Source organism: Anabrus simplex, chromosome 11, assembly GCF_040414725.1.
Source record: "Anabrus simplex isolate iqAnaSimp1 chromosome 11, ASM4041472v1, whole genome shotgun sequence".
NCBI classification, from domain to species: domain Eukaryota; kingdom Metazoa; phylum Arthropoda; class Insecta; order Orthoptera; family Tettigoniidae; genus Anabrus; species Anabrus simplex.
In genome coordinates, this window is record NC_090275.1 from 13,985,363 (window position 1) to 14,264,284 (window position 278,922).

Below are 278,922 nucleotides of genomic sequence, written 5' to 3' on the forward strand. Positions count from 1 at the left end.
CGTCAAGTACCACTAGGGCCTGTCGCACGACTCCACCTCCTTGGGGTACCTCGTACCCAGTCTCCGATCCCGGAGAATGAAGCCAAGCCCGCCGAGGCGGGGGCCTCCTGGAAGGTGGTGGGTCATGGCGCCGGGCCTCCTTCCTCTCTGCCCGCGCCATGGCCCGGTAAACAGGGCAACTGCGATGGGAGGCCGGGTGGCCCCCCGAGCAGTTGGCGCACACCGGCGCGTCTCTAAGTGTTGCGCAGGCCGTGTAGTAGTGATCACCACCACAGCGGTTGCACCTCACCTCGAGCCCACAGCTAACCTGACGGTGGCCCCACCTCAGACAGCGGAAACACTGCAAGAGCTGCTGAGGGGGACGTTTTACTCTCACCTGACTGCCGCTACCCGCTGAGGTCCTCTCCTGATTGGCTCCTCGGTTGACTGCTGTCCTGGGAGCAGTCCTGGGTTGCGGCTTGGCGGTCCTCTCCTGGTGAGCCAGCGTCGCCTTCTGCTTCCTGGTGCGGCGTCGTCTTCTTCTTCTTCCCGGGGGCTGCTTCTCGGCGGGGGAAGAGGTCGCGTCCTGGTGGCCCTCTTCCCGGCCTGGTGACCCCGGGGTAGTTGGTGGCTCCGCTGCGTCGCCATCTTCTTCTTTCCCCTGGCTGGTGGCGGCGTCGGTCGGTCCCAGGGGTTGCTTCTCGGCTGGGGAAGAGGCCTCGCCCTGGTGGCCCTCCTCCCGGCCTGGTGACCCCGAGGTAGCTGCCGGCTCCTCTGCGTCGCCATCTTCTTCTTTCTCCTGGCTGGCGGCGGCGGTGGTGGCGTCGGTCGATGCTAACTCTCGACTGCGTTCCCTGTCCTGGGGGGCGCACATCGAGGTCTGCAACTCGACAGACGTGCAGGCAGGCTGGACCTGGGCAGCAGTATCAGTACGCCAGGGGGCGTCCTTCTCCACCGCTGTGCTGCTCTCCACCAACACGGGCGCGTTCCTGGTTTGCGCCCGGGTAACAGGCCCTTCCTGGTAGGCCTGTGTCTGCGACCACTTCGCCCTGGTTGTCGCCTTGTTGGTCTGCGTGAACTTCGTAAAGAACCGCTTTCCAACTGGAGTCGCGCCGTCGCGGCGCTCGGGAGCGCCGGCGTCGTCCTCGGTCGTTGGCTCCGTCTGCGAGGCTGCCTCCTGGTAGCCGGAGACGTCCAGGTGCTCCCTGAGTCCTGGTAGCCGGGCAACCTGGAACTGCTGGGACGCGCGCTCCTCGTAGACCCTGAAGCTGGCTGCGTCGTTAGGGCGAATTATGATCGCCCAGTTAGGAACCATAAGGCCGATGATCGGCAGGAGAGGCTCTCCGATGAACTCCGCAGTCGCATTCAGGTTGTCGAAGACGCGCAGCGTCCCCTGGTGTTTGCCATCTCCCAGCCGGTTGAACACCACCAGTCCCGGGCGTTCATAGCTGGGGACATCCGTCGCGTCGAGCGCGTCCAGCAGCTTGTCGACGGCTCCCTCGTAGTTGTAGTCGACCAGTCTCACTGGTGGGGTCGGCTTCTCCATCTTGGTCCTCCTGTAAGATAACCTGAAACAGAAGAAAGAGCGAGCACTGAGAAGTGCTACAGCTCAGACAATGCTCCTTCGAAAATGTACTAATAAGTACAAGTGCCTGGCTGATACTTGAAAAGTACAGAGCGCCTGGCAAGGAGAGAGAGAGCGCAGCGAGAGGCACGTATGTCCTTTCACTACGGCAGTCAGCTCGCTCCTCCAGCGATTGAGCAGGCAGGGAGCTCCTATTTATAGTACACTCGATGGTCAGGCACGCGCACTGAGGGCTGCGCGTCGAAGCTAGCAGAATGATACACAGGCGCGCGTGCTGCTGGCTGGAGGAGCGAGAAAGGGAGCGCCGGACATACAACACATATCACAATCAGTGTTTACATCTGACTCGCAGCAAAACAATATCGACTGAAGAATTCTAGGTACATGTTGCTCTGTCATTGTTGATTAGCTTTACAAGCTTAGGTCATCACCTAGACTTTCGCCCCTGTTTACGAATCCTCCCCCCCCCCCCCTCTCTAAGTTCCTTCGTGTTTTTCTTCTCGCAGTTTTCCTGCTCAATATGGTAGGGCCTGATAATCTCCTGCTTTTGCCGCTTGCAGGAGGGATAGCAATTTGGTATCGTGACAACTTCATTATCTGCTCTGTACTGTAAAATCGTTATCAGATATAAAACATTCGAAATTGTGGATATTTTGTCCTTCTTTTAAAAGGGAGTAATGTTTCCGGAGATGATCCAAGTTTGTGAGAAATGTAGTGATCACGATTAGCAGGGTTATTACTCTTCGTCCGCTACAACATCACACATTCTATTTTACAGTTTTTTATGCATGTAGTAAACTAGAAACATTTCTTGTTTTGATTCCCTTAATATTGCTACGGCGCTGTACAATACTCAAAGGACCCGTCGATTTACCAAGTTCCGAGAAATTCTGTAGAGAGGTTCTTCTTTCAACTTTAAACCGAGACGAGGAATGGTAGTGAAGTGACAAATGCAAAACTGATACCACAGCTGTGGATGTAAGATAAGAGAAGGGAGTCGGTTGACCTGGACTCCAGTAAGATGATACAGGTCTCTCATGACCTATGACCCTAAAGACTCTCCCTGTTCGGTTTACTGATCTAAGCCTTAGTTACTGGCTTCCCACCCAGAAAGCCGAGGTCAATGCTGGGTCGAGATTTGCATCTTAAGAATCGCATAGCGTCAGGAAGGGCATCCGGTCTTCAACCCTTGGCCCAAACTAAAATGAGCCTGCGTGGCGCGATGAGCTGAAGAGAGTTCTGAAAATTGCTGAAATTCTCACTTAACTGCGTACAATTCCCATTTACGAAGAATATGAGGGGGAGTCAAATATGTTTTCAATTTGTTACTGAGCGAAGATATAATTTTTCTATAAAGTGCAAGTCCTCATCAGAAGCAAGATATAGTAAATATCTAGGATTAAAGAGGTCAGATGGACTGTATCGTGATTGATCTATATAAGGCATTTGATAGGATAGATCATGGGAGACTACTGGCGAAAATGAGTGCAATTAGACTACAGTAGACAAAAGAGTGACTGAATGTGTGGTTATATTTCTAGAAAATAAAACTCAGACAATTAGAGTAGATGAAGCTTTATCTGACCCCATAATAATTAAGAAGGGAATTCCTCAAGGCAGTATTATTGGAACTTGTTTCTTGTATATATATATATATAAATGATATGAGTAAAGAAGTGGAATCAGAGATAAGGCTTTCTGCAGATGATGTTATTCTGTACAGAGTAATAAATAAGTTACAAGATTGTGAGCAACTGCAAAATGACCTCGATAATATTGTGAGATGGACAGCAGGCAATGGTATGTTGATAAACGGGGTTAAAAGTCAGATTGTGAGTTTCACAAATAGGAAAAGTCCTCTCAGTTGTAATTACTGCGCTGATGCGGTGAAAGTTCCTTTTGGGGATCATTGCAAGTATCTAGGTGTTAATATAAGGAAAGATCTTCATTGTGGTAATCACATAAATGGGATTGTAAATAAAGGGTACAGATCTCTGCACATGGTTATGAAGGTATTTAGGGGTTGTAGTAATAATGTAAAGGAGAGGGCATATAAGTCTCTGGTAAGACCCCAACTAGAGTATGTTTCCAATGTATGGGACTCTCGCCAGGATTACTTGATTCCAGAACTGGAAAAATCCAAAGAAAAGCAGCTGCACCTGTTCTGGGTAATTCCCGACAAAAGAGCAGCGTTACAAAAATGTTGCGAAGTTTGGACTGGGAAGACTTGGGAGAAAGGAGACGAGCTGCTCGACTAAGTGGTATGTTCCGAGCTGTCAGTGAAGAGATGGCCTGGAATGACATTAGTAGACGAATACGTTTGAGTAGTGTCTTGAAAAGTAGGAAAGATTACAATATGAAGATAAAGTTGGAATTAAAGAGAACAAATCGGGAGACATATTCGTTTATAGGAAGGGGAGTTAAGGATTGCAATAACTTACCAAGGAAGATGTTCAATAAATTTCCAATTCTTTGCAGTCATTTGAGAAAAGGCTAGGAAAACAACAGATAGGGAATCTGCCACCTGGGCGACTGCGCTAAATGCAGATCAGTACCGCTAGTGATTGACTGATTGAAGCCTTTCCGTGAGCGGCGTGAACACGTAGTGGGCTTAAGCCGCGAGGAGTCCCTCCTACTCCATGCAGACTGCGGACTGCGCAACCAGCGTGGTTGGTGTGATTACTTTCCTCCCTAAATATTAAGAGTTGCAAATTTCAAAACCAGCGCTGCGGATGGTGAGTGCAGTCCTGTCAACATAATTGAAACGTTGTAATTTTCTTCTGAATATAGCTATTGTTTCTGCGTAACATTAGTTGTTCTCATTAAAGAGTATTCCTGAGAGTTTTCCCCAACACCTCTCTTTACTATTTATATCCACCAGTGTTTTTTTATTTTTCTAACTTTTTTATTAATTACTGATGTTTCTTTTCTGATTTTGCTCATTCTTTCCCTTTCATTTTCTATTTTAAGAACGACACACACACCCAGTCACCGAGCGAGTGGAAATAACCCCCAAAGGGAATGGAACCCGGGGTCCCTGGAACGAAAGGCCAGCACGGTATCCATTTAGCCATGGAGCAGGAAAGTGTTGACTTTGCGAGTCCATCAGCAGTGGTTAGTGCTTGCACATTAAGCACATTCGGAGCGAAAATGAGAGGAAGTGGGCCTAGCAGTGAAAGGTATGGTCTGAGGGAAGGGAGCCGGGGAAAAGTCAACCTTTATTCCATTTAGAATTTCCAGTTATTTTATAAATAGTAATTTCAGTTGTTGAAAACAGGCTTACGTACTATAAAAATAAAACACTTGCCCAGCTTGCATATTTCTTCGATTACTCCTGTTGTGTAAACGTTTGCTCTGTAGTTAGTGCGAACACATCACTAAGTACACTTATTTCTTTTAGGCACCTAATAAACGCAAAATGTTAAATCATTGATCAATAAAAGTTGTTTACTTTTTCGCTGTATATTAGATGCACCTCCATCACCACCAAGCACAAGAGGGCAGGCCACTTCTTCGACACTTTGAGGAGGGTAGCTTTGTAGCAATTTAGTGGCATTTTGTGTAGTATCTACACCGGATCCGAAATCTGAACCATGTCACAATGTCACCATTCCTAGTTCTACGAGAAGCTAGCTGAAATGTTACTATCACAATGACTGGCAGATTTTTATTGGCGCTGAAAATTACACGTACATGAGTTTCACAGTACAACGTTCTTCTGTTAGAGTTCAAGAGCGAGCCGGTATTTGTATCAACGAGAAGTAAACAGATTTCTCGTCCCGAATTAGCTCCACGTCGCTCATGCCTTGTGATCAGTGAAACACTGCACTTCCTTTCCTTCAACTATCTTCTCAAGTTGACAGAATGCGAGCGAGTGAAAACCAGAATACGATTCACAGCTATTTTTGAAGATAGAGGTGTGGATGAATCACAGAGTCTTCCAGATGTCGTGGATAGAGCATGTCTTAACTCTTCCAAGACCGGAGGGAAACAGCCTACTTCGGCCACAACTTAGACGTGGGTGGAGAACATGGAACCTCCGATGATCCGAGAAATACGTGATGGTTGTCAAACTTGTGAGAGGAAACGATAGAAGTAAAAGTGTAACAAGGAGGCGTCATCTGCTTTATCTGCTGTTAAATGGAATTTGACCACTGAATCAAGAAATACTTCTTTTCTTATCCTAATAACTACAGTTGAATTTTCAATATCTTGAAGTTACTTCAATTTCCCGGTCGTTTTTCCTATTCTTCACGTGTATTTATTTCTCTATTACTCGAAATTCGGTTGCACGAATTTCTTGATTTTTCGAAGCAAACGCTTCCGCCCTTGAAGCAAAAAATACTCTAAGTCGAATTTTGTACAATATTAACTGTGCAATACAGCATTTGTGGTTTGTGAGGAGCAGTTAACAACGGAGCTGGGAGCTAATGTGATGGGAACCGAACTTCTGGTGATCGGAAAATAGGCGAAACCTCGCTGTTTGTCGAGTGTGAATTCATTACTGGTCACATACGAAAGCAATCTTGGTTGCGTTGTTAACTGCGAAGCTGATTTTGAGGCTTACATAAATGTGGATTCTGACATTATAGTAGCCGAGCCTGCTACGGATACTCTCCACGCTGCTGCAGAGCAAGAAGAAGAAGAATCGTTCACTTGTTAACGGGTTACATACACATTTCATTTCTACCATATGTAATTAAATTAACTTTCACCTGCATGTCTGTGAAAAAAACCCATCAGATACAGCATGTAAACGATTGACCGAGTAAGGAATTAAACTGTACTTCCATGTATTCTACTTACATTTAGGTAGTTTTCTCAAAACTTGTCATGGATAATCTCACAGGATGGTAAGTGACATTCAATCAAGATGCAGCAAAGCTCGCAGATTTTTGTTTGTTTTGTTTACAATTTGTTTTACGTCGCACCGACACAGATAGGTCTTATGGCGACGATGAACTATATTATCATTATTATTATTATTATTATTGTGCGCACCGTCTATTCCTGTCAGAGTTGCTGTATCGTAACACATGATAACACATTTCTTGTAGGGCCCAGCAGTCCAGTAGAATAACACCTACGGTATCCGCTGCCCATTGTAAGAGAGACTAAAAGGGGCCCCCAGGGGCTCATAACTTGGGAGCGTGAGTTGGCGAGCACGTGGCCCGTAACTTGACTTGTGCCAGGCTCCTCCGTTTACTCTATCCTTTTTACTCTGTTCTTTTCTGACCCGGATGGTATTACGTATGGAGGCCTAGGGAGTCCTTCATTGTCACGTCCCTCGAAGCCCTTGTCTTTCTTTGGCCGATACCTTCATTTTTTGAAGTATCGGATCCCTTATCTCTCTCGCTCCCTCTGATAAATGTCATATAGAGGATGGTTGCCTAGTTGTACTTCTTAAATCAATAACCACCACCACCATCTTTCGGTGGTGTTTCTGTAGATAAGGGTGATGACAGCTTTGGTAATTTTCTGCTTGCTGATTACGATGAATTTCCCTTTTTTGAATGTTTAATTTAAAGGCCCAAAGTCTCGCTTACTTCGTTGGCGCTGTTATTTGCTACTTTAGTCCTTATTGTCTGCATGAAAATGATACATAGGTAACATAATTACAGGAGATAACCAATATTTATCCGTGACTTTGTTCGCCTGGAATTCTTTCCATTTTGATATGCATTACTAGTGTGAGTCAAGCGCTCCCTGTTACAGCTAGCGGGCGCACTATTCCTTAATGTCTAGTTTATTATCAGAAGATCTTTTCCAGCATTGGTCCATGGATTCAGCACTGGACGTACGATGGCTCCTTCAACACGTACATAGCGTAATTGTCTGGCAAATGGTGACAGGTACAGAGAAATGTAATTCTAAATCCCGTATTGTTCGTGAGACTAACAGTTCACCTGTTATTTTGGTCTTCACTGGCTAAAGCATGCGCCAAAACAGAGAAAACTATTAAAGATTGGAAGATAATGTATATCTAATTCTAAGAACACTTGGTAGCCTTCATTTCAGTAGAACTAACCATTTACGTAGCGCATTTACTTTTAAGGTCCCCAGGCAGACATTTTTGGGACTTGCTTCACATTTTCTGTCGCTTCAAGTTCCCCTTAAGAGACAGTAGCCTATAGGTACCAGCTATAAGCCTTCAAAGTATGAGCTCGATCAGTCAAGTCATTTTTACGGCAAACGGACGATATTAGTGAGGACAACCGACGTAGATATAATATTATCACCAGTTTTATCCTAGTACAATATTTCCGTATAATGGTGTCCTTGCTGCACCTGTTTGTAAGGTAGAGCGGTTTTAGAGTCTTGTTTACCTTCCTTGAACGCCATTTGCGCGTTTAACGACCTATTCATCAGGCAAGTTTCGATAGGCTCGTATTGCCACCGAACAATAGGGTATCGCAAAAACATGCTGTGTTTTGGAAATTGGATTACCGGATCAGTTCAGCTATACAATGGACGGGGAACATTATGTGACATCTAGCACGTACAGTAACGTAATCTGACAGCCGCGCTCTTGGTGTACAGACACACCATCGCCAGCTAAACGTGTGGATTAAAACAGGAATAGGGTTGTAGACCATGTTGTAGGGACTTCCCAGGTGAACCTGCAGTGTGTCCCTCAGCGGAGAGGGCTCCTTATTCTGCTTGTACGCCATGACCAGAGTTTTCCACCCTTTTACAGCACCTGATTTCACGCGATGCCTACGCATCAAGCAACATAAATTACGAAGCGAATAGAAATAAAAATTAATGGCCCATAAATGCTTTTTCATAATTTTAATACACTAAACATCGTTGAGAAGACACAAACTACTGCATATCCGTAACAGAATACCATTGTCATTCCAACATTGCAGCAGACATCCGCAAAAGACGTCTGAAATTCTATGGGCACGTCCACAGATTGCCGGCAAGTAGACTGACACACAAGATTCTCACTTACATAGAACATCTAAAAAACATTCCATGGGTACTAGAAGTGAAGAAGGATCTGGAAAAAGCCCAGATAAACCCAAATGACACCGCGGACAGAAACCTTTATAGGAAAAAAATTAATGAATGGAAAGTGCAACCAGAGAACGAAGTGAAAAAGAAGACTGGAGCAAAGTGGACAGAAGAACGAAAAAGGATCCACGGAGAAAGGATGAGAGCTGTTTGGCAACTCAGAAAACAGAATCGTTAGAGCTTTGCGTGATCCATTGGGTCCATACGCACATAATAATAAATAATAATAATAATAATAATAATAATAATAATAATAATAATAATAATAATAATAATAATAATAATCTCTGTTACATTAAATTCAAAAGGCTAACTCACTCACTGATACTAATGATTACTCACCTCCAGTTCAGCTAGAAACGTGAAATTAGGCGAATTGATAGCTGTTAGGCTGTAACCTACGAAAAAATTTCAAAAAGTTCAAATTTTCCAATGTTCCATTGCGCTAGAAAATAACAATTTCGAAAAATATGACAGCTTTTAGGCTGTAATCGTCGAAGAAATTCCAAGATGTTAAAATATTAACTTTATACCCTTTTCGGTGTGAATAATAATGTGAAAAACGAGCAAAAGTGAGTAATAACAACAACTCCGCACAACAGATATGACATTAACAAACAATAAGAGCCACCACACACATTGCATTGACATCGCTATCCCGAATGACCATAATTCAGAAATGCAGGGGAGAAGATTGACAAATATACGCCTCTGGCTATGAAAGTAACAAGAGTAAGTGACAATTCTCATTTCTCCCATTGGTCTTACACCGAAATCATTTCCAGAAATCCTACAGATACTAAAGCTCCCCATCTACTTTCACAATGTGGCACAAAAGGCTGCAATTTTTTTAAATTTTGCTAGTGGCTTTACGTCGCACCGACACAGATAGGTCTTATGGCGACGATGGGATAGGAAAGGCTTAGGAGTTGGAAGGAAGCGGCCGTGGCGTTAATTAAGGTACAGCCCCAGCATTTGCCTGGTGTGAAAATGGGAAACCACGGAAAACCATTTTCAGGGCTGCCCATAGTGGGATTCGAACCTACTATCTCCCGGATGCAAGCTCACAGCCGCGCGCCTCTACGCGCTCGGCCAACTCGCCCGGTGGCTGCAATTTTAAAGACCTGCATCATCGTCAGAACATTCCTGCATGCTCAGCAGAGGCTGCAACTAATAGCGAAGAGAATAATGAAGACGTTTGTTGTAAATTTATATAAATTATAATTAATTTCTATTTCTTATTCTGAATATAGCGAAATATGAGCTATATTACCCACTATAAAGTTGTGAAACAAAAGATAATAATAATGTCATTGAAATGAAATGGCGTATGGCTTTTAGAGCCGGGAGTGTCCGAGGACATGTTCGGCTCGCCGGAAGCAGGTCTTTCGATTTGACACCCGTAGGCGACCTGCGCGTCGTGATGAGGATGAAATGATGATGAAGACGACACACATACACCCAGCCCCAGTGCCAGTGAAATTAACCAATGATGGTTAAAATTCCCGACCCTGCCGGGAATCGAACCCGGGGCCCCTGTGACCAAAGGCCAGCACGCTAACCATTTAGCCATGGAGCCGGACAATAATGTCATTGAAAAGTTGTCACTTGTTTACTTACATGAACTTGACGAATTTTAAAGATCTCTTCTATATCGAGCCGGATGTGTGACAAATTCACACGCAATTCTTCATTTAGCGTTCTCAAACCTCCACGTTTCACTGTGTTAGTATTCTTCGTAGCAGAAAAAAAGTCATTTTCGGATGTATATGTTGTAGAAAACTGCAGCAAAATAATGAGAGTAGTTTTAGTCGAGGAAAATCATCTTCTTGAATCGATATTCAGAAGCTGTTGAACTTCATTTGGTCTTCAAGTCCGCCAACTCCTTCTCTTCAAGAAGTTTGAGGTCGCAAGTGTTCGAAGTTGCGAAAGGATTTGCTTATCCAATAATTCATTAACCATCATCATCATCATCATCTGTTTACCCTCCAGGTTCGGTTTTTCCCTCGGACTGAGCGAGGGATCCTACCTCTACCGCCTCAAGGGCAGTGTCCTGGAGCTTCAGACTCTTGGTCGGGGGATACAACTAGGGAGTAAGACCAGTACCTCGCCCAGGCGGCCTCACCTGCTATGCTGAACAGGGGCCTTGTGGAGGGATGGGAAGATTGGAAGGGATAGTCAAGGAAGAGGGAAAGAAGCGGCCGTGGCCTTAAGTTAGGTACCATCCCGGCATTCGCCTGGAGGAGAAGTGGGAAACCACGGAAAACCACTTCCAGGATGGCTGAGGTGGGAATCGAACCCACCTCTACTCAGTTGACCTCCCGAGGCTGAGTGGACCCCGTTCCAGCCCTCGTACCACTTTTCAAATTTCGTGGCAGAGCCGGGAATCGAACCCGGGCCTCCGGGGGTGGCAGCTAATCACGCTAACCACTACACCACAGAGGCGGACAATTCATTAATTCATATATTTAAATGTGGAAAATTCTCTTTCAGTCCCTCTTTAAATTCCAGTAACCGGGCGAGTTGGCCGTGCGCGTAGAGGCGCGCAGATGCGAGCTTGCATCCGGGAGATAGTAGGTTCGAATCCCACTATCGGCAGCCCTGAAGATGGTTTTCCGTGGTTTCCCATTTTCACACCAGGCAAATGCTGGGGCTGTACCTTAATTAAGGCCACGGCCGCTTCCTTCCAACTCCTAGGCCTTTCCTATCCCATCGTCGCCATAAGACCTATCTGTGTCGGTGCGACGTAAAGCCCCTAGCAAAAAAAAATTCCAGTAAATGGTCACAAACGATTTTATATTGTTTCTTACTGGACATTTCAAACATTGACAAGTTGTTGTCCTTCGCTTTCCTGTGTTTTAGCTCTTAATGCTGCAGTTTTGTCTGTAGCTGTTGGAAGATTTTTACAGTGAATTCGTATACAGTACTAGCATTTGTATAGTTCAAGATTTTAGATATGTCCGTAAGAAAAGCTAGCGTTGAACACCATAGGTCGTCGTTCAGTGCATCTGTAAATTGAATTTTTTTTCTTGCACAAATAATTCCAACATAGTATCCTTGAGCTCATACACACGATTAAGCATCGCCCTCTGTGTAGTCTACATACTGGTAGAAAATGACTGCATGCATTTAGACAGGTTTATTGTCCGTACCACGAGAGTCGAGGGTGCTTACTATTAGTTTTGGCGCAAATTTTACATCGACTTCACGAGGCACTCTTGATATTACAACACAGCCCCTGCTTTGGAAAGCTCCGACTATGAATGTTTAGCTTGCACCAATACCCAAGATACCTTCGTAGAGATGTGTAGCAAGTAAAAGTTCGTGGGCTGTGTGTGTCTTGATCGGAAGCTGGTAGATCACCGTGAACTGATTTCTGCAAGAGATCTTGTGGTGTGCCTCAGAACGGGAAGCTCGTTCAGCTGAGTGTCGAGGGCGCATTAGTCGGCAGAAGAGAAGACGAGACCAATGACTGCACAGCCCTACAGCACCATGACGATCCTCGTTATTGTGTACGTTTAATTTGTGAAATGTTATCTGTAGGTGAGCGCTACTCCTAGGTACTTGCAGGGCTGTGTAAGGCATTGATAGGAAATATTTGAATTGATATCGTTAACTGTTTGTTCACTCCAGTCTAAAGTGTACATATTGCGGCTAGGCTTGTAAATGAGTGATTTACGAGGGCTGTGAATAAAGTAGTCCAGACACGCGCAGGAGATCGGGCATGCGCAAACAGGATATGGGAGTGATCAGGTGGCGCTGTTGTCCATGTGTAGTGTGCATTTGACGGGCGTCCAGTTGGGAGTGTTGTGGCGTTGAAGTGAAGAGTGTCGATTTCACCGCTCTAAGCGTGATCAGCGTTCGAGGTTGGCATCAGGATGTGGCGAGAATGTCTTACCTAAAGGACCGTTGCGTTTCGTGCGGGTCGGAATGAGGTCTTGGAACATCTTCCGTACTTACCAGACATGAGTCTGTTCCCAAGTTGAGGCTGATGATTTCCTCCGCACAGTAGGACGCCCCGCCGCTGTCATCAACAGAGAACGCTTTGCCAACGGTCCCCAACGGTTTCCCGACATTTGGCGAAAGGTAGTAGACTTTGAGAGTGACTACATTCAAGGAATGTACTGAAACAATACTTGCTAGTTCATTGAAGATTGCAACTACTTTATTTACAGCCCTCGTATTAATGCCTATGACCGGCGGTCCCACTCATACTTCTTATTTTCTGCGTACTATATATTTTAAATAATTAATTATAGTGAAGTACGTATTAAAATAATGACAGTGTTTTATCTTTTCCCTCTTCCGAATATTGTACAGGTGAGCAGGCCTCGACATAACGGGGTGGGGCGGGCCACCTCTCTGAACAGGTTGATTGAGTCACGCACGCATTATTGTCTTGTGCTGATGCGTGTGCATTTTAGGCTTCACTCTCTGCATGGGTGAATTATGCTTCAGAGATTTAGCAAAGAACTCATAATTGTTTTGAGAACAAACATACCACAAATTGATATATTCTGAAATACAAATTACGCTTTCTTGCATACAACTGAAATACGATTAATACTTTCCGAAAGCCAACTAGAAAGCGTTTAAATACGTTGCAAGGTATTTTGAGTTTCGAAGATAAGTTCTTTATCAAAGTACCATTTCCTTTCCCTACTGGGTACAATCTGTTGTCAGTGACATGACGTCCTGGCTGGGCCGAACTTTGTCCTCCCCCGTTTGTCTTATCTGATACGAGTGACTAGTTCTTTCCAGTGCCAAAAACTCTCGACTTTATCTCTTGAAGGTTACAGAGTGATCGCTGTTGCAACAGCAGGGCTAAACCTTGAAACGTGCACCACAACACACATTCTCTTTGTCGGCGAGCACGAGTGTAGTTCAGGCGGTAGAGCACTGGCCTTCTGACGTCAGGCTCGTGTCGGTAGAACGTTAAAGAACTCCTACGGGACAAAATTCCGGCAAATCTGCGTCTCAGGAAACGATCAAGTAGTTACAGGGGCGTAAAATAAACTATTATTATTATTATTATTATTATTATTATTATTATTATTATTATTATTATTAGAGGGGGCCGATGATCTCAGATGTTAGGCCCCTTTAAACAAGCATCATCATCATCATCATCATCATCATCATCATTATTAGAGGAGTAGCCTGAGTGGCTCAGGCGTTAGCGCCGGTTCCGTGGTTCAAATCCCGGTCATTCCATGTGAGTTGTGTGCTGGACAAATCAGAGGCGGACAGGTTTTTCTGGGGTTTTCCCTATCATCTTCCATTCCAGCAACACTCTCCAATATCATTTCATTTCATCTGTCAGTCATTAATCATTGCCCCAGGAGGAGTGTGGCAGGCTTCGGCAGCAGGTACAATTCCTATCCTACCGGGCGAGTTGCCCGTGCCTTGTGAGCTTGCATCCGGGAGCCTGAAGATGGTTTTCCATTTTTACACCAGGCAAATGCTGGGGCTGTACCTTAAGGCCACTCCAACCCCCACCATCTCACTCGTACAACACAAGGAGCAGCCGCGGAACAACAGCCAGTCACTGACAGACATGCTGTAGTCGGAGGGGTAAGTGCTCAACTAGTAACACAACATTTGACACTCACACGAATCCTTTTTCTTCTTCTTGTTACAAACATGTCAACAAGCGATACCCTATTCAACAACTTTTAGCTTCAAAGTTCGTCGAATTACGTCCCTTTCAACCACGCTTCATTTTAATTCATTGCTTCAAATCTTTGGTCATTGATGTCAACAAGTACAACAACATTGCCGGTGTCAACTGAGCTTTAACCTGTCAGATGTTTCAGTTATCAACATGATGAGATCTTAGAATTTTATAGACGCTTATCCTCAAAGGATAACATAAACTTTTAGCCCGATCTCATTTTCAAATTTCAAATGAATATACCCCTAAAATTATTATTCTTAAGATTGAATCACAAGTCATTTTCCAAGATTTTAGACACACTAATTGTGTGAAAATATTTGAGAGCAAACTTATTCTACCATAATTTGAAATTAATGTATTTTTATCAACTTTTCCACTATTAAGTCCTTGTTAATAAGGCACGCTACCAATGATTCTGCCTTCTATGATATTTTGGTAAAATAAGTTTAAGATTGTAAAATGTACAAATAGTTTTTAAGTCATTAGTTGCGAACATAAACCAACCGTTGAGATTCTAGATTGGCTGGTGATGCTCTATAAAGGAACGAAACATCTCCCGCAATAACTTCATATTAATAGGAAACTCTAAATATAATAACATTTTGATGTATTGAATAGGTGGTTTATAATAAAACATTGTTTGTTGTAACTATAGTGCCCAGTTTTAAGACTTTTGATCAAGCATTTTCACTGCAAAAATTCTTAGTAATACCACATGCCCTCTCCATCTTGCGTATTCTTTCTTCTACAGCAGACTTTCCTAAGCCATTCTCTTGGAATTACCTCCCCCAGATATTTTAATTTCTTCACTTTCTCGATTCGACCAATATCTGTCATTAAAAATGTTGGAGCATTTGTTATGTTGGTGAAAAGTTTCGTTTTGTTCTACAGAGATTCTCAAACCTGTTTTGTTGGGTATTTTTTCAAGAAGATAGATTTATATTGCCGCTTTTGTTAGGTTTTCCGAAAACGTAACGAAACCGTCCGCAAATGCCAGGCAATTTATTTATGTATTTATTTATTTACCTTTTATCCCCCAAAGATATTGGGAAAATCCTGTGTTCATTTAATTTTTCTTTACAAATTCTTACAATTTTCTCTCGGACACAGTTGAAAAGGATGTACGATAAACCGTCACCTTCTCCTGAACCTGTATTTAATTTTAAAAGTCTTGACATTTCTCTCATAAATTTTACTTATGTTTCTTTCTTGTTATTATTATTGTTATTATTATTAGCAGTAGTATTTTTAATTTTTTTAGAATTTGCTTTACGTCGTACCGACACAGAGAGGTCTTACGGCGACGATGGGATAAGAAAGGGCTAGGAGTGGGAAGGAAGCGGCCGTAGTCTTAATTGAAGTACAGCCTGGTGCGAAAATGGGAAACCGTGGAAAACCATCTCCAGGGCTGCCGACAGTGGGGTCCGAACCCACTATCTCCCGGATGCAAGCTCACAGCTGCGCGTCCCTAACCGCACTCGCCCGGTGTAATAGTAGTAGTAGTAGTAGTAGTAGTAGTAGTAGTAGTAGTAGTAGTAGAAGACAATATCGTATAGCCGAACAAGGTGTCTGGGCCGTACGAGCCGTGAAGCTCGTGGGTTCGAACCCTACCTTCAGTAGCTCTGAAGATGGTTTTCCTTGGTTTCTCATTGTTACAATAGTCTGATCCTTGATTAAGGCCACGACTGCTTCCTTGCTAGTTCTTCGTCGCCCAGTCTGAGCTAGTGCGACGTCTTCCATGGACTTGGTAGGTACGAGCTCGGAACAGCCATGAAGTGCGCCTTTCCCCATTGGTGATGGAAGATGGCACTTCTCATTCCGTGTAGTGTGCCCACAATACATTATTTTTCTTTTCTTCACTGATATCATTGTCTCGATTCCTTTATTCATTTTGTGTTTCATACGAAACGTGGGTATATTCATGATACGGCAGTAACACCGTAGCTCGCCTAGTTGTCTCTTCCGTGAGAGTCCATGTTTCTACTCAGAATTCTAGTTCTGCTACAGTTAAAAAAATCGAAACAGAATGTCAACATGGGAGCGTGGTTTGGCATTGTGAGGATCTTGTCCGACCTTTCTTGGTCAGCTCTGTTCTCTTCCGTCCCCGATGGTGCGAGGCCTAGGGAGTTATTAGTATTAATGGTTGTCCATTTGGCGATGGAGGTGGGCTGTGACGGGCACGTCATTTCCTGTTTACAGCGCAGTAACCTTGGCAGTGGCGCTGCACAAACCCTTATAAATCATCTCGTTGCACAACAGAACGCTCGTTATTTGGAGCGGGGAGTGTTGCCAACTTCAACGAGGCCACAAGACGCTTTTAGCCTAGGGAGAATTTCTAATCTCAAAACCTTGTTGGCAGCGTTCGCTCTGGGAGGCGAGTCTCTCTGTTTGACTGTGAACCCGGGCCTGTCGTTGACTCGACCGCCCGGCTTTATGAAGTTCTATCTTTGGAACGACTCTGAGATGCCGCGAGGACTTTGCGTTATCTGTCAGTACAATGACGTAACTCAAGGAAGTGCTCCTCACTGCACTTCTTGCAGAGAAATGTAAATCGGGATATTCAAACCGGAGCCGGTGGGCAAATGTTTTCTGAAGTGTTCAAGACACGCGGGGAAGTTTTTATACTCGTAATTATTTCGTACAGCATAACTTAGCGCCTCAATATCCGCATTGTACCGAGGGTGGCCGTGACTCATGTGATCAACCAAGAGCCGGTGAGGGACACATGTTGCCTCTAGTCACAGGAACCCGAATCTGAAGGCTCGCCTCCCGGAGTTTTCAGAGAAAAAAGGCCTTAATGTTTACGAAGGATCATCATTCGTCCTCCTTTGAATGGAATCTGTCATGTGGCACCTTCTACGCACGCTGGCTGGGAGAAAGTAAAGCAAGCATGGCGTCTCCTGAGTGACGTTATCATGAGTTTAGTTTATGTCGACTCAGAAAGTGCTAAGTGCTATGGCCGCGTTCACAGTTTAAGCTTAAGTAAACTATGAATACTACTCAAGCAAGGATTATGCTTCGGCTGTAACATTGTTGGTATAACATATATTCGGCTTTACTGAGCTTAACATCTCCGCACTGCTGAAAAGTTGCTGGTGCTTGGGCATCTGCAGTGATTCAGTCCTCATCACATGTAGGTTCTGTACGTTATGCAGCAACATCAACAGTGAAAGCGAACGAAAAGTGTGATTCGAACCGCACTAAAAACTTCGTTACGCAACTTGTTATAAATCATGAGGCACATGCCATCTTCCGATTGTTCAACCGTTTGCCCAGTATTCTCACATCTTCTCCTTCAATGGGACTTTCTTCACGATCTCTTTGTTTTTGTAAGAGCGTCACTGCTTCTCAGTCTCACTCAGCCAAGTGATACGAACTTTATTGTTTTGCCAGAATACGAACAGGCGATAGCTGTACTCTGTGTTTTCTGGCACAATTTCGAGAGCCTCTCTGTCTGGGGGTAGAGCTCTGCATTGTGATGTTACTTCTAGTACTGGATCTAGGATGACAATGAAACTATAACATTTCAGTTTAAGAGAAACTGTTCAAAAGTGCTACCTCCTGCTGCAATACGTGTGTTCTGGGGAGTAAACGGAGACGAGCTCTTCCTCTCATATACCAGGCTCTTCAAGTGCCCCCCCCCCCACCACCACCACCACCAACACGCACACACACAATAGGATTAGGTCAGGAGAACGAGCAGGCCATGTAATGGGTCCACAGCAGTCAGTCTAGAGTTTTTGTAAACGATTACAATAAAATTGAAATGAAAATACTTTCATTCTCAATCGGGGCGGAAACTACCTCAATTATCTGTTTCCAAACTCGGGTCATTTAATAAAACATCATTGGATTTGTCTCTTCTTTGGGTTCTTAGATGAAGTTAGAGTGTCAATAATTTTTACACTCCTGTATAATTGCTACTTAAGAAATGAAAACGTTCTGCTATCTGTGAAAGTAGTTGGACGATGCTGGTGAGATAAATAGGTGGGTTATTAAGTCAGTTGTTCATGTACTCGCCCGCGAGCCGTAAAGATAGCTCTCACAGGAAGTGACGTGTTACTTTGAACCGCCCGCCTCATTCATTTGGGTCACTGCCATGTTTAATAATCTCGTATTCCCGACACATTATCTCTTTGTATTCACGGCCAATTCATTATCTGTAATCAGGGTCACGGCATTTATCTGCCTTGTTTACACAGAGATTGGTAATATTTTCCTCATTGGAAATAAACTCCAATATTATGTAACTGTATGAAGGTCGAAGAAAGATGCTGGACACGCGCCATTCGTTGAACAGTAATGTTAGATATGCTGGATGTTGTGTTGTTCAGCTGTTTTGAATTAGCAAACTTACATGAATACCAAAATGAAATGGCTTTCAGTGCCGGGAGTGTCCGAGGACATGTTCGACTCGCCAGGTGCAGGTCTTTCTATTTGACGCCCGTAGGCGTGATAGAGTGATATCTACCGGTAACCCCCCCCCCCCCCCAAAAAAAGGGACTTGAACGCTGCAGTAACTGCCTTAGTGTATGGTGTGCGATTTCCTCGTACGACCAACACAGCTGCATGGGAAGAACTGAAAGCGATTATGAACGAGTAGATGTGAATAAATCATCAATCATCAGTCACTCTCCATCAGGCTATGTTCAACTTTGGTCCAGATCTGGGAGGTGCTGGGCAAGTTGGCAACTGCATACGTTGCTTAACATTCTGCTCAGCTCTCTGCGAGGACGAGAGGTCTCATACATGTTTGTTCATCTGTGTGCCGTATTCTGTCTCGGAACGTTGGCAATCCGCAAGTCCTTACCCACAGTTGTTTATACCAGTCCAGTCTTTGATATTCGTCGGCTTTACCCCTCAAAATGACTCGTAGGACTTAGTTGTTTGGTTTTTTTTCCACGAAGTAATAATGATGATATAGGATTTACGTCAGATTGACTACTTTAACGGTTCCCGGAGACGCCGAGGTGCTGGAATATTGTTCTACGGGAGTTCTTTTAGGTGCTGGCAAATCTACCGACACTTCTCAGTTCCTACTGCCTACGACACAGTTGTCCAGTTGTGGTGACCATTGTTTTAAGAGGAAGTACAAATGGGCGGTCTTTTCTCTCTCTCTCTCTCTCTCTCTCTCCCTGTTTGGACTGCAACGTTTGGCAAATCTGTGTTGACCAGCTGCCTCTGGGTCTCTTTCCATTTCATTTGTTCGCTGTCATCGAACACGTAGCCAGAATAACGTAAGATAATGTAATGCAATCGCACTTCATTGGCGATGGATCTATTGTCCGTTTTTCGCCCATGAGATAGACATCGACTTTGCAGTACTACTGAGCCAGAATTTAGTGCCGTCATCGGTCCGTATGTCCACATACCGCGTAGGTCCACCGCCACCCTGTCGGAATTTTTTTTGCTGGGTTATTCCATGTTCCAATATTCCTTCAGACGAGGACATGACGAATATCACATTTCACACTGAATCGCGACTGATCAGAGGCCAGAACGAATTCTGATTCGCTTTGTCCCCAGCCACGACGTTCCTTCGACCAGTTCCTATGGGCTGCATGGTGTCGTGTCGAGATGGCGCTGTGCGTCCTGCTGTTGTTTGAAACGCACGTCGGAGTTGCTGCCTGTTCCACCAGATATCGGTGGTCCCGTGGTTTACTTCCTTGTGGACAACCCTGATCTTGCTCTCCACGAACACTTCCTCGTGTTTGAAAACGACTCGATAGTCTAGAAATCACACTTTGAGACATTCCAAACCGAGCCCACGTGGATTCGGGACATGTTGGGTTCGAAACCCTCCGTTGTCACCCATGAAGATGGGTTTCCGTGTTTTCATATTTTGACACCGAGTAAATTGGTCTTAACGGATCATTCTTCTAAATGCGTTTACGGTTGCTTCTGATACATTTAAACCGAAGATGTTTAGAAACTTTGCAAATTTAGCACAATGTACTATTTTTCAAACTGACCTGGGCACAAAGTCACGGAAGTTATCGTGGCCAGAGACACCGAGTATGGTAGAGTTCTGAGAGACAAAAGAAAACAGCACGCTAGCGCCACGGAGTCGCGAGCTGTACTAATTTTACTGCGCTGCAAAAATCTCCATTTCAACACAAAATTAATTTTTTATTTATATATTTATTTGTTTATCCTTCGAACACAGCAGAGCGTATTCTCGGTCCCACTACACAGCACCTACTCTGCTCATTGGCAATATATCTGTCGAATATAATGCAGTATTTTTCAGTAGACTCATTATGTGAATTATCTGCTGTATACAAGGTGTTTCCATGATGATGGTACGGATTTTGTCGGGCTGAGTGGCTCAGACGGTTGAGGTGCTGGCCTTGGCAGGTTCGATCCTGGCTCAGTGCGGTGGTATCTGAAGGTGCTGAAATATGTCAGCCTCATGTGGGTACATTTACTGGCTCGTAAAAGACACAATTTCGGCACCTCGGCCTCTCCGAAAACCAAAAAAGTAGTTAGTGGGACGTAAAGCCAATGACATTTTTAAATAATAATAATAATAATAATAATAATAATAATAATAATAATAATAATAATAATAATAATAATAATAATAATAATAATAATAATAATACGGATTTTCACGAAGGCTGGAGAAGGAAACACCTATCAATTTGAGATAGAGAACCCCGACCCAAAAACGTCTCAGTCGCCAGGTTTAAACCACATTTGTTTTGGGATACCTATGAGCGTCAGATAAAAATACCTTAAGAAACTGTAATCGCTGCAATACGTTTATTTACCTCCATTACACTCTCGCGCGCACTACGAAGTTATTTACAACAATTGTTCAAAATGGCGTGCCCCAGTTTCGATGCAGAGATGACAACGCCTGACGTATCTGGTCGAACAACTCTGGCGTCGTTTTGATCATGTTACAGACAGAGAGGATTCTTGCCAGGAGCTCCTTTTCAGTCTCTTTACGTGTCTCGTAGATGACGCGCTTCACATGACCTCACAAGAGGAAATTAAGTGGGGTGAGATCGGGCGAACGAGATGGCCACGCAACAGGGCCGGTTCTTCTTATCCACTTGTCCGGAAACGCCTGATTAAGTTGATCACGACCAACATGTTAAAAGTGATAAAGAGAGAGAGACCGGGCAAGTTGGCCGTGCGGTTAGGAGCGCGCAGCTGTGAGCTCGCATCCGGGAGATAGTGGGTTCGAACCCCACCGTCGGCAGCCCTGAAGATGGTTTTCCTTGGTTTCCCATGATTTTTTCTTTGCTAGGGGCTTTACGTCGCACCGACACAGATAGATCTTATGGCGACGATGGGATAGGAAAGGCCTAGGAGTTGGAAGGAAGCGGCCGTGGCCTTAATTAAGGTACAGCCCCAGCATTTGCCTGGTGTGAAAATGGGAAACCACTGAAAACCATCTTCAGGGCTGCCGATAGTGGGATTCGAACCTACTATCTCCCGGATGCAAGCTCACAGCCGCGCGCCTCTACGCGCACGGCCAACTCGCCCGGTGGTTTCCCATGTTGACACCAGGCAAATGCTGGGGCTGTACCTTAATTAAGGCCACGGCCGCTTCCTTCCCATTCCTAGCCCTTTCCTCTCCCATCGTCGCCATAAGACCTATCTGTGTCGGTGCGACGTAAAACAAATAGCAAAAAACAAAAACAAAAAAAAACCAAAAAACCGTGATAGAACGTGCAACTCAGACATTTACGAAGCAGGATTCCTTCTCAAATTGATACAGTTTCGTTTCTCCATGGTATCCCTGAGAGTCTGTATTAATCACGGGAAATCCCTGTGTAACCAACTTAAACAGAGCTATCTGAGAAAGGCGTTTTTCAACTTCTGTGTTGGACGTTCATTCCACTCGCCTGATATCAGCACTTATTGAAACTAATGCCCTCGTTCACCTTTTTATTCGTCCTGCTGCACACTTCTTGGGCTAGATTCGTCATATTTCCCACCATCCTTATGACTCCTCAAGTCGTGACCACCGCCAAGGTTCTGAAGCCGAATATGAGAGCGAAACGAAGCCCGTATTCCACTAAAAAGACGTTCCGGCAGCTTGTGCTATCTCGTAAGGAAATAAGAGAAACGAACAAAACAAACTTGATGGCATTACCAAGCGACCGGCTTTCCAGACCGGGGCCACTAGACAGGTCCTCGTGGACCTCGCTACCCCTAGAACGCGGAGCTGGCCTTACAATATGACTGCTATGTTGGTGTAACAAACAAACAAAAACTGTGCTTGGACGTTGTTTAAATCGTGAAACACTGAAAGGATTTGCTGTCGTCAGTGGATGTACTCCAAATCTAAAGCACGCACATATGCCTTGCTACCTGGATAGATAAGATAGGCATTCAAATTAAAGATTATCTAATCAGTTTGTTGAACTTTGCGTCCTTTCTGCATTGTGTGTTCTCCATTTTTTTAATTTAGCTTAATTATCTTTGGTTTTATAATAACCCTTCTGGTTGCCATAATCGTTAAGGCGTCAAGAAGTTAGCCGGTTCGAGTCCCGTTGGTCGACAACTCAGAATGTTGGCCGGCAGGGTAGGAGAGGAGGTGGTATACAATTTCTAATCTCTAGATTGCGTGTCAAAAGCAGGAATTCATTCCCAAAACTCTCCGCAGTGTTCATAATGGAGAGAGGGCATATGACGCTGTCGGATGGAGTCGTTAAGCCCTGAGCAGACCCTCGATGCTATTTGACAGGGGTAGGCTATGCGCCGGCAGCGGGTTTCACCCTCTCCCGTCAAATAGCACATATAACGTCATTCATTTCCTTTCATTAACTCCTCTGATGAGGTTGACGTCAGGAAGAGCATCCGGTCGTAAAAAACTCACTATGAAGATTCCTCTCACTTAAATACCCTGCAGAGAAAGGGGACAAGAATTGGACATTCAACTTCGCTTTTATAATATTATCAGGCCTGTCCGTAAATGTAATTGAGTGTAACAAAGGGCCACGAGCCCTACATCTCTGAAATCACGTAGAGATTTACACGATGTGGTATTTACAGTTGTAAGTAGGATCCTTGGTAATTCCTATTTTCTTTCATTATTAAAAGTGAAAATGTCCCACAGGCGAAAACACGAGATGCATTTGCGTTCTGCTGTCAAAATGTTAAAAAAAGAAAAAGCCAGTCACAATAACTCACCATTTCACAGAATATGCAATAATTACAACAGAATGGCCGTGAACAATATGAAGCTAGATTTCGGCTGCAACATTCAGAATTTTCTCCATCAGCTCAAACTCATGATTTAGGCAATAAGAAAAGTTTAAAATATGATCAGTTAACTTAGTAGTGATTATTACACAAAGTTGTTAGCATCGTCGTCATTAAGTTTCATTATCATGATCATCATAATTAATGCAATTAATTAGCGTATGTACTGCTGTGTTTTAAGTATGTAGACTGTACTGTAATTGGAGACTTGTTCTCTGTTGTATACTTTTCATCAAAAATAAAACAAAAACCTTGCCACTGCTAAAATCCCATACGTGCGTAAAGGTTCACCAGATTATCACGTTATTATCCACACAAAACATTAGCTATCCTGTTGTCTCATAAAAAGTTTTCTGAAAGTACTTCTAAAAAAATCGAAACACAGGAGTAAAGCCAAAACAGATTCTATGAAATGGATCGGTGAATTTGACAGGAATCACACAAGAAGACATCCAAAATAGACACAAAATTTACTAATGACAAGGTGGGCAGGAGGGCAAATCAAAGTACACGACCAGAACAAGTTGGACCAGAGAGAGAAAAGAAAAGGGGGAAAAAAATGATGAATGAATGAAATATGGATACAGAAAGAGGATCAGACGTCTCAAATTACAGAAAAAAAGAAGAAGGGTATAGACTCAAATCACTCAAAGATATGGAAAGACTGCCCAACCTTGCCGCAGACGTCAGGAAACGAAGACTGAAATTCTATGGACACGTTGACAGACTGTCGTCTTCAAGGCTAACCCACAAGATTTTGATATACTTACTTACTTACTTACTTACTTACTTACTTACTTACTTCCTCTTCATGGATTAGGCTAATAGCCTGTTCCGACCTCAGATTTCATTCCATCTCTTCATAGGACGACCAATATCTCTTCTTCCTGTAGGATGGTATTCCAGGGCAAGTTTTGGGATTCTGTCGTTATCCATCCTCAGAACGTGGTTTTTCCAATTTATCCTGTTTTGGAATATTCTTTCATTCATTGAGAATATATTTAATTTTTGTCTTATCTCTTCATTTCGTATTTTATCTTTTAGGGAGTATCCTTTCACTGATCTTAGGAATCTCATTTCAGATGATTGTATTTTATTCCTATAGCTTATTTTATCTACCCATGTCTCACTTCCATATAGCAAAGTTGGTACAGCCATAGTCTTATAGAATTTAAGTTGAGTATCTTCTCTTACTTTTCCTTTCAGTGTTCGGCGAATTGTCCCACACATATATTGAAATCGATGAAGCTTCTTCTTCACCTCGTCATCATCATTAAAAGATATTTCACAACCAAGGTATTTAAAATTTGTGACTTGTTCTACTGGTTGATTGTCGATTACTATCTTCGCTCTGATAGGATATTTCCCTTGCCACGCCATAACTTTGGTTTTTGTTCGGGATAGCCGAAGATTATAACTTTTACAAATGGTGTTTAACTGATGTATTGATTTCTGGAGTTTATCTTCATCATCCTGCAGGATAAATTGATCATCTGCAAAGAGCATAGTATTTTTGTATGTGTTTGTGTTCAATTTTATTCCAGAGTGCACAATTCGTTTCCAATTTCTGATTACTTCATCTATATATATATTGAATAGTGTTGGAGAGAGGCTGCATCCCTGACGTACACCTTGATTAATTAATATTTCTTCCGTTAGTTTGTATCCTAAATCTAACACAATTCTCGTCCTTTTGTACAGACTTTGGATAACTTGAATAAGATGTTTAGGGTATCCATTTTTTACCATTATATTCCATAACTGTTCTCTATCTACCCTATCAAAAGCCTTTTCATAGTCGACAAAAGCGACATAAGTATTAAAGTTAAATTCTCTTCTCTTCTCCAGTGTCTGTTTGAGGCTAAATATATTATCTGTACAGGATCTGCCCTTCCTAAATCCACATTGTTCTTCCAATAAGAGATTGTGTGCAATGATTTTAAGTCTATTATTTATTATTTTAGCATATATTTTATAGCCAACATTTAATAAACTTATTCCTCGATAGTTACTGCAAAAACTTCGATTTCCTTTCTTAAAAAGTGATATTATTTTAGCTTTTCTCCATTCTTCGGGTATATTTCTTCTTTTCCAACAAAGATTAATTAAATGTAACATTCTAAATTTAACAATGATCCTACCATATTTGAACAACTCCATATTTATGTTGTCTAACACTGGTGCTTTTATATTTTTAAAATATTTCAGAACAGTATTAAGTTCTTCTATATCTATTAGGTCAACTCCTTCAATGTCGATATCTATATCTTGATCTTCCTGACTCTCTCCATACTCTCCGTTATACCACAATTCTTTGTAGTGTTGTATCCACGATTCTTCTTCGATTACATTTATATTAGCAGTTTCTCTTTCATCACTGTTGAGGTGCTTCATTAACTTATATGCCATCTCTTGCCTACCATGGATATCATCCTCTATTGAGTTTATTAACCTATCCCATGATTCTTGCTTGAGTTTTCTCGTTAGTGACTTGACCTTGTTCCTGCTGTTTTTATATTCTTTCTCATTTTGTGGGGTGCGATGTATCATTTTCAGGTATAATATTTGTTTTTGCTTGACAGCTTCTGAAATTTCTTTATTCCATATTTTAAGCCCAGTTTTTCTCCTAAATTTCTTCTTCACTCCAATGGCTTCATCTGCTGCCCTTGATATACGTATACTGAAAAACTGAAGAACGTACCATGGATACGAGATGTTAAAAATGATCTGGAAAAGACCCAGATAGAACCATCAGAAATACTGGACAGAAACATTTACCGTCACAAGATAAATATTTGGGTCGTAAAGCCAGAGAATGAAGTCCCTAAAAGATCGGGGACCAGAGGAAAGAAAACAGGCACACAGTGAAAGAATGAAAGCAATATGGTCTGTTAGAATAATACGCAAATAATAATAATAATAATAATAATAATAATAATAATAATAATAATAATAATAATAATAATAATAATAATAATAATAGTAATCTTTTTCTGCTGCTGTTCCCACATCTGTGGGGTCACGAGTGCGAACTGTGATCTGCTTTACGGCCGAATGGCCTTTCTGTGTGGAGGGATGTAATCACTATTGCGTGTTTCGGCGGTGGTTGGTAGTGTAGTGTGTTGTCTGGATGAAGGGGAGTGTGTTGGACAAACACAAACACCTAGTCCCGACCCAGAAGAATTAATCACACGAGATTAACATATCCGACACGAGCGGGAGTCGAACCCAGGACCCTCTGAACCGAAGGCTTCATCGCTGACCATTCAGCCAGTGAGTCGGACAATAATAATAATCCCGTCATTTTCCTCTTAACTTTTCCTCTGTGCGCAATCATATTCATCCTCCTCCATTTTTTCCTCTTGTGCTTATTGTCTATTGCTCACCCCTTGACGTGTTTGAGTGGGAGAGTGGTTCAAACAAGGCAGACGGTAATCCATTCGGCACTCGACGTCGTAAAAATCTCTCCATCCCCCTGTGGGAGGGGGCGGTAGAATAACACTGCCTGTCGTAAGAGGCGACTAAAAGGGGAGTGTGGGTTGTCAACCACGAGACCCTCAGCTGAGTCTTGGTATTGTTTCCACTTGTGTCAGGCTCCTCACTTTCATCTATCATATCGGACAACTCTTGTTCTTTTCGGCCCACACGGTATTAGGTTGCAAATCCTATAGGCTTTCATTTTCACGCCTTCGTGGCCCTTGTCTTTCTTTGGCCGATACCTTCATTTTTCGAAGTGTCGGACCCCTTCCATTTTTTCTCTCTGATTAGTGTCGTTTAAGGACACTTCGTCTTAAAACAATAAATACCACCAATAAATACCAGCCATAGATCGCTGTCTGGTAGAGGAAAACGGGACGTTAAAATTGATACACAGGCAGGCTAAATTACGTACCTGCACACGACTGCCGAGGGCTTTCGATTATTATTATTATTATTATTATTATTATTATTATTATTATTATTATTATTATTATTATTATTCCGAATTGATTTTCTGAAAAGTAATCGTAGACCTTTGTCCCGGATTGACTTTCTGAAAAGTTGGTCCTAGTTGTACATTACGCTATGATGTCATAACAGTGGTTAAGGGCCTGCGAGAAGGGTACAAAGATTGCCCTCAGTTACGTTGATATGAGTGTGTCGTGGGAAATACTTTCTAATTACGGACGATAACTGGGTCACAGAGTGAAGGAACCGTTATGTCACTCACTCACTCACTCACTCATAACAAATACTAATTGTTCGAGGGACAGTGTAATTGAAAAAAGAAAAAAAAAACGAATTCTGAAGGTCGATGACGTAAAGAGTGTGGTGACGTAATGCCCAGTTGGCGTCCTCGTCACGCGCTGCCAGTGGAAGTGCGTGACCTCTCCAAGGACCACCGCTACTCCCGCCATTTTCTTCCCTCCATAGCAGGACAGGTGCACCCTCAGTCGTCTGATGATCTAAGAACTTTCCAATCTCAGTTTAGTAGCACCAAGTACAATCGCAGACGAACAGAAACTTGCTCATCTCTCCGCAGTATAGGAATTTCTGGTCGTGTAACATGAACTTCGCATTCGTACCTTGGCGCAGTGTTGCCAGATCTAAAAAATGTTAATCTTTCGGAAGACTGAACACGAAAATTTCGGAAGATGTCGTATTTTTTATTATTTTACTGAAAATTAAATGATCATGTAATTAACGTTGGGCGTTTAAATCAGTCTGAGGACCTTCATCTTTCTGATGATGATTGTTATTGAAAAAGACATAACATGTAGGTCATTCGAAATTCTATTAGATTCTTACTTTTCGGCTGCTCCTATGAATTATATACTAGGTCATGTATTGATATTTCAATCACTCGGTTGCTTATATGTGAGGGATCCGTACCCAATGTCACGTCAAAGAACTCATTCTCATGGACTTTATCACCATCGCACGCCAACTTCTCACATGACTGATGGCAGTTCAAGAGGAGTTAAACACATAATATTGAATTAATCTACAGTCGGGTAAATTCCTTTTAGCTAGCAATTTGTGTCTGTAAAGTGAGGTCGGAAGATTTCCATCTAATTTAGTATATTCTGTAATATTTTAAAACATCGGAGGATCCGGCAACACTGGCTTGGAGTGAGGCAAGGCTAACTGCAATACTCAGACCTTAAGGCAGGTTTCGATTAGCGGCAATATGGCCGTGAACGCGGGCCATGCAAATCAATCACAATCAGTCACTGCTTATCCGCATTTAGGGCAGTCGCCCAGGTGGCAGATTCCCTTATCTGTTGTTTTCCTAGCCTTTTCTTAAATGATTGCAAAGTAATTGGAAATTTATTGACCATCTCTCTTGGTAAGTTATTCCAATCCCTAACTCCCGTTCCTATAAACGAATATTTGCCCCGCTTTGTCCCCTTGCATTCCAACTTTATCTTCATATTGTGATCTTTCCTACTTTTAAAGACACCACTCAAACTTATTTGTCTACTAATGTCATTTCACGCTCTCTCTCCCCTGACAGCTCGGAATATATCACTTAGTCGAGCAGCTCGTCTTCTTTCTCCCAAGTCTTCTCAGCTCAAAACTCCGCAACAGTTTTGTAACGCTACTCTTTTGTCGGAAATCACCCAGAACAAATGGAGCTGCTTTTCTGTGGATTATGTCCACTTCTTGAATCAAGTAATCCTGATGAATATGGTCGTGGATCCGAGTTTAAAGTAATAAGTCTGCTTCGTGATTTGTAGTACTGATAAAGATGTTTTTGAGTCGCTAGGTGATTTTACGAGGAAAGCTTAAAATATATCTAGCTTAATTATTTCATGTTTGTACCGTATATAATTTTACATATGTCATTTCAATACAAGAACTTACTGATTTCCATGATTATAATTTTTACAACACCCCATTTATACTTTATTCTTTGTTAAAAACCTCTTAGTATGTATATTCCTTGTATTATTAACTATTACCATAATAACATCTCATTTCACTTGTTATTCTTTAAAATAACATTTTCTTAGGATTTCGCCAAAAGTGATCTTTGCTCCAATACGGCTGACGATGACCCCTAGATGGGTCGAAACTAGTACCGTGTAATTTATAATTTTGTGAATATATTTTAGTATCGAAAAGGTGGAAACGTTTACGTTGTTATTATTATTACTTATATATTGTACCGTATACTATAGGTTAAGTATTTCTTTATCATTGTGTTTGAGTATGGAATGTAGTGTACACATATTAGGTTAGCATGGATCGTTCTTGTTGTGTACTTCTATGTAAGTAAAAGAAAAATCGGCAAATTTTTTGGTTACTTTTGCCCTTACCGAAGGATAAGGTCTTGGAGATAAAAGGAATCGGTGCATTCCCCGCGAGAATTTTTCTGTAAATAATAAAACTGTCGTGGCCATCAAACATTTGATCATAGTGAGCCAATTCGCATTCCTAGGAAATATCTCAAGTTGACAACTGTATTCGACAATAAATCCTTCGCATACCAGCATTAATTTACCTCGGGAAAGAAAGTACCCAATTCCCACAGAGAGACGAAGAAGCGTTTAAAAGTTGGTGTGAAGCAGATAAGACAGATAATTTTCAGGCACTCGCCATAAAAATGAGAGCTCACTCAACGTGATTGTGATGTTCGCAAGACCTGCTGTAGATATTTCCATCGATATTAGTAACTCAGTTGCTGTCATATTTAATGGTTTAAAATTGTTTACACATTTTTAAATTCCTCGAAAATGATCAAATGTTGGATTTTTTAATAGTTGTGTTCCTGGCAGTGTCATTGAACGTGGTTGTTGCTGAACAGAACTGGTGTCACAGTGGTAGAAAGAGACTTAATAAGGTGTTCTTGAACACCTTCTTGGTAGTTATTGGGTACGAGTAAGATATTGCATTTATTTCACTGCTGTTACTTGTAAGGAGGTTGAAATGGTTGTGACATCACATCAGTGCAAGTTTGGAATGATAAATATTGGTATTATAAATTTACTCATTCGGAATAAATATTTCAGATTCCCTATGGGAATCAACATCTATATCATCTGATGGCCAAGCAGGCATCAATTTTTGATAATGAGACAAAGTCTCTCTTAGTGCATTGGCACTGCCGGTAGCTACAATTAGCCTACGCAGTGGCCTCCACGCTATGCACTATCCAGCGTCTTGGTAGGTGTGCTAGGTATCAACTGATGAACCCAGCCTAGCACATGGGGGAGAAACGCTGGCAACAAGAATGAGTTAGCTGGAAAATTTATAATGTCCAATAACGGACCATTTATATTGGTATGATAAATCCTCCATTTGCATGAAAGGTTGTTTTGTAGTCATGTGTTCACGATTTTCATATACACTGACTGACAGAGCAAATGCAACACCAAGGAGGAGTGGTTCGAAAGGGATGAAAGTTGGGGAAAAACAGAGTCGGCACGGAAGAATAATTGATGTTTATTTGAAACCGATATGCAGGTTACACAATGCGCACGGCATCGACTCAGTAGGATGTAGGACCATCGCGAGCGGCGATGCACGCAGAAACACGTCAAGATACAGAGTCAATAAGAGTGCGGATGGTGTCCTGAGGGATGGTTCTCCATTCTCTGTCAACCATTTGCCACAGTTGGTCGTCCGTACGAGGCTGGGGCAGAGTTTGCAAACGGCGTCCAATGAGATCCCACACGTGTTCGATTGGTGAGAGATCCGGAGAGTACGCTGGCCACGGAAGCATCTGTACACCTCGTAGAGCCTGTTGGGAGATGCGAGCAGTGTGTGGGCGGGCATTATCCTGCTGAAACAGAGCATTGGGCAGCCCCTGAAGGTACGGGAGTGCCACCGGCCGCAGCACATGCTGCACGTAGCGGTGGGCATTTAACGTGCCTTGAATACGCACTAGAGGTGACGTGGAATCATACGGAATAGCGCCTCAAACCATGATGCCGCGTTGTCTAGCGGTAGGGCGCTCCACAGTTACTGCCGGATTTGACCTTTCTCCACGCCAACGCCACACTCGTCTGCGGTGACTATCACTGACAGAACAGAAGCGTGACTCATCGGAGAACACGACGTTCCGCCATTCCCTCATCCAAGTCGCTCTAGCCCGGCACCATGCCAGGCGTGCACGTCTATGCTGTGGAGTCAATGGTAGTCTTCTGAGCGGACGCCGGGAGTGCAGGCCTCCTTCAACCAATCGACGGGAAATTGTTCTGGTCGATATTGGAACAGCCAGGGTGTCTTGCACATGCTGAAGAATGGCGGTTGACGTGGCGTGCGGGGCTGCCACCGGTTGGCGGCGGATGCGCCGATCCTCGCGTGCTGACGTCACTCGGGCTGCGCCTGGACCCCTCGCACGTGCCACATGTCCCTGCGCCAACCATCTTCCCCACAGGCGCTGCACCGTGGACACATCCCTATAGGTATCGGCTGCGATTTGACGAAGCGACCAACCTGCCCTTCTCAGCCCGATCACCATACCCCTCGTAAAGTCGTCTGTCTGCTGGAAATGCCTCCGTTGACGGCGGCCTGGCATTCTTAGCTATACACGTGTCCTGTGGCACACGACAACACGTTCTACAATGACTGTCGGCTGAGAAATCACGGTACGAAGTGGGCCATTCGCCAACGCCGTGTCCCATTTATCGTTCGCTACGTGCGCAGCACAGCGGCGCATTTCACATCATGAGCATACCTCAGTGACGTCAGTCTACCCTGCAATTGGCATAAAGTTCTGGCCACTCCTTCTTGGTGTTGCATTTGCTCTGTCAGTCAGTGTATTAGTGTGTATTTGCTGATTCATGTTCGGGCACTACCACCACAGAAACACGCAATATTGATTACATCCCTCCATGTAGGGTTGGCGTCAGGAATGAGCGACACAGTTCGCACCCGCGACCCCACAGGTGAGTGACGCAGACGTGCACGTGTAGTTTTAAAATATTGCATTCCTAGCAGAAAAGTGAAGGCTGATATTAGGATGTGGAGACCGAGCGGAGTGGGTTCGAACCCCACCGTTGGCTGTCCTGGCAAATTACGGGACAGTTCCTGTTAATAGGCCACATCCGATTTCTTCCACCTCATTACCCTACTTCACTCACCATCATTCATTTCATCTACATTTTCTCTCAACTGAGGTTGGCGTCAGGAAGGGCATCCAGCCGTAAAAATATACCATACAATTTCATCTCACCTCATCCCCGATCCCGTACCAAAAAAACAGGACTTGGGCCCAGTTTCATCAACACATGTTAAATAACAAGTAGTTAGTTAATACGGAGTTTAAAATGTAACATCTTGTTAGATTTCTTGCGTTTCATCAATTTTTTCTTGTGAAATGTTAACTAATCGACTGTTAACTCTCCCAATATTGCGAACTGGTGCGAATCAAGGAGGCAGTGGTACGAACATGCTGTTTTACAGCGCGCTCCGATGCGCTTTTGTTTGAGTACAGCTGTTACATATGGCGCGTGAGTTAAAGGGAGTCGTAGTTCTAATTTTTCCTCCTTCGAAAAAGGTTTGTTAATTGACTTCGTAAATATATGTAAGTTATTGAGTGCAAGCGCACAGATGGCTTGACGATAAAAGAAAAGGACGAGGCGTTGGAGAAAGTCCGCGAGGGTTTCAATGGGGTATCCACTATCACCTAACAAAATCACTTCGTTAATTGTCCCCACTTCAAAGTGTGCTCTGATATGGGAGTTATTAAATATTGTACTGTCATGTACAGAACCAGGCACCTAGCAACTATATCCCTGATTTGGAGGTTAGGATCACTAATCACCTGAACATTAACATTAACAGAGAAATATCCCTTCCGATACGATATATTTCGGCCCTATTGCCTCCAGATGATTGGATTCTTACATGTGTGCAATCTATTGCACCTAGAACACCAGGAAAACGGCTTATTTCGTAGAAGTCGCGGATAATTTGCTGACGCTCTTCTACTGAAGGGAATGTTACATACCTCTTTCTCATGGATGCTATTGCTGCAGACACTCGACAAACAACTCTACTAACAGAGGCGTTAGAAATTCCAGCATTGTCTCTGACCATTATGTGAAAAGAACCAGTAGCAACAAATCGTAATGTTATCAGTATCTGCAACATTGGAGAAAGAGGAAAGTTCCTCTTCGTAGGATATTCCAACCTCACTCGAATTTCGACAACAACCTTAGCAACCTGTATCTATGAAGAAATTCTGCATTCGTCAAATTTTCAATCAGGATTATTGTAAATAGAGTAATTTCGCATCTAAAGGGAGATTTACAGCAGCCTTTTTTGGAACAGACTGCTAAATGCTAATGTTAGCCATTTAACATGGGAAATGGCTGATAACTTTAATACTCAGTTTAACATATGTTCACGTTAACAGTTGTTGATGAAACGCAAATTTTCTTAAATTGTATGTTAAAATGATTTAACATCTTGTTAAGGTCTAACGTGTGTTGATGAAACCGGGCCTTAGTGGTAGACATACAGGGCAAGACGATCTGAAATGTGACAGATGGGTAGTTATGACGAGAGTAACACTGCCCTGAGTGACAGAGCTTTCTGAATACAAGCCACTGTTTTAGCCTTTGAAAGTACCGTTAATAATTCAAGTGATGTGTGCAAGTGTGGTGTTCCTTTGACAAATATTATAAACAAGTGTGTCGAAATTCTGGCTAATATCTTTACCAACAATTATTATACGAAGGTTTCAAATGAAAAGAAAATCTCCAAAGAAATTGTCAAGAAACTTCGAAAGCAGGGAAACAAGAGGAAAATGATGAAAAAATGTGTGCAGAAAAAAAAAAAAAAAAAACCACCAGGAAAGAGTTGAAGCTTACCAGCAAGTAACCTCATATTCGAGACAACAACTTACTTTGTTTCATTTACTAATGTGTATTTCCTGGAGACAACACTTCCTTTAAATTGACTGTTGAATGCATGCAATGCTAGTTTTGGTCAACTTCTATATTTTGGTAGAAGATACATATGATGGGTTCATGAGCATGCGGTCATAGGAAAAGTGATTTCTTTGTTTGCTTGATTTTCTTGTCGCTTTTTTCTTTAGTCCGTATTCATGTTTTAAACGAAGTCAAGATTGTTTGTTATGGATAACTTAATGTTGGGCGTAATGCTCTTAAAATTCGTATAATGTATCTTATTCTCCTAGATAATCTGCACATAAACTTACCATTGCTCGTTTACGTACCGAATATTAAGGTTTTTTGAAAATCCTCGATAAATATTTTCGTAGTACAAAATTCTTACGACTATTACTAGGTTACTCGGCACCATGTCAGCTTTGGGCCGGAAGTCATACATCTTCTAACTTTCCCTTATATACTGTACATAGAAAGAGCCTCCGTGGCTCAGACGGCAGCGCGTCGGCTTCTCACCGCTGGATACCGTGGTTCAAATCCCGGTCACTCCATGTGAGATTTGTGCTGGACAAAGCGGAGGCGGGACAGGTTTTTCTCCGGGTACTCCGGTTTTCCCTGTCATCTTTCATTCCAGCAACACTCTCCATTCTCATTTCATAGCATCTGTCACTCATTAATAAATCACTTTGGGAGTGGCGACCCCATCGTACTAATAGCCTATATCTGCTTCATTCATTACATCCCTGACCCGGTCATTGACTGGAAAGCAGGTTGTAGGTTTTCACTGTACATAGAAATATGTTGTTTTTGTTTTGGGAAAGAACTTCTTTAAAATACGAGCATTTATTTTGGTGGCTTTTGCTAATCAAAAGTAGATTTTATTTGACTATATTTTTGAACTAAACTTTCATTTCGGCAGTGATCGTTATCACATGTGTATTCATCAACCAATAAGAATAAAATGTAATCGTCAGTGTAAAATGCATGTTTTAAGATTTTCATAGCAAAATGTTTTTTTGTTATTTGGCAATAAACATGTATCAATTATAAATATTTCTGTCTTTGAAGTAAAACAGTTCTACTGTATGTGTAGCAGGGAGAGCGTCAACTTTCGAAAGAAGATTCTGGCTCCGTAGCTTTTGTCACATTTACAAGACGAGGACAAATGGAAATACTGTATAATCTTTATCCTCTTAGTAAAACCGACGCACGCATGACATTTCAAAGGTCAGGTTCTTGTTTACAACATGTTAACTCGTCCCCCAGGCGAATCCCATTAACTAACCTTGCTGTTGGCCAAATGAATAGCAACGGTGCCCGGACGTTCCGTACCACTAGGTCGTTAACTACTTGTGAAGGTTTTTTTTCCCGTGATCCCCAAATATCTACGCCAGGAAAATCCATATCGCTTGATGCCACATGGTTGATGTACGACGTAAGATTGGAATTCCTCACCGAGTCAGACAAGTTTGTTTGTTGAGAAATGGATGGAGAAACCGGACTTCCCAATAGAAATATGGAACTGTCACCAAAGACGTCACAGGACAGCAAATTCTGTCGAGGGATGGAACAACACCCTCTTAGGAGAGCCCAGTCCTAGAATAAATGGCGTGGTGATGTCTTGGAAACGAGAAAGCGAGATGTGCGACTGCACCTTCATGAAATACGAACTGAACCTTGACAGTTCGAAGAGAAAGAAGAAATACGGCGAACGGCTCGACAGGATAATGAAGCAGTTCGAAGAAAATGGAAACCTGAGATCCTGCTTGGGAACTCTCTCCCAGTCGCAGAACTTAGAATGATACATCCCATGACGAACTTGCTTTTCGCTTGGATAAAAACACCAAAAACATGTTTAAAATCAACAAACAAATAAAAACAAAAATTAGGAAAGCTTCACCACAGCTGATTTTAAACACACACAAATATAATGATTTTGAACTATTTATAAACATTTTGCCAATCCAAAGCCTGCATAATGTGTGATGGGAATCAGAAAACTTATCATGTTTGATATTACTGTCTTCGTATTTATTACCAGATCCAGATCTTTTGAGCTCTGTTAGAGCGGGAGCTGGCATAGAAGCACGAGCAGCAGCTTCTGGAGTCATGATACCTTCTAAAGCTGCCTATTTGAATGACGCCAGGGGTTAATTTGTGACAGTGCGATTATTGTCATGGACAGTGACGATATTGTTTTCCAGACTACGTATTAGTGCTACTGGATAAACGTAGAGTGATAATGCTCATATTAATCTGACGGGCTTCGTGATTTTAGAATCAACAACGTCTCAGTGCCCACAATTTCCTTTAGAGGTGTCAGAACATTGAAAGTTTTCCTGTCAATAATAGGGCATCATCTATGGAGTTATTAATGTACTCAGAATACTATGTCGTCATGGCGGAAGTAATTATTCTCTGAATATACACTGACAGAGCAAATGCAACACCAAGAAGGAGTGGTTCGAAAGGGATGAAAGTTGGGGAAAAAACAGAGACGGCACGGACAAATAATTGATGTTTATTTGAAACCGATATGCAGGTTACACAATGCGCACGGCATCGACTCAGTAGGATGTAGGACCACCGCGAGCGGCGATGCACGCAGAAACACGTCGAGGTACAGAGTCAATAAGAGTGCGGATGGTGTCCTGAGGGATGGTTCTCCATTCTCTGTCAACCATTTGCCACAGTTGGTCGTCCGTACGAGGCTGGGGCAGAGTTTGCAAACGGCGTCCAATGAGATCCCACACGTGTTCGATTGGTGAGAGATCCGGAGAGTACGCTGGCCACGGAAGCATCTGTACACCTCGTAGAGCCTGTTGGGAGATGCGAGCAGTGTGTGGGCGGGCATTATCCTGCTGAAACAGAGCATTGGGCAGCCCCTGAAGGTACGGGAGTGCCACCGGCCGCAGCACATGCTCCATGTAGCGGTGGGCATTTAACGTGCCTTGAATACGCACTAGAGGTGACGTGGAATCATACGCAATAGCGCGCCAAACCATGATGCCGCGTTGTCTAGTGGTAGGGCGCTCCACAGTTACTGCCGGATTTGACCTTTCTCCACGCCGACGCCACACTCGTCTGCGGTGACTATCACTGACAGAACAGAAGCGTGACTCATCGGAGAACACGACGTTCCGCCATTCCCTCATCCAAGTCGCTCTAGCCCGGCACCATGCCAGGCGTGCACGTCTATGCTGTGGAGTCAATGGTAGTCTTCTGAGCGGACGCCGGGAGTGCAGGCCTCCTTCAACCAATCGACGGGAAATTGTTCTGGTCGATATTGGAACAGCCAGGGTGTCTTGCACATGCTGAAGAATGGCGGTTGACGTGGCGTGCGGGGCTGCCACCGCTTGGCGGCGGATGCGCCGATCCTCGCGTGCTGACGTCACTCGGGCTGCGCCTAGACCCCTCGCACGTGCGACATGTCCCTGCGCCAACCATCTTCGCCACAGGCGCTGCACCGTGGACACATCCCTATGGGTATCGGCTGCGATTTGACGAAGCGACCAACCTGCCCTTCTCAGCCCGATCACCATACCCCTCGTAAAGTCGTCTGTCTGCTGGAAATGCCTCCGTTGCCGGCGGCCTGGCATTCTTAGCTATACACGTGTCCTGTGGCACACGACAACACGTTCTACAATGACTGTCGGCTGAGAAATCACGGTACGAAGTGGGCCATTCGCCAACGCCGTGTGCCATTTATCGTTCGCTACGTGCGCAGCACAGCGGCGCATTTCACATCATGAGCATACCTCAGTGACGTCAGTCTACCCTGCAATTGGCCCAGTCTCAAAACTACTCATTCTGTACATAGCGCAGAGGTTTGATGCAGCCCTCCATGCCACCCTATCCTGTGCTAACCTTTTCATTTCTACGTAACTATTGCATCCTACATCTGCTCTAATCTGCTTGTCATATTCATACCTTGGTCTACCCCTACCGTTCTTACCACCTGCACTTCCTTCAAAAACCAACTGAACAAGTCCTGTGTGTCTTAAGATGTGTCCTATCATTCTATCTCTTCTTCTCGTCAAATTTAGCCAAATCGATCTCCTCTTACCAATTCGATTCAGTATCTCTTCATTCGTGATTCGATCTATCCATCTCACCTTCAGCATTCTTCTGTAACACCACATTTCAAGAGCTTCTATTCTCTTTCTTTCTGAGCTAGTTATCGTCCATGTTTCACTTCCATACAATGCCACGCTCCACACGAAAGTCTTCAAAAACATCTTACTAATTCCTATATCAATGTTTGAAGTGAGCAAATTTCTGTTCTTCAGAAAGCTCTTCCTCGCTTGTGCTAGTCTACAGTTTATGTCCTTCTTACTTCTGCCATCGTTAGTTATTTTACAACCCAAGTAACAATATTCATCTTCTTCCTTTAAGACTTCATTTCCTAATCTAATATTTCCTGCATCACCTGCCTTCGTTCGACTGCACTCCATTACTTTTGTTCTGGACTTATTTATTTTCATCTTGTACTCCTTACCCAAGACTTCATCCATACCATTCAGCAACTTCTCGAGATCTTCTGCAGTCTCAGATAAAATAACAATCTGAGACTGCAGAAGATCTGTGAAAAAACTTGCAAAAAAGTTACACTTTAATATAAGCTTTAAAAAAATATTTTTCTTTATAGATTCCAATGATTCTAGGTCAGTCTCTAGCTATTGCATTAATAAATACAATGAATTTTTTTGAAAAACAATGATATTTGTGTAAAATATTAGGAAAACGGTGGAACAGTGTGCACAATATGCATCCGCCATTTTAAATACCTAATTTCATTAAATGAATTCGCCATATGACTTGTAAATACGCGAACGTATTGGCAAAGCATAGTGTGATTGGCAGACCAAATTACAATTCTTTAGTACTTTCCGTTGCTGAGGAATAAAAATGTGAAATATACATTTTTTTGGTTGTTATAAGTGTAGGTCCCCCCTTAAGCAACTGCTACCTGCGCTGCACCGCAATGGCTTATTTCCAGGTCCAACAAATGGTGTGAATATCTGTAGTACTGAGATTTTGAAATTAATATATATAAAATGTTATTCACTCTATCAATGTTGGTTTCTTGCACAGTTAGAAGACCTGCATCGTATTTATGAGTGGGTGAAATGTGTATAACTACGTAGTTTGACTTTATTTACAAACCAAGTGTGGAAACATGGAATCAGTCTTTCAGTCTTATGAAGAATATCCACAGTCTGTTTGTAGCTAACTGACAGGGACAGGAATAGAATGAATGAAGAATGAAATACCGCTAAAGGAAGAAAATGCCACCGAATGTGAGGTCTGACGTGTTTTCCTGACAATGATTAATGGACGGCAAATGAAATAAAATGATGGCGAATTTGCTGGATGAAGAATGACCAGTGAAAACATAAAACAACTATCTTACCCCACGTTTCCCCCGACATGTAACCCTTCTGAAGTGGTAGGGGTCAAGAATGAAATGAAATGGCGTATGGCTTTTAGTGCCGGGAGTGATGTTCGGCTCGCCAGGTGCAGGTCTTTTGATTTGACGCCTGTAGGCGACCTGCATGTCATGATGAGGATGAAATGATGATGAAAACGACACATACACCCAGCCCCTGAGCCAGCGAAATTAACCAATGATGGTTAAAATTCCCGACCCTGCCGGGAATCGAACCCGGGACCCCTGTGACCGAAGGCCAGAACGCTAACCATTTAGCCATGGAGCCGGACAGGAGTTAAGAATGAACCATAGCTACTGCGACGGAAAGGAAACTGTGTGCCCTGGCGAGGCCTGCCGCATTCCTCTGGGTATAAAAGATTAATAAATGACAAATGAAATTGTTTTAAACAGTGATGCTGATATAAAGATGAAGAAATCGGAAATAATATTTCGAACGCCAGCTTTGTCCAGCATAAACGCTACCTAAAGTAATCGGACATTGAACCCCCGAAGCAGTGATGGGAGGCCTACGTTCCACCATCAGCGTCATGAAGAAGCTTTTTTAATCTTAACAATAACTGAAATTTACAAAAGTATTGTAAACATGCGTAACCTCGCTATAAACTTTTCAGAATATTAAATTGAACATGTATTACATTGAAATTTAAAGTTCTCCGTCGCAAATGTTCATTCGATCAGCGTTGTTTCATTATGTCTTATTGAGACGATCTCCGTTGAATTTAAAACAGTCGCTTAAGTATTACTTGAATGATTTTACATTATTTAACAAACCAAGTCTGGCAATAAACTTCCCTGTGGAATTCCCAGACAAACAAGACCTCTCGCTAATGAGATCCTAGAATGATTAATGACCACGGCGCAAGTTTTACTGATTTTAACACGGCGCAACTTTTACTCGGCGCAAGTTTTACGACACCGGGGTTACTGCTCGACTTCATCGAGAGACCCTCCAGACAGCAGTTTTTGAGTTATCACCGACATACATACAGACAAACGTTTGAGTTTTATGGTATGTAGAAATGTTCATGGAGACGAACTAATGTAACGTCAAGAGTATTTTATATTTCACGCCACCTGGGGGATTTGGACTTTCTCTTCTCCCCACGAGCTTGCACCACTGTGGTAAAATGGAATCTACGTTGCGAGATGGAATATTGCCAGGTGGACACTAGGGCACTGTCCACTGATCTTCTGAGATCTCATTCCTTGCTACTCAGGAGTGCGCAAGAGTGAAATAAAGATCGAACAGGCCCCACTTGCCTGGCCGTACTGTGGCACGGTCTACTGCACAGTTCTTGGCCTACCCTCCTGAACCACGGTAATCGTTTTGTAAATTTTCACCCGACCTGGTAACCAATGGTAGCTAAGAGTTCTCGAGACACTCTAGCATCACGGAGTCACTGCGTCACCATTCATAGGATGTTTTCAAATTTTCATCCTTGACCTTTTTAACCATTTGGTTATGATTTCTAGTTCGAAAGTGATGAAGCCGTGTGAGGTAAAGATATCAGGTGATGGTGTCTACACCCACCTCGTGGAAGTGGAGCTAGGCTCCTAATTTTAGAGTGCATGCGGTCGGCGAAGCGCCAGGACAGTAAATAGAGCTAGCCAGCTCCTAGAACACTGTCCACAATGCCATTACTCGTCGCCGTTAATTGGGACAGCCTCAAATGTCAAGCAGGTGGGCGACTTTTCCATTCTGTACAACACTACAGGGTATAGGCCTCGCGATAGTTTAACCATTCCTACATACTGTAAATGCCTTTGCTGGGGAGACCTAGTGTTTACAATGCTATGGCTAGGGTTTCCTGTTTTTGAAGGTCCCCTTCTAACAACCTACGGGACGCCAATTTTTACCATACCGAGCTCGATAGCTGCAGTCGCTTAAGTGCGGCCAGTATCCAGTATTCGGGAGATAGTAGGTTCGAACCCTATTGTCGGCAGCCCTGAAGATGGTTTTCCGTGGTTTCCCATTTTCATACCAGGAAAATGCTGGGGCTGTACCTTAATTAAGGCCACGGCCGCTTCCTTCCCACTCCCAGCCCTTTCCTGTCCCATCGTCGCCATAAGACGTATCTGTGTCGGTGCGACGTAAAGCAACTTGCAAAAAAAATTACCATATTTAAAGAACTCACTTTTATCGTATATGTACAGTAGCATTTCCGATCATTACTCTTCATCTAGCGATTCTACACTATGAATTCATTCCTTAAAGTTAATTTAGGTCAGGGTGCGAAGTCACAAAGAAATGGTGGTGGTGGGAGGGAGAAGGATACTAGTGCTCATTTCAGACAGTATCCGGCGGGGAAGGGGGTATAAAATTCCCATGTAAAGAAATTACCCCCTCCCCCAGAAAAATGTAGATTTTTGTTTGAATTGTGTTGTTAGAACAAGAATGATAGATATTAGAAAGTTATTCCAATCAGCTAAGAAGTTTATGAGAGACTGTTCCAGGCCAGACGAGACGCGATTTGTCCTGATTTATTGGTTTATTAGTGGAACCTTCCTATACCAGGGCTATACGCTGACTGAACAACACTCCTGAAGTGAATACTGTCCTGTCGGAAACACACCCTCGAGCTCGAGCTACTTACAGCAATGGCAAGGAAGGAGAGCTTCAAGTAAGTTATATTTTTGCCCAGGTTTTGGATGGACTTGCCAGAGTGAAACACGAACAATAGGCTGCAGGTGCGGAGTTATTTTATTGCGAACGGTAAGCGCAATGGGTCGTATTTCTATCTATTTACTTAAGTGAGGATGGAAGATAATTCGCAAGATTTCTATCTAATTTCGTATTTTCTGGAATCTTTTTAAACATCGGAAGTTTTCCGAAACCCCTGGCATCACTGCTCTACGCTAATATTTCAGTTGACCCAAAAAGAACGTAATGTTCTGGATCATGCTAGGATTAACCAAGATGTAAGTTTCGGAAGAGAACTTTCAATCCCAGAGCAGTAATTTAACTGTTTTTTGTACACCAGAACATAACGGCGTTCAGTAAAGAACTCCCCGATTTAATACCTCCTCGTGAGATAGTGTCGTGCAGAGCTCCGCCCGCTGCTTGGGCCAGACGGCAAACTAATCACTAATCAAATTAAATCCAGTTTTAAACACAGTCACATTAACTAAATAGAATACTGAGGAAAACTGGGATCGAAGTTTTGAATATCCTTTTCCGTGTAGATCAGGCCTACCACAATGTAACACACTCTCTATGCAGTCGTTCCACTCATGACTATCGTGACCCAAGGACTTGGTTGTTTCCTTTTAAACGTACTCAAGGAATTCGCTTGTCCATTGTTTTTGGTTTTTAGTGGGCAAAACTAGCGCAGGCTAAGTCAATGGCTGTCAGTTTGGCGTGATTTGACAGTAGGCTTGTATTTGAACTGAATAGAGGTATGTCGACCAATTGTTCCTGTAGTAGAAAGAGACACCATCTAATTTGAAAAATAATAATTTCACAGCTAATATACAGGATTATTACAAATGATTGAAGCGATTTCATAAATTCACTGTAGCTCCATGAATTGACATATGGTCACGAAACTCAACAGTCATGTAGAAAAACTCAAAAAGTTTTGGTCTGCCGAAGTCGCACTTCAGATTTCTGCAACGAGAGCGCAGCAGCAGTGAGTGAGCAGTGAGACAAGATGGCGGCAGGAGCCGAGAAAGGGTTTGTGCTTGAAATGCACTCACATCAGTCTGTCATAACAGTGCAATGACACTTCAGGACGAAGTACCACAAAGATCCACCAACTGCTAAGTCCATTCGGCGATGGTACGTGCAGTTTAAAGCTTCAGGATGTCTCTGTAAGGGGAAATCAACGGGTCAACCTGCAGTGACTGAAGAAACAGTTGATCGCGTGTGGGCAAGTTTCACGCGTAGCCCACAGAAGTCGACGGAGAAAGCAAGCCGAGAGCTGAACATACCACAGCCGACCGTTTGGAACATCTTGCGGAAACGACAAAAGCTTACCGCTTACAATTGCTACAAGCCCTGACTCCCGATGACAAAGTCAAATGCCTTGAATTTTGGGCACGGTTTCAACAGTGGATGGAAGAGAATGAGTTTTGTGCGAAACTTGTCTTCAGTGATGAAGCAACATATTTTTTTTGCTAATGGTGCAGTGAACAGACACAATTTGTTAATCTGGGGGGGGGGGTAGAGAATCCTCACCCTATCGTGCAGCACATTCGAAATTCACCAAAAGTTAATGGTGTTTTGTGCAGTCTCATGGTCTGCGAAAAATCCGTTACAGGGCACGTGTATCTGGACATGGTGGAAAATTGGCTCGTGCCGCAACTGGAGGACAGCGCGGACTTCATCTTCCAACAGGATGGTGCTCCATGGTGATGTTCGTCAATTCTTAAACAGGAGATTGCCAAACCGATGAATCCCTCGTGGTGGAGCTGATGATCAGCAATTCATATCACGGCCTCCACGCTCTCCTGACCTAACCCCATGCGATTTCTTTGTGTGGGGTTACGTGAAAGACTCAGTGTTTACCCCTCCTCTCACGACAAACCTGCCAGAACTGCGAGCTCGCATCAACCGTGCTTTGGAATCCATTGATAGGGACATGCTGCGCCGAGTGTGGGACAAACTTCATTATAGGCTTGATGTTTGCAGAATCACTGAAGGGGCACATATCGGACACTTGTAAATGTCCAAAAAATACTTTTTGAGTTTCTCTGTATGTGTGCAAAGCCTTGTGACAATATGTCAAATAATAAAGTTATTGTAGAGCATTGGGATCGCTCAAATCATTTTATTTTAGGGTCAATATTTGTAAGTAAGACATAGTCATGTGTGTGTGAGAATATTTGTGAAAAATATCATGGGGTTTAGGAAGGCGGTGTTTGTCCTTGCTCGAACTGTCAGTAATGCTGGTTCACAAGGAAATGCACTAACATTTGAATGTGTTTGTCGTTGGAGATGGAAATGTTGATACTAGACTTAGGTTCCTCGACAACGGGTAATGTGTCAATTGACGGATAAAAGAGGAGACTACCTGTTTCAAAAAACGAAACAAAAATGAATATGAGAAACGTAGTTTTCAGGAATTAGCGCTTCAAAGTAAGGTAAAATGTTGTGACGTTGACTCGCGCGCTCAGCAATGTAAGAAGTCTGCCTATGTATTATCTGATGTCCCTTCACTCGTTCCAAACACGTCTGTTTTGTTTTATGAAAAATAATAGAATTTACAATGTTACTCACAGCTGTAGAGCCTCCGTGGCCGTGTGGTTCAAATCCCGGACATTCCATGTGAGATTTGTGCTGGACAAAGCGGAGACGGGACAGGTTTTTCTCCGGGTACTCCGATTTTCTCTGTCATATTTCATTCCGGCAACACTCTCCATTCTCATTTCATAGCATCTATCAGTCATTACTAAATCACTTTGGGAGTGGTGACCCCATCGTACTAATAGCCTATATATTATTCATTCATTACATCCCTGACCCGGTCAATGACTGGAAAACAGGTTGTAGGTTTTCATTTTTTTCACTCGCAGGTATAATTGTTTTGCTTTAATAGTGAAAGTTCTCGAAGTGAAATGGAATGTTTACCCACAAATAGTTATTTACGCAACTCGTGTGTGAAGTGGACCTTTTCTTGCACGAGTGCAAAGTGCTTTAATTACTCGAATGCAAGAAAACTCACACCGCGTAAGTTGCGTACGTAATGTTATTTATTGCCATAACAAAATGATCAATTCTATGAAAATAAACATATTAAAAATAAGTGTTAGGTTTTCTTCGTTCACGTTGTCATAGTAAGTATGTATCGTAATTGTGTGTCTTTCAAAGCTCTTGGAGAAGGCTGTGGTGTATAGCAGGCCAGAAATAATGTAGGAAAACGGAAATATTATGAATGGATTCCATCGAACTGTTCATTTTTCCTTCAGTGCGTAGGCCAAAGTCAAGAAGACCGACATGGTTCCAGGAATGTGAAAAGGGTATGAGATAGATCAGTATCCCAGAACGTAAAATTAATGACAGGGTCAAATTTAGACTGATGGTGAAGAGCTATCAAGGTTTAAGATGGAATGAAGACCCAAAAGACGGAGAGGACCTTTACCCGAAGAGGCTGGCTCTTGGGCTCAAGTAGTACTGGGAGAATGTCAAAGCCGGGAGAAGAACAGACATGCCATTGGTTATTATCATGCAGTATTAAAACTTGATACCAATAATAATAAAGTTGTTGAAATATCTTCCTTTATGTAATAGCCTTATCTTCTCTTTGTTTTGAACAAGGAATAAGCGCTAACTTCGTGATATCGCTACGTTGTGAAGGGAGTTCTTTACAGCAGGCCATGAATAATGGGATAAAAACCCTACTCTTCAAACGCAAAATTTTGTATAAAACTCCTAGTTTTTGAGCCGGTAGACAAAAAAGGTAAATTCACTGCTACGAATAATGGCGTGTATAAAGCACTGTTTTATGGCTGAGAAACACTCATATTCAATTATGATTTGAATTGACTTTGGTAGTGGAGTCAGGTGAGACGGCCGGAGTAAGAGAAGCACAGGCACATCATCACGTAAGGCTGTACACTAAAATGCAAATATCACCGCCCTATTTTTTTTTTTTTTTTGACGGCTCATCACCGCTGCCAACTTGACTAGTTACATATTGAAATCAGACAACAAATTATAACATCATTGTAAGCATCAATAATGGGGATTCCCTTACCCAAGTAAATGATAATAAATGATCGATCAAGATATTCATAATTAAGTCGGTTTTGAAGCTTAATGAGGAATTAAGGAAATACCCACACTCTCTCTCACCCTCACTGCCTTATTTTGATATACAGTACGTATTACTATAACCACAATACAGTTGGAATTCAAGAGGACAAATTGGGACAAATATTTGTTTATAGCAAGGGGAGTTAGGGACTGGAATAACTTACCAAGGGAGAAGTTCCATAACTTTCCAATTTCTTTGAAATCTTTTAAGAAAAGGCTAGGAAAATAACAGATAGGGAATCTGCCACCTGGGCGACTGTCCTAAATGCAGATCACTAGTGATTGATTGATGATATTTTTCGGTGTTTGCCTTGTGTAGATAATTCAGCTCCCTTCTTGAAGTTTGCTATTATTTCTCGGACTGAAGAGAAACCACGCTGCAATAACACACACAAGCAAATATATTACATGTACATCTGCCGTAAGTCAATAAGAATGCACAAAGGCTATCGTTAAGTTACGCTGATAACGAAATTGCCTTCCATTTGAACTGCACTCATCATTATAGAGGAGGTAATGTTACTTTCCTTCTGGAAGGAGTTCATGCAGATTTTTCTTGCTTCTTAGACAATCTAATCGAATTCTATACGTAACTATTGGACGAAATAAGACCGTAGTAATAAAATGCTGCGTTCGTCATTTCACACCAAAAACTTTTTTATAAATGCATTATTCGAACTTGCCACAATTCTAATTACCTGGCAATACCCAAACAGACTTACAATACCACAGAAAAAGAAAAGAAAATAACGTTTTAATTGTGGCCGCAAATGTAACACTAGTGTTTTTATCAGTACGGTAGTGGCAATACGCAATCCACGCAAATCACGAAATAAACCATGACTGTAGAGTGCCAGCGTGCAAGATTAATGGTATAGAGTCTATAAACTGTATGGTTAGCAACACTGAATCGAACCGAACTGTTAGAAAATAACTAAAAATCACTACTTTCACTATTAATATTAATATTAAAGTATTTGGTTAATTAAAGTATTTGTCCGACTCGTTGGCTGAATGGCTTCGGTTGAGAGGGTCCCGGATTCGATTCCTGGCCGGGTCGGGGATTTTAATCGCTTCTGGTTAATTCTTGTGGCTCGGGGACGGGGTTTTGCGTCCGTCCCAACACAATCCTCTTCATATTCAGACAACATACCGCCCTACCAACCACCACAGAAACACGCAATACTGATTACATCCCTCCATATAGGGCTGGCGTCAGGAAGGGCATCCGGCCGTAAAACAGGGCCTAATCCACATTGCGACGCAGTTTGCACCCGCGACCCCACAGGTGTGGGGAAAAGTGCCAGGAGAAGAAGAAGTTAATTAAAGTATTTGGTTAACCTCAGTTGATTGTTTAAAGATGAGAGAGAGATACGGAGCTAAACGAGACCACGCAGTAGACTGTGGAGGCACAGAGGCGTTCAGACGTAACAGTCTGTTCTGATCATGCACATATGTATGCATTTGATAAGTTATATGTAGCACTACACATGCGCCTTCTTCAATTTCCTACAAAATTCCGAAGTTCTAAAATCTTTAACTCTATAAAATGTAACATTCAGAATTGGTCTCCCATAAACTACGAACTGTGCAGCTCAGAGAGATGATCAACAAAGAGGCGAGGTCAGCTCTCTGCAATGAGTCATTAAACATGAAGTCATCTTCTGCATTAACATAGGCAGCAGTTAACGTACTCTACGCGTCCTGCCAGTAACGTGACGTAAGGACGCTCCCTCTACTTTTAGCTAAACAGCCGTTTTATTTCTATTCTCAGTCACCACCTCACATGTTTATACTTCAGTTTTAGCCGTAGCGACTTCCTAGTCTAGCTGTCTGTGCCCAGTACTCACTTCTCAGCAGCAGAGATGAGTGGCAGTGTAGGACAATGTCAAAGTGCGTTCCGTCTTACTAATAAATAATAATGTTATTTGCTTTACGTCCTACTAACTACTCTTTTACGGTTTTCGGAGACGCTGAGGTGCCGGAATTTAGTCCCGCAGGAGTTCTTTTACGTGCCAGTAAATCTGCCGACACGAGGGTGACCTATTCGAGCACCTTCAAATACCACCGGACTGAGCCAGGATCGAACCTGCCAAGTTGGGGTCAGAAGGCCAGCGCCTCAACCGTCTGAGCCACTCAGTCCGGCAATACTAATAAATAGCCCTTATACAGTTGTTTAACACTTGTCTAGTTATACACTGAATAAACCTCGTATAAGCGTTGCATATTTTTCTTACTGATAAACGTGGTATACGCATTGTATTACTATACAGCACGTATACACTCGTTCACAACCGTAGGAATCTCTTCCTGCAGTTCACTGACGTATTTCGCACGTTCATCGCCTTTATGATCGCTTTTGCTGGTTATCCACGAGCAAAACTTTCCGAAAAGTCGCGAATAAGCATATCGAAAAGGCCGTGGTTACGAGCCGAATTATCTTGTATCTCTTGACAAAGAAAGAGAGAAAAGTTACGATAGAATGTTCGAATAAACAAGAATAGTAATACATACATTTCAGCGGTATATTATTATCATTAATCATAATGAGGTTACTAATTAAAATTCCGCGCCTATATACGAAGTGCTGTGAGAACTTGAAGTTCGCACGATATAGAGCCACCTCTTGGATTTTCCATAAAGTAATTTCTGAGTGTGTTAATAACAATTCGAGCATACTCCTTCGTAAATCGATATTCATTTTTAAACTTTCTAACCTCCATAACCTCTTAAATGCTCTATGTCCTCTGTGTTTAAAATATCGTGGCAATCATCAACGTTATCGCCCATTCTTTCAATGTGTGTTCAATGTTCAATGGACAATTCGGATATTTGACTTGCAGACAGTAAATACCACACAAATAAATTGCTCACTCGTTTCTTTTTCGTCATTCCGTGCTATAAAACGCTTATAAAAGGGTGCTGGTCTGTATAAGAAATTCAGTGAATAATTATAATAGATGTATACACAGTTTATTAGTAACAAATTGTACATAAACGGCGTATAAACATGGTATAAAAGTTATACACTGTTTATTAGTAAGACTAAAAATCTAGTAAATGTCAGTAAAATATGTAATAGTATCAATGCATTAAATTTACACACACAAAAAAATCCTGTATATTCTTTATTATGACTTACGGTTATGATATTAGACGATAAATTTGTTTTAAATACCTCCAAACTTTTTGTCTCTCAGGCTCTCTCAGCATATCGCATGCATGTTCAAGGATCGCTTATTCAAAGAACATAATACTGTATTCGGTAAACAAAAACAGAATTTTTTTAATGATACCATGTTTGATTTTATTCGTATATCATTTAGGACTAATATTTACTTTCTTTGAAAGTTTAACTTCATTTACATAAAGGTACTTTATAAATTCGCAAAAGAATGTGACACTTGGCTAATAATTACAACAATCTGGATCTGGGAACTTACTTGATAAAATTCACTTGTTGCAAAGATCAGCCTCTACATTAGCTCTGTTTCTGTGCTTCGTTTTCATTTGTGAGAGAGCAGAACTGGTATACTCACACAGGTATGTTGGCATAAAAGGCATTAAACTCAGTATTTCCTTTCTAGAAATTGTAGGATATAGAAGATGTCATGGAACCAAAAGTCGCTCAGAGTCGTGGAGTTGTGATACATTCATGGAACTTCCTGGAGCCAAACATGCGACTCCATCTGATTCTCCAGCCATATCGTACTTTAATTTATTTTTCACTTCCTCTCTGCCAAGATACTTCGGCTTGTTTATCTTCCTCAAGTGAGGACAGTTCATGTTCAGTTTCAAAGAAGGGATTTCTGATCCGCGAGAGTTTCTCAACCAGTGGCGGAAAATATGGCCTGAGTGTGGATACTAGCAATTCCGAGTGTCTCACAATTACATCATTTACACTGCCTTGTCGTATTCCTTCTTTTCCGGTGCTAACTTGTACGCTCTACCGGCCAAGTTGAACGTTACATTTATGCTGTATATATTTTATACAACAGTGGAGACATAGTTACTAAATTTAGTATAACTAGGGGACCCGTGCGAGAAATCTCGCATAAGTACGTGGTGGAGTAGCCCCCTGGTGAACAAGGAATACACAAATCAGTACAATATTAGACAGTATTACTTACCACTTAATGTAATATTATTTAACATTTATGGTACCCACTTAAACAGAAGGAACCAAGTGCATTATTATACTGACGAATGTTCCGAAAGTAATTTTTGGTTTTACTATCATTATTGTCTTAACTGATAATAATAATAATAATAATAATAATAATAATAATAATAATCGTATGGCCTCAGCTACCGTGTGCAGACATTTCGATTTGACGCCATCTGGCTGTCTGCTCGTCAATTTCGACGTTCCGTTTTACTCTAGGTCCGCTAGATGGCAGACAGAGTAAACCGGATCTCTCTTGGGCGTCTATGGCTGAGATTTAAGTAATTTTGTCGGGTAAATACCAAATGTATCACCAGAGATCTTTTACATGCCGACATCGTACGACATGGAGTGTCGAATGGACTTTTTTCCGCCCTTCAAAAATCCGACTACCTCTGCCGGGTTTGAACCCGCTATCTTGGGATCCGGAGGCCGACACTCTACCACGGATCCACAGAGGCAGCTGTCTTAACTGATAATTACAGCATATTATAATGATATCAAGCAGGCGTCCCAACGGCCAAAATTTGAAGGGGACATCAATGATGGCGTGTATTTTCCTACAGCAACAGTATTTGCAAATCGCACACTTCGTACAATTTTTGAAACTCATTTTTTAAAGAAATTATCGATATTTATGAAATTATAGCGCAATTCGTCACTGACAATGTCTATTCTCTTTCTTTTGAATGCAAATTTGTCATGATCGGTTACTTGTGAGCGCCGCTGAAGGGATCTATTCTACTGAAATAGTATATATGATGTTATATGTACATAATGTTACCTTATTCACATAATATGTAATATTATTAAGAATATGTGCAATTATGTCAAAATGAAGGCCAAGTATAACCATATCAGAACCACAATTCGTCGATATTTTCAGTTGTCTAGCAAGTAGCGATCACAGGAACCTCACTCTCTTATGATTATTTCTTCCCTTGTTCTTTCATTTATCCTTTCTTATATGCTATTTCGGTAGTCATTTTTTGATCTTCCCGATCAGTTTACATTCGGGACATAGTGGGTTCGAACCGCACTGTCGGCAGACTTGAAGATGGTTTTCCGTGGTTTCCCTTTTTCACACCAGGCAAATGCTGTGGCTGTACCTTAATTAAGGCCACGGTCGCTTCTTTCGCATTCCTCGCCCTTTTCTGTCCCATCGTCGCCACAAGATCTATCTGTGTCGGTGAGACGTAAAGCAGAATGTAATTGTTAGAAACTTCCCGGTCATTAACAGCTAATGACCGCCCGGTTTTGCAGCTTATAGAAACAACCATTGCCAGTTAGGTGGCGGCTGAACGACGTCAACGATCCTCGCCCGTGGTAAGAAACTCCTTGCACGTACAGTGTAGATGTAGATTTTGTTATGTCGATTCTTTTAGATAGATTTTTGGAAGTATAGAGCGGCGTCTCAATCCCGCAAATATTGGAGCCCTGTGGAGGAAACATACTGAACTTTACTTCGACATAACTGTACCTTGTGACGCCCACACAGCCCTGAAACCTACGATCATAATGCTGATAAAAGATTTAGTGCGAATTTTTGTAATCCGAGCTGCTAGGCCCGTATTGCAGGCTCGGAGTGACTTTGTGAAGTAGGTAGGTCAATACTACTGCAGCTTCCTGGAAGACGGGTTGGCAAGGGGCCCATCACGCTGCTATTTCAGCTTCTCGCCGAGCGATTTTTAGAGCTGTGTTTATATGAGCCCAGGGAGGCACAATGACCGCGCGCCATCACAACAAGCTGGGAGCAAATCAAATCGCCGTCTCGTACCCATAGGCCTGGGATTCCATTCCTGGCTGCCAGATGAGGGCTACATAGCCTCCATGACGGCAGTCTTTCTTTCTTAATCTGTTTACCCTCCAGGGTTGGCTTTTCCCTCGGACTCAGCGAGGGATCCCACCTCTACCGCCTCAAGGGCAGTGTCCTGGAGCGTGATACAGCTGCGAAGAAGGACCACTACTTCGCCCAGGCGGTCTCACCTGCTATGCTGAACAGGCGCCTTATGTGGGATGGGAGGATTGGAAAGGATGGAGAAGGAAACGGCCGTGGCCTTAAGTTAGGCAGCATCCCGACATTTGCCTGGAGGAGAAGTGGAAGTGGGAATCAAACCCCCTCTACTCAGTTGACCTCCAAAAGCTGAGTGGACACCGTTTCAGCCCTAGTACAACTTTTCAAATTTCGTGGCCGAGCCACTAATCGTGGCAACTAATCACACTAACCACTATACCATAGAGGCGGAGATTTTTCTTTTACAATTACAATCTGCTTTACCTCACACCGACACAGATGGGTGCAATAGAAACAATAATTGGGGAGCTATCTGACGATGAGATAGCGGCCGCGGTCTAGAAAGTTAACGGCGGAGCTGAGCAGAGGTCGCTCTAGTGACATGGAGTTCTCTAGGGTCATATGACCGGAGATCAATTTAGAACTTAGTTCTGAAAATGAGCCTCCGTGGCTCAGGCGGCTGCTCATCGGCCTCTCACCACTGGATACCGTGGTTCAAATCCCGGTCACTCCACGTGAGATTTGTGCTGGACAAAGCGGAGGCGGGACAGGATTTTCTCCGGGTAGTCCGGTTTTTCCTGTCATCTTTCATTCCAGCAACACTCGCCATTCTCATTTCATAGCATCTATCAGTCATCACTTTGGGAGTGGCGACCCCATCGTACTAATAGCCTATATATGATTCATTCATTACATCCCTGACCCGGTCAATGACTGGAAAACAGGTTGTAGGGTTTCGTTTCTAAAAATGACCTGAGATTACGACTTCGTGGTGTTGTATAAAACTGAACTCGGTTTGTGCATGTGTAGTTCAAATGTAATCGGAGTTCAGAAAAGTGGACGTTGCAACACCGCAAAACAAATGAAATACGAAATAGCTTTGCCCGTTGGACAATACTTGAGCTGGCCGTGACTGTATTTTTGCGGTATGTAGTGGAATTTCTTCATATATGCTTTTCTTGCAGCGAACACATCCCTTTGTTTCTTCCTGCTCCCGACGGTATTAGGTTTGAGAAGCCTCATTTTCACGGCCTTCGTGGCCGTTCTCTTCCTCTTATTCATTCTTTGAAGAATCGGTTAGTGTTAAGATTGCACAAGCTCGTTCCGTCTTGTGTGGTTAAAAACGTTGTCACATACAGCCCGTCGCATGTTACCTACGGCGATATTAAAGGTGTTAGTGCAGAGCGAATACGTAGCTGTCAGCAAACTCTGCATGTTTCACACGTAGCGCGAATGGAACAGGGCAGTCCCCCCCCCCCCCCTGTGGGTGGAGGACGCAAGCGAAGATTACACCCATGGTCGTAAGAGGCGACTAAAAGGGGCGACCAAGGGATGATCGGATTAGAACCATGAAACTACTTGTAATTAGTACCACCACGCGGGGAACACCATGGGTCGCTTTTACTTGCGCATAGTACCACTATGTTAGGTACCAAATAGGTATGTGATTAGTACCACTATATGAGGAACACTACGGGATAGCGCGAGTCCCTGTGGTTAGTACACTTAATTGATGAACACCATAGGATTGCGTTGCCTGTAAATGGCGCCACAATGTGCGAAACACGATAGGTCAGTATTACATGTGCGAATTTCATTACCTGTGAGTAGTACCATAATGTGTGGAATACTGCGAGTCTACGCTACTCTTGATTAGTACCGCAACATGACAAATACCATGGTTCTACTTTCCTAGCGGTAAGTGCCATTATGAGGGGCCGATGACTTGGATGTTGGACCCCTTTAGACTACAAGCATCATCGATTCAGTATTGAGCTATACAAGCGGTTCCTTGGTCAGTAATACTATTGCTCTACGCCAGCTTCTGTGGGTCTGTTCCACTGATTGTTTTAAATTCATATCCACCCAATCATTATTTGCCCTCACGTTTTGAATTCTGGTCAGTGGAGGATTTTGGACTTATAATTTGTCATTTCATTTCGTACCATTAGGGGCCGATGACCTAGATGTTAGGCCCCTTTAAACAACAAGCATCATCATCATTTTCTCGAGCAGTACTTGGGTCGATTTTCGGAATAATCACAGTGCTTGTAGATTTAAGACTAGGTATAGAAAACAGTGGAGTTTCGTTTTAAAAAAACAAAGTTAATAGCATTACCTCAGAGGATATTGATGCCATTCTATCTTGAACGGTCCATATGGACAACTTAGCTGTATAACCCTCTATATCCTAGTAATCAGACATCTGAAAATATGAACGAGATAATGTAGGCTAATACCGTAAGCAAGTCTTTTGTGTATTTTCTTATGAATTATCATAACAGCACAGGTAATATGTTCACAAACAGCTGTTTTTGTATCTCGAATAGAAAACAACTCCTTGAACTGAGATCAAAGAGTTTGATCGGATAAATTTCTCCGGTCAAAATTAATCTTAGTTCAGTGCGAATTGATCTCAGATTAACGTTTATACAGCAAAAATCCGAGTTTAGCGTGAACTGAGATCAATTTCGTCTCTGATCTAAGATGTAAGCAGCCATAGGTGTGCTAGGCTCCCGGCTTCCCGTCGTCAACCTGTACTCCTCCGATGCGGACGGTGTGAAGTTTCTGAGGTCTGTGGTCCTTGTCTTCATTTTGCCGACAAATTCATTCTTGGAAGGATCGCACCTTGTACTTTCTGTCACCAGCGCAACGTCCGCGATATTAGCTGCTAATGGAAAAGTTCGTTTCACACGAGAACGATGGCAAGTTCACCGCGCGAAAGAGGAAACTGATTGCATGTTCTTTTCTGATATCTTTCCGGGGAATTCTTCCGAAATATAACTGTTGAAACTATATTCTTATCCTTCCAATCTCTTCACGGAGATGCTGCAGTCAGACAACGGAGTACTTACCAGCAAGCCTCGGCAGTCCAGAACAAGTGATGGTAAGTGCGGTGAAGAGCAACCCACGAGCTATCTCCCTGAGGTTGTGTGTGAACTTGTTGAGTTAATCTGGTAGATATCGTGCAGTCTGCCTCTGTGGTGTAGTGGCTAGTGTGATTAGCTGCCACTCCCGGAGGCTCGGGTTCGATTCCCGGCAAGGTCGGGATGTATGTGTCTTCTTCACCATCATGTCATCATCATCATCATGACGCGCAGGTTTGCCTACGGGCTTCAAAATACCTGCATCTGGTGATCCGAACTTGTTCCCCGTCACTAAAAGCCATACGCCATTTAATATTTTATCGATTTCATGAAGGTATTAAATATATTCCTGCTGGTTGTATGGACATAGTGTTAAGATGTATGTTGGTGTGTTGTTTTGCGGATGACTTGTAGACTCCGACTCATTGATTGAATGGTTAGCGTCGTTGCCTTCGGTTTAGAGGGTCAAGTCCGAGATTTTAGGCGTCTCTACCTCGGGGACTGGGTATTTTCTGTATGTTCGACTTAATACACATCTACATACAAGAGATCGCAATACATCCCTCAGCATACATAATTCAATTAGGAAAGGGCCAGGAAAGAGGCGTAGAAGAAGAAAATGAACAATTCTAGTTTATTGTGATAGATAATTGTTATTTTGAAAGGCACAAATAGGAACAGAGTCCGTGTTGAACGTTACCTATGTGGAGCCTCCCCGATAGGCGGATGACGTCAGACTCAGTAACTCAGTAGGTTAACGCGTGTACTGGGAGCCCAACCCACTGTATGACCACGGCCTTGGCAACTCAGTGCAGGCATCAATGGGCACGTCTCCAGCAAACAGTCAACGTTTCTCTAATACTAATGGAGCTACACATCTACATGACTAAACTCCAGACAAGTGTCGCCAGTTGCCCGCACAATGTTCCACGGTCTGCATTACTTTTACCTTTCCTCTCCTATCACCTTGTGTTATTTTCTGACACAGAGGTCTCATCTTTCTTTAGCCGATACCTGCATTCTTCGAACGATCGGACAGCTTCTCCTGATTTCTACTTCCTTTTATAATAATGTTATTCCTTCTATCTACTTTTACGGTTTTCGGGGGCGCCGAGGCAACGGGATTTTGTCCCGCACGAGTTCCTTTACGTGCCAGTAAATCTACCAACAGGAGAATGACGTATTTGAGCACGTTCAAATACCACCGAACTAAGCCAGGATCGAACCTGCTAAGTTGGGCTCAAAAGGCCGGCGAACTTCCTCTTAAAGCAATGACTACCACTACAACAACGTCTTGCTTATATGTTCCGTGGCCTGTAAACCCTCATTATGGATAACTGCAAAAGCCTCTCAAATACGTGAGCTATTTCTGAAACTTCTCTCATAATATGATAGATATTACAGCTTCAGTCTGCAGAGCAAACAGCAGTGGACAGAAATTGCTCGAGGAAGTTGTGGTAACATTGTGTAACTACCTGTATTCTTCTGGTCCCTGCATTGCTGCTTGACCAAAGCTTGAGAAATGTAATCAAGACGTGAAACTAATGTCTGGCTTCATTCATTGCGTCTTTCTCATTTATTTACGTGAACCTTTTTATGAAACTTTCTTTCCCAATTATCGGGCAAGGGAGGGAGGGGGGGGGGAGGAAGGGTCGGCACTGTTTTACGAACGGATGCCCTTCCTATGTGGAGGAATGCATTCACTGTTATGTGTTTCTATGGTGGTTGGTGGTTTGGTATGGTATGGTCTATTTAATGAAGTTATGTGTATTAAGACCAAGCCCTGAGTTAGAAGAATTAAGCAGTGTGTCGGGAATCGAACCAGGACCCATTGAACTGAAAGAGCCGGACGGTGAAGTGATGTCAGGTTTTCATTTCATACAGCAACAGCACCACATTTTCACAGGAAATAAAAGATATATATAAATTTATCCGTTAGCGGGAAAAACATAGGATCATGGAAATGCGTTTGGGATGATGATGATGATGATGATGATGATGATGATGATGATGATGCTTATTGTTTAAAGGTGCCTAACATGTGGGTCATCGGCTCCAGAAGACCGGAGAGCCTCGTACGATATTCATCCATTGACTCCACCCACAGGGGAGACACAGGGTGCGGACAAATCACATGTAAGGAACATGTAGCATGTGGAACATCCAGCTCACAACATTCCTCTGTCATGTCACAAGATCTACGTCCAACCAAATGGTTGCTGATTTAGCACACAATTGTACGGCCCAAGGCAAGGTTGATGGCGTTCGAGCTCCCCCGAAATAAAAGGGAACTTGACAAATTTAAACGGGTTTTGAAACAGCCTGCAATAAATTATAAATATCATGAAAACATGCATACATAATTGAATTTAACGTATAAAATATGTGCCATCTTTAAATGTTCCTCTGTGAATATAGTTAGCAAGTTTACTGAAAATATAAATGAAAATTTAAATTTTGGTGACGTACACGGATTGTGTGTGTTTTATGTTCTTAATACACTTTGCACCAAACAAATCAATTTGCATGGACATATAGAAATATTTTCATGTTATAGAGCTTCCAGGAGATTTAAAAAATTGAATAAAACCTCTAAATGAAAAATGAAATGGCGCATGGCTTTTAGTGCCGGGAGTGTCCGATGACAAGTTCGGCTCGCCAGGTGCAGGTCTTATCACATGACACCCGTAAGCGACCTTGCGGGTCGTGATGAGGATGAAATGATGATGAAGACGACACATACACCCAGCCCCCGTGCCAGCGAAATTAACCAATTATGGTTAAAATTCTCGACCCTGCGGGGAATCGAACCCGGAATCCCTGTGACCAAACGCCAGCGCTAACCATTTAGCCATGGAGCCGGACAATGTCTAAATATTTTCAGTACTTACAGTGAAACGTATTGTGTCACACTGCACGCACTTGCTCTGCCCGCTAGACCGCTACTTCAGCCGTTGACTTGTTCTGCTCTAAAACTATTTCAAAATGTTCTTTCTGTAAAATCTATTTGAAAGTAAAAAAAAAAAAAACATTTATTACTAAAATTATAGTTTTTTGATAGCCTCTCCCCTCCCCTCCTCCTCAATCCTAACCCCCTCCAAAATAAACTCCTGCGTACTACTTTGGTACTCATTTTCCCATCACCATTTTTTTAACCTCTCGTCAGTGGATACATTTTAAACTTTTAACTATCATATATCATGTCGTCCATCTCGTTCCATTAGGGGCCGATAACCTTCGATGTTAGGCCCCTATAACAACAAGCATCATCATCATCATCATCATCATCATTAATCTATTATTAATATTTTTATTTGGGGCGCGTGAGTAAGTTTAGAGGGGGGGGGGGGGATTATGTGGAACTGTCAGTCGAGATTATTTCTGAGTCATTAATCAGGTAGCCGCGTCCAAGGGCTGTCAGTATGTTTGGCAGTGTGTGGAAGTGTCAGTGTGGCGAACTGTCATGTAACCCAGCAACATATTGACAAAGAATTCGTTTTATCTTGGTAAGTTCAGAGATACGCTAACTAGCCTGTGGCGACATACTAATTCAAGAAATACCTTTATTTTTCCGCACATAAATTGCGAACATATATTATTGTCTACATTTGTATTTATAAATGATCACATTTTCCCAGTGTTGGTGGAGCCCTAGATTGCACTCATGTATTGAATATTGTGATATACTGTACAACCGTCCGTTCTGTTATATTCAAGCAAACTCACAGAGTTTCCGATTAAATGTATAACAATTTCTTCTCGTTTCATTGTAATTACGCGTTCGTTGCCTCTTGCTGTTCATGTTTACCTTTTTGCAGTCTCTGCCATCCATAACCTATAATATCAACATTGTGCGACAAAGCACAATTCCAATTAACCACTGTGAGCGCCTTATATGTAAAGAAACAAAAGACGCATTCAGAAATCTCACGGAAACGTGTTAGCTTATCTTGAACAATTGCTACATAACAAGTATTCGAAATGTATTCGTAAAACAGAGGACGTTTAACCGAAGTGTTAAATAAATAACGAATATTAGTTAGTTACTGAAACATTTGTTAAGTAAAATCTGACACAGAGTTGAAGAAACCGGGCATCAGAGCTGGTTCCAGTTCTGGGACAGCAAAGCTAACTTGTGGCTTTGGGCCCTGTTTGTCTCTCGTAGTTTCCTGACTACGAGTTTCCCATACAGAGGAACAACTAATTTTTGTTGTTCATAAAATCCATCTTTTTCCTCTCTTCAAGTTGTCCTTTGTCACTCAGTGGATCTAGTAGGCTAAGATGACCTCCACTTGATTTAGGACGTGCGTGCAAGCTGCAGGCAACTCGTTGACCTTGTGTGTAGCACAACACGGCCAGATCCGGTCCTAGGTTGAAGACCCACTGCAACACTAGCGCAGTGGTGTCCTGTTAGATCGCAGTTTATTTTAAAAAATCATGACGAGACGAAAATGCACTGTATTAATGTTATTGCTTTCACATCCCACTAACTTAATGGTACGGTTTCCGCGATGCCGAGGTGCCGAAATTATCTCCCACAAGAGTTATTTTATGTGCGGGCAAACCTTCAAATGAGCCGGGGTCGAATAGACACGATCTGAACCACACACCCCACACCAAAAACGTTTCATGACGCTTCATAAGTGTTCACATTGTAAGGTGACGTTAGCTATGACTCTTGACTTTAAATATTGGATATTGAAAGTCAGTAACTGATAAGGCCTCCCACTGTAATACCACTGTTTGGCCTTAATAAAACTATGGAAGAAAACCAAGAGCTGTTATGAAAGTTATTGATTCTGTATTTTTTAGTTTCTGTATGCTGTTTCAGGGCACAATGGTTAATCGATTTCTTCTATATTTCTTAAACCCACGTATATCAAGTGAAAGGTTTTCAGAACATTTGCTTAGACCTAGTATTGAAAGTTGGGTGGGTAGTATTTTTACACCGTGAAAATGCTGGGGTTGTACTTTTTACAATTGGCTTTACGTCGCACCGTCACAGACAGGTCTTATGGCGACGATGGGATAGGAAAGGGCTAGGAGTGGGAAGGAAGTGGTCGTGGCGTTAATTAAGCTACAGCCCCAACATTTTTTGCCTCGTGTGAAAATGGGAAACCACGGAAAACCATCTTCAGGGCTGCCGGTAGTGGGGTTCGAACCCACTACCTCCCGGATGCAAGCTCACAGCTGCGCGACCCTAACCGCACGGCAGTCTTTTTGTACGGTTGTGAGACCTGGACCGTGAATGCTAGAGACAAAAGTCGAATTGATGCCTTTGAAATGTGGTGTTGGCGGCGGAGAATGCTGCGTGTATCCTGGACGGAAAGAAGAACCAATGTTTCTCTTCTGAACGAACTGAGCATTAAGAAGCGCCTATCTTCCCATATGAATGAGTGCTACCTACAGTTCCTTGGCCACATTTTCAGAAGAGAAGGAGAGAACTTGAAAAAGACCATTTTGCAAGGCAAAATTGAAGGCAGGAGGAAGAACAGCAAGTAGGTGGTTAGATCAGACGAAGAAGATCATTGGTCTGCCACTTTAGATCATGTTAAGGAAAGCTGAAAACCGCTCTGGATGGAGGCATGTCGTCAAGGCTGCGTTATGAGGTCTGGACGCTCAGCAGTGAGCAAAACTACTAATGATGATGATAATTATTCTGGCTCCTGAAACTGTGAGTCACACTGAACATGTATTATTATTATTATTATTATTATTATTATTATTATTATTATTATTATTACTTTGAGCACCATAACTGTCCACTTCGCTAACTTCAAGAGAGAGAGAGGGAGAGAGAGAGAGAGAGAGTGTGTTTATAGCACAACCCATCCCTATCACGTTTTCTTGTACCGTGTGAGGAATGATGATGGACATCTCTGACCTTCAAGTTGATCCTGAAATATTAGGACTGGATTTTCAGTTAAAATACAGGATATTGACTGGTTGTGAGAGAGTGTTGAGCGGTTCGCTGTAAACCGGTCAGACTGGCTGTTCTCATTCTGGACGTTCTATGACCAGACCAGTCACAAGATTCACCGCCTATCTCTAGTTCTTGTTTCAGCCTCAATATGAGTCAGTAAATATACTAAACAAGAGCATGAGATCAAAGTTTGACAAGGATTTGGATATGCATTCCACCGAACAACAGCGTGCATTCAATTACAGATTGATAGTTGGGCGGTACGGACATTGCAGCACGTTGTCTCGAACACAAACAACATGACCGCGAGTTTTCTTGTCAACATGGAGAGAGACCGCAGAGTTTTTTTGTTAGTGTCGTTTCCTGAAATTCCATTTGTATATAGAGCTACTCGCCATATGCCTCGACATCTTGTTCACTAATTTTGATGCAGAGTTAACCTTTCCTCGTCGTCTCGAAGGGTGAGAAAATGAAAGACACCCTAGGTCAGGGATGACAAGACAATCGTATCAGTTAAGGTCTTGTTTATCACTTCTTACTGTCATGAGTTATTTTCATTTGACTGCATTACATTCGACGGCATGTTTGCTGAAAATAAAACAGGTACATTTTAAAAATTAGGTATAATTATTCATTAAACAGAAACCAAACCGCATGGTGCAACCGTCCCGAAGGGCCATGACCTACCAAGCGACCGCTGCTCAGCCCGAAGGTCTGCAGATTACGAGATGTCGTGTGGTCAGCACGACAAATCCTTACGGCCGTTTATCTTGACTTTCTAGACGGGGCCGCCATCTGACCGTCAGATAACTCCTCAATTGTAATCACGTAGGCTGAGTAGACCTCGAACCAGCCCTCAGATCCAGGTAAAAATCCCTGATCTGACCAGGAATCGAACCCGAGGCCTCCGGGTAAGAGGCAAGCATGCTACCCGTACACCGCAGGGTTAGCATATTTTTTCCTTTAACGTAATAAAATTTGTAAAATATATGGCCATAGAATTCTTCTTCTTTAATAAAGCATTAGAAGTGGTGGTGGTGGTGATTATTGTTTTAAGAGGAAGTAGCCTACAACTAGGCAATTGGAAGGGATCCGACACCCCGAAAAATGAAGGTATCGGCCAAAGGAAGACAAGGGCCACGAAGGACTCCCTAGCCCTCGAGAGCTCTAATACCGTCGGCGTCGGAAAAGAACAAGAGTTGAACAAGGAAGGTCGGATAGGAGGAGAACTGTGATTGCCAGTCCTTTAATAGGTTGAGAAACCCCGGCGGGGCACGGGATACCGTAGTTGTATTCTGCCACAGGACCTGGGTATCATCGCATAGACACTCGTTACTCAAGCAACAGCAACACAATAGTTTAATCAGTAGCCTATTACGGGATATGTTGGACACGTCTTCACCATTTACTGTTCATCTCAGGAATTCCATTTCACGGGCAGTTAATTCCTTCACATATCTTAATTTTTATTGTCCAAGCTTCAGTGCCACAGCGCTAAGGTCTTACTACGGCGGGGAAGGCTGACGCTCCTAGGTCAGGGCGCCCGCCGTATATTTTGTCATTTTCTGCATTTTGTTTCAATATTTTCGTTTCCGATCAGTTAACAAAGTAATTTGGCTACATTCAGAAAAGCACATTAATGGTAATCTGCGAGCAGAAAGCCCTGTTATCATGGAAAGCGTGTCACACACTTGAAGTGTTGTGCCTTGCCGGTAACTCCAGGCCTTTAAAATGTGGATGTATCGCAGACCAGTCAGGAAATCATGTGAAATCTTAACACAGCCTATTTCGGTCAGATAAACACAGCCTAGCAAGATTGGAGAAGATTATTCTGCACAAGAAAGGAGAAGAACAAGAAGAATTCCAGGGGTTGTCATTTTGGGAACATGGGTTGGCCACCTCGGAGCCCCGAGCTGAGTTTAACATTGTTTCAACTTCCTTGTGTCAGGCTCCTCAATATGCAACGTCCTTGACCGCGAAGCCTAGGAGGTCTTCTCTTTCTTTTGCCGATATCCTCATTCTTCCATGTTTTCCTCTGGTTACTGTTATTAATGGAAGATGGTTGCTTAGGTGTACTTCCTCTTAACACACTAACTACAAAGTATTTCTTCTTAAGCACTTTAGTCCGTTCACAGGTGAGGTGTCAAGAACATGCAGACAGTTTAGTATTCCGTCATCTGAACCCAGTAATCAAAATAAATGCCTGGAAAAAGCACAACACAACCGGTGACTTACCTTCTAAATGAATATTTTTGGATGACACGAAAGCATTTGAGTCGACACTTTGGGAATTACTTATACAGAAGATTAAAAGTTTGTCGAATGATTTACGTTTACCAAGCTCGATAGCTGCAGTCCCTTAAATGCGGCCAGTACCCAGTATTCGGGAGATAGTGGGTTCGAACCCCACTGTCCGCAGCCCTGAAAATGGTTTTCCGTGGGTTCCCATTTTCACACCAGGCAAATGCTGGGGCTATACCTTAATTAAGGCCACGGCCGATTCTTCCCACTCCTAGCCCTTTCCCTTTCCCGTCCCATCGTCGCCATAAGACTTATCTGTGTCGGTGCGACTTAAAGCAACTTGCAAAAAAGAAAAAAAGAAAAAAAAAGTCCGATAACAACTCTTTTGGAACACATCTTGGCATACAGTCTTATAAACAGTAAATTGACGACGACATTACCACATCAAGTCCCATCAGACAGACTAACGAAGTTTAGGGTGATCCTTTAAGCCCACTTTTATTCAATGTCGCTACGGCAGATATTACCAGTATCATTCAGGACACCCGAAGTATGACGCTAGTACTTTATGCAGATGACATGGTATAGGGTCCTCAAACAAACTAAAATTACAAAGAACATGGATAGAACTAGAAAAATGTGTAAATGAAAATCACTTTGAAATTAACCTTCAAAAAACAGTTCAAATAACATTTAGAAAAGGCGGAAAATCTACTCTTAAAGACACCTCACGTTGTACAACGATCCATTAATCGCAGTGAACAAATTCAATTACCGGGTATAACCCTCCAGACTTCAGCAAGATCATTCAGCTATTATATACAAGAGAGGTCGGCAAAAGCCATCAGAGCCATCTATAACATTACAATTCCAACAGCCTCATTACAGTGTTGACACTATTCCATACGTCTATCTCACAATTTTGAGATACGGTCTATAAATAATAACGGATCACCTCACAATCTGCGATCTCGAAAGTTTAGAGTGTGTCAAGTCGCATTTCTTAAAATGAAGCTAAGAGTTGGAAAAATGGCCCCTACAAGATTAGTTGAGTTAGCGAAAGAACCCTTCTACGAAGAGGACCGTAATGTAGACAAGCAAAGAGAAAAGAGATCGACTAAGACTTTCATATTAGCGATGATGCCACGATGTACAGAACGTGGGCAAACGAGAACCAAGATTAAAGGCATAACGAGGCTCGCCGTTCATCAGATCAAAACCCTGCCTATATGAGTTGGCATGATGAAGCTGTTTACAGAATTTAGCGGAATGGTTTTTTCTGCACGCTTGTTCTACCAAACGACTCGATATTTAATCTTTTTTTTTTTTCGGAAAAAATCTAAACCATGAGCTTTAGCTACAGTGAAATCATTGCCAGCATGTTATTGTTGTAGTGGGATCTCTGATGAACTTTGACCTGCCCAGTGACCGCTGTACGGAGTGATTCTCTCGGCCGATATTCTAGGCTGGTATCTCACTGTTGTTAGTAGACTGAGTGAACCTCGAACGAGCCCTCAGCCTCTGGGAAAGAGAGCTCTGCTCAATTAGCACCCAGTCACTACTTGGGGTCTCACTTAGAGACAGCGCGTCGCGAGACATGATAGAAACCGATGGACCAACAGTGTTGAGGTGGCAACCGAGGATATCACGACACAGCTGGGCTGATGACTTCAGAAAGCTTGGCTCCAGCTAAATGGCGGAAATTCAAGAGTGGATGACAACAAGAAGAAAGAACTTTTCTGCAGGTGTCAGCAAAACAGTGAAAATAATTCCTACACCCAGTCCCCCCCCCCCGGAATTTTAACCTGTCGGAATTCTTGGAAATGTGTGCCTTCCGCTTGCCAGGTAAAAGGTACGGCACCTTTGAACAGCTTTCAAAGTTCCGCACTCCTCGAGTCTGACCACGAGTAACGGGGTGGGGGAAAGGCTTTTTTACCTGAGTGTGACCGTAGGCTAAGAGAGAAATACAACCTGTGTTTCAACAGAAACAGTCTCACAATCGACCACGCGTAGACGCGAGCTTGCGTTCGGGAGATGATGGATTCATTGCCAGCAGCCCTGAAGATCGTTTCCCACGCTTAATGAAGGTCACGGTCACTTCCTACCCCATGCGACGTAAAACACAAAGAAAATAATTTATAATCCATAATTTGTTTTTCGATACTGTGTCCTTGATAACAGGACTGCCTTCCTTTCAGTTTTAGAGAAACGTTTACATTTCTCAAATACTCACGCTAATTACGACGTAAAATCAGTTAACGGAATAACGATGCCACTTGTTATTCCACCAAAGACGTTACAGGTATGATCAGGAAGGGGATAGAAAATATCCATCATAAGCATACGACTTCCAAGCCCGCAAGAGGTAAATATATATTTGGGAATTTAATCGTCGAACAAAGGGAATTGAACACACACTACTTGCTGTGAGTGCGTGAAACTCAACCTGGGAGAAAATATGGTGAAAAGATTGGCAAGGCCACCCGGTTCGTAATCTGGTCACCAAGTACAGACTGGAGAAGAAAGAAAAAAATTGTTACATTTGGCGATCCGCCCCACAACAGAGTGATGTGTGACGTTACACCGTTTAACGTGCTCTCAACAAGTGTAATTTCCATCTGCCATAATTATCGGTTGATGTTTGAAATGTGCTTGTCCTTGTAGGTGACCGCCCTTGAAGGGTGGCGGAACAGGTTCTGTCTGCCTTCCTCTCTCTTTGCGTCATCCACGCCGAGATGATTTAAAAGCTCTCGCTCTCTGCTCGAAGCCCCCTTGGCCTGCTTTGCTCTTGGATATAACGGAAAAGTTTTCTAGCCCCATGGAGATTTAAGAACCAGTGGACATGGTACATCTTTGTAATTAAGGAGAATTGGAATTCTATAAATATAACGCTTCGACATTTTAAACAGGAGGGCGGCGGCAGTCATTTGAGCCTTAAGAGTTATCTGATCCTGTTTCTACTGCGGGGCTATTTACTAAATAAAATTTCCTTCCCATTTTGTTCAGACTTGGGACGGTATGCAGATGTTACGATATATTGTATGTAGTACGTACATGCAGGTATTCGGTAATTGAAATACTGCATCGATATAAAATAACCTTGCAGAATCTATATAACATATTCTTGGCACTTTTTTTTTTTTAACTTTTCTTAGTTTAATATTTCACTTTAGCCGGGCTGAGTAACTCAGGCAGTAGAGGGCTGGTCTTCTGAAGGTAGTCAAATACGCCAGCCTCCTGTTAAAGAACTCCTGCACCTCGATGTGTCCGAAAACCGTTAAAGTAGTTTGTGGGACGTGGGACCAGTAACAGTTAGTTAGCTGATTTTTACAAATGAGTCTGTCTGAATGTAGTGTATAGGGCGCTTAGATTGCATTCGTTTTTTTAAATCGCTGCCCCATTTTTCGTGCGAGCCCCTTTTCAGAGTATGGTGCAACCCACAAGTGAGGGGAGAATCTACACCCTGCAGTCTTACGCTACGAAAAGTGGGGCAGTGCATACATTTTCATATTCAGTTTTAGAAAATGTATGCATTCTGGTGCAACGCTATCTACCTGAAAACCTGTTTCTTTTGTTTCTTTATACTCGCTGAAATAATGCATTTTGTTTTTACCGGAAGTTATGGGATTCACCGAAATGATGTACCTCCGGTTGAACCCTGTAGATAAAGTTGTTATACCGTACCATTTTTAAGAAACTCTTTTATATTTCTGACATTCACGGAATTATAGTTTAAAAAAATGCTCGTCCGCCTCTGTGGTATAGTGGTTAGTGTGATCAGCTGCCACCTCCGGAGGCTCGGGTTCGATTCCCGGCTCTGCCACAAAATTTGAAAAAGTGGTACGAGGGCTGGAACGGGGTCCACTCAGCCTAGGGAGGTCAACTGAATAGAGGCGGGTTCGATTCCCACCTCAGTCATCCTGGAAGTGGTTTTCCGTGGGTTCCCGCTTCTCCTCCAGGCAAATGCCAGGATGGTACCTAATTCAAGGCCACGGCCGCTTCCTTCCCTCTTCCTTCTCTATCCCTTTATCTTCCCATCCCCCCGTAAGGCCCTTGTTCAGCATAGCAGGTGAGGCCGCCTGGGCGAGGCTTTGGTCATCCTCCCCAGTTGTATCCCCCGACCCAGAGTCTGAAGCTCCAGGACACTGCCCTTGAGGCGTAGAGGTGGGATCCCTCGCCGAGTCCGAGGGAAAAACGGAACCTGGAGGATAACCAGATTAATAATAATAAGAAGAAGATACTCCATTTACACGATATTCTACTGAACCCTCTCCATTTCCTAAACTAACAGCATTCTTTGGTTTCCACGAATTTGGCAGTATGACTGTCTAAAGGTAAGGTTGTATTCTGCCCGAAGGCAGGTCCGAACCTCCGCAGAGGTGTGGCTGAGTCGGAGTTTATGTACAGTAGGGTGGCCAGTTCCTTTCCGCTCCTACTTTTCCTTACCCCCACACCAACAGCGCGTGGTAACCCGTCCAGATCTAGCCCAATTTTGCTTAACTTCGGAGATTTCACGGGATCCGGTGTTTCAACACAGCTACTGCCGTTGGCGTATGACTGTCTAGAGGGGTAGAAATGCCGGCTTCATTGTAAGGTGAATATTGCGGTGTTCACAGCATTGTCATATAACAGTGAAAAGAATGAAAAGAATGGCTCAGTTTTAATTAATCGTTATTTATTTATTTATTTATTTATTTAATTATTTTTTAATATAGGAGGACATGGGCATAAGTGCCCCTTGAAGTGTCTTTTTAACACAGTTATATTCGTAGCATTCGCCCTCCACAAAGGAACAATAGTCAATTACTTCAAATAACTACAGAATATAATGAAGCATTATTTTGGCAGCGAACAACAAATTGCCATCGTACAAGTAATATTTAAAAATACACAAAACCGGAGTATTCAGAACGTGGTAACTTTTAAAGATGAAAATAAATTCGTCAGTCAGAGATTTTCGTCTCATTTTGAAGGTAGGGAACTCGACGATCACATCTTCGTAGCTCTCGTTTTTCATTTGCAAGTAGATGTCACCGGCCCCGCGGTGTAGGGGGCAACGTGTCCGCCTGTCACCCGGCGGCCCCGGGTTCGATTCCCGGCCGGGTCAGGGTGTTTTTAATTGTAAATGATTAATATCCCTGTTCTGGGGACTGGGTGTTTGTATCGTCCTTAACGTTCCTTTCCTCACATTAAACACTTTACACTTCCGCCATTTACATAATACACGCAGGTTCTTCACATACGGTGCAAGATCTTCATAGGTCGACGCCCCGAACAAAAGGGACACGGACATGCCGTTGGGCTGAGAATGGCAGGTATCAAATGTAATGCGTTATCCGATTCTGAGAATACATATAGGAAAATTTAGACTTTCATTTCTAATTGTACTGTAATTATTCACGTTGTTCGGATCATCAGTTCAGAGACTATCCGGTGCTAACCTCAACCATATCCTACATCTACCCTAATCTGTTTGTCATATTCGTACCTTGGCCTATCTCTACCATTTTTACCGCCCTTTAAAGAACAAGTCCTGGGTGTCTTAAGATATATTTTTTTTAACAATTCGCTTTACGTTGCACCGACGTTCCATCGTCACCATGGGACAGGAAAGGGCTAGGAGTGGAAAGGAAGCAGCCATGGCTTTTTTAAGGTACAGCACTTGCCTGGTATGTGAAAACCACGCAAAACCATCTTTAGGGCTGCTCCGACAGTGTGGTTCGAACCCACTATCTCCCGAATACTGGACACTGGCCCCACTTAAGCGACTGCAGCTGTCGAGCTCGATCCTATTCTATCTTTTTTTCTGGTCAAATTTAGACAAATCGATGTCCTCTCTGTTATTATTATTTTTATTATTATTGTTCCGAGGTATCTGTGGAACAGCAGAGGTGAAAGAAGGTGGCGGAGTGAATGAATCTAACTACAAAGCCGAGATATGAATTGAAATTTCATTAAAGGTTATATTTTCAAAAATAGCAAAATTTTCACATAGAATTTCAAAATTTAATAAATAAGTCAACAAATAACCGACAATCAGGTACAAGACCAGGAAAAGCCAAGATACAGAACAATTCTGGGCTTTACGCCCCTCGCTTTACAATTCCCTTGAGCTCATAGCTCAAATATACCAAGCACAAGACCTTCAAGGGCAGAAAACCCATTCATTCAAGGAGCACTTGCTCCTAATTACAACATCAAGCCTCCTAGAGGCACTTTTCCAACACCAGAAAAGAGCTGACACGCTCTCAGTTTTTCAAGCCTCTTGAAGGCCATACCATACTTTACAATCACTTGCCATCAAGGCACAAATTACACCACTGAAACAGGGGTATCTTGTACCCAATCTACTGGGCCTTAGCAGATAAAGAACAGGTTAAGTGAATGGCCCGCAATACCAAAGGAATGGAGGCGACTACTTGCACTCCTAAGTACATATTTTGAAACCTAAAAGGCACTAGGCCGATGAAACAGGGGTTATTCCCAAACTATGGACGTGACTCGTATAATGAATAAGTTTAACACATTAAGGAAGAGCAGAAAATCAGTTACCAAAACGTAGACACCTCAAATCAAAATGAAGGGGAACTCGAGAGGGTAAAGCACTCTCTATCCCCGATTTACAGTTACAGATATATGCAGTTTTTACATAAGCCGGCACAAGTTTACATTTGTAGAAAGGTAGGTTACATTGTAAAAGTTTCGGACCTTTCCCGCGGGTTAAACTGCTGAGCTAGCAAGAAATAAAGATGTTAAGCGGCCATTACCTTACTGAAGAACTGCTGCCTGAAGAAAGAGGCGCTTCCCGCCTCCTGCTACACGTCCATACACTAAGTTAGATGTTGATGAAGTGGCCGAGAGACAAGAAAATCAGCAGTTTGTATACCCTCGGGGAAGGTTCGAGACCTTCCGTGAATAATTAAGACACACCCACAGGCGTTTATTGGGTAGCTTACAGTTACACATCAAAACCGAAGAAGAAAGAGACGATTGGTCAAAAATTAATTACAGAAATTCTGGATTGGCTAAGTTCAAAACTGGCGGAAGGAAAGATTAATATTGCCAACCCACAAATGAAAGAACGAAATTTAGTAAGGACAAAACTTATGAGTACAAAATTCTTCAAATAAAGTTCCTTCACTTCGCACCAGGGTGCATGATCATAGTTTTTTAGTAGAGACATCTATGAGAGAATGTCCACACTTCTTGATAAATAGTAAACAAAAACAAACACAGTGACATCTTCAGAGGAAAGGTTTAAGTAGATCCAATTTTAAGTTCGCTGTTTCTCTTGTAGAGGAGTACTTTAAGGCGGAAAATTCGAATGTGCGGCGTAGAGGTGTACCACCCGGTACAATTATTATTATTATTATTATTATCTCGTGACGATAGTTCCGAGGTGGTTGGCGACGTCTACCATTGCTTCTACTTACTTCTACTAGGCTCCTCGCTTGCTGAACTCTTTGATCCCGACGAGGCGTACGGAGTCTTTCATTTGCACGCCCTTCGCGGTCTTTAAAGTCTCTTGCCGATACGCATTCTTCGAAGGGTCTGGCCTAGAGATGGCAGAGAATGAACTAATCATTGCACTGAGCGAATAAATCATGATTCAGTGTACGAAATGAATCCACTTATTCGTGAATCGAAAGCTGAATCAGAATGTGGCAGTCGCTACTCTCTGTTTGTTCCTGATTCATATCGCGATATCAGGTATCCAAGTTCTTGAATCTTTGTTAAGTAGTGAAGAACGGCTGTGTTATTCTTTATTTAACTAAACTAAAAACCCGGTTCACAAATGAAATACTCCTAATCTAACCGTACAGGAAGAACATTCTTTTTCAAGAAATTTCCACTTCGCTTCAATCCACATACAACAACGAAACTGTAATATTTAATCAACTTCCAGCTCGTTACGAAAAATGTTAGGTTAAGTTTATTTCACGGTTCCTGTTCGCGTCTTCATTCGTGGGCTCCTGAAAACTTGTGAAGTTTGAACATGGAAGAAGCCTTCCCGTTCTCGTCTGAGCCCATATGATAGTCAACATCGATATATACTAAGTGATTTTTTATCATGGCACGAAGTGCGTGTTTAAGTGAAAGTGAAATATCAAAGTGTGATTTATTTGTAGTGTATAGGCGTATAATGCCCATTAAAATACATTATTTATAGTCTTCTCTTTATCATGGGAACGAAGGGAGTGAATAAAGCAAGACGTCCTCCAACCGATACATTCTTGTGAATACGAAACGTACACCAGTTTGTTTCTATTTGACAAATAATCTCATTTCGCTTGGTAGCATTTCTCGAACTTTTCGTAATTATTTCCATGCTTCCCTTTGGTTTTTACCTTTAGAATTTCTGTAAGGAGCGGCAGTACATTAAGGTAACCTTTGGAATGGTAATAAATATGGAACTATGCATTTCAAAATCCAATGTATCGATTGAAGAATGTACGTTATCTTCTCAGAATTACAATTAAGCATCGGCAGTTACCGAACTACTTAAGTTTGGAAAGAATTATTCGGACAGCGGTCTAGGATGTTACTCTTGTTAATAATGCTGACAATTACTTTGAACATTTTATTAAGCGACATTTTCTTGTAACTTGTAAAGCAGATGTATTTATAAAGAACATAATGGACTGGTTCATCTCATGCAATGGTTTCGCTTCCAACTCTCATTCACGCTGTACTCAAATGAACGAGTCAAAAGAATGAATCATTTCAAATGAATAGACTCTTATGATTGATCGGATTCCTCATCCAATGACCTTTTCCATATTTCCTCCTGGTTAAGTTTCCCAGCTGAACTACTTAAAACTATAACAGTCACACCACCACTTCCCTATTATTATTATTATTATTATTATTATTATTATTATTATTATTATTATTATTATTATCCCTTTTACGTCCCACTAACTACTTTCACTTTTCCGGAGACGCTGCAGTGTCTGAGTATTTTCTCTCACGAACAAAAACACCCAGCCCCCTAATCAGAGGAAATAACCGTACGCAGATTAAATCCACGGTCCGGCCGGGAATCGATCCTGGGGCCCTTTGGGGACCGACATAATGATCATTCAGCCAAGGAGCTGAATCTACCTTCTAATTATTCCTAATAAATGTAAATTATATATAATTTTTATCTGATAATTTATTGTTTGTGCGTTTTAACAACGCGGTATTGTCATCAGAGTCCGTGACAACGAAAAAGAGAAACATAAATAACAATTAACTGGAGTGAAAATTAAAAACCTACAACCTGTGACCGGGTCAGGGATGGAATGAATGAAACCCCCATCTTGCGGCGAGGATAGGTACTGTGCCGGCTGCCGAAGCCTGTCGCAATGGTTAATGACTGACAGGTGAAATGAAATGACAGTGGAGAGTGTTGCTGGAATGAAATATGGCAGGGAAAACCGGAGTACCCAGAGAAAAACCTGTCCCGCCTCCGCTTTGTCCAGCACAAATCTCACATGGAGTGACCGGGATTTGAACCACGGCACCCAGCGGTGAGAGGGCGACGCGCTGCCGTCTGAGGCACGGAGGCTAACAATAAAATGGAGTGTAATTTCTTAAATGTACTTTATTATTCTCGGGCCATATTCATTGTATTTTGCAGACCCCGACAGACTCTAGCAATGATAACCGTTGAGTTCGTTCAGGAATGAGTGAACAGCAGTGCTGCCATTGGTTGTTTGCGATCCGTATTTATCGATGTGCTGTGCGTGCTGGGTCGAGTATTCCGTGCAGCTCTGCGCAGGGGGCCATGAATGTCGTTGGTTGTGGCAGTGGTGGGGAGGTTTGCTTTCAGACGTATGCAGCCAGCTACGTTACAGCCTTGAAGCGCGCTTTAGTCTGTGCTAGGTGGCGTGAGAGTACAATCGTTGACCAACGGAGAGCAGAGAAAGTTTGGCGTGTTATTGATAGCAGCTATTGCTATACAGCAAGCCGGTTTCGGAATTACTTTCATCTGTGTTGTGCTGTTTTTCTGTAAATTTATAGGAATGCAGACCTTCAAGATAACGATATACTGTTGTATTATAGAACGTTGAGCAGTGAGTGTGGGGTTCATTTGTTTTACTTTCAAGGTTTTTTTAATTTATCGTAATATTGTACTCTAGTGTGTGTTTTGAAGATGTCGGTCATGCAGATGGGTAAACGTCAGCACTGTTATTTGTGCGATTTGCCTCGTATGCCGTGGGCGATGTTGCACGATTTTAGTGAGGCAGTATGTCGCGGATGTGTGAACTACGAAGGTGCGGACAGGATAGAATTAGTTCTCGACACGGCGAGGCAGATGAAACGAGCCCATGGTTTTCAAGAAGCTCAGTCTCGTAGCGGGTCTTCCAGTGGACCTAAACCTCAACAGGCTGGACTTCATCGATCGCAGAGTAATCCTCACGAAAATGGATTGGAAGTTGTTGGTTTACCTCCTGCCGCTCACGTATCGAGTCGACAGCAGCAACAACAGCAACAACAACCACCTCCACCGCCCCCCGGAGGTCCTCACAGTGGTGTTAGTTATGCTACACTCCACCATTCCCGATCTGGTGGTGGCTTGTTGGCAGAATATTCCACAGCGAATCCTCAGCCTCCTCCGCCCCCTCGTGGTAGTGTTAGTTTGCCTAGGACTATGTCAGTTTCCGAAAGCAGTGGAGGTGCGAATACCGGTGAACACGAACAATTGGGGATGGGAAGAACTGTTCGGTTACCTACTTCTGCCCACATAGCTGCGGCCGCAGCGGCTGCTGCTCAACAACAACAACAACAACATCATGGTCATCACGTGGGCAGGCCTAATTCATTACCACCACAAAGTTCGTTAAAAAGAGGTTTGTCAACTTCGGCTGACGATGAGAATGAGGCTATTCATGCGGGAGCCAAGCGTATGATGAGTGTGGAGGAACATGCAGCGGCCGCCGCCGCATCTAGGCCGCCGCTGACACGAGGAGAGTCCCTACCTGCCGTTAGCATCAACGCGCCCTTCATAGAGAGGAGCTTCAAAGAAAAACACCCGATCAGGGCTCCATCGTTCGATGCGGCGACATTCAAACCCAACGGTAAGCAAGCTGACCTCCAACACTTCATACAGGCCACATATTTATTATTAGCAGTATACCTCTATACATCTTTTTCTTGGGAATTCTATTTTTTTTTTGCTGAATATACTTTCCCAACACAGGCTTTTTAGTTTCCATGATTTTAGTTTGAGTGTTAGAATTCCTATGTCACTGCGAGTATAATTTTATGTTTGTCCAGTCTTAAGCTTTTGGGACTTATCTGAACGTGCACTTGCGTTCGATGTGTAATACAATCGGATATTTGTCACTATATTTTGACATTCCTGCATTATTGTTTGGCTTGTTCTGAGTGTCCCTTTCTATTTAATATTTTGGAGGAATGAAAGCTGTGATAACCATCTTGTAAGATTGAATGAGAAGCCTCCTAAACCTCTCCTTGCTCTATCCTGAATATGACTTATTTGGAGTCCGACGATTTTGATAAACAAAATTAATTAAAAGAAATTCGTGTCATGTAGAGAGAGGGAGAACAGTTAACGGCGATGACCGCCGGGTGGGCTTTTAGCTTGGCGGCCAGTGCGCCTAATCTCCGTCAGAATGAGTAATCAGTAGTCGCTTAGGGTACAATTTACAGTAGGAAGGTGGCCACTCCATGCACTTCTGTTTTAAGGGGGAATATTTTAAAGAGTATTATGCTGCTCTGTGCGCACCATTATTTTAAAGTATTGTATTCCTCTGAGAGTTTTTATGTTTTATACTAGTCAGTGCTGAAATGGTATGATCACGAATTCCTTGATGAAAATATTCCTAGTCGCAATATGATTCGTAAAAGAGTGAACACACTTAGTGAAATCGGTGGTGTTACAGAGACCAGAAGTCTAAACGTGTACGTATGTCCTCTCTGATTGAAAACATTTCCACACGATTACGTATGGTTTTTCACAGTAAACAATTTCTCGCAGTTATTTTGGACACAGTTAAGAAGTCGCTAGACTAGGCGTTTTCCAAATGGATCAGTCGTTTTATTGTATTCCGCGCCAAATCATATGGACCAGCTTTTAATATGATAAGTTAATACTTCATTGTTTAACACATTTTGCCTTATTTTAATAGCATGTTTGCGTTACTGGCTCCTGTTCGGTGTTAATGGGCTTAGCGTGCTGATAATTTCAAAATATGGTTTTTGCGGTGCCCTTGAAATTAGCTTACATATAGTAAGGCGATTTGGTTACAAACATCGTATTGGGATGTAGTTTAAACATTAACCATTTATAGTACCTATAGCTTTATTTGCTACGTCATAAGCGCTGTAGGTTATAACTAATTTAGTGTATTTCTTTGTTCTTTAGCGGCTTTCGTTGTTATTTTCTGGCTTAGAATTAATTTTGTGTATGTAATGTTAGTCTGTTTATCTGTTGAATTGCATGCAATATTTTATAGTTGATATTCGTTGGTGATGGAATGTTGGTTGATCGCTTATGTCACTTTGCTGTAATGATGTGCGTCCATGTTTATGATGGGGTGGTCCTCTGATGATTCTGTACAAATCCGGCAACGCTGCAATAACTCGGCTCAGGAATTCGTTGTTGGAGGGGGATGGATGATCGCCTGTCCTCTTCTCCCGTACTTTATAACGGTCTAGCAGACAAGGGAGAAAGTATTTGAAGGTGGTCTTACTTCCCGTTACAGTACAACTCATGCTGCCATATATTATGGATGTAACTTGTTGGGATCATAATGACTATAAATGCACAGAATAAATAAAGTAGATCTAGCCATACCAGCCAGATCTTACATAATTTTATTTTGCATAATATCTTGTGCGCATTGAATAAGGAAGTTCCATCTTTTATCTCTTCTCCAATTATTTTTTATGTTAGGTATGTTAGAAGCCGGTGTTATGTTTTTTTTTCCATCTCTAGGTAAGCTTCATAGTCAAACAATACACTTTAGAGCATTGAGCGTTAAATGCCGGTGCATAAATTTGAGTCCGTATCTCGATAAATCAGAACACGATCACTATTATGCACATGGAAAAGGACAAGTAATACATCCATTGTTTACTCAGACGGGTAATGTGTTACAGGTGCGTGATATTAGCTGTTTATCTGGTTTAAAGTCTTGCTATGCGTTTATAGCATTCAAAAGTCGTAGATTTTGACCAAGCTGATGTTTAGTACCCAGCTGACTAGATGCTCGATTCGTTTCATCACATTTTTGGTTCGAATTCTCAGACATTTCTTGAAGAACCTCATTCCAGACGAAATTCAGACGCTCTTTAGGTCCCATCAGCAGTTTAAGCGACAGAGTGCTATGACCATGTTCACTTCCATCGTTGCTTTGTAATGTGAAACTCTAGCTGAGGCGGAAGGTTTTTTTTTAAATGCTATTTGTTCGGGGCGTCGACCTATAGAGATATTTTGCCCATGTGCACCATGTGTAGTTGGAATAGAGGAAGTGTAGTGTTGTATGTGAGGAAAGGAAAGGCCGGGGATTTTAATCATTTACAATTTAAAAAACCCTGACCCAGCCGGGAATCGAACCCGGGGCCGCCGGGTGACACGCGGACGCGTTGCTCCCTACACCGCGGGGCCGGACAGACGGAAGTTTAGTCTTTATTGATTTTCATGACCTAATTATATGGGAGAAACCAAGCGGACTGATAACCGACGTTTGACGTATGTTCATTATCTTAACACCGGATGTTCTTTTTAAAACAGATAGTGTGTGTGTGTGTGTGTGTGTGTGTGCTGCTCTAGATATGCCGCAAATTGTTTCCATTTATTTAAAACTTGCCAGTTTTTTAAAGGAAAAGCCACATGTTTTACCTGTTTTAATACACTTATAAAAACACAAGTATATATACCAGATATCTAGAAGGCCGATATGCTGGTTCGATCCTCAGTGAAATCAGTCCTTTCTTATCCTCGCTTTCTCCTTCACCCACATTATCATGAGGAATGTGCGGCGATTCGTAATTTCCTTGAAAGTAGAAATGTTTTGTCAATTGCGTTTACCGGAATTTAATTAAGTTCAGCTTTCGCAGTTGGCTCCGTAAGAAACTTATTGTAACCCGCTTTTTTTTTTTTTTTTTTTTTCGAAACGCGTACTCGATTTCCCCTTCTAGTGACACGTCAGGGGCTGTGATAACGCCGTTATCTTGTATTGTAGGAAGGGAAACTGATAAGACATTATCTCTAACATAGCATGTGAAGTGCACACATTCAAGTATCACGCAACTCGTGCATGATGCCATAAATAGTTCATATGTCGACAAGGCTAGTCGCGGAACTAGTATTAGGTTATTTCACGCATGTTTGTCGTGACTGCTGATATCACGGGTGGTTCGATTTTTGAAGAGCGGAAAAAGACCTTATGTTGTAGGATGTTGGCATGGGAAAACTCGTCGAAATTGACATAGTCTAAATGCCGAATCAAAATAACCTGCAGACGGTAGCTGAGGACATGCAATGGTTTTAATTTGCTGTTATTTAGTTTATATCGGCTACGCTTCGAACTTAATTGATCCTTTTTAAGAGTTGTTTTCGATCCCGTAATATTTATCCAGAATATGCATAATCTGTCTTTGAGAGTTTTAGGTCACCAGCGCATAATGACGTAGATATTTATCCGTTCATTAGAACTATTGATTTGAGGCATTTGATGTTACTTCTTTCGAAGGTAATTTTTGTGCATAGGAACAAATTTAATGTCAGAATGAAGCCTTTCACAATGTTTATTTCGGCGGCCCTTCATTTTTTTGTTCATAGTTTTTGCTGATCGTTCGAGTCTTTTGTTTTTCGAGTCACGCAGCGTAGAATGTCAGACACGCATGATCCCACGCACGGCTTGGTGTATTTTGGGCGAGGGAGGGGGAAAGGCTTACTCACGCATCGTAGCAGCGACAGGATGTAAGCATGGCTGGAGTTCAGTGCTAGCATGGCTGCTGGGTGACGTCACGGTGATGACTTGCGCATGCTCCAGCCAAGATCGATAAACGTGGCTGTAAATTCTTGCTTTATTGATAATACGTTTTAATGCAGACAGCTGTTCACGTCGTGGGTAGATGGGATGCGAATGACTGGCAATGTTGAGATAACTCTTTCGTGTACTTTGACTCTCGTGATTAGCTTGTTAGTAATTATCCACTCCCTCCTTACATACAATGGTTTATTTTTAGTGTTACGTAATTTTCATGAAACATGTTTGTTGATCGACTATTGATACAAAGAGCATGTTTGTTTATGTAACTTAATTGGCAGTTTTTACGGCGTATTTCCTTCATTTTGACGTAGAATAGCTTTTTAATTGCCACATCATTTCTTTTCACAGTATGATTGGCTACTAAAGTCGTCCGTATTACTGGTAATTTTGCCCTGATATGTTCATCGCTGTGATTTACTTCTGATACTTTAGCTTCTTTTCCTTTGTATGGTTTGTGCCTACGAGTCTTTTGGTGGGAAAGACGAGTTCTTGTTACTTACAGACTCGTGTATTTTTTAGGGAAAATACTGAATAGGCCTACGCTGGTTTAGAATTTACTTTTTTTGTACTAAGGTATACTTAGTGATCTAGTAACTGTTAGTTCTCTGTTATAATGTTTTCTGAAATTCAGGTTTCATATATTGTTCATTTAATTTCCTTCATACCGACATTTCATTCTGTATATTTAAAAGTGTAAATTCGTGTATTTTCGTTCCACTGCAGATGTAGCACTGATTGTATTCATTTGTGACTAGTTTATGCAGAGTTCGCTCACAGACCTGAGTTAGTTGTGAAATGAAGGAGCGCATATGAGCGTGGTTCATAGGTAACACTTAACAGTGGCCGTGTCAGTCTTCGTCCTTTTCATAGGCAGTTTGTTTCAGGTCGCCGACAGCTACCATCTTCGTACACACACGAGACGAAATCAGCATTAGTACCGTATCTGTATTCTATAAGGAATAATACTCACACGAATTACTGTATGTTCAGTATGTTCTAGCAAGATCGAGTTTTAATGGGCTAAATTATCCCGTGATGTTAACCTCGTGATAAGTCAGATGACGATCAGTGGGAAGGCGGCATTGAAAAAAAGAGTTTTTATGAAAACCTTACGCATAGAGTTTTTATCATGACAGTGGAACGACAAATATATGAATGGTAAATTGCGTTTATAATGTTTTATTATCAAACTTTATTCGCTCCTTTTTAGAATTACTTTTATTTATCAAAGTATTGTTATTGTTTCATAACTATTTGCAATGTGTTGTTTTCCCCAATGTCTCGTTGGAAATCAACTTCACGCCTGGTTGCTTTCCTCCTATAACCATTGGGAAATTAAATGTTGTACTTCTATCCTCTCAGTTGTCTTGGTTGATGGCATTCTGGGCCGGAAAAGGTACAATACAAGTTGTTGGCTGCAAACAACTATGAGCATACTGTTTGTTTGGGGAGCTTGGGGTACTCTCTTCAGGCATTTGTATTATTCTGAGATGCTGTTTTGTAAACATTAAAGACTTATTGAATTGAAGACTGATATTACACATTGGAAACGAAGATGTCATTTAAAGTGCCCATGCGTAACATGTATTACCTCACCTTTAAATAGACTTATTCTTCATTCACTGAAGATATATTTAGCAGTGATTTATATATATATATATTTTTTGTTAGGGGCTTTACGTCGCACCGACACAGATAGGTCTTATGGCGACGATGGGATGGGAAAGGCCTAGGAGTTGGAAGGAAGCGGCCGTGGCCTTAATTAAGGTACAGCCCCAGCATTTGCCTGGTGTGAAAATGGGAAACCACGGAAAACCATCTTCAGGGCTGCCGATAGTGGGATTCGAACCTACTATCTCCCGGATGCAAGCTCACAGCCGCGCGCCTCTACGCGCACGGCCAACTCGCCCGGTTGTGAGTGATTTATATTAACATAGCCGAAAGTATCAGACAGGTTCATTACACGATTGTAAAAGACCGTGAAGACACGTTCTTACAGAGGAAAAGGTGGCCGAGTTGGACTAGATACACGCCGCAAGAATCACTCACGCGATTGGCGCAGGAAATTGAAATATGTAATCAGTTGATCATTTTGTTCTTAAAGATATAAAATTACTCGAGTCTGAGCAAAATTTCGCCATTGTTCACACCGATTTGCCACGACAGAATTGCATCGTATTTTCGGTAGGAGAATGATCAACAAGAATTTGTGGCCTCCAAGCTAGGAATTAACACAATGTGGATTACATTTAGGGCGGGCCTTCAAAAAGGTTTATGCAAGAAATCCACACCAAATAAATGTACTTTAAAGGCAGTATATAAGTTCAAATCGACTCAATGCTGAGAAGCTTGTAAAACTTCATAATAATTTCACGCTGTCTGCAATGTGTAATACACAATATAGGACATTTTAAGCACCGAATGTGATCTGGGGTAGGTAATATAATTGAAAAGAACTACATTAAAATTCTTTTTTAGCTACACTATGTAGAGGTGATTTTAATTTCATATCCAGGTGGATGTGGGGTTGGTACCTTGCATAAGGCTACGGTCTATTCTGCGCCACTTCTTGGCCAGTTTGATAATACCAGTAGAAAGTGGACAACCAAATAAACGTGGGTAAATTTGGTAAACAATGATACCAGACGCGTATGTAGGATTTAATATAACCCCGATGTGAAGCATTAAAAAGAACACGTTTTGGCTTATCCTTTTGTGTATAGGATTGATCATGGATTTTGTTTACTTACATCAAGCGATTCTTGTTCAAAGTGAAGTTCCTGCGTAATGCAGCACTATATCGTACCTACCGTTATTTTTCTTGCACTGAGACTCATACTTCTAATTGGTTCGTTCACTGCGGTAGTGCGACCGAACCTTGCATGTTGTACAAAAATCCCATGTGCATTTTGAAAGTCTCGGGTATTTCGAACCTGGGACTGTACATGGTTCAGCTCGGCAGCAAGTGTGGGACCTCATACTAAGGAGCTTCTTAGAACTCGGTGGCGTATGTGCGAGCTCTGTCCATGGCCTGTCCCTTCACTTGAAAACCCGCCAAGGGTGACGTCATGTTCCGAGTTGGAAGCCAATGTTGCCAGCTTGGCACTCGTCCTGGAATGCTGCTGCATGTAGCGTAGTCCTGATTCTTTGCTCCATAAACCATATGTATATATATTTTTGGTATTCTTTTAAAAGTAATTTTGTTGCTTGAAAGATTGCCAGATGTTGACCGGTTCTACTAGTTTGAATGTGAGGGGAGTATGGCGGGGAGGAGAAGAGAAAGGGCGTTTCCCCTCCATACCCTGCCTCGTCTTGTCTGCTGCTTTTGTCATGCACTTGATCGAAGGTTGGTTAGAGCTGAGACTCCTCGCACCCCTCTCAAGTGTGTGTGTGTGTGTGTGTGTGTTTTTTTTAAAGTTTGCTCTGCCTGCCTCCTTACCCTCTAGGTCATAGCTTTATTTCGTTCGGAACAAACAGTATTATGTTCCTGAACCTACCGTGGGAAATTCTCACAATGATGGATACCAAGCTTTTGTTTCTAAAATTTAATGGCATGGCTAATTCACTTAGTTCTCAGACGTGTTTTTATAGTGGAACGGATGATTCCAATACGGGATTAGAGTTTATTTATTTTCACTTTCCACTTCAGTTTTGAGGTCGACAGGTATTTATTTCCACCTAACAGACTGCTATAAGTAAACATTATTTCTTAATCTGTTTACCCTCCAGGGTTGGTTTTTCCCTCTGACTCAGCGAGGGATCCCACCTCTACCGCCTCAAGACAGTGTCCTCGAGCGTGAGACATTGGGTCGGGGATACAACTGGGGAGGATGACCAGTACCTCGCCCAGGCGGCCTAACCTGCTATGCTGAACAGGGGCCTTGGTGGGGAATGGGAAGATTGGAAGGAAGTGGCCGTGGTCTTCATTTACGTCGCATCCCGGCATTTGCCCGGAGAAGTGGGGAAACCACGGAAAACCACTTCCAGGCTGGTTGAGGTGGGAATAGAACCCACCTTTACTCGGTTGACCCCGTTCCAGCCCTCGTACCACTTTTTCAAATTTCGTGGCAAAGCCGGAAATCGAACCCGGGCCTGGCAGCTAATCACACTAACCGCTACACCAAAGAGGCGGACTATAAGTAAACATTTGATGTTAAATTTAGAAGCTGTTCTGCTATCTTTAACATGCTGAGAGGTGTTCGTTTTGTATTTGATAACAGAGTTGAATTTTCTCATCTTCACTCCACTGTATACTGACATGCACTTCCGTACTGAATTCTTTGACATTTTTCCAATCGGTATTCGTATGCACCATTTAGATCATATTGTTAGATGCACGTTTTCTTGATAGGCGATGTTTAAATGTTCCGTATTTGATCAGGCTCTGAATTCAGTTTTTCTTATATATAAATGCGCTGACCTCATTATTCTAGCACTCTGAGCTTAGTTGACGGGGTTTCGAACCCGGCTTAGCCTAGAAGGTAAAACAAAATATATCCTCGTATTGATTGAGTTCCTTATAACTTCGTAGATTTATGGAGGTCACCATGTTAACGCAAAATTGGATGCTCCAATAAGGGTGGGGGTGGCGTAATACCAAGTCACTGAGTTACACTATTTTTATTGTCATCTAGATTGCATGCATTTTTCTTTAAAGCCGACGTACGGTATATTTAGCAGAAAAACTAGTCCCTGCTAGCTTCCCCCCCCCCCCCACCACCACCACCACCACCACTTCCTGTCTACAAACCAGGCGGTGAGTCATGCGTGTTGGGGCTACGGGTCGATAATGGCTTGCCGCACTACACTTATCACGGAAGTTGGTCCTTGCCTTGCTTTTCGTCGATGCGATGCACGGTTTGGTCGCACAACGCTGCTGCGTTCCACTCCAGCGTTCGTGTGACGTCACTTGCGAGGCACGAGACTCTACTTCGGCTGGTCTCGGGAACAGTCGGCTCACTAACGTTGTGGAATGTTAGTTCGATCGGTTTCGTGTGATGTCGTTTGTTTTTGTCTCTCTCTGCTCCCCACTCTTTTTTTGTTTTGGTAGAGTGAAACGCGTCATCCAATGTTGCCACCTGGGTGGTTCCTATTTTTACGTTGTTGCTGTATTGCCTGTTTGACTTCTTAGTTATGTTATGACATAACGGTGAAGCATTTCATTCATGAGTCTACATATTATGTACTTCCCCAACTTTATTAGAAAAGCCGATTATTCTCTCCATTGCTTACGAGTATGTCGTGATTCATTTGTTGTAGAAACGTAGCTGAAAATTCTACGATTAGAGAACTACTGTCTACGTGCAGACTTTATGGCAGTAATTTGTTGTACAATTTCATTATTGCCCTAATAATATGACACCCAATAAGTTTTCGTTGTTGCTTTAAATATATTTTTATGTTAGCTTATCGCTGCTCCCCTTTGTTACACTGATAGTCCACCGCCCGCCTGACAGTGTACGGTTCAGACTTGCCGAAGTGCAAGGTGATGTTGGTGATTGTTGCTTTTGACTGAGGTGTAACTTCAGTACATAACCATCACCTCTTCACTCTAATCAGACAGCAAAATAGAGAGGTTCATCTCTTTGAAGAACGAAGATGGGGCCGATGACCTAGATGATAGGCCTCTTTAAATAACAGCTGTCATCATCAAGAACGAAGGTGTCGACAAAATAAAGAGGGGACCACGACGAACGTAAACATGAAACTAATCCTTACAATACTTGTTACGTTCGAGGTCGAAAAAAAACAAGTGTTGACCGAAGAAATACTATGGTGGGGGGAGCTTGGCACAAGTGGAAGTAATGCTCACTTCGGTCAGGGGCTACGTGGTCGCCAACCTACCCTCGTAAGTTTAGAGCCTAAGGGAGCTTACCCAATTAGTGCCGCCTATGTGTTCCCACTCACATGGTTTTATAAGTTGCTTTATATTGCACCTGATTGAATTCAGTCTTACCATCAGGTAGTTCACACCTCTGAGATTGCGGCAAATATGAGCGAATTGTAGGTTGTAAATATCTCTTTTCACCTAAGCATGTGTAGCTTGTTGCTGTAATAGTAATAATAATTGTAATTTAAGATTCTGCGGTCTCTCTCTCTTTTCTATTTAAGAGAATCCGAAATGCCGGACTTTTAACCCTAAAAAGGATAGCATAACTTTACATTTGGCGAACATATATTGCATGTTAGCACGTTCTGTATGTCTGTGAAACACACTGGAATTCGATCCTTCAACCCTGAATACAGGAGGCTTGTTCCTGGCCCAACTGCCTCACATTCAAGTGTCTGTGTTATTTCCTTAGTCGATCCGTTTATTCTTCGTAACCTTATTCTGCATTCGTAGATGTTCTTTAGATGAAATTGCAGTATGTTCTTTTATCGAGTTACTATAATATTGTCGAGAATATATTTTACGATGTTTTGTTGTATGATTGATGTTTTCCTCTGATCTAGTGGGTCCTCTGTGAACGTAATTCACATTGGTTGCTTTCATAATGGATTATACGTAATAATGTTAATGCATTTTGGCTTGTTCCCGCGAGCTACACGCATGCTCGTGTGACGTCACGCGAAGTCGCGGAACAGCTGATACGAACATCCTGTGTGAACGGCAACGCTATCTAGGAAAGGGATTCGTAAGTAGCGCATTAGTAGCAGGTTGAAAGGATGAGAGAGTGCGTCGCAGGTTGTGCGCAGATTGTGTGACGTCACTAACGGTTTCATGATGTCACGGCCACTAGAGCCAAACGAGCGTGCTTATGACATACACTGCATGCTGGTTGGACACAGCTGGTCGATGGATATGGCGGATTAGTTGGTTCACCTTCCATTATAAATATTATGGGTCCTTTGTTTTAACAAACTGTTGAATTAGTTATTCTTTGTTTTTGTTTTTCCCAGAGGTTTAGTCGTATCGGGGTTGTCAACCCCATAGACTTTTTCGCGTCTTACCAAGTTAATTAATATAAAACATTTTTTTTATAATTGCATATGTAAGAGTTAAATATCCAGCTTTCCAATATTATCAATCACTAGAAAATTTTAATACTGCCATACAGACTGTATTTAGGACGAGGAAGGGGTGTTTTTAAAAGTTCATACTTTTATTTCGACAGATGCGTCTATGATTATAGGAAATAACGCTTTTACACTGATATTTACTGCATATTGGTAGGCCGAATGTTCAAGTTGTGTTCTGTCGGCACGGCTAGCACTTTATGAACTAGGAATGCTGGGAATAAATGTAGTATCTGAAAGAAAGGACTTCTATCTTGATCCAGATAAATATTGTATGTTAGATTACGACTATCCCCGTGGTTTAAACAACATTATTATTCTAGACGTCATATCACTAATATTATTCGTTTGCGTGTTAATCATATGTGCACTCCTGATCAGTTATATCGTATGAGATTGGTCGAAATGCTTTGTTTCAATGTCCGCTGCTCGAAGTTAGCAGAATAAAATGGTTACAGCCGCTCTCTAGGCAACATTTCGCCTTACCCAATTAACTATCATCTTGGATGATAAATTCCACGCCCAGTACGGTGGTGGCTTTATCTAAACTTCCTTTCCGAAACCAACACTTCCATTTAATCATTTCCCCTTTTATTTCCCTTGTATGATGATGCGCTCATGTTTGTGTGGTAGAAAGTCGCCGAGAAGGATCGCTCTGGAGTGAAGCTTTGTTGCTTGTGCAATTCCTGTGTGTTATATATTCGTATTCGATTTATTATCCTGTATTCCTAACTTTATCCCTGTACGACTCGTTGGTTTAATGGTCAGCGAACTGACCTTCGGTTCAGAGGGTTCCGGGTTCGATTCCCGGCCGAGTCGGGGATTTTAAACTTCATTGGTTAATTCCAATGGCCCGGGGTCTGGGTGTTTGTGCTGTCCCCAACATCCCTGCAACTCACACACCACACAGAACACTATCCTCCACCACAATAACACGCAGTTACCATCGGAACGTCTGCGTTACAAGGGCTGCACTCGGCTTGTCATAATTTTCGGACGGTGGTGTTTAATAACTTAAATCTGGTTACATTAAATTATTCAAACAAAATTTTACCGAAAAATATTTTTTTAATATCTCGAAATGTTTGTAAATTACATATACTTCCGGGGATAACTGAACAACTTACCCCATATTATTCGTGTACAAAACACTGCAAAGCTGATAAGGAACGAGATTTGGCGATAGTTCTTTGGCTGACTATGAGCACAATGAATTACAGAATTTGAATGGAAAGTTTGGAGTGAGTTAATGATATTAGCTATAGGCGATAGAAGTGGCATTATTTATTAAGCAGTAGGATTTTAGGTTCAGGTTTTGTGAATTGATACCATAATCTATCCACTTTTCCCTGTTGTGAGTCAGGTCAGTAACCTGTGTCCTGCACGTGTATCTGTGTGTGTGTAGCCAAAGACGGAGGTGCTCGAAAGTGTTAACTGTGAAGTGAATGGCACCTTTATACTACACATTTTGAATAATAATAATATATTATGGAGCAAAATGTAGCGTATTTGTACGTGTAAATGCATTCTTGGACCTATGTTTAGCCATCCTTGCTAATTCATCAGTCACAAAAGACCAAGGGATAAGACAGCAGTTATAATTCCTATCACGACTACAATAACATTCAAGTAGAACTCCTTCCTTAAAGCATTCTGTCCGGCCCTGTATTCTTCCGACTCCGACGGTATTAGATATAGAGGCCGAGGGAGTCCGCTTTAAGAACAACAATAATAATCATTGTATGGCCTCAACTACTGTGTATAAGCATTGCGTTTTGATGCCATTTAGACTGCTTACATGTTAATTTCTACCTTCCGTTTTACCCTACCAAGTGACAAGAGGAATGAATCATTTGGGGCGTTCTTTGTCAGTTTTAATTAATTTTGTCGGGTAAACACGAAGCATGTCATCACCAGAGATCTACATGCTTGACATCTTATGGCATGGAGTGCAGAATGGAATTGTGTCTGCCTCTTCAAAAATTCTTCTGCCCCTGTCAAGTCTGAACCGGCGATCATGGGGTCTGGGGGCCGACACTCTGCCAGTGGTTAAATATTATCTTCCTCTTGATCACTGCGAGGGTAGGTTTTTTCAAAAGGGATATAATGTACTATGTTGGCATGTAAGTCATCTCTGGAGATATGTGCCATGATTAAAACTCAGCTATAGATCGCCCAACAGAGATCCGTTTTTTCTGGCGTCTGGTAGAGTGAAAAACGAAATTTTGAAATTGACATGCAGGCTGACTAAATGGCGTCGAATCAAAATGCCTACGTATTGTAGACGAGACCAACGTGGAACAAAATGTCGTCACATCTCATAAGCGGAAAAAATGTGTACAAACGATATTTTAAAAATAAAAGTCGCATCTTTGTCCGAAAATGAACCAACACTTCTCGAGCAACGGAAATACGATTACCTTCGTACCATATCATAATCGCGAAACGGGGTATTACGGTAATGTGGTAATAGGCCTACTGTGAAATTCACATCCGGAAAGTAAAGTTTCATAGAATACAGTATAGAACAGTATTATGTTACATACTATGTGCACGTTTGTGCACATTTAATAATAAAAGTAAAGTTTGCTGTTTTGTTGGATACTATCTATATGATGCTTTTTAACGTTTTTAAAATATTCGTTTAAGGCGAAATGTTGATAACTAGGTGATGTATGAACGGATAAATTTAGGTTTATGCGGTAACTGTAATGGGGAGGGGAGAAGTCGTGACCAGTACTTAAATGAGCGTTTCAGTGGTGTTTAGGAAGAAATAATCACAAGCTGCTGTACCAGCTGTAAAGTAGGCTGTCATATTTTAAAGTGGGATGTAGTGGCACCAGCTGATACTCGGTCCCGTTGTGTTCACTGACGTGCGCAGCATTGCGCCACCTTGTACCGCCTACCTGCTGCATTCCTCTCTACGTTACGTCATCAGCGAGGCGAGGAATCTTGTCTTACGAACTTGACCTTTCGTTGATACGCCAAGGCGTCCATTTTCCACAGCAGCAACTTGGTCGTTCAGGTTACTGTTCATTATGAGGTTAGAGAGAGTTTGTACAGAAAAAAGTTTTTCTTTGTATGGTTTACAAATTGAAAACCAATATCATATTAAAACCTGGTCGGCTCTTTGTTCTTGGAATTGAAGTTTATCAGCCACTATATTTTAACTCGGGGTCTGGATGTTTCACTTTCATCACAACCTTCGTCCTGCGGTGCTAATTACTTTCCATATTTAAAACCGATCTTGCTACCCTTCCCTGACAGGTTTTCGAAAACTTCCGTGTCAGGCAATAATAATTACCATAGCTCATACGGTAAACATGTATGGGACGTAAACATATTGGAAATAACATTTTCTACATTTTGTGTTAGGCACAGTAAATAGATATTTTGCGGAGATTATTGGGCGTTTGTGAAAAAGAAAACCTTTTTTCTCTTTGCGAAAATGAAATGATCATAAATATGTCTCGGTCATGGCCATCCATCAACGGCTGCTAATTTCAGATGACCGCCAACCTTACGACATTGTCTTCACGCATTTTGTGACGGGATAATTTCGAAACGCAAATTTTCAGATGACCCCCAACCATAAGACATATTTGTCAAAATCCCGATTATCTGCTTTGTTATTTCTCGTACGGGAAAAACACACGGAACATAAAATTGAAATTATGTTCTGCATAACTATTTTTATACAGTTTTTTTTGATACGGTACTGTTAATATTAACAGACAAATTGAACATCTGTTTTGGCCCACGATACGTCTCTGTATACTCAACAAATGACATACTGTACATAACCTAATGCGCAACCCGGTTATCCATACCGAGTTTCGAGAAATTGACTGACAGATTAAAATTGAACCGAATCTTTTTTCGACTTTTGCATAACTAATCACAGATAAATAGCAAAGTGTGAGGCAAAAGTTTGATGTGTACTAACAACATTATAATTTTATTTACTGTATATAGATAGATAACAGTCGCTCACTGCGTGGGTAGTGGTGATTATTGTTTCAAGAGGAAGTACAACTAGGCAATCAGAAGGAAAATGGAAGAGGCTCGACACTTCAAAAACTGAAGATTCTTGCAGAAGAAAGGCTAGGATCACGCAGGGCATGAAAGAGAAAGATCCCTAGGCCTCGAAAACCTAATACCATCAGAGTTAAAAAAGAACAAGATTTGAGACGAGGGAGTTTTTCATTTTCACACCCTTCGTCTTTCTTTGACCTATACTTCCAATTGGTGGTACAATTCTGAGTACACGAAGTAGAATTTGGATCTCACACATTTTCCATACACAAAGTATCCCTTTTGTTTTCCCCCAACACATATTACATAATACCACATATTGCTGACTGGCTTTCAGTCCATTGTCCTTTTATCACTTAATTCTCTCAGTTATAATCCCAATGACAAAATCTACACTGGTTGTCTTTCAATTGCTCTCATTGAGTTTTATCATCTTCATGATTTGTTGTGCTTGATATGCCGGTTATCTTTTGATTTAGTGGGTTCGAACCACACTGTCGGCAGGCCGGAATATGGTTTTCTGTGGTTTTCCATTTTCACACGAGTCAAATTAAGGCCACGGCCGCTTCCTTTCCACTCCTACCCTTTTCCTGTCCCATTGTCGCCATAAGACCTATCTGTGTTGGTGCGACGTAAAGCAACTGGGGTCTTTTGATTAATGTTTCTTACTATTTTAATTCTTAAGCGGAGATTTTTTTGAACATAACAATCTGTAAATGCTGATCTGATGTTAAATGGGGATATTCAGTTTCATTTATTGGACTGGGATTTCTTTTCAGGTGACAGTAAGATTTTTTTTTTTACCTATTTTGCTTTATGTCACACCGACACAGACGGGTGTTATGGCGACGATGGAAAGGGAAAGGCCTAGGAATGGGAAGGAAGCGGCCGTGGCCTTAATTAAGGTACAGCCTCAGCATTTTCCTGGTGTGAAAATGGGAAACCACGGAAAACCATCTTCAGGGCTGCTGACAGTGGCATTCGAACCCACTATCTCCCGGATGCGAGCTCACAGCTGCGCGCTCCTAACCACATGGCCAACTCGTCCGGTAGTACGATTTATTTTCGTAGAGTCGTCGGGTGATACAGCGCTTGGAACATAAAAAGTTGAAGTTGAAGCATTTTCCATAATGCTTGAATTAGTTTTACATTGCAGTCTTTCATTACATTCAGCGACAGGATGATCTTTCGTTTTGGGTTGACCGTTTGAAGAAGTGTCAGTTCAGGAGTTTTGGGCAAGGGTATTGTTTCTTTGATAACCATGTGACTGAAGGTCAGTGAAGGTGCATAATTGACCGTTTCATATAAACTTTCTTCTCTGACCTTCTGTGTGTGGTATCTACAGTAAGAAAAATGCAAACATCTATGATTGAAATTGTACCATTCCATCCAATTGAAAATGTACCACATGTACTTCAACATGAGTGCTTGTGGAGATATGGTATTATAAATAGCACATTGCACTTCAAGAAAAGGTCTCAGAGCTCAGCTAAGACAGCTTCCAACTTATAACAACGTGAAATACAATGATGCATTGCTCACCTTGCAATAGAAAATCGGTAGTTTCTTGCAAACTAATAGAAACAGATTGTTTTTCACATTCACAAAGGCGCTGCTTCACTCTTCCCACAGCCAGTCACATGTAAGTGGTACTAATGTTGAAGAATGAAATATAGTGGCTTTTTTTTTTTTTTCTTCTAGGGGCTTTACGTCGCACCGGCACAGACAGGTCTTATGGCGACGATGGGATAGGAATGGCCTAGGAGTTGGAAGGAATCGGCCGTGGCCTTAATTAAGGTACAGCCCCAGCATTTGCCTGGTGTGAAAATGGGAAACCGCGGAAAACCATCTTCAGGGCTGCCGATAGTGGGATTCGAACCTACTATCTCCCGGATGCAAGCTCACAGCCGCGCGCCTCTACGCGCACGGCCAACTCGCCCGGTAGTGGCTTTTCTAAGTTTGATCGGAATTGTACTTATACTTACTTCTACTTACATTGAAATCATACCACTCTACCGAACTAGACTTGCCTTTCAAACTAGGCCTAGGTTGTATTTTATACGGAAGTAAAGGGCTTTATGAAGTAAAAGAATGTTCACCTTTACTGTAGCATCATCTTTCTTTGTCTCTGTACCAAGTTTCGTGAACATATTCCTTCTTGTCTTTATGTATTTTTTTAATTAATAAGAAAAGCGCACAAACATGCAGAGAGTTAGGTTTCATTGTTCTTTGCTATATTCCATTAAAGATTTAGTGCGCTTGTGGCACTCACTGAAGTGGTAGCGCTTACAGGCCTTCCCGCAGAGGTTGCATACACATTCTGGTGAGGGTTCGTGGAAACCGTTTCTTGTCTTTATATACCTACTTGCATTTTATTGAAGAGTGCAGGCTCCAGTGGCATATGAGCACAGCACTGAACTGTACGTTGCATTATTTACTCTCATAGTCTTGCCTCATACTTCGTAACTTACTTGGATGATTCGCTGAAAATTATGCAGAATTCTTGAGATATAGCTATTTTTAAGGATGAACAAAAATAGGGCAAATTTGACTAACCATAAAGGTGTTATAAGCAAAAATTCAAAAGATTGTGCATTTTCAAAAATTAAAATACGAATTTTCCAAAGATCTTCATAAATGTATAATTAATTACATGGGGTTCCTATTCTAGAAAAAATTTCTGCCTTGAAGAGGAGTGACGAAATGTCTGTTCTTGCTCTGGGATATTCTGATTTTGAGAGTGTGTGGTCATGACTTCATTCTAACAACTGGGCAGCCAGCCTCTATTAACACTGACTAGAAGGAAAATGGAAGAGGTCCGCCACTTCGAAGAATGAAGGTATCGGCAAAATAAAGGGAAGGGTCTACGTAGAAGGGTGGGAAAATAAGACTCCCTAACGTAATACCGCCTGAGTTGGAAAGGAGCACGAGTTGACCAGCGGAGGTCAGATAGGAAAGATGGATGTGAGGAGCCTGGCGCAAGTAAGTGGAAGTAGTGCCAGATTCAGCTTGGGGAACCGTGGTCCTATTTTAGTCTCCATTTACAACAGACAGTGGATACTCTCCAGCTGTCCCGTAGTCAAAGCCATAACTGAAGGAAACCGAATTGTTACCTTCTTCCATTGCAGAGACTTTGTAGAATTAACATGTACAGTACAAAGTAAGAGACAATATTCTATAGTATGCCATGCTCACTGAGATTATAGAATTAGCCCGCTGACTAGATTCTTTTCAGCAAATTAATTTTTAACTCGTTGCACTTGTGTTCTATTGTTGTGTGAAAAATACATATTTTGTGAATGGTCTTCAGTTCTTGTGCTGCTGCTAATTGTAAGATTAAGTAATCTTTGGAATATAGTATGCACATTGCCTCTTCATTAAAAGTCAGGTAAACTGTGTGAAACTAGCACTGTCAGACTGAAGCAAAACAGCGTGTCTACAATTTGTTTTAAAAGTTACGAGAGACTGGTTCAGTCTTCAACAAAAAGAGTCTTTATTTAGCATGTCTTTACGTTTGATACCTTCCAAAATACGATAGTCAAATTTTGAAAACACCTTCCCGCATAAACCTTCCAGCCCCTCAGCCCAGCACTGTGTCAAGATTGGTATTAGGAGGGGTTCAGATCTCCCATTCATGAACTGTCAAAGGTATTTGCGTACTGATTTTTCTACAGACTTTTCTGTACCACTTGGAACGTAACCAAGCAGTTTGGCCCTCAAAATGGAATTTATAGCGATTGCTTTCATTTTTGTTACTCGAGTCAATCGTGTTGGAAGTGGGATTAATGTATCAGGATTCTTGTTGCAGTACAGAAGATATCTTACCTACCTCAATCTTACTCCTCTGTTGCTGTGTAACTCTGATTGGGTGAATGCTCTGTTAGCTGCACTCTTGACTTATGAGGTGGTGGAATGACTTACCTTGTGGTCCTCCCAGTGGTTGTGGTTTTAGTTTTTATTTTGTTTTATTTAGCTTTGTTGGTAGCATGTCTTGGTTGTGTTCAGGTTACCCCGGAGTGGTGCCATTAAATGGAGGTGCCGGTTCTCCTCTCGGGCCCCGCACCGGTTCTCCTCCAGACCAGCAGCCTGGTGTCGGTGGTGGACAACCGTCCTCACAGCAACCTCAGTCCCAACAGCAGCAGCAGGCCGGAGGAGGAAGCAGTCAGTCGCCCATGGCAGCGCTCATGTCGGTGGCGGACACGCTTCCACCCGGCTCCCCGCGCAGCGCTGGAGGCAGTCCTCCAGGCTCGGGAGGACCACGGTCTGCCTCCAGGGGATCGCAACACTCGCCTAATTCGTCAGGTAAATATCTTCGAAACGTGTGTGGGACAGATTTAGCTCCTGTTTGTTGTTCATGGGATGGATTTAATTTCCTAGTTCGAACATTTCAAAAAATAGACAATATCGTTTGAAACTATAGACTTCCTTTCTTTTGTTTCTTCAGTTTCCTTTAGCCTTTTCCAGGTATATCAGCTGAATATAATTGTTAATATTCCTCCCCACTTTTTCTTCTCTGGGGGAGGGGAGGGTGGGACTGTTCAAAATGTTTGGAATCAAGTCCTTTTAGGTAGTTCACCATTTGCTAAAGAAATATTCTTCAAATTTGCCTAGAATGATGTTGAACTTGAGTTCATGTCATTTAGGCGTATGTTTCTCAGCCTTGCAGTTTTCTTGCCTGGGTTCGTATGTACATACATTTTTAAACATTATTTTTTATTTAAGTTTCTGATTTTATTTATTTCAATTTTTACTAAGTTTAACCTTTTATTTTGTTCCACTTTCCATTATCAGCTCTTTCTTTTATTTCTTTACCTAGAAGATGTGAGATGGGAAGGGAGACGGCCATGGCCTAATTTCAAGGTACCTACACGTCAGCCATCTGGAGAGAATGGGGTAAACCCTGGGAAACCTCACTCGGGAAGGCCGGTCTGACCGGCAACCTCTCAAATACGAGGCAAGTACGCTGTTAGCTGCGAGCCTTGTACATTGCTGATGCTTCCGAGCTTTTATGGCTTTCCAGAAATCGTCGGAAATGCTTACCATAAGAAAACTCCTATCTATACAAAACGTACTTGGAGGTGGAATGCTTCCAGACGATCTTCCTCACATTATTCATAGTAAGTTTGCGCTCATAATATCGTCAATGTGGGAAACGTGAATGCAGCTTAAACTTATATTATACATTTTTGAACCAAATTGACAAGTAAAATCAACAGAATTATATATATTAAACTTAGAAACCTAAACTAGCCCTAAGCCTAGCTACTTCATGAAACCAATGCTTCAAATTATAAGTAATCATTTTGCACTGGCCAGATCTGTTTGGAATATAAACCTCTTCATTGTTTCCTATCCTTCCATCAGCTCTCCAACATTCTGTTCCAGTCTCCTTTCTTCTTACTCCATGCAGCCATCTTCTGTCTGTTGGTCCTCTTCTTTGCCTCTTCCATCTTGTGCATTCTTCTGGGTATCCCCAAGTCCTCCCATGGCATTGTAGTTGACATTTTTCTGTTCTGTTCTCTCTTGTAAGAAAAGTGTATGAATATCAGTTAAAATTCTTGACTGGAAATTTTACGTGTAATTGTAGAATGAAAGTACATGTAACCTAACTTAAAATATACTGGAATAGATATTCTTAAAAATCTATTGTAAAAAAAAAAGGGGGAAAAAAAACCAAGAGAACTATGTGTATGCCAAACCACTTACCACAAACATTATAGTTGAGAACTCTGGAACAGAACAAGTGAGACAATACCCTTACCTCATTACAGGATAAGAATCAAAAGTAATATTTTGCTCTAACAAAGAAAGATTTTACAAATAAAAGGAAGTTATTGGTCCAGAATGACATGACTGTAGTGCTGACAAAGGAATTTGCAAAAATCTTTGCCTGAAGCATCCTGTTATATGGTAGTGAGAGTTGGACTGTGGGGAAAGAAGAAGCAGCAGAGATGTGGATTTGGAAAAGTATAAACTGTAGACGCTGGGGAGGGAGAGAAACAAATATGGAGGTGTTCAAAGACGTTGTTGAAGACAGTACAGTGCTAAGTGTAATGGATAAATGAAAAAGAAAATTCCTTGGTCACTCTGTACAGCATAAGTTTTCTTCTGAACATCATGGAGAGCGGAAATTGTGAGGGGGAGGGTGATTGAGGAGGAAATACGTAGGGTGTAATTGAAATAACAGGTGATAGAAGAGACTCAGCTGCAGCATCAAGGTCAAGAAAGTTATTCCACCTCATGTGAAACAAGATTTATCAGTAGCAAAAATTCTGGTAAGGAAATCGGTCTGTTGCCGTTTATTACTCGGAAACCACGGACAGAACCACTTCCCATGCAGAAAATCTGTTTTGTGAAGGTGCTGAGATGGGTACAACAGCTCATGGTGTTCAATGTACAACATTGTGAGACACACTTAGGCCTACCTCATGGCTTTTGTTCTAATGTTCCTCCCCAGGTCACTTCTGACAAAGTCTAAAATGTCTTCCTCTGCTGTCTATACATGTTGTTGCTGTGAGTGACCGAGTGGGTTGTAGTTGTCCAGTGTATTGAAGTCTCTCAAGAACAGTGACAAAAGCCTGATAACTTGGGTTTTTTCGGTTGGAAAAAGGTTCTTTATGGATTCGTCCCACCCTTGCTCTATTAAATTTTTTCTATGTATATATATTTTTTTTAGAATTTGCTGTACGTCGTACCGACACGGTTAGATCGCATGGCGACAGTGGGATAGGAAAGGGCTAGGAGTGGGAAGGAAGCGGCCTTGGCCTTGATTAAGGTACAACCCCAGCATTTGCCCAGTGTGAAAATGGGAAACTATGGAAAACTATCTTCAGTGCTGCGGACAGTGGGGTTCGAAGCCTCTATCTCCCGGATGTAAGCTCACAGCTGCGTGCCCCTAACCGCACGGCCAACTTGCCTGGTCTCTATTAAACCTTGCCGCTCCATATATTAAAATTATATTGTTTATTTCATGATTTCGATAAAGTCATTTTGCATGAACTCAACAACTCACGACCTAAAAAAGTGCACAGCTGTGGAGGGGAGGGCAAACTGGGGAGATCACAGCGATGTTCACGTTCTGTTCAGCAGAGTTGAGTATCCACATTGCCTATGACCTCTCACAAACATTGACCAAAGTTTTGTGATTTATTTTCTCCTACACTAATAACACACCTGTGGATCAGTGGTACATTGTCGGCCTCCGGATCCCAAGATAGCAGGTTTAAACCTGGCAGAGGTAGTCGGATTTTTGAAGGGCGGACTAAAGTCCATTCGACACTCCATGTCATACGATGTCGGCATGTAAAAGATCTCTGGTGACACATTTGGTGTTCACCGAACAAAATTCATTAAATCTCAGCCATAGATGCCCAAGAGAGTTTTGGTTTACTCTCACTGCCATCTAGTGGGCCTAGAGTAAAATGGAACGTCGAAATTGACAAGCAGACAGCAGGTGGCGTCAAATTGAAATGACTGCACACGGTTGCTGAGGCCATATGATGATGATGATGAAGATAATATTATTATTATTATTATTATTATTATTATTTCTACACTAATTAAGATAGGAGTAACATTTTTAAGACGTTTGCTTAGAATACCGGTACCATCTTCCAACACCCGTTTAAATGACGTACGTTATTTCAATTACATCCTGTATATATGAGGTGAGTAGTATAGTGAGGTTCACATGATATAAAGATTGTGAGAAATAGAAGAAAATTTTTGTAAGCTCGACTACAGTACGTACAGAATGGATCATATTGCAAATTTTCGGCTTCTTTGTTTTGAAAAGTTGAAAAAATTCCTCAGGTACTGACATGTTGACCACCACCACACACACTCTGAATGGCTATCCAAAACAAAAGTTCTACAAAATATTTTGTTACGCCAAGTTTGTTGTGTGCAAGTTAAAAATGATCAAGATTTGTGAGCAATCTGTTAAGATGATGGTAGTTCATTGAAACAATAAGCGGTGCAAATTTACATGCATTGTGATGCTTGTAATGGTGGAGGCAAGTCGCTTCTTTGTTCATTGTGATAGTACATTACTCCTGTTGAAACAGGTGTGAAGGAATGCTACCAACTGCTGTTGTCTGTGAGATCATGGAAGATCTAAAACATTTATTTGCTCTAGGTATAAACCATTTTCTCTCATTTCTGTTTGTCGAAAGTAATTGAGCTACGCATTGGTTTTATTCGTCCGTTTTTAATTTTCAAAGATTATTCTGGTTGAACGAAGGCAACAAATACTGTAAGCCAAAAGTATAAAAATGGCTGACTTGCCCCTGCAACAATAAGAAATATGTACATTAGGTTTCAGCTGTCCATAAAGACATTCGTTGTTTTGTGCCGTCTTCTTACAGAAGGTTGGCCACCATTACAGAGTAATTTTCCCATTTTGTGTTTCCTGAAACAGAGTTGCCATTTTGTTGGCATTGAAGAAGCTCTGTCGAAGATTCTGTATCCAGGGTAATCAATCTTTTCCACCTACATCCATGTTCTTCTCTGTCTTGCCTTCTGTGATCATTTGTATCAGGCTGTATTTGTTATTTTGGAAGATAGGACTGAAATATTGTAGGTGTTTTTCTGTTCTTTGCGAGTTTTAAGACTTCACATGATTTTGTGGCACAATAGAGAACCTCTGTATGGCGTGGTTTATCCATGGCATCGTGAACATTCTGCAATATATACACACTGCAGAGACGTGCAGTTGGTTCATCGAAGAAGCCTTTAGTGTCCATCATTCATTACTAGCAGTAACATTCACCACTTTGCGACACTCCCAGCAAATTTCGAATTGGAGGTCGGCTCATTTTCCAAGTCTACTACTACTACTACTACTACTACTACTACTACTACTACTACTACTACTACTACTACTACATTTTGTATTGATTGGCTGGGTTTGCTTTCTTACTGATCTGCTTCTATTTAGAACAAGAATACTTCTTGTTGTGTGTTATAATATTTATGAGCAATTACTGTCTACTGCAAGGCTGAGATGGTTCAAAGGGAAAATTCAGGAAAATAGAAATAATTTGTGTATATGTGTCTTCTCATGGCTGTGTTTGTCTTCCTTACAAGCTTATTACTTAATAAAATATGTTTTGAGTATATTAGTAATTTCAGTGGACAGAGATACTAGTCATACAAGAATGCTACAGAACAAAGCATAGCTTTACCCAATCAGTGGTGCACGTGTATGTATTTTCTACCTAAATACAGTTGGCACCATTTGTCCTGTGTTGTTCCCTCCTGTGTTCTGTCTAGTACTGCCGGCGCCGTGGTTTAGGGGTAGTATGCTCACCTCTTACCCGGAGGCCCCGCGTTCGATTTCCGGCCAGGTCAGGGATTTTTACCTGGACCTGAGGGCTGGTTCAAGATCCACTCAGACTATGCTATTAGAATTGAGGAGCTATCTGACGGTGAGATAGCGGCCCCGGTCTAGAAAGCCAAGGATAACGGCCGAGGGAATTGTCGTGCTGACCACACGACACCTCGTAATCTGAAGGCCTTCGGACTGAGCAGGGGTCGCTTGGTAGGTCAAGGCCCTTCAAGGGCTGTAGTGCCATGGGTTTTTTTTTTTTTTTTTGTCTAGTACTAGAGTTACAGTACGTTACAAAATTTAACTATACACCATATTCTCATGGAGTGTACAGAATTCTCACTGTGCTTCTTAGATAATATTCTAAATATTTGAAGTCATATAATATAGAAAAGTAGGAACATGAATAAGAAAACACAAATTGAGGAGTTTTGTGTAGCGGTGAGCTTGCATTCGGAAGGTGTGGCTTCAGGCAGTCCTGAAAATGTTTTTTCATTTTCTCTGCTTTTTCATTTTCACGCTGGGCAAATCCGAGCAAATGGCCGCGTAGTTTGCGTCGCGTAGCTATCAGCTTGCGTTCAGGAGTGTTGGCAGCCCTTAAAATGGCTATCTGTGGTTTCCCATTTTCACACCAGGCAAATGATGAGGCTGTACCTTAATTAAGGCCATGGCCGCTTCCTTTGCGCGACGTAAAACAAATTGTGGGGGGGACGTAAGCAAATGTTGGAGCTGTACCTTATTTAAGGCCATAACAGCTTCCTTCCTAACCATAGCCGTTGCTCCTCCCATCATTGCCATAAGATCTGCGTGTGTCAGTAGCAAAAAAAAATCCCCCTACAAGCTCATTTCTGCTTACCCCATTCATCAGGGGCTGGGCTTCAACACGCTTGGAGGATCATCTGGCCGCCGTGATGTGGTACGTGTAGGATAAAGAGGAAGCCAAATAAATCCAAGAAAATGGAAAAGAGAAAAAGATACAGATGAATATGCGTGCTAAGACTGGGCAGGATAGAACTCCTACCATTTGAAGATTTGGAGATTGTCCTTTTCCGATGCTGACCTGTTGTCGTGTTTCTTCTAATAATGTACGTTTGATAGTATGTTGATAGTATTATTGTTGTCAATTGTATGGCTTTTGGTGCTGGGAGTGTCAGGCACAGGTCTTTCTATTTGATGCCCATGGGTGACTGAATAACAAGGCTTAATATCTCCATCCGATGGACGAATCGCCATCAGCTCCATATAAACACTACGGAGAGGTGTTTGGAATTGAATCCAGGTTTTTGGTATTCATTTTAGTGATAAACTGTATACCACGACCTGTCTTATTCTGTCGGCCAATGTTCTGATGGTGACGGTCATAACCATGGTGTCTGGTGCCTTGACGAACGTGGCCATCAGGCGGGTGACAGTATGCCAGTGAGTGAGGAGGGTATGCTGACAATTTTGCTCTGCTGTGTCTTCAACTGTTACTGGAACAATGGCTTCTCATTTAGAAACTGTGTAGACTGGTGTTGTGGTTTATTTCACCATTTGATTTTCCAATATCAGTTTGGCCTCGGGCAGTTAGTTGTTTTCTTAAAAAAATACATATTCTGCATTAAATTTTCTGGGCATGGATGTTACTTTCAAGGGTGTTATTTTAAGTTGAGGAATACAGATTCCAACTAGGGGCTGATGACCTAGATGTTAGGCCCCTTTAAACGATGATCATTGCAGATTCCATCATAGAGCTTCTGTCAACTTGCTTTTTTCAGCACCCATGTTTTGTGGCAGTAAGTGTCTACAGGGCAATGAGGGCACTGACCTGTCCACATTTTATTCCTCTCACCGATGTCCTGCTTGTATCAGTTGGAAAAGTTGCTTTTCTATTGCTTTCCCTGCCATTGATTTGACTGCTGTCCAGGGTGTTTTCGTTTTGACCTGTCGTATCCTTCAACTTGGAAATGTCACGAGGCAGAGAAAATCTTGCTTTACAGTCTTCAGTATCGTATAGGATGTAAGATCATTAGGCATGAAATTGCAGTTTTGCCGCTTGGTAACAGTCACTGTGTATAGCCATTTGTCTTGTACTTACTATAATTTATGATTTGTGATCATATGCAAATTTTATGGTTGCTATTGTTCATACTTTCTATTGTTCATTGGTATTGAAATATGTAAATGTTCCTGAATAATTTATTTGAACAACTGTTCTCAAACTATACAAGCCTAGAAAGTACTTCGTAAAATCTATTCCCTATAATGTAGTTTCATCTCATTTCTTTTACTGATGAATTTCTTAAATTCAAAAGAAGTTTCCCCAAATATTGGCTCTTTCATGTTACTACATGTTCTTATTGCATGAAAGCCCATTGTTTTCTTCATTCTTTATGTTTGATTACCATTGTTCCTATCTCTTCTCAAGACCTGCCATCCACATTTGTTTAAGAATTTTCTGCTGGTAGTTCAGTGTGGCTGAATGGTTAGCATGTTGGCCTTTGATCCAAAACGTCCCGGGTTCAATTCCTGCCGAAACGGGGATTTGGTTAATTATATGGCTCTGTGGCTGGGTCCGTATGCAGTTTTCAGCATTAGAATTAATTGTAAATAGTACTCAATCCTAGTAGATGTGCAGATTGCTTATTGGACGTCACTCGAAAGACGACGCCATATGACTGTTGTTGTTATTATTATTATTATTATTATTATTATTATTATTATTATTATTATTCAGTTATTCTGTTTGTGATAATTTTGTTTAAACAGGAACAGTATTTTTTTTTCCTTTAGATATTAGGGTAAAGCTAATTATGGATTCTCAATTTGATTTTAGCATCGAGTGGGCGCCGATCATCGGGTAGTCGTCATGTCAGTTCTACCACTGTCTCGTCGAGTGAGGCTGCTAACACTAACGGAGCCGGCAACGAGGGTGCTGGCGCACCAACGGAAGGAAATGGTGGCAGTAATGGGAGCACCACAGGAGCCGCTGCAGCAAATCCTAGCACAACAACACTCAAATGTACACTGTGCCAAGAAAGGCTAGAAGACACCCACTTTGTGCAGTGCCCGTCCGTTCCTCATCACAAGTTCTGTTTTCCTTGCTCACGGGATAGCATCAAGCGGCAGGGAGCTGGACAAGAGGCGAGTATTTTTTTATTATTTTACATCCCATTTGCAGTTTTCCCACAGGATTTATTAGGGCTCTGCATCTCTGTTTTCTCTCTGACCGTTCCTCATGGAAGACTGATTCATCTCCCAACACTCTGTAATATTCTCTGCTACTGAGGTTTTCCATTGCTTTCTGGCCTTTCCTCATCTCGCTGAAGATTTAAGTAGATGCTCTTCTGGCGTACTCAAGGAACTGTATTTCATCTCAGTTTAATTACATCAATCTTATTTTGAATTCTTTGTACTTCTACAGCATTCCTGATGTCTTTATTACAAACTGTCTCTCACATGGGTGTTTTTATCCATCTTGTTTGTGAGAAATCTCATTTCTGCAGCCTAAATCTTGCCCTTTTGTCATTCTTTAAAGTTAATGTTCCTACAGCATGTGTCGAGTGGTGCATGATACTATTTGTACAATATCAGCCTGCAATTCTTATGCATTTTGTTTTATCAAACACACTGATATAATCTGAAATTTGTCTTATTCTTGCATCACTTTCTTTGTCCACTTTTTCATGTTAAATTATGTTTTACAGTTAACACAATTTGTTAATTGAATTTGTTTGGTTAGCAATGGAAAAAAGATAAAAACTGTCTGCTTGTGTGTGAAAACAATTACACTAGTCCTTCCATATGGAGAGTAAATTCTGTAGTTCATTTGAAAGCAGCTGCATAGTTTTGTTTGCTTAATATTATGTTTATTTGTTTTATAAACAATCTGATAAATTATTGTTTTAATTTCAGGTTTACTGCCCCAGTGGAGAGAAATGTCCACTAGCAAACTCCAATGTTCCTTGGGCATTCATGCAAGGAGAGATAGCTACCATCTTGGGTGAGGAGTTTAAGGTGAAAAAGGAACGTGAAACTTAAAGGAGCACACCCAGACACGTGGGTTGTTTATTTTGCTGTTTCTTCCCCTCCCTCCCCTCGCCTTTAGCCGGCGAGGATCATGAGGGCGGTAGGAGCATTGCGATTGGTCGCCAACCGAACCTCCGTCCTGCAGTGCTATGCTACAAAACCTGGGGCTAGTTATTTGCCAGAAGGTCTGTTGTTACATCTTTTAACAAGCTCCGGTTGGTTGGTCTTCGTAATTGTGTGGGAGCGTCTGACGTGCGCATACGTCAAGAATTTTACCTCTTTCTCGTCTGGATTTTTTAAGATCTGCTGGTGGAAGTATTGTTACTTGCCTGCCTCTACGTGAAGAACGATCCCCGATTTAAAAGAAAAGGCTACTTCATTGATCTCTTCCGGGGGATATTGACGACGGCTGTTGGACAAACTAGGGTAGACTGATTTTTGGATTTTTGTAATTAGTTGTTTTTTGATTGAAGGAGCTTAGGACCATTCTGGAGAGCAGATGTTTAACCCAGTTTGTCTCTTGTAATCATTTGTAATATAAAATCCAGTTAGTATTATAACCATTCATGCGTTGGTTGTGTATGATGGCAATTTTCAGAATGTAGGAAAAACAAGATTCCGAGTATAGATAAGGCGTAAGAGAGAAAGAGCGGCCTGTGAATAGACGGATTTCTTTTTATTGTAGGAAATAAAAAGGAAGATAATATTTAAAATAGAATTTAAAGGTACATAAAACCTTGCATATTATGACACCACAGTTGTGTAATTTCAGCTGATTAAGCATGTGTATTACTTTCTTCTGGAGATATTATTTTGTTAATATCTGGTTATCTTCCATTTGGATAATATCTCTGGAATTTCTTCTCTTTAATTTTGTCTTTGCTAAAGTGATCATCAGATTATTATTATTATTATTATTATTATTATTATTATTATTATTATTATTATTATTATTATTATTATTATTATTATTATTATTATTATTATTTGAGAGTTATTATTGTCTATTGTACATATAAGAATGAATGTGTATGTATATATTAATGATCCTAGGAAGTGAATTATTTAATCATAAATCTTTGTCCCTGTGGTAACTGTGCAAGTAAGATTACTATTTGAGAAAGTATATTATGAATTTCTGTTTTAATTGCTAAGAATCCTTCTTAAAAGATCTGTCTCCTAGAACAACACGAACTATGTAGACTAGTCTAGATTTGTTAGATAAATGTGAAACAATCTGCAGCTCTTGATCCTTTCTATTCACTAGCAGAACTAGGAACTAAAAAGCAGGGTTGCAATTTTTTATTTGAAACGTTGTTTTCTGAACATACACATGACGTATGTAAATTCTGTGGTGTACAAACTAACCTCTTAAGTAAGTGTTTGAGAATTCTGAGACGAGAGGGAATTTCCTTGTTTTCCACATGGTAGTGAAATAAGTTCTGTGAACACTTGGTGCGTATTTATTTTGTCTTCACACCCTTTTCTTTAAAGTCTTATTTAGTGCTGTAGTTGGAAATATTATTTGGGAGGGAACTGTTAAAAACCCAAAGGAGGCTCCACATGGACTCTTACTACATTTCTTTTATGGCGTTCATTACACTTGTTCTTGTATCAGTTTACATTTTCACCACTGCAACATTTTAATTGGCTGACTTCCCCTTTTAACAATAATGAAATCCAAGTAATTTCATGGCTAAATGAGGTTTTGAATATAGCTAAGCAATGTATTTCAAAACCAAGGGAATTCTCTGGCTATATAATTCTTCAGAAGGCTTAGATTTGGCCACGATTTATTGCATTGGCAACATTGATAAGTTAATTTCTCCTCTCGTAACCTGACAGCATGCCGCGGATAACTGTAGTGGAATTCTTGAGGCATCACACTACAAGTTCGGTGTGAATAAGCCAATTTGAATGCAAGCTGTGGAAGGTTGAAATTAACTAATCACAACACAACAACACTAGACATCCGTCCATAGTTTTCGAGAAAAGTAAACAATGGACAAGTGTTTCATCAAAGGGAATAAAATGCAATATTTAAAAATCAAAATACCCTAATTATAAAGATTTCAAAGATCTAATAAATAACTTCATTATTTGGTGAAGATGAAAGGGGAATTTTCAGTTATATAATTTTACGTCTGCCGGTGTGGCATATTGGCCCAACTACAGCACTGGCCTTCTTTCCCATTCTTTTCTTTTGATTAGTTCTCTCAATTTGTGTATATTAGGTTCATATTCCAGGCTTGCATATAAAAATTAAGAAATTATTTGCAAAGATAAGGTTTCAGAACTTGCAAAAATGTTTACTCTATCTGCTAGCTTTCTAGGTGCAGTTTTGTAAATATGATGTTGACAAAATTGTACGTGGACATGTCACGATCATACTTTTTATAATGAATGATGCATTTTGTAAATGAATCTTTCAAACAGATGTGATATGAAGAACTCTGGTAAGAAAGTCGGGCATCTCAGGCCGTTGTTAATGTGATTTGCAACTTCTAATATTAAAACTACTGATTTTTTAAAAACCTAATGGACTATTACACAGAGAAGACAATGTATAATAAAGTGTACATATTTAGACACAGATAAGTGTTTTGTAATGTTAGAATTGAATATATAGTTCCTTTTGGGCATTTCCACCTTGTTATTTTCAACCCTTTGCTCATGTAACACATTTCTCTCTTTTTTTTTTTTTTTTACCCATGAATCAGGTTTCACATCAAGTGTTGCTGATAAGTGAAATGAATATTTGTGAACAACTTTTTGGATTATCTTTTTCTGTTGAGCTATGCACTCCATTTTTACAAACTAAGATTTTAAATTTGGTGATCTTTCTTTGTCATCACTCTTCGGATCATGTGATCACCGTACAAGAATTTTTTAATCCTTTGTGAATAGTTGATGGCAGTTCTTGAAAGATTGTGTATCTGATGAGTAGTGACATTGAAAATATCAGTGCTCATTATTGTTGTTCTTGGAAACCTTCCAACGGCTGTGCAAGATGAGAAAAATATAAAATGAACTGAATAAAGGCTGTGAGATTCATTAATTGTAGGAGCCACACATTTTTATAGAAAGATGAAGTTACAATCATACTTTCATATGAACAACATCCATGTATTTTGGGTATTTTTTGAATTTTAAAGGTTGGACCTGTTTGTATTCCTTAAATTATATCCCCGCAAGTGACCATTTTTGGTCGTACTAATTTTATAATTTTTCTCAAATAACCAGTTTTCCTTATGTCCAGTTAAGAAACAAATATTAATATATAATTTGTTATTTATGGACTGGGAGGAATAGGATAAAGATATCTATTAGGTCTGTTATAAAAAAATGAAGAAACCTCGGTTTTTTTAAGTATTGGGTAATGTACAGTGAATGTACTGGGAAAAGTTACTTTATTACAGGTTTAATTTCCACAACCTTCAAGGTTTTCCTCCCCTACAGATTACCTTCAAGACTCATTTGCACTGCCATCCGAGCTTGATACATTTTTGCTAGGTCTTAAAATTTTAAATTACAACTTGCATTTTAAGTGAGAATTTATTAATTTCTCTGTCTGTTAAACTTGGAGTCTTGTACATAGTTTGCATTTTCACTTTTTAATTCCTGTCACTCCCTTTGGAACCCTCGTCAGCATCTTAACTTTGTTCCAGGTTCTTCCCAGCTCTATGGCTTCTTATTTTGACTATTCATATCTATTCTTGGATATTTTATGACAAGAATTAGATGCATTTTGATATGCAGCACTGTGCAGTCTGTTTTATAAACCTTTTGAAAACTGACATTAGTGTTACGCTTCTTTTGCCCTTGTTGGATCCTGTTAGTTTACTGACAAGTCCTGAATAATATGTATGGTCTCTAGCTACAGTGAATGTAGAGGTTGATGCGTCCAACTTCAGATTTTCTAATATTCAGAATCAGTTTATGTTCTTTCTTTTTTCCTGGAACCATTGGAAATTTATCTTCTCTTAAAATTTATTCCTTATAATTGTTTTTGCCTATCAGTTTGCAACGTCTCACCCACTCTGTCTGCGATGATAATATATAGGAATTGTCTGGGAAGGAAGCAATTGTGGCCGTAATTAATGTACAATTTCCTGGTATAAAAACAGAAAACCATCTTCCGGGCTACTGACAATGGTATTCGATCCGAAGTTAACAGGTACATGGCCCAAACCACAGTGCAAACTCCCTCAGCTTATCTGATTTTACCAGCCTTTTACTCTTTCCTCATTTTCCTTAACCAGCCTGTCACTTTAAAATCTCAAGATTTTGTAGTTGAATTTTCCCTGTGAAGATGTGCTGTCTTGAGAGGACAAGCATTTGGACAGAAACAAGGAGGTTATTTCAAATTCAGTGTTCAACTGAACTCAACCTTGAGTTTTGCATGCTTGATAAGTATATGACAGCACAAGGACAACTTGCATAGGTAGGGGATAATTCAATATGTTAACTGGCATTAAGAAAAGTATTGAAGTCTTTGATATACACCCTCAGAATAATCCCCTTGAAAGGTTAGGCAGAGATGCTAGCACAGCTGCCAAGATTAGAGGCATTCCTGCAACAATTCCCCCCCCCCTTCAAAGTGTTGAGAATAGTCTGCGACACTTGGCTTAAACATTTTGCCCCCTTCAGTTGATTTCTAGTCTTTGGTATGGGAATAAAATACTAAGACATGGTAAGTAGGAAGAATGTGGCATTGTTGTTAGAGGCTGAGGATTATTGCGGGGGAGGACAGACGGAACAACACACTTTTCGATGTGTCTCTTGAGGCCAGAGAAGAATAAGCACTATGTCATATCTGTCAAGTGGAAAAGTCATTCGCAGTAAATAGCATGGGATATACCAAGCATCGACTACTAGCTCTTCTGCATTGTTTCTACTACATTCCGTTCATTTCTTGTTTGCAAACAAATAGTTATGTAGTTATAATTTTACAGTTAAATGCCAAGTTCTTATCTTTTTTAAACCTAAGAAAGCATAATTCCAAATGACTACTAAATTTTTCAGTGCCAATAATATTATGTTTCTGAAGAGTTCGTAAATTGGGTTTTGTTCTGTTGCATTTCTTTTTCAAATTAGCTTTCAGTTAACAAAGAAGATCCAATACATGGTACTCTGAAGATAAGAGAGGCGGGAGTCTTATGTTTCAAGATGGAAATGTTTTACTACGTGTTATGATTTACACTCGGGCACAGCATTATCCGCTTTTGCTCGAGAGTTTCTACGAGATTTTCAAGATTTTCGTTGCTAGCCTCGAGGCTTTTTAGATAAAGAATTTCCCTTTCTAGTGACAATCCTTGCATTTCCATCGCTACTTGTCAACCGGTGTTCAGCTTTCCTACTTTACTGTTGAATTGCCCACTTATTGAGCAATACACGATGCAGATACTGGTATGTTTATGGAAATTAGGATGTCCTTCATTGTGAAAGCACATAACACACGTTCACAGACTGGTGTCCAGCATACAAGCCAGTTATAGCTTGAGGATACTTGCATTGGGAACTTTAAAGGCTGCAGTATGACTGTGATGACAATCTCTCGTCAGACATTTTCTGAAACGTTGCATGGGCCAGAGTTCGTGGCTCAAGTTAATGTCACCCCATTTCCTTTCAGTTATCAGAACACATGAAATATTACCTGAACTTTTTCCTGGTGTACCTTCAATTGCACAAAATCCTCAAATGGTAAAAGATGATCAGATAAGAAATTCTTACATTTTCTGTGTTAAAAAAAAAAAAAAAAAAAAAAAGAATAACAAAAATCTAGAACTAGGATGTATTGTGTAATGACTAAGGCGGAAAATCTGCTTAATATCTTGTAAAAAAAGAAACATATATATATATGTATGCTAGTAGGAAGAAACCCTCAAAATTGTACACATACATTGAGAAATTAACCTTAATTTAATTTTACATGCTTTTTAAACACTGATATTTTTCTATCTTGTATTATTTCCTTCTCCCATCTGTTTTCTATCTTGCATACTTTGTATACTATTTTTTTGAAAGAACTGTATTCTTCAATACAAATCTATCTCTATTAATCTTCTGGTATTTTTACCGATGGGAAGGAAAACTTCGCAGCTAGTTAAATTGTTGTGCTTTGTACGCAAGTTATCTTTGAATGTGGTTGTACAAGTAAAGAAAACTCTGCAATTAAGATACAACGAACCTTCCAAGTGGGTAGCTGTCGGCACTTGAACGAGGTATTGCATGTTTAGAACATGATCCCACTCAGCTACGGCAGGATCTATTGCTTGCCTGTAATGGTTGCTCTGTCGCCAGGCACAGTAGCGCACAAAATTTACGACGGCTCGATTAGTTGTCTGTCCTTGGTGATATGGGTGGGCTCCGTGGTGTACCTGCTGGCTTCCCATCCGGTCAATCCTGGGTTGAGATTTTCATCTGGAAAAAAGTCACATCTTATCAGGTTGGGTAAACCAGACAGCCTGGGCTGCTCCAGTAACCCCAGAACTTACAGTACATTCAACACATCACACTACAAATCATTACAGAAACGCACAGTTGTGAATACTGCCCTCCACATAGAGTAGACATCAGGAAAGCCTTCTGACCTAAATCCATACAAAGTGCTGAGCACAAGAAGTTGGGGAAAAAATCAGGAAGAACAAGCGTAGTTGGTTCTTTTCTCTCTGACGTTCCTTCTTCAGTCTCGATCCAAACATTGTTAGCCTCTGAACAATCGGTACACATTTCATTCTGATTTAATCCAATTTTTGCATTTGAAGCACTCAAATTATTTTGTAAAATGTATCTTGTGTCGTCGGTAATGTGAAACTTGTATGATAACTGTACTGGATCCGCTGATGGGCTGTTGCTGCGAGACTGATAAAGGGTCGCCTTATTGGCTTTGGCAAGAGTTTAGTGTCTTTGCCATCGTTCTGGTATTAATACATTTGGTTTGCGAGTGTAGTTTCTGTAAGAGAACTTCATTTAGTGCAGTGTAGCTTAAAACGTTTGTTAGAATGGGTTTCATTGGGGACTGCTATGTAAGGTAATCATTCATCTGTCAAGGAATGCAGTTTTCAGTTCATATGCATATTTCCTAGCATCCATCGTCCAAATAGGAATACAATATAGAAAATAGTGAAGTTCCACACCAACAGGTCCGTTTGTAACACGCAGAAAAATAAGAGATGAACTGTGTTAACTCTTTTGGGGGGGAAAAACCCTTGAAACCTCATTTGCATCTCGCCATGCATGTTACTTTCTTCTGCACATTAAGTGACTAAACTGTTCAAATTGAAATCGTACAATCACACGGCTGCCAAATTTTAAAGGAGACTGACAGACGCACGAGGATTCAGTTCTGTAAATGGTTTTAGTCCCTGTTATTGGAAGCTCAGTATCACACAAATATGAAGGGCATTTTGCTGGGCAATGCACAAGTTATAAAATAAAGACCCTTTATTACAGAAACGTAATGTTTTACCTGTGAAAATCGCTATGCGGCATTGTCGGAGAAATATTGATCTGTAGTACACATCAATGAGAACGAGAATTCTTATAACTCGCAGAGCATAGAATTTTGGCTGGTATATCATCCAAAGTTCAAATCCGAAATGTTTCTCATAGCAATTTTCACAGGCGCCGTCATGATGAATTATTCATTCCTTTAAAATTGAAAAGGAAAAAAATTAGTTACTTGAAAATATTTAGCATCTTACAGAAACTTTTTATTTATATTTCTCAACAGACGTCGGACTTTAGCATTGCACGTTTGCCATTCTTCGAGTTGCAAACAACAAAGAATGGTAGCGAAGTCCTTCTTGAGGAAAAGTACCATAATGAGAATGATCAAATCGTGTTAATCTACTCTTATAGTGCTGACAAGTATGCAATGATGAAATTTATGAACTGCTCTTTAATGAACAGAGATTTCTTTCCTTGTTCACCAAATTTGAGCATTGTTACGTATGTAGATGTAAACAACAATTCAACCTGGTGCAAAGTCAAACTTCTTGTAAAATTGCTTTTTCTAATTAATAAAATGAACCCTAGTCAATGCCTGGGCAACTTGACTTTGTTGTCCCTTAAATGAAGGAACTCCAAAACTCGCTGGTGTGATTTCTCAAAAGAAAGTTTTAAAAATCCCCTCATTGTAGAATGTAGTTGTTTGAACTGTCATTGTGTGGTTAGACAGTATAGGCTAAAGAAGAATAATTCTACTCTTGTAAAATCTAACATCAACCAACTATGTTATATATATTCTTTTTGTATTTTTCAATAAAATGATAACCACCTCACAATTGAACAAGTTTTTTTTTTCCTCATTTAAAGAAAATACAAGTCAATATTAAGTTGTATATATTTTCTATTATTTTTTGCATGGGTCGTTACCTTTTCAGAGTACAAATGTTAATGTACTTGTTTGGAATTAATGAGTTGGTTCTTTTAATGCATGCACAGAAGTGTCTTGAAGCAATCATCATTGAAATTGATAGTCCGTGAAAAGAACCATTGATTGAAAATATTTCTTTTTTGAAATTTTATTGGTGTTGCATCCCACTAACTACCATACTTTTATGGTTTACGGATATGCTGAGGTGCTGGAATTTAGTTATTTTATCTGCCCGTAAATCTACTGACATGAGGCTGATGTAGTTGAGCACCTTAAAATACCATTGGACTGAGCCAAGATCAAATCTGCCAAGTTTAGGTCAGTTGACCAGCGCCTCAACCTTCTGAGCCACTCAGTCCAAGAAAGCAGACGACTACCTAGCGGTGATATCAATACGGACAATGAAGCTGACAGATTATAGCGGTGAGATAGACGAAGTGTCCTGAAATGTTGGAGACTACCTTACAAATTTTTAGTAGACATGCAAAGATATTCCAGCGGAATAGGCTGCTTCAATCCTATAACATTTTGCATACAACTTTATTTGAATCTACAATCTGCCATGTGACTGCTGCTCAGTCCGAAGGTCTGCAGATTACATGGTGAAGCTTGGTTATTGTCGGCTTTCTAGACTAGGACCACTTTATCACTGTACTTCAGTTCTCACATAGTCCGAGTCAACCTCAAACCAGCCCTCAGATCAAGGTAAATCCTTGACCTGGCCTGAAATTGAACTTGGGTGTTGGGTAAGAGGCAGGAGCATGGGGCCTGCAATGCATCAGTCTCAAATACACTGTAACAAGGAAGTTTGTGTTCCTCAGGTCATAACGATTTTTTCTTTGTTTCAGTAAATTGCATGAAAACCGTTACAGAAGCAGTTAGTGGGATGTAAAATTGAGAATATTGTTATTAATTAACAAATTCTGTATTTTAAGATGGGGATACTGTAATCTGTATTCATAGAAAATTCAGTAGGCTATATTTTCTTTGGTGTCCTGGCATCCAAGCAGGCCTCGGGAAGTTAGTCAACAGTAAAAGAGAATTGAACAGTTTTGTTTAGCATCAGAAGAAAATACATTTTCGCTAGGAAAGCATTTTATGTACTGTTCTATCTCCACATGTACAGTGCTTGTAAGCTGGTGTCTATAGCCTAAAGGAGGTCTTAAAGTGGTTACAGCTGTGGAAATACAAGATTAATAGTGGTCGCTGTGATGGATATTGATCACTGACTTGAGTATTATTAATAAAATCGTGGAAAGTGCATTCAGACCCTACTTGAAACATTGTAAGGTACCAATCAATCAGTGGTCAGCATTTAGGGCTGTCGCCTATAAACTACAAGCCGATTACCAAGTATCTCACTAGGGCACAGGAATAATATTCCCCTTATGAGTGCATAATCCTCCTCTTCGACGTGGGGTAAATACTTCTGCAGATCTATCTTTGAGCCATTACTGTATTTACAGATTGAATCTGTAGTACTCTGTTGCAGTGCACTGAAAGTTTATAAACGGTTAATTCCAAACAAGAACATTAAATGAAGCAAGTGCAAAATCTAGTTTACCTTCACAATTAATGTGGTTGACTGGCTTGTTTATGTTTATATTAACTTGTGTATAATTACAGCATTTGTTGTGGATATTTGTGTTATCGTTTTGTACAATTAAATTGCCATTTTCATACAACAATGGAGTTATATTTCAGGGACATATATATATCTGAGACTATTTGGAAATAAAGATCAGTATTTGAAAACTTAACAAATTTAGTAAACATCATTGTGTTGTGGAACTTATCCTAAAACATTCCTATTGTTACTTTAGCTATTGAGAACATTCTGAGTGGTTGAAAGACCACAAGATAAATTGCTCCTGAAGAAATACATGTCATTGAACGAAAGCTTTTTTTCCACATAATTTGCTTGAAAGATTGGCTTACTGAATTAGAACCCGAGGTTTGCTAAATGCCCAGTGTCGGTCTGTACATTTCTGATTTGGATTACTGTTATTTCTGTTTGTTGACAATGATTATGCAGTTATTGTGACTAAGAAGTACAAACAGCCAAAGAGAAATGGTATGTTACAGTTTTTATGAACAAATGCGGTTCTTCGAGTTCCGAAACAAAAGCCTTTCTCAGATAATCTTCAGTAATTGAGTGGCTTCCAATAATAGTTTTTGACATATTTTTAAAGCAGACCCGGCCAACAGCTGGAAACTGCAAATGATGATGATGATGATGACATATTTTTAAACAGGGTTTGTAATTTGCATAAGTCAGTAGCAAGGTTGCAAGCTTTATGCTATTTCCTGTCTGTCCAGCATGACAGATTCGGAGGAAGTGCATCCTATTAGTGGGTGGATGGTCAATTGGGCCTAGCAACATCAGTTATTAATCTTGTGCTCTTACCGTTGGTGAGGAAGCAACTATGGTATTCACCATCATCAGAGGATGATCAATCCCTTTATGGAGCAAAGTCCTTCTCCTTCACCTAAGTTGGGCAGTTTTTGTCCATATTATGGATGTCATCTTCTCCGTTGTCCATATCTCAGATTTTGCTACATGCCCGGCCCAACTCCACTTCTTGGGCCATACCTCCTCTAGTACAACATTGTTTCAGAGACAGTCCCTCAGAAGAAACATCCAATAAGGTTCTTTCCATCCTTCGCTGATAGACTAGGAGTTGGTTGACTTTCTTTCTTTCTTTCTTTAGTTGTGGATCATGTCTTAGCACTGTATGTGAGAATCATTCTTGAGAATGAAGCTGAATGTTGCTAGTCATCTCTTTATCCAGTCCCCTTTGAAAGAACACAGTCTGATCTAAACAAATATATTCTTCAACGTATTATACTGTTTCTCTGTTCATGTTTATAATTTTCTTGAGGCTGTGGTATTATAACTTAAATTAAAACATTCATACTTGTAGCAAAACATGTAACAGAAGAGAAAAAACTTGAATAAGTTTTGATATATTGCCTACACATTATAGGATATTAGTTTGTTTTATGATTCCATTTTATGATAGAAATCAAATAATTAACTGTTTTGAGTGATGAAAACTGATCTATGTTTACTTTCAGTGTTACATTTGGTCCTCTGCTTTAAAGCCATCTTATACACAGTCCCCACCCCCCACCCCTGCACTGTGTGTGTTTATAATTCTTGGGAAACCTTATGTTGGTGGTGGTGGTGATCGTTGTTTTAAGAGGATGTACAACAGGGCAACCATACTCTGTTAACACTAATCAGAAGGAGAAAAATGGAAGAGGTCTGACACTTCAAAAAATGGAGGTATCGGTTAAGGAAAGGCAAGAGCAACAAAGGGTTTGAAAATAAAGACTCTCTAGGCCTCGAACACTTAATTCCGTCGAGGTCAGAAAAGAACAAGAGTTCACTAGGAGAGGTCGGATACGAAAGATGAAGCCAAGGAGTCTGGCACATGTAAGTGGAAGCACTGCCAGTCTCTGCTAAGAGAACTTGTGGTCGCCAACACATGCTTCGAAGTTGAGAGCCTGATTTCTGCTGATGTAGGTCTTGTCTGGGTGGATCACATATGCCGTGTTGAGACTTACTGTATATGTAGAGAGGACCTGTAATTAGTTACAGCTTTGGTCTTGGATGTGTGTGTGTACTATGACTGTTCGTTCATGTTCAGATCCTTATATCCCATATTTGTTTCTAGTGTCTTATGGGCAGATTTTGTTTGTGTGATGTTGTTCTGTGGTATTGTTATGGGTATTTTTGTTTGGTATTAATACCCATGCAATTTATTCCAAAATACCATCCCATCATTTGGATACTGTACAACTTTTTTCTGCCTGCAAATATTTCTGTCTTGGTCCTAGCTGCAAACGTGCTGTATTTTATAGAATCCATCTACATTATTAATACTGGAATATTTTGAAAGATTATTGATTCATCAAGTAGATAGAGAAGTCGAAGAGATGGAAGGGCAATGAAAATAAGTGTGATTGCAGGGAGAATTGTTCAAATTACTTCAATTGTTTGTCCTTCAAGTAGATAATCCACATGATGCTTATAACGTTAAATAATAATGATAATAATTGATCCTAGTAATAAAATAAAGAAGATTAGTGTGTTTAGAATAATATTTCTTCTTCTCTATTAACTGCTCCTCCTGTCCTGTGGTGTTGTGATGTATTCTAGACAACTATAAATATTCTTGTAACTGCTCTGTACCACCAATTGCTTTGTATAATGTAACAAGTAAGAAGAACTTTGAAACTTGATGCTCGTGAAATAAACATATTTTTCGGTGTTTACAAAAAAATAATAATAATAATGAGAAGACTGTGGTATATTTACTTGAATAACCTTAATTCCTAGCAGTTATCTCACTTCATAGCATGTAGCCCACATGTTTTGTTTTTCTTTAAGAGGTTAAAATATTGCTTGTAGGTGAATGTAGGCATCAGAACTATGCCTTACCTCTAGAGGGAGGGACGAACACTGATTATAATTTTGTTAAATATTTGTGTGTGTGTATGAAAAGTCATTGATTCTGTCTGGCAATTAAAATTTGATATTTACAATACATGGAGTAATAGGGGAAAGTAATCCCACTTTCTGGTTCTTGTTTGTTGATAAAGTATCTATTTTATCAATATCAGATGCCAGATATGTCAGAATTATATGTTGAGATCTGGTTGAAACTACGGTTAGTTTTCATAAATCTACTCCCTCTAGGACGATACAGTGCGACCCGACAGCTGATACGCCCAGATGATGTGTTAGGCCATCATCAACCTTATCCTACTCCTTTAATTTTCGATCGACATTCCATGTTACAATTGATATTATGTTGTACTGTATTTCTTGCAAGTTGTTTTTATGCATTGGGAGAAGTACGTAGTATATCGCACTGTACGACTAACGATTATTTAAGACATGTCAACGGATCATTTTTCAGTCTACAGCACCGCCCTCAGAACATGCAGTCTTCAGGATTCGGTAACGTGAACAAGAACAATCGACAAACATAATAGGTTTTAAAAAAACCTTGCACAAGTAAGTGAGACCGAGATCATTATGTGTGTCAAAATATAGATGATCGAAATACCGTAATACTTGCTCATTTCCTACCAGTCTTTCTTAAAATTCATCCATTACAATAAATTTACGAACATTTTGGTAAATGGCAACTAACTAATATGACGGCCCCGTGGTGTAGGGGTAGCGCGCCGGCGCCTTACCCGCAGGCCCTGGGTTCAATTCCCGGCCAGGTCAGGGATTTTTACCTGGATCTGAGGGCTGGTTCGAGGTCCACTCAGCCCACGTGATTAGAATTGAGGAGCTGTCTGACTGTGAGATGGCGGCCCCGGTCTAGAAAGCTAAGAATAATGGCCGAGAGGATTCGTCGTGCTGACCACAGGCCACCTCGTAATCTGCAGCCCTTCGGGCTGAGCTGCGGTCATTATGTAGGTCAAAGGCTGTAGTGCCATGGGGATAGTAGGCGTTCAACTAACTTATGGGTAGTTATTTTTTAACCAATTTTCACTTGTCTCGATCAGATTACGACCTGCCATAAAGACAGCCTGCAGTAGGTGTACATCGCAGCCTACATTTACACTTCCGTCACACATTTTGTGACGCTAACTTTCGTAACGCAAATTTTCAGATGACCCCCACACATAAGACATATTTATATGTCAAAACGCCTGCAACTCTCGTGTTCGTAACGGCAATAGTTCGACAGCGACATCTGGCGATAAAGCATTTTGCATGGCCACCTTGATACTTGACATTTGACTGTGACTTTCATTCCTGCTTTTGAAAATGATTTGCGTTCCCCAGCCGTGTAATCATATCTAGGTAATTACATACTGTTCGGTACATTAGCTTTTAAGATTACTATAAATTCGAAGATTTTTCTATAATAAGGTTATTTTAAAGGGTCTGTGTATCGTTTAAGCAATTAGATTGGATTTACCGGTACTGGAAAGTTTGTACTAGGGAGATGCAGGTTATGTTGACTCGGGGGAATTTCATACCCATAATATTCGTAGTTTAGAATCTGAATGCAGTGTTGTGTATTGATGGAAAGCCACATGCATGGACGTGAAACAGTCGTGTATCATCGCCTATGATATCTTTTAAGACTTAAAATGACAAACTTGCTTACTCTCATCATTTACAGTGATTTCAATGATCTGGGTTAATAATTCTTTGCCATATTCATCACATGGCCCAGGAATGCAAACCGATTAATGCGGTTCTATACTGTGTGCTTTCAGATCTTACATCGGCCAAGTTATCCAGTAGATGCGATTGTACGTCAACCAATTGAGAACGTAAATAGATTCCCAGTCATTCTTCTTCTTTAGCTTTTTCCACATCCTGGTGGGGTGACGAATGCGAGCATTGTCGTGTGAGACTGGCCCTGTATTTACAATTGCGCAATTCTGTAGTGGTTGATATTGTGACATGTTATGAGTATGTGAAAAGGAGAGTATTGAGACAAACACGAACACTAAGTCCACAAGTCAGAGGAATCAACTGGATGCGGTTAAAATCTTCTACCCCGCCGGGATTCGAACCCTTGGAACCGAAGGCCTCGGCGCTGACTAGCCAAGGAGTCGGACTATCGTCATCTGTCTACGTAGGTAAATAAAATCAACATTTGGTCTGCATTTTATGTAAAACGGTAAATTGTCATTAATCTGTGCAATTTATATCCGTATGGTCACTCATCACATGAACATTACTGGATAGAACTGGAAGAAATTTCATATTTAAACCAAGTAACGTTCTACTTAAAATATAGGCCATAGTTATAGACTGGCGAGAGGGATACAACACGATAAAATGTCATATTTAAATTAGTAAGTCTCAATTAAAATAGTAGGTCATAGTTTGCGTGAAATAGAGTGGTTAGAGCGAGGGTTATGAGATAGATCCAAGCAAAAACTGCCTTCTGTGGGTGGGGATGGTAGAATACATCCGCAGTATCTCCTGCTGTTTTAAACGGTTATTGAAAGGGGTCACCCCTGGGGCTCTCAACCTGGAAGCCGGGTTTGATGACGATTGCCCTAGCTGAGTTCACGTGTGCCAGGATCCTTGGTCAACTTCTCTTCTGACCCTGAAGCCCCATTCACAATGCAAACGTAACGTAACGTAAACTTAAAATTAACGTTAACTTAGAAGTTAGCGGCCATGTTATCTAATGGAACCATTCACAATGCGCCGACGTAAACTTAACTGCGAGTCCGTAAAATTAAGGGATTGCAAACTCCAAGCTCTTGCGGTTAATTTTACGTTAACTTTAAGAACCAGCCAATCAGAGCAGAGGTAAACATTGTGTGTTGTGCACGACATAATGGCTTCTATCGACGAAACATCTGTAATTCTCTTTCAAAATAATATTTGTGTATAGGCTATGTATGATAGAAGGAAAAAGTATTACAAATACGCTGTAGCGAAAAATAATAGGTGGAAATTAATATCCTGTAGTAATGAAATCTGACAATAAATGGCGGGAGACAAGCTCGCAGCGCTGGCAAACGGACGAGAGACAATCCCTGTCATAAATAAAACAGTGTCCCTGTAAATTTCTTAACATTATGACGGACTACTAGTTTACGAAAACGATATCATCCAAACATCTCATCGGGGTGTGATAGATAGGGGCATAGGCTCGGTAAAGGAGACCTTACATTTCTTTTTATTACAAAAGGGGAAGCAAATCGTAAGAAAGGCAAACAGTTCAGGTTTCATCCGCATGTCCAAAACGAACTGATGAGGGTCGTTTCTTACAGTAGATTACCGAAATTGCCCTGAGATAAGCTTCTTTGATTCAAGGGATGAACCCATTTTCTGCACCGTTGTTTAGATCGCCTTTTCAGGTACCGTAGGCCTACACAGCTCCCAGGAGCAAAGCAATAGATGTTTGAAGTAATATGGATTCCGCTACCACGTTGTTTGATTCCATCGAGGTATTGAAATATAAAACTGAGTGATAGCCCAAAACCTGACTTCCGTACTAAATAACATGGCAGTGTTTTGATTGGCTGCTGTGTACTCTTTACGGTAATGTTACGTTCCTCCATTGTGAATACCATAAATTTTACGTTAATTTTACGGTTACGTTACGTCGTTAAGTTTACGGTTACGTTTGCATTGTGAATGGGGCCTGACAGTATTAGATTTGCGAGGCCTTAGGGAGTCTTTCCTTTTCACAGCCCTTTTTACAGCCCTTCTCTTCCGTTTGCCGATACCTTCATTTTTCCAAGGATTGAACCTCTTCCTTTTTCCTCTCTTATTAGTGTTGACCAGTTGTGCTTCCTCTTAAAACACCAATCGATACCACTTCTCTTCTCCTTCGCATTAAAGAGAGTTTGGTTGCCCAGTGGTATTTCCTCTTCAAACAATAATCACCTCTCCAAAGTAAGATAATGTAGTTTTGCAACGATAGTCACCGCTTATGTATGTATGTATGTATGTATGTATTTCCATACGACTGGCCTTCAAACGACCCACAAAGAGAGAGAGAGAGAGAGCCGCACAGCGAGTGTTTGAAAACACCAGGTAACATAACCAATTACTGTATTTTTTTTTTTTTTTTACAATCTGCCTTACGTCGCACCGACACAGATAGGTCTTATGGCGACGATGGGATAGTAGTGGTAAGGAAGTAGCAGTGGCCTTAATGAAGGTACAGCAACAGCATTTGCGTAGTGTGAAAATCGCAAACCACGGAAAACCATCTTCAGAGCAGCTGACAGTGGGGTTCGAACCCACTATCTCTCATCATAGTACTTGCAATATGTGTAAAAACTGAAACTTGTTTTCGCGTGTGCCTTGCAAATTTATTCTCAGCTATCCTGTATGATTGCGATACAGCATTCCCTTCCACCCTGCATTTCATCTCTGTTTGACTTATGTATCTGCATTCAACTGCCACAGTAGTCCGATTGTCAATGTGTAATCTTTAAGTTGCGTGCAGTAATGATATTAAATTCCTTAATAATGCGTACGATGTTTTGAATGAGTTTTGGCGTAAAATCGTTTCCTTCACAAGATCTTTTTAAGGTTTAACATGTGTCAGTGTTATTTTCTGATGTGTTTACGTCAACTTGTCAGTATTTTATTTATGGTTACTTTAAAATATTAATAAAACCATAAAAGCATGTTCAGTGATCTCTGGTGTCTAAAAATATGTTGTTTTTTAATTAAAAAACTTATTTTGATATATTAGTGTGTTATCGTCATGTTGTGGTGAACATGGACAGAACTGTTTGTTACTCTGCCATCGTTTGATGCTCCAGAAGTGGTTGACATCAAATTAGGCGGTATACAGGTTGTTATCATGTGTTGTTTACATTCACGTACTGCAATCTATTTTTCTAAGAACGGTTCGACATAATTTTAATTTGTTTACTTCTTTTTACAATTTGCTTTACGTCGCACCTACACAGATAGGTCTTACGGCGACGATGGGAGAGCAAAAGGCCTAGGAGTGGGAAGGAAGCGGCCGTAGCCTTAATTAAGGTACAGCCACAGCATGTCTGGTGTGAAAATGGGAAACCACGGAACACCATCTTCAGGACTGCCAACAGGGGTTCGAACCCACTGTCTGCCCGATGCAAGATCGCAGCTGCGCGCCCCTAACCGCACGACCAACTCGCCCGGTTTTGTTTACATTTAGAGCGTATAGAAAGGCACGCTGTTCGGCAGCCATTATGGTTTGTTGCTATGTTGGAAACAGTCATTGCTTCCTCTGCGGGATCGGTGGATTGTCGGCCTCCGCATGTCAAGATCGCAGGTTCGAACCCGGTACAGGCAGTCGATCTTTAGAAAGGTGGGAAAAGTCCATTCTACTCAACATGTCGTATGTGTTCGGTGTTTACTCAACACAATTAAAACTGTCATAGATCGCCCAACAGAGACCCGGTTTATTCTGCCATCTGATGGAGTAAAATAGAACGTCGAAATCGGCATGTACACATTAGCTGAGGCAATATCATTATTAGAATTAGTCGCTGATGGTATCCATTCTATCCGCGGTTCGACTGTTTTGCAGAGGAAGATATGATCATTGTACTGTGGTTGGTCTGCCAGAAACTCAGCTTGGCGATCATGGGTTCTTTAGCTAGTCTAGTTAGTACTTACTTGTGCCAGGCCCTTCTCTTTCATCTTTGCTATCCAATTTCCCTTGCTGTTCCGATGCCGACAGTATTGGGTTTGCGATGCCTCGGAAGTCCTTCTTCGAAGAGTCAGACCTCTCTTTTTCTTTCTGATTAGAGTTTAAAGGGGGTGGCTGCTTAGTTGTACTTCCCCTTGCCATATCCGCTGAGCGAACGTTGGCAATCATGTTGGCCGCTCCTAGGAACATTTCAGAGGTAGATTTTCCATACTAACCCTTAAGATCTTAAATCCTTAAGCCGCGATGTTCGTCTTCTACTGGGATGTCATTTGACCTCCGTAGTGAGGCTGTATTCCTCTGGGTAAAATATTCCAGCTTCTACTTTTTGATATTTCTCACAATTTCGCTTGCTTTTCTCATTTGCCCCAGTACCACCACATTTCTCACTGTGTCATTCCGGTCTGTACGCAGTTCACACACATTGAATGAAAACCACCTTATATCATCTGAGGGTGAGGACTGTAGAATATATTGTTGTTATTATTATCCTTTTAAGTAAAGTTTATTTTGTTTAGTGAGAAAATTACATATCTTCCACGTTCGCATGAAATTTCTCACTTTTCGTCGAAAATTGACCTCAAAATGATAATTGCCAGAAATAAAAAAGCAATGTCTGAGATTTCCTATAAAAAAAGAAACGTTTTGAAATTGATTGATTGACGCGAGTAGTGGGATTGCAGGAGGCCAAGGGTGGAGCCTTATGCCGCCAGTCGAGAGCTCTTATTACTCGTGACTTGCGTTCTGTTCTCTGGCACGAAATTATCGATCTCAAATAACACATTTTTATTGTTATGACCTGTCGGAGGCCTTGACATTCAAGAAGAAAGGCTCGCGATATACGACTAGATTTAATTCCTAGTCCGCTTATTTGCCTGGATGGTGGAAACTTTCCAGCACTGGAGATAGGGCATCGAATTTTTAACCTCGCCCAATCATGTTTGACAGAGGCTAGTCCAGCGAGAACTGCAATGCGTCTTGCCAGCCGGCTTGTTCGTCGGTAATTTTCCGTTACGTCATGCACCCGTGAAATCTTTTTCAGGTACTTTGTAATTAATTGTATTAGTTTCGACAGACTGAAAATTTTGCAGTTGTAGATAAACAGGCTAGTAATAATAATAATAATAATAATAATAATAATAATAATAATAATAAATTATGTTAGCTCATCGAAACCGACTTTCAACCTATTAGGTCGTGTTACGTACATTTAGTACGTGTTGAAGAGATGTTAAGTACAGAACAAAAATGGCCAACCAGACACCAGTGGGAGGTTGTGGGTTCGGATCCCATCTCTTCAACACGTACTAAATGTACGTAACACGACCTAATAGGTTGAAAGTCGGTTTCGATTACAATGCGGTCGTGAAAATTCAATATTTTTTATGTTAGCTCACTTAAGAATTCAACACCTTGGCTGGACGAACTTCGAAAGGACCTCAAAAACGCAAACATATGTGCAACAGACATTTTAGAAAGAGACACCTTCAGACACAAAGTCAACAAGTGGGAAGTTACATCAGAAAACCAAAGCAAAAACAGTGCAGACCGAAATGGTCGGTAGAACGTAAACAAGCCTTCTCAGAGAGAATGAAAGCCTATTGGAAGAACAAGAAGAACCCAAAGAAAGCTTGATTGAGTTGTTTGCTTAACGTCTTCCATTATTGGGAGAATACGCTAACAATAATAATAATAATAATAATAATAATAATAATAATAATAATAATGGAGTGCAGCTTCCGGAGAGGCCCTGGTGCAGGTCTTTCGAATTTATGCTCATGGGTGACCTGCATGTCTGTGAGGATGGAGCCCGATCCTGGGATGAAATCTAATGCTTGAAGACGCCACAAACACACAGTCCCCGAGCGAAAAGCAGTAACCAGTTAAGGTTAAAATCCCCGACCAAGCCAGTAATTAAACCTGAGACCCCTTGGACACTAGACCAGAATGCTAACTAGTTAGTGACTGAGCCGGACACCAAACGGGATACTTCTGGGGTTATAAGCTTCCTGTGTATGATATTGGTTCCACATAGTTGTGCCAGGCTCTTTATTATCTTCTTTTGCTGTCCGACTTCTCTTGGCCATCTCTTGTTTTCATCTCCACGCCCTTCGTAGTCCTTCCCTTTTCTTTTATCGGTATCTTCATTCTTCCAGTGATCGGCTTCTTCTATTTCAATTTCTGATTAGTATTAAGAGACGACGAAAAAAATAGGCACTATGCAAATTCCAAAATTTGTATAAACTTGTATTAACTACTTGAAGATCTCGAAACTGACCATTCAGCCAAAGAGCTAGACTTTGTACTTGTGGTGTTGTTTGCGTCATCTGTCCATAAAGGCATTATCTATCTATCTATCTATCTATCTATCTATCTATCTATCTATCTATCTAGACTGGTTTGATGCAGCTCTTCATGTCGCACTATCCTGTGCTAACCTTTTCATCTCTATGTAACTACTTCATCCTACGTCTGTCTAATCTGCTTGTTATATTCATACCTTGGTCTACCCCTACCGTTCTTACCGCCTACACTTTCTTCAAAAACCAACTGAACAAGTCCTGGGTGTCTTAAGACGTGTCCTGTCATTCTGTCTCATTTTCTCGTTAAATTTAGCTAAATCGATCTCCTCTCACCAATTCGATTCAGGATCTCTTCGTTCGTGATTCTATCCACCCGTCTCACCTTAAGCCTTCTTCTGTAACACCACATTTCAAAAGCTTCTATTCACTTTATTTCTGAGCTAGTTATCGTCCATGTTTCACTTCCATACAATGCCATGCTCCAGACGAAAGTCTTCAGACAAATCTTTCTCATTCCTATATCAATGCTCGAAGTGAGCAAATTACTTTTCTTAAGAAAGGTCTTTCTTCCTTGTGCTAGTCTGAATTTTATTTCCTCCTTACTTCTGCCATCGTTAGTATTTTACTACCCAAGTAACAATATTCATCTGCTTCCTTTAAGACTTTATTTCCTAATCTAATATTTCCGTTTAAATTATCTCCTGAACAAGGTTAAGTAGGGGTTTTGACAGTTTGTTACTGATGTCACTCCCTGCGGGTGGGGGACGCACATGTAGAATACACCCGCGGTATTCCCTGCCCGTTGCAAGAGGCGACTAAAAGGAGCGACCAAGGGATGATCAAATTAGAACCATGAGACTACTTGTAATTAGTACCATCACGCAGGGAACACCATGGGACGCATTTACTGTGCTTGCGCGTAGTCCCAATATGTTAGGTACGCACTAGGTTTGTGATTAGTAGCGACAGTGTGTGAATCGGGATGAGGGTCTTAAGTACCTGTGTTTCGTACCCCTATATGAGCAACACCATGGTTCTGCCTTGCATCTGCTTAGTTCCCACTTTGTGAGGAATACCACGGGGTAGTTCGGGTCCCTGTGGTTAGTCCACTTATGTGAGGAACGCCATAGGTTTGCGTTGCCTGTAAATAGCACCGCAATGTGCGAAACACCATAGGTCTGTGTTACATGTGCGCATTGCACTACCTGTGAATAGTACCATAATGTGTGGAATACCGCGAGTCTATGCTACTTTTGATTAGTACCGCCAAATGACAAATAGCATAGTTCTACTTTCCTAGCGATAAGTACCATTATGAGGGGCCGATGATCTGGATTTTGGACCCGTTTCGACTACAAGAATAATTGATTCAGTATCGTGCTATAGAAGCAATCCCTTGGTCAGTAATACTATTGTTTTGTGCACGTGAGGCACTGTGGGTCGGTTCCACTGATCGTCCATCCATTCATTCTTCGTCCTCACTCTTTGAATCCTGGTCAGTGGAGGATTTTCGACTTTTAATTTGTCATAACATTTCGTACCATTAGGGGCCGATGACCTCGATGTTAGGCCCCTTTAAACAACAAGGATCATCATCATCATCCTGATCTCAGTTTTGTGATGACAGATGCAACAAATACATTACAGCTGACTACTGTGTAATTTTTAAGGTTTTCTAGTGTAAATTTTTGCATCGATTCACTCAGGATATTTTTACATCGGGAGAATATCCTGCCGACCAGCAAGATATATAGAATCAAGAAGTAAAATAAAGTGAGAGCTATTAAAGAATAGTGTTTTAGGCATTTGTATGCACTAACAAATATCCTTCTGTTCGTCATAATTTGACCTAAAACGGATTTTGAACTTTACATTAGCAGTCACAGGCACAAATACAGGTAATAAGAAATAAACATGTTACTCACCCGGAAGGTTGTGGGTTCGATTCCCTGTCAGGAAGCAGAAAAATTAAGAAGCAAGATTTCCACTTCTGGAGATGCTCATGGCCCTGAGGTTCGCAAAGCATACACGAAAAATGAGTACCAGGTCAATTCCTGGAGGGAAAGGCGGCCGGGCCATCAAGTGCCGAGGTTACGGATAGTGGAAGCCTTTCTTTCCACACCTTCCGGGGCCTTCATGGCCTGTACGGAGATGAGTTATTTTCATCCAGAGTGAACATTGGCAAATACAGATTAATAAACAGACCATATACAAGTGAATAAATTAAAGAAAACTTACATTTCCCTAGCATCTAAAATGAGTTTACTCCCTTTGTTTCGATTTTTTAATTTCAAAATTCTTTGAATATTTGATTTTATATTGAAGGGAGTACAAAATCTAAGATTCCTACTTAAATTGCTGTCGTTGAGTTTTTTGCTGTACCGTACTGATTTTTTTTAACCTCTTCATGACAGAAAAGCTATGTTCAATGCGCTGTCTATCAAACTAGCCTCGATAGAATGTCACCTCTGCCTGATCTAGGTGCACCACCTGCTTGTCCATTATATTTTATTAATCATGAATAACACAGTTATCATTCATTCATTGTTCGTTGTGGAGAGACGTAGTATAGCTAAATCCCCATCCTAGTCGTCCCTGGAATGTGGGGCGTGGCGCTGGTCGCCACATCAGCGAACCCAGCCACAGCAGCCCCTACTGGGTCGATAACCCGTCGAGCAGTAGGATGACGTCACAGGCAGGTGCGAGACATTGATCCTCGCTGCTAGGAGCAAGGTTAGAACGTGCAACCTACTAATTTAATATAACATCTCCTGAGGATCTGTGTTAGGGGGTTTGATTCCCTGTCAAGAGGTCGAAAATATTTTTTTTGCTAGCTCTTTTGGTGACGATGGGACTGGAGAGTGCTTGGACCGGGAAGGAAAGGCCTGGTTTGAAAATAAGAAATTACGGAAATCCATCTTCAGGACTGTCGACAGTGGGGTTCGAAGTCGCCATCTCCGGATCGCAAGCTCACAGCCACACGCCCCGTACCGCTCATTTGATGTCCATCAGACTCGATAACTCTGACACAGATTAATATTCCTCAAAGAAATGAACACGTTATAAATTAGGCGTAAGATTTTTAACGGAGGCACTTTTCATCCAGTGGTGGCGATAAGGACCCCGCAGACCCGACGGGGTGGGGGTGGGGGGGGATGACTGTTTCTTCCTTCAGTAGCTGAACTGATTTTACATATTGATAAAGCTACAGCACACAACACATTATTATTATTTTTATTACAGAAGGTTATTCCAAACTTAGGCCATCGTAGTGCAGAGCTTCTCTCGTCAATAGGAGTACGGTGTTATTTGTGAAAGAATGTGGCTTTCCCAACCTGTTCCAATAATAACCATCCCTTGCTGCCACTCACAACAATCAACAAGTAATTAGCCAGTTCTGAGAACACAGTAGTCAGCGAAGACGCGATAACAAAAATCTAAACTCCAAATACTGAAATTTCGAGCCTCTTTATAAATCTCGACAGTCAGTGTAGCTAAGTAAGCCTACGATGGACGATTGAGTTGTAAATTATTTGGTCCTAGGAACGAGATTATTTCTTAATATTGTGACTGTCAGCGTGTTTTGGTTACTGTAATTTGAACATGCATTTCCTGTGTGTGTGTGTGTGTGTGTGTGTGTGTGTGCACCATATAAGTGTATTATTTTAATTCCTTCGGATTTGAAAACGAAATTGTGTAACTTCTTCACTTCTTCTTCTTCTTATTATTAATATATTATATGCATATTATTACTATCGCTGTTGCTATTCATTGTAGTACTATACCACCTTGTATTACGAAATTAACTTGTAACTTTCCTGATCAGGAAACGAGTTGCCCATTTTTGCGGGCGGGGGAGCTCCGAGCTACTGTTTTCATCCACTCCAGTGACTTGACACTGAACTAGTAGGCCAGGGTCCTCGATAGGAATGAGATAACAACACCGACGTCGGCTACTAGGAACGTTGTAAGGTCATACAGCCGTGTTACGGAGGGCCGTGCCCTTGCTCCACGAATAGTTCCCTCGAGAGCTAATTTTATTGCGTGTGTGCGTGACGTCACGCACAGCGTGGTGTCAACCTAGCTGAGGCCGCCTCCTTCTTTCTTTGCTATTCGAGCTCTCTCACTTCCGGTATCGCCTTGTGTGAGGTGGGGGTAAGGACCTTCTCGTGGAGGGTCTTTTGGGGAAATACTCAGACTTATCGGCAGCAAATGATATGCTTTTAAAACAGACTCTCAAGTTGGAATGGTACTTACTGAGGGGTGGAAAATACTATGCATGTCATCAGGTGAAACAATCCTCGACACCCCATATTCGGACGTGAGCCTCAACTCTGAATGAGCTATTTACGACCAACAATAGCAATGCCATTGTCATCTGAAGCTCGGCCTACCGGGCGTTGACCAGGCAAATATCTCCTGTAACACGTGGAGCTGTGTGGAAACCTGCTCCCATTGGTTTGCCTGCACACGGGGTGATGTGTTTGCAGGAACTGACAAGGCTGATGAGTTCTGGTCTTCGAAAACATTTACTTGAACTCTACCCATATTATTCTCTCTTTTATACCATTATTAAAGCTATTAGTTAATTTTTAATGTATGTTTAGTGTAACAACAGGCTTCATAGCCTGAGCCACACCATGTAAAACAAGTCAATAATAAGTGCATAAATGAGTAATTTTTCTACCTGGGAGCGTGGGTTGATGACCAGTGGACCTCTAGCTTAGTCTGATATTGCCTCCACATGCGAAGACTCCTCCAATCTTCCTTGGTCCACTGTTGTTCTCTCACGCCATTCGAAGCCCTCCCCTTCCTTCTGACGATACCTTCATTCTTCGAAGAGTTGTACCTCTTCCATTACCACCTCATCCCCACCCAATAAGTGTTAATAGCAAATGGTTGCCCTGTTGTACTTATCATCTTCATTAAAAAGTGGCTTCATATCTCTCGTTCGACTATCGCTGTTGTGAAAGGTATTTTTTTCAATGTATTAGTACTGTACCCAGCTCACATCCAGTGAATGTGGTATTAATACTGATTTTTTTTGTTTTTTCAGGTGAGTGTTGAAATCACACGGGGGAATACCAAAGAATCGTCTATATGTGAGTAACACTCATATCATTATTTCATCTTAGCTGGAGGTGTACTCATATAGGAGATCTTTCACAGGGTTCTTGGAGAGACAGAACTGTTGTTACATATGGAATAATGAACATTTCCTGAAACAAGATTATTTCTTAATATTGCGACGGTCAGCGTGTTTTGATTACTATAATTTGAATATGCTTTTAAAATGCCAGAAGTAAGTCCCCGAGTACAAGCAAGACCGAAAGGAAGGTGCATGTTGTCATCAGTCCATGCCACGCAATCCTGTGCTAACCGTTCATTTCTACTGACTACTACTTCCTGCATTTACTCTTATCTGTTTATCATTTCCTGCCTTGCTCTACTCCTAATCTTCTTACGCCAATAACTTCCCTCAAAAATCAAACTAAACGAGTCCTGGATGTCTCAGGACGCATCCTATCAAACCGTCTCTCCTTCAAAGTGTGCTACCAAGCGAGTTGGCCATGCGGTTCACTGTTGGCAGCCCTGAACATGGATATCCGGGGTTTCACACCAGGCACGGCCGCTTCCTTCGCACTCGTAGCCCTTCCCCGTCCGATAAAACATATAGACTAAATATAGGATGTAGTAGTTACGTACGTAGGATAAGGCGGCATGGAGGGCTGCATCACTCAAACAACAACATCGACGTTTCTTCAGTTTCTCCATATCTTCTATTCTTCTAAGGATTGGACATGTTAGTATTGATAGGGACTGATCCGTCCCTTAAAACACACTCCTGCTTCGAGTAAGGGGTAAGGGGGCTAACCGAGGTTCCAGGTCACAAAGTGATGGGAAATTTTGAAAAACTCTATTTAAATCACCTGGTATCTAGTCGATATCTCCATTAGTTTACATAGTATATAAGTACAAGGAGGGTATGGCAACAACATGCACGGTACATTTCCTTGAATATGACATGAGTTCTTCCAGAATTGTGCAGCAATCTGAACCAAATAAAGTGCACTAGCATAAAACGTTTCTACTCAAAAATATTGTAAAATCTCAACTAAGAACGTATTATTTGGAAAATATTTGTTCATAAATAATTTCGTTAGTGGGTAAATAATTTTTACACCTCACAGAAAAATTGTTATAGAAAGAAATGATTAAAATATAGCTTTAGAAATTAAGGGCTCCTGATCATGAAAAGTCGTAAAAAAAATCACATTTCGGTTTTACACTGCTTAGAATCCTGAATTCAAAAATGCATGTGTATGTTCTTGCAACAAGTGTATTTTAACTGTTTAAATATGGCGCCACATTGTCACTGTCAGATTTAAAAAAAAAATGGCGTATGGCTTTTAGTGCCGGAAGTGTCCGAGGACATGTTCGGCTCGCCAGGTGCAAGTGTTTTCATTTAACTCCCGTAGGCGACCTACGCGTCGTGATGAGGATGACATGATGATGAAGACGACACATACACCCAGCCCCCTGCCAGCGAAATTGACCAATATTGGTTAAAATTCCCGACCTTGCCGGGAATCGAACCCGGGACCCCTCTGACCAAAGGCCAGCACGCTAGCCATTTAGCCATGGAGCCGTACACTGTCAGATAACATTACATTTCGGAAAGTGAATTATTTTATTCTTTAGGAAATGCAACGGGTAGAGCAAAACTTCTTTAATTACCTAAAAGCTACAAAGAAGATTTGCAAACTGTATATTTTCCCATACAATATAAGCAGTATTTCACTAAACGTCTGCAAATATTTGAGGGAAAGTTATTTTGTTCCTGAGAGCTCATTGTAATCGAATGAAGTACATTTTGGACACACTTTATTATAGGTAGTTACTAACTTGCACCAAAAGAATTATGATTCTAAGTAATATCTTCCCTAAAAGTCGTACCTACATTTGCAGCAGAAATGTGAATTTTGAAATGTGTTTTATTGGTATTTACATCTCTATTGATGAACTAAGCGAGATGAATTAGTTGATTGTAAGAAGTGAGCACAGTTTGGTGGCCTTAGTACAAATAGTTTCTGACATCTTAACGTACAAAATGGACCTAAAAGATGCAGGTTTCTCGTCTGGGTGCGTATAAGCTGCCAGTTTCTCCACAAACACAATATGCATGGCATACACTCCAATTGGGCATTTCTAAAGCTATTAATTATTTTGTCCAACAGTGCCTAGGTGGTTAGCGCATCCTCAGTAATTCGGGGTGGTGGTGATTATTTTTTTTGTTTGCTAGTTGCTTTACGTCGCACCGACACATATAGGTCTTATGGCGACGATGGGACAGGGAAGGGCTAGGAGTGGGAAGGAAGCGGCCGTGGTCTTAATTAAGGTACAGCCCCAGCATTTGCCTGGTGTGAAAATGGGAAACCACGGAAAACCATTTTCAGGGCTGCCGACAGTGGGGTTCGAACCTACTATCTCCCGAATACTGGATACTGGCCGCACATAAGCGACTGCAGCTATCGAGCTCTGTGGTGGTGATTATTGTCTCAATAGGTAGTACAACTGAACAATCATCCTCTATTAACACTAATCAGAAGGAAATAATGGAAGGTATCGGCCAGGGAAATTCAAGGGCCACGAAGGGCGTGAAAATGACTCCTTAGGATACGCAAAACTAATACCGTCGGGTCAGAAAAGAACAAGAGTTGACCAAGTGAGGTCGGATAGGGTAGATGAAAGTGAGGCGACTGGCAAAAGTAAGTGGAAGCAATGTCAGCACTCATCTAAGGGCTCTTAACTTGGGAGCGTGAGTTGGCGATGACGGGGCCCTTGGTGTTTAGATGTACTAATTCTCCCGTTCACGCACAAATCAAGACTGACTTCAACATTTTTCATGGGTTTCATTCTGACAAATGATCAAGTTCCTTCGTGATCTTTTGCCCAAAGGAGCTAAAAAAGACTTCCTCCGGAACATGATAATGAAATGGATATAAGTACACCTTTGTATGACTAGGTGTTGTGGGGGCAGCATTAACGGCACACAGACATTGTAGGCCATCATAATTGTTTCCTTCCGGCTCGGCGATACTTGGGCATCTACACCTTCTTTATGACTGTTTTCTTCTGTTTCCCGTTTACAGTCATCTTCGTTATCTTTTTGATGAACATGAGCTCTTGACCACAACGACCAACACCTTTTACTCTGACGATTTCCACATAATAGTTGAAGGATCTGGCAATAAAAGCCTAAATTCGTGAATATCTCTGTTACCATAGCCCGTTGTATGAGGCAGGTATGGGAAGCTGCAGATTCTGTCATTTTTGTTATGTACATTTTTTTAGATAAGATAGATATTTGGAAGTTTGTCAAGAAAAACTACATGTGAATATCTCTGTTTTTATTCTTCGTTCGTTAAAAAAGTTTATTGACATTTGATCGAAAAGTATATTTTATACAACTTATATTATGAGCAGATTTGTGATTCAGTTGATACTGAATTGGACATTTCCTGTCGTGGTCCCCTTAATATTGCTAACCACTGTAGCTAGTGCAAACGCCAGCTATTCCTGAACTTAAATACTGAGTTTCGAGAAATTCTGTTCACCCATTTTTCCGCCATGTGGAGATACTAAGAGACAGAAACACATTGAGCTGAACTTATTTTCGAATTTTTGTATATCTAATCCAAGATAAAAACGAAGTATGAGACAAAAAAAGTGTACATACAAAATTATAATTGTATTTGTATACAAGTTAAGAGCTTAATGGCATCATAACAAATGTTACCGGAAACTAGGTTATACACTATATTATCTGCACTGGCGAGGCAAGGCGGGATGGATGCTCCTGCAGGAGGTCGCCTGCAGAGGCTTGTTTAGGCTACCCATCTAGCACGATGGAGCGAGCAGTTGCATAAACAGCAGGGGTTCCCGCGTGCGATCATCGACCGCAGGGCGAACACAACGCTTCCCCCGGGACAGATGTGCAGAGTTGCCAGTTTAAAGAGCCTTGCATTAAAGCACAGCGTTGCTAAAATTATATAGGCGTGTCATGGGCTGCAGAATTGTTGAGTTAAAGCTGAACTGAGGTTGTCATATTGATACTCCGCCACATAACAGCGGGAATATGCTTCAAGATATGACATGTCTGTATTTTTTGAATGCTGACTGAATTATGACGTATTAAAGACGAACTTCGCGTGAGATGGGCGAGAGGAGCCGTGGGGTATAGGGAATAAAGGGGGAAATTAAGTATTCCGTTAGCGTAGGGATCTAAATATCGAACAAGGAATGATGAAAGCGAGGAGCCTAGTACAAGAAAGTGGGAACGTAGTCAGACTCCGCGAGGAGAGGTGTGGTCGTCAATACGCGCTATCAACTTTAAAGCCGTTGGGGTTTAAAAAAGAATGGCCGCCAACAGCCATGAAAATGAAATATTCCCTAGGTATCACGAACATTATACCGTCGGGGTCGTAAGGGAACAAGAGTTGACCAAGGGGGCCGGATAGGAGTGGGGCGTCTGTCTCAACTGGAATGGCAGCACCTTGTCACAAGCATGAGAGGTAGTGTTTACAAGTGATGGCTGATCGTACGGACCGCCGTAGGCAGTTGTCGACTGAAGCTACTCGTGTACTAACAATGCTTCGAGAAGGCTACTGCCAGAATATCAGTGATGGGCATTTGGCATCTTTGGAAACGTTTCTGGGAGACTGGAAGTGTTGCCTGACGCCCTAGCATGGGTCGCCAAAGAAAAACAATCCTACAGCAGGATCGTTTTGTGTGTCTGCAACCTCGATCACTACAGGTGGACGTACACCAGGCTTCTGGATTGTAAGTTAGTGACCAAGCAATCAGAAATAGGCTACGAGAGGCCAATTTCGGACCCCGACGACCCACTCAAGTACTTGCGGTGGACAGACGAGATCGTTGCAGGAGACTGCAGTTTGCTAGAGATCATCTGCATTGGCAGTTAAGACACTAGCGTCCTGTGCTCGTCTCGGATGAAGTACTTTTCGCGTTGTATCGTTCAGATTGTCGTGTGCGAGTCTGCAGAAGACGTGGGGAACGATTAAGTCCGACAGCTGTACAATCTACCGTTACCTGTGGAGGTGGATATGTTGTGTGGGCAGTCGTAAGTCTTGACACGAAAACAAATCTCCTGTGATCATTCGCAATGGGCCTTTAACTACTCGATGGTACGTGGTGAAAACGCAGTATTCATACATGATAATGTGAGACCTCATGATGCCAGCATTTTTGGAAGGTTCTTGAAAGAGAATGAAGTGGCCATCCAGAAATCCCGTCTTGAATGCAATCGAGCAAATCTGGAACCAACTGGAGGAACGCTTACGAATGAAAGATCCACCGGCTCTTTTGGAAGAGTGGGGACGTCTGCCTGAACTGGATGTGCGGGGCCATGTCAGAAGCGCGAGAAGGCGTTGCCAAGCTGTTATCAGTGTTATCGGTGATAATACTCCTTATTGAGACGTTTAAATACCACGTAGCCACTGACCAAGGACCGCGTTGTGCAGTGGGGTGTTTGTGTATTAAGTGGCCAAAGAACGCTTTTCGTTCCGATTCGTAACTGTCCGGCTCCATGGCTAAATGGTTAGCGTGCTGGCCTTTGGTCACAGAGGTCCCGGGTTCGATTCCCGGCAGGGTCGGGAATTTTAACCATCATTGGTTAATTTCACTGGCACTGGGGCTGGGTGTATGTGTCGTTTTCATCATCATTTCATCCTCATCACGACGCGCAGGTCACCTACGGGTGTCAAATCGAAAGACCTGCACCTGGCGAGCCGAACATGTCCTCGGACACTCCCGGCACTAAAAGCCATACGCCATTTCATTTACTGTTATGAAGAAGAAGTTTTGTTTGAATTTCAATACGTGGGCGTTTTCGGGATGTGGTGCAATTTGTACCAACTATTTATGCCTCCTTATTGCAGTGTGATAACTTGCGCTTGAAAGCATAGTTGAGGAACTGGATACAGTATAGTGCTCTCAATGATCATTCATTCTTCAATGGTTATTGTTCTGATATAAACCTTCTTTCGTCATTAAAACTGGAATACTTTCCATGCTGTATTCCTGTAACATTTTGTTTTACAAATGAAGTATTATGTACCTAGTGGACACATACCACAGTTTCATTGCTCTCCCCTCCCTCCCCCCGCTAAGTGGATCCGGTAATAAATGGGTAGTTTGTGTTTATATTTTCGCCAATATGTAATAGGTTTTGTGTAATATTTTCCCTTTTAATGACAAATTTCAATAATTTCAGTGCCTCAGTTTTACACCGTAGAGACTTACTCAAATTCCTCTTTCCTGTAACGGTATTGTGCCTCTTTTCCACTGCGCCTCTCAATTACTGCAAAGTGGAGCTGATCATCCTGGTATTTTCTCCCCCCACACCACAGTTTGGTGACGATGCTGCAGACCCTGGATGTTCTGAGCCCCAGACCGTGTCTTCGTTTGCAGGAAGCTGATCTCGGTAGTACGTGTGTGGAGAGCAATATCGATCTGCCCGGACCTATGATACTCTCTCCTAGCAGCCGCCGCAATTGGGGCAACTATCGACGGACGAGGCCCTTCACACCCCAAGGCATAGCCCTTTACCCGTTACATTCGTATTTCTTAGGGACAGATTCCTTTAGCTCTATGGGTAGTGATGACATTCGCTGCCTGTCGTAAGGGTCAACTTAAAGGGGTACCGTGATAGGTTTGTGACGTTGAGGGAGCGTTTCATTTTCACCTACTTGGTTTTCTTTCGCCGATTCTTTCATTCTTCAAAGAATTGCGCATTATCGTTTTTCTCTTCTGATTGGTACCGGCAATAATAATAATAATAATAATAATAATAATAATAATAATGTTATTGGTTCTATATCCCACTAACTGCTCGCACGGTTTTCGACCATTTCAAAGTGCCAGAATTTCGTCCTACCGTAGTTATTTTACGTGCCGGTTGGCTCCTTCAAATAGCACCAGAGTGTGGTGGGATCGAACCCAGTGGTTAGTGTGAATAGGAGATGATGGTCTAGTTCCCCGTAACACAGTACTCTCAGCCGCCGGGTCAGACCTCTCCCTCTTTCACCTAAAATTAGCTTTCTGTATTTTAGTTTAAGGCCTTGCGACACTGTGATCGAGATATCCATTTGCTTATTGTACGTACCAGTCACCCTAGGTTGAGCAATCGCTACGGTCATTGCCCTGTCCGACCTCCCTTGGTCAACGCTTGTTCATTTCCGACTCTGACGGCATTAGGTTGGGGAGGCTTGGGGACTGATTCATTTATCTCGGGCTTCGTGGCTCTCCCCTTTCTTTTCCCGATATCGTCATACTTGCAGTTGTACTTCGTCTTAAAACAGTAACACCACCATCAAATGTACGTAAAAAATTTACTTTTCTATCAACACGTATTTATGTAGCGAACGTCCGGATCCATGACTAAGTGGTTAGCGTGCTGGCCTTTGGTCAGAGGGGTCCCGGGTTAGATTCCCGGCAGGGTCGGGAATTTTAACCTTAATTGGTTAATTTCTCTGGCACGGGGACTGGGTCTGTGTGTGTCGTCTTCATCATCATTTCATCCTCATCACGACGCGCAGGTCGCCTACGGGGGTCAAATGAAAAGACCTGCACCTGGCGAGCCGAACTTGTCCTCGGACACTTCCGGCACTAAAAGCCATACGCCATTTCATTTCATTTCATGTAGCGAACTTCAAACTTTGGTTAAAAAATGCCGTTCAACTTATAATTCCTTTAACAATGTAATTATTATATTTCATTTCTAATTCCCTGCACATCTTTGTATGATTTCTGGGATGCAGTGACCAGTCTGCACTTCACAATTTTCTATTTGCAACTAGCTGTATGTTCTCACTCCTTTTATTAACTCATCAAAATTACCCTGGTCTGCCTCCACTTCTCCTAGCTGAGTTCAATATTTTCGTAGGTAACCTATCCTTCTCCATTCACCTCACATGACCTCACAACCGAAGCCAGTTAATGCCTGCACCTTTGTCCAACGAGTCCATTCCTAACTTAGCAATTCACCTCCTCATCCAGTGTATCCCCCTGTATTATTCCCACCTATTTGTACCAGCGACCATCCTTGCCACTTTCATATCAACCAGATATAGTGAGTCCACCGAGCTTTCACTCCCGTACCGCAAAGTCGATCTGAAAACAGGGCGATGTAAAGTTCCTACAGAATACTGGGAGCTCACTGCATTAGTTTGCTCCACCTAAGTTTCGTTTCACTTGCTACACTTGAAACGATCCACCTGTGCCAGTTTCTTATTCACCACTGGGCAGTCAGTTCTCTTCCCAACCGATATCACTGTAGTACTGGAATCTACAGATGAGCATCAGTTATACATTTTCAAAAGAAAACGGCTACAGTAGTGTATAAAAACGTAAACGTCAATTTTCTTGTGGAATTGAAACATTGTGTTATTACATTATTACTCAAAGTACTGTATAAGAAAGCAATACATGAAACACGCCGGGCTGAGTGGCCCAGACAGTTGAGGCGCTGGCCTTCGGGCCCCAATGGCAGGTTCGATCCTGGTTCAGTCAGTGGTATTTGAAGGTCCTCAAATATGTCAACCTCATGTCGGTAGATTTATTGGCACGTAAAAGAACTGCCGCGGGACTAAATTCCGGCACCTCGGCGTCTCCGAAAATCGTGGAAGTCGTTAGTGCGACGTAAAGCCAATAACATATTATTAATAAATGAAACACACGTACACAGTACACACACTACAGGATTTCGAGTACACTGCTGTTCTTAGTACTTGTACACAAGCAGAGAACTAGTGCTTTACATGTCACTTTTTATTTCCTCCTTTGATTTTCACACAATTACACACTATATACACCTGCGCAGTAATAATGCGTTCCATAAATACACGAAGCGACAGCATCTACTGTCGCCTCGCGTAACGCATTGTCAGCAGCAATTCCTTTATCCCCAGGACGATACTGTCACAAAGGTTACCTTAAAAGAGTCCGCTTATCGATTTCGATGCGATTAAATGTTGTCAATTTGCTCTCTATGACTCTTATGTCCTCAGTACGTATGACTGAGTAAGTAAGTTAATATGTTTCGATCTTGGGAACGAGACAAATGTGACGGATTAATGAGAAATAACCGAAATTTGTATAATTGGGTTAAATATTGTATCTTCATGAGAGCGGAATTATGTTGGAATAATACTTAAAGTAAAGATTTTAAAATATTAAATGCAAGCAGCATACAATAACATGAGCTCTTCTTTTGTTAAAGTGAATATAAGTTTTGGTTTACATCTCAGTTTTGTTTATAATATTATTGCTAGTGTGTGTGTGTCATATTATTCCCCATGTAGTAATGGCGAGATGCACGCTTTGTAAACAAAGTATAGCTCTGTCAACGCTCCACCCTTCGTGTCCGAACCACACAGCGCAGTATCGATCGTCGGCGGCCTCCACAGCCTTCTACGGATATCTAAAGAGCACTCATCATGCATCCCGAGAACATGTCTTCTGGCGTCTTAATAATAATTGTTATTATTATCGCTGAAAAATCCATCCATCCATCCATCCATCCATCCATCCATCCATCCATCCATCCATCCATCCATCCATCCATCCATCCATCTATCTGTCCGGCTCCATGCTGGCCTTTGGTCCAGAGGGTCGCGGGTTCGATTCTCGATCGGGTCCGATGGCTCGGGGGCTGGATGTGTGTGGCGTCTTCAGCATTAGAATTCATTACAGATAAGGCTCCATTCTCAGAGACGCTGAGGTCGCCTAGAGACCTGCATCATGCCTCTTCTGAGGCCACACGCCATTAATTAATTAAGTGTCCTTATAATGACAAGTCTTTCATGACAAGACCCTGCCAATCGGTCGATCCTGGCTACGCTACTGCTAAAATGGGTTGGTTCTCCTTCTTTATTTAGATATTTCATATGTATGATATATGTTATTTTATTTGTATGGCTCCATGGCTACTTATCGAATGCCAAATATTTTTTAAAAAAATGAACGTTAATCACCGAGTCTAACCGTCGTCTTGTTCTCTCGCTACTTCTATTACTCTCTATGGCCCACTCCTCTATCCTTCTACGTCGTCTATTCACCTCTCGCAAACCCATTAGCGAAGCCGATTTATGCGAACATCTTCATCTATCGACTTCATTCCTAATTAATTTCTAAACAACGTGTTATTATCACCTCCCGTCTTTGTTACACTTTATTGTTTGCTTTCATACTCGTAATATTGGATATTCTTACAAAGTGAGTGGTAAAATGGGGTACTTCGCACCTGAACCTGATTACTGCTAAATTAACAACAGAACAAAACAAAAAACAAAAATAGAAACTGATAATGGACGAAATAAGAAGGCGCAAGTGAAGCTTGCTGGTGACCTTGCGTGTGATGTGGGTAGTGTGCTGCGCCCCGCACGTGTGGGTACAGCAGGTAGTCTGCGCCGTGGCGGTGTTGCCAGCTGTACGCGGCGGGCGATCAATAGAGCCCCTCCCCAAGTCGTGATCTCTGTGTTTGACCTTACAAACGGACTGTGACGTACTGCCAACATGCAGGACCGGCGAAAATCTGCTAGAAATTACTCGGCCCTGACCTCATTTCAGAAATCATTTCACATCTTTGATGTTTGATGGCACAACACGCCGTCACTAATGTGTGTTTACAGAATGAGCTGAGTTATCTGATATTACTTATAGTCGAGCAAGAATTTCAACCCTTCATTTACTGTATGTCTACGCAGAGAAGATCTGATTATGAGTGTGATTTTCTGACTTACAGTAGGCGTTCTTCTTCTCGTTAATCCCAAATAAGCTTATGCTTGCTCCATCAAACAAACTCCATAAGCTACAGCTCTGATGCACCTTGACGTATAGTCAGCACGACGAATCCTCTCGGCTAGACCGGGACCGCTAGGCTGAGTGGACCTCGAACATGTAGGTATAAATCTCTGACCTTGTCCGGGACCGAACCCAGGGTGTCCGGATAAGGGGCAGAATCGCTCTCCATACACGACATTTTTAATACAGTAATCTTCGTCTTGCTTAGGGAATTAAACTCAGTTTACGACTGTGTGTATTAAGACAACACAAATACCTATCCAGATTCAGTAAGCGTTACTTTTTACACGTGACTTTTCCTCGTAATTTACTTCTTGAAATAACATTGTAATCGATATGCATTGCATGGATTGATGATGCTGATTGCTTCACCATTTTTGGATTATCTCCCCAGTGTTTCCAAAGACATCAAACTCTTCCTGCAATATCCAACACTGGTGTGGATGTTGTTGTCGGGCTGAGTGGCTCAGACGGTTAAGGCGCTGTCAGATTCCATCCTGTGGATTTTGAAGGTGAGCCTCGTTTCGGTAGATTTACTGGCACGTAAAGGAACTCCTGCGGGACGAAATTCAGGCACCTCGACATCTCCGAAAACCGCGAAAGTAATTACTAGGACCTATAAACAACAACATTATTTAATATTATTGTGAATGTTCTTAAAATTCTCAGATCTCCCTTCAAGTGGCCGTGTATTGCATATTTTTAGCAAATACCCTCATGAGATCGAGAATTAGCGATGAGAATTTCAAGAACCAGTTATTTTTGTAAAATAAATGGCAAATTATTCTGAATGATAAAAGCCATCAACTAAAATAATGGCGTGTGGCCACCGGAGAGTCTTTTGAATTGACGCCTGATAGGCGACCAGCATGGGGGCCTACGTACAGTGAATTCTAATGATGAAGACAGCCCCCGTGCTGAAGTATTAATTAATGAATAAAATCTCCGACCCAGGACCCGTTGGACCAAAGGCCATAGCCATGGATCTGGACGGTATCAGTATCACTTAGAGATGATATCCGCTTCATATCCCTATCCTAAAAAAGACACGAAATTAAGCGATATATTTCTCCTTGCAAACTTCGGTATCATTCCAGTCCCGTGCGAATAAAAATTAGTGATTTCCTTAAGGTTGGCGGTGTAATTGTTGTAATTTGCAACTGGCAAATCATTTCTCATATTTTTTATACTTTTTCTGTCACTGCTAAATCCCGCTCCCAGGAATCGAACCCGGGGCCTATGCACTACGCCAAAGAGCCTGACAAACCACATGCAGAAATATCTGCTTGCTCGTTAAAAAACTGTGATGCAGCCGCACTGGCTGAAGTGGTCTACCTGCTGGTTCTCTGGCGTGACGCTTACCGTTAGCCCGCCTCAAGGTCATAGCGGAAGAGTTTCTTGAATGTGAGCCTCACAGCAACAGTCACTGAAGCATTGGGGCGAGAAGTATTACAACTCACAACAAAATGTAGCGTACACTGAAGACCCACTCTCATGTAACATGATAGTACGCCTGAAAACAGATTGGAGGCGACCGATTTCCTGGTGAATGATCAATGAACATCTCCTAATTTATTGTGTCCTCATACCGTGATAGCGCTGCTCTTTTCAGGCACAACCCCAATGGTAGTGAGCAGCATGTACCATTTCAATCATATACCAGCCCTCCTATCATTTTTAAATGCTCGGCAGAACCGCGAATCGAACGCGGATCCCCGAGGACGGCAGGTAATAACACTAACCGTTACTCTACGGAGGCGGACAATTTATTGGTAATTACTATATTCCCGTAATATCGACGATAGTGTTATAATTAAAAATAGCTCGGCGGTTCGAGCAGTTAGCTGATGACGTACTAGTTATGTCATGTTGGCAGTGCGAGCAAGTAGATGCGTGGTTTGGATCACGTAGCTGTTAGCTTGAATCCGTGAGATACCGGTAGTGAGTTCGAACCTCACTCTTGGCAGCCCTGAAGATAGTTTTCCGTGGCTTCCCATTCTCACACCAGGCATATGCTGAGGCTGTATCTCAATTAAGGCCACGGTCGCTTCCTTCCCGACCCTAGTCCTTTTATATCCCATAGTCGCCATAGTCGCTGCAACGTAAAGCCATTTGCAATTTTTTTTTAAATTATGCGTTACAAAGTAACATGTACTGTACAGTACATCTAAAAAGACTGCGGTTTTAATACTTAGTTATCGTTTATAACGAAAGCTAAAATAGTATGTGTTATGGAATCTCTCTATATATACATCAAATCAAACCCCATGGTGCAACAGCCCTGAAGGGGCATTATGTACCAAGCGACTGTTGCTCAGCCCGAAGGCCTCCAGATTAGAAAGTGTCGTGTGGTCAGCACGACGAATCCCCTCGGCCCTTATTCTTGGCTTTCTAGACCGGGGCCGCTATCTCACCGTCAGATAGTTCCTTAATTGTAATCACGTACGCTGAGTGGACTTCGAACCAGGTAAAAAATCCTGACCTGGCCGGGAATCGAACCCGGGGCCTCCGGTTAAGAGGCAGGCACACTACCCTTACACCGAGGGGCTGGCATATATAAGTATGCGTGTTATTAATTTATAATATTTTATTTTCACAACGGTCGGCCTATGTAACAGCAACGATGTTTTAATGCCCTGTTGTGGTCCTACCCGCACTGTTCCCTTGTGAAGCCATGAAAGTTGTTGCTTAAATCGTCAGTTGCGCTGCAATAGCACTTGGTGGCCCTGTGACTGCCTACAAGGCGCCGCTATCGGCTTTTGACGTTTTCCTAACGCCGCATAACCTATTTGACGATGCAACCAGTAGAGTTGAACAAAAAACTATCTTGCATCCGGTGGACCCGCCCGGCTTACACTGCCATGCTCGCACACCTGACCTGGTGTTCACATAGTGAATTGCAACCAACTAATATACGAACAAGTAGAGAGAGAGAGAGAGAGAGAGAGAGAGAGAGAGAGAGAGAGAAGAGTAGCAAGTCGTACGAGAATAGTCCATGTGTTCTGGTATGGGTCAGAACATTGACATCTCTCAGTCTCATCCTTGACTTTGATAAAATTAAAGTGACTGAGGTATGAGCGATACTAGTATCTCCTGTTCCTTATGCAGCGAGTCTCTAGTACGAATGGTGTGAAACTGTCGCTCATAGAGTCGATTGGTGCGTGAATTTCAGTGGGCATGGCAAAATGACATGTAATAGCACCTTCTGGCTTTGTGAGGAAAGCAACATGAAACTATCTCACTCCTCATTTCCCTGGCATGCCTCTTCAGTGACGTCTATTACATCTATGACAGCCGATGTGGAGTTATTGAGGATCAAACCAGCCTGTGTGCTGAATACTCAGCCCGTAGTCTGAGAGGAATGTATATTGAGATATTAAAGATAAGGTTTATAAAGTTTAAAACAAGTAAGTTTGTTTTACAAAAGAATAGTGTGACTTCATTTTTCTGTTATTAATTTCATATGAATGGTAAAAATAATTAATAATTTCCGATCATGCATGTAAATGGACGCCAGAGGTCACCAAAGTATCCCTCAAATTTTGATAATAACAGCAGTAGAAAAGCACTGAACTTATCTCAGGTCGCGTACCTATGCTGCAAAGCTTGTATTCTGTTGATAGGACTTCACCTATAACTCCCTGAAAACGATAGAAAATTGCTAGGAGCATGCAATTAGGCTGCTATAAGATAATTTAAGTGATTAATTAGTTAATAATATTTTGTATTAAACTAAAATGACACAATAATATTAATAGAACAAGAATGAATACTTCCGTGTTTTAAACTTGAAAATAATGTCTTCATTGTATTTATAACTTAGAGTCATTTCTCCTATTAGTTGTTGACCAATGCCCAATGATTGGATCTCGTTGAACACAAGGACTGTTGTCGTCCGTGGTTCACTCCCCTATTACTGCGTGCATATTCCCAGTTCCAGTTGTAGTTTCTCTGCTCCTAGGGTGGTCTCGTACCTCCAATTTCCTTGTCGAGATAACCAACTCGTATTCATAAGTGATAAACAGTCGGTCATGACTTAGTAACACACGACGACTGACCTAGTAATGAAGAGTGCGGCACACATTGCGACCAACGGAATATTACGAACAATGCCCATGAATACACAGGCCTTTATATACCGGTACCCTCTTCCAGGTTCAAATCATTTTCTGTTTACTGCACTGGTAACGACTACAGTAAGACGTATTACAAACTGTCACTGTTTGAATCGCCCAATCACATCCCATTTAACAGAATAATTGTAAACATTTTCCGTTTGTAGCCTCTGGCAACCAGGTCGAGATTTCCCGCTTCAATCGCTGTGTTCCAAAAATAACTGGATTTCTCAACTATGTCCCAATAATCTACCTATACAGACTGTCTGATTTACATCGTACATACAACATATATTCATATTGCCCTGAGGTTCACTCAGCCTACACCAAAAATGAGTACCAGTTTAATTCCTGGGGGCAAAGGCGGCCGGGTGTAGAGCTAACAACTCTACCCCATCACGTGCCGAGGTTAACAATGGTGGAAGCCTTTACCTTCCACTCCTCCAAGGGCCTTCATGGCCTGTAGGGAGGTGACTTTGCTTTGCTATACAACATATATTAAATTACACGTACTAATATTAACCTACTGTATTTACAATTGTATGTCCAACCCTTGTCTTTTTCTTCTACGGCGTCGGGTATGAAGTCAGAGAGTGAAATCCGATGTCGGCACATGCCATACTCCTGTCGAATAGCACCAAGAGGTCTGCTCATGGCTTAACATCTCCATTCGACGGACGGTTCACCATCAACAGCCCTCACTCCATATGAGCTCTGCGGACAGGTTTAGAATTGAATCCAGGCTTTCGACACGTAATCTGGTGATTAGAAATTGTATACCACCACCCTTCCTACCCTGCCGGCCAACATTCTGATGGTGAAATTTTTTCCACCAACGGGACTCGAACCGGCTAACCACGGTGTCAGACCAAAATTCAACACTCAAATTTGTACGGATGATAGAGCAAAGTCAAAGAAAATCAAAATTACTTTATTTGCAAATGAGGTGTCCTCCTCGCTGGCACTAAATTTTAAATTAAAAAGAAAAGAAGACATTTTCCTAAACTACAGTAGGCCTATTATACAATTTACACTAACAAGTTTTCTATTAAACACACAGCTCATCCTTAATAAATGTATATTATTTACAATATTCTACTCATAATATCTCATACAATATGTGGAATCACTTCAGGCCATGAGGCCCCTTGAAGGGGTGGAAGGCACTTGGTGGGGGTAGAGTGGAACTAATATTCTACGGTGAACCGCAGGGCCATGTGCGATGATTGATAATTGACGTGAATGAGACTGCTGAAACAGCTTCTCTCTAAAAGTTTATAATATCTATCACGCTCGTCCATTACCTTTTGTTGTCCACTCTCGTACTTCGTCCCCATCCTTTTTTTGTCGTTCAACCTCAATATTTTCGCCCATTTTTGTTCAATTTGTAGTTGTGTATCTGTCAATGACCGCACATTAGATTTTAAATAACCGAGCTCGATAGCTGCAGTCGCTTAAGTGCGGCCAGTATCCAGTATTCGGGAGATAGTGGGTTCGAATCCCACTGTCGGCAGCCCTGAAAATGGTTTTCCGCGGTTTCCCATTTTCACACCAGGCAAATGCTGGGGCTGTACCTTAATTAAGGCCATGGCCGCTTCCTTCCCAGTCTTAGCCCTTTCCTATCCCATCGTCGCCATAAGACCTATCTGTGTCGGTGCGACGTAAAGCCAATAGCGAAAGATTTTAAATAATATTGCGGGTATTTAAAAGCTAAAATTATTATTATTATTATTATTATTATTATTATTATTATTATTATTATTATTATTATTATTATTATTATTATTATTATTATCGTATCAGAAACATACATATTGTACACAGTTATAATTACTGTATTACATTTGCCCAAAACTTGGCCACTTCCAGTGCGTTTTTTGATGCTTGATATAGTTCATCTTCTGTGCAGGAGGCTGGACGTAGTCGACATTGGAGTATATGTTGGACGGTCTGGTCTTCTCCGCAGTCACATTGGATTTTTTCTTGATCTATGTAGTTCCATCTTGCCAAATTAACCTTGGATATGCCAACTCCAGATCTCGGTCTATTCAGGGACTTCCAGATCATCCATTCTTCGTCGTGGCCAGGAGGTAGAGTTTCAGAAAATCTTATCCAGCCAGGAGGAAGGTAGGATGAAGCCCTCCATAACTGCAACCTGACTTTTTCAGTAGCGGTTCTAAGTTCCTCCGAAGTTCTGAGAAAACTCTCCCTTGACTTTAATCGTTGCAGATGCGGTTCATGCCCATATAGAGGATGGGTCCTTTCCTGTTCCACTGTCTTTCTTTCCTTGTTTGCAGCTATTTCTCTTCGAACAGAAGGAGGTGCTATTCCTGCAAGGTGGTACAGCCATTCGACTGGAGTGGATTTCAAGCAACCTGTTATAATTCTGCAAGTGTCGTTGAGAGCTGTATCCACCTGTTTGGCATGTGTCGAATTACACCAAACGGGACACGCATACTCTGCCGCAGAATGGCGTAATGCCATTGCAGAAGTTCGGGTGGTTTCAGGTTGGCTACCCCACTGTGATCCGGCCAGTTTCCGTACAAGATTGTTCCTGGTGGAGACTTTCGGTTTGCAGTTCAGTAAGAGATCTATCAAGTGTCACTCCTAGTTTGGAGACTCGCAGGGTTCCAGTTTGACCCCTGACCATACTCTCTGTAACTTGCGAGTAGCTTCCCTGTTTCTCAGATGAAAAGCACACACTTGTGCCTTTGAGGAGTTTGCTTTAGGCTGGTTTGTGCTGTAATATCTTGAAAGATCATTAAGAGCATCCGTGAGGGGTGTTCTCCACTGATTCAAAATCTATGCTCTAGGTGGCTAGAGCGAGGTCATCAGCATACAAGATGCTACTGCAATTGGGGGCTATGGGTTGGTCGTTCGTGTATATATTGAACAGAATTGGAGCCAGCACACTTCCTTGCGGAAGACCGTTTTTCTGTAGTCTCCATCGACTGCGCTGTTCTTGGAAATCAACAAAGAACCTGCGATTCTGAAAAGAGTGGCGATGAGTCTCGTTAGGTTAAAGTCCTTGGTTAGATTGTAGGCCTTGACTAGTAGTAGCTGGTGGTTGACAGTGTCGAACGCTGCTGCTAAGTCGACAAATACCACTCCTGTCACCTTACGAGCCTCAAACCCATCTTCTGTAAACTGTGTGAGGTTTAGCATCTGCCCGGTACAGCTTTTACCAGTGGATGAGGTATAAGTAATGTGTCAATTACAGATAATAGGCGATTTAAGATCAATCTTTCCAGCAGTTTGTAAAGGTGACATAGTGCAATTGGTCTAAAATTCTTTGGATCATTCCCTTCTTTGCCAGGTTTCAGCAAGGCAATCACTCGGCTCTTCCGCCATACCTTTGGAATTTGGTTTCTGCCAATACAGTTATTGAAGAGTTGGAGAATCCATTTTTTTTGTCATTAAGCCAAAGTGTTTAATTTGCTCAATTCGTATATCATCCAAGCCAGCTGATTTTCCATTTTTACTCTGTTTGATAGCCTTCTCTAATTCTTCCAAACTGAATGATGAAGTGAGGTCGTCGCTCTCCTCATGCTCTTCTCTTTGCAATTTTGGTTTTTGTGATTTCTGGGTTGCCTTCCCGTTCAGTAGTAACTGATGTGCTGTTTGGTCAACAGTGATATTATGATGTGGTGGTCTTGGTCGGATCATTGCATAGACGTCTCAGAAGTCTCCAAGCTTTATGACTGTCTCTTTTCAGATCCAAGTTTGTATTCACTGATCCCTTTTGGTCTCTCTAATAGAGGAAATAAACTTGTTTCCTGCTTCCACGGTTGCTTCACTGAAAGGGTTTTCTTCAAATAAGTTGCTGTATTCTGCTCGAAGGGTGGCTTGATCTGGGATATAAGATGTTCGACAGCCACGGGGGATAGACATCCTTGCGCATCTCTTTACAGCTGTGGTGAATGTGTCATAACAACTCGGTACTGGTTCTATAGCAGATACTTCGGCGTCTAGCAATTCCGCAAATCTTGACCAGTCTGCCTTCTTAAAATTAAACCTCCTCCGAAAGGATACCATCTGAGGTCTTATAGCAGCAAATACTTGGCACATTATTGGTCTATGCTGTGTATTGGGTATTGGGGAACAGACAGATCTTACACATTGTTGGCTGATATTGCTGCTGCCAAATATGAGGTCAGGATTGTAAGCTCTCCTCCACCTGCCACTGTTAAAGGATCCAGGTAGTTTGGCATCATGGATTAAAGTCAGCTGGCTTATTTCTGCCCATTATTGTACTGCTGTCCCATTCTCATCTTCATGGTCATAGCTCCAAACAGTACTATGGCTGTTGAAATTACCAATCACAATCTGCAAATGTTTGTTTGCGAAATTGGATGGTTTGTTTACAGCGAATTCAGCACAGAGTGATTTATAAAGGGATGAAATGGTGCAATTATCTGTTTCTACAATAAGGATTTCAATGTTGTTTTCCTCTGTGAATGCTGTGGATGAACTCTGGATATCTGGATGAACAAAAATAGCACTTCCATATTTATCACGTAGTCTTTCAATGGCGAGGCGCATTCCGTCTATTTTTGGCCTGCGCATATCACAACTTGTGTGTGTCTCCTGTATGCACAGTATATGGCATTGGTGCTTACTGCATACAGTTCTTCTTTGGCTGGTGTTATGCCTTCTATGTTAACAGAGATAATCGTTAACTGTGGCCCTGAAAGGATCAGCCGTCAGGTTATTCATTCTCGGACGTTGCCCGTTGTTTTATCATCGCAGTCTTCGGGGAGGCTCCTTTCGTCTACCCCGCTAAACCGGACTCGAACAAAAATTACATACATAGGAGATTCAAATACAAATTGTAAAATGTTTCAACGACAAATTTGTACAAGAATTTAAATGGACTAAGCTAAAAATATTACATTTTTAAGGGATGGTAGCAAATACTGCACCGGGCTAGTTGGCCGTGCGGTTAGGAGCGCGCAGCTGTGAGCTCGCATCCGGGAGATAGTGGGTTCGAACCCCACTGTCGGCAGCCCTGAAGATGGTTTTCCGTGGTTTCCCATTTTCACACCAGGCAAATGCTGGTGCTGTACCTTAATTAAGGCCACGGCCGCTTCCTTCCCATCCCTAGGCCTTTCCTGTCCTATCGTCACCATAAGACCTATCTGTGTCGGAACGACGTAAAGCAACTAGCAAAAAAAAAAAAAAAAAAAAAGAAGAAGAAAATACTACGGTAAGGATTGGGCAGTTTTTATCCATTGTTGGATCGAAGAAACTTAGATATAGGCTATACTTCAAGTTTTCTTATCTGCATGTAAATTATAACGCTTCATGTAGTTATTATGATATAAAAGGAAATGAACGATTCCAAATAAGAGAAAATGGACGAAATTAGTAGACGTCTTTTCATTGTGTGGGGGAAATGTCATTGACCGATACAGCAGTAGCCAAGATTTCGTCGTTGTAGAACCGCACTTTTGAACACACTTTGTAAAGGATTGAAATAAGTTGAAATGTGCCAGTCACGCCAGAATAGTACGGCAATTATCAGTTTTCGACCTGTGGTTATTTAATAAAACATATTTGTTTTGGTCTAGAAGTCGGGGTCTATACAGCAAGTCTCGTTGTTGATCCCGGAAGGCAGGCAGACCCGGCCATTGGCTCGTATTGATCCACCCCATTGAGCTCTCCGCGTATTGATCAGCTCCAGCCACGCCAAGCTTGCCAACTTCCGGGACACTGTGACCTTAAAACACAGAGCGGCAGGCGTGCTTTCTTATTACGATCGTATTATTAGATTGATTATTTGAGGGAGACCAGTGAATCAAGCAAAAGTTGTAAAATAGGCCTGGGCAATGCACTAGTCACCACAGAAAGTTGTGGCTCGTAGAGCACGCTATCCTCCGTGCTTGAAATCAGGGACACAAAAGCACTGTTTGTGTCTGTTTTATTAACACATAAAAGTAAAGAGTTGGTAGGAGAGAGCGGGGGTTGGCCGTTGAATTCCTAAGGAAATTGTTTTCACTAATAGCTATAAAGTTATTTTCCTGTAATACCGATTTCTTTGTACAGATCTTATTACGATTTTTGTAACAGCAAGAAACTGGAACGGCAGAAAACAGTGATTATGTTCTTCAGGAAACTGACTTTACGTAGCTGTGAGCTTGTATTCGGGAGATATTGAGTTCGAGTCCCACTGTCAGTAGGCCTGAAGATGATTTTCCGTATTTTCCATTTTCATACCATGCAAATGCTTGGACTGGACTTTAATTTGTCGCGGCTGCTTCCATGCCATCGTCGCCAAAAGACGTAACGGTCGGGGCCACGTTTATCTCTAGAAAAGCAACTTGAAGTCTTCGGGAAGACCGTTTGTGCTCTCAGGTCCGATGTTGTAGAACCTACAATATTCAAGACTCAAATTTATTTTCGCTGCAGACATTCACCAGGAACACCATCCACTTTTACACTGTTGACTTAGGTAAGTTTATTTTATCCTGGGACGATTTAATATCCGCGTGGAAAGTGCTATATTAATATAAAATTTTGAAATCAATTATGCGAACCCTCATCCTGAGCCGCTACGTTCGGCGGATATCCTCCCTCCTCGTAGAAAACTATCTTACCTGCGTAACGTGGTGCAGGTAGTGATTCCCCTGTGGGTGGCGGCGGTAGAACAACACCCTGCCTGTCGTAAGGGGCCCAGCCGCTCTTCATTTGGGAGCGTGGGTTGGCGACCTTAGCTCAGTCCTGGCATTGCTTCCATTGACTTGTGCTAGGCTCCTCACTTTCATCTTTCCTGTCTGACCTCTCGTGGTCAACTCTTGTCCTTTTCGACCCCGACGGTATTAGGTTGCAAATTCTAGGGAGTCTTTCATTTTCACGCCCTGCGTGGTCCTTGTCTTCTTTTCACCGATATCTTCATTTTTCGAAGGGTTGGATTCCTTCCATTTTTTCCCTCTGGCTAGTGTTAATAGAGGGTGGTTGCCCAGTTGTACTTCCTCGTAAAACAATAATCACCACCACCACCATCTTAACATTGACAACTCTGAAGATGGATCTCCTGTTTTCACAGCAAGAAAATGCTGGGACTCGGAAGCTGCAGCCGTTTTAGGGGAATACAACCAAGGTATCCCATGCCAGAGGGGAGCAACCTATGCACTTCCATCTCTCCTTTCGCACCCACGATTTCTTCCTAATTAAGAATATCAAGTTCTAAAATCAACTATAATGAACAGCAATCTTTCTGTATTTCTGAATATTCAATATCAGCATGTGCTGCGTCGATGCAGTACCGAGATAAACTGCAATACGTTACCACAAGATTAAGAAAAGTTTGGTCTTTTCACTGATATATTGCATTGTGTAATCTATAAGTAGCTTTCAACCGAGCGCGATAAGCATTACAAAATTAACATCCTTATTATCCATTTTCCTTGCGTACTCGTGTCAGAAGTATGACAAAAAATACAGTAGTTTTGTTTTCTTTCTCGAGTTGATCAATGAAGATGGGGTGGGGAGCCTGGAAACAATGTAAGACGTTATTATTATTATTATTATTATTATTATTATTATTATTATTATTATTATTATTATTATTATTATTATTATTGCTCTGAAGAAGGATTAAGGGTTCTTCAAGGTAGACCAAGGGAATAAACACGTAGAAATGTTATTCTTGTTAATGTTGTCGCATGTATATCTGTCTCTTGGCACAGGCCTCTCTGAAGTCTGAGTCTCATAAACAGACCAAGAATGGTGCTACTCTCAGGGCTGCAATAACACTTTCTGGCCCTGTCAGGAAAGCTGACTCATCATGGCGCTGCCATCGCTTTTTGGCGGTTTGCTGACGACATTTAGCTGTACTATTTCAGGATCGAGACTGAAGATATTGAATATTTGAACAAAATGCGACTGTGGCTTACACCCTGCACTTTCCCTCTGATTAGTGTTACTGTAAAGAGATAATCAGCATCAGTTCCATAAACGAAAAGTCACGTTCCTGAGATTCGAATTCCACTTAAAATTGCAGATCCTGGTATCAGCAGTCACGTCGGCTTGCTTTTTATTATGTATGTATTCAGATGGTCGTGCCACTTCTGGCTAATCCCATGTTATCCAGACCTTCCCAAGGATTTTTTTGACATCAAATTTACATAGGAGGCTTGCGCACGTTCCGCCGATGTGGCGCGGCGCGAATGTTAATGGTCTCATTTATCATTCTCGTTACCCCGCGTGCTCGCTTGATTTAGTGCCTCCACTTCGTTATATATGTGCGGGGAATTCCGCCAGCAGACAACACTAGTCCGACCTTGCTTGGTCACCTCTTATTGTCTTTCAGTTGAATTTCCCTTTCTTTATCCGAAACCTTTATTCTTCCATTAGTTACATTCATGCATCGCCACGGCCCTCTTTGTTCTTTCACATCCCGCCAAAGGTCCCTCTTTAAGTCTTCGACTTCTCCTTTCTTGCTCTTCCATCGAGATGTTTCGTGCTTTGGCAAGTTGTTTGTTAGGTGCATCCCTCATTTCTTCCTGAAGACTGATCTTTGATATCCACTTCTTGCGAGTTTTGTCCTAGCCGCAGTGGTGGGCCAGCCATTTAAGGTTTATTTGTTGCATTGATGGTGATCTTCAACACCCTCCTAGGGCTCTAACTTGGTAAGCACGAGGACCCCACTTGTGCTAAGCTCCTGTCTCACCTTCCTTGGTTGACTCTTGTTCTCTTGCGATGCCTAGGGAGTCCCATCTTCACATCTTTCGTGGCCATTGCCTTTTATATACCAATATCTTTAATTTCAAAGTCTTTCTTTTTTCGCTTAGTTAAGTGGGGATGGTTTTGTTGTACTTACCCTCAAAACAATAATCACCACCACCAGAACCAATATGACTTTTGCCTGACGATCCGGACCGCATTATGAGTTTACGGTACTGTTTGTTTCATTGAGTCCAACTTGCTGGCTGTGGTTCATTTAGACTTTGTGTCGTCTAGGGGTCCGTAGGGGTAGCGTGCCTGCCTCTTACCCGGAAGCCCCGGGATCTTTTACCGGGATCTGAGGGCTGGTTCAAGGCCCACTCAGCTTGCGTGATTGCAATTGAGGAGCCATCTGGCGGTGAGATAGCGACCCCGATAACGGCCGAGAGGATTCCGCAGGCCTTCGGGCTGAGCAGCGGTCTCGTGGTAGGGCATGGTTCTTCGGGGCCTTAGGTTTGGTGTGGTCATCTAGGGGACCCTCCCAGAAAAGAAGTTATTTTACGTGTTGATACCCTGGAATGTTTTACGTCCCAACTATAACTTTCGGAGATTCCGAGGCGCCTGACACACGGCAGTTCACCCAAAGCTCCTTTTCGCCTAGTGCAGGTCAACCTGGATAATTAGTTCAATATCATTCATTAAAAATTTCTCTCTCACCCATCTCACCTAATACAGATTCGTAAATAAAGAAAAGCCTGCCGTATCCGTAACAAGAAGCAGCACAACATTTTCGGTGGGATACTTACAGAGGCATGGCACAATCGGTTCCAAACCACTCTGTCAAGAAATAAAAATACGAAAGAAAAATTCAAATATAAAGCCTGCGTGATGAGTTTTTTCAGATCGGTGGGCATGGGTTAAGTTATCAAAATGAGAAACTACTACTGGTGAATGTTGCTCGGGTAAACGGACGTAGTAAATCTAACACGAACCTGCCAAAGTTAAGCTTACCATCCGAGTCACTCAGCTCTGATAATAGGGGGATGGTTATCTAGCTGTACTTCCCACCACCGTCACCCGAGAAGCAGTTGAGAAAGTGCACGTTCTCTTAAGTACTAATAACGTTGGCCTAGATCTTGTTCCAACTCGGCTTTAAAGCTCTCCACGGTCTGACGTCACGGCAAGATGGCGACGGTATGACTGTGTGTAGTTTATGGGCAATAAACGTGACGTCATAGAGAGACAAGCTGAAAGCAAGAGAGGCCTTCGACCTTTAACATTTCGCTCGCCAATCGTTTCTCGTATGTGTCTGTTCTACAGTGTGCCCATATTACAGCCGCCACAGAGAACTAACTACTGGTGGCACGGCGACCACGAGGCTCCAAGATGTGGCTTTAACCAACACTGATTGTCATTCAGTGCAATTGTTTTCCTCTCTAGTTTCTCCGTGGTTATGCTAGATTTTATCAAATTCACTGAACCAAGCTACATATCCGTCGAAAAATGTATTATATATAGTAGAGTCTTTAAAATGAATTTTTGGAGTAGTTCATGGAATTCTATATGGAGAGCGAAATTAAATTAATATTCTAAAATACATTTCAAAGTCGCGGTTCGCACTCAGTCTGGAGATTTCTACTGCACGCGGTGTTCATCTACAACATGTTAAATATGCAGGTTGCGTGACACGTTCTTTCACGACAGATTTGTAACAGGAAATATGGCGGGCTCTTTATTTCACTTACTTGCGTCAGCCTTGGAGTGGGAGTGGTAGAATAACACCCACGGTATCCCTTGCCTGTTGTAAGAGGCGACCAAAGGGGGCCCAAGAGGCTCTGAACTTTAGAGCATGGGTTGGCGACCAAGGGGCCCTTAGCTGAGTCCTTGCATTGCTTCCACTCACTTATACCAGGCTCCTTACTTTCATCTATCCTATCCGACCTTCCTTGGTCTTTTCTTGTTCTTTTCCGACCCCGACGATATTACGTAGGTTTGCGAATTCTAGGGAGTCTTTCATTTTCACGCCCTTCGTGGCGTTTGTCTTCCTTTGGCCGATACCTTCATTTATCGAAGTGTCGGGTTCCTTGCATTTTTTTTCTCTCTGATTAGCGTTATGCAGAGGATGGTTGTCCAGTTGTACTTCCTCTTAAAACAATAATCACCACCACTCACTTACTTGAGACCTCCATTGATCAACTCTGATCGACCCCGATTGTGTTAGCGTATTAGATTTCGAGGTCTTTCCCAGTTACTCGGGATCGGCATTATATGTGATCAAGCCCACTTTTTGGAAGGATGTACTGCGTGTTTCTGTGGTGGTTGGTAGTGGGAGGAATTACCGATACGCGGATAAAATATGCGGCACCCTAGGATTTGAATCCGGGACTTTCTCAACCGAAGGCCGTTCTGCTGACCGAATGTCCTTTTTTTTTTTTCGAAAGAGGATGGTTAACTAGTTAGAACAGCAATTACCCACACCAAAGCACGTTTGAGACTAATATCGAGGGCCCTAATACACAGTTTTACAGATTCCGTAGCCACCAAAAGTCTTGCGCCTGTTTCAATCACTCCACTCCAAGTACTGCTCGCACCATCTGTGGAGGAAAAGTAGAAGCTCAGTCCTCGTGCGTGTTTTGCCAACAGGTGATAATTTATTGTGGTCCTTTTGACATCATCCATGTCCAGAATGACACAGAGTGAAAGTGCAAAAGCAGTTAGATGCGGTCATAGAGAAGATGGAACTTGATCATACGCTTCCTCGTCGACCATCTTTACAGTGACAGAAATAACGGCTAATACGACAATTTACCAACAACTTATAGTATGGCGATCTGGTCAAGAGAGTCCTGTACGGGTCTATGAGACTATATCACATTCCGTTCACGGCATTGATTTGGCAGTTGGAAACACTCTGTTCGCTCTGACCTTCCTATTGACAACCATTGCTACGAAAATGAGATCGTATCTTTAGTTCGACCCATAAGTGACTTCACGGATAATGTGAGGAAGCAGCCCATTTCAGCTTAGCTTTGAAACATGTAGGTCAGTAGAGTATGTTCATGGGACAAAAGATCTTGGTGGCAAGCTTACAGCGATTTAAGCCATAAAATGCTTTAGTTTTCTAAACGTGACGTTAACTTGGTGTGATCATAGTATTCTGAACTGGTGACCGGTGCTTTTGTCCTTCACCTCGCCGCTCATCAGTTACTGACGTCTGAGGTGCTACTCTTGGTGTACCTCTCGTAAGAGGCGACTAAAAGGGGAATTTCCAGAGGTTTTTGACTGAGAGAGTAGATTAGCGACAACTCAGTGCACTTATACCTTGGTCTTTCGTATGGGGACCCCGGGGGTATTAAGTTTGCGAGCCCTAGAGAGTCTTTCTCCTGCTGATAACCTCATTCTTCCTCCGAGTAGTCTTAACATGAGAGGATGTGTAGTTGAGTGGGTAAAAGGCGTGCTCGGGTCAAATATTTACGAAACTAGATTTCCACTTGTGGAGCATAACATATCCCTGAGATTCACTTAGCTTACACCAAGGCTATCTCAATAATATTAGTCCCGAGGTTACGATTAGTTTGTCTTGTTCTCTTCGACCTCGATGGTATTAGACATTTCTTCTCCTGTGAGGAGATCAGAAATATTTCATTCTGCTTGAGTGGTATTACCCCCTGATGGTTGTAGCAAGCTGTATTAGCGCCGTGCCGTAGATTGTTTATGCAACTTACCAGACAGTCTTGCTTGACGGGCCTGTCTAAACCGCAGTAAAAGAAGAGCGAGGAAGTCGAGACTCTGTGGAGGACAATAGTAAAGTAACCTCTAGGATAGAACAGTGGTTCTCTACATCCGCCTCCGAAGCGTAACGATTAGTGTTTTATTAGCTGCTGTCCTCGGAGGCCCGGGTTCGATTCCCGGTACTGTCAGAAATTTAAGAATGGCAGGAGCGCTGGTATATGGCTGAAATGGTACGTGCAGCTCACCTCCATTCGGGGTGTGCCTGATTGTCCATGATTCACAGCCATAGAAGAAACACGAACTGTACGTTTCTGCTCGGTCACGTCAGGTCGTTCGGAGCTTATCCATAGCAACTTTTCCAAGAGCAATTCTTCTGATCTCTTCCTCGCCGCTGCCAGTCTTGTTCAGCAATAAGCTAAGATGAACAAATTCATTATTCTTTATGTGGTGAAAATTCATGAATTTTTTAAAATTAGGGAAGTTATATTTTGCGCAACTTTTATCGTGTACAGTTTTCCGATACAATTGGTATGAACCGAGAAATCGGACATTTTCTGGTTTGAACCCTTTTATATTGCTACGCCACTTTATAACGTAGTGCACACTCCGGCTATCCCTCAACTTACGCAAACAAACAAACAAACAAACAAACAAACAAACAAACAAAATTAACTAAACCGGGTTCCTACTTTTGTGTGCCTGATAAAGTGAAGTATGAGGCAAACATATGAAGTGTATAAACGACGTTATAATTTTCTTTAGCAAGATGTTTCTCACGCGGTGTCCGGCTCAGTATCTGAATGGCCTTCTGTTCAGTATACCCCTGTGGGTGGGTGGGGGCGGTAGAATAACACCCACGGTATCCCCTGCCTGTCGTAAGAGGTGACTAAAAGGGGCCCAGGGGCTCTGGAATCGGGAGTGTGGGTTGGCGACTACGGGACTCTTAGCTGAGTCCTGGTATTGCTTCCATTTACTTGTACCAGGCTCCTCATTTTTATCTATCCTATCCGACCTTCCTTGCTCAGCTCTTGTTCTTTCCCGACCCCAACGGTATTAGGTTTGCGAATCCTAGGGAGTCTTTCATTTTCGCGCCCTTCGTGGCCCTTGTGTTTCTTTGGCAGATACCTTCATTTTTCAAAGTGTCGGAGCCCTTCCATTTCTCTCTCTGATTAGTGTTATATAGAGGATGATTGCCTAATTGTACTTCCTCTTAAAACAATAATCACCATCACCACAACCACCTTCTGTTCAGAGGGTTCGATTCCCGGTCAGGCGGGGAATTTTAACAGCGTTTGGTTAATTTTTCTAGCTCGGGGACTGAGTGTTTGTGATTTCTTCATTTACACATCACAGAAACACGCAACAGTCAATACATCTGTACTCATAGCATTGGTGTCAGGAAGGGCATCCGGCCGTAAAACAGGACTTAACCCACATTAGTGTCGATACGACATAATTGAGAAAAGGGAAGATGAAGTTTCTCACGCGTTCCTTGCAAGCTCATTAAGTTACTTCTCCCATTCTGTACCACATGATAGTAATAACCGGTTGCAAAGTTGTACGAGATTATAATTGGCTCCTTTCAAGTGCTAAAACATGGGAAAACCTTTTGACAGATGTGTTCTTGTAGAACATGGCATTGTCTGAACTCCCGTCAATGGCGGGATCTTAACTGTTATTAATCACGACGATCGAACATCCACAGTGAACTAACCACATTGTTGTATACAGAACCGGCCAAATGTCTGTCCAGGAAACTTTGTGAACATTTACATTTCACCGGATTTAATTGAGTTTCGAACACGTGTTTTAGAAGATATTCGAAAACCACTCCAAATTACGAGGGGCATACTATATTGTTTTACACTTTATTTTTACCGGGCGAGTTGGCCGTGCGCGTAGAGGCGCGTGGCTGTGAGCTTGCATCCGGGAGATAGTAGGTTCGAATCCCACTATCGGCAGCCCTGAAAATGGTTTTCCGTGGTTTCCACACCAGGCAAATGCTGGGGCTGTACCTTAATTAAGGCCACGGCCGCTTCCTTCCAACTCCTAGGTCTTTCCTATCCCATCGTCGCCATAAGATCTATCTGTGTCGGCGCGACGTAAAGCCCCTAGCAAAAAAAAAAAAAAAAACACTTTATTTTGTGTACGTCCGGGTATGGTTCACATTTCACTTTTGAAGGTGTGTCTTGTTCTACCGTTTGGTAGCAGCACACGCACAGGGGGCCAACGAATGCACTCGTCATAGCAATTTCATAACACTCTCAGCGTAGGAGCAGACAACATGGAAAGCAACCGTCAGGGACAGCGCTATACGACTTGGTTCCTATGGAAAGAAGACATGGCCACTGCAGAAATTCATCAGCGCTTGGTGGCAGTCTGTGGAGAACATGGGCTGTTACGGAAAACAATTTACAACTGGGTGGAAGGTTGGAAAACAGGGCGCACATCGGTGGACTTCTGGAAGGAATGTGAGTGTCAACACCAGCCAACATTGCCCGAGTCGAACACGCCATCCAAGTAAACACATGCATCACATTTTCAGAAATGAAGACAGCCACGGGAATTAGCCGAAACACCCTGCAGCGGATCGTGCACAGCCACTTACACTTGGGAAAGGTGTTTGTCATCCACGTGGGTGCCTACTGTAGACTTTTGTCTGCAGAGTCGTGTGGACGTGTGCAGAGAACTTTTGCAACGCCATGATCAAGATCCAACCGACTTCATGGCTAGGCTTGTGACTGGTCATGAGGCATGGGTCCACCGCTGCCATTGATCAAATGAGATTCAAAGTGCTGCCACACCTACCATTCTCTCCCGACTTGGCAACAAGTGATTATCATCTGTTCGGGAACATGAAGAAACTTCTGCGTGGTCGACGTTTTGCGGATTTTGCAGAACTAGACACAGCTGTCAAGGCATGAGTACGCAGCACTTCGAAAGAATGGTTTCAGGAAGAGACTGATACATCGGTGGTAAAAGTGCATATGTTGAGAAGGTGGACGTAACAAATGATGTGCAACGTACTTCATTTGGGTAGAAAAAATAAAGTGTAAAACAATACTTCGTATATCGCTACTTTTACACAAGAATTGTATTTTATATTGAAAGTATTGCCACCAAGATTTTTCGTCATTTGTGGAATTAGCCGAGCTTCTCTGTACCAGTTGTTATTTCGGAGGTTATCTAAAATGGCTACCATTAGGCCAGTGAGCGAGCTATCGTAACTACAAGACAGTATAACATCTGTAGCTGCAAGACGACAAAGAAGTCATAAGTCAGGGCCTCTTAAACGCCCAAAATCTCACGCGTGCAGAGCGAGGCGCAAGAGCTCCGTGCACTGTGCATCGGTGCCGCTCGGATCAACGCTTCGTCTCTGGGCTACTCGGCTATGCTCGGCTCTACTCGGCTCAACTCAGCCCGGATTTGGAGCGCTACGGCGCAAGTGGGGGAGAGGGAGACAGGCGGAGCGAGCGAGACAGGCGCGAGGAAAGAGAGAGTTAGCGCTATTGCTCCAAATCGAGGAGTGGGGGGTCTGCACTCTGGTCAACCAAGCCAAGTCGTCTTTTGCACCGTGCACGCGCATGCACCCTGAGAGGCCCTGTCATAAGTTATTGTCAAATTATTGCCGTGGTCGAAATATTGATAATTATTACTACAAACGTTATCGTATTCTAATAGGAATAGGCAGTTATAATTTGGCCTAATCCAGTTTAATAGATGAACAAAACATACATTAATTGGATTAAATTTTACACTTACTTGAATCTCCCCCTTCCTAAGTTTGTACTTGGCTGTTCCGTGAGCGTTGCCAAGTTTAAAACAAATGATCAATACCATTTTGGCGCAAATGGCGGTGGACATGAGCTGATTGGCTTGCTGTGTATTAATAACGCATGTAAAAGCCTGTGATTACCGTTGAAAGAAATTATTATTCCACATGATATGAAACACACAGTCATGCTGCAGCTAACAACTCTTTGTACATCAGCCCAATGCACGCTGCAGTTATTGCATCTCAGCTTAAATCCGATCCAGCCGAATCTCCACTCTCCAGTCCCCATGCTTCTTCTATCACCTTCCTCACATCGTCAAACACATCTGAGGCGCCTCCACTTTACTAATGGTTGTCATCGTTAAGGTGCCAAGTCTGATGCCACCGTTAGTCGGTTGGAATCACGTTGGTGGACAACATTCTCATTGTTCCAAGTGTCGGACCTCTTCTGGTTAGTGCCCAGTTCTACCTCCTCGTCAAGCAATGTTGGCCTTTGGTCACAGGGGTCCCGGGTTCGATTCACAGCAGGGTCGGGAATTTTAACCACAATTGGTTAATTCCCTTGGCACGGGGACTGGGTGTATGTGTCGTCTTCATCATAATTTTTTCATCCTCATCACGACACGAAGGTCGCCTACAGGCGTCAAATCAAAAAGACCTGCACATGGCGCGCCAAAGTCCTCGAACACATCCCGGCGCCATTTAATTTTTGTCAAGCAATGATCACCACTACTAAACCATTTTGTGATTTCTGTTCTCACCATCCTTCAACATAACGAGAAACAGTTTGATAACGATTCACATTATATAATCCAATCTGCATATTCGATCAGTATTATCCCCATGCATCCCGCCAAACACGCTCCATATAAAACAAAGTCCGAGCGTGTGAAGCCACCAGTGTACAAACTGTGTAAAGGCTCCCACACACCAAAGCGATCCCCGTGGCGGTGAAATATTTCCTGCTGAACTTGCGGATGCTTTTAGACAGGCAGCAATCTTGCGGGCAGCGTTCTACGCCGCTGCTTGTCGAGTTTGCCCGCTGCCCGCGTCGCTGTGTGTTGGCATGAACAATGAGTACAACAGAGCCACTTATTGAAGAAGTATTATTTGATTTGTCGCATCCTGATTACAAAAATACGGAGTCTGGGAACAATTAGGGCCTCAATTTTTTCATCGAATTATTATATAATATAATATGTAATGCAATGTTATATACAAAATCACTTTAATGGAACAATTATACACGTTAATTACGTAGAGTAATACGTTACTTAAACACTGCTAAAGTTTTTCTTCATATTTATGTTCTGACAACAGACAAAAGTTCTTAATATACAAATATTACTCTAGTAAATAAGTCTGTCGTGTTCATAAAAGAAGACTACAATAAATGGAGTATAAGTACAGCCTTTTACATATTGAAATATGTAACAAATCTATCACGCATCTGAGCAGATAAATTGTGCTCTCCTTCCTTCCAGTTGTAGATTTCCAAGAGCCTCTAGTACTGCTTCTTGAGGTTCTAGTAAATGCTCAAGCCTCATACCAGAGTTTGTTGAACTCAAATAATTATGTCGAATGCGTGCAGCTTTTACCAATAGATGTAGTTGTATCCACTTTTACCGGGATTGGCCTAATACCCTCCTTATTATCAACTACCGCCAAAAGTAACGCTTCTTCCAGATGTACTTACACGATTTTTGCTACCACCGCATTGTTTGGTGTGAAAAAGACCGCGATCGCTCTAGTGTGTGGGAGCGTGCTGACCATACGACACCTCGTAATCTGCAGGCATTCGGGCTGAGCAGCGGTCGATTGGTAGCTTTCGGGGCTGTTTCGCCATGGGATCTGGTTTTGGTTTTATTCCAATTATTAGGAGCATTCATTATTACATACCAGCATACAGTATATACTAAAAATCTCGAGAAAAATGCACGTGCTCTGTTTTCAAGTCGCGGTCCAGACGTGGCAACAACTTGAATCAAGTCAGTCACGTGACGACTCGGAAACTCCAACTTGATTGTCCTGACTTATTCATGCGCGGAAAGGTGAATGAATGTCGACTTGCTTCAAGTACTTGACTCCAGTAAACTGTCCCCATGTGAATTAAGCTTATTGAACATTTATCTTAATCAATTATTCCATTCCCTATCTTCCTATGAGTAAATATTTGCCCCATTTTGTCTTCTTGAATGCGAACTTTATCTTCATATTATGATAGTTTCTACTTTTAAAAACACCACTCGGGCTTATTCGGCTACTAATGTAATTCCACGCCATCTCTCTGCTACAGCTGGAACATACCGCTTAGTCGAGCAGCTGATCTCCTTACTCCCAAGTCTTCCCAGTCCAATGTTTGCTACATTTTTGTTACGCTTCTCTCATTGGAAATCACACAGAAAAACACAATCGTGCCGCTTTCCTTTTGATCTATTCCAGTTCTCGAATCAAGTAATCCTGGAATCATATTCTAATTAGGGTCTTAGTAGAAACTTATACGCCTTCTCCTGTGCATCCTTACTACAACCCCTAAATAGCCTCATAACCATGTGCAGAGATCTGTACCCTCCATTTACAAGCTCGTTATGTTAAGGCTGGATCATGGGAGACTACTGGCAAAAATGAGTGCAAGTGGATTAGACCAAAGAGTGGCTTAGTAGGTTGCTATAGTTCTAGAAAATAGAATTCAGAGAATTAGAGTAGGCGAAACTTTATCTGACCCTGTAATAATTAAGAGGGGATTTCCTCAAGGCAATATTATTGGACCTTTATGTTTTCTTATATATATCAATGATATGAATAAAGAAGTGGAATCAGAGGTAAGGCTTTTTTGCAGATGATGTTATTCTGTACAGAGTAATAAATAAGTTACGGTACAAGATAGTGAGCAACTGCTAAATGACCTCGATAATGTTGTGATATGGACAGCAGGCAATGGTATAGTGATTAAACGAGTTTAAAAGTCATGTTATGAGTTTCACAAACAGGAAAAGTCCTCTCAGTTTTAATTATTGCGTTGATGGGGTTAAAGTTTCTTTTGGGGATCATTGTAAGTATCTGAGTGTTAATATAAGGAAAGATCTTCATTGAGGTAATCACATAAATGGGATAGTAAATAAAGGGTACATATGTCTGCACATGGTTATGAGGGTATTTAGGGGTTGTAGTAAGGATGTAAAGGAGAAGGCGTGTACGTCTCTAGTAAGACCCTAACTAGAGTATGGTTCCAGTGTATGGGACACTCACCAGTATTACCTAATTCAAGAACTGGAAAAAAATCCAAAGAAAAGCAGCTCGATTTGTTCTGGGTGATTTCCGACAAAAGAGTAGCGTTACAAAAATGTTGTAAAGTTTGGGCTGGGAAGACCTGGAAGACAGGAGACGAGCTGCTCGACTAAGTGGTATGTTCCGAGCTGTCAGTGGAGAGATGGCGTGGAATGACAGTAGTAGACAAATAAGTTTGAGTGGTGTCTTTAAAGTACGTTAGGTCACAGTATGAAGATGAATTTGGAATTCAAGAGAACAAATTGGGGAAAATATTCGTTTATAAGAAGGGGAGTTAGGGACTGGAATAACTTACCACGGGAGATGTTCAATACATTTCCAATTTCTTTGCAATAATTTAAGAAAAGGCGGATCACTAGTGATTAATTGATTGTAGAACAAAATAATGTGGTACCACAATGGAGATCTTTCCTAATATATATATATATTTTTTTTGCTAGTTGCTTTACGTCGCACCGACACAGATAGGAACAGGAAAGGGCTAGGAGTGGGAAGGAAGCGGCCGTGGCCTTAATTAAGGTACAGCCCCAGCATTGGCCTGGTGTGAAAATGGGAAACCACGGAAAACCATTTTCAGGGCTGCCGACAGTGGGGTTCGAACCTACTATCTCCCGAATACTGGATACTGGCCGCACTTAAGCGACTGCAGCTATCGAGCTCGGTTTTCCTAATATTAACACATAAGTACTTACAGGCATTGTTAAGGCATGAAGTCTATACATTCTGACACCGTGGTTAGCCGGTTCGAATCCCGTTGGTCGAAAACATTTTCACCATCAGAATATTGACCGGCAGGGTAGGAGATTTGGTGGTATACAATCTCTAATCACTAGATTGCATGCCCAAAGCCTGGATTAAATTCCAAACCTCTCTGCAATGCTCATTTGTATTGAGGGCATATGATGTTGTTGATGGTGCTTTGTCTGTCGGATGGAGACGTAAAGCCTCGAGTAGATAGTGCTATTCGACAGGAGTAGGCTGTGTGCCGCCACCGTCGATTAGCACCAGGGAATCTACTCTCCTCCTACTATCTTATATCACGTCATTCATTTCATCTCATTAACTCCTCTGAGGAGTTTGACGTCAGGAAGGGCATCCGTTTGTAAAAACTCGCTACGAAGATTCATCTCACTTTATACCCAACCCCGAGGAGAAATGGAACAAGGGCTGGACACAAGCACACGCACGGTGATCCCCATGAGGTGCTATCACCCTGTCAGCACAGTACTTCTCCTCTTGGTGAAATAATGACTTTTCACCCCGTTAACCGTCACCTCACAACATTGTCGAGGTCTTTTTGCAGTTGCTCGCAATCCTGTAATTTACTTACTACTCTATACAGAGAAATTTTGGCAAATATAGGGTTGTGCTATTTTCTGGCATAGCATTAAAAGTGGCTGACTTGTGAGATTTACCAAGTTTTATTTTCTATTCATATTGCGTATTGTTCTCTGTGAAAATATAGTAGTGTTGGCATTCTTGGCAACACTGTGTTAGCTCACCTACACTAATCTCTATTCTCTGCATTCGTAAAATTTGAATGGCGGGAGAAACGGTTTCAAATAAGTCGCAATTACGATCTTGGAAACTGTTACTGAAGAACAGCCGTCACTAGTAGCTGAACATTCTGCAAGGGAAAAATAAGGATCTACGGTGTGGTTTGTTATTTGTTTTTGACAATGGAACCGGACATCAATAAGGAAAGAGTCACAACAATGGACATTCAAAGGGACATCCATAAAAACACCAAAAAGAAATTGTGTGGAATGTGTAGGAAAGCAGACCATGTACGACAGTGCAGTGCTTGCAAATCCCATGTCCATACCAAGTGTGTCTTGTTGTTGTTTAAACAGCCTCATGGTTTAATAATCTGCCCCATGTGTAAACATCATGCATACTTGACTGATTTTTGACGACAAAAGGTTAGAATGTGTAGGCCTACAATCTACAATTCTGAATCAAGAAGATGCAGTAATTATCTTTGAATTTGCTATATTTTCTGGTTGGAAACTGTAAGACTATAAGAGCTGCACTTTAATGTACCCAAGATCACGTAGGCCTAAGGAATGTGAAATTGTTGCTTTAATAGTGATAATGAACACATTTGTGAGAAGCAGTTTTAGATGACGACACACAAGGTATTAGCCGTGTTGCTGAAGATCAACATTCTAATTTTTAGAGACATGGTATTTAGAAAAAGGTTTTCTTATCTACATTTTTTTTGCTGTAAGATTCATATATCTCTAAAATATTCATTCACCCAAGATGATTTGTGTATTAATTCCTTTGGCAGTGCTTTAAAATTCAAATAAATGAAGTGCAAATAATATTAACTGAATCTTCCAATCACGATTCATTTCTGTATTTTCTCAGCATCGTTGTGACCTGTCAAAATAGTACGTTTCTCCAGGACTAGTGTGTCTCAGCATCTTCTTGTTGGGATGTAAACATTATGAGACATAATTTTGATCTATTAGCAGTTTTGTTTCAAAATAACTGTGAAGAATAAATTAATGAGTTGAGTAGAGGGCCTACTCTTCTCTCCTAAACATCGATGACCAGAGAGAGTAGGCTACTAATAGGCCTACGTACAGTTCGTTTTTTATAATACAAAATCTAACTAAATGTTTATAATATCCCATGAATGCTTCTTGGACGTATCTTTAATAGACAAACTTAAGAATTTCGAGGTATTTCCTAGACTTCAAGTAAGTCATAGAAGTCTAGGGTACCTCCATAGTACTAGTAGCAACATACTGTGCGCTGAACTTTTTGCGACACTTCGTTTTACCACGTAGGTGGGACAAGGAGGGAATTTCAGCTGGAACTGAAAGCTGAATTAAGTCGATAGTATGATCGATATACATTTTACAAACCGTTATTATCTATTATCACAATTTTTGCCGATTTTCCTGTCATGTAATTGGATTTTCCTCCGTTCCAATGGTTTTCAAAAGTTCATTTTCACCTATTCATATATTTCTTTGCTTCACTGTATAGACTGAATCACTCACTGTCTTCGTAATATACGAACCGTACACCGTAGCCGTACTGTAGAAAGCGCGCCAAGCCCATCGGCTGATCAATTGAGGCGAACTAAGCCAAATACGGTAGAGACTGTATTTGACTAAGCGAATGTTACAAATATCCTTGTGCACAAGGATTGGGAGAATTCTTTGGATAACTGGGACTGTTGAAGCACAGAACTTTGCATGTTTGTTCTTTAAATTTATCACATCAGGATTTACGGAAACAGCTGTTATTAAGAAAATGAGACTTCATAGTTTAGGTTAGGTATGGTATTTTCACGTGGTGAGTAATATCAATTCAAGGGACGTGGAATTTACTAATTTAATTGTTATCGTATAACACGTTTTTGTGGAAATATAATGTGTTGCGAATTTAAATACACTGTGTGAAAATTCGCAGTTGCCACAATGCTAAGAACGTGTGCCTACTACGGCGAAAATACAACTATAAAAGTAAAAATAAGTACAATAATATTTTCATTCATATGAGGGCAGGTTACTTTTATGAAAAACGAAAATCCTAACCGAAAATGCACCTGTTACGAAGAATAAAGGAGTATGTTTCACTCGTTTTCCCTAGCCGATGATCAGTTCTGCTTTTGACTTTATTGTTACACAGATTTAGGGCAGGGCGTTTTATTGTTGGTACAGAACAAGCATAAAAGTGGACAGTAACATTGCCGTCGTGAAGTACATCACGAAGTCAGTGAACAATAACATTCGGAGTTTTGCAATTACACCGCCAGATGTCTCACGGCGATCCTAAATCCATTTTTGGTATCATAGATTACCAAATCCGTATCGCGAAGATAACGATTCAGTACTAGGTAACCGAAGTGTCACAAAAAATGTCGCGGATAGTACATCCTCTGGATTTTTACCTTCCTTAGATTTCTTTCCTTACTTTCCTTTGATAATATTACAAATTTTGCTGTTATCCCTAGTTTCTTCCATTCTCTGTTCATAATTTTTTTATAGCTTCCCCTCATTTTTCTTGTTTCTTGGCAGTCCTTTAGTAGATGTGTCACTTTCATATCATTACATAACATGCATTTATTTATCTTTTTTTTTTAATGTCCCGTTTCGGGTTGCCATAAGGTTCAGGATGAAATTCAGGACACCAACATCAACAAGTTCCAAATATAGGTGCCGACTCCACGGGAGTGCTTGCCCCATGCATATAGTGGTACGGGGAAACAATTATGTTTTTGCTCCCATAAAAATATTTGATATATTCATCCCTGCCCCCGTGCCTGTGATTCCAGCGAGTGTATTCGGGTAATTCCATGTGAACTGTTTCATCCATTACCAAAAGACACGCCTGCTATATGAAGTTAATGTTAAAAATCAAATAGAGAAGTAATGAAAAATCATACTTTAAGTAAAATACCTACTTTACAAACCACTCCAAAATTAAATAATATTCAATGTTATTTGCATAGATTTTTAAGTAGAAGATGGCACATTCCCTTTCAGAAGCATTTGAGCAAAATTTTAAATAATTTGTTCTGATTTTTAAAAATCAGGACGTTTAGGGATTTTTAAAAATTCAGTCAGGACGTCGGGACACTTGCTGAAATTCAGGACAATCCCGCTTCTTCAGGACGTACGGCAACCCTGGTCCCGTCTGGTGGCCATGATCATTAAAGCGTGAAGTCTACACGGTCTGATACAATAGTTAGCAGGTTCGAGTCCCCTAGGTCGAAAATTAATCACCATCAGAATGTTGGTCGGGAGTGTAGGTGAGGTGGTGGTATACAATTTTGCTATTACATTTTGCGTTTGCTGTGTGTTTTGCTATGTATTCTACTCTTTGGACCACCTTTTGCAAACTCCTGATACATTTCTTTTCCAGTCATACCCGTTCCTGTCATCCAGTAGTTTCTTCACCCCATCCACCCAGTATTCCTCATTTTGGTGTTTCATTCCGTGCTGATACTCTGTTCCTAGAATTTCACCTCTGGTCCCCATTCAGAATAACTATTCAGTGGTATAATTTCTCTGTTTACTACAAGAAGAAGAATTTGCTTTACGTCGCATCGACACAGATAGGTCTTATGGCGACGATGGGGATAGGCTTAGGAGTGGGAAGGAAGTGGCCGTGGCCTTAATTAAGGTACAGCTCCAGCATTTGCCTAGTGTGGAAAGGGGAAACCACAGAAAACCATCTTCAGGGCTGCCGACAGTGGGGTTCGAACCCACTATCTCCCAGATGCCAGCTCACAGGTGTGTTATTGGACATTATAAATTTTCCAGCTAACTCATTCCTGGTTGCCAGCGTTTCACCCCAGTGTGCTAAATTGGACTCATCATTTGGTAAATAGCACACCTACCAGGACGCATGGCTAATACATACCGTGGAGGCCACTGTGTAGGCTACTTGGAGCCACCGGCAGTGTCATTGCATTTGAGAGACTTTGTCTCATTTTCGAAAATTGATGCCTGCTTGGCCATCAGATAATAAAGATGTTGATTCCCATAGGGAACCTGAAATATTTGTCCTGAATGAGTAAATTTATAATACCAATATAGTTGGTCTGTTATTGGACATAATAAATTTTCCAGCAAACTCATTCCTGGTTGCGTATGCATACACTAATAGGCAACGAGAACATTAATTCAAATTTGTTTTTAAAAAAAAGGGGGTGGAGGGGCAGCCTAAGGTGGGGAAATGAACATCTCAACTCTTTCCCATCAACATCATTCTGTTCATACTTGTTTCAGCTGAGCTGAGTTCTAGAAGATTCCTCAAGTTCTGGTATTTTAGTACTTCACGTGGTCTTATGTGAGGTACTGTCTTCAAATTGGAACAAAGCTGAGAGCTTGCATAGGACATGTGATTGTGATGAGTGTTTTTCACATTTTTATTTGTCTTACATTGAATTTCATGCTTGCTTCACTTCATCTATATTTATGTCTTCCCGTAACTTTGATTTTGACTGATGATGGTCTCTGGTAAGACCGAAACTAGTTTCACCAAGTATATTTGTAACTTTTTAAGGTTTTGACATGTTTTGACATGGGCATGTAAACTTGTCACACAGATGTAGTGTATATCGACCCGCTCATAATCTAATTTCACCTTTAGTGACTGCGGCCTTTCTCCCAAGAGTCAGGGATCTTCTTTCTTCACCAGCCTCTTTTGCAAAGTCTCTACCTGAAGTTGATCTGTGGTATGTTTTGATGTCTGATTGATATTTTTCAAATAGGCTTTGGGACGTGCTGGTCAACGAAGATCCTATGATGACACCCTCATATGTTTGCTGATTGAAAGAATCACAGAAGTCAGTGTACTGGATAGATTGGTAGGGATATGTTAAATAAGTTGTCTGCTTGCAAATGGATAATTTACTTTTGGAGACAATGGTATCTGCTGGAGTGTTGTGAAGATACTGATCCGTAAGGATATTTATTGAAATGACACCTTATTTCTAAACTTAGATCACCTTCCTCCATATCAGACTGATAGATAATAACACATGGGAGCATTGTTATGTCTCATAAAATGAGCAGTAATATCAGAAATTAAGAAAAGAAAAAATTAAATCCAGTGGTCTCGGCAAACAAGGTAGTCCCATTTTTTAGACTAATCAGTCAATCAATAATCTGCGTTTAGGGCAGTCGCCCTGGTGGCAGATTCCCTATCAATTCTTTACATCATATTTACATTTATTTATAATGGTTTACCTAGCTTTTCTTAAATATTTTCAACGAACTTGGAAATTTATCGAACATTTCCTATGATAATTAATTCCACTCCCTTACTCCTTGTCTTATAATAAATGTTTTATTGCACACAAATGTGCATGGAAAAAAATTCTTATGAGCAGTCGTCTGTACAGAATTTTGTTAAGGGTTCTATTCTCAGTTTACACTTAAGTACGTGGTAGCGTTCACAAAGTTCGCTGCATCTTTTGCATCTGCAGTCTGGACTTGGCTCATGAAAGTTCGGTTTAATACACAGGCGTTGGTGAAACCCATGGACTGAGAGTCTGGTCACAACGTGTCTCAACTCATAGCCTTCCTGAGTCCAGTTGCGGTTGATCATCGCATCACACTGGTAAAAGTCCCACCATATGCTGTCTCTCTTTTGTTGAAGCTCTTGTAGGAGTTCCTTATACGCTGGGGTGGCCGGGAGCAGTAGTTTCAAACGCAGCTTTTCCACAAAGAATAATTCCCTCGACAGTTGGTATACGAGGCGTGATGGAGTGTACTTTGACAGGCAAAGTACTTTCTTTAGATAGAATGAAAGCACTCCTTGTCTTATAAATGAATATTTTCCCCAACCTGTCATCTTCAATTCCAACTTTATCTTCATATTATCATCTTTCCTACTTTTAAAAGCTCCACCTCAAGCTTATTCTTCTACTTATTCCACACCAACTCACCACCGACAGCACGAAACATACCACATAATACCAATATAGTTGGTCTTTTATTGGACATTATAAATTTTCCAGCTGACTAATTCCTGGTTGCCAGCGTTTCGCCCCAGTGTGCTGAATTGGGCTTATCAGTTGGTAAATAGCACACCCACCAAGACGCATGGCTAGTCCATACCGTGGAGGCCACTGCGTAGGCTACTTGGAGCTACCGGCAGTGCCAATGCACTATGAGAGATTTTGTCTCATTTTCAAAAATTGATGTCTGCTTGGCCATCAGATGGTACAGATGTTGATTCCCATAGTGAACTTGAAATACTTGTCCTGACTGAGTAAATTTATAATATCACTTAGTTGGTCTGTTATTGGACATTATAAATTTTCCAGCAAACTCATTCCTGGTTGCCAACGTTTCGCCCCAGTGTGCTAAGTTGGGCTCATCAGTTTTTAAATAGCACACCTACAAAGACGCATGGCATAATGTCCAATAATGGAACAACCACCGGTATATTGGTATTATAAATTTACTCATTCAGGAAAAATCAGCATCTGTATCACATACCACATAGTCGAGCATCTCGTCTCCTTACTCCCAAGTCTTTGCAGCCCAATGTTTGCAACATTTTAGTAACACCACTCCTTTGTCGGAAATCACTAAGAACAAATCATGGTGTTTTCCTTTGAATTTTTTTTCCAGTTCTCGTATCAAGTAGTCCTGGTGAGGATCCCATACTCTAATTGCGGTCTTAACAGAGACTTATATGCCCCCTCCTTTACATCCTTACTCCAACCCCTCGACTCTACTGAAGTCTTCAAGCCCCACGAGAAGGGCTGATGTTGTCATCGATCGTCAGTCAGGCAGAGCTATGGTTCACAGCCCAGCTATGAGATTTGAGAGAGATCTAAAGCAGGCTGACGAGGTGGACGAGCCGTGTCTGCTCTACTTATCTGACCACTACAACATATGGGCAGTAGTGGGGTTACTGTCTGGAATTGCCTAAAGGATATTGATATTATCCTAAATACTTTAAAGAGTGTGTCCATGGGAATTATCAAAGATTCTCTCAGTATTCTACATCATCTCTATTTCATCTCAATCGATTAAACTTCTAAACTTCCGATTTTGATGTCTGATTTGTAGGAATTTCGAGTATTCCTACTCTCGTACTACTCTTGTAAATACACAATTTTGGTTTTTTTAGCCAAGGTAAGAAATTACTGATTTTCTTTCAGGACCCTCATGATCAGTCATTTTGCATGAGTTGATACCATTTCTGTGGATAAATAAAACCTTTAACTTGTTTTTTACACCTTGTGCACCAATTAAAAACTCCTGATTTACATGAATTAAGGAAACTTATAAATTATACTGATCATAAAGAAAACTATTTTCAGAATGTACAGTATTGTAAATAGCGTACGAACCCCATCCCATCCTTAAAACTGATTTTCATACCTCTGAAACATTTCTCAGTCTTATCATGTGTACTTCGTGTGCCTATTTCAGAGACCAAGGGACTCAGATTGACTTGCCAGATGCTGAACAGTACATGTACCCGTTGGATCGCTATCTGGTAAGTCTCTTTATTTCACTATTATATATTTTTTTGCTGATGATAAAAGTAAATGATGTTCACACTCCTAAAAGAGTGCGAAATCTAAAATAATGTAATGTAAAATAATATTTCAATTCTGTTGTGTTAAAATTCAAAAGCAGAATACTTTTTTAAATATTATTTGATGTGTTACTTATCTGGCAAGGTGAAGGTCTTCACTTATTCCTAACCAGATTAATATAAGGCTACTTATTATATTTACAAATCCTAACAAAATATTCCTAATTAACTATTATGTTAATTGATGACAGATAAGTAGGCCTAATTAATAATATATATCCAGTTTACACATAGAATAACAACGTAAAAACTAAAACAGTTATTAAACTCAATCCGTTTAAACGTGAACCAAGTATTACAAACGTTTAGTTTAATATTAAACTTACATATAAATAATTAATAAATAAGAACATTTTCATTCAATTCATCTTCCGTCATCCCCAACCCCGTATCAAGAAACAGGAATAAGGCGTAAGACATACAGTGAAATAATTAAAATACACGTATACAATAAGATACGTACATATGATTTTCTGTGTTTGAATATAATGTGATCCAGCGAGTAAGATTGTGTTTTTAATATCTAAAAAAACATCATTCGTACGGGCACTCAGATTTAGCCCCACAAACATTCCCATACAGCTGTTTTAACTGGATTTTTAGACAGCAGTGACTTCTCGATCCTAACTGTAGTTTAAAAATGATGTGCATTTATGTACTCTAGTTTAAAATTGGAAATCTCCAAAATACTTTTGTTTATTATTTATTAGTGGAATGACTGGGCGAGTTAGCCATGCTGTTAGTGGCGCGCAGCTGTGAGCTTGCATCCGGGAGATGGTGGATTCGAACCTCAATGGATTCTTGCGATTATTGATTGGGTGGACCAAAACCTAACATTGTTTATTAGTTTTAACTGTATCAGTACAGATCTACATGATGAAGGTAGTAAATTGTACTAATAGGTTGGGCTTGCCGAGTAAAGGGCGCGCTCGTCTCCTCCAATGCCGCCTGTCAAGTGTTGTTCCTACTCGGCAGATGTTATATTAATATAATGATTTGTGCCAGGGCACGAAGCCGGGGCTCACGCAGCCGGAGGAATGGCAACCGAAGGCGCCCCCTTCCTCGCCGTCAAACGACAGCGACTTCTTCGAGCGTGCCCAGAGCGTGGTTCGTGAAGCCGAGACTCAGCTGGACTCCTTCAGGAAAATATACAACATTGAGAGGTAAGTGGTTCACAGTCCCTTTCTCTGCGGTGCACTTGTGGAAGTTGGGTATACTTGCCTTTCTTTTTAGTGGCGGGAGTGTCCGAGGACATGCTCAGCTCTCCAGTTCTGTAGCTACACGTACCTCTGTGCAACGGTGTTGTCTGTACGGAACGGCAAGGAAGCGGCCGTGGCCTTGAGAAATGGAAAACCACGGAAAACTATTTCGAGGATGGCTGAAGCCACTTCTCCCCCGAGTGCAGAGCTAGCGATCATAAGTGAGCTAACCTGTTTGCTATTTATGGTAGAGGAAGAAAAAAGTACAATAAACATCTAAATGTGATTTAATGTAAAAAAAATATTGAGCATATTTATGTTTATAAATGAATGTGTATATTTAATTTCACAGTTCTTCACAAACACACAACCACTTCACCTGCTCACAAAATAATATAATGTTTTAAAGAAATGCATGTATTTAGAAGAAAAAAACAGTTTTTCTACTGTCACAAACCTGTTGTATATTTGTGTTCAGTTTCGTTGTCATAATCAGCCTGTTTATCCTTAATTGCTCCATGGTATTTTAGTGTTACTGTGGATATTGAAACACCTTTTTTTGATGGTAAGTTTATCTGTATGTACTTAACTTTATTACAGCTACGGAAGAAAATACGTTCACAAAGGTAATAGCTAGTGAATGGAATCAAAGAACAGAGTATTACCTTGCTGATAAGAACTCTAGCAACGACTGTAACTGGAACCTTCTTTTCAACGTCGAGTCGGTAGAAACGTTAATGAGCTGCTCTGCTTCTTCCCTGTTTAAGACCGGCCTTCTTAGCCCAAGTTAGTGGGGTCCTTCTGGTCCAGTGCATTTGAAAGTACTCAGTGACATCAGCCCTGTGTCAGTAGAGTCACAGCACATTAAAGAATTCATGCGGGACAAAATTCCGATACACCATAGACTCCGAAAACTGTAAAAGTAATTCATGGGATATAATAGCATTAACATTATTAATATCAAACATATCATTTTGTCCTCTGAGGACCACGGTTAACACTTACCAGACTTTCTGGATTTCCAGTACTTTTCATCATGATAAAGAATGCAATTTTTTGCTTGGTGCATCACTTTTCTCTCTTTCCAGAAGATCCATTATCCTGTGTACTCAGATCCTGATCTTACTTCTTTCTTGTACCAGTGCCTCAGCTCCTCCTTTGCCCATGGAGTGGTACATTTACAAGTCATGAGAGGATCAAGAAATCATCAAGATATTCTGATGTTAGGCATTCAAGTCAGATGACTGTAAAACATAAGATGGTGCTTCTTCATAAGTTTTGAGTACAGCTATGCATTTGACCTCAGCCAATATTTGCCCACAGAATTTTAATGTGGGCCAAGGATCTTTTGTAGGAATTTCCTCTGTCTTACCATGCTGAGTGAGAGCAGGCATTCAGCAGCATATAAGGCTTCAGGACATACTGCTGTAGTGTAGTGGTGGTATTTAGCCTGCCATGAGATCAATCTGGAGGGATAAGTAGGTTGGCAGAGGTGAAAAGTTGTCTCCATGTGTTTAGCCCAATATTTCAGGGCTTTTCTCTTAATTTTCTTCGTATCCCGCACCATGCAGGATCAGTCACTTCCATTGTTCTCTGTCCTGGGCTACTTCAGTATTTAGATTCTTTTCCATCAAATCTTCTTGTGCCAGGTCCATCCACTTTTTTTTTTTTGGCTACCCACGCTTCCTCTTCCTTTCAACTTGCATGCATGTAATGTTTTTGCAACATAGTCATTGTCCCTCCTCATTAGATGCCAGAGCACCTTATTCTTGCCTCCTGAATCTTTACCCCAATATTGGTAGTTTTCAGAGTGTTCATTTCGGGGATTTCCACACATCCTCGACCCTGCTACCTCTGATCTGCTGATATTGTTCTCCCTGAGAGGCACCATTTCTATAGCATACAGCATAGCTGGTCTCAAGCTCTCCTATCGGCACTTTCCTATCGCAGATCTGCCCTGATAACTCTCTCTGTTTTCATCTTTTTTTGGATTCTAGAAGACATTTCCATTGCATCAACTCCATTTTGCTGTTTAATCAATCCCAAGTATCAAAACTCAGAATCCAAGTTGTTGGCAGCACCTTGCAGTTCTATTGCTTGCTCTTGTTATTGAGCTCAGCTTCATGCCTCTTTCTTCTAGAACCCTTCTCCACTGTTCCAGCTTGTTTGCAACCCTACGCACAGTACAATGTTATCCGCATATAACATGGTCCAGCATATTTCCTCTCTCACCTCTTTGGTCAGCACCTCCGTGAGGACATTAAACAGGAAGGGACTTAGGGCTGAACCTTGATGCAATCCAACTTTATCTGAAGGTTATCTGACTCTCCCAAACTGCTTCTGACTCTGGTTTTAACATTTCTGTACATATCTTGAGTCGACCGGATGTGCTTTTCTGGTACCATCGTTTCCCTCAGACACCTCCCAACGTCTATCATCATACATCAGATGCAGCTCCTGTTGTTTCGGAACTTTTCCACCAGTTGTCTCAGCACAAAGATAGCTTCCATTTTCGACCGACCAGGCATAAAGCCAAACTGCTCCTTTGCGGTACAGACCTCCTCTTGCAGTCGGCCATCGATAATTCTTTCCCATATCTTCATGGTGATTGACATAAGCTTTATTCCCATGTAGTTCTTGCAATCCTTCACATCCCCCTTACCGTTGTATATAGAAACAATTATACTGTCGCTAGAAGAGTCAAGTATTTCTTCTCGTTGGTAAATTTTCATGAAGAGATCCCAGAGCAGATCAATTCCTTCTTGCCTCCACAGAAATCGTATTCAGACTCACCGACTTTCCATTCTTAATCCTATTTACAGCCTTCTCCACTTCTGATATGCTGTGTAAGAAGTCATTCGAAGTACTTCTTCCATCTTATCCTTACATTTGTATGCAGTACTCAACCTTTGGAGTCTTTTAATTGTTTCATATGAGAGATGTCTTTAGTTAACTTATTTCTATACTTTGCTATCTTATAGATATCTTTTGCCATTCCTTTGTTTCTAGTTCACCGTAAAGTTCACGATAAGCAGCTGTCCTTGCTTGTGCAACTATTCTTTTATCTTCTTGCTTTCTCTTGCGGTATGGATCTCTGCAACATAATCCATCTTTTCTTTGCCTCACTTTTTGCCTTTACTGCCCTCTGTCCAGCACCATCCCTCGTGATGTATCTCACCACGGGTCTCTCTCAGCATTTGCTTTGCACAGTTCATAAAGACATTTGCATTCTGAGTCCCTTATTTTTGTACATTGTCTGTGCAGTTTGATACCAATTCCTTGTGATTACTTTTTACATCCTCTTCTTTTAAACAGAACCACTTGATCCACCTTGGTCCTTGGTGTGGGAAATTTCTTCCCAATTTGAACTTCATACCGATGTACAAGAGCCGATGACCTTGCAGTTTAAAGTGCACTTTCATTAAGATCTTCAAGCAATTGTTTCTCCTTCTAAAAGTTATCGAGTGTACTTGTCTCTGGCTGAAACAAATTGGTGGTAGGCCGCAGGGTTTTGAGGGTTTCCTAGACTTACTTATTAAATGTGTTATTCTATACAACTGACCACGATGTATTCACAATGACAGCTAACCTGCAGCTGAGCATACGAGTCTTATAACAGAGTATGCGTGTGACATCACACATTTAGCACAAAATTTTGCCGTACTCTGAAGCACTATTTCATGAAAACTATGAGATTTACAATTTTTTTTGCAACAACTAGTCTCCTCTTTTATCTGTCAATTGAGACATTAAACATAATTGTAAGGTAAATGCTCTCGTGATATACGCGTTCCACTCAAACGCGAAAAACGTCTTTAAAGTTTCTTTCCGTGTACCCGTTATCGAGGAACGTAAGGCTATGATGGCCAGATCGAAAACAATTGCAAAAATGACAATCCTTTCTCTCTCTGTGTTTCTATTTCCAACAACATGACCTCCACACACTCTTTCAATAGCCATTGTGGCCATTCAAGTGTCACCAACAATTACTTTCTCACAACATTCTAACTCTCAACCATTTCTTCACCCACTGCATTCCAGAACAGATCCTTCTCTTTGTTTGTGACAGCAGCTTGTGGGTTGTATGTACTTAGAACAACTAGCTGTTGTTCTCCCATACACAGTTTCATGTTCTACTTCAGCTTCTTCAATCACTACTGATCTGCATTTAGGGCAGTCGCCCAGGTGGCAGATTCCCTATCTGTTGTTTTCCTAGCCTTTCCTTAAATGATTGCAAAGAAATTGGAAAATTATTGAACATCTCTCTTGGTAAGTTATTCCAATCCCTGACTCCCCTTCCTATGAACAAATATTTGCCCCAATTTGTCCTCTTGAATTCCAACTTTATCTTCATATTGTGATCTTTCCTACTTTTAAAGACACCACTCAAACTTATTCGTCTACTGATGTCCTCCCATGCCATCTCTCCACTGACAGCTCGGAACGTACCACTTATGTCTCAAATATTATTACAATATTATAAGTCCACCTGTTCAATACAATACAATATGATCCACTATTTCATATGGTCAGAATTTTTATACATAATACATTAAAGTCAATGGTACATGTTTCACCCTCCTTACGGGCATCATCAGCCTATATCAATCTTAAAAATAATACATATGGAGTCATTCTAATCTTATAAATTATAGGTTAAAATGTTGAAAAATGATTTCGTAAAACATTATACAATAACATCTAAAACAACGATAATGCACCAAAGTATGTTAAAAGAGAGTAAATTAACTGTTTTTGAAGATTAAAACATGGTTAAACATGAATTTTGAGAGTTTAAAACTAAAATGGATCCTTTTTTTTTTTTTTTATAATATCATTAAGACTGTGATGGCCTTGAGTGTAAACACAATCATCAAAGGGGATGTTTCTTCAATTCCCATGGTTTGAATCGAAGATGGTAAAATCACTGTCAGTTATTTAAAACGGAAGTGTGAATGTAATAAACATGTTAAAATGTATACGGTTGGTATATCTGAAAGTAAAAAAGAAAATGGAACTTCTTGTAGAGGCGTTGCTAATGATAAAATGTATGTCAAAGCTAGCGGATGTCAGTAATTATGTTGGTAGTCGATTTGATTTAAAAGACAGTCAAGTTGATGTTATAATTCCGTTGAAACATTTGTTGGAAGAAATGATGAACCAAAATGAGAATAGTTACTTGTAACGTACCACTTAATCGAGCAGCTCCTCTCCTTTCTCCCAAGTCTTCCCAGCCCAAACTTTGCAACATTTTTGTAATGCTACTCTTTTGTCGGAAATCACCCAGAACAAATCGAGCTGCTTTTCTTTGGATTTTTTCCAGTTCTTGAATCAAGTAATCCTGGTGAGGGTCCCATACACAGGAACCATATTCTAGTTGGGGTCTTACTAGAGACTTATATGCCCTCTCCTTTACATCCTTACTACAACCCCTAAATACTCTCATAACCACGTGCAGAGATCTGTACCCTTTATTAACAATCATATTTATGTGATTACCCCCATGAAGGTCTTTTCTTATATTAACACCTAGGTACTTACAATGATCCCCAAAAGGAACTTTCACCCCATCAACGCAGTAATTAAAACTGAGAGGACTTTTCCTATTTGTGAAACTCACAACCTGACTTTTAATCCCGTTTATCATCATACCATTGCCCACTGTCCATCTCACAACACTATCGAGGTCACCCTGCAGCCGCTCACAATCTTGTAACTTATTTATTACTCTGTACAGAATAACATTATCTGCAAACAGCCTTATCTCTGATTCCACTTCTTTACACATATCATTGATATATATAAGCAAACATAAAGGTCCAATAATACTGCCTTGAGGAATTCCCCTCTTAATTATTACAGGGTCAGATAAAGCTTCGCCTACTCTAATTCTCTGAGTTCTATTTTCTAGAAATATAGCCACCCATTCAGTCACTCTTTTTTCTAGTCCAATAGCACTCATTTTTGCCAGTAGTCTTCCATGATCTACCCTATCAAATGCCTAAGATAGGTCAATCGCAATACAGTCCATTTGGCCTCCTGAATCCAGGATATCTGCTATATCTTGCCGAAATCCTACAAGCTGAGCTTCAGTGGAATAACCTTTCCTAAACCCAAACTGGCTTCTGTCAAACCAGTTATTAATTTCACAAACATGTCTAATAGAATCAGAAAGAATGCTTTCCCAATGCTTACGTGCAATGCATGTCAAACTGACTGGCCTGTAATTTTCAGCTTTATGTCTATCACCCTTTCCTTTATACACAGGTCGTACTATAGCAACTCTCCATTCATTTGGTATAGCTCCTTCAACCAAACAATAATCAAATAAGTATTTCAGATATGGTACTATATCCCAACGCATTGCCTTTAGTATATCCCCAGAAATCTTATCAATTCCAGCTGCTTTTCTAGTTTTCAACTTTTGTAGCTTACTGTAAACGTCATTGTCAACATAGGTAACTTTTAATACTTCTTTAGTATTACTCACCTCCCCTATCTGGACATTATCCTTGTAACCAACAATCTTTACATACTTCTGACTGAATACTTCTGCCTTTTGAAGATCTTCGCATACACACTCCCCTTGTTCATTAATGATTCCTGGAATGTCCTTCTTTGAACCTGTTTCTGCCTTAAAGTACCTATACATGCCCTTCTATTTTTCACTAAAATTTGTATGACCACCAATTATGCTTGCCATCGTGTGCCTTCTCAGTCAACTTATTGGATAGCACAATTCCAACTCCATTTCTCCCTTCTCAATTTGCTTCACTATCTCCCAGCTCCTTGACCTTACTTTCTCCATCTTGTATTTTCCACACACAAAATGTCCAATTATCTCTTTATCGTATCGACACTTTTCTTCCTCTTACTGTTATACTCCCTATGCTCAGAGTGCCAAATCGCCACCACTCTCTCCATAAACTGGACTCGCTTCTTAAGCTGCAGTCGTCCCTGCTGTGGTAGCCCTTGCCCATTTATCACAGCTGTAAACTGATATTGCTGCGCGTTTTGTAAGGGGTACGCCTTAGCTCTCATTTCCACACTGTGTTTCATTGAGAATCATTAGTTGAAATGGCAAAAAGGTTTTATGGCTGGACGCCCTTCCTTCTTTATCCGGGCTTGTGACAGGCAAAGCGACTCAATCCACCCAGTAGTTGTTGCAAACAGAGTTCTTTCACAGCTTCTCCCTCTGATGCATTAAAGAAAATGATCTCTCCAAGACAATTAAAATGAATGTGTTTGTTTTTCCCATATTTGGTATCAAGAAATGCAATGGTATTAATGATGGTGTGATGACATTACTTGAGTTTTTTATAAAGAAATTTGAAGACCTTATAATATTTCACCCTGCTAGGCTATGTTGAGGTCATCTGTCATTAGGCCTAAATCATCTACAAATTGGAATTGAAGAGGACAGATTGGGGCAAATATTCATTTATAGGACGACGAGTAAAGGATTGGAATACATTACCAAGGGAAATATTCAATAAATTTCCAAGTTTGTTGAAAATATTTAAGAAAAAGTCAGGTAAACAATTGATAGGAACTGCCACCTGGGCGACAGATCATTGATTGATTGATTGATTGATTGATTGATTGATTGATTGATTGATTGATTGATACACACTGCTTTGGATCCAGTGCCCAGCCTAATACCATTATTTGGTGGTGTGTTTCTCCACTCATGGATGAACGTTTTAAGAACACAGTTGAAAAGAACAGGTGAGAGCCCATTGCCTTGATGAACACCAGTCTTAATCTCTAAGAATCTAGAGATTTACCTCATGAATTTCACTTGACTATAGCATTAATTATTTAGGTTATGGCTAGTACATAACTCTATATACAAACATTCAAAAATATAACAAACTATATAACACTTCAAACAATCAACCAATTTCAAAAACAGTTCACAAACCCAAATCTAAACTGTCCAACCATTGTACAACCCCGTCAGAAGCATACACAAACTCCTTCAGTTGACCTGAGTATGATCTTGGACATTCAATGACAATATGATGGACGGTCTGTTTCTTCTCACCACAGTCGCACTCAGGGGAGGAGCACATACCCCACTTATGCAACAGTGACCCACATCGTCCATGATTGGTACGGACTATGTTGAGAAGAACCCAAGTGCTTCTGGGGAGATTAAAACTAGGTGGTGGATGTTGAAGACTAAAGAGACTATAGCAGAATTCAGGCAACAGAAATAAGATTCATTAGAACTATGAATCAAGCTATCTGAAAAGAAAAATTTCACAAATGAAATAATTGGGAAGGTTGGTTGCTATTACTAGTGTAATAAAGAAGCACAGACTTCAGTGGTGCACACACATTATGAGAATGAACAGTGAAGAGTTGCCATAAAATACTTTAAATACTTAACTGTCCAAGGAAAGAGACCAAAGGGAAGTCCAAAGAAATGCTGGATAGACACAGTAAAATCAGATGTGAAGGAGAGAGGTCTCAGATGTTATGGAACAGTGTACACCACACATGGGAAACTGGAGCTGAAAAATGATGATGAAGAATAGGTGAAAGTCAGAGTTTGTTTGATGATAGAACGAGTCTTGTTGTTGTCCACACCCATCTCCTCGACAGTATAAAGAAGACTGAATTGGTAGATTGAGTCATAGGCCTCCTTGAATTCACCAAAGTCAAAGAGATCTGATTTTGACAATACATTAGTGCCATTTGTTTTCCCGCATATGGTACATACATAAAGTGCAATCGTATCATAGTCATTAGCTGTTACTTGTGTCTGAGAATAAGTTCTTTTCCTGTCTAACAGCCTGCCTCACACAAAGTACATTTTGTGTATAAACTCTGATGTCCAAAATAGTCAGAGTGAAGGAATAAGATGACAGGAGATCACAACTTGCTAGCTGGGAGCCACACTCTGCGCCTTCTCTCGTCCTTACCCCACACCCGTGATCTGCTTCCAAAGTCACATCGAGGACCCCACTAAACCACACCCCTGCTAGCTATTTTCCCAGTGAACACAGCCGCTGTAAGATCTGCCGTATACATATAGCCAGAAACATATAACGGGATAATAGGACTGATGATGAGAGAAGGTGTGGAGATTGACCTCATCCTTTTTTGTTTTCATGTTTGTCACATTCTCCTCTTTGCACACTGCCATGTCATCCTGTTAAGTGTTCCTATTCACTGTCTCTACAGGGTTATATAAATTCCGTATTACACACTTTGTAGAAGGCCTGAGTAGATAACATTTTGAATAGGAATCCTAGTCTGGAATGTACTGTTTCTCCATTGCAAGCAAAACACCACCACACGTTTTTGAATGTCCCAGGTCTTCTGTGTTAGTGACCAGAGCGGAGTTCGTATATTGTTTTTGCAGCAGCGGGTGTTTGTGAGTGAGAGTACCGGAACATGATACACAGGAACAATGTTTGTACTGAAGTGGGTCGTCGCCATGTCGACCGTTCTTGTAAGCAGACTCAGAAGCACTGCAACTACAAAGTACATACTTCGCTCCGCTCATTGAGACAGCAGACAAACACATGATAGAGTTCTGCTTGTACCAAGGAAGCGGTATGTTTCCAAACACGGGGTTCTGTTCGAAATGTTATCTACTTGTACAAGCAGTCAAAGTGTGTAACGCCCTGCATATCATATAACTAACTTATTTATAATAGAGATTCCATTAGAGTATTTGGTTTTCTAATTTTAGTGAGAGTGAAAAGCAGCAGCCCGAGGTGACGCAGAGTGTGGGGAGTCCTGTACAATGCAGTGGACAAGTAAGTGTCGCAACTGTCACTAGATCTTACTGTAATGAAAAACGAACATGGCTTCCACCTTGTTTTGTTGTTGGTAATCTGCCTTTGCATGATTTTTGTAGTTACACTGAGTAGCCAGAAATCATGGGACGACACCGAATGCGATTTTAATAACGAGTTGCTCCTCCCCGAACCCTCGAAACGGCAGCAATACGACAAGGCATCGACTCTACAAGGTGTTGGAATCGTTCTGGAGGGATCTGGACCCATGCACCTTGCATGCTACCTACAGTTGGTCTTGTGTAGTTGGTGCGGGGTTCATGGAGCGTACACCAGCATTGACAACATCACATAAATGCTCGATTGGATTAAGATCGGGAGATCTGGAGGACCAATCCATGGTCGTAACCACTGGAGTGCTCCTCCAACCACCTGCGTGGGTGTGTCACCACAGAGCTGTAACATGGCGCATTGTTCAGTTGAAACATGGCATGTCCATTAGGGTCCTCTAGAGCCAGAAAGGGATGCAGATGGTCTGAAAGAATGTCCGCATAACGAGCACCTGTCACTGCTCTCTGCAGCCAGACTATGGGGCCTAATTGCGACCATGAGAATGCCACCCAGACCAGAACTGAGCCACCTCCCGCCTGGACACAACCTTGTTGACAAGCAGAATACCCAGCCTCATGGGGCATTCGCCACACTCTCGCGCCTGTCAGCTTGATAGACCTGGACCCAGGATTCATCGGACCATACCACAAGCCGCCATTGTTGCATGGTCCATTGCCGATGTTCGCGGGCCCATGCACGTCATTGAGCTCTGTGCCGAGGTGTCAGCAAAGGGACATGAGTTGGTCGTCGGCTGGTGAAGCCTATGTGATGCAGTTGCCTCCTTACAGTCCATGGGTTCCTGACGCGCAACATTCAACTGGGCAGTGATCTCACTCACAGTAGCCCATTGAGTGTCCAGTATGGTTCTGTGGAGGCAACGTGATGTCCGTTTGTTAAACAACTATGATCTTCCTATGCGGCGGTTTACGTGGGTGGTAATATTCTCTCTGCGATATTAAAGATCCACCCTCGACACTGTTGATTTCGGAAACCCGAATTCGCGTGTAATCTCCGCAGTGCTATTACCCACTGTACAGACCCATGCGCCGTGCACGGATGATCATCTCACGTTCAAAGTCAGTTACCATCTTCACGATACTGGTGTCTGTGACAGACTGCTCAGCTACGCTGCAGCAATGCTCAGGAGTCATACACGGCACATTTTCTAACAGGATACCCCTTCTTGTGACTTTTGGCCACTCAGTGTATATACTATCTGATATCCCTCTGTATTCGTAAAGTAGAACTGCTGCTGCTTCAGATACCCGCAAAATGGATGGAGCAAATCAGCTTAGTGATTTGATTTACTTACCATGGCCCTCAATAGAAATATGGAAGGTCTAATGAAAATGCACATATAAAATGTTTCCTAGACCTAACGTGGAATAGTTATTGCTTGTTGTATCTACAAGCAGTCGGTCAAGGTCGTTCTTACCCTTCTCAAGTTGCTTTAGTGGGCTGTCTGGGACTGTCGAACATTGAAGAAGGTGGTATGGAAAATCACACGACGTTGTGCGGTACCATCACCCATGAATTTTGCAGTTAACTGTTGGGGTTCAAGGCTCGAATAACTGCACATTTTGCCAGCGAACGGTAAGCTCCTCGTTCGGTGGAGTAGAGAGTGCCGCCACTGGTCTGAGAGCAACTAGAAGGCGTGTGCAGTGGAGCAATGAGGGTTTGGGTGTGGTGCTACAGAGGGTATTTTGAGTACAGTGGTTTGTATACGGTACAGTTCATCTGTCTTTTGGCGCAGGCCAGAGCAAATTGTAGTCAATAGGGCTCGGATGTTTAAGACCTAAAAATATCCCAAATAAGCAACCAAATATGACCTCAAAAGGGAAGAAATGTGACGTAAAAATTACAAAATATGACCCGAAAATGATTAATCTAAATATGGCCATTATAAAATAAGTTATAAATCGAAACGGCGATCCCTTTGATTCATATTTAAGTAAATTCTTTATTCTTACTTTCATATTTATTTTCTGATTGTAGGGCCTACATGTTTAGCAGTTATTCAGTCTGTTGTCCTCGATTCACTTATAAAACATTTGTGTATACATATCTATAAAGTACCAAGTTCGCTAAGATTATCAGATCACACACATCTGAAAAGTCAAATCATGTTTGCAATCTTCAATGGTGGTTTGAAATATGAGAAAACTATGAAATCAATCAATAAAAAAAAATAAAAATTTTTTGAAACGTTTAAGCCCAGATTACATTAATATTACTCCAATGCGTTGAAGTTTAAATTGAGCACCACGAAATGAATTAAGTAGATGTCTTTCGATACATTATGGTAGGGCGGCAGGGCAAATATTGCAAACTCGCATAATTTTTTCATTCTTCTCCGCGGGTGGTATTGAAGTGTATGGCAACATTCATCTTCAAAGCATCAGGCGCGGAAGACCTCCGATTATCACTTAACACATTCTTATAAGAAGAGAAGCTCCTTTCTACGTCACAAGATGTTATTGGTGCACATCGCTGCTGTCGAGTATGCACTCATCTTGAAATGTACTGGTACCTTCTTCTCCTTGAACATCATTTATTTTGCATACACAGCGAAAACAGTCACTTCGATTAAGCGCGTTTCAAAGTTACCGTTTTACACTGACGCCGACTATTCCATATGATTGTTGTGCTGAAAGTTCAACACTTCTCACAATTTCAATACTCGCATGAATTTCTAAGCTAGCAGCTTCTAAACGAGTAATTGCACTTAATATAATTCCAAAGTTCGACTTTCTGCCACACTTTCTGACAAACTGTTGGAAAACAATTCCTGTGCAATCTTGATAGAAGAGGCAGAGTATTCCACTTGTATTAACTACAGATGTGATACGAAAAAGCAGTTTTGTGAATACTAGTTCTCAATCGGAAAGTTGACGATGATTTTGCACAGCTACAGTGTTCGCCAAACCGTCAAAATATGACCGAAATATGATGTTTCTACGAAAATAGCTCAAAATATGACCTTATGACAAAAAGTAGCCAAAATATGCATTTATATGACAAATAAAAATCACTTAATTGTGACGATAATCACCTGATTTGCACCAAAATCCAATCAGGCAAGAAAATAGAGACAAAGAAAAAAATATGACTTTTCCCAAACATTTGAGCTCTAGTGATCAATTATCATTTCGTAAATTTTAGGATGATAATCATTTTGCCCTGAAATCAATGGTGGTGTTACAACTGGGCAGCTCGGAGTCGTTAGCTGCACATATTGATAGTTACATAAAACACTTTATATCAAAAATTATATTTTGACACCACAAACAGAATGTCACCTTGTACAAAGCTAATTTACTAACATGTTCATGTATGAATATACAGTATTAAAATATTAGGGCTTTAATTCTTCTGTATTGTTTATAATAGAAACTAAAATGTTATGTAGCATGAAATCTTAGTCATCTATTCATAAATGGCATGGTATTAATATAATCCTTTAGTAGCACAAATGAGGAAACTGCCAGATTCCTGTTCAGTATCACTCATTTTTTATCACACTGTGGATTACCTAGTGTTCTCGTATCTTAACACTAGAAGGACTGTACCGTCATTCTGACCAGTGAAGTTTTCCTTCATATTTCTCACTTCTTAAGCTCCCATGATAGAATCTTCATTTTTTCGCAGTGTGGGAGGTCGGATGCCGAAGTAATCCAGACAGCTATGCTGGCAGGAGCGTAAGCCTCCCAAGTCAGACATGTCATAGATGACGGCCAGTTGGTTGGCGGTTGATTATGGGACTACAACCTCCATATTGGAGAAATAAATGGTTATGAAATTCAAAGGCATGAATAACCAAACTGATGATAATGGTACACTCCCCATGCAAGGAAATGGGAGATGCAAACGGGAAGGTGCACAACAACAACTTTGAATGTATGAATCTTGAATAAACCAAGAGCTCTAAACTGTCTGAAGCAAGAAATTGAGAAATGCAATATTGGAATAGCAGCACTTTTTTGTTGTACAGTGCTACGCAGTGTAATCTGTTGTTCCATTGAGTCAATATTTTCTCATTACTATGGCAACTCAACATCTCAGGTGAAGAATGATTACACTATTTATCGTCTGTCGCAGACGTAGAGTTTGAAGAAGATACTGACTGTGATGTATTGATAATGGCCCTTTTGCATTCAGTCTAAAGAAATCATCTGGATTACATAAAATCAGCTTCATGGTCCGTATCGCACTTCAATAGATTCACAATTAAGTATTTATTTATTTTCCACCTAGTCGATACAATGATTGCTTAAGGCAATTTTTAATGGTCAAAAGTGGTACATGTTTCGTATATTATCAACATCTTCAGCCACATAACACTGTTTAGATGAAAAATATATAAAATTGACAAAGTAATGCTTTAGAGGAAGTGTCCTTAAAATTAATTAATCTTACCGCTACACCAACAACTGCTCGGCGTGCACGCTAACGTAAGTAGCTTATACGGTGCGAGAGCCGCGCCAACATTTTTATTTTTATTTTCTATACGCTTGGCCATCTGGAGTTACCACTTCAGGTACTTTCATTTCTAGCCAAGCCCTGCGTGTTCTATAAATTTGAGCAAAATCGGTGGTGACGAGTAGGGAATGCCCCCTTGTAAGACACAATTGCAACTTCATGGCAGCACCTCAGTTCGCGAGTCATCGCAGACCGAACAGATGTTTATTATCAGGGCTCGAGACTTCTCGTCGGACGACCCTAGTAGAATGTGTGCATCATTCTTTACGTGGCATACTGGAAACTGGTGGCTGAACTTGTCCAAGATGTCCTTGTTTCTGTTTCTGAAAGATCACATGATCCTTAAGAATCTGTTAAAGATACAGCCACATTCTTTCTACAGAATCCAAAGAATTTGGTTATTCACTTATTTTTCCTTAAGTTAGTGCCGACACATGGAGCACACAGCTGCCGGTCTTTGCAGTTTTCAAACTACAATAGCTAGTAAACTACAAGAATCCTGAAAAAAAGAAAAAAAAAACCCCACCACTGACATTCCAATTTCCAGTTTTCCCCTCAGGCGAAGAAACATGTTCTAGATCAAAATAAGTACATATATATTGAATAGGCGGACCGTTTAAATACAATATTTAAGTATATTCTTAAATATTTGCTACTTGATTTAGTTTTATTCTGTTAATGTCAATACGCATTGTTCTGCAAGTTTTTAGGTGATTGACGCTGTATATGGTACAACTTTGATTGTTTGAGAAACACTCACTGGTATAGTTCATTAAAAGTCATTGGGGTAAGACCGCATAGAAAGCGTTCTGAAGCAGCAAGCACGAACAAGCAGTTCTGAGGAGTTGAGCACGTAGAATCAAGTCGTCTCACTGCCCAACACCGCTTCAAGTCAGATCAGATTGTTTCTTGCTGCTCAGCTGTAAGCTCACCATGTCTTTTGGAACAGAGGAATTAATTGATTTCATAAGTTTGTTAACGACCAGTACTGTGGGATGTATATATCTCAAAAATATTTTAAAGACAGGAATGTTACCGGACTGAGGTTGTTAACTATATTCAGAGCAATGGACAGTAAAATGTCTTCTTTTTTTTTACCTTTATATGAAACTATACTTCTTTCACTTAATAAAAAAATGCATCAATTTCTGTAGTGATGTAATGTTATTTCCTTATGGACTTAGTTACCTCCGTTAACAGTTTAATGTTTAATTTCCTTACTTTATACAAAGTTCCATGCATAAATGGTATAATGTATCCATTTTCTACCTTACATGGAACTATGTTTCTTCTTCTTTTTTGACCACATGGGATCACTTTAGTCAGTCTGTCGTTCAGGTCTCTTTGAAGGGATTGTTCAGGCTTTGCAGTCCTCCCAATACTTCGTCAGACTCTCCGATCTTCGTGCCCTTTTCTCAGTTGAAAATATTCACGTTGTTGGTTTGTTTTGTGTAAGGGTAAAGCGGAGGTTTGTATTCTTGAGTTTTGTATTCAATTTTATCTTAATTGTGGTGTCTTCTGTGTAAGGCCTATTTCCTTCAGATCCTTCCTTAATGCTCTAATATTTGTGTTTTCTTACGTTATAAGAAACAAGGTAACAACAAGCCTCTCCTCTACTGTGATGCTTTGTGGTTACAGCACAGCATGTTACCAAGAATACATATAATACAAAGTGTCTCTCAATAGCAACCAAATTGAAGCACTACAAAACCGTCACCTAGCTACAAATTACATATGCAATTGAAACATTATTTAAAACAACAAACACAGTTGCAATAGATAGTTTACTCAAGTTAGAAAGGAGAATAGTGAGGACCTGTTTAAATAAAAATTATCAAGTAAACGGAGTCTGGAGACTGGCTTCCAGTGAGACAGTTTATAAAGAAATAGAACCTGTGACTAGCACAATGAAAAAGAAACAAATATCATTCTTAGGGCATCTAATACGGTCACCTGAAAATAGAATCAGTAGAAAAATAATAGAAAAATTATGGAAGAGTAAGAATAATATGAGATGGATAACAGAAGTTAAAGAAGACATGAGAGCGTTGCATATTACAATAGAAGATTTAAAATACAAAACCAATACACTCAAAATATTGAAAGATAAACACACTAGACTACAGACAAAAATCAACAAGCAGAGAATAGGAAGTGTAATTGCAGAAGCAGAAAGAAAATTATGTTCAGAAAGGATGAAACAGTATTGGGCTGACAAAAATAAAAAAAAAAAACATCCCCATAAACCTAAGTAATGTAGTCCTATGTTGGCTAAAAAAATTAAAATAAAACAGGAAACTGTGCTTCTTTCAGTTAATCAATAAAATACAATAGAACTAGTGTTGGTAACAACAAGCCTCTCCTCTACTGCGATGCTTTGTCTGTAGTTCTGTTCCATTCTTTACAACCTTGTTTTCATTTTATATAATAATATATCAAATGTCTCACATTCTCAAGTATTCAGAAATTCATTCACTGCAGTTGCGTAATTCTTTATACAAATTAAACTCGCCCACTTCTTCCCATTGTAAATTAATTTCACGAGTCTATTGTCTCTGACTGTCAATCATATCAATCGACACTGGAGAAACCTTGCTTAGCAATAATAATCTCTTGGATCGTGATAGCACTGGCGGCATGTTGTCTGTTGCAATACTGCTTTCTGCCTGGCCAATGTATCAGCGCAGCTCGACACTGCTTTCCTGTTTGCTCTCACTTGTTTCTGCTCCAAGCTTAAACCTGCTATGTGTGTGTGGCCTTAGCCTTAATTGTAGATGAGTTCAAATAAAACATGTGTGTTTTATGTAACAATAACACATTTCTTTCCTGTCAAAATGACCGGTACTGTCTTTCTAGTGTCAATTGATAATCCTATCTAGATTCACATAAGTATTATTTTATGGCAGACTGTTACCTTGTTTTTGTTATCATCACTTCTTTGAAGTCAAATGGTTCCCTTGTTAGAGGGCAGTTTCGAGTTGATGTAGGGATACTTTTTTCCACCAACAATGAATTATTGTAGGCAATGAAATTGACTGTATTTTTGACTTAAACTTTTGTGTCGTTGCAGGTTTCTCATCCTAGTCGTATGCACAATATCGTGGTGGCACTGGATGCCCTCCAAGCCGAGAGTTCCCGTCTGGAGGATGATGTCCTCCGAGCTAGAGCTTTTGCCAAAGACATAAGCAATGAACTTGATTCAGATCGCAAACCATCAAAGAGTGGCAGAACTTGTCAGAGACGTCGTTGTGAACGTCGGAGCAAGAAACTTGTTTCTGAAAGATCTCATGATCCTCAAGAATCTGTTAAAGATACAGCCAGAATTCCTAGTCCTAGAAAACAAATAGAACATCCTCAGAGTGAAGCAATTTCTGCTGATACTTATGATATTAAACAGAAAAAGTTATCTCCTCCTAGTAGAAGTCGGAATCGAGGACTTACGTGGCATACGAACCTGCTAAGAGCCAAGAGCTCTACGGAAGGTACCGACGATGGATACAATACGTCTGATGGCAGAAGATGTGGCGAGTCTCAGTCCACCGCAGAGGGAAGGTGCAAGTGTGCCATAAACAAGAAGAAGTGTCTATGTCTGTCGTACCACAAAAAAGTTCCAGAGAAGCCTGCTGTTGAGCGTGGTTGTGCTTGTAAAAGTAGAAAATGTTCGTGCTCCAGTAAGGAGGTAAAGAGTTCACAGAAATGGCAGCTGTCTCGCCATCAAAGCAATTACAACATCTGTCCTTGTTGTGAACAGCAAAAGAGTGATCATGTCAAAACTGTAATGAAGAAGAAATACACTCCTGGTTGTTGCAAGGCCACGTTGATTGATGTGAAGACAAAACATTGGTCTACAGAAGAAGAGGAAGAGGTTACTCGCAAGAAATTACCACTAGCGAAACTCACCATTCAAGAGTTACCGTCGATCAATATCCGGCGGGAATTAAAGATACAGCGAGTTCCAAGTTACGAATTGCCTAAACCTCCTGGAGAAGAGATTCCATACACACCAAGGAACAACGTTGGCCTGATCGACTATACTCATGATGACAGAATAAGAGAACAACAAAGTCGGTGGAGAAAAGGGGACGATATCAGACAAGTCAGACGATCTTCATATATAGGGGAAAATGTATCTGATAGTGAAGTGCATCATGCCCACCGCATGGAGAAGGAAGTAATAGTTGTACATCCAGCAAACGGCAGCTCAAAGCCCGGTCCATCGAAACCTTGTACTCGCAAAGCTAGTGCATGCCAGTGTAGCTTACGTTCACACAAAAGTGTTCATTTTAGTGGCGTAGAAGAGCATACTTTTATGTTCGACTTGAATCACGGAAGAAGCTTCAGTTTAGAGAGACGCTCTTCAGAAACTGAATACTCGGGTATAGAAGCCTCTACAGTGTGTGATATGATTGGATTACAAGATTCAAATTTTGCTTGCCAACCATTTGATGATACAGATTATGACAGTGAAACAGGTGATGCTTGTGTACACTGTCAGTTGTTATCGTGCTCTTCACATCATCGTGCAGCTGACACAAAACCTGTCTCCAAGTTTAGTAGCCAAGAACAACCTCAGGAAAAGCAGGACCCAAAGAATACTCGCCCAGTTCCCAAACCAAAGAAACAAATACCAATTCCTCAAGAAAGAAAACAGGATTTGGGTCCTGTTTGGCGATGTAGGAAATCTGATAACTTGCCATACAAGAAATCTGATAACTTTCCATGCAAAAGTAGAAAAACTTTGGAAGAAGTAAGGACAGCTGACATGTCTTCAACTCTCCAGCACAGGGAAGAGGGCATTCAAACAGATGAACTGCTGGTTAGAGACAGACAGGAGGAGACTCTTCTAAAATCTGCTGCCGTGTCATGCAAGTCTCAGCAATCATCATCGATGCTCCAGAAAAGAGATCAGGCTGGTGCAGAACCTCATTCACCTCCACCTAAAAACAGAAAACATCTGTTACAGTCAAGTATTACTCAAACGTCTTACAGTCCTCAAGAAGGGCCATCAACCTCTTGTCAGTGGGAGCAGATCTCAGGTGTAGAGATCCAATCACTACCATGTAAAAGTAGGAAGAATTTGGTACAAGAAAAACCTTCTGGAACGTCTACCATTCCTGAAGAAAGTCCATCAACACTCCATCATATGGAGCGGACCTTAGGTGGAGATCAGGCAGGTAAAGAGGCTCGATTACCACCGTGTAAACACAGGAGGAATCTGGTACAAACAATAACTACTCAGACATCTTATACTCCTCAAGAAGGGCCATCAGAGCAGAGCTCAGGTGTAGAAACCCAATCACCATCACATAAACACAAGAAGAATCAAGAACCATTCACGACTGCAGTTCCCAAGACAAAGATCGCTAGACATGAGCGCAAAACATTTCCATTCCCTGACAGTTCCTACATCCCAATAGCTGCCATGGCTCCATTCCCACCTCCTGCAAAGGATAGAAGAACGAAACATTCAGAGTTGAGAAAAACAGGCTCTAGATCTGAAAAGACACAGAAAATGGATCAGAATAGTGTATTTCCAGATGTGTCATATATTCCTATGGTAATTCAATCCCCCAAAGGAATTCAGTCCTTTTATGACACAGATTACCACAATGGGGCAGCTGATGATCGTGTAAATTCTCGGTTGGTGCCGAGCAGTTCACTTCGTCGAGAAGTTCGTTTGAAACGTTCATCTTCAGATACACCTACTATTACAGTGTACAGCAGCAAAGATCAACCTTCCAAGCGGCAAGAGACGAGGGTTGCCCCTGCTGTTAAAGAGGCGAGAGAAATGAAAGCTAAACCACCTGTAGATGGTTGTTCGTGTGGCAGACCAGGTGGGAGATGCTGTTGTGGATCACAACAAGAAGGGATCAGTGTAAAGGTAGAGACGAGGGATGTCCCTGGTGATAAAGAGGCAAGAGAAATGAAAGCTAAACCACCTATAGATGGTTGTTCATGTGGCAGACCAGGTGGGAGATGCTGTTGTGGATCACAACAAGAAGGGAGCAGTGTAAAGGTAGATGAAGGTGAAAGTAAGTGTTCAGAACATGTTAACATTGATTTGAAAGCCAAGCCTAGTTTGGTTCCAAAATCAAAAAGATGCCACATTCAGGGAATTTTTGAACCATTAGCTGAAACACCATGCGAAGACCTGTGGAAGATTTCGAGGAACAGGACCGATGCAGTCGTTCAAGTTGAAAGCAATAATTCTGCTGGCTTTATACCACAGGATGATCCAATAGGCGAGAGTAGTAGTTTCATTGTGTCAGCTGGTTCCATCATGCACTCTCTGTTCAGATCACATAAAACAGAACAGAAATCTTCTCTTTGTGTCAGTGGTATCCCATTTTTGATTCCCGACAGTCAGCATCAGACGAACATGGCACTGTCGCACACCAGTCATCCTCTCAGCGAGGTCGGAGAGGCCCGACAACTGACTTCTCGAGAAGCAGACGTCGACAGTCCCCCAGACACAGCAGAGAGTCCGGAAGGGCAAACAGGATCCGGTGATGTGACATCAAGTGCGGCGATAAGGGAGCTGCAGCAGGCAATTATGAGCAGGTAACATGCAAAAGGGATTCACTGCTAATTTTATGATTATGATTCTTGTGTCCGCAGAGGATATTGAGAAAAATGTGTTATGTTATTTATGGTGTATATTATGTCAAATGCTTATAAAGTCTTGTACTCTTGTATTTCCACTTTTCAGGACTTTTAAAAGCATTTTAATGTTTTCTGAATATAAGACACAAAATTGAACCCCCCCCACATGGTGCAACAGCCGTTGAAGGGCCTTGGTCTACCAAGCGACCGCTGCACACCCTGAAGGCCTGCAGATTACGAGGTGACGTGTGGTCAGCACGACGAATCCTCTCGGCCGTTAATCTTGGCTCTCGAGACCGGGGCCGCTATCTCACCATCGGATAGCTCCTCAATTGTAATCACGCAGGCTGAGTGGACCTTGAACCAGCCCTCAGATCCAGGTAAAAATCCCTGGCCAAAACAGGAATTGAACCCGGGGCCTCCGGGTAAGAGGCAGGCACGCTACCCCTACACCACGGGGCCAGCAATACAAAACTGACAAATTCTTCAAATCTTTATTTATGATTTATAGTTTTCGTTCTGCAAGCTTAAAGCAAGGAAATTTTGCAGCCTTGGGATGTAACATCCAAGCAGGTCCTACCACCTGTGTAGCAACCGACGCGAAATCGGGAGGTTGTGGGTTCGGGTCCCACTGGTGTCTGGTTGGCCATTTTTGTTCTGTACTTAAAATCTCTTCAATACGTACTAAATGTACGTAACACGACCTAATAGGTTGAAAGTCGGTTTCGATTACAGAACAAGATGTTTAGGCGTCACTGATTCATTAATGAGATGGGTCGATACTCAATACTGGTATATGTTTTTTTTTCTTGATACTCGGACACTTTCAATTTTGAAATAAAATAGTAAAATACAAATTCTGAAATATAACAACATTTCTTCCATAGGCATTTGTATACCGGGTGACTTAAATAAAACTGTCCCAGAGAATATTTATAAGACTGACATGGAATTGACCCGTGTTAATGAATTGTGCTGGAAACCAACTGGTTGCTCTCACATGTCTGCGAGTTCGAACACCACAAAACATTGCTCAAGTAAAGGAAAGCCTGGAACAAAGTCCGATGCAATCTCAACACTGTTTATCGTCCTGTCGAAACGTTATCAAAAAGGACCTGCATCTGTATCCTTATAAATTTACTGTTGTGCCTGCGTTAAAGTGCCCAGTCAAACCGTTGTGTGTTGAGTTCTGCTGGTGGTTTATGAGTGAAATGGACTCGGGACTTTTAGATCCTCTGTTTTACATTTCTTCAGGTGAGGCCTGGTTCAGTACCTGCTTGACAAAATTCTATGTACACCATTGGTCCGTTGCCATGCTGAATTTTTGGTGGTTTGAACTGATGAAAGTGGAGGAATGTTTGTAGCATTATTAGCTGGTGGTAGAGGGGCCATGTTGCTGGGCAGTGGTGTTAAGCACGCGACCTTTGTCTTGAATTTAGGTAATGTGGATTGTTCTCGGCCACAGTTGACACATGTGGTTGGGTTTACTGACGGCTACCTTTCTCAACAACTCAAATTACTGAAAGCCTTGTCTAGTTCACCACCTTTCTTTTTTTAAGGTTGTATGAGTAACCCACAAACTGGATAATCTGCTCACAAATAATTGAGAGTACCTTGTATGTGAAAATAAAACACTTGCTTTTGCATTTATATCACAATTTAGTATATATTTTGCATTTTATCAGGGGCTGCCCGTCCGAGGCGGTAAAGGCGTGCTCAGTTCACCTGGAAGGACGTGGGTTCGAATCCCTGTCAGGAAGTCTTAAAATTTAAGAAATTTGTTTTCCACTTCCGGAGGTGCATATGGCCCTGAGGTTCACTCAGCCTACACTAAAAATGAGTACCAGGATAATTCCTGGGGGTAGAGCTAACCACTCTACCCCATCAAGTGCCGAGGTTACGGATAGTGGGAGCCTTTACCTTCCACCCCTCCCAGGGCCTTCATGGCCTGTACGGAGACGACTTTGCTTTTTTTATTTTATTTTATCACTTTTTCAAAACACATCAAGTTCACAGGTTGTGAAAAGTGAAAATACAAAAGTACAGCCCTTTATAAGCATTTTGCATAATATCGCTCCTGCAAAAAGTGACTACCCCTAAATATCATTCATTCATAACGACTGACAGGTTTACACGCTGTAGTCTTGGACACTGTCGGCCAAATGTTTTCGGACAACCTTGAACTGTTAAATAATGGACTGAGGTTAAAAGCAAACAACATACCTATACAAGGAATTGACAAATATGTATTCTAAAACTAATATTTTACATTACGTCTGAGCAAGAAATAGACAATATGTAGACATTTACTCCCACAGATCACCAGAACACATCAGAATCTCTTCTTATCAAAGAAGCCCCCCTTTGCTGCAAGTACTTTAACCTATTCCTGGTCACTCCATGTGAGATTTGTGCTGGACAAAGCGGAGACAGGACAGGTTTTTCTCCAGGTACTCCAGTTTTCCCTGTCATCTTTCATTCCAGCAACACTCTCCATCATCATTTCATTTCATCTGTCAGTCATTAATCACCCAAGAGGAGTACGACAGGCCTCAGCAGCCGGCACAGTTCCTATGCTCGCCGCAAGATGGGGCTTCATTCATTCCAAACAGGTTGTAGGTTTTCATTTTCACACTTTTAACTATTCTCGCCATTCTCAGAATAAGTTTTTCTAACACTGATGCATGTATCTTTGCCAGGCATTCTGCAGGATGTCCAACAGCTTTTCTGATGAAGAAGGACATTCTTTTCAGACATGGTGATCCAAGTCCTCCCACAGGAGCTCAGTTGGATTTAACTCCAAGGACTGGGGGGGGGCATTCCATTTAAGACAGTTAACCAGACAGAGTTTTGTTTGTTTTGCAGATAATTCATGCAATAGCGAGATGTGTGTCATTGTCTTGTTGGAGGACAAACCCACGTCCAATAACGAGATAGGACGGAATGGTAACCATTTTTGTCCAGTGTTCCTTGACCACTGAATGTGAAACAAAGAGCTCCCTCCATGTTTTGCTGTAGGTGTTATACAGTCAGGATGATGTTTTCCGATGCTGAATGCCGAACATGAACTCGTCGCCGTTGCCCAAAAACGTTCGAAACTTGGTTACTGTAATATAATCTGTCATGAAACAATCATTAAACATATTCGTGCGGGTACATATGTTTTGTCCGGAAACTTTTGGCCAGCAGTGTGCATATATACTGAACGTATGCAAATAATCTAACGATTTTCTTATAGAATGAAACATGTCATTCTATTATTAATAAAATGTGTTATTTTTTCTAGGTATGTACATTGTGTTAAAAGACTGAAAAACTTAAAGGTACAAAGGGGCAAATGAAGTGCACTGTAAACATCATCCTTAACACATAGCGAGTACCACATTCGTTCCAAAACACTTGAGAACATAAGATTCCAGACGAGATGGAAAAAATCTTCTGTCAGTTAGAAGAAAAATTATTAGATTTCTCTTATGCTCGAAATATTTTTAAGGGTTCCAAAATTAGTGGTGAAACCATAAGATATAAAACATATAAGTATGCCCACTTGTTCTCAGTCACATGTTAGTATTTAGGATGCACTCACTCACTGTTGTTGTTGCTGTTTGAAGAGTTTAAAATGTTTCACAAAACGTACTTAAGTTGGGCTTACTGCAGTGTTAAATGAATGTGTTATGCGATGTGGAAATGTTGGCACACCGTTTTCTACTAGGCCAAGGAGGAACTCAAAATGTTCGGTACCGAAAGTGGTCGATAGCTTTAGCCTTTAGCCAACAAAAGGTCCATGTGTGATTTATGTTTTGGAGACAAACTAACTCAGAAATGTCTTTCCATCATTAGTGTCACATATGGATTAGGCTGCAGCATTGATCATGTAATTCCACTTTATGATGGCAGTCTTTCTTTCGAAACAAAGAAATGAGGAAGGAAATTGAAGACAGTAAATCATTTAAAACAATCTGAAAGCTGACCAATGTTTCCATAGAACTGCTTACTATGGTAAGGTTAGGAAAAATGTATCAATAATTAAGGACATTTTATATGTTACTGGTAGGATGATGTAAGACCTATCATAATTTAGAAGTGGGTTTTTATTTTGTTGCTGGCTGAGTGGCTCACATGGTTATGGCCTGACTTGGCAAGTTCGATCCTGGCTCGGTCCGGTGGTATTTGGAGGTGTTCAAATACATCAGTCTCATGTCAGTAGATTTACAGGCACATGAAAGAACTCCCGTGGGGTAAAATTCTGGCACCTCAGTGTCCCCTAAAACCGTAGAAGTAGTTAGCGGGGCGTAAAAACCAATAACATTATTATTTTGCTCCTTAAATTAATGCGAGTACAAGTTTGCTTTATTTAAGTCTAATTATTTGTTGTTGTTGTTGTTGTGAATTTTGAGGTTTTGAGGAGTCTGTGGTGATTAAGTACCGATATCTATAGGCATTAGTGTATTCCTGCAGGTAGACTGCATATTCTTATGCCTGAAACTTTCAGGCTACGGCAGTAAATATCACTGTCTGGTAGCTTTAATTCTTTCACAGTAAGTGGAACGTTGTGACACAGACACCATCAGCAAGGAAACCGGAACATTTTAATGCACTGTAACTGAAAACTTCACATCTCACTTTTTACTTGTGTTTTCAGTCGGGTATCGCAGCTCTGTGTAACAACAGGAACATAATGGTGAAACTCCAGCCTTTGGAACGTTACACTAAAACAGTACAAGTATTGGAAAGGAACAGACAAATGTCAAATCAAACATACATAGACCGACAGGAACGAGAAGAGGAGGACACAGTGGCAGATGAGTGTGGGAAGAGCAGACGAGGCAAATCATACACTACCATCTACAAAGAGATGTGACTTTATTAACAGAAAGAAAGATGCACCTAATCAGAATTGAGATAATTAAAATTAACTCATGGATTCATGGAGGGAGACCAAGACGACGATGGTTAGACTCGGTTTCTAACGATTTAAAGATAAGAGGTATAGAACTAAATGAGGCCACAGCACTAGTTGCAAATAGAGGACCGTGGCGACATTTAGTAAATTCACAGAGGCTTGCAGACTGAATGCTGAAAGGCATAACAGTCTATAATGATTATGTATGTATGTATTCATTCAAATTTCTTATCATCGTAGTATTTCAGTCAAAATCGTTTATTGCAACATCGCTTTTAATGACGTGCTGAATATAATGGCAAAATCTAACGGTCGTGCCAAAATCCTATATAAACACTGTACTTAACAAATAGTTTAACATGACATCGCTTATTACAACATATTGTATAAAACGACGTATTTTAGTCACATTTTTAGAAAAATGCATCGGCTATAACGTCTAGTGTTGATTTTTGTTTGTTACCTGTTTTATTGTAGATTTCAAGTAGGTCTGTTAAATACTCGAGGCAATCATCGCTGCGCATATGTTGCAAAAGAAAAGGAAAGTGTTTAATATTGAAGAAATATCACACACATATGGCAGTTAGAAAATGTGAGCATTGGGAAGGAATTCATTGTATCGCAACGAATGATTTCTACAGTTTGGAAGGACAGAGAGAAAATACAGTCTTTTTTGGAAGAACATTCATTAAGTATCAAGTGGGCCAGATCATCTGAACACAAAGATATTGTAGAATATTTACTTGATGGTTGAAGCATGTGCCGATCAATGGACCTACTCTCCAAGCGAAATTCCTTGCCGTCCCACTCCAGTACTTATTTCAGTTACCGGTACTTTTCTTTTAATGAACCATGTAAATGTGCAGCCTAAAACTTATATATATGACATTTTTTAGCAAAAATAAAAAAAAACGGTTTGTGCGACAATCGCCTATAACAACCGTTGTTTGGCGGTCCCTTCGGGGTTGTCATAACCGATTTTGGCTGTAGTTTCAATCAAGAATCTGATCATCTTCAGATAAATGTATCAAATAACAGGATAAAGCACATTTAAGAATTCAGTTCATAAAATATCTAAAATATGACGGTGAATTGTGTAGTTAAAAACAAGTCAAAAGTGACCATGAGAGTCCAGCCAGAAAAAGAGCACAATGAACAACAAACTGTGTAAAAAGTTACGATCAATTAACTCGAAAATCATTGCTTATTCAAATACACTGATCAGCCAGAACATTATGACCACCTACCTAATAGCCGGTATGTCTACCTTTGGCACGGATAACAGCGGCGACGCGTCTTGACATGGAAGCAATGAGGCCTTGGTAGGTCGCTGGAGGAAGTTGCCACCACATCTGCCCACACAGTTCACCTAATTCCTGTTAATGTCGGGGAGGGGCTCTGACACCACGTTCAATCACATCCCAGATGTGTTAGATCGGGTTAAGATCTGGCGAATTGGGGGCCAGCACGTTAATTGCAACTCGCCACTGTGTTCCTTGAACCACTCCATCGCACTCCTGGCCTTGTGACATGGCGCATTATCTTGTTGAAAGATGTCACTGCCGTTGGGAAACGTGGTCGTCATGAAGGGGTGTACGTGGTCTACAACCAGTGTACGATACTTCTCGGCCGTCATGGTGCCTTGCACGGGCTCCACTGGACCCATGGATGCCCACGGGAATGTTCCCCGGAGCATAATTGCGTCGCCGCCAGCTTGTTCCCGTCCTGCAGTACAGGTGTCAAGGAGCTGTTCCCCTAGAAGACGACGGATTCACATCCTCCCATCGGCATAATGAAGAAGATATGAAGATTCATCAGACCATGCAACGGTCTGTCCAGTGGTGATGGTCACGTCCCCATTTCAGTCGTAGTTGCCGATACTTACTTACTGGTCGGCGCTACAGTCCTTGTAGGTCCTTGGCCTCCTTTATCACCTGCCTCCATTCATCTCGGTCCTCAGCTTTTCTTCTCCAACGTTTAACTCCTAACTTTCTAAGGTCATCCTCAACATCATCAATCCATCTTTTCCTGGGTCTTCCTCTCCTCCTCCTTCCATCAAGTTTCCCTATAAACACCTTTTTTACGGTGCAGGTTTCTGCCATTCTCTGAACATGACCGGCCCACCTAATTCTTCCCTGCTTAATTTTAGCAACAATATCTGGCTGGCCAAACAGTCCTTGCAGCTCTACATTTGTCCTCATTCTCCACCCATCCTGCTCACTTACTGCACCGAATATCTTTCTCAATATCTTCCTTTCCCACCGTAACAGCCACTGTTCTTCTCTGGCGGTCATCACCCAGCATTCTGAGCCATACATTACTATTGGTCTTAGTACTGTTGTGTATATTTTAATTTTTGTATTCCTGCTGACATTCCTGGATTTAAACATATTTTGCAAGGCGTAAAAGCATCGGTTTCCACTTGTTATCCTCTCCTGTATTTCCACGGAGGTTTTATTGTCCTCTGTTATTATAGAGCCTAGATATTTGAAAGATGTGACTCTTTGATATTCCTTCCCATTTAATCTTACTGGGGTCCTTCCTCTTACTCCCTCTGTATCTCCCATCTTCATATATTTTGTTTTGTTTATATTCACTTCTAGTCCTAGGTCCCGTGCTTTCCCTTCTAATACTGAGTAGCTCTCTTCAAGAGCTCTTTCATTTCTTGCAATTATTGCTACATCATCAGCATATGCTATCACTTGTACTAATCTGTTCAAAATGGTTCCCCCTGGGTTGATGGGCAATTGACGGATTACTTTTTCCAATGCTAAGTTAAAAAGCAGTGTGGAAAGTACATCTCCCTGTCTTAGTCCTCTCTCCACTAAAAACTCCTCTGACAGATCTTGCTCCACTCTCACCTTGCATACCGTTGTTTTCAAAGTCATTTCTGTTAATCTAATCAATTTCCTTGGGATTCCAAATTCTTTCATAATCTTGTAAATTTTACCCCTATCTAGACTGTCATATGCCTGTTTAAAATCAACATACAGCTGATGTAGCTGTTTGTCATATTCATAAAATTTCTCTAGCACTTGTCGTAATATAAATATCTGATCCAGAGTAGAGCGATGTTTTCTAAAACCTGCTTGGTAATCCCCTAATATTCTTTCCATCCATAATTCCAATCTTAAGGCTAGTACCTTACCAAAAACCTTGTACGTTCCATCCAGCAAGGTGATCCCTCGATAATTTCCACATACTGCCTTATCTCCCTTTTTATGTAATGGGTAAATTATACCCAATGTCCAATCCTTGGGTATTTCCTCCTTTGTCCAAACCTCCTTAATCAATTCATAAACAGCCATTTCTATTCCCTCTCCCCCATATCTCAACAGCTCTGACTCCATTCCATCTTCACCTGGGGCTCTATTATTCTTTAATGCATTAATTGCAGCTTTGACCTCTTCTAAGTCTGGCTCTTTTACTGATTCCTCTTCCAATTCTCTTTCTTCCCCATCAACATTTATATTTTCCTCCTCTCTATCATCTTCATTATTTCCATTGAGTAACTCGTAAAAATACTCCTGCCATCTTCCAAGCACTTTGCTTTTATCACCCAGAAGGTTTCCATCTTTATCCTTGAAGAAAACAGCTCTTGGTTGAAACCCTCTCTTAATGTCTTTTGTTCTTTCATAGAACTTTCGTACCTCGTTTCTATCCTTCATTTCATCCAGTTCTTCGATTCTCTTTCTTTCAAAAGCTCTTTTCTTATATCTACATATCTTATCTGCTCTTCTTCGTTTCTCTCTATACTCTTCTACTGTTTGTCTTGTTCTCCTTTGAAGCATTCTGTTTCTAGCATCATTCCTCTCTTGGATTAATGTTGAACATTCCTCGTCAAACCATTCTGCCCTCTTTACCAATTTCTTCTTTCCCAGGGTACTATCTGCAACTTCACTGATAGTTGTTTTCAGTATCTCCCATTTATCTTCCACTTCTCCTTTCTCCCATAATTCCCTTTTTATTGCCAAAGATTCAGCTATTTTCTTTTTGTATTTCTCTTGCAATTCCTCATTTTTTAGTCCTTCAATATTGTGCTTTGCCTTTCTTGTTACTTTTTCCGTTCTTGCCAAATCTATTTTTTGTCTGTACTTGACTCTAACAAGATAGTGGTCTGTATCTGCATCAGCACCTCTGCAGCTTCTAACATCCATAATATCTGATGCATGTCGCCTGTCTATGATAACATGGTCTATTTGATTTCTTGTCACACCATCTGGTGAAATCCAGGTCTCCTTGTGAATGTTTTTCCTAGGATGCCAAGTACTTTTAATTATCATCTGCTTTCCACTCACAAAATCAATCAATCTCAATCCGTTATCATTACTTACTTCATGCAGGCTTTCTTTCCCTACTAAGTGTTTGTACACTTCTTCTCTTCCAATTTTTGCATTTAAATCTCCAAGGATAATTTTCACATCATGCCTTTGAACTTTATTAATTTCTTCCTCCAATTTGGTATAAAATGCATCTTTCTTCTCATCTTCTGCCTCCTCAGTAGGGGCGTACACACAAAACACAGTTACGTCGAAGAATTTTGCCCTAATTCTCACAGAGCACATCCTATCATTGATTGGAGTAAAGTTGATCACGCTTTGCTTTACTGACTTATGTATGAGGAATCCTGTGCCATTACTGCCTGCTTTTTCTCCACTGTACATCAAAATATGTTGTCCAGACATCATCATCCCTTGCCCTTTCCATCTTAGTTCCTGTAGAGCTGCTATTTTCACTCCATACTTATCCATTTCATTCCTTAATTCTTTCAACTTGCCAGGTCTCTTCAATGTCTTAACATTCCACGTTGCTAATATAATATCCTTTTTCCTTCTCTTTAGCCGTTTTTCTCGCCGGTTCGTCACCAAGTTTTCCAGTCCTGCATTATTCATTCTTAAGGTATCCGTAACAGTTGGTTTTTTACGAGGTAGGGGAGTTAACCCTACGCTCAACCCCCAACCTGGAGGACCAGGGTATCACTCTTAGTCTGGATCATCACCTTAGACCTGTCCGGCTTGGGTGGCCCTACCAGGAGCAGATGCTCCCGCCGGTATAGCTCTAAGGATCATTTGACCACGCAAGCCTCCAATAAACACCCGGCAAAATATATTTTGCCTTCGTCAAGGTGGTGATACCTTCGGGAGGCGCAGTTGCCGATGCCGTGGTGTTAACATCATGCATGGGTTGTCGGTTGCGCACGTTCATCCTTAGGAGTGTTCGGTGCTTTGTGTGTTCAGACACACTTGAACTCAGCTTAACATTAAAGTCTGATGTTAGTTCCGCCACAGTTCACTGCCTGTCCTGTTTTACCAGTGTGCCCAGTGTACGACATCCGGCATCTGTAATGAGGGGTAGCCGGACAACCCCTCAATATTTGGACGTGGTTTACCTTGGTTTTGCCACTTGTTGAAGACACTCACCACAGCACTCTTCGAACATCCGACAAGTTGTTCAGTTTCCGAAATGCTCGTGCCGAGCCTCTGGGCCATCACAATCTGACCTTGGTCAAACTCGGATAGATCGCGTGCCTTCCCCATTCTTCACATGGACAACATGCTCACTGATACTACATGCACCGTGCGTGTGTCTGACTAACAGTCGTTCCGCGTCAGATGATGCTGTTATCGCCTGGACGGGTTTATATCGATATTAGGTAGGTGGTTATAATGTTCTGGCTGGTCAGTCTCTCCACATCAATCCCAGTTCCTTTTTATCTGCATCAAGAGTGAACATCTGTGAAGATGCCCCTCAACGAGTGTTGAAGCTCTCCCTTGCGATGAAGCTGGGAAACAGAAATGAGCCGAGAAGAAATAGATGTGGTGATTGTTGTCATCTTTGTCCTTGTCTTCCAACAGTGGCCTGGAATTGTATTTATCCCACTGTGTGTTGTTCTCCTCTTTATTTACATGACTTGATTTGCCACTTGCTTGTTTCTTTCTGTTACTCATTATTAATTATGTGACTTGTGTGACAAGATGCATGTTAATGTATTCTTCGTGGGTACTGTTGAAAGCATCCCTAGGTTTTCTCGAATGAGGTGTTGCGGAGAGGACCTCATGTCTTCTTCTTCATTATTATTTTAAATAAAATCACTAGGTTTTTTTCCCCCTAGAATTCTTTAAATCAGTTGCATTTCATTATTTGCGGTATTGTTTTTAAAATATGAAATGGTTTTATTTTCAGGGTAGAACATGCGATAATGAGAGGCCTTCTGAACGAAAGCGAAACGAGTGATTCAACGAGCGAGGTCACTTCATCGCAGCAGGATAATGTAAGTAGTATCTGTTAATAGTAAGAAATTCTAAATCAGTTGGCAGACAAGAAATTATCTGAGAAACAGAATTATTTCTGAGAAACCTCACAGGCTGAGCATAGACACACGATATGAGCAGTGAATTCTGTTCTAAATTCACATTGAAAATATGAAGGAGTTATAAAAGAAGAACAGAATGGAAGCAAAGCTGTGTCAGTGCGAGACAAAATGTTACTAATATCAAGGGGCCTACAGAAATTCTGCTCAGGGAGGGGATTATATAATATTTACCCGCTTAGCAAAAGTAGAACTCTTCCCAGTTTGATGTGAAGTTTACTCATGCTTTACCGTAGGACGACGGCAGTGCTTCAGCGCTCTCTGCGCTGGACCTGTAAGTGCCTTCGCCACTTGCTTGAAATTTTCTTTTAACACACATTTTCTGGAAACTTTTAGTATTGTGAAGAAAATGCAGATATGATCATTTATGTAGCAAATTTAACTCTAAAACCTGTGTGCATGCTCCTTTTGTTTGTAAGACTAACAGTTTATTCCATGGGATAAAGCACAGAAAATGCATTGAAACATTTTGCTGGGAAACAGTACTTTGTAAAAAAGTGGATTCACTTTTAAAGGTCCCTAAGGTACATCATTTTCTCTGAATTGCGTCACATTTTCTATTACTGCATGATCCGCTTAAGAAACATCACGAAAGTAAATAGCCTACTTGTTAACCGAGGTATAAGCTTGCCATATTTGAGCGCCATTGGTCGAGTAGTTTTTACATGAAATAAAGATAAACATACCAAGGATATGTAGTGTGCATATTTTGGTGGCATATCTCAAGGATTTCGTAAGGGCAAAACAGTGTTGAAAGAGCAAACTGCATTCATCATTTCTAAATCTTCTCCATGAAGGAAAAAAAAAAAAAAAATTCACGGAATGTCTAGAGAAGAGTTGGGGTCAACCCTCAGTGATGCGGAACGTTTGAGTGATGCTTTACCCCATCGATGGTGGTGATTCAGCCGTAAGCACAAAGAAAATGCAGTGATCTCTTTAAAAATTCACTGTTACGACAGATTCAGCTCAGATTAATTTCAAACATTTACAGTAGAGACTCAAAAGAATGTAGTTTACATTCATTGACTTTATGATTATTATTATTATTATTATTATTATTATTATTATAGCCCGCCTGGTGGCCATGATCGTTAAGGCGCTGAAGTCTAAAAACGGTCTAACACCGAGGTTAGCCGGTTCGAGTCCCGTTGGTCGAAAAAATTTTCACCATCAGAATGTTGGCCGGCAGGGTCGGAGAGGTAGATTGCGTGCCAAAAGCCTGGATTAAATTCCAAACCTCTCCGCAGTGCTCATATGGAGTGAGGGCATATGACGCTGTTGATGGTGATTCGTCCGTCGGATGGCGACGTTAAGCCTTGAGCAGACCCCTTGGTGCTATTCGACAGGAGTAGGCTATGTGCCGGCACCGGGTTTCACCCTCTCCCTACTATCATATATCACATCATTCATTTCATCTCTCATTAACTCCTCTGATGAGGTTGACGTCAGGAAGGGCATCCGGTCATAAAAAACCGCCACGACAAATTCATCTCACCTCATACCCGACCCCGTAGGGAAACGGGACAAGGGTTGGACAAACAAACAAACAAACATTATTATTATTATTATTATTATTATTATTATTATTATTATTCAATGCATCCACTCTCACTTTGGTCTGGTGTAGTGCTGTTATTGTCTGATTTTTTCATACTTTTACTTCACTTTCATTCAGATTACACTGCCCATGCTTCCACATCACACAATATCATATCGCAAAGTGACAGCGAGCCTCCTTGTAGGAGGTTATGTGTATCCTCACCAGATCATGTCAACATGTATATCAGTGGAAAGATGGTGATTTACACTATCAATCTACATAAGAAAACATTGTTTAGTGTTACATACATCTGTTAGATTGCAACAGAAATTTAAGTCTATATGCTCTCAAATGGAGAGAGATTGGATTATTTCAAACTCTATAGAAGGAAAAAAAAACACTGATTTTTTGGCTTATTCATATATAGAAGGGAGGCAGGGGTCTTCACCTTCAAAGATATACCATCTCCATCTCAACAGAGCGCTGGCCTTCTGAGCCCAACTTTGCAAGTTTGATCCTAGCTCAGTCTGGTGGTATTTGAAGGTGCTCAGATACATCAGGCTCATGTTGGTAGATTTACTGGCACATAAAAGAACACTCTGTCATTGGAAAATTTCAATTTTCTGAAGGTTTCGGTTCATGGTGTGGGTTACTGTAGTCACGTCCTAGTTTGTGAACATGGGCAACGGCTGAGTGACCTAGTAAGCGGTCCTGAGAGTCGGTATACCAGTTGCTATGGAATGGGAGTGGGCATCTTGGACATATTCTGAGTCATGGCCCTCCTTGTGTTCAGGCAATCCACCGGTGGTCCATAATCCGTTAGAGGAGAGATCCTCACTTGGACTATGTGTAAGTAGGGTAGCATCCTGCTTCATGAATTTACCGAGTTCAGAACATTTTAAGCAAGCCTTGGACCTATGGGAGTAACAGAGTCCCACTTCCATTTAACAGGCGAGGGACTCGTTGGAAACAACTTGGCGAATGAGATGGAATTTGATGGGGAGCTATCAATATTAATGGGGCTTATGGAAGAAAGAAAGTAGAAATGGCTGAGTCAGCAAAGAGGATGCAGCCGGATGTGCTAGGAGTAAGTGATATTCGGGTAAGGGGAGATAACGAGGAAGAGATAGGAGATTATAAAGTGTACTTGACGGGTATTAGAAAGGGAAGGGCAGAGCAGTTTATCAGGAATACGATTGCAAGCAAAATAGTTTCTGTTAGGCATGTAAATGAGCGAATGATGTGGGTAGATTTGGTAGTTGGAGGAATTAGGAAGAGAATTGTCTCAGTGTATTCACCATGTGAGGGTGGAGATGAGGATGAAGTTGACAAGTTTTATGAAGCATTGAGTGACATTCTGGTCAGGGTCAACAGCAAGGATAGAATAGTGCTAATGGGCAATTTCAATGCGAGAGTTGGGAATAGAACTGAAGGATACGAAAGGGTGATTGGTAAATGTGGGGAAGATATGGAAGCTAATGGGAATAGGAAGCGTTTGCTGGACTTCTGTGCTTGTATGAGTTTAGCAGTTATGAATACATTCTTCAAGCATAAGGCTATTCACCGCTACACATGGGAGGCTAGGGGTACCAGATCCATAATAGACTGTATCTTAACCGACTTTGAATTCAGGAAATCTGTTGGAATGTACGAGTTTTCTGGGGATTTTTTGATGATACAGACCACTATCTGATCTGTAGTAAACTAAGTATTTCTAGGCCTAGAGTAGAGAAAGTGAAATCTGTCTGCAAACGAATAAGGGTAGAAAATCTCCAGGACAAGGAAATTAGACAGAAGTACATGGATATGATTAGTGAGAAGTTTCGAACAGTAGACAGTAAGCAGGTTCAGGATATAGAAAGAGAATGGGCGGCATACAGGAATGCTGTAGTACAAAACAGCAAGGGAACAACTGTTTGTAAAGATGGGAAAAGGCGAACATCTTGGTGGAATGATGAAGTAAGAGCAGCTTGTAAACGTAAAAAGAAGGCTTATCAGAAATGGCTCCAAACAAGGGTCGAGGCAGACAGGGATTTGTACATAGATGAAAGAAACAGAGCGAAACAAATAGTTGTTGAATCCCAAAAGAAGTCGTGGGAAGATTTTGGTAATAACCTGGAAAGGCTAGGTCAAGCAGCAGGGAAACCTTTCTGGACATTAATAAAGAATCTTAGGAAGGGAGGGAAAAAGGAAATGAACAGTATTTTGAGTAATTCAGTTGAACTCATAGTAGATCCCAGGGAATCAAGGAGAGGTGGAGGGAATATTTTGAACATCATCTCAACGTAAAAGGAATTCTTCCTGGTGGTGGTGCGAACAGCAAAGCTCATGGGGAGGAGGAAAATTATGTTGGTGAAATTATGCTTGAGGAAGTGGAAAGGATGGTAAATAAACTCCATTGTCATAAAGCAGCAGGAATAGATGAAATTAGACCTGAAATGGTGAAATACAGTGGGAAGGCAGGGATGAAATGGCTTCATAGAGTAGTAAGATTAGCATGGAATATTGGTAAGGTACCTTCGGATTGGACAAAAGCAGTAATTGCACATATCTATAAGCAAGGGAACAGGAAGGATTGCAACAACTATAGAGGTATCTCATTGATTAGTATACCAGGCAAAGTATTCACTGGCATCTTGGAAGGGAGGGTGCGATCAGTAGTTGAGAGGAAGTTGGATAAAAACCAGTGTGGTTTCAGACCACAGAGGGGCTGTCAGAATCAGATTTCCAGTATGTGCCAGGTAATTGAAAAATGCTACGAGAGAAATAGGCAGTTGTGTTTATGTTTCGTAGATCTAGAGAAAGCATATGACAAGGTACCAAGGAAAAATATGTTCGCCGTACTGGGGGACTATGGAATTAAATTTAGATTATTAAAACCAATCAAAGGCATTTATGTTGACAACTGAGCTTCAGTGAGAATGACAGTAGAATGAGTTCTTGGTTCAGAGTACTTACAGGGGTTAGACAAGGCTGTAATCTTTCACCTTTGCTGTTCGTAGTTTACATGGATCATCTGCTGAAAGGTATAAAATGGCAGGGAGGGATTCAGTTAGGTGGAAATTTAGTAAGCAGTCTGGCCTATGTTCACGACTTGGTCTTAATGGCAGATTGTGCTGAAAGCCTGCAGTCAAACATCTTGGAACTTGAAAATAGGTGAAATGAGCATGGTATGAAAATTAGCCTTTCGAAGACTAAAGTGATGTCAGAATTGAATGTCAGATTGTTGATACAAAGCTAGAACAGGTCAATAATTTCAAGTATTTAGGTTGTGTGTTCTCCCAGGATGGTAATATAGTAACTGAGAATGAATCAAGGTGTAGTAAAGGTAATGCAGTGAGCTCGCAGTTGCGATCAACAGTATTCTATAAGAAGGAAGTCAGCTCCCAGACGAAACTATCTTTACATTGGTCTGTTTTCAGACCAACTTAAACAGACCAACTTTGCTTTACGGGAGTGAAAGCTGGGTGGACCTAGGATATATTATTCATAAGTTAGAAGTATGAAAGTAGCGAGAATGATTGCTAGTACAAACAGGTGGGAACAATGGCAGGAGGGTACTCGGATTGAGGAGATAAAGGCTAATTTAGGAATGAACTCAATGGAGGAAGCTGTACACAAAAACAGGCTTCGGTGGTGGGGTCATGTAAGGTGAATGGAGAAGGATAGATTACCTAAGGGAATAATGGACTCAGTAAGAGAAGTAGATGGAGACCAAGACGTTTCGTAAATTCACAGAGGCTTCCAAACTGAATGCTGAAAGGCATAACAGTCTATTATTTATTTATTTAGCATATGGCTTGTACAGACATAATCAGTAATATATATACATATTTACAGCTGAGAAACAAAGTAATTTGTGCTTCACAATTGAATATCAAGTTTTTCAATCCAACGTACAGCATCTGGAGGTAGCAGCAGGAAGTCATCTTCATCACCGTGATAGGCTCAAATCTTACATTCCGTGACGATATGACGAATAGTCTGGTGTGGAGCTCCGCAGTCACAGTCTGGATTAGGTAGCTTTTTCCATTTATGGAGAGCGGCTCTGCACGGCCATGTCCCGTTCTGATTCTATTCAGGGCAGTCCAGGTCTTGCGTGGTAGGTGGGATCCACTTGGAAGTCTGGGATCTAAGAAGAAGGTATGAAGGCACACATCCTTTGCTGCTTCCCATCTACTTTTCCACTCATCAAGAGATTTAAAATCCTTAGCATCCATGTTAGCAGCATCACGCAGAGTTGGGTGGCGTGATTTTAGTCTATTAAGATTCAAGAGTGGCAGGTCACTGTTCACGGGTAGACTAGGATTTCTTGAGATCTTGTGGAATTCCTTCATAAGGGCATTAGATCGGCGTAAATCAGGTGGCATTATACCAGTTAGCAGTGGAAGCCAATGAACTGGAGTAGATGTGATTGCACCAGATATGATGCGCATTGTGGTATTATGCTGGGTGTCAACAAGCATTGTATGATGACTGTTGATCCAAACAGGTGCACAATGCTCAGCACTTGAATACACCAAACCCAGGGCAGAAGATAGCAAAGTGGTTGTTGAAGATCCCCAGGTAGTTCCACACAGTTTATGAAGGATATAACAGTCTATAATGATAATGTATGAATGTTCAGAATTGGTAAGTTGTTATCATGCAGGACTGGCCTCCTTGCAGATTCCGTTTTTGGATATCCGATTTTGTTTTTTGCTGAGAAATCCTTAATATTTACACACAAAAATAACAATCATCAGTGTGATTTTTCAGTTCCCGCCATACCACTGTGGTGCCCATCCTTTATCTTGATCACCAAAGTACAATTGGTACAATTTATGAAGCTGCGGAGTGATTGTACGCCGTTATGATTTCGGAGTGAAGGAACTGCATATGTAGCAGAAGTTTTGGGATGATTTTGATAGTTTTTAGAATAAGTTATTTAATCTCCAACAGAATAAACGCTATTAGTACCAGTACCTATTTTCCTAGAATTTATCCAAATAAATTACTTTGTTTAGAATCTGTAGGCATATGCTCAAATTAAACAAGGAATATCAGAAAAATTAGGGCCCTAGTATCAAATACAGAGCCACCCACCTTATAAATTTGGTGTATATTACACAGCGCCACAAAATTACATAAGATTCATGAATGAGTAGCATTTAATATACAAACTGTAACCAAGGCAGGTGATTTAATTTTTTTTTTTTTTCAATTTCTATGAAACACTTTTCCACCTTGTCAATATTATACTTTCTTTAGGCAAAATTTCATTATTAATAAATGTAATTAATTAGAATTTTGAATTATGCTATAAATTTTAGGTGTTGGTAAATTAAAAATATGTACCAACAACTCTGAGGGAATAAACGTTAGTGGAATTAATTCTTAGGTTCAAGAGCAATAGAAGTCGAATGTCACTGCCTTAAAATACATGCGTAGTATCTCTTTTACAGGCTTCTCTAGAAGTGGAAGAAGCTGCAGCTCCTCCTGCTGAATATGAAGAGGATTTTGAAAGCGAAGAGGAGGGTGCCGAAGAGGAGCCTGTTAGTGAGGAAGTGGTGGGTTCTGAAGACACAGCTCAGTCAGCAGCAGAAGACAGTCAGGAATTGTCACTTCCAACTTCTCAGGAAGCTGCAGTTCAAACATCATTTATCAAACGTTCCAAACCCCCTCAAACGTTTCCTGATGCTGCAGTTCAAACATCATTTATCAAACATTCAGAACCCCCTCAAATGTTTCCTGAAGCTGCAGTTCAAACATCATTTATCAAACGTTCACCACCCCCTCAAACTTTCCCTGAAGCTGCAGTTCAAACGTCATTTATCAAACGTTCACAACCCCCTCAAACTTTCCCTGAAGCTGCAGTTCAAACGTCATTTATCAAACGTTCACAACCCCCTGAAAACTTCCCTGAATCTGCAGTTCAAACGTCATTTACCAAACGTTCACAACCCCCTCAAACTTTCCCTGAAGCTGCAGTTCAGACATCTTTTACCCAGCCATCATCCTCACTTGCTTGTTCTCCTGAAGTCGCTGCTCCAACATCTCCGAGTAAGTCATCGTCGTCTACAGCGAAAATATCCCCTCAACCTTCTGACCCAACTCGTCCATGCAGCTCCTGCAAGAAACTATCAGGCGTCTCTGGCCACACATCGCAAAGGTCATGCTCGTTTTGTGCTGTAGCGAAGCCCTCCTCGAGTCTGACTCTATCTCCTGCTTTTAAGAAAAACTCCATAGACAGTACGTTAGTCTCCAGTCCAAAGAAGTCTACTGTGGAAATGCCCACTGAGTTGTCACCACCTAGGACCCCGACTCTGAGTCCCAAGAAAGCGAGTCCCTCGAGATCACCAGTGAAAACACCTCCTCGTAGCCCCGAATCAGGTTCTTTCAGTCCTGCAGCGTCACCCAAAAAGACGCCACCTCTGTCTGCAGGTAAGCAATGACAACGTATGATTACTTGGGTTACGTTAATTCTTTGACAAAACTTTTTCCATTCTAATGTGTTAAAATTAAAGTAAAGGAAATTAATAATGTACAGTATTTGAAGATGACAGCGTGTCAAGATGTGGAGATAGTCCGTGTCCTTTTGTTGTTATTACTTATTACCTGGCATTACATTTGATGTTCAAAAGTTGTCCCTCAGCTGTCAAACACGCCTGACACTTCATAAATAGGTTTGCAGACACTTGGCGAATATCAGTCCATGTGCTGTTCGAAATAACTTGTGTAGTGTTCTCTTGTAGTTTTTCTCTTGTGTGAGGGTTGTTCACATACACTTTTCCCTTCAGCATCCCCCACAGGTAATAATCACAAGAATTTAAATCAGGAGATCTAGGGGTATAATTAACCACACGATCTTGACTGATTAGCAGTGTGTGTCGTTGCATTATCCTGCATGAAGTAACCAGTACTCCTTTCTTCTTCTGTCAGCTCTTGAAGAATGGTTTAAGAATGAGGTCTATATATCGATCAGCATTTATTGTTTCATGGAAAAATATAGGCCCTATAATTCTGCGAGCACTTATTGCGCACCAAACTCCTATCTTTTCATCATGAAGTTGACAGACATGCAGCTGGTGGGGATTTTCTGCACACCAGTAGCGATTGTTTTGACTATTTACATAGCCACTTAAGTGTAGCCATGCCTTATCACTATAAAATAAAAGTTCTGGGTCAACATACCCATCGTGAACTGACTGAAGCAACCAGTTACAGTACTGAACCCTAGCGAAACTGTCAGGTCCTCTTAAATATTGGGCAGGGGTAGGTTTGTACGGTTTTGCTTTTAACAGTTTTGTTGTGTTGAGGGCAGAAGATAATGACACATTAGCTTGTACGGCGAGACGCGACAGGGATTTTGTTGGAGTTCTTTCCAAGAGGGCTCCTATTTCGTCAAGCTTTCCCTCTGTTAAAACGGTTTGTCTCCTGTGTGATTTCTTGTTAAGAATGGACTCGGTGGTGCGGGTCTTCTTTACTAATTTACGTACCGTACTCCTATGGGGAGGGAGGATGCCAGGAAATTTGCGAATGAATCGAAAGCGGCATTCTGTATAAAAAAGAATGCTTTGATAGCACAACACAATGAATACACGCTGTTCTACTGCACACATCACTCGTTAAACACACGATTAGTATTCCTACAGAAACTAGGCTATTTTAAAGCGAACACATTGAACACGCTACCAATACCGCAGATGTTGAACTAAACTATTGTTGTGAAGCAGTGGTTATCGCTACCGTACTGCATTAGATCATCTTAGTCGGTCATGAAGCAATATATCTCTCAGCAAATGAGCCACCCGGCCGTGCATGTTCCCCTGACACATGGAGCGAGCTAAAAAAAAAAAAAAAAGACCCTGTATTATTGATGATGAACTTGTGGTAAGCAAGCAATTGTACTTTATTTCAAGTTCTGACAGAAGATACAGTGCACGTCCAATTAATAAGAGAAGGAAGAAATTCAGTGTATTCTACCATTTACACCAGGAAGCGAAGAAAGACCCACAGAAATTCCATGACTATTTAAGAATGTCGTTGCAGACATTTCATTGTCCAGCTCCTTGGCTGAATGGCCAACATGTGACACGGTTCGCACCCGCAACTTCACAAGTGGTAGAAGAAGAAGAAGAAGAAGAAGAAGAATGCAGACATTTCAATATTTGCTAAAAGGAATGGAAGGCAATATGAAACCACAGAAGTACAGCAACTATCATGTCAACCATATTTCCATTCAAGGAAAACTGGTAATTACAATAATGTAAGCAGTAGTAATGCAATATTTTTCTCTATTTCAATAAAGTAATCCGTACTTTATTGAAAGATTAAATTTGCAGAATATAAAGATAATGTGAAACAAGTAGCCGACTAATTTGTTATTGATATTTTACCATCAATGAACGTAGGCTGATAATATTATGAGTAGGTGGCCTTGGCCTTCAGCCAGCCAATCGCAGAATAGCACTCATCAAGAAGCACATCGCTCCAAAATCAAACCAGTTTGATTCTCGAGGGAGGAGCAGGGGAAAAAAGGGATTTTTTTTTGCAAGTTGCTTTATGTCGCACCGACACAGATAGGTCTTTTGGCGACGAGGGGACAGGAAAGGGCTAGGAGTGGGAAGGAAGCAGCCGTGGCCTTAATTAAGGTACAGCCCCAGCATTTGCCTGGTGTGAAAATGGGAAAGCATGGAAAACCATCTTCAGGGCTGCCGACAGTGGGGTTCGAACCCACTATCTCCCGAATACTGGATACTGGCTGCACTTAAGCGACTGCAGCTATCGAGCTCGGTAAAAGAGGGATGTGAGAAGAGAAAGGAGTGATGAGCGCTTCTCACACTCTGCTAGAATGTATTTCCCTGATGAATCATTTTACTGATCTCTGTCCAGCCCTGCATCCACTCACTTCCCAAGTACTTGAAATTCTCCACAATTTCAAGGTTTTGTCTGTTTATTTTGTCCCTACCCGGCTACAGATGGATAAAGGGAAATGATGATGATGATGTCCCTCTATTTTTATACTGCCTTTCCTTGCCCTTTCTCCTCTAGTCAGCATTGTTGTCTTACTCTTTTCCATCCTGATTTTCATTCCATAATTTTCAATAATCTCACGTAATATGTTCAGCTGACCTTGAACTTCCCTCGGTTTGTTCCGCTCTCTCTGTGAGTCTCCATATTTTACCTTTCTCTCCTTCACAATTTCGTCCATAACCATTATGAATAACAGTGGTGACAGCACACCCCTCCCCTGTCCTGTTCAAATACAATATAGTCTTGGGAGAGATGACATTTCTCAGCCTTCTTCGTTGGGTCTTCACCGGGCGAGTTGGCCGTGCGCGTAGAGGCACGCGGCTGTGAGCTTGCATCCGGGAGATAGTAGGTTCGAATCCCACTATCGGCAGCCCTGAAGATGGTTTTCCGTGGTTTCCCATTTTCACACCAGGCAAATGCTGGGGCTGTACCTTAATTAAGGCCACGGCTGCTTCCTTCCCACTCCTAGCCCTTTCCTGTCCCATCGTCGCCGTAAGACCTATCTGTGTCGGTGCGACGTAAAACAACTAGCAAAAAAAAAAATAAATTTGTTGGGTCTTCAGTTACATGGGCATTATATAGTAGATTTTAATTTCAAAGCTCTCTCCATTTTGTGATAACATTGAAGGGACTGATGGAGGGAAGATCTGTTCACGCTGGTTTGCGTGATTTTAAGTGCGAACCTGGTGGATCATGCGAAACACTGTTGGTTGGCTGCTTTTCTTCTGAACATGGACGATGCCTTCCTGAAGATTGTGGCATTTCCTGGGTAATGGTATTATCCTGGCTACAGCACAGCAACAAGTAGATGCTGGTTGTGATGGCTCACATCCTTGTTGGTGATGCAGTTTTAATGGCCAGCCCAGTAAAAGTTAATTAATTCTGAATATTTTCAGAATCATCCTCATCAGATACGGATGAACAGGTCTTATGCATTACAACTCCCCTGGTCACTCCTCCACATTCACCATCGCCTTCTCTTCCCGACGTCGAGACGCCTTCCCTCACCGAGAGGCAGCAGCAGAACACAGAATCATCGCAGACCGACGAGCCTGTCCAACCGGCTCCTGAACCCAGACAAAGACATGTTGAGGAGATACTCGTTCCCATAGGAAGTGAGAGGACAGACGTGTCCTGTACGATCCTCAGCGATTCGGTGGCGACAGATAGGACTTCTGAGACTCCTGGCTCCCTGGTGAGTAAATGTTTGGACTACACATAAATTGTACTTCCTAAAGTGTTGAATTTATCTGCTAAAACTGTTAACAAGAGTAGAATACACATATCGAGGGAACATTTGCCAGGCAAGAAGATGTTGAGCTCCTGTCATTGATGGCTTAGTTTTTGTAATTGTGGCAGTAATCCAAATGGCATCTAGCAACAATAGTCAGAACTTGATGTCAGCTTTGGCTGTTTTCTTTTTTTGGAAGTCAGTATCTTAGATCTCTTCTCTTCTGACCCCATTTTGGTCTAAAGAAATTTGGCAAGTTTGATATGGTTTGAGGCTTACGATTTTATGGATGTTTTATGATTGTGTGTGATTAGATATTATTAATGTGTGTTTCTGAAGTTCTTTTTTAAGTGCATCTTTTACATTAGATGTGATTTGGTTGAGTTCTTGAACGTTCTGTGGCAATTTTCACGTACAGTAGAAGTCCATTATAGCGAGAATTCATAACCGCGAAAAATTTGCTCGCAATAACGGATTGTCGTTATATCCGATTTTTGTATAAAAGTCGGAAAACCCTTCATGCATTTTAAAATCGGTATGAAACGGCAATGAGTTTGTTCAAAACTTGCATTTCCGCAGATGATATCCACTCTACGGCTTACTTGTTTGTTATTTTTCGTAATCTGATACTACGTGAAAGTGTGTGTTTAATTTCATTCTGAAAAAAATATAGTTCCGTATTTCTCCGAATCGAAGATGAACCCCACTTTTTCTTTCAAAAAATTTAAAACAGGCTCAAAAAGAAGTTTGTACAATCATACAGGCCTACGCATTTTAGATTATTTTTAGTCGCCGAACATTGACTTTCGTCACGCCGTATTTCTTTTTTTGCGGCTGCACAATTTTACTTTATTTCCGCGGGTTTAACGACCATTAACTTAAAATTGGCATCATAATACCGAAGAGAACTCTTTGAAAATTTTCCGGCAATACCTATTCCACGCGTCTCTACAATACAACGATCCATCAGGAAATTATTCTTGCTGTCTATAAAACTCTTACTTTTACGCAGCGTCAGATATAACCGGCTACCGCTACACGTACGTCTCGCTTGTCGGATGCGGCCAAATTCAACGGCTAGCAACGTATAGGCCTAATCGCGAACGTTGAAAGTCAACCAACGAGTTTATTGTGCCACGGTATGGCCAACCGCCCTTGTGTTTTTCGTGCATATACCGGTACCTTACAATTTCATCATCGACTTCTTTAAAGCGTCCTTGTTGCAGACCACTGAATGCATTTTTTGTACAGTACACATTTTTTCTTCATTTTTTTTTTTTTTGTCTTCACGCTAACGCCAAATATTGGCTTTAGTTAGGCCTATGCCGTATTTTCTTGCGGCTGCACAATTATTCTACATTTCCGAGTGTTTAATAAACATTAACTTAAACTTGGCATCATAATATCGACTAGATCCCGTTGAAAATTTGCCGGCAATACCTTTTCCACGTATCTTTACAATACTACTATCCATCACGATAATATTCCTGCTGTCTATAAACCTTAATTTTACTAAGCGTCAAGTGCAATAGACGAGTTATGACTCTGCCACTGAGTAGCCATGGCTTTTCTAAGAATTCGAAGGGTAGCATGTTTTGATGCCATTCTGCAGATTTGAGAAACACACAGGCACTGTACACTGTACAACCGGTAGTGATGTGTAGTAAAGAGGCGGTCGCTTATTGCCAATGAGTTCTGTGCGCGTGTGAAAAGAAGCAGCGTGGTTACCGCGGTAGTTGCCAGTGGTATCCATTAAGTTACTGTTAGGCCGCGAATGCAACAACCCTCGAGTTTTCGCATGAGATTCTGAGAAAAAAATGTCTTGGATTCGGAGAAATACGGTATCACTCCAGAGATTTCTGTGGCTAACACCTCAGCTTTCTTCTTCAAACAGCGTCACCTAACCTAACCGTATATGTAGCCTATCATGAAAACATATTTGAAACGCATGTAGAGAAATAACCTCCTCGCGAAAAATTTGCATGTAAATAACCGTAATTAGACGCAAGAAGATATGAAATCAGTGACATACTCTGCCATATCTTGAGGTGTATGACATTCTTACGTAATTTCCGTATATAACATTAAAATTAAGATATCTTTTATTCAGTCTTTATTTTGACGAGTTAACAACTGCTATCGGCCACGTCATTTACGCATTTATTACGAAAATGTGTTATCCTTTTTCATTTCGAATTTTCTTTAGAGAACAGCAGTCGATGGTTATCACTAATCAACTCCAACATCGCCTTTGAATGTCAACGAGAGAGCTCGCAAATGCACAAAGTGAGAAAACTATACCGTGCCGAAGATGATCGATCGCATTTTGTTGCACACGTTTCAGTTTTCTTATTCAAACAGTGTCACGTATCCTAACTTAACCATACTATACGTATGATAAAAACACACTTCAAGCGCCGGTAGAAAAATTATACCTTTCTCGCAATAAATTTTCATAATAGCCTTTCCATAATTTGACCAGACGCGACAAAATACAAACTAACCTATGAAATCAATTAAGCACTCTGCCATATCTCGAGGTGTATCCAATTCTTACTTCGTTGCAGTATTTACCCTCAAAATTAAGCGGTCGTTTAGTCAGCCTTAATTGTTAACGAGTTAACAACCGTTATCGGACACGTTATTTACGCATTTATTACGAAAACACGTTCTCTTTCATTTCGAATTTTCTTTACGGAACAGCTGTCGACAGATATTACTAATCGACTCCGACATCGCCTTCGAATGTTGACGAGAGAAATCGCTAGTGCACATAGTGAGGAAACGATGTCGAAAGTAATCGATCGTATGCAATATCATCGCTGGGTTGCATAAATATCGGTAACAGAAAAAATCGCGTGCGCTTAATCGCTCATAATAACGGATGCGCCAGTGATAGGGTTCTCGCTGTAACTGAAGGACGATACACAGTTTAATATAGGAATTTTGAAGGGACAGAAAAAAGTCGTCGCTATAATGGAATTCTCGTTATATGCCATACTCGTTATAGCGGACTTCTACTGTATTTGTGGTCCAACATGTTCATTTAAATTATAACCAATTGTCGCTATGATGCTTAGGTTATGTTTCGAGGCTATAACAGTCGAAATTATCTCCCATGGTAGGATAAATTTTAGCTGCTCCCTCTTGTTTCTTAATAATAAATTCCATAATTAGTGACTATTTGTATATATACCTTCTTCAAATTTTGATATATGTTGTTATTTGTGTTGCAACTCCTAACCTATCTGCAGAATAATACATTCCTACAATGACTGTTCATTCTTGACCTTTTTAGGTCATTACCCAAGAGTGAACCAAATGCTCCAGTTCCTAATAAAGACTCAATTATAGATGAGAATTCAAATATTAACCTCACATGTGCGGCTTTAGAGAACGACCTAGTTATCTAGATGAAATGTAAGCACTGTGGACGTTATTTTCAAGATGCCAGGGGTTTGGGCGTACACATCAGTGAAGTGCATCCGGATGTCCAGAGACAAATTATTGTCGATCGACAAATGAACGATAAAATTTCCCTCAGTAACACATGTTCCTCAGATGACATCTCGAAAAATGTACCACCTGCTTGCTCCCTGTATGGGCACCTTCAAGACTGATATGCAAAACCAGAAAAAACTATTCCAGGATAATATTAATAATTCCACGTTTTCAAGTTTGGTAAATGACATCTCCGACTATCTTGCAAAAGCAATTGATGTCTTCTCTGGACATACACACCCTGCCAGAAAGTTTTATGCCTCAAGGAAAAGTAAAACACATCCAGAGAAATTATGCAAAATTGTCAATTCCCGAAAGACAATCTAAAAGAGATAGGGCAAAAACACAAGAAAAGTATGCCTGTCAGCTAACACAATTTCAATACTACAATCAGAGAAGAAACACAGTCTGCAGAGTACTAGGAAATAATGGAAAACAATGCAAAATTCCTATTCAACTAACAATGATTGCGTACAAAATGATTATCCAAGTTCATTCACTTTAAATGACACCTATCAACTCAACACCTCTAAGGAATTGGTCATTTTCACAGTGAAAGGTACATCGCCAGGACCAGATTATGTGTTGATGAGGGTTGTTAAAGATGATTCCGTGTGTTTGATTATTGCTATAATAGCAACGAGGATGTTAATAACGCCTCATGTCCCTCCATGCTTTCAAAAGCCAAGTCAAGAACTGTCTTTATTTACAAGTCAGGAGATGAGAAAGTTGCATCAAATTGGAAGCTGATTTCCATCTGTTCAGTTTTATGAACGGTTATCGAGAGAGTTCTAGATCGCCGGTTAAGAGAATTTGTGACATTCAGTGATAATCAGAGCAGATTCACTGCCTCACCCGGCACGATTACTAATACTTCACTGCTGCAGTCGATTCTGGTGAAGGCAAAGAACGAGAAAACAGATGCAACCATAGTCTTCCTTGACATCCAAAAGGCATTTGATAACATTGGCCATGACCATCTAAGAAGAGCTCTAGAAAATTCTAAACTTGTCGAGCTAATCCTCTCTCTTCAAGAGGGCAATACAACCCAAATTGAAGCCAACTACTCGAGAACTAAGAGCATAAAACTGTGGAGAGGTGTCTTGCAAGGTTCACCATTGTCACCTACGCTTTATAATATCGTAACGGACCATATTCTGAATGAACTCTCACAGGAATCAATAGCTTGGGAATAGGATTTCCACTCATAGAGGGATTGAAGCCTCTCACAGTACTGGAATTTGTCAATGATGGTGTTATTGTTGGTAAAGACAAAGCTTCTGCACTGGATCTGACTGAAACAGCAATGAGAAGATTCAGAAAGATATGCTTGAACATCAATATGTCTAAATCAGTGTCTACCACATATCTAAAGGTCAGTTTACTGATGACCTAATGTCTGTCAGACGAGTCTATCAGATATCTTGGAGTGAACTTTCGGAACAGAATTAACTTTGACACACACAGAATGGAAGATCTACGTGTCAAATTGGAGTCATTGTCATCTTCTCCTCTTCTTCAGGCAGACCGAAAGTTCACCATCATAAATTCTTCCATATGCTCAACGTCGATCTATCCATTTCAGACAGTTGCGCTGAACTGTTTTCCTCTGAAATTTCTGAAAGACAGCGACAAAATGATAAAATGCACGCTGAAAGAAATCCTCCAGCTTCCTGCCAGCATGCCTGACGGTATAATATACACACCAGAAGTTAAAAGGTCTAGGACTTTTCCGATCACAGTGGGAAAGCTGTCCTGCAACAGATTAGCCCTTGTTACCCTACAAATAAATGGCAACCCCTTACCTTTCGGGACGTAGACATCTGTCTGAGGAAAGTAACAAATCCCTACAAAACCTGCACAATTCACCTTGCGTCAGCTTATTAAATTCCAAAAATGGTCTTTTGGATTCCAAGAAAATAAGGCAATTGCTGAGAGATCAACAATTCCAAAAATTGTGTCAGCTTCTTCAAAAGGGAAATGGTGTTATCTTATTTAAAGAAAACCTTTCAGCGAACAGTTGGATAACACTCTGTGATGGCCTGTCTTGCAGTGACCGGCACGATGCTTTAAAGATGACCGCTAACGTCGCAGCCGTGCGAGGCACGTCCCAGAACAATAACCATTGTCGGCATTGCCGCAACGAGATACTGTCCCTACGGCAAAACTCTCCGACTTACTAGAAGCTCCATCGCTCAGTCATTACAAGACGCTGGTTACACGGTGCTCGAAGAGGTCCGTGGATTGTTGGAGAACGGCAGTACCCATAGGATTGATATGACAGCCTTCAAAAATAACAGCAATGCATATATTATTGATCCTATGGTGAAGTACACGAGGGAACCAACTATCCCCTTCTACCGACACGAAGACGGACTGGACAACATCGAGGTTATAGGACTCGTGATCGGTGCAAGAGGAACAACTTGTAAATTCTTCAAATGTTTCCCCTCAGGATTCAAACTATCAGAGTCGTTGATGAAAAATGTGGTCCTCAAAGCCTTGGAAGTTTTATTATCCATACTGAGAAGCCATTTATATAGACATGTATATAGTATACTTTGTCCTCATGGGCAACGTCCTTACGTGGAAAGTGTTTATTCTCTGAATAAATATACCTTCTCAGCCCACAACGAACTTGTTTCTGCTTCTCGGTTTCATCAGGAGGGTGTCATCTTGACAGATCTACAGCCTTGATGTGGAAAGTGTGAGAACAGAAACAAGTTTGTAGAACTGGGAATGTTGTGCAGACTGTCCCACACTGTCTTGTATTCCTAAATTCATCACTTTTTGTCCCTTTCCATTCCTTATACGAGTTTTGCACTACTCATTGGGTTTTCTCTTTACCACTTGCCAAATAACCTATCAACAAATTAAGGTTAATACGAGTTCAACTCTAACTGCAAACTCATTATTAATATTACCTTTAATTGACTGAAATATTTTTCAGCATAGGCAGTAACATTTTTCTGGTTACTTCTAACCACATCCAGAGCTATGAACTATGTGTATTCCTTTTGTGCCATTTCTCACTTACAAATTGTAAACCTGTCCTGGCTTTCTGTTTGCAGGATCAGGAAGAGACAGTGTTATCTGAAGGAGAGATAAGAGTGGATCCGTGCCCCTGCAAGAACTGCAGGAGATCTTGTGTGTGTCCTGGTGTTAGCATGGGAGAGCTCCATCAGCCATGTCGCTGTGGACGCAGTGTGGGAGAGCTGCAGCCTCAAACGGTGAGAACTTTTACATCAGTGTAATGGAATGCCCACTAAGAGAAACATCCACAAGACAATACAGTATGTTATACTTTAGAAAAAGCTTTAAATGTGACTAGGCTCAGGATTCAAACCAAATTCCTAGCTCTCCACGCGAGTGCAAAGACCATTTCCAGTAGAATGGTCAATCAATGAGAAAGCCACACTCGGCCGTCATTGGAGTCATATTCTGGGCAAGGACTAAGTTACTGTAGCACCACATCAAGTTTAAAATTATTATTATTATTATGTTTTTTTTACAATTTGTTTTATGTCACACCGACACAGGGAGGTCTAATGACGATGATGGGATAGGAAAGGGCGTGGAGTGGAAAGGAAGTGGCTGCGGTCTTAGTTAAGGGACATTTGCCTGGTGTGAAAATGGGAAACCATGGAAAACCATCTTCAGGGCTGCCGACAGTGGGGTTCGAACTCACTATATCCCAGATGCAAGCTCACAGCTGTGCGATATCCCCGTAGAGTATTGGCCTCCAAACCTTCAAGCCTGGAGGGTGGCAAAGAAGTCCATTTGAAACTCCACGTCACACTATGTTGGCTTGTAAAAGATCTCTGGTGACAGATTTGGTGTTTACGAGACAAAATGAACTAAAACTCAGCCACCTAGTCCTGTAAAATAGAACATCATGCAGGCAGCCTAAATGGCACACCACATAAGAATGTCTACACACAGCAGATGAGATCATGTGATTATTGTTGCTTTAGATAAAAGTGTTAAAATGTGACTGCCTGTAACTCAGATGAGAGCCGGACTACCGCGAGACCACTTGTTCTCTGTCAGAAACTGTTTTGGAAGATGCTATCATTTCAATTAATTCCTAAGTTTCAAAAATTTACTCAATATCTGGCATCCACTAGAAAGTGTGAAAAACTTTACATACCTCCGCAGTGTAATATCTCGAGATACACTGGCCACAAAGGAGGCGGAAAATAGAGCAAGTACGAACACTCCTCTGGGATCCCAAAGTACCAACAAAATCAAAGCTGATGATGTTCAATCAGTACTTCATACCAATCTTAACCTATGGTATTGAAACATGCACCCTCACTAAGAAAGACTCAACAAGGTTGCAGGCATCTGAGATGAAGTTCCTTAGGTCCACAATTCAAAAACCAAACTGGACAAGTTGAGGAATGAAGTGGTTAGGAAGGAAGCTGGGATTGTTACATCATTGTTAGATCGGGTCAGCATGTCCGGACTGAGGTGGTTTGTGCATGTAATGAGGATAGAGCCAACAACAGACATGTGGCAGGAAAACCGATGGTGGGAAGACCAAGAACCCACTGGATGAGCATTGCAGATCGGGGAAGGACACTGGAGGACGTCGTTAATAACAGAACGTATCTCAATAAGACAGAATGGAAGAGGCTTGCCAACGGTACCCGGAAAGCTGGAACTCTGGGTATTATCAAGTGCCTGGTAGATGTCTCCAAAGACAGTCGAGTATGTGGTACTCACAGCGTTAGGCTCAAGTTATACCTCATTAGTGTTGTTTACTTACAGGATGACAGCATTGGAGAAGTGCACCGCCACAAGCACACGAGTCATTGCCGCCACAGCCATCGCTCGAGCACGTACAGCGATGGACAAGTGTTACCCGGCCGTGCCCCTCGCCGCCACGAGGAGCCTTACAGTGCGGGCGAAGTCGCACACGACGACGTGTACAGTGCTGGACAAGTACAATCACGGAGAATGGAGAGGCACATTGAAGTGTACCTGAGCTCCTCCCTGACTGGCCAAAGCAGTGATTCTGAGGTAACATGCACAATACAGTTCCTGTCTCTGTTTTAGCTTCCTTATTCTTGATCAAGTCTTTGGATCTACCTCAAACTTAGACCCTTCATTCTCTTAGTCTATTCTTCCCAGTTCTAGTCCCATTTCCTTTCTGACATCTTCATTTCCCACTCTGTCTTTCCTGTCACTGGCTGAATTTGATTCTCTTCTCTTCTTGTCACTGTACCCAGGTCTCTGTTTCATTCCTTGGTACCTCCTCTTCCAAGCCGGGTCCTATATAGGGAGATGATACGACACAATAGAATGAGCACAATGGCAGGATTGTGTCGGGGAGGGGACCAGAACAATGTCCACATCGTCATACACTGAGTGGCCAAAATTCATGGGAATGTGATGTTAATAATGAGTTGCTTCTCTGCGAGTCCTCAAAACGGCAGCAATACGGCGAGGCTTTGACTCTACAAGGTGTTGGAATTGTTCTTGCATCTTGCACTGCTACCCACAGTTGGTCTTGTGTAATTGGTGAGGGGTTCATGGAGCATATACCAGCATTCCATAAATACTTGATTGGATTAAGATCGGGGGATTTAGAGGGCCAATCCATGGGTGTAACTTCACTGGAGTGCTTCTCCAACCACCTGCGCCACCGAGTGGTGACATGGCGCATTGCTCAGTTGAAACATGGCGTCTCCATCAGGCCAGAAAGGGATGCAGATGGTTTGAAGGAATGTCCACATAACGTGCACCTGTCAGCGCTCCCTGCAGCCAGACAATGGGACCTAATTGCAACCATGAGAACGCCGCCAAGACCAGAACTGAGCCACCTCCCACCTGGACATAACCGTGTTGACACGCAGGATCCATAGCTTCATGGGGCATACGCCACACGCTCACGCGCCCATCAGCTCGATACAACTGAAAACGAGATTCATCGAGCCATACCACACGCCGCCACTGTTCCATGGTCCACTGCTGCTGTTCGTGGGCCTATGCACGTCGTTGAGCTCTGTGTCGAGGTGTCAGCAAAGGGACACAAGTTGGTTGGTGGCTGGTGAAGCCTGTGCGGTGCAGTTGCTTCCTTACAGTCCTGGTAGAAATGGGTTCCTGACTCTCAACATTCAACTGGGCGGTAATCTGACTCACAGTAGCCCATCGAGCGCCTGGTATGGTTCTGCGGATGCGGCGTCATGTCCGTTTGTTAAACACCTGTGGTCTTCGCGTGCGGCGGTTGACAACATTCTCTCTGCAATATTGAAGTTCCACCCTCGACACTGTTGACTTCAGAAACCCAATTTCGCGTGTGATCTCGGCAATACTATGACCCATGCGCTGATGATCATCCCATGTTCAAAGTCGGTTAACTCACGACGTTGCCATCTTCACGACACTGGTGTCTGTGACAGATGGCTCAGTTAGCTGCAATGCTAAGGGTCATACACGGCACATTTTCTAATGGGACACCCCTTGTCGTGACTTTTGGCCACTCGGTATATAAGAGGTTCCTTACATTCATCTTCACACCACAGTTTCATGCCTTATGTCAATGAAATGTTAACGAACTGATGAGAGAGCGTGCCTCATTGGGAAGATCCCCCCCCGCGAGTCCAATAATCGAGGGTTTAAGTTTCTCTGTGCGCATGGTTTTCTATTCCTTTTCTTCCTTCTTATGTTTCATTGTATGTATGAATATTTGTAATGGCTCAAAATATGGTACAAAAATTTAAAAACATAGGAAACATAATGAAACCTAAGAAGGAATAAAAAGGGGGCCTTGAACCCCAAATTCCTTGATTACTAGACTCGGGCCTACCCGCTGAACTACGCTCTCACTTGTCCCTTTGTTGATGTTTACGTGATTAAAGGCACATAGGAATGCCTTGATATTTGGGCTAATAGCTTTGGAGGAGTCATCTTCATGTGCTGTAAGTATGAAAAAAGAAAAATGTGACCTGTCTACCCGGTAATATTCCTAACTTGGGTCTGGGGACAGCTAAAACATTTACCATATATTACTTGTAGAATTTCCATTGTTTGTTTTGCAAACTCCCTCTCTTACCGTAGTTTCCCATACTTTTCCACGGGCACACTACCATGTGCCTTTATTATATCAAGAAATGGCATCACTAAATCTTTGTCACTCCCAATGTTTCTCCAGTTGATATGTGATATTGTCGTCTTCTAACTGTCCTACCTTTTCTTTCACTGTCCTTTCTATTATTTTAACCATAGTGATTTCTCAGTAGTTATTATCACATTATTTATATCACTTTTTAAATTCTGTCATGTGTTTTAATGTTTCTTTCAGGTGTGTAGCTCTGCTAGTCTGTGTGGAGAGGTGTTTGATCAAGAGATCTACTTACCTTCTGTGAGTAATGGCAATGGTAAGTGAAGTCATCAGTTCTGTTCATTAGTATTCTTACAGTGTTGATAAATTTGAAAAAAATAACTTTCATTAAAAAGGACAGGAATAAAAAGTTTCTCGCAAGAAGGTTTAAATGCAGTATCGGTAGAGTACTTTAGAGCAGAGAATTTACGCCTTTCTGGAGACAACATGTATATAGTTAATTTTTAAATGTGAAATTAGACCTCCCTTCACAGTACTAAAACTATTAAACTGAGAGTTGAAACTAAATGATCAGTGAATGCGGGTAAAGGGGGAGGACAATCTCCAGCTCTTCCAATAGATGGTGCCTCCCTTCATCAACCCCAGTTCCTTCTCAGCCCCCAGCTGGGCATCAACACTAAGAGATGAGAGGAGGAGAAGATACAGTATTCAGTGTCAGAGGTTTTAACACAAATCAGAGTAATGAGAGTATCGGCAAAAGAAAGGGAAGGGTCCCAAACAGTGTGAAAATTAAAGAAATTCTAGGCTTCGCAAATCAAACACTGTCGGGGTCAGGTAGGATAGATGACAGGCTCAGCTAGGGACCGTGGGATGAGGGGACCAAATCAAATCGTGATGGTCCCTCGGCGAGTTGATGACTGGATGAGGAGAGATTGTCCTTGACCGCACTGACCACCCTCATTATAACGCACAATAAAGAGAGTGGCGTTAAATCAAAATTGCATTGTAAAACATTAATTTGAATGACTCGTGCTACATAGTGATCTACTGTACAGGGATTTTACTAATTCAACATTTAATTTATGTGGATATTTCTACAATACCAAACAGATGTTACAAGCACAGTAAAGTAAATTTATTCAGGTCTGAAAAATTATTTCAATGGAGTATAAAGTTCATATTATGAGATATAATATAATGGGTGTGGTCTCCGCAGAGTCTTGGTGCAGGCCTTTCGAGCTGACGCCGTATAGGGAACCTGCCTGTCTCTGAGGATGGGGCTCTACCTATGATGAGTTCTCTGCACACATAAACCCAGCCCCCGAGCCATTGGAACCAATGAGGGTTAAAATCCCTGACTCTGCCGGGAGTTGAACCTGGGACCCTCTGGACCATGGAGCTGGACATATTATGTGATATAAACACAGCACTGTGTCGCACATTAAATCTTTTTGAAAAATGAATTGATTTTGGATTGAACTCAAGCATCACACTGTGAGCTGAAAGAATGGTAATGAAGTGATCGCACGTTTCCTCCAAGAAGAATTCTGTTCAAAATAACGACGCAAATGGTCCACATGCTCCTCAGCATCTCTAGTAGCGATCTTGTGATGCGCCAGCTCGGGTATTTAACTGGTGGTTTCACTAAGTCAACAAGCATCGGCTCTTCTTGGCACGGTGCTGTGAGAGTTCTCCATTGGGAAGATGTTCAAGAGTATGTTTGGCCTGAGTGGTCCTCCTCAGATGAATCAGCTCCAGTAGTGATTCCACTGTGGTACCAGCAGTTCCTTAGTGTAGTAGCTGAAACTTCTCCCCATGCAACTTTGATGTAGAACAGCAACCTTTAACAACAAACTGACTGGGCGAGTTAGCCGTGCGCGTAGAGGCGCGCGGCTGTGAGCTTGCATGAATAATAGTTAACACCACCTTTCCAATACTTATATTTCCTATATTTAGGAAATAAATATTACAACAGGCGATGTAATGTTTATTTCCTAAATATAGGAAAGATAAGTATTGGAAAGTTGGTGTTCACTATTATTCTTGTTTTAATGTTCATATCTGATGTCCAATACGGTCTACAATGAGATTTATTACTTGAAATGTGAGCTTGCATCCGGGAGATAGTAGGTTCGAATCCCACTATCGGCAGCCCTGAAAATGGTTTTCCGTGGTTTCCCATTTTCACACCAGGCAAATGCTGGGGCTGTACCTTAATTAAGGCCACGGCCGCTTCCTTCCAACTCCTAGGCCTTTCCTATCCCATCGTCGCCATAAGACCTATCTGTGTCGGTGCGACGTAAAGCCCCTAGCAAAAAAAAAAAAAAGAAAAAAGAAAAAACCAACAAACTGAGAACAGAATCACCCTGTATTAAATGATTTTTTTTTTTGCTTGGTACTGCCTATAATGTTCTTTAAAACTTTTGATTATTCCAGTGTCCAAAGGCTCAAGATATTCAGTGCACTCAGGAGGAAGGAATTTCATCCTGGTTTTGGTTTTATTAGCTGGAATTTTGTGACATGGCACATTGTCAAGAATTAGAAACACATTGCAATTTTCCTACATCATTGTTGAAGTCTTTTATCCATTTGTTGAATTAGAGAGCGATCATCCATGCCTTTCTATTGTTCCTATACTCAATATAAACTTACATGTTAACAGTTTTGAAGCGCCAAGTTTTAGCAGACTTAGCGATCACGATTCTTTTATCACTTCTGTTGTCATTGGTACAAAATACAGTGGTTATTCTGTCCTTGGATTCCTTCCAACCCCTTACAGTAGCATTTCATACCATTTATCATGTTGTGTACAATAAAATAAAGCAGTTTAATCCATGCTGTACACATCACTTGTAGTTTAGTTCTTTGTGTTGACTTACAATATTCATATAACCAAACCTTCTTCTAGCTTCTCACACTTAGCACTTTTCAGCCTTTTGGTTGACAGAGATGTTTCGTCTGTCCACTTATAGTTTCATACAACACTTCATCTGCTTATCATTTTCCTGCACAACAATTTTATTTATTTATCGTATGGCATACATGAAAATTATTTATAATTCTATATCAATATTACAAATGTATTGAAGTGCCTGTGGTGTCCCTAGGAAGAAGTCTCTTAATTCATCACTGTAAGATGTTTGTGGGCATTCTTGAACTAAGTGCCTAACAGTCTGTCTTACAGCGCCACACCTGCAATGTGGTGAAGGCCTTTTCCTCCACTTGTACAGGAGATCCCCACATACACCATGTTTGGTCCGAATTCTATTTAATATCGACCAGATCTTTCTAGGTTGAATGAACCCTGGCACCTTCTCAGTTATTCAGGGCATTCCTGAACTCTCTGGAGGGGCAAACAATTTCCAGTCATGAGACCATTTCTCAGCCAGATTAAATTTGTTAGCTACGAGGTTCTTCCACAGCAATGAAAAATGGTGTACTGAGGATACTGTTCTTTATAAGCACACTTCTTGCTTCTCTCTTATGCTATTCATCGTAGAAACTTGCGCACACAGGACAGATAAGATTGAAGATTGTAACAGGTCAAGCAAGCTCTTTACCCTCAAATTGCTTTGTCCAGGGCTACAAAACTATTCTCAGAAACAGTCCACAGTGATAAGGCTTAAGGAAAATCCCACCGCATATCATGATCATTCTTCCAGAGCAGATACAGTACATCCCTTGCACTACGCTACTCGAGATAATGAGCTACAGTACTAATGAGGGTTGGTAGCATCCAACATGTTTACATTCTTAAGAGCCTTGTTTCCTTTTCAAGATAAAGTTTCTGGGTTCCTGCTGATAATTTTATATCAACTGTTGGCAGTATATCGGGTACACTTTTAACACTGTACGACACTTCTGTATATATTCTGGTAGTTACTATACTACTTTCATCAGGAATATCTGTCCGTTGTTCATCATGAGTGATAACCGAGGGAGGTGGTATATCAGGTGGTGATATGTAGAGGGTTGATTGTATGTGACTTTTTTTCAATGGTCCTGAAAGAATGTCTCATAAATACTGTACACCTTACAAACCAGATGATCATAGACAATGCCAGGTTTGTCAAGAAAGATATAGTTAATAATTTTTCTGCTACTCCTCCACTGAATGCATGAACCTTCTGAAGTTTCTATATCACTGCATGCTTTAAAACTTTTGAATATATTCTGTGGGTTGGAAACATGTTCTAAGGCAACAGCAACTTCACACCACCTGTGTAGAAGGCAGGTCAAAAGTCATGATCTGATATTAATTTGATATTGTTGTGAAAAGGAAAATATGATAATCAATGCAAAAACTCAGTGAACGGAGTAAGATTCATTAAAGAGTGAAAGAGGACAAAAATACCTGTACGATAATGTCATTTCAGCCCTCAGTGGTCCATTGACCGTCACATTCGACACACAGTGCGTTTGCTCGCCTCTCCAGAATAAGGAGACAGTAACTTCTCCTTTAAGATCCTTAATGGAATTTAAATGAAGTTCATTAATCTTTTCCTTTACAAAGGACCACAACCACTTGTTTCATTTTGTAAGTTCTGGGAGACCAGTTGAGAGGTCTAGCACTGGAAACAGCATTTGAATCGACTGTCCTCTGTCTGAAAACAGAGAAATTCAGTGAAAGGGATAGACATACCTTTGAGCTTATGACTTGTTCATGTATTTAACTATGATATGGATCCAACTGTGACTTGTGTCCCACCCTAGAACAAAGGTTTTATTTGAAGCGCATTGAGGAACCATTTAGTGCTTGTCAGCACTCTGTGCTAATGTTGAAGAATGGGGTACCCGTTTCCTGGATAAACAGGGAAAGCAGAGGGAAATAAAAATGCAGAAAATGTACAGGGAAAACACTGGGAAATCACTTGTTACGTCAAAAATTAAGCTTTCTGTCTAAGACTCGACCCAAAGAGAAGAATGAGTGAGACTTGATATGTAGAATAATACACCATTGAAAGTCAGTGTTAAAAACCTAATTTATTTAATCTATATCAATAAAATGCTCTTAACTTCTTAATGTTCCTTTTAAAATGTCCAGAGTTTAAAACCTACCCCATGTAATTTACATAACATAGAGGTGCTAATTATTATGGATTGCCCATAATTATTATGGATTTTACCTCACTATTAATGGAAAATGATTACAGACAAGCAAAATTATCACAGAAAAATTCTACAAAGAAAGGAATGTGCCAATGGGGCTTCTTTGGGATGTTATTCCTAGTTTCAGAACACTAACCCATATGCTACTGTTTAGAAACTGGTATGCTTACTCATGCCTATTTCAAGAATAAGGCCCCTGATGAACAACACAGGCGTTAATTTGAAATGTGATTGTCTGATGACTGGTAACCCAGTTCACAGATTGGCACTTTATGATAAGGTGTAGCTTGTTTGACTTATTTCAAGTTCTTTTGAAGATTCATACATACCATTGTAAGTGTTCATGCAAAATATGTTTCAAAATGATTCCAGAGTATGATTAACATACTCAAGCATCACACTTAAGTAACATTTTCCACTAAATTTAATGCAGGGTAAACTGGAATATCCCAGGATAAAACACAGGGAAAATAGATTTAGGTTACTAGCAGGCACTCTGAAGAAGAAATGTGGGAAAGTACTTTTCCTAATACAGGGTGTTTATTTTATAACTGTGCAGCAGGATCACCAAGTCCATGCCATGTGGCCGCATTGGCAATCGCTCACTGTTGGGTAAAATGTGGGGGTGTGGAACACAGTGTCAAATAACAGTCGCAGAAAGCTATTTCTGGTGAAACAAAAGACAGAGTGATGTGTCTCATATTTGAAACTTCCTAAATAGGCTGCGAGATGTTCAATATAACTTGCCAAATGTACTCCTGTAGGTCTTCTCCTGTGCAAAGTTTGTTGGCGTACAATTTTCCTTTCAACATCCCCTCACTTGTAATAACCAGAGATTTAAAATGGGGGAACTAGCAGGCCTTGTAAATGTCCGTAAGTACTACCATGGACCAATTAGCAGTGTGTGTCTTGCAAGAAGTGGATGTTGTGTTGTCTCTAAAGAATGAGGTCTACATATTAGTCAGCATTCATAGACCGTATATAGTCTACAAGAAGTCCTGACCAATGTCTGGTTACAATTAGTGTTTACGGTGCTCTGACTTCTGGTACCTTCTACAACAACCTGTCTGACTTTGAATATGAAAGTATCTGAGATACTCCATTCCTTGCGCAGCCAGTTCCAGTTGTGTATGGTTTAAGCATGTCCCTCACTGGGCCAGATGGTGAGTACATTTCAGTGCAGTTGGCACACTGATTGTAATAGCAACTTTTGGCTCAGTGAAGAACGCAACAGGACACTACCTCATTCCCGTAGTTTTCATCTTTAATGATGCATAGGCCATCTACGAATGTCAGCTGTTGAGGATCCAACCAGCCTCTGGCATGACGTCTAAACAACTTATACCGGGCGAGTTGGCCGTGCGCGTAGAGGCGTGCGGCTGTGAGCTTGCATCCGGGAGATAGTAGGTTCGAATCCCACTATCGGCAGCCCTGAAGATGGTTTTCCGTGGTTTCCCATTTTCACACCAGGCAAATGCTGGGGCTGTACCTTAATTAAGGCCACGGCCGCTTCCTTCCAACTCCTAGGCCTTTCCTATCCCATCGTCGCCATAAGACCTATCTGTGTCGGTGCGACGTAAAGCCCCTAGCAAAAAAAAATAAACAACTTATTGCTCTCCAAACTCAGAGTTTTATATTCTGAAGTGCTGGGCACGAAATTTTTCCACTCCAGTAGTATATGTTCCGACTATTCACACAGGCACTCATGTGAATCCACACTAATCGTAAACAAACTATAGAAACCAGTTACAAAACTGAACCCTTGCACCACTATCAGGCTCACTCAAATTTTGGACACCAATGAGTTTGTACGGTTTCACTTTTTTAAACAGTTCAGTTGCATTTTGTACACTAGAAAGTGACACACAAGACTCCGGCAACTCCTAAAGCCATAATTTTAATTCCAAGCTGCTCACTTCTTTGGTGGTATTTAAATTGAAGCTCAACAGAGGTTTAGATAAGCTTTCATAATGTTAAATCTACGAGACATAATGTAATGAAAATTTGAGGACTACTTATCGAGGTCATGTCCAATGTTTTTCAGCAATATATGTGATGATTACTGTTCAGCGTTGTCCATAATCACCCGAAATATTTGGAAATGTATATCATTTGGATAAGTTCCAATTTTGGTATTTATTTCAGGTATATTTATGAAACAACCAAGATATTTACATGATAATACTCAGTCTCTGTATACACTTGGATTTTAACAAGGTGTCCTTCAGCATTTACAGAATAACTTTTTATGAAATTCCTTGAAACAAAAATAGACACACAGCCCAACTTCACAGTTTGCACACCAGTATAATGTGTCCTTCTGTTTCTTCAATCGTGCCTTACATTTTGATCCAGTTGGAAGAATTTTCTCAATAATGCCTTTCCACTAGCCTTGCTGGTGAGGCGTCCAGAATTACGGGCAGTTGTTTGTGGCCTATGAATTGGTATGAATGACTTTATCAAATCCAATCTGTATGCCAGATTATCAGTGGATTGTTTGTTTGAAAACCAAATGTATTCATTGTGTATTGACACATTCACGATGCGCTTAAACAGTTTTAAATATCACTTTTGTGACGTTTGTCTTCACAGGGTACAGATATGTCATTTGGTCCTTCTCATCTACTCCTTCTTTACAGGAATAATATTAAAAAATACATTCAGGTTTCTCTGTTTCCTTACTCCAGTTGTTTTGCAGACCATTTCATTGCTATGAAATGTTGAAACGGAAGAGACATTCTTCTTATCTTTCCAATCCAACACCATTACTATGTTGCTTTCCGCACTAATGGCTTCACCTTTCATTCGTTTTTAATGTCTTACCAAACCTGGAGCATTCTTTCTGTTTAGTGTGATGGTGCCTGGAACATTTATGCCCCTTTCTTTAAGAGGAACAGAAAGTGATAGGAAATCATAATAATTGTCCATCTGTAGTGTGTACTCTTTTTGCATTAGTGGCTCGCAGAGTGTGACTATAATTTTTGAGGTACCTCAACTGAAAGTGTGATATCAGTGTCAGCCCCACTGTAAACAATAAATGACCACAGATACCCTGAAGAGGATTAGCAGAGTTGAAAAGTTTTGATTCTGAACTTTGAAGCCTTTAGGGGAATATCATTTTTTATTCCAAGTCTGCCTTTCCAGAGTGTAAGCAACTTGTGCACTGGAATATTTTCGTTGGGGATGTTGGCAGTCTGAAAATTTTCCAGGAAAGACTTAATTTTAAAAAGCAAAAAGGGGCCATATACGTATCCCATATAGGATTGTCAACAAGGGGGTACCAAGTATACAAGCTGCTGCATACCTATTTATCTTAAAAGAAAAGAGTTTTAGAGTGTTTTATTAACTTTATATTTTATTTTTAAGCCTGAAAAAGGTCCAGTGGGGCCGAAACATGAACCTACTGCGTGATTTTTTCTTAAAGTTTCTTTTAAGACACATTTGTTTATTGACTAAAGTGGACCAATTTTAATAATTTTCTTTTACTGTACAGTCAATACTGAACAACCCAAATATGAGATTATTATAAGGCAATACCCCTTTGTCTCTTGAAGAATTAGGTCAATCACTTAGTGGTCAGAAAACAGCAGAAAAGCATCTAAAACAGACTCTGGCACACCTGTGTGTACTCATGATGAAATCTACCCCTCGCCACAGCCAGCGAAGTCATTGTAGCTGATAGATTATTTAAGGAAAGACTGTGTAAACAACAGATAGGGAATCTGCCACCTGAGCGACTGCCCTAAATGCAGATCAGTGGCTAGGTACTTAACTGATCCCCAGCAAGTACCTTCACCCCATCAACACAGTAACTAAAAGTACCAAGTAGGTGGCTAAGCAGTTTGGGTAACGTAGCTATAGTTGGGCCCACTAAAGTTGGAGTCTGACGTTTAGCGCCACCGGCGAGAAAAAGTTGACTAACGCTGCTCGAAAATGGTCTGTTGCTATGGCAACGATAACAAAGATACCATATTTAAGGAAGCTATCGCCACATGGGTTGGCTTGTTCTCAGTTGCTTTTGTGATAATATTCGGAATAGTGCTATGTTAGTTGTTGCTGGTTTATGTTATAATTGAAGTGTTTGTTTCCTGAATATTATTTTTCCTTCTTAGTTTATTCTTTTGTAAGTTAATCAGTCCCTAGTTGTACAGTTCTATTCTCTATTTAACATGTACATTTGTTGGGGTTATTGTCAGTTTAGTGATTATGAAATCTCTTATTTATGGGCAATGACGTGTTCTGTCTTAAATGCCGGAATTATTACCACGAGCTTAGGAACGGGTCAAAGTTTATTGAATTGCATTAGGCCAATATAGTTGATTAAATATTGAGTCTGTATGAAGGGGTGATATGCCACAGACTGAGGTAACTATGACAACGCAGCGTAGTTGCTGCTTTCGCCGCACAAATGTCAGACTTCAACTCTCGTGGGCCCAACTGTAGCAGCTTGCACTCGGGAGATAGTGAGTTGGCAGCCCTGAAGATAATTTTCCATGCTTTCCTTTTTTCACACCAGGCTGTACCTTAATTAAGGCCACGCTTATTTCCTTCCCACTCGTAGCCCTTTCCTCTCCCATTGTCACCTGTCTGTGTTGGTGCGATGTAAACCAAATTTATTTTTGTATTAAAAAAAATTAATTAAATCTTAGAGACTTTCCCTCTTCATGAAACTTACAACCTGACTCTTCACCCCATTCATCATCATACAACTTCATCGTCCTCACAATCTTGTTCTTTACTCTATACAGTAAAACATTATCTGCAAAAAGCCTTTTCTGTGATTCCAGTTCTTTACATACATACATACATCTTCACTATGGACTTGCAAGCGTTCAGTCTGCAAGCCTCTGTGAATTAACTAAATGCCTCCACAATCCTCTAATTGTAACTAGCTTCAGGCCTTGTTTAATTCCATACCTCTTATCTTGAAACCATCAGAAACTGAGTCTGTCATCTTGATCTCCCTCTACTCCTCTTACTGGGCGAGTTGGCCGTGTGGTTAGGAGCGCGGCAGCTTTGAGCTCGCATCCGGGAGATAGTGGGTTCGAACCCCACTGTCGGCAGCCCTGAAGGTGGTTTTCTGTGGTTTCCCATGTTCACACCAGGCAAATGCTGGGGCTGTACCTTAATTAAGGCCACGGCCGCTTTCTTCCAACTCCTAGGCCTTCCCTGTCCCATCTTCGCCATAAGACCTATCTGTGTTGGTGTGACCTAAAGCAACTAGCAAAAGAAAAGAAAAATATCTACTTCTCTTACCCTCTATGGTCAACTGCATTATTCTCCTATCTCCTAAGTAACCTGTCCTCCCCAATCATCTTACATTACCCTGTCACTGAAGCTGGTTTATGCGTCCCACTTCATCAAACTAGTCCATTCCTGATTTAGTCTTTGTTTACTCATTCTGAGTACCTTCGTGCCAGTTTCCCCATTTGTTTCAACCAGCGATTATTCTCACTGCTTTCATGCCTGTTACTTCTGACTTATTAATAAGCTATCCTGAGTCCACCCAGCTTTCACTCCTGTATAGCAGACCCGTGTGAAGAGCTGACTTACAGAACTGCGTTAGCTTCCACGTGTTCCAATCTGCTATACTGACATCACTTTAGTCTTGGAAAGGCTCATTTTTATACCCTACTCATTTCACCGATTTTCAAAGCCCAAGATATTAGATTGCAATCTGCAATTAAGACAAAGTCATCGGCAGGCCAAACTGTGTACTGCATTTTCACCTACCTACCACTATAAACCTTTCAGCAGATGATCCATGTAAACTAAGAACAACAAAGGCGAGAGATTACAGCCTTGTCTAACCCCTGTAAGTACCTTGAACCAAGAACTCATTCTACATCAATTCTCACCGTAGCCTAAATGTCAACATATTCTTCTTTGATTGTTTTTAATAATGTAACTTTCATACCAACCCGTGTGTATTGATACATTACAGCTAAGGTGCTGAGTTCTGCATTTGGGAGACGAGGGTTCAAACCCCACTCTTGACTGTCGTAAAAATGATTTTCTGTGGTTTCCTATTTCTACTTGCAGGCAAATGCCAGGATAGTTCCTATTCATACACCACATTTGTTCCCTTCCACCACCTTACCGTATTTTATTAATTTCATCCTCATTAGGGCATCAGAAGAGAGACCTACCTTATTATAATAGTTGTTCAGTTTATTCATAACAGATAAACAAAGTTATTTATTAAGCTTACATTGCTCATGTTATTTGTTCCGATATAAGTATATCGCCATCAGAATAAAAGCATCGTTTAGAACATTCAAGGGCTTTATTGGGTGAATCATAAACAAATTTACAAGGTTTACAGTTCATGCATGTAAATCAAGTAGTTCATTAAAAATTAGGGACAGCCGTTACTGTGATCCTTGACCCGAGAAATATCTAAACACAATAATGTGTGCGACTGTACACAAATGTGAGAATTTTACAGGTAATTACTGCATTTGATTTTTAAAAAATCTGGACACGATTTCCTAAATGGTAATAAATGTATGATATAGATTTCATTTCTCACAGGGACTTGAAAAAATTATCATGAATGAGCAAATTCATAATTTCAATATAATTGGTCCGTTATTGGAAATGATACATTTTCCAGCTAATTCAGCGACCATCACCACAATTATGAGCCATGCGTCCTGCTAGGTGTGCTATTTACCAACTGATGAGCCCAAATTGGCACACTGGGGTGAAACGGTGGCAACCAAGAATGAGTTAGCTGGAAAATTTCTAATTTCTAATAACGGAGCAATTATATTGGAATAATAAATGTATGTCAAGCATGCAGATTTTTTTTGAAGTATCATTTGTAGTGAAATTGATGTACAATTCAATAAGGAATATAATGTTGCAGATGAACCGTCGCAGACAATCCTCAGCATAGGACAGCTAAATGAAGACGACAGCGGATCTTGATGTGTGTGCGTCTTCACCATGGAGTACCTTGATTATGTGATGATGACATAAAGGGCACTTGTTCCACTATTGTGAATATGTGTGTCAGTGTGTTGTGTTTGTGAAACATTTTTATACTTGTTTTCTTTTAAATATATATTTAAATATTAAATTTATTATGACAATTTCAAGCTTTTTGTATCTTACCAAAAAAAAGGCTGTTTGTTTTTTACTGGTGGGATATTTTCAGATATCTGTAAGTCAGATCTATAACAATACAACATGAATGGAACATGTAAGAGGTCAGCCTTGGAAAAGGGAGCAATAGAAAGGAGATAAGGACCATCTCTATATCTTGGCTCAATCCCAGCTGTACATCCATTTCTTCTCAATCCCAAACAAGTCTTTTACTAACTGTATTCACCTTTATCTTTATGTTTCTTTCTCTTGTCTGTATTTATCCAGCTTCCTTCTAATACCACACTTCCCTTATCAAGACTGAATATCTGTGAAGATGGCCGCTCATGGAGTACTAAAACCTGCGATTGGTGGGGAACACGGCCACGTATGAAGATTATTCTTGTCCTTTAGTGTTGATAATTGTCCTAGTCTTCGTCTGCTTTTCCTGTCATTGTCTTTATCCTATTATGTGTTCTTATCTTTCCATGTATGACTTGATATGTCACTTTTTTGATCCTTTCCACATTGACCTGCTGGGTTCTTTTTCTCCTTATCTGTTTGTGCTGTGTTCAGTCCTACTCCTTGGCTGAATGGTCAGTTCAGAAGGTCCTGAGGGCTGGGTGTTCGTGTTTGGCATACACACAGAACACATTACACTAGGAACCCTCACAAGAACACTCAATAGAGAGATTAGTCTACATCTGGCTGTAAAACAGGAACAAGTCCACATGTGCTACTGTATCAAGGTGTGGGGAAAATAGTAGAAGAAGAAGAAGACTGGAAGATCAAAACATGGAAAGGTACACGTAATAGAAGAAACACAATGACAGCTCAGACAAGGACAGTCTCCAGATCTTCAAACAAATGACAAGTTTCTCCTTACCCTATGACAAGGGAAGGCTTCAACAACACTCACCTTGACAGATCTTCAGTAATGAAGGATAGTAAGTGCAGGACAAAGGCCAGATAAACATCGGATGACAGGTAGTAAATAATAAGTTGGGATCGTTGTCTCTTTCTGTATTCCTAGTCCTTAATCACCTATAATCTTCTTTGTCTTCCCTTTCACTGTCTTCATCCAGCTTTCTTGATGAGGTGAAGATGTTGGCATTGTCCTGCTAGAGTTTCAAGTAAGCTACCTGGGAAGTATCATAGAGGAAAGTGAAAGAAATGTTAAAGGAATAATCGAGCGTTCCTGAAAAGTGTCAGAAGCCTGGTTTGGAGCAAGGATGTTCCTCAGAGAAGCAAAGGAGTGGTATACAGGACGTACTGTGTACCTATTCTGACATATACAGCAGAAAGTTGGGTAATGAGGCAGAGAGCTGCGACTAGGCAATATTTCTTAAATAAGAAGGAATTCTGAAAAACAACTTTTGCAGAAAAAGCGTTAGGAGAGGAACTAATGAAATTAGTGGATACAATTAATTTAAAAACGGTCAGAAGTATACTCAACACAAACTTACATATTTTTAAATGTAAATTCTCTATTGGCCGGCCCCATGGTGTAGGGGTAGCGTGCCTGCATCTTACCCGGAGGCCCCAGGTTTGATTCCCGGCCAGGTCAGGGATTTTTAGCTGGACCTGAGGGCTGGTTCGAGGTCCACTCAGCCTACGTGATTAGAATTGAGGAGCTGTCTGACGGTGAGGTAGCGGCCCGGTCTCGAAAGCCAAGAATAATGGCCGAGAGGATTTATCGTGCTCACCACAAGACACCTCGCAATTTGCAGGCCTTCGGGCTGAGCAGCGGTCGCTTGGTAGGGCAAGGCCGTCAAAGGGCTGTCGTGCCATGGTGTTTGGTTAAATTCTCTATTATCTTTAGCATAATTGAAAGCAGGAAAAGAAAATGACTATTAATGATGTTTGTTACAATGTGATACGTTATTTCATTCCTGAATTAATGTAATTGCTGGTTAAGAATACCTCAGAAGTTCATTTGCGTGTTGTAATAAAAATGATCCATAACCGGAGAGCAGTATGTGGCTATGTGCAAGACGACTTTTTAAAATTAATGTTTAATTAATCTATATTTTCCTTCTTTCTGTTATGCTAAAGATAATAGGGGATTTGTATTTCAAAATACCTAACTTTATGTTGAAAATTATACTTTTAAAATGAATTCTATCCACTTATTTCGTAAGATCTCTCAAAGTGTTCTGGCTTGTGAAAGTTGTTTAAGAAATATTACGAGTAGTAATGTTAGGTGTGACACCCTGTCTATAGAGTAGACCGTTGAAAATCTGAACCTAAACCCTCAATTAAAAAAAATTTTAAAAATGTTTGTTTGAAAAGGCATAGGCATCATTCACTCTCGGCTCTCTTGACTCTTATCACCTGTGCTGCAGAACGGTGTGGCGATGGCTAGATCCGCACTGAAGGAACCCGAGCCCCTTCCACTTGTCCCTCTACCAGCCCAATCGGTGAAAACAAAACTATCGCAATACATCGCACATCTCCAGCAGGCCATGGCATGTCTTGCATGTGTACTGTATAACATAATCTTACTGAAACGGCATCAATTGAGAGGCTAAAAAGCAGCTCCCATTCTGATAAATTAGCAATAGGTGAAAGTGTTTTTTCTTTAACTAGACTTTACAGTGAGGGAAAGGTGACAATCAGTCATTGAAAGAAAAATAAGGGCAGTTTTGTGAAGTATGCCTCTAAATTTGATTCTAGAGAGGATCTAAGAAACTTAAAACATTACAAGCAACAAACAAGATTGAATTAAAAGAGACTGTTTTGTGTGTGGTTCACAAAAAAAAAAGGAGCATGGACGAACCAATATCGGGACCTCTTGCTTGTGAAAAATCCCTTCAGTTCAACAAAAAATTGGGTGGATTGCCAGATTTTGAGTCGAGTTCAGGGTGGTTGAAAAACTTTAAATTATGGCATGGCACGGAGAATCAAACGCTGCAGAATTATACTGGACAGGTTAAGAAATGAACAACATCTCTGCCAATGAAGGTGATCATGATGGAGCCTGCGAGAACAGTGCGGGTGCACTTAGAGAGCTAGAGGGAAGAAAGCACCTGGTTGGAAGAGTTAACACCTGCTGGATGGAAGGAAGGACACAGGATGATGTCATGAAGAACAAGACATTCATGAATCCATGTTTAGTACATATACTGTGTACTGAAGAGATGTTAAAAACAGAACAAAAATGGCTATCTTGTCACCATAGCTCAGCTGAATAGAGCACACAACACAAAATTGGTAGGTTGTGGATTCGGATCCCACTGGTGTCTCGTTGGCAGTTTTTGTTCCGTATTTAAACATCTCCTCAGTATGTACTCTATATACTCAACACGACCTAACACATTGAAAGTTTATTTTGTGTATAATGTGGTTGTGGAAATTAAATATTCATTAGACTAGTATCATGGTAAACAGGGTGAAAAACTAGGTTGTAAGTTTCACAAAGAGGAAAATTCCTCTTAGTTATAATTACTGTGTTGATGGGCTGAAAGTACCACTGTAAGTGCCTTCGTGTTAAAATAAGGAAATATCTTCATTGGGGTAATCACATTAACAAGATTGTAAGGGCTAAGGGTTTTGCTCAGGCAGCAATAATAATAATCATATGGCCTCAGCTACCGTGTGCAGACATTTCAATTTTACGGCATCTGGCTGTCTGCTCGTCAGTGTCGACGTTCCGTTTTACTCCAGGCCCACTAGATGGCAGACCGAGTAAACCGAAACTCTCTTGGGTGTCTATGGCTGGGATTTAATGAATTTTGTCGGGTAAACGCCAAATGTGTCACCAGAGATCTTTTACATGCCAACATCGTACGACATGGAGTGTCGAATGGACTTTTGTCCACCCTTCAAAAATCCGACTACCTCTGCCGGGTTTGAACCCGCTATCTGGGGATCCGGAGGCCGACACTCTACCATTGGGACCCAGGTGCGAGTCACTGCAGGTAGATCAGCAGAGATCAGGGAAGTGTTAGGAGGGAGGCAGCAAAGGAAAATGTAGAGTAGTGGATAGGAAGAGGAAGGTGAAACAGGGTAGTGAGAGGGAGAAAAGGGAGGAAGTGGGTTCTGCAGGCATCACGGAAGTTAAGGCAGACCCGGAGAAGAGGGGATCAAATGAGGAGAGTGAAGTTGAGGCTCTGGTCATGGCTGACCCAATTGTCAGGCATGTGAGGAAAGTGTGTGGAGGAAACAGAACCAGAGTAGTGTTATCCAGAAATCAGATTAAGGCAGATGCTGAGGAAAATAGAAGGGAGGGACGAGGGGAAGGAGAAAGTGGTAATCTTCCACGCTGATATCAATAACGTAAGACAAACAGGAATAGGTACAAATATAGTTGGGGAAGTGCGGGATCTGGTTACAGCAGCAGAGAAAAGGTTTAAGGAAGCAGGGATTGTTATCAGTGGGATACTGACAAGAGCGTAATTGGGGATTTAAATGACACTATGAAATGGGTATATGGGAAATTGGGAGTGAGATTTGTAGATCTAAATGAGTAGGTAGGAAATAAAGATCTATGCTCAAATGGCCTTCATTCGAAACGCAGGTTAGGAAGTTTGTTTAAGAGGGTTGTAGGGAGGTACATTCAGGGAAACGGGGTGGAGCAGGGAGTGGTGATAAGGGTACAGGGATCTGGACGTCAAGTACGGATGACATAAAAATGTTAGTGTTGTATTGTAGAAGTCTGTAAAGAAAGGAATAGAATTAAGTAATTCAGTAGATATATACTTACCAGTAGTAATGGGCAACGCCCTCGCTCGAGACTGATCCTCCTGTAGTGCAAGCTGTGCGATGTACCAGTAACTACGATAGTAAACTTCATAGTATATCATTGGCAGTTTATGCATGAAATAACGTTCCCGTATGAAAACATGTGAGCCAATACATTTTGTCAAAAGCCTGGAAAAGCACTGCATATTCAACTATGAACTCCTTAATACCATTAACGAAAGTGAAAACAGAATGCCATTATCTTAAACTTTTCACAACTTATTTGGGGTGGACATCTTAGCTGAATAACCATGCATAATTTGTGAATAACTGTAGAACCTGAGACGGGGAAGATGTGCTTTGCTACGTATGAAATTCCCATTACACATGAGTGGAACGTGTAATCTAAAATGCCCAACTTTGCTCCAATTCTTTCAGCAGGGGTGATGGGCAATGCTCTCGAGACCGATTCTCGTGTGCTGCGAGCTGTGCGACGTCCCAGTAATAACTACAAGTGTAAGCTTGATAGTTATCATCAGCAGTTCTCATATGGAAACGTGTATGATGATAAATTTTGTCAAAAGCCTAGGAAAGCACTGCATGTTGAACTATGAGCTCCTTAATACGATTAACGAAAGTGAAAACAGAATGCCAGCATCTTAAACTGTTCACGAGTTATGTCAGGTGGACTTCTTATCTGAATAACCCGTATAATTTGTTAATAACTGTTATTAGGATGTAAACCTACCTGGAAGCCTCACAATCGTTGTCGGCAAGGTAGCTTCTTGCGATTCAGACCGGGCCAGGGGTGTTCTGTGACTATTCCTCTGCATTTATGTGTTTTTAAGTGTCGGATCATCCCAAAAGTATTTCTGCCGATGTATTTTACTTCTTTTGAATATGAAATGCTATGTGACATCTCTTCAAAATAACCGACATCCACAACTTACGCTGTGCTTCAGACATCATCTTCAAGTTGTCGCGTACAACTAGACACAATTTCACATTGCACCATGATATATCGAAGTACCAAATTATGACACAAATACTCTATAACATTGTAAAGATGATTTCCTTCGTCATCAAAATATCGGTAAACACAAGGCAGTGGTCATATGTTATTGAATGTGGGGTCTGATAACGATGTATACCTACCTGTCGAAAGAACTGGAGCAAACTGAAGCATTTTAGATTACACATTCCACCCATGCGTAATGGTGGTTGCATAGCTTCGAATAATGCACGCCTCTAGCATCCAGGTATGTATACCTACAGTAGCCGTCAGGTTCTGTACTTAAACCACTCATTCTTGTACCTACCAGTGCATACAATGCCAGAATGCGTATCCTTTATAATTATGTTATACTGCGTCAAAACAGACCTCGGCAGAAATGTACGCCCTAGTCGCTTGTTGGCACGTATTTACGAAATTGAGAAATCCCGTGGTTGGCTATTCGCATACTCAGCACAAACAACATTTAGCTCCGACTACCTGTAGGCCATAATTTGCATACAAATTTGTATTTTTTATTTTTCTATACCACCTTTTCAATAATTGATTTCGTGTTGTTAGAAATTCATATTGCTACAACACTACATTAAAAGGGACATATTTCGCTCTGTTTCGAGCATCCTCAGTCTTTGTAATTTATCTCAAGACCTGTCATTGTTAATTTGCTTATAACTAATTTGTACCGTACTTAATTATGATGTTAAAAACTAAGTGGTAAAATACGTGAACATAGGCATTTGTAAACACAATGGACAGATTAACAATTTAATCTGACAATGCCAAAATTGGGATATACATTGCTTCTAAAAATATCGACGTCCAAAACATAGTAATATCTTCATAATAATGAGATTTGGCTAAAATTCTCAAGTTTTTTGTTTTTAGAAAACAATTGTTAGTTGACTTATTGTATTAACATCTTAAGTCGTAAATTCTGTTAAAACTCAATAATGTCTAAAGTTTAAAGTCTTAAATGCGCTGGAAATATTCTGCTTCATGTATTGATTTGAAACATGCTTCTGTAACCTATTAGTTGTAAGCATTAAAATGCAACTATTGGTAGTTTCCTCGAACTGGTCTCAATTTGACGTCAATCCGAGAATCTTGAGGCGTTGACTTTAAACTTTAGACATTATTGAGTTTTAAGAGAATTTACGATTTAGATTTTAATACAATAAGTCAACTAACAATTTTTTTAAAAACTAAGAACTTGAGAATTTTAGCCAAATTTCATTATTATGAAGATATTACTGTGTTTTGGACGTCAATGTTTTTAGAATCAATGTATATCCCAATTTTAGCATTGTCATTTTAAATTGTTAAAGTCATAAGTACAGTACAAATTAGTTATAAACAAATTAACAATGACAGGTCTTAACCTTGAGATAAATTACAAAGGCTGAGGATGCTCGAAACAGAGAGGAACATGTCCTTTTTAATGCAGTGTTGTAGCAATATGAATTTCTAACAACACAAAATCAATTGTATTGAAAGATTACAAATCTGTATGCAAATTATAGCAAATTTCAATAAGGATCTAAACATGAGATTAGTTACATGTAATACCTGTAGGCCTACGACACGCTGCTCGCCGCACAATGCAGGGACAATGCTCTCGAGGTCTCTCGAAATTTCTCGCGAGAAATAGTACCTGTGCTAGTCTTGAGAAATCTCAAGACCTCGTCTCAGACTGCCCATCGCTACTTACCAGATATTGTAATAGGAGTTTAATCATGGCTGAGAAATTACTGTATATAATGGATGCAGAAATTTAATAGAGACAGGATAAGAAGGTAGGAAGGCAAATATTCATTCTGGTAAAAGAAGAATTTGTAAGCTATGAAAAAGTTAAAGATGACAAACATGAAATTCTAGGTTTAAGGCTTATTGCTAAAGATAATAGGCAACTTGATGTTTTTGGAATGTATATACCTAGAAAGGGTGACGCAGATGGTGATTCAGATATTTGATAAGATAATCAGCTATGCAGGAATCGATATGGAAAGGAACATGTAACAGGTGATCTCAATTTACCAAATGTGAATTGGGAAGGTAATGTGAACAGGAAGCATGACCAGCAAATGGCAAATAGGTTAATATGAGGACAGCAGAATCAGAAAGTGATGGAACCAACTAGAGGGAAGAATATTCTGGACTTGGTGCTGGTAAAACCAGATGAGCCCTGTAGAGGAACTGAAGTAATAGACAGTATTAGTGATCAAGAAGCTATTTTCCTTCATTATCTTCATGTGCAGTTTCCAGCTGTTGACCAGCCTTGCTTGGAACATAAGCCTCTCCATCTCCTCTTGTCTTCCCACCACTTCTCCCTCTTCACTCTTGCCCAGTCCTCTCCTCTTCTCTGTACACACCCTTCCACTCCTTTAATCCACCCATCTCTTGGTTGTTTTCCTGTTATCTCCATTTCGTGCACCTCCTGGGTGTCGTTTCCTCTGTCCTCTTCATGTGTCCATATCATCTAAGAAGAGATGCCTATAGCCTGTTGCGTAGAGGCTCTCTTATTTTACTACACCTCTAACCTTCTCATCTTATCCATTCTTGTCACCCCTATCCTGCGTCTCAGAAATTTCACTTCAATGTTAGGTACAACACTGTATGAACAGGTGACGAGCAGCAACTTACCATGAAAGCACTCGTGCATAGATTACACTTAAAAGAAACACAGGACCGAAAATGTTTGGTTGCAGCCTACCTCAGTGGAGGCCAGGAGAACGGTGATTATCATTGTTGACAAGTAGACGCTGTTGTGGTGTACAGGGAAGGGAGAGGTAGAGAAGGGTCCAGCTATTCAATACCGTAAGTTTGTATATTGTCTTATCAAACTGGGACTAGTTTCGACCCCAAATATGTTGATTGGGTCATCTCCAGCCACGCTACAATTGGAAGACGTGCACACGTATAACCAATAATAAATTAAGCACTTTGGTATGCTACAATTCACAATGTTAATTTAGAACACCGATGAGGTCAGAGCGACGGCATCAACCACAGCAGTTTTAATGTATCATTTAGCTTCAAGTTTGGATGTACTGTTCGGACTTCATCAATGTTAGTCCCAGTTTTATAAGACAAGCTTGTGGTATTGAATAGGTGGAGCCTTCTCTACCCTTTGATAGTGATCAGTTGTCAATATGGACCATAACGAAACTCATAATTTAGGATAAGGGAGAGTTAGGCAAGACATGGGAATGGATAAAAGGAGCTGTTTAAGACCGGATGCTTTCTAAGACCTGAGCACCACATGATGTCCAACTTTAGAATCTCCAAGGTCAAGAAGGCATGAATACAACCTGCTGTCTAAATATACCAAGTGCCACATTCTCTGGTAGCATCACTAACAACTCTTACTCCATACAAGGTCATCATTAGACCTTGGGTTTTTGTTTTGTTTGTTTGTGAAGAGATAATTTAAGGTTAAAAACGGAAGTTCTATTGTGCCCAAAAAATGCCTAAATTAATATTAGAACCTATACTTGCCTATTTTCCTATAATTCCTATTCTTATTCCCTTGCTGGACTGAGTGGCTCAGACGGTTGAGGTGCTGGCCTTCTGACCCCAACTTCGCAGGTTGGATCCTGGCTTAGTCCGGTGGTATTTGAAATTGCTCAAATACGTCAGCCTTGTGTCAGTAGATTAACAGGCACGTAAAGGAACTCCTGCAGGACTAAATTCCGGCACCTCGGCGTCTCCAAAAACCGTAAAACAATTAGTGGGACATAAAGCAAATAACATTGTTATTATTATCATCTTATTACCTTAATCAATTAAAAATGCTTTTATTTTATTCCAAGAAACTGAAAAATTTGCCGACACATAATACGTAAAATTTAAGGTGACTAAAATAAAAAAATGTCAACACCTAGAAATCCGAGGTCTAGTCGTCATGACCGAACTTCAACATCATTTACAGCTACAATGCAGCTTTCTACATTGGCTAAACTTCCCTACTAACACAAGTATGTGGCCACAAAAGCTCATAACATGGATCTTCCTGTTCCTGTTCACAACTGGCTCCATCAAATCACATTTTCACATTTGATGATTGTTTCAAACTTTTAACCCTATCTTCCATAGTCACATTATTTGCTCAGAGGATAAAATTAGAGAAAAGAAGACTGATAGGAACAACATGATTACAGCTACAGTAGAGAATGTCAATGTGATGGTCTTCAGCAGGATAAGACATAGTAGCTTTGGGGCACATAGCCGTCAGCTGGCATTTGAGAGACAGTGGGTTCGAACTCCACTGTCGGCAGCCCTGAAGATGGTTTTCCGTGGTTTCTCATTTGCACACCAGGCAAATGCTGGGGCTGTACCTTAATTAAGGCCATGGCCGCTTCCTATCCTAATGTCCCCATAAGACATACCTGTGTCGGTGCAATGTAAAACAAATTCTAAGAAAGAAAATTCAGTGACGTAAAGCAAATTCTAAGAAAAATTCTTAAGATGCATCGTAAAGAGAAATTGTCCATTTCTCTCTCTTTGCAAGAAATCTCTTGTGATTCTATCAAGATTGCAGCAGTGTGCAACAATATTTTGTATATTCAATTCTATTAATAATCTTTTTGATTTTTTAAAAATTCAACAACAATAATAATGATGCGTGGCCGCTGGAGAGACAGGGTGCAGATCTTCTGAGCTGACGTGTCTGTGAGGATTGGGCCCTACCTATGATGAATTCTAATGATGATGGCACACACATCCAGCCACAGAGCCATCGGAATTAACCAATGACCCAGCTGGTAATCAAACCCGGGACTCCCTGCACCAAAGATCTGCATGCTAACTATTTAGGTTTGGAGCCGGATTTTAAGTTCAGTTGACAAGTGTCTGCCGACCACATTATTTATGAAGGTAGGAGCCTGTGAGGCATTAAAATTTGACATGATTCATTGACTGGCCTATATAGGAAAACAATCAATACTTTCCTGGTAGGTGAGTGCTTTAAGCTTCAGATAAGGTAACTGTTCACTGCTAATGGAACCTTCATAAACACACAGCTTCTCATATCTTACTAGCGTGAATGAAGACCTGAACCATTCAAATGGTGTCCTTAGTATTTGGACTGAGAATCTCTTGTTTCATCAAATCTGAAAGCATAACATTTTCTCTAAAAAAAAAAATTGTCAAGTGTAACAGTTAAATATTTTTAGCTTCATGTCTGTAAAACGGTTACTTCAAAATGTAAACAAAATGACAACCTTTAAAAAAGATTAGAAGGATTGCTTCATTTAATTTGTCCTGTATGTCAAAATATTAAAATTCAACATTCATGGTCCTGCATGTATTGAATCTTAGCATCTTGACTTCTGACAAGACTCCCCCTACAGCTAAGTAATACTTCTTAAACATTGAACACTGGCACATGTTTGGTTCAAAAGTTCTCGGAGATGCAGCCAAGTATTCTGCATGTTTGTCACTGACTTTAATTACCTCAACTCTCGATTTACCACAATTGGATCAACCGCGATATCAAAAACACTAAAAATGCACGAGTGTTAGGAGTTACAGTAATATAGAATTACAATACAGAGTTAGGTAGTCTGAATATTTTTTCTTTGCCTCATTAGTTTCAACGAAAAGTGCTGTTTATTTTTCCATTTATTAACTGTGCTAAGAAACAATACAGTAGTATAATTTATTATCATTTTAACCGAACTTTCAGTATGCCTGTTCTATTTTTAACTTTTTGCGGGTTAACCGCAATTTTACTTATCCGGGAAGCCTAAACCCTTCATTATCCCGTTTAATCGAGAGTTGAGTGTACATAAGTATTCATATGAAGAGAGGAGCGGAAGCACAGGAGGCGTACATCATTAAGACAAGTTCAAACATTTGAACAATTATTAGGAAGGTTTAGCAAAATTTTAACATAAATGTATTTTATACTAGTTCATAATATTGAGACAGGATGTCCGCCATTTTATTTGTTTTACGTCGCAGGGACACGTCTTATGGCGATGGTGGTGTAGGAAAGGGCTAGGAGTCTGAAGGAAGCGGCCGTAGCCTTAATTAAGGTTCAGCTCCAGCTTTTGCCTGGTGTGAAAATGAGAAACCACAGAGGAACATCTTCAGGACTGCCGACAGTGGGGTTTGAACCCACGATCTCCAGAATACTGGATGCACTTAAGCGACTGCAGCTCCAGAGCTCTGTTTTTATTAGCTCGACCTTGCCAAGGTCTAGCTAGCTTCGCCCCACCTGAGCAGTCAGCCTGTCGAACACACAAGTTATATTACACTACAACATAAACCACATTATTAAACGACACCATTAAACAAAGAGCGGCATGTTTTGTTCTTGAAAGAACATCAGCAGATTCTATCAAGTCACACTCAGGAACTTTATGGGGCGACATTAAGATAAGTTCCATATTTTAAGTTCCTAATTATTAAACAGAAATAAACATAAATATTTGAGCGGGACTTGATAGAATCTGATTGTGTTCTTTCAAGAACAAAACATAGCTGCCTCTGTGGATCAGCGCTAGTGTCTCGGACTCCGGATCCCAAGATAGCGGGTTCAAACCCGGCAGAGGTAGTCGGATTTTTGAAGGGCGGAAGAAAGTCCATTCGACACTCCATGTCGTACGATGTCGGCATGTAAAAGATCTCTGGTGGCACATTTGGTGTTTACCCGACAAAATTAATTAAAACTCAGCCATAGACGCCCAAGAGAGTTTCGGTTTACTCGTTCTGCCATCTAGTGGGTCTACAGTAAAACGGAACGTCGAAATTGACAAGCAGGCAGCCAGATTGAAATGTCTGCACATGGTAGCTAAGGCCACATAATTATCATTTTTATTTAAGAACAAAATATGGTGCTCTTTGTTTAATGATGTGTATTTTTATTCCTTGTTCAATAATGTGTATTTTTTACAGGTATGTTGTAGTGTAATTTGTGTGTTGGACAGTCTGTAAAGTTAAGTGAGTTGACACTGGGAATTATGGCTTCATTCTAAACAAACAAAATGAGTAGTTTACGCAGGTATTAGCCCCACTGTGCCTGCCTTTGCGTCACACCAGTCGGGACGAAGAGAGGAGTGCAAGGCCAGACCCTCTCCAACATCACCCTGTCATCTCCCTGGAAGCTTCTGGCCATTAAATACAAACCTCTAGAGGATTGGGAGCTGAAAGTGTTCTGGGTGTATTGTAATATCATTTTTATAAAGAAATTCTTCTGATAAGATTCACCTTTCCAATAATTTCAACAAATATATATTAACTAGTACATGTTTCAGTTCAATTTGAACTTCTTCATAACATGAAAAAATTAAAACATTAGGTATGTAAATGATTAAAAACATTGTTGAGTTCTTGAAACTGTCAAATTTTTTTGAGAATCTTGAAAATGGTTAAAAAATATCACACTGGCTTATAAAACTAGAATGTTACCTAGCTACCATACATGCCATGACATGAAGTATTGATGCATGGCCATGACAGACCCATAATATCAAAGAGGGGCATTACGAGTAGAGATTTATGACCATGACAAAGAGGCCTCATCTCATATTCTAGAGCAGAGGTGCTCACGCTGGGCATTCCATCCCGCTGTAAGTGGGCAGTCTGGCAGGCAGTGAGCTGAGCATACGCTATTCAACCACGGTGATGTGGCGGCTACGTGACAGGCTGTTGCGCGAAGATCTCCCAAGTCAGTCCCGATCACTGCGGCGATACCAGAGTTTAAAATGGAGGCAGAAAATAATGAAAGATGGGAGAAATCCACGTCATTTTCAATTTACATTCATTGCAGTTAATGTATTTTCACCAGATAAAATAGAGTTAGGCCTACGACCTCAAATATTTTTATAATGTACGTAATGAATTACAATTTTCACTATTACATTTTAAGAGGTGCTTTAGAAACATTTCTAATATAATACGCAGTTAAGGTGTTTTAAATACTGCACCCCAATAAACATTTCGCTGAGTAGTTGAGGAGAGCTTCGTAATCACAAGTTAACGTCAATGCTTCCTCCCTTCCCTGCAAAGTGTGTTCGCTCTCTCGCTTCACTACGACATAAGCTGCTCGCATTTATGTAAGGCCAGCCCGGACGCACCTCTGCTCTAGAGAACTGATCACTCGTGGTAGCGTCGGAGGCCCTGAGTGGGCTTCCCAATTTCGATGCACTGAATCCTACACTTGTTGACTCTAAATTTCAAACCAATATCTCTTAAAAACTATTCATTATCAATTTGAGTTTCATTTAATTTTCCCAAAGGGAAATCTGACAATTGACCGGCGTATACTAAACCTTTGATCGCAGCAACCCCTCTTCCAGTGAACACCTTACTCAGTATACTGATTAATGAAATACCTCTATAGTTGTTGCAATCCTTCCTGTTCCCTTGCTTCTAGATTGGTGCTAATACTGCTTTTGTCCAACCTGAACGTACCTCACATTGCAAGCTAATCTTATGTATGAAGCCATTTCTTCCCCAACTTCCCACTACATCTCACCATTTCAGGTCTTATTTCATCTCTTCCAGCTTTTTTATGACAATGGAGTTTATTTACGATACCTTTCAATTCCTCACACGTAATTTCACGATCATCACTGTCCCACTCGCCACGAGCTCAGATGTTCATAACATTTCCTTTTACGTTGAGATCTTCAAAATATTCCTTCCACCTGTCCAGTGATCAATTGCCTGGGAGCTACTGAGTTCACCTAATCCAACCAAACTACTACTGTTTCCTTTTATCCCTCCCTTTCTGAGAGTCTTCATTACTGTCCAGAAAAGTTCACCTGCTACTTGACCAAGCCCTTCCATGTTATTACTGAAATCTTCACAAGACTTTTGTATTCAATCGTTAGTTGCTTTGCTCCATTTCTGATACACCTTTTTATGTTTACAGACTGCTCTCACATCATAATTCCACCAAAAAGTTCACATTTCCCCCCATCTTTACACACACTTGTTCCCAGGTATCCACTTGCTGTTTCTATTACAGCATCCCTGTATCCAGAACCTGCTTAGTGTATTTTTTAAACATTTCATTAATCATATTCATGTACTTCTTATTTTCTCAGCCTGGAGATTCTCTACCCTTATTTGTCTACAGACAGATTTCACTTTCTCTCCCCTTGGCCTACAGATCACATAGTGGTCTGTATCATGAAAGAATCCCCAGAATACCTGCACATTCCCAACAGATTTCCTGAAGATATGAATATCATTATGATCCATATTGACATTCACAACTGTACAAATTAATACAGTATATGATGTAAGTTACATTTAGATTAAATACAGCAAAGGACTAGTTTTACCCTTTAAAGCAGACCATACACGGTCAGTAATACTGAGTCAATACTGACAGTACACATCAATATTGTGGTGACCTTACATGATCATTATTACTTTTCCAATTGTCTTTATGTCGTACCAACACAGATAAGTCTTATGGCGATGATGGGACAGGAAAAGGATAGGTCTGGAAGGAAGCGTCCGTGGCCTTAATTAAGGTACAGCCCTAGCATTTGCCTGGTGTGAAATCATTATTACTGTCAATATTTTGGTCAGTACTAGTGCACTTGCTTACCAATGCGGTATTCTCACTTTACAAATAAAAAGTCAATAACCGTCAATACAGAATGAGATTTATAACATGTAATTGTGGTACCGGTATTCCATCAAAATAGATCGTAAAAGACGGCCATGTGTAGTTATCATATTAGCATTCTGCACGAAACACATTGTTAAACGTAAACAATGGGTTAAAGACTGGCTTAGGAAAATAGAACAGTATTCTCATATGAAGTTGTTCAGGAAATACAATATACCAAAGCAGAAGATTATCAGAACTATCTCCGAATGAGTGAGAGTACTTTTGGGAAATTACTAGGAATGGTAGACCCTTTCCTAATATGGCAAAATACAAACATGTGGTGACATTGAGGTATCTTGGAACTGGTAGAAATTTTGAAGATTTAAAGTTTTCCGCCATAATGTCACAAGTTTTCACCAGTATAGCAGTTGTGGAAACATGTGAAGTATTGTTACGTTTATTCTGGCAGCGTTTTATATAGCTCTATAAACTTTTGCAATAGGCCTACTGGCCTTGATGAGAAACGCATTTGTCACCCATCGCTGCTCTGTTAATACTGACGGAAATAATGACGAGCGCACTCACACAGTCAGTATCCCCACCACTCTAAGAGTACTGACGCTCGCAAATCAGGAAATCCGGATCTGCTTCAGTACTGGCCTTCATTCCAGTACCGACAGTTTTATTGACCGTGTAAGGTCTGCTCAAGGCTCATCCTGAACTATTACAACTAAAATTGACACAGTGGCAGTGATAAGGGCCCAGCAGGTTGGGGTGGGGGGCAATGGCTTGTGAGGGGGCCATGACTGTTTTTTAATTCAGTAGATGAAGAGTGATTTTACATATTAATACAGCTACAGCACTCAACACAGTATTATTTGTATTACAGAGGGTTATTCCAAATTTAGGTTATCGTAGTGCAGAGCTTCTTTCATCGATAGGAGTACGGTGTTATTTGTGAAAGAATGTGGGTTTCCCAACCTGTTCCAACAATAACATCCCTTGCTGCAATTCACAACAGTCAACAAGGCTATTGAAGTAATTAGCCATTTCTGAGAACCCAGCAATCAGCGAAGATAGGATAACAAAGACATCCTCCTTAAACTCTAAATACTGGAGTTTCGAGCCTGTGTATAACTCTTGGCAGTTGGTGTAGTTAAGCAGGCCTACAATGGACGGTCGAATTGTAAATAGTAGTGAATTATTTGGTCCTCGGAACGACATTAATTTTTAATATTGGGATGGTAAGCGTGTTTTGATTACTATAATTGGAATATGCATTTCTTGTGTGTGTGTGTGTGTGTGTTCGTACCATGTATTACTGTAATCCCTTTGAATGTGAAAACTAAATTGTGTAACATTATTATTATCATGTTGCTGTTCATTGTAATAATATACAACGAAATAAATTTGTAACTTTCCTTATCAGGAATTGAGGAGCCCAGTTTCAATTGAAGCAGGGAAATCAAAAACCCACTAACTCCAGTAAACCTAATTTTACAGGAAAGAGAAAAAAAACTGATTATTCCTTTCACTGGTTTTAAATCTAATGTGTTTATGTGCTCATATTAAGTAAAAGTATATTCTTTATCAATTAAATGCTTCATAACCTAAGTGTTGATATTATTTAATGCTATAATTAGAATTAAATAGTGGTGGAGTTAGGGTTTTTTTGACCTCCGGAGTGTATGAAATAATGAAAATATAAAAAATGTGACAGAAAACGTACCAGTATGTCGTAACTACCATATGAGACGATAGAATATGAAAGTTTATTATAAAAATTAGCACTGTTACATTTTTAAATTTCAAAGGTACAGCGTGAGCCTGAAATCTATTAAATACTTGAATGTAAATCATACTAAAATACATAAATAAAACGACAAATATGCTTAAGACTTTCATTACAGGTATTCTGTTTCACTTTCACTCTCTTATACAGTCTGTGAAACAGCGTTATTACTGGCGGCAAACAGTGTTTTGTAATACATCCTACTTTCCTCAGAAATGAACTTCATTAAATTTTGCAACTACTTTTGCTTTTCTCTTTTCAGTGGCAAAGGTGAGTTGTACTTTTGTTGAGTGGGAAAAGATGCAGTTGTATTGGGTCTCTGGATGTTAAATCGACTCCATATTGTACTTTTCATAGTTTTACTCACATGGATTCCATTTTTGTGGGATGCTGAATATCGTATCACTGTAGTTTCTAATATGAGGAACTTCTCGGTTGGATTATGCTTAGTTTCTTTAGTACTTGGGTTTCCCTTGAATATTTTAGAGAAATATTGAGGGTAGTCATATATCATAGTTTGTTTAACCTGTACAACATCATATCCATCTACCTGTAAATAAAGCTTGGAAAGCAAAAACTCTCCAATTCCATGGAATAAGAGGTGTTTTGCTTTCCGTGTATTTTAAAAGCACCTCCTGTATGCAGATGAATGACAGAATTACGGCATTCTTGCCTTCCATTGATGCGGAACACACTAAGAAGCCCCATCCTGCCCATAACTCAATATCGCCAAAAATTCGCGTTAGTGGGTTTTTGATCTCCCTGCTTTGCAGGGAGCTTCTTAGCACCGCTACTGCATAGTAGGATTATAACTTTTATGCTTAAAATTAACACTTTAAAAGTATGGACTGTATTATAAATTTTTCTTCTTATTTTATGACAGCATAGGATCACTTTAATCAGTCCATCGTACAGGTCTCTTTGAAGGGATTGTTCGGGCTTTGCGGTCCTCCCAGTACTTCTTCAGATGCTCCGAGTTCAGAGAAGGGAGCATATGGATACTATGGGCTGCCACTTAAAAGATACTGTGAAGTCGGAGGCACGGAAATTATAAATTACAGAAAAAAAAAAAAGGGTTTAACTAAGTCTTAACTACTAGAATTTGTTGATTCTAAAGTCCTCTCGTTAAGCTTACGTCAAGTGTGACATCAGTATATTTACAATTGACACATTATCAAAAACTGATCAGATGCAGATACACTTACTTTGTTTAAAATAACTGATTCTATGAACTATTATGTTGACATCCGGGGATACAATCTTCACAGTCTTAACTGGGGAAAGTCTACTGTAGGAGGTGACAGTAATCTTATAAGGCTTTTTGTCAAGTATGACCTATGGCTTGGCCTTCAATGGACAAATATGTTTGGCTGAACGGACCTTGCAAAACAGATCTTGGAACCAAAAAGATTTCTGTGATGGACTAGCGATTTGTCAATACGGATCATGTTGGACGTGGTAATTCCCTTCAAGTTGTATTGGCGAAGTGTGCATTCATGCCAAAGATACAAAGAACAGTGATCAGTGTATTGGAATATGTGGACCTTTCTTCAATTCTTACAACAGATCTCCTGAATTGAAATTAGGTTATAATAGTCCATTATGGATCTAGTGCCCCTATGCAGCAGTGATTAGCCTCATGTAACTGCTAATCCCATACTAGCACAGAAGTCCAAACTCTTCCCATTCCCATTAGTTTCCATAAGTTCCCCATCACCTTCTCATATCCTTCAGGTCCTTCTTATCCTTGCTGTTGGCTCTGACTAAAATGTCACTCGGTGCTTCATCACACTTGTCAACTTCATGCATATGGTGAATAGACCGAGACAATTCTTGTCTAATTGTTCCAACTGCTAAATCTATCCACATTTGGAGATGGTTGCCTAGTTGTACTTCCTCTTAAAACAATAATCACAATCACCTATCCACATTGTTCACTCATTTACGTGTCTAACAGAAACTATGTTGTTGCAATAGTTTTCCTGATGAACAAGCCTTCTTCACACGCTGCCCTTCCTTTTAACATCTGTTAGGTAACACTTTGGGGAAATCATGTGATTATTTTTTTGTCTCTCAATTAAAATGTGTGACACGATGTTACCTAGCAACCGTGCAGGCCGCGACTTAAAGTATTGATGGATAGCCATGACATACAGATCCACGGCCTGAGCAACTTTCAAGGTTCTGTTGCTAGGTAACATTAATCACACATTTTGTTTCATTACACCATTTCGTTATACAAATTTTCAGATGACCCCCAGCTGTAAGACATTTATGTAAAAAGAAACAACAACAAAACAGTTACGCTGATGCTTGACTCGAATTTGTCTCGCTCTTCAAATGGCAAATTGTGATGGACATATTTTTGCTCTTGAAACTAATACAACATACTTTATTTTCTAGGACTTCTGTAAAATGCTACCACACTCATAACACACTCTTGGTAGCCATAAACATGCAAAAAAAAAAAAAAAAAAATCTCTAGTTGCCTGGGTGTGGTGATGAGCCTTTTTTGTTTATGGAATTGAAAATTGGAATTCAACCACTAACTTGTCCCGATCAAGTCCTCCCTTCTTCACAAAATCAACTTTTTTCAGTCTTCCCACAGACACAATTTCTCTCAAAATTCCCTGCTTACAGTTCTGTTCCTCGGTATACTCTTCCATGTGTTTGATGCTCAAAATATTACATTCAATATACAGAGTGGCCGTGAAGGAAGGGGAATATGTATGCAAATTATGCTTATTTGTATTTCGAGAGTAATCATCATTTTTGCTTCTGCGTCAGTCTTTTATCACAGTAGACAGAGAAAAAGAAACTTTTCCCTTTGCAAAAAGCTAATGATCATGATTATGTCTTTCAATAAATGTAACTCAAAAACTGATAAGTAATTCATTTGCATCATTTTAGAGAGATGAGTAGAGGTTCTTGGTAGAAAAAGTAGGATATTTAATTGTCTGTAAGCAAGTGTTCGACATGACGTGCGAATACGGTGTTGAAGCTGGTCGTTGACATACCTGGGTAGTTATTTATGTCGAGGTTGAAAGCGCTTTGGCGACCAGGGGCTACAGTAACGACCACTGTGACATCACTTCTGTCACGTTACACATTTTTGGATGACCCCCAGCCATTATTATTATTTATAAGTTTCATTTCCGTATTGTCTGTATACGTACGACCTCCAGCCATGTCAAAATGACTGAAGCAAGGCTGTATGTGGAGAAACTAGTGCAATGTATCTGACTGTAGTCCGTGTCAGTTTTTTCTTCTGAGATTAGATGCCAAACGACGGAATTGTATAGACCTCCAGGACTGGAGTGCACCGATTCATTTGGATGAACCAAGCTTTTCGATGAAAAACAGGAAGTATGGGTCATCCGAAGAAACTAGGGAGCCCCCAGGTCGAATTGTACACAACAGAATCAAGAATGTATGGCTAAGAAATTAGCACGTTCTCTTCACATATCAAAGTTACGATGCAGGCTGTCACTGTACCTGTACCGATTGAGGCTACTGTACTACATGCGGGAATATGATTCTGACTTGGAACACCACATTATTTGGTCCAACAAGGCCAAAATTCACGTTTTGGGTTTGGATAACGGCTGGCCCCGTGGTGTAGGGGTAGTGTGCCTGCCTCTCACCCGGAGGCCCCAGGTTCGATTCCCAGCTAGGTCAAGGATTTTTACCTGGATCTGAGGGCTGGTTCGAGGTCTACTCAGCCTACGTGATTAGAATTGAGGAGCTATCCGATGGTGATATAGCGGCCTGATCTATGGGGCCAAGAATAACGGCCGAGAGGATTTGATGCGCTGACCACACACGACACCTTGTAATCTGCAGGCCTTCAGGCTGAGCAGTGGTTGCTTGGTAGGCCAAGGCCCTTCAAGGGCTGTAGTGTCATGGAGGGCGGGGGGGTCTGATAAGGAACATAACTATGTTTACTGGCAAAGTGAAAACCCAAACGTTAACATTCAGCACAATTATGCGAGAGGGAGTGGTATACCACACCTTTCTTTTTCAATCAAAATATCAGAGACGTGCAACCAGAATGAAAAAGTGTTGTTCAAGCTTATCGAAGAACTGTTTCTAATCCGTTCTTGTTTCCATTTGTTCTTCGCCTAGAGGTAGGTGGGGGTGAATTATTGGCTGCAAAGGCTAGTGCATTCCTTTTGATTAGGAAATACTTTCTCCTGATTATCCGAGTTCTGTATTGTGTACTTGCACATAATCTTGGAAACAGAAGACTCACAAGTATAAATCCATTCTTTACCCTTTCTTGGGCATAGGCAACTGCTGGTCAGTTTAGTTGGGCATGAATGCAGCAAATTTAACCACAAACATTTTTAATTTCTCATGTTGTAATCTGTGAACTTTTATCAGTCTGACAGTAAGGAATACATGCATAAATTAAAAAGGACATTTTAAAATGATATAAACATTCTTAAAAATGCTATATATTGACCTAAAACCTCCTTGAAAGTTGAAAATGACTTAACATCCCAAATCTGCAAAAAATAAGAAGGGAAAAGGATGCCATTTCAACATACACCTAATTATAACTGGACTTCAATTTATGTATTTTTACATTTGTAGGTATTCTACATATTCTTAGTGATATTACATAAAATTACACATTTTAGTGTTTTCACTTTCTCATCTTATATAACTTTTACACTAAATAAGGGGCTACTGTCAGTTGCTGCAACAAGGGAGATTAAAATAAATATGAGTGACAGGTATTTGACAAGTGCAGGTAAAGACACTTGTGAAATTGGTTTTTCCAGAGGATCGAAATAGCTGCAGGAAACTGTTACTTTAATACTATGCACTATGTGCCAGTCTTTACATCTTACATCCCTATTAGAGTTAATTGCAGTGGGGCCAATGACCTTCGATGTTAGGCCCCTTAAAACAATAAGCATCATCATAGTTAATTGCTTTTAAACTACCTACTTGCATATTGAAGTTTCCTAATTTTTTCCTAAACATTTCTGTGACCTCTCTGTAACTTACAAATTTCCAAATCTATTCTTGAAGTTTTCTTCTAATGAAATGTCTCAAGTTTTTTTAAAACAGTTGAAGAACATCAGTTGCATCCTTACTGGTTTCAAAGTTAAAATCATGGATTGCAGTTGAGTCCTTTACAACCAATGGCAAAGTAGTGATTTGTCAAGCATGCAACAAACACATCTCATGTTCCATGAAATCCCAGCTTGAACGACATGCACCCTGTGCTCTGCATAGAAAAAAATAAAATGGCCTACAGAATAAACAAAATATCGTTCAACAAAGATGCAGCCCTCACCTGCACGTAACCCTTTTTATAGACTTATGCAGTGCGATGATTGCAGCCAATTCCATGGTATAAACTCAAAATGCCTGAATTAACATCTTTTCTGGAAAAATACTGCAGGCAACACGTTCCTCAATAATGAACACTATGCAAGAATTATCTACAAGTCTGCTATGACGAAGCAATGTGCAAGTAACGCAAGATAATGAAACAACGGATGTTAAGGGTACATTTACTGTAAATATTGTGGTGGAGCACCTCAAATCAGTGCTTTTGCGATTTTTGTGAATGATGTATTAAAATCTATTAAATATCTGTGGCTGACCGAGATGCAAGAGGAAATGGTATTAGTGCTGCAACATATATGCTTCTATCCCAATATGTTCCATTTAACCTGTTTGGCTCATGGACTGCAACGTGTTGCTGAAGATATTAGAGCCAAGTTTCCACAAGTGAACAATTTCTTTCAGCAACAAAAAAGGTTTATCCAAAAGCCTTAGGAGTGCTATCTTACAAACTCTAATTGCCAGAGATACCATTGCCCCCAGAACAAGTGTTAATGAAGGGGGTAACATGGATAGAAGCAGTTAACTTCTATAGTGAGCATCTAGATGCAATAGAGATCACTGTAGGTACTTTTGATCCCAAAAAGCAATTATGTATTTATTTGCGAATAAGAAACTGCCTACAGAGACTCCAAAGCGGTCTCCTGAACTGCTTGCATCAGCAGCAACTTTAGCGGGCTTCCAGAAAGCATCAAATGTCTAGAAACACTTGCCACTACAAGATTCTATTGAACTCAAAATGCATGCAAAACTAGTGCAAGTGTACTGACTAAATAGCAAAAAGTGTGGAGAAATTTTGGTTATTCAAAATTTCACAGTATGTGCTGAATGGAGACAGATGTCGATCTTCCAGAGGACATTTCTCCAGCAAAAATTCCTCTCCTAAAATTTACCCCAGTTATATCATGAGACGATGAAAGATCATTCTTTCGGACCACATCTGCTGGGTTTGACCCAGCGACCTTGAGATTGAGGCCCGACAATTCACCATGGATTACATAAGGAGCTCAAAAGGAATAATCAACATTAATACAAGGCAATGTTACTGTCACTGTATGCATCATAAAATTTCACATTTTCTGCCATTAGCAATATTGAAGATACCATATGCATGGACATTTTGCACAGAAAAAGTGGATCAGTGGCATGCCTCCAGATTTCAAGATTATAGGTTTAAAACTTGAAGAGGTAGTTGGAATTTGGAATGGCAGAAATAAGTCCATTCAACACTCCATGTAGTATGATGTTGCCCTGCAGATCTCTGGCGACATATATGAAATACACCCCACAAAATTAATTAAACCTTGGCCGCAGATCACTCAAGAGAGATCCGTTTTTCTCTGCCATCTGGTACAGTAAAATGGAACTCTCAACATTGGATAATTTGAAATTCCTACTCTAATCCATACAAAAAAAAAATCTTTTAAATTAAAATTTCCAATGCTTAAATTTGGATAATTCGAAGCCAGGATTTTATCACAAGTTACTTTTGTAATGGTTCCAGAAAATGAAGGCTTCAAGAATTCTATTTTTATTGTAGCTTCCTAGTTATGGTCAGGTAGTCGCTATTGTTAAAAGACTTATTTATCTGCGCGACTCAACTCAGCATGGCCTTGACCATCGCTTGTCTACAGGCGTCTACACTTTGCCACTAGAAATCTCCCCCTCCATCCCAAAGTCTTCGACCTGGAATGTAAGCAAATAACTGCAAACTGTTTCTGTAAAGCAGGTTTCAGAAATGATGAAATCAATGCCGAAACTGTTCCAGGAGAACTAGAAATGCACATAGAACCTCAACGATGGCAAGTAGGGACTGATATCAGTTACGACCCATTTAGGTGTTAATACTGAAGTTTCAGTATATGGAGATCTTGCAAAACATGAAGACATAGAAAAGCCTGTACTGACCACGTCTGAAGCTTACAAAATGGTAGGAAGTTCAAGAAGATATGTTGAAGCTCAGTCAAATGATGACACATTTCAAGCATTAAATTTAATTTTAATTTTGTCGAATCATGTAAAACTAAACAAACATCACTAACTTTTCTTAAAGTGAGCAATGGAATTATCCTGTCATGTGCTAAATTGTGTAAATACCGTTTTACTAGTGCATACAGTATATTTTCTTGTAAAAACTCATCTACAGTACAGGACAGCATGGCAAGCAGCTCTTAAGGTACAGTAGAATGCATAATTATTTCTTTAAAAATACAAGTTGTTTTACGTTGCACTGACACAGATAGGTCTTGTAGCGACGATTGGACAGGAAAGGGTTGGGAGTGGGAAGGAAGAAGCCATGGCCTTAATTAAGCCACATTTGCCCAGTGTGAAAATAACTCGCATACATAGCACTTCTAGCAGGTGGTTTCAACCTACTTCTATCCACTGGTCGACTCTGCCTATGACAGTGTGTACCTAAAAAATGTGAGGCTTGCCATATGTACGCAAGCCAATTGCTACATCTTTTGAAGTTGGCAGGTGTTAGATTTAATTCATCAAAAATTGGCAGACTAGACAATTTGAACAGCAATTTTTGTTGGAGATCAAAGCAATGTTATTAGAAAACTAAACTGGAATGACTGCATAAACAAGTTTTAGACCATTCCTCATTAGGTTCAAGGACAAAGCATGCAAGATTGGAGAATGCCAGCTGTCTTTTGTGCATCTGCATTTAGGGCAGTCGCCCAGGTTGTTGTTTTCCTGGCCTTTTCTTAAATCATTTCAAAGAAATTGGAAATTTATTGAACATCTCCCTTGGTAAGTTATTCCAATCCCTAAATCCCCTCCCTATAAATGAATATTTGCCCCAATTTGTCCTCTTGAATTCCAACCTTATCTTCATATTATGATCTTTCCTACTTTTAAAGACGCCACTCACTTATCTGTCTACTAATGTCATTCCACGCCATCTCTCCGCTGACAGCTCGGAACATACTACTTAGTTGAGCAGCTCGTCTTCTTTCTCCCATTTCTTCCCAGCTCAAACTTTGCAACATTTTCATAACGCTACTCTTTTGTTGGAAATCACCCAGAACAAATCGAGCTGCTTTTCTTTGGATTTTTTCCACTTCTTGAATCAGGTAATCCTGGTGAGGGACCCATACACTAAAACCGTACTCTAGTTGGGGTCTTACCAAATTTATATGCCCTCTCCTTTACATCCTTACTACAACCCCTAAACACCCTCATAACCATGTGCAGAGATCTGTACCCTTTATTTACAATCCCATTTATGTGATTACCCCAATGAAGATCTTTCCTTATATTAACACCTAGATACTTACTATGATCCCCAAAAATGAACTTTCACACCATCAACGCAGTAATTAAAACTGAGAGGACTTTTCCTATTTGTCAAACTCACAACCTGATTTAACCCTATTCATCAACATACCTGATTCAAGCCTATACAATATCATGTCAACAAAGACAATCTTCAAGCAACTATGGAAAACCTTGAAAAATATGCTGAAGACAAACTTAAAATTAACCTGGACAAAACAGTGCAAATATTTTTCAGAAAGGAAGGTTACTAGTAGGTGTCAGCAAAACAAATAGTGAGCTCCTTTAAATACCTCGGCATCACACTTCAGCCAACATAAGTCATTTAAGAACCATATAAGCAGCCATTAGTATTTATGACATTCATGACCCTACGAAAGTCTTAAACCACAGCAATGTTCCTCTTGCAAGCAAAGGTTGTTCCAGTAATCTCTTATGGTTTGGAACTACCTAATTATCTCATGTTAAATGATTTAAATTGCATAGAGAACATGAAAGCCAGATTTATCACACTAACTTTAAGACATTTAAAAAATGGCACCATCTAGAATTACATATGTACTGGCACATGAGCCTTTTCTTATAGTAAAACTTAAGAGACTGCAGCTACCTTCTACCAAACAGGAAGCAGAATTCCTAAAATTGAGAAGGAAAAGAGGAAATAGATCCAAGTTTCTACTGCAATGAAGCCATGTTCAACAGGAGATGGACCGGACCGAACAATGATTTAAGGAGCCCAATAAAGACTTTCATCATAAATTATGCACGCGGAAAGGTTTCTATGAGCCCTCTATAGACTGTATGTCTCTCCTGTGTGGTTAACAGTGAGAACGATATCATTTCAGCAATTGCCCAAAGAGAGTAAAGTCACCAGTAGTCTACAGCATAGCAACAAATGATAAAGAAAACTGCCAGCTCTTGGCTAACTACTTCCAAACGCTGCTCAACTGTGAAGAACCGCATGAAAGATTGCCTGTCCTGAAACTATCCAATGAGAATCCAAATTCCAAACCACCAAGTCTAGATGAGAAAATGTATAAGATGGCATTGTGGCAGAAATGTGGAAGATTGGAGAAGAAGTGGCTGCAGAAAGCTACATCACCTCATAAAAGAGATTTGGAAAACTGAAAGGATTCCGAACGATTGGAAATGTGCGCTTATCCACCCACTCCATAAGAAAGGTAGCCCAATGGATATTAATAACTACAGAGGTATCTTTACTTTCAGTCGCATACAAAATATTCTTCAAAGTGCTACTGAACAGGGTTGAAGAAGAAAGACTCCCTCATTGGAGAATACCAAGCTGGTTTCAGGAAAGAGAGGTCATGTACAGAACAGATATTCGACCTCAAGGGTATTCTAAGGACTAGAGCATTGAGGGACCAGAACACAGTGGTAATCCTCGTCAATTTCCAAAAAGCATACGACTCAATTGATGGACAGACATTATTTAATGTCCTAGAAGAGTTTGGAATCGACAGGAAAACGAGAGAAATAATAAAACAAACCCTGACAGACACCATCTCAAATATTAAATTCGCTGGAGAAATCTCTGATCCATTCCAAATAAAGACAGGAATCAGACAAGGAGATGGATTATCACCCATCCTGTTTAACATTGTATTGGAGAAAGTCATAAGAACCTGGGAAAACTCTGAAAGTAGGAGGCATACAGGGAATTCATCTTGTGCGCAAGGGACAAAACTTGAAAATTAAATGTCTGGCTTTTGCTGATGATCTTGCTCTCTTAGCTCAAAACAGAGGATGCCCAAAGGATGCTGGAGCTTCATGACATTGCTAAGAAAACAGGTCTCAAAGTCTCCTACGAAAAGACGAAGTACATGGAGTACCGACATCAGGGAGAGAAAAGCACGGGAGTGAAGTGCGGAAAGGTTAGAAGAGTAGAAACGTTCCGAGTATTTGGGAGAACTGATCCAACCCAATGGACTAGACAAGGAGGCAAACAAGGAAAGAGCTAGAAAATTAGAACTGGCCTACAGACTGACACAGAACTGGTACAATAAACTGGCAATATCCTACAAAGCCAAAATTAAACACTACAACGCTGTTGTAAAACCAGAGGGGCTGTACGGTTCAGAATGCCTTATATTAAATAAAAAAGGGGAACTTAAAGAAACTGAGAAGGAAAAAAATTCTTGGACCTCAGAAAACGACTGATGGTACGTGGAGGAAAAGGAGAAATGAGGATCTCTACAAGTATTCCAAAAAGATCACAGACACAATGCAAAAACAAAGACAAATTTTACGGACATCTCGTCAGAATGAATGACAACCGCTTGACAAAGGATATTTAAATATATAATTGGTTTGAGAACTACGAAATGGGTGGAGAAGGTTGACGCAGAAGAAATTAAAACAACACCAGAATTGATTCTCAACAGAAAGAAGTTCAGAACTCTAATAGATGACCACAAATTCCATGAAGAGCAGTGGAAGAACAGGCCCAAATTTGTAATATCTGAGGAGCAGAGAAAAATAAGTGAACGAATGAAGTTCTGGGAAGAGAAAAGAAGGCTGGCCAGAAAGCATTAAGTTTCACGCGGTCCACAGTTGGCCAAATTCAGAAGCAAGAAGAATAATAAAATCTAGACCAAAACTTCAGATTCCCTTGTCTGTCAGAGGGAACTGTATCTGAAGCCATCTCTTTTCAGTTAATTTATAACTAAGGTTCTTCAGTCAGTTTAAAGTAATTCTGAAGAAAAAAAAAAAAAATTAAAATATGTTCTGTTCTTGAAGGAAACATTCTATCAAACAAAATGTTTATGCATTTCTAATATTTTTAGTGTGGCTTGATAGAATATGATCTTTCAAGATCAAAATTAAGTCATTCAATTTATATTAAATTTTTTCACGTAGTTCATAAATTTATTTATTCAAAATTAGTTTTGGCAGCCTGGAGAACCTGACAGTTATATTTTAAAAACCTGTCTATTTACAATTCTTCCACGTTACAAAAATAAGCACAAATTAGCATGATCAGATTCAAGGAACAGCTTCTTGTGTTTATCTTCTCTTACATTTATACTACCATGGCATGAATATTTTGAATGTCCATTTTACAAACACTTATACTTATTAGAATGAATTTAAAAAATGAACTTACGTTGTACTGAAGCTGCCTCTGCTCCTAAAGCGCCGGTTGATTGTCCATTTTATCACTGAAGAGTTGAGCATATCTTCAGTTAACCCGCTATCACTCTCGCTACGAAGTTCAATATAACATTTTTACAAATTTTGCTACAGTTCCTTTGGAGGGGAGGAAAGAGCAGGTCACACGTGTCAGTTGCTATCTCACAGTGCGAGCGGTCATGTGTGTAACCAGAGTAGCGTTAGGGGCGACCTAACAGTGCGAGTGGTCATGGGTGTGATTTTCTACAATTTAATTAATATTTGTTATAACCGGCAATATGTGTGTAAGTCAAAGACAGCAAATTATTATCTGGTTGTTAGATGAAAATTATGTCGATCACACTAGTTTTCCTGGGAATAATTGTATGTTGCTTGTGTGAAAACAACATTAATACTAATAGGATAAAGTAACCTATCCTTTAGACCGTAAACCAATATACTGTAGACTTCATTAATATTCCAAACTGTATTTGTGATTTAGCAAGTAAGCTGATATGTTTATAGGCTATTTTATCAGTTGGTGCTACTTCATTTGAAATAAATGTAATGTTTAACTGTATGTCGTATTCAAGAAAAATAATAAAACATGTTAAAATTAACAATATTAATTATACAATAAACACATTAAAATCAAATCTAAACATAAAAATTAATGATTGTATAAGAGAAATAACAGATGTTAGTTTCCACCTAACGAGAGTGATCGCCTCACTTGCCGATGCGAGTGATCATTGGTTTAAGGGACACCAAACACACTAGGTTTTGCCTGACACCTTCCACATGCAAACCGAAGTCGTAAAGCTGGCGAACACAATTTCCGCCTACTATTTCCTTGACGGGAAACCCGTCCAGGAATTTTATGCCATTTATAATAAAAAGAAAGTGGTTCTTTTTCAGCAAACTGGAGGAAGACTTGATTGAAACAAAAGATTCCTTGCACATCTACTTGCTAAATAAACAAGACACTGGAACCAGGTGACTGGAATAATTACTTGAGGCCTTCAAAGAGAAGGTTTTAAGAAAACTAGTAGTTTCAACACAACCCCAAACAGGCTACTTTTAAAGTATTTGTAGGTAAATGGGAGGCTGAATATGATCAGAATATTCTGAATGCATTTTCAACCACACATGCTACAAATTTAACAGCAGCACACTTTCCTCGCGTCACACCCGGAAAATTGTCCCGATTTACTGGCTCTCACAATTTTACCTTAGAGCTCATACAGACGGGCAAAACATAGCATGTGTGGTGCTCATAAGAGGAGTCGTAGCAATTAGTTACACATGCAGCAATAATCTGTAATAAACTCCTAAAGGATGCTGAACTAAGTTTAAGAAATTTAATACTGTAAATTTAGGAATCCTATTTGCTTTGAAAAATCTAAATCATGAAGGAATATATAATTTTTGCTACAAGGACATCCTTTTTTCTATAAAGGGGATTGTCGCCTGCGCTGTGAGCGTATCTCCTACACCCCCTCCCCCCAAGCACTCTGCCGTAATGCAGCCAGCGCTCACTCGTTTTACTGTACCTCATGAAGGTACTACACACGCGCATAATGCTATTGGCTTTATGTCGCACCGACTCAGATAGGTCTTATGGCGACGATGGGATAGGAAAGGCTTAGGAATTGGAAGGAAGCGGCCGTGGCCTTAAGGTACAGCCCCGGCATTTGCCTTGTGTGAAAATGGGAAACCATCTACAGGGCTGCCGACAGTGGGGCTCGGACCCACTATCTCCCGATTACTGGATACTGGCCGCACTTAAGCGACTGCAGCTATCGAGCTCGGTACTCGCATAATGAAAATGGCACTTGAACACACTAGCACTAAACACATGATTAAATTGAACCTTATGCTGATAAAGCTCTCAGCAGAATGCAAAGGAGGGGAACTTGTGACGAGAAGCGCATTACAGCAAAGTACTTGGCAGGAGACACACTCGCAACACAGGCGACCGACAATCCCTTGCAAGATAAAAGAATACCCCTGTACTTGTTTAACATCGCATAAACACACTGAAGGGTTTCAGAAATGGACAGATTAGAAAGGGCTAGGATTGGGAGGTAGCAGCCATGAGCTTAGTTACAGCCCCAATATTTGCCTGGTGTGAAAATGGAAAACCACTTTCAGGGTTGCAGACTGCGATTTGAAACCACTATCAACTGAATGCAAGCTCACAGTCCTAACCGCACAGCTAACTTGCTCTGTGAGGAATTCGACATAACACCCAATTTTCAGTTTTCACTTCCATAATGATTTTCTGAATTTTGGGAACAAGACAATTTACCTGTGATGTTTTGTACTTAGAACATCCCTCAGAAACTTACCTACATTGAAGATATCCAGGTGTACAAAAAAAAAAAAAAAAACAACCTGCAAGCTTGTTCTGTAGGCAATAGGTCAGAAGAGCACTGATTATGGTCCTGCAAATAGTGAGATAACTACCTTCTTTACCAAACAATATAAAGAAGTATTTGATAAAGTCAAAACTAGAGGGAAAAATAAGACCTTACACTGACATAAAACTTCACAAGTTCTGAAAGAAAACTTTGAGGTTACTTGTGCAGAAAGGATTGAACTTCAAAAGAAAGACAGACTTCACCATATTACAAAAGGTTTATTCAAGTTGAAAAGCCATGTACATTATAAAATAGCGTAGGGTTGAAACAGACTAAAACCTGGCTACAACAAAGTTATTCAGCAGCAAAAAGTCTACGTGGAATTGACTTTTCTTATATGTGTAAAGAAAATGCAGCTACCTGCTTTAGTCACTATAGTAATTCTCCTTTCCTACATCTAATTCAATGAAGCATCCCCAAAATTGTCTTTCGTAAAGAAGTCTTGTTTGAAACTACATAGGAAACACAGATCACAAAAGAATTCTCAGTAGACACATTCACAGACAGTAAATAAAATGACCTTTTGGAACGTATAATTAGAAATAGCATGGAATATAAGGACACCTTACTTTAATGAAGAAACAAATGACTTCAGTACAAAACATTGACATAATATCATGTTTATTCAGCAATTATGAACTCTGTTGTACATTATAAAATCACAATAGATTACTGCTTTCTTTTTTTTTTTAAAAAGTCCTTACCCAGTTAAATTCTTGCCTGTAACATGGGCTCCCGCTTTCTTTGTACTTATCCACCACAACAGAAGAGTCAACTTCCAGAGCATTTACAGGATAATTCATCTACTTCAATGCTTCATTATTATTTACAATCATAACCATGGAGCTTGAAAAGTGGTTATAAAAAAGGGCTTATAAGTCAAACTTGAAGAAAAAGAATTCTGAACAAAATGTTATCCTTCCATGAAAGTTTTTAAACAAGGAAGCATGTATAGATTGGGAATTTCTGCAAATCCCACGTCAGATTACTCCAAGACCGATAAATATTCCAAACATTAATGCACAAAGCTGAAAATCTTCGAAGTGGTAGGATATCAAAAGGTGGAAGGGGATGATTTGACAATAGAGCACATTAACAATCTATTTTCTGAACTCTCTACACAACACTTCATATATTGGCACGACTATCTGACGAACTGAACTGGAAATCAGGATTCAAAACATCCTTTGCACTAAATAACTGGAAAAGAAAAGTTCTGGAATACAGCAAGTTTTCTTACGCTAAGATTTTCAGGCAGAAATGTACATTAAGGAACTGTCAACTTGCTATGAATACCTATCAAACATTGACAAGCGCGTCTTACGGAACTGTGTAAAACCGAATGCATGGAAAAACTATTACTCAACATACGTAACTCACAATCTTCCACTCAGATTGCACATACACTGACACTGGAAACTATATTCCTCCCGGAAGTATATAAAACTGATACAGAATGATTGAAATCATTCTAAGTTCCAAAACTTTTCTTACCCAAACCAGATCTACACAAATATCTATGGAAATAACACTTATGAGAAAACTTCCTGTACATTCACAAGTCAAGGGACAGTCACAAAAACAGTTTCGTAATCAATACTTATATGGAAGATGGCAGAGTAAACTATGTAAGATGCAAATCAAGATCTGAATAGCAGCCAATTGAACTGTAGTAAAAAACTTGAAACATTCGTTGTACCAACTGAATATGAAAATTCCTTCACTAATGGACAAAATTTAGAAGAATTTAGAACACAACAGTAATGGAACTGGCAAGTAACCATGCTAGTAATGGTTACAAGATGGTAATTAACACAGGTAATGCAATTTAAATAGGTTAACTTACACCTCCACACTGAAGCGGATCATCCCCGCTCCACCTCTAGGATGAAAATTCGCACCATGTATGAATATATAGCAATGCATTAGCCAACATGACTCATTTTAAGTTACATTAAAACATGAAGTTTGGGGTGGAGAGTTCACTGAGAGGCAATTTCATAACCTCTACCCATACCACCATAAATAATTATCTGGATACACTACAACACGAAACAATAATGCAACTTCACAAGAATTACTTAAAAACATTGTTCTTACATCAACTGCAACTAACCTTTGAACTGTATCTGTTGCACACGATCGTCCAATTTTAGACGCCTAATAACGGCGCATCGGCAAGTCACGATCCAGCGATTGTCCAGGATAGCGTCTGGAAGGTCCATATGGGTCCAAGCTTTCTCTATCAAAACGCCGGCCCCCTCCTGGTCCGTATGAGTCCAGACTGTCACGTTCGTAACCCGCTCCGCCATAGCTTGAAGATGGAGGAGGTGACCTCCTGCGGTAAATATCAGTGGAAAGTCGTGAACCTCCATAATCACTACGACGCTCAAAAGATGCAACTGGTGGCAGACTTGGTCGGTCGTAGGGGCTACGAACATCCGAAAAAGACCGGCGCTCAAATGGTGATCGCATCATCTCGGGGTATGACCGCCTGTCCGGTTCCCTATCCCGCGACGGCATGAACGGTGGAGGTCCACGTGATGGATAATTGTCATATCCACGGTCGTAATTGTCATAAAAACCATTCCTCATTGACGGCGGGGGCAGCATACCCGGTCGCCTATCAAAATCGCCTCGGCCATCACGCATGTATGGCGGTGGAGCCCTGCCCATACCTCTCATTCCTCCACGACCACGAATCGGGCCAAATCCGCCTCTACCACCTCCACCACCACGACCACTCTTCTTTCCCGTCGATTGCTCTACACTTATTTGCACACCCATAAACTCAGCATTATTCAGTTCCTTAATGGCGCGTGCAGCCATTTCCTCCGTTTTCATGTGAACAAACCCATAGCGATTTAATATATCACACTCTGTAACCACACCATATTCTTCAAAAAGACGACGTAAATCTTGTGCCTGAGCATCCTCAGGAAGCCGGCCGACGAATATCTTCGTTTTCGGAGGCGTTGTAGATGTTCTAATATCACCAGCCATTTTCACAAACGAACTTCCTTCACAGACTTCAAGATAATGAACGAGTATGGATGCGGTACCGGTGGCGTCGGTTTAGATGGCGCGAAACAAGCCTAGAGCACGCATCTAATACCAACATTGCAACACCAAAATGGAAATCGTTCAGAAATATATGTCGAGATGATGTAAAGCAAACGAAAGTTTACTTCTTAACATAATTGTGAGAATTTTAAGTAAGAAATAGAAAATCTTTAACAATGCCTAAGAACGTCTATTCCTGAATTTTCTCCCTTGAAGGGTGGGAAAATTTTTAAAAAGTTCACAATATACTCGTTCCAGAATAGTCTATAAAAGCTTAAAATTTTGTGGAAAGGACTGTGTATGTAAAGAGTATGCTTTTTTAATTTAACTAGTGATACACATAAGTCTAATTTAACTTCAGAAGAGACTAGAAAAGTTGGGTAACTTATTTTCGAGGAGTTAATATTTTTTTTCTTCCACTGTATACATTTTCAGTCATTGGTGTAAATTAGTATAGCCGAGAACTTCGTCGTTGTTTGAGGGTTGTCACGATCGATTTTCTTATTGCTGCGAAGAATACAAACAGCTGTTTGGACGTTATATTTTGTATAGTAGTCAGCCTTTCTACATGACATCAGTTGGCTATTCTGGCAACACCTACGCTATCTGCCGTGTCATCCGCTTCTTGGAAAGATGAAACAAAGGAAACTGTAGGTCCGGCGTAGATTTCTCGCCAACACGTGAGAAGAAGATATATTTGTATTTTAAAATCGAATTTTTAGCTGAGATTTGCAAAAACATACTGATTTAAACCTTGCGAAGACAAGCGGTTTTTTTTTTCAAGACTTCACGAATTTCTATTGAAATTACCGCTAGTAGGACACTCCTCACGAGGTCACCATGGGGAGATAACCAATCAAATCTCTTCTTGCATCCTTCATCTTCAACATTTAAAAATAATATAAAAAAAACCTCATCTCAGTTGCCAAGGTTTTTAACCTTCCGGGTTAGCCTCTCAAATTTTACCACTTTTTAAAAATCGAGTTTAATGGTCAAGTGCCCGCAGCTAAAGAAAATAATTGGTATAATTTTTCCTTATTACTTGCTGAGATTTAATGTTGCAAAGGCCGAGTAGGAGCATTTCGAGAATCGCATATACCGTGAGAGTTTAGAATTACACTACTGAGAAAAAGCATTTTAATTTTAGGTTAGCTCTGTATGAACATTCGTAATTTATATTCTGGACGACCAATTGATATAAAAATAGCTGCGAGTTGCTTAAATTCCCAGTCCATCAAAGGCTCTTGTTTTATGTGCCCTGTTTACAAATCACTGATACCCTCACCCCCCACTCCCTTGCCTGTCAAAAGACTACTAAATAGGGACTCTGGGTCTCTCAACTTTGAGTTAAGGTACAGCCCCATCATTTGCCTAGTGTGAAAATAGGACCACAGAAAACTATCTTCAGGGCTGCCGATGATGGGATACGAACCTACCATCTCCCCATTGCAAGCTCACAACTACACAACCTAATCGCATTGCCAACTTGCTCGGTATTTCACATTGCGTACCGTATTGACTAACAATTAAAATAAGATAAAATTTCTTTATTAAGAAATTGTATTAGTCAAATCTACCTATGAAGTTTTTTTTAGATCCAGTAGCTATACAACAGGAGTGGGCATCTCGGTCATATTGACAGTCTTAACCCATTAGAGGAGAGTTTCTCAGGGGACTATGTGTTAGTAGGGTAGCGGACTGTACCAAGCTCAATATTTTAAACAAATCCGGAACCTATTGGGAGTAATGTAGTCCCTCTTCCATTTGACAGTCAAGGTACTTCTTGGAAACAACTTGGTGTAAAATATGGAATTCGACGAAGAGCTATCGGTATTAATGGGTCTTATGAAAGAAAGTAAAACTGGCTGAGTAAGAAAATAAGATGCATCTGTATGTGTTAGGTGTCGATGATAATCTGTAATGGGATATACGAGGGTTTTATTTTCAAACTTGGATTGGTTGCAAAATTAAAATAACAGTTAGAATCTGAGGAAGCGTTATGCAGATGTGTTGTGCAGTGTCCCTATTATGCCCATGAACTGCGTCAGGTCACAATTCGGTTCTGAGTGCGCAGTGAGCACGTAAACATACCTCGAGCAGTAGTCTCCCACAAAGTGTAATGTGCATGCTTGCATTCGATTTCTTCATGCTGAGGGGTGCAATGTAGCTGAAATTCGCCAACGAATGAGTAATGTGTACGGTGAAACTTTCGTGAGTGACAGCGAAGTGCGGCTATGGTGCAGGAACTTCGAAGCAAGAAGTAGAGACATTCATGATGCAGGCGGTCAGGGAAGGAAGGGAGTGTTAACCGATGATCATGTTCAGCAAGTGGATCAGGTAATTCGAGAAAATTGCATGGCACCCTTCAGCATGAAGAAATCGAATGAAAGCACGCACTTCACACTTGGTGGGAGACTCTATTGCTCTAGGCATGTTTACGTGCTCACTGCGCACTCAGAACTGACAAATGCGATGTGATGCAGTGGACAGGCATACTAGAAACAATGCGCAACACATCTGCGTAACGCTTCATTGGATTCCCACTGTGTTTTTAATTTCACGATCGATTGGAGGTTGAAAAATTAAAGCCATTGTGACAACGTAGAGAAAGATTATAAAGTGTATTTATCAGGCGTCAAAAAGGGAAGGGCAGAGTGTGGGGTAGGCCTGTTCATCAGGAATTTTGCAGGCAGCATAGTTTCTTTTAAGCATGTAAATAAGCAAGTGATGTGGGCAGATTTAGCTGTTGGAGGAATTAGGACGAGAATTGTCTCACTGTGTTCGCCTTGTGAGGGTGCGGATGAGGATGAAGTTGACAAGTTTCATGAAGCGCTAAATGACATCATAGTCAAGGATGGAAAAAAGGGACAAGGAAGTAGCTTCTGCAGCTGTCAGGAAAGATAGGACTGACCAGGAAGGGAGGGGATCAAATGAGGTGGGTAGGGTTCAGGCTCTGGTCATGGGGGATTCCATTGTTAGACATGGGGGGAAAGTGTGTGGAGGAAAGGGAACCAGGTTAGAGTGTTATCCAGGAATTAGGCAGATGCTGAGGAAATTAGAAGAGAAGGAGGAGGTAAAGGAGAAGGTGGTAGTGTTCCATGTTGGTACTAACAACGTAAGACAAGCAGGTATAAGTACCAACATAGTTGGGGATGTGTGGGATCTGGTAAATGAAGCATGGGTGAAGTTTAAAGAAGCAGAGATTGTTATCAGTGGAATACTGTGTAGGAGGGATACTGACTGTAAGGTGATGGGGAATTTAAATGAGATTATGGAGTGGGTATGTGGGGAACTGGGAGTGAGATTTCTATATCCTAATTGGGGGGGGGGGGGTAGGAGATAGAAATCTGCACTCAGATGGCCTTCAGTTAAACTGCAGTGCTACATATAAGTTAGGAAATTTGTTTGGAAGGGTTATAGGGAGGTACATTCAGGGAAACAGGGTGGCCTAGGGAGCGGTGATAAAGGGAACAGAGAACTGGAAGTCAAGTAGGCATGACATAAAAATGTTAGTGCTCAACTGTAGCACTGTAGAAGTATTGTAAAGAAAGGAATAGAATTAAGTAATGTAACAGATATATACTTACCAGATATTGTAATAGGAGTTGAATCATGGCTGAGAAATTATGTAATGGTTGCAGAAATTTTCTCACAGAACTGGAGTGTCTATCGTAGAGATAGGATGGGAATGGTAGGAGGGGGAGTATTCATTCAGGTGAAAAAAGAATTTGTAAGCTCCGAAAAAGTTAAAGATGACAGGCATAAAATATCTAGGTGTAAGGCTCATCTCTAAAGATACCGTAATAGGCAACTTGATGTCCTTGGAGTGTACAAACCGGGAAAGGGTAGCGCAGACCCTGATTCAGAATTATTTGATAAGATAATCAGCTATGTCGGAAACTATAAGGATAGGAACGTGATTGTCGCGGGTGATCTCAATTTACCAAATGTCAATTGGGAAGGTAATGCGAACGACAGGAAGCATGACCAACAAATGGCAAATAAGTTAATATGGGAAGGGCATCTGATTCAGAAAGTGACGGAACCAACTAGAGGGAACAATATTCTGGTTGTGGTGCTGGTAAAACCAGATGAGCTCTATAGAGA

General features: G+C 41.0%; 3 protein-coding genes across 5 annotated transcripts; 2 read left to right on the forward strand and 1 right to left on the reverse strand.

Annotated features, from left to right (window-relative positions):
• Positions 1–73,553: 73,553 nt before the first annotated feature.
• Positions 73,554–111,430, forward strand: Pits (Protein interacting with Ttk69 and Sin3A). Of its 3 annotated transcripts, none has more exons than XM_067155499.2 (4): positions 73,554–74,809; positions 93,812–94,108; positions 101,950–102,257; positions 103,029–111,430. In XM_067155499.2, the coding sequence occupies exons 1-4, from the start codon at positions 73,885–73,887 to the stop codon at positions 103,152–103,154; spliced, it is 1,656 nt and encodes a 551-aa protein (XP_067011600.1). In that variant the 5' UTR covers positions 73,554–73,884; the 3' UTR covers positions 103,155–111,430. The 3 variants fall into 3 exon arrangements, with proteins under 3 accessions (XP_067011600.1, XP_067011602.1, XP_067011601.1); XM_067155501.2 differs by lacking the exon at positions 103,029–111,430 and adding an exon at positions 94,623–94,760 and having other exon boundaries at positions 101,950–102,080; XM_067155500.2 differs by lacking the exon at positions 93,812–94,108.
• Positions 111,431–117,930: 6,500 nt separating this feature from the next.
• LOC136883525 (titin) lies at positions 117,931–240,741 on the forward strand. Its single transcript, XM_067155890.2, has 12 exons — positions 117,931–118,139; positions 172,360–172,426; positions 173,534–173,691; positions 183,434–183,500; positions 191,140–194,630; positions 205,759–205,846; positions 212,930–213,908; positions 217,397–217,695; positions 224,304–224,462; positions 226,006–226,257; positions 228,542–228,617; positions 240,282–240,741. The coding sequence occupies exons 2-12, from the start codon at positions 172,403–172,405 to the stop codon at positions 240,341–240,343; spliced, it is 5,655 nt and encodes a 1,884-aa protein (XP_067011991.2). The 5' UTR covers positions 117,931–118,139; positions 172,360–172,402; the 3' UTR covers positions 240,344–240,741.
• Positions 240,742–272,356: 31,615 nt separating this feature from the next.
• Positions 272,357–274,825, reverse strand: LOC136883568 (probable splicing factor, arginine/serine-rich 6). Its single transcript, XM_067155953.2, has one exon. It carries the CDS (start codon positions 274,753–274,755, stop codon positions 273,913–273,915), a length of 843 nt encoding a protein of 280 aa, XP_067012054.1. The 5' UTR covers positions 274,756–274,825; the 3' UTR covers positions 272,357–273,912.
• Positions 274,826–278,922: the final 4,097 nt, after the last annotated feature.

What these genes read in the sequence shown, in the direction of transcription:
- Pits (XM_067155499.2), top strand. Translation starts at nt 73,885, where the DNA reads ATGTCGGTCATGCAGATGGGTAAACGTCAGCACTGTTATTTGTGCGAT. An exon ending in GGCGACATTCAAACCCAACG is followed by an intron (nt 74,810 to 93,811) that starts GTAAGCAAGCTG and finishes GGTTGTGTTCAG; the next exon opens with GTTACCCCGGAGTGGTGCCA. An exon ending in GGCAGGGAGCTGGACAAGAG is followed by an intron (nt 102,258 to 103,028) that starts GCGAGTATTTTT and finishes TTTTAATTTCAG; the next exon opens with GTTTACTGCCCCAGTGGAGA.
- LOC136883525 (XM_067155890.2), top strand. Translation starts at nt 172,403, where the DNA reads ATGTACCCGTTGGATCGCTATCTG. An exon ending in CTGAGACTCCTGGCTCCCTG is followed by an intron (nt 217,696 to 224,303) that starts GTGAGTAAATGT and finishes TTCTGTTTGCAG; the next exon opens with GATCAGGAAGAGACAGTGTT. An exon ending in GCCAAAGCAGTGATTCTGAG is followed by an intron (nt 226,258 to 228,541) that starts GTAACATGCACA and finishes TGTTTCTTTCAG; the next exon opens with GTGTGTAGCTCTGCTAGTCT.
- LOC136883568 (XM_067155953.2), bottom strand. Translation starts at nt 274,755, where the DNA reads ATGGCTGGTGATATTAGAACATCTACAACGCCTCCGAAAACGAAGATA.